Source organism: Cervus elaphus, chromosome X (genome assembly GCF_910594005.1).
Source record: "Cervus elaphus chromosome X, mCerEla1.1, whole genome shotgun sequence".
NCBI lineage: Eukaryota > Metazoa > Chordata > Mammalia > Artiodactyla > Cervidae > Cervus > Cervus elaphus.
In genome coordinates, this window is record NC_057848.1 from 134,395,748 (window position 1) to 134,684,105 (window position 288,358).

At 38.9% G+C, this 288,358-nt stretch overlaps 2 protein-coding genes, 1 long non-coding RNA gene, 4 other non-coding genes and 1 pseudogene across 11 annotated transcripts; 4 read left to right on the forward strand and 4 right to left on the reverse strand.

The window, feature by feature from the left end:
* The window catches only part of LOC122690493, a 12,767-nt pseudogene extending 2,685 nt beyond the window's left edge, over positions 1-10,082 (reverse strand).
* A 6,546-nt stretch (positions 10,083-16,628) lies between these two features.
* LOC122690858 lies at positions 16,629-24,400 on the forward strand. Its single transcript, XR_006340132.1, has 5 exons — positions 16,629-16,670; positions 16,971-17,066; positions 20,330-20,449; positions 23,796-23,933; positions 24,316-24,400. It is a non-coding gene; the product is annotated as an uncharacterized LOC122690858 (long non-coding RNA).
* Positions 24,401-30,453: 6,053 nt separating this feature from the next.
* On the reverse strand, positions 30,454-145,612 carry USP9X (ubiquitin specific peptidase 9 X-linked). Of its 5 annotated transcripts, none has more exons than XM_043897836.1 (45): positions 145,482-145,612; positions 110,876-111,129; positions 106,728-106,873; positions 105,010-105,089; positions 103,229-103,341; positions 101,821-102,039; positions 99,470-99,585; positions 99,020-99,271; positions 98,809-98,947; positions 96,905-97,057; positions 95,705-95,809; positions 91,805-92,011; positions 90,327-90,463; positions 89,025-89,173; positions 82,476-82,563; positions 79,310-79,652; positions 76,913-77,008; positions 75,929-76,140; positions 73,966-74,206; positions 73,478-73,627; positions 72,561-72,681; positions 66,783-66,913; positions 66,312-66,590; positions 62,978-63,103; positions 61,669-61,794; positions 60,327-60,493; positions 57,650-57,758; positions 57,272-57,418; positions 56,564-56,710; positions 55,439-55,661; positions 52,902-53,122; positions 50,506-50,696; positions 47,425-47,598; positions 44,648-44,789; positions 42,698-43,451; positions 42,207-42,330; positions 41,488-41,713; positions 40,888-41,017; positions 38,015-38,200; positions 37,332-37,552; positions 37,040-37,128; positions 34,378-34,534; positions 33,910-34,170; positions 33,506-33,601; positions 30,454-32,048 (listed from the first exon to the last, which is right to left on the reverse strand). In XM_043897836.1, exons 2-45 carry the CDS (start codon positions 110,969-110,971, stop codon positions 31,911-31,913), a joined length of 7,728 nt encoding a protein of 2,575 aa, XP_043753771.1. In that variant the 5' UTR covers positions 110,972-111,129; positions 145,482-145,612; the 3' UTR covers positions 30,454-31,910. The 5 variants fall into 5 exon arrangements, with proteins under 5 accessions (XP_043753771.1, XP_043753772.1, XP_043753773.1 ...); XM_043897837.1 differs by lacking the exon at positions 145,482-145,612 and adding an exon at positions 144,468-145,113 and having other exon boundaries at positions 89,025-89,158; XM_043897838.1 differs by lacking the exon at positions 145,482-145,612 and adding an exon at positions 144,468-145,113 and having other exon boundaries at positions 33,958-34,170.
* Positions 145,613-200,095: 54,483 nt separating this feature from the next.
* On the forward strand, positions 200,096-200,221 carry LOC122691125. Its single transcript, XR_006340361.1, has one exon. It is a non-coding gene; the product is annotated as a U6atac minor spliceosomal RNA (small nuclear RNA).
* A 2,822-nt stretch (positions 200,222-203,043) lies between these two features.
* Positions 203,044-203,150, reverse strand: LOC122690947. Its single transcript, XR_006340200.1, has one exon. It is a non-coding gene; the product is annotated as a U6 spliceosomal RNA (small nuclear RNA).
* Positions 203,151-208,453: 5,303 nt separating this feature from the next.
* Positions 208,454-208,558, reverse strand: LOC122691048. The gene has a single exon (XR_006340295.1). It is a non-coding gene; the product is annotated as a U6 spliceosomal RNA (small nuclear RNA).
* Positions 208,559-218,475: 9,917 nt separating this feature from the next.
* Positions 218,476-230,455, forward strand: LOC122690495 (60S ribosomal protein L12-like). Its single transcript, XM_043897439.1, has 4 exons — positions 218,476-218,634; positions 225,059-225,175; positions 227,864-227,868; positions 230,021-230,455. The coding sequence occupies exons 1-4, from the start codon at positions 218,476-218,478 to the stop codon at positions 230,409-230,411; spliced, it is 672 nt and encodes a 223-aa protein (XP_043753374.1). The 3' UTR covers positions 230,412-230,455.
* A 31,818-nt stretch (positions 230,456-262,273) lies between these two features.
* LOC122690993 lies at positions 262,274-262,380 on the forward strand. The gene has a single exon (XR_006340243.1). It is a non-coding gene; the product is annotated as a U6 spliceosomal RNA (small nuclear RNA).
* Positions 262,381-288,358: the final 25,978 nt, after the last annotated feature.

Below are 288,358 nucleotides of genomic sequence, written 5' to 3' on the forward strand. Positions count from 1 at the left end.
CTGCCTTCATTTTTTTCCCCAGCATCAGGGTCTTTTGTAATGAGTCAGCTCTTCATATCAGGTGGCCAAAGTATTGGAGCTTCACCATCAGTCCTTCCAATGAATATTCAGGATTGATTTTGTCATGCGAGTGTATGCTCCTCAGTTTTTGTCTCATCACAACAAAGATTTGGAGTGAAGGACATTAAAGCCCCCCTCGGCGTGTCACAGCTCTCGGGTCTTGGACAGACCGTTTTATAGCTCTCAGGTCTTGAACGGACTGTGTTATAGCTCTTAAATAAATCAGTGTTACAGCTCTCTTTTATTTAGATAATAGCAGGAAAATCCATCTTCGAGGCGTGAGGGCACGTTGCTCCAAAGATGCAGAGAGAAGAGCGCCCTATTGCATGGGGGTGGGGGGGGAGAGCCCTTTGGCTCCTCTTTTTATATGTTTCTTTTTTTTTTCCTCCCTGGGCCTGTTCTATGTAAATTGGGCCAGCCAGGAGTGCTGTTTGTTTTACCTGAGGTTCTCACTCCAGTCCTCCTCGGACCTTCCTTTGTTCTATTTTTGCGGGCTTTTCCCTTCCAGGTCTTTTAGTCACCGCCATTCTGGACTCCTTTTCCCTATTCTAACTACCTAACATTCCCCCCTCAAGAGATGGGAGGCCCAATTCTTTGGGAATAGGGGCGTCGAGGTCTCTCTGGCTACTTCCTGCTGAACTGGGATGGCGAGGGGTATTGGGCCTCCCCCTCTTGCTAGTCTCAAGCCTCAGAGTCCTCATAGTGGTGTCCATCTAAGGGTGAGTGATATTTTCCGTGGTGGGCTGTAGCTTTTTTGTTTGTTTTTGTTTTTTGGTTTTTTTCGGCTGTAGTTTTATATGTTTGTTGAACTGGCGCTGCATGTTGCAGCTTGACCTGGGCAGAGACAAGACAGGTTAGACAATTGACAGTACGTGGAACAGTCATAAGCAGCATCAACATGGCATAACAAGGACTAGTAGGGGCATTAGCCAATTTCAAATTTACATCGCCAGGATGGCTCAAGTCTCTCCTTGTTCAGGGATCAGAAGATCTATCTCCTGTCTGTTTTGGAGTATTATCCCTGCCAAGCTGTGTTGGCTCCTTAGAGCTATCTTGAGAAATCTTATCCCCAGAAACCAGATTTTGAGGGTGTTCATTAGAATGGTATTCATTTGTAGTTCTGAATAGGTATCTGAGATCTCCCAGGGGCTCACAGGTGTATTGAGTGTCCTCTTCTGTTTTCTTCCACGGCTTGACTCGTGAGTAGTGAATCCAGGAGTCATGTCCTGGCACCTTGACTGCTGTGGGAGTAGAAAGTATTTCAGGGTAGGGGCCCCCCCCATGTGGGCTGGAGTTGAGCCTTTGGGGACCCATCTTTCCAGACTTTAATTAGGGCTTGAGTCCCTGGAGCATATAGTGGTGACTCCTTAGAATCTTTTGGGTCCTGGTTCATACCCCACAAGCGTATATCCTGTTGGAATTGCCCAGTGGCCATGGTATAAGACTGGAAGGTCTGAACCTCTGGATCTAGGAAGAGGTCATTGACATAAATGAAAGGTCTCCCATATAGCATCTCATAAGGACTAAAACCAACCTGTTCCTTAGGGGCAATTTGGGTATGGAGGAGAGCTATTGGTAAAGCCTCCTTCCATCCCAGGGAGGTCTCCTGGGTTATCTTTTTTATCTCTGATTTTAAGAATTGGTTGGCTCTTTCTACTTTTCCTGAAGACTGAGGCCTCCAGGCACAATGGAGATAATAAGTAATGCCCAATGCTTTAGAGACCCCTTGGGTGACCTTAGAAGTAAATGATGTCCCATTGTCACTTTGTAATGACCTGGGCAGACCAAACCTTGGAATGATTTCATGGAGCAGTTTTTGTTTTTACTACCTCCTCAGCCTTCTCAGTCCGGGTGGGAAAGCCTTCAATCCATCCTGTGAATGTGTCTGTCATGACTAATAGGTATTTATACCCTTGAGAAACTGGCATCTGGGTGAAGTCCATCTGCCAGTCCTCTCCTGGGTAGGCCCCACATCGTTGGATGGGTTGGGCCAACTGGGGTCTTCGAGGTCCTTGGGGGTTGTTTAATTGGCAAGTGGGACAAGAGGAGACCACTTGTCTTATAGTTGTTTGGAAGCCTGTTCCTCTGAAGGACCTTTCTAGTAATCTTTGGAGGGCCTTTTCCCCTAAATGAGTGGTGGCATGTAAGGAGTTAACCAACTTCCATTGGAGGTTCCCAGGCAGAAAAAGGAGTCCCTCCTTTTGGAACCACCCCATATGATCTTCTTGAAAGCCCTCACTCTTAGCTTTAAGAGTCTCACCTTCAGTATATGAAGGAGTTTCTGGTAAATTAGTCTGTGGAACTAAGGTGACAACACCTATTAGGTCATGGTTCTGTAACGCTGCTCTCTTAGCTGCCTGGTCAGCTGCTTGGTTCCCTCGTGACACTTCCGTGCTCCCTTTTTGGTGTCATTACAGTGGGAAACTGAAACCTCAGTGGGCAGATGGACTGCCTCCAAGAGTCTAAGAATTTGATCACTATATTTGATTGGGGACTCTCAGGTAGTCAAGTGGCCCTTTTCTTGCCAAATAGCAGCATGTGCAGGTAGCACCAGAAAGGCATACTTGGAGTCAGTGTAAATGGCTATTCTTTTTCCTTTTCCCAGCTCTAAAGCTTGAGTCAAGGCTATGAGCTCAGCTAATTGGGCTGAAGTGCCTGGTGGCAGAGGTTTAGCCTCTATGATCTCAAAATTGGAGACTACTGCATATCCAGCTCTTCTTTTTCCATCCAAGACAAAGCTGCTTCCATCAGTGTACCAGATTTCCTCAGGATTGGTTAGAGGATCTTCTGACAATCCCTCTCAGGGTTTTGCCCAGTGGTCCAAGGTTTCTAGACAAGAGTGAAAGGGGAGAGAGCCCTCGGGGGTAGGGAGGAGGGTGGCTGGGTTAAGAACCTCACAAGGAAAAAAAAAAAGAACCTCACAAGGGGATATAGTGAGGCCTGGATTTTCCATCAGCATTACTTGATATCTGAGGTTTCTTTGATCAGACATCCATAAATGGCCTCTCCCATTTAGGAGTTGTTTTACTTGGTGGCTGATAAAAATAGTTAGTTTGCCCCCAAAGGAGAGTTTTAAAGCATCTTCTATCATGATTGCAATAGCTGCAAGATTTCAAAGGCAGCGGGGCCAGCCTTGGGCGGTTGGATTGAGTCTCTTGGATAAGTAAGCTACAGGCTGGGGCTCAGATCGCAACCTTTGAGTTAACACTCCCAAAGCTATTCCCTCTCTTTCATGGACATAAAGTTGGAATGCTTTTTCTGGGCCTGGCAGCCTCAAGGCAGGTGGCTGAGTTAAGGCCTGTTTTAGTGTATCCTCTGCCTTCTTTTGAGGTGTTCCCCACATCAGTGGGATTGAATCATCTCGGCCCTTCAAGCTTTCATATAAGGGCTGGGCAATTAGACCATAGTTGGGTATCCAGATTCTACAATACCCAGTTAGCCCCAGGAAAGCTCGCAATTGTTTTTGAGTCATGGGGGAGGGCAACTGGAGGATTCCTTGTACCCGATCAGAGGACAGCCTCCTGGACCCATGTGTAATCTGAACTCCCAGGTCGGTGACCTTTGTCTCAACCATCTGTACCTTAGCACGGGAGACTTTATATCCCCTTTCTGCCAAAAAGTTTAGAACCTGACTTGCATGTTGTTGGGCACTTTTTTCATCTGGAGAGCAGATTAGTAGGTCATCTACATGTTGTAATATTTTCCCATTAGGTCCCAGGTCCAGATCTAGGAGATCCCGGCTAAGGGCCTGTCCAAACAAGTGGGGGCTATCTCTGAACCCCTGAGGTAATACTGTCCAAGTCATCTGTTGGTGTTTTTCTCCTGGGGCCTCCCACTCAAAGGCAAAAAGATATTGGGATTCCTTAGCCAGTGGTATGCAAAAAAAATGCATCTTTGAGATCCAAGACTGTAAACCACTTGGCACTGGGTGGGATTTCTCCCAAGATTACATAGGGATTGGGTACTGTGGGATGGAGGGGGACTACAGCTTCATTTATGATCCAGAGATCTTGAACCATTCGCCAGGTCCCGTCCTTTTTCTTTACTAAGAGGATTGGGGTGTTACATGGCTAACTGGTGGGGACCAATAGCCCATAAGCAAGGAATTTATTTATTAAAGGCTGTAGTCCCTCTCGAGCCTCTCTTTTGAGAGGATATTGTTTCTGGTTAGGAAACCGAGTGGGATCTCGGAGGACGATGATGACTGGTTCAACTTGGTGGGCTCGTCCAGGAATTCCCTGGTCCCACACCTGGGGTTTAGTTTTGTCTTCCCATAGTTTTTGGTCTCTTTCTGTGGGAGAAGGTGTAATGGGTTCTTCAGTAGTAACCAGAAGCTACAGGGCTCTAGGGGCTGAAAAGCTTCCCATCACAAGGGTGGTCCCCAGTTTAGTAAATATGTCTCTTCCCAATAAGGGAGTAGGACACTCAGGGACCACCAGAAACTGGTAGGAAAATATTTGTCCATCCCAGCAACAAAGAAGTGCTTGGGTGAATCTTTTAGTAGTTGTTTTTCCTGTAGCACCCAAAATGGTACAGGTTTGGGAGGAGAAGGCCCTGGAGAAGGAGATCAAGACAGAGTAGGTAGCCCCTGTGTCAACCAAGAAATTCTCGGACCTACCTGCCACATCCGGCTGCACCCTTGGCTCCAGCCCCGTGATGGTTATCTGTGACAGGCGGGCTGGCTGGAGCAGGATGCTTCAGTCCTCTTGAACCATCATGAGGGAAAGCTTGGCGCTTGACCTTGAGGCTCTTGGGTCCCGAGGGCAGAGTGCCAACCAATGTCCCAGTTGATGGCATTTGTGGCAAGCCGTTCTAGGAGACTCATCACTGTTTGGACACTCTTTGGCCCAATGTCCTGACTGTCTACAGATTACACATTTGCTTCGTGCCTTGTCCTGCAAGGACTCGGGGTTTGCCATAGGGCTTCCCTGGAGGGCAGCCAGCATCTGGGCATGCCTTATCTCTTTCTTTCTCTCCCTCTCCTGGGCCTTGGCCTCCTTCTCCTGTTCTCTGTTATAAAATATTTTGGTGGCTGGCTGGACCATCTCTCTAGAGAGGAAGCAGGGTTCTGCTGCTATAGCTGTTGTAACTTTATCCTGATATCTGATGCACATTGGGACAGGAATTTGTCCTTTAAAATCACCTGTCCCTCGTAAGAGTCTAAGTCCAGATTGGTAAACTTTTGGAGGGCCTCTTTTAGCCTTTCCAGAAAGGCAATGGGGTTCTCATTGGGCTCCTGAGTTATTGCTGACACTGGGTACAGTCCCACAGCTAATAGGCTTCCTTCTATTTCCATGGGTGGACTTCCTTAGGGGTGAGTCTTTCTGAAGCTTATCCTACCCAGTACTGTTGCAACCTGAGAGCCAGGCGTCCCCAGGTCAGGGTGCAGATCCCCAGGCAGGCTGAGGCGTGACAGCCTCCTAGAGATCGAATCCCCGGGCAGGTCGAGGCATGACGGCCACCCAAGAATTGGGTCCCTGGGCAGGTCAAGTCATGACGACATCCTGGGACCCCTGGACTAGAGTTTGGGTGTCCCCAAAGTCTCCAGCGTGACCAGTGTTAGGTAGGATTAAGGGGTTGGATATTATACAGTACTTCCCTTCCAAGGCTAGCCATTTTCTGGTTGTCCCTCTAGAAGATTATAGAGGCAACATTGTGGGCCCGGATGGGGCTGAGGAAAGGAGCATGAAACAGGAGGGAACGAGGCAGAGCACAACCTTTGAAAGACTGGCATAGTACAAGAGCATAACGTAAACCGATTAAAATCAACTGGGTCCAAGATGACAAGTCAGATTCAAGTAAACCTTAATCTCCAATCTGTAAGCCAAAAGACACACCCAGAGATGGCAGGACAGCAGCTCTAAGGCATTGTCAAAAGACAGAGGAGTGGGTGGTTCCCCAATGGCTGGGATGCTCTTCCCACTCATTAGCATATGAATTCACCCCACTCACAAAACCTAGCCAGGCCTCATTCCATGACCTTGTAGAATGGGCGCTTTTCTCTGAATCCTAACAAATCTACCTCTTACCTATTGCTTTGTCTCTCACTGAATTTTTGCAGTGAGACATCAGAGCCTGAGCTTCATTAGGTCCTGAAGCCGGGCATCCTGGGTTTTGGTCGGGCTCGAGTCCCGGGAGAGAGCTGAAGGAAAGGAGGAAAAAGCAGCGGGGGAAAACGTGCCAAGGAATCCCCCTCATAGCCTGCTGGAAAATTTGCTAAATATCTGACCGGTGCTCACAGTTTTCATTGGCCTGATCCTTGGCACAAAGAAGAGTAAGGACAGAAGAACCCACACCAGCTGGTGTAATAGCTACTGGGGCTCAGCAGTTAGTGCTTTTGGGACATACCGAAGAGTAGCCTCTCCAGTTCAGTTCAGTTCAGTCGCTCAGTCGTGTCCGACTCTTTGTGACCCCATGAATCGCAGCACGCCAGGCCTCCCTGTCCATCACCAACTCCCGGAGTTTACTCAAACTCATGCCCATAGAGTCGGTGATGCCATCCAGCCATCTCATCCTCTGTCGTCCCCTTCTCCTCCTGCCCCCAATCCCTCCAAGCATCAGGGTCTTTTCCAATGAGTCAACTCTTCGCATGAGGTGGCCAAAGTATTGGAGTTTCAGCTTCAGCATTAGTAGCCTCTCCAGAGCCCCTCAATTGCGCCCACTGCCGCCCGCCTGTTCGCGGGGGGTTCGAGGAAACAAGAGACTAAAGGAATTACGATTTTGTTAGGCATATGTCCCTCCAGCCATAGGAGCGAGGACCTCCTACCTTAACCGGAGGTCTTCTGGAATCTGAGGCTGAGCTGCGTGGGCTTTCTGCTGAGTTCGGTTTTCGCTGCCCCAGTTTCCAGCACGATGGGCCTTCCCAGGCGCTGGGTTTTCTTTGCATTCCCCTTCTACCACGGGAGCTTCGCTGAGTTGGGTTCCTGCTGCGCTTGGCCTCCTCCTCGTGGAGGTTGTTTCAGCCAGGTTAAACCCGAGTCACAGCACCATAGATGTCAGGCGAGTGTATGCTCCTCGGTTCTTTGTCTCATCACAACAAAGATTTGGAGTGACGGACATTGAAGCCCCCCTCGGCGTGTCACAGCTCTCGGGTTTTGGACAGACCGTGTTATAGCTCTCAGGTCTCGAATGGATCGTGTTATAGCTCTTAAATAAATCAGTGTTACAGCTCTCTTTTATTTAGATAATAGCAGGAAAATCCATCTTCGAGGCGTGAGGGCACGTTGATCCAAGGACGCGAAGAGAAGAGCGCCCCATCGCGCGGGGGGTCGGGGGAGAGAGAGCGAGCCCTTTGGCTCCTCTCTTTATATGTTTTTTTTTTTTTTTTCCTCCATGGGCCTGTCCTATCTAAATTGGGCCAGCCAGGGGTGCTGTTTGTTTTACCTGAGGTTCTCACTCCAGTCCTCGGACCTTCCTTTGTTCTATTTTCGCGGGCTTTTCCCTTCCAGGTCTTTTAGTAACCGCCATTCTGGACTCCTTTTCCCTATTCTAACTACCTAACAATTTCATTTAGGATTGACTGGTTTGATCTTGCAATCCAAGAGACTCTCAAGAATCTTTTCCAATACCATACTTCAAAAGCATCAGTTCTTCAGCACTCAGCCTTCTATATGGTCCAACTCTCACATCCATATATGACTGCTGGAAAAGCCCATAGCTTTGACTATATGGACCTTTGTCGGCAAAGTAATGTCTCTGCTTTTTAATATGCTGTCTAGGTTGGTCATAGCTTTTCTTCCAAGGAGCAAGCATCTTTTAATTTCATGGCTGCAGTCACCATCTGCAGTGATTTTGGAGCCCAAGAAAATAAAGTCTGTCACTATTTTGTTTCCCATTTATTTGCAGTGAAGTGATGGGACCAGATGCCATAATCTTAGTTTTTTGAATATTGAGTTTTAAGCCAGCTTTTTCACTCTCCTCTTTCATCTTCATCAAGAGGCTCTTTAGTTCCTCTTCGATTTCTGCCATGAGGGTGGTGTCATCTGCATATCTGAGGTTATTGATATTTCTCCTGGCAATCTTGATTCCAGCTTGTGCTTCATCCAGCCCCACATTTCCCATGATGTATTCTGGATATAGGTTAAATAAGCAGGGTGACAATATACAGCCTTGACATACTCCTTTCCCAATTTGGAACCAGTCTGTTGTTCCATGTCTGGTTCTAACTGTTGCTTCTTGAACTGCATACAGGTTTCTCAGGAGGCTGGTAATGTTAGAGGAAGCACACTGATTGAAACCGCCCACCCTGGCCAGGCACCACAGTCACCATCTGCATGAGTTATTTTACGACAGGAGGTCCTGGTAAGGAACAGGGAACTAATAAGCCTCTACCAACTGGAAGAGTTCAAAAAAGGTCAAAAGGAGACACCACATGTCCGACCACCTCCCAGAATCCTCCTCTCTGGCATTCATCTTGGCTGAACATGGCATGCACCACCAGGAAGGACTCTGAGTCAGAATGATTGGCTAAAGACAACCCAGAAACTAATCCCATCACCATAAAACCCGAGGCTGCAAGCTATGTGGCAGAGCTGTTCTCCTGGGTTCCCTAACCCTACTGTTCTCCACCCAGGCGCACTTTCCCAATAAAATCTCTTGCTTTGTCAGCACATGTGTCTCCTTGGACAATTCATTTCCAAGTGTTATACAAGAGCCCAGTTTCGGACCCTGGAAGGTGTCCCCCTTCCTGCAACAGTAAGGTGGTCTGGTATTCCTCTCTCTTTAAGAATTTTCCATAGTTTGTTGTGATCCGCACAGTCATAGGCTTTAGTATAGTCAGTGAAGCAGAAGTAGATTTTTTTCTGAAATTCTCTTGTTTGTTCTGTGATTCAGCAGAGGTTGGCAATTTGATCTCTGGTTCCTCTGCCTTTTCTAAACCCAGCTTGAACACCTGGGAGTTCTTGGTTCACGTACTGTTGAAGCCTAGCCTGGAGAATTTTGAGCCTAGCTTGGAGAATTTTGATTTATGGTTGCCCTGATTTTCAAGTATATTAACCCAGTACTGTATCTACATGCTTTACACTTGTAGTCATATAGGCTCAAGCACATTCTTTAGAAAAAAACTACAGAACTTGCCTGGTTAAGAATCTGTCTACCAATGAAGGGAACATGGATTCAATCCCTGGTCTGGGAAGATCCCACATACTGAGGGGCAACAAAGCCAATGTGCCACAACTACTGAAAGCCTGTGCTCTGCAATAAGAGAAGGCACTGAAATGAGGATCCTGTGCAGAATAACTAGAGAAAACCTGCAAACAGCAACAAAGACCCAGTGCAGCCAAATAAATTAAGTTTTTAAAAAATCTACAATTTTTTATTCCCCTTCCCCACATTTTATGATTTTGATGTCCTCTTTTACATCTTCATGTTCATCTTTTTGCTGTTCTTTGGAGTTATAATTGAATTCACAAAAAATTTTGGTATTCTGTGTACTAGCTTCCCCCACTACCTGCACCATGTGGCTTTAGGGATCTTAGTTACCTGTCCAGTGGAAGCACTGAGTCCTAACCACTAACCCTGTACTCACTTATTTAAGTGATTTACTTTCCAATTTTTATTTTCTCTTACAGATTCTTGCTGCTTTTCTGTTTTGAGAAGACCTTTCAATATTTCTTTTAGGATTGGTTTAGTATTGCTGTAGTCTTTTAGTTTTTATTTCTCTGAGAAATTCTTTATCTCTCCTTCTATTTTAAATGATTATCTTGCTGAGTAGAGTATCCTAGGTTGCAGGTTTTTCCCTTTCAGGATTTTGAATATTTCTTGCCACTCTCTTTTGGCTTGCCACTTGTCTGTAGAGAAGTCAGCTGATAGCCTTGTGGGGGTTCCCTTGTAACTAACTTTGGTTTTTTCTTACTGAATTTAGAATCCTCTCTTTAACTTTTGCCATTTTAATTATGTCTTAGTGTAGGTCTGTTTGGGTTCATCTTGTTTGGGATCCTCTGTACTTCCTGTACCTGGATGTCTATTTCCTTCTTTAGGAAGTTTTCCACCATAATTTCTTCACATACATTTTTGATCCCCATTTCTCTTTCTTCTCCTTCTGGGAACCCTGTTGTGAGTAGGTAGGCTCACTTTATATAATCTAGTAGGTCTCATATATTGCTTTCATTTTTCTGTCCACTGTTCTGATTGGGCAATTTCTATTATTCTATCTTTCAGATCATTTATTATTCTTCTGCATTATTAAAGTTGCTATTTATTGCCTTTAGCTCAGCTTTCATCTTAGCACACAAGTTTTCTAATTTTAATTGGCTCCTCTTTATAGTTTCTAATTCCTTGTTATAGTGATCTGCACTTCTATTGATAGCCTTTTATAATTCCTTCAGTATTTTTATAACCTCCTTTTTGAACTGAAGATATAGTAGACTGGAGAGGTTGGTTTCATTGTTTATTCTTTCAGGGGATTTCTCTTACTCTCTTAATTGGGAGTGCTTCCTCTGCTTCTTCATTTTACTTATATTTGTCTGACTATGAATTTAGGAGAAACAGTTATTTAGTGTCATCTTGGAGGTGTTTGTCAACCTTGTGTTATACCATTTAGAGAATGAAACACACATACACACAAAGCCACCTCATCATATAAGGATGGAGATTTAAATTTCAAAAGATCCATCCATATAAAATAGATAACTGACAAGGACCTACTCTGTAACACAGGGGACTATACTCAATATTTTGTAATAACCTATAATGGAAGAGAATGTAAAAATATATATTTCAATAAAAATCTAAAATAATACCAAGAAAAGATCCAAAGATCCTATAATCTTATAGGGCAGTCTTTTATTTTTCATTTATTTATTTTTATAATTTATTTATTTTTGGCTGTGCTGGGTCTTTGTTGCTACAGAGGCTCTCCTCTGGTTGCGGTGCACAGCTTCTCATTTTGGTGGCTTCTCTTGTTACAGAGCACAGGTCCTAGAATGCATGGGCTTCCGTACTTGTGGCGCACGGATTTAGTTGCCTCATGGCATGTGGGATCTTCCAGACCAGGGATTGAACCTGAGTCTCCTGCATGGACAGGCAGATTCTTTACCACTGAGCCACCAGGGAAGGTTATAAGGCAGTCTTTTAAATGAAACAAATTCAATTTTATTAAAATCTTACTATGTTGTCCCTATTTCTCTCATTTTTCCTTAATTTGACCAGACAAATGCTCAGAATATGAGGTTTGAGGACCAGTCCAGGGTTTAGGGCTTCCCTGGTGGCTCAGACAGTAAAGAATCCACCTGCAGTGCGGGAGACCTGGGTTCAATCCCTGGATGGGGAAGACCCCCTGGAGAAGGAAATGACAACCCACTCTAGTATTCTAGTCTGGAGAATTTCATGGACAGAGGAGTCTGGCAGGTTATAGTCCATGGAGTCGCAAAGAGTTGGACACGACTGAGCGACTAAACATTTTCACTAGGGTTTAGAAACCTCTTCACTGATCCCCTACCAGGGGCCCTGGAATCTTCTCATCTGGTTATCTTGTTTCCTTCTTCAATTAGTATTCCCAATTTGATTTTTAGGCTTATTTATTTATTTATTATCATTTTATTCCCCCGGAGGAGGGCATGGCAACCCACTCCAATATTCTTGCCTGGGAAATCCCATGGACAGAGGAGCCTGGTATGCTGCAGCCCATCAGTCCATGGGGTTGCAAAGAGTCAGACATGACTTAGCAACTGAACAACAACTTCATATATATTAATATGAAGTTCATTTATAAACATTTATCTGATTAAAAAATCATATATAAACTTCATTTATATATATGTTTCCCAGGTGGCGCTAGTGGTAAAGAACTCACCTGCCAATACAGGAGACGTAAGAGATGAGAGTTTGATTCTGGGGTCAGGAAGATCCCCTGGAGGGAGGGCATGGAAACCCACTCCAGTATTCTTGCCTGGACAATCTCATGGACAGAGGAGCCTGGTGGGTTACAGTCCATGGGCTTGCAAAGAGCCGGACATGACATGACTGAGCACAGCACATCACATAGCTTTATAATGTTGTGTTAGTTTCAGGTATATAGTGAAGCGATTCTGTTATATATATTTATATATATGTATTCTTTTTCAGATTCTTTTCCCATATAGGTTATTACAGAATATTGAGTAGAGTTCCTTGTGCTCTGTAGTAGGTCCTTGTTGGTTATCTGTTTTATATATAGTAGTGTGTATATGTTAATCCCAACCTCCTAATTTATCCCATGTTTCCCCTTTGGTTAACCATAAACTTATTTTTGAAGTCTGTAAGTCTGTTTCTGTTTTGTAAATAAGTTTATTTGTATCTTTTTTCATAGATTCCATATAAGTGATATTCTATTTGTCTTTATCTGACTTATTTAGTATGAGAATCTCTAGGTCCATCCATGTGGCTGCAAATTGGCATTAGTTTATTCATTTTTTTGTAGCTGAGTAATATTCTACTGTACATATATACTATGTCTTTTTTGGTGGGGAGGGCTGCTCCATCAGCAGTGAGAGTCTGTTGTCCTAACCACTTGACTGCCAGGGAATCCCCTATGCCATGTCTTTTTTTTTTTTTTTTTTTAAATCAATTCCTATGTTGATGGATAGTCAGGTTGCTTCCATATCTTGACATTTATTGTAAATAGTGCTGTTATGAACATTGGGGTGCATGTATCTTTTCAGATTAGTTTTCTCTAGATAGTTGCCCAGGTGTGTGTGTGCTGGATCATATAGTAGTTGTTTTTTTTAATTTATTTATTTATTTGCTGTGCAGTCTTTTCTCTATTCACGGTGGGCTGGGGTTACTATCTAGTTGCAGTGCACAGACTTTTCATTGCCATGGCTTCTCTTGTTGCTGAGCACAGGCCCTAGGGTGTGAGGGCTTCAGTAGTTGTGGCACGAGGGTTCAGTAGTTGTGGTTCTTGGGCTCTAGAGCATGGGCTCCATAGCTGTGATGCATGGTTGCTTCTTGGCATGTGGTGTCTTCCCGGATCAGGGATTGAACCCATGTCTCCTGCATTGGCAGGAGGATTCTTTACCACTGAGCCACCAGGGATGGTGCTGGTAGTTCTATTTTTAGTTTTTAAAGGAACCTCCATAGTGTTCTCTATAGTAGCTTTGCCAATTTACATTCCCACCAACATTGTTGGAGAGTTCCCTTTTCTCCACACCCTCTCCAGCATTTATTATTTGTAGATTTTTTAATGATGGTCATTCTGACTGGTATGACATGATATCCCATTGTAGTTTTGATTTGCGTTTCTCTAATAATTAGTGATGTTAGGCATCTTTTCATGTGTTTATTGGCCATCTATATGTCTTCTTTGGAGAAATGTCTATTTAGATTGCCCACTTTTTGATTTTTTTTTTTTATATAGGGTTGCATGTTGCTGTTTGTCTATTTTGGAGACTAATCCCTTGTCAGTTGCTTCATTTACAAATATTTTCTCTCATTTTGTGGGTTGTTTTTAAATTTTTATGATTTTCTTTGTTGTGCAAAACCTTTTAAGTTTAATTAGGTCCCATTTGTTTATTTTCACTACTCTTAGAGGTGGATTCAAAAAGATATTGCTGTGATTTATGTCACAAAGTGTTCTGCCTATGTTTGCTTCTAAGAGTTTTATAGTATCTGGTCTTACATTTAGGTCTTTAATCCATTTTGACTTTAGTTTTGTATATGGTGTTAGTGAATATTCTAATTTCATTTTTTTTGCATGTAACTGTCTAGTTTTTCTAGCACCATTTATTGAAGAGACTGTCTTTCCTCATTTGTATATTCTTGCCTCCTTTGTCATAGATTGACCATGGGTTCATGGGTGTATTTCTGGGCTTTCTATCCTGTTCTGTTGATCTATATTTCTGCTTTTGTTTCAGTACCATACTGTTTTGATTACTGTAGCTTTGTAGTATAGCCTGAAGTCAAGGAGCCTGATTCCTCCATCTCCATTTTTCTTTCTTAGGATTTCTTGAGCTATTCAAGGTCTTTTGTTTTTCCATACAAATTAAAAAATGTTTTGTTCTAATTCTGTGAAAAATGCCATTGGTAATTTGATAGAGATTGCATTGAATCTGTACATTGCCTTGGTATTTCCAGTTTACTCTTTTTTCAAATTGAAGTATGGATGATTTCTAGTTTGCTTAAAAAAAATCTGTATTGAGAAGTAATTGCCAGATATAATTGTATTCATTTAAAGTGTACAATGGGGGACTTTCCTGGCAGTCCAATGGCTAGGACTCTGCACTTCCACTGCAGGAGGCATATGTTCCACTCCTTGGTTTAGGAACTAAGATCCTGCAAGCCATGCGATGTAACCAAAAGTTAAAAATAGAATAAAGTGTACAATGTGATTTATTGACATGCATACACATAGAATGATTACCAAGATCAAGATAATTAACACACTCATCACCTTACATAGTTAACATAGTTAACTCTGTGTGTTTGTGTGTGTGTGGTTAGAATGCTTACAATCTACTCTTGCCGACTTTCAGGTATCAAATACCTTTTTATTAACTACCATCAGCATGCTATTCATTATAGCCTCAGAACTTATTCTTCTTGTAGATGCAAAGTTGTACCCTTTGACCTACAGCACCCCATGCTAATTAGAAAGCATACTGCTCAAATCAGAACCTCTGATAGCTTCTAGAAATCTCTAGTGTATTAGTGGTGAGCAACCTTTATCCGCTCCCCCTCACACCCCGCCTCCCCCGCAGCCTTCCTCAAGAGACAATTTCAGGGAAAGAAAATGATGCTTATAGGCTGCCTGTATTTGCATTGCAAATGAAAATAGCTTTGAATCCTGTGGGGGAAATATGTATTTTCTTCCAGGGGAGCTTGCCTGTGCAATCAAGTAGATTTATTCTAATGAGCAACCGATGCCATTTGCCAGTTACTAAAATGTTAATATCGGCAGAATTGAAAACTAGTCACATAGAGGCAGTTTTCTAATTTTTTATCCTAAAATTAGTTGACAGGCTGAAGGTAGAGATAAATAGAAGAGCATAAAACCATTTATTACAAGTAGTAGGCTTCATCTCACTCCCTTTGATACATCAGTTAGACTTGTTTTGATGCACTACAGGAAACCAGCTTATTAAGAATTCCGCTTGTTGGTAATACATTGCAAGCTGTACATTTTAGTCAGAACTCAAATGGTTTCTAAGGTACAGTCATAAAGGCCAGTGCTCAAAATAGCTGCTGCCCCCAGGGAGTGAGGGCTTCCTAAGAGGCCCTTAAGGGAGCCCAGACCGAATTTACTGGAATCGCTGGTTTTGGAGGCTTTAAAAAAATATTACAAATATAAGTCTTTATGTGTTATCTGGCAGATTTTGACACACAGGTCCTAACTCAAAGTATTGTGTGGTTGACACTTGTATTTACTAAATCATTCGAGTCCTAGTTGATTAGAACTATGGTAACAAAGAATTTGATTCCTTTGATGCTGAGGCAGCTGAGTTAACATCTGGAGTCAAAGTGCCCATATTGGAACCCCTGAGAAAGCACTGTTATCTATTTAGTTATCACTCTGTTCTGGCCACTAGTGCAGGGGGACTTACAGAAAGGACCAGAGGAGGGTAAGGTGGTTAGCAAGATGGCACATATGGGAACTTATTAATGATACAGCAGAGGAGGAACAGACATAGGGTACAAAACTTGGAGAAATCACATGATCTGGGAGACGCTTCGAAATTCACTTCCTTATGTTTGTAGTTTTAGGCAAGAATGTTCCTTACCATAGCAAGACTAAATACATTGTCTGCCAGGCCTTAATTCTGAAATTGGTTTTCATTGTTAAAAAATGATGTAGAAAATCCTAAGTTGCATTCTTTCTGAAGTTTGCAGCATTGCAGAGCCCATTTATTAGAGGCCATGAAAGCTACAGAAGTTCTCGTCTTATTTTCTGCATTTCTAGTTTTATGCAATTTCATTAGATATTTCTGCTTTGGTAATAAGTTTAGAAAGGAGAAGGAAAAGAACACAGTTACAAATACAACACTTATGGACTTTCCTGGTGGCCCACTGGTTAAGAATCTGCCTGCCAATGCAGGGGACACAGGTTCGATCATTGGTCTGGGCAGATCCCACGTGCCACGGAGCGACTAAGCCCATGAGCCACAACTACTGAGTCTGTGCTCTTGAGCCGGCAGTCACAACTACTGAAGCTCAGGTGCCCTAGAGTCTGTGTTCCACAACAGGAGAAGGCCGCACGCTGCAACTAGAGAGTAGTCCCCACTCACAGGAACAAAGACCCAGCACAGCCAAAAATAAAAGTATTAAATATATATATATATATATAAAAAACACTTCTTACCATTTGAAAGTGAAAGTCACTCAGTCGTGTCTGACTCTGTGACCCCATGGACTATACAGTCCATGGAATTCTCCAGGCCAGAATACTGGAGTGGGTAGCTGTTCTCTTCTAGAGGGATCTTGTCAACCCAGGGATCGAACCCAGGTCTCCCGCATTGCAGGCTGATTCAATTACAATTTGCTTGCCAGTAATTAATGATAACTTTAATCCCTGCAATACAGTTTTTCTAATTGAAATACATTTGATGTGTAACATTGTGCAAATTTAAAACTCAATTTTTCCTTTATTTCCTTTGAAGATAGTGTGACTTGTTTCTGGACAAAAACATCTTCAGTATTGGGTATGTAACATTAATCACGGGGGTGGGGAGTAGAATTGATCAACAAATAGTATCAGGCACAGTCAGGAAGAGGAGAAAGGGTGGCAGCGGATGAGATGGTTGGATGGCATCCCTGACTCAGTGGACATGAGTTTGAGCAAACTCAGGGAGAGAGTGAAGGACAGGGAAGCCTGACGTGCTGCAGTCCATGGGGTCGGGGTCGCAAAGAGTTGGACATGACTTGGTGACTGAACAATAACAGCAGTCAGGAAATGCTAGCTTTCTCTTCAAAGAGATAAAACCATGTATTTTGGTCCCCAGTCCCACAGATGAAACATTTCATTATTAAATGCTGATGGATTCCAGTCAAGTCACGACACAGGAGCCCCGGCCATTAGCACCATCCATAACTGTGGGGTAAGTTTCGAAAAGCCTACCTCCTGTTTGTTTTATTCATTTGACTGATAGTTTAATACAAAGAAAACAATTTCTCATTTTTCTCTCTCCCTGCTGAGCAACCCCAGAAAAAGTCATTTAAGCTTTTTGAGCTGAAATTGCTTCATGTGCATAACTCATATGACGCTGAGGATTAGGGCTGTCCTGCTCACTGAGAATGAAATAATCCAATCTTTTCATGTTGTCCTATTCTGTAGAAAAGAGCAAATAAATATAATGTGATCTTGTGATATCACTTAGCAAATCAATAAGGAAAAATCCCCACTGGGCTTTTATTTTTTTTTTTCCAAAGCAAACACAGAGGAAAGCTAACTGCCATTCGTCATTTATGAATATCATTCCCCAAGCGTTACCAGGAATCACTTGGTGAACTACATGGGCCAATGTTCCAGAAGATCCTTTGTGCTAATTTCAGCAACAAAGCCAAATTTAAACAGAAAAGTACCCCCTCAACATTGCCACACCCCCACATTTTCTTGCTTTTCTTCCAAAAGGAGGGGGGCCTGAGCAACACCAGAGCACATTACATTTCTTTCTCTGAAGCAAATCACACATTTCCAAAACATCTTGGCTAAAAATAAATTAAGTTGTGTTTCTTTCCGAGATGGAAATTGCTTTTGGCTGCTCAGCCAGCCATACTTTTCTGCTAAACTCTGGGCTTTGTTTTTGATTTTCATGGAAGCAGGTTTATAAACACCAGAGGCAAAATGCAGCAACTAGAACAGATGGTTAAAGTGCTATTTCATTTGTCATTATCGGTTTGGGGAGTACCGCAGAGTCGGGCTGCTGGGCTTACAGGCGTTCGGCTAGAGGAATTGTCTTGGGCAGAATCAAAGCCCCCCGTTGCAAAGCTGGGGATCAGTATTTTCCTTTCCTGAAAGGAACAGGTGACAAAGAAACCATTCTCTTCTTGCCTGTGGGGCTCTTCCCCCAGGTGAAGAAAAATCAGGTGGCTAGAAATCTTGTCTTTACAAATGGGGGAAGGCAATGTTGATGAAAATAATCAATAAACAGTCTATAGTAGGAATAGAAAAGAGTTTTATTTGAGCCAGACTGAAGATTATAGCCCGAGAGACAGCCTATCAGATGACTCTGAGAAAGTGCTCTAGAGAAGCTTGGTTTTTAGTGCAGTTTTATTAATATATCTCGTTAGAATGAAGAACATTAAACAAGTCAGGGATACATTCCTGCAAGGTTTGAAAAAACAGACCAGCACATACAGAGCGAGTCAGTATGGCCTTGGCATCTGGGAAGGGAGTCTTATCATTGAAGGAGCACCACCATTGGTGTCCCAGGAAGGGGAGCATTTAATCTTTATTTTATTATTATTATTTCATTTTTACTTTTTGGCTGCCATACAGCATGTGGGATCTTAGTTCCCCCACCAGGGACCGAACCCGGGTCTCCTACATTGGAAGCATGGAGTCTTAACCATTGGACATCCCGGGAAGTCCATAATCTTTATTTTTTAACACAAACTTCCTTACTTCTGGTCAATGCACCCTTTTCTTCAATAATTAAAGCAGATATACAATATATGTTTCATAGGCCACAAACAGGCTGTTTAGTCAGCATGACGTTCGAGTTAGATTATGTCTAAGCCAGAATGACTTCTCCATACCTCAATACCTGAAAGCTTCTTCCATCAGTGGTCATGTCTTATCCCATGGCCTTACAGTTGGTGGGGAAAACCATTTCTAACCCAGAATCCCTTCACCACTTTTGACCTTTGACACCTTTGCCTACAAGATACTACACTACGGTTGTTTTGTTCACACACTGCATTGTCAATGTTCCTAAATTTACTAAATCCTTTTTTTTTTCCTTGGGGTTCTTTAGGGAAGATTCTCCCTCCTCCTTCTCTAGAGAAACCCTGTGAGGTGCCCAGGGGTGTTGCTGCACCCCCTGCACGGGCCACCTGGCAGCAGCCTGGGCACCATCACAAACAGTGCCTGAGGGACATTCACTGAGTGACAACTGCGATGGCTTCTGAAATGGAGGAAGGGAATGGGGCTGAGCATGGGGGTGGGGGGACTCGGGGGCTTTGTTGTAACACTTGATGTTTTTAATGAAAATAATACTTGAGGCAAATATGCTAGTAATAGGCACCTGGGTGTCTGTCTACTTGTCTATAGTTTTAATGTTTGACAACCCCCCTCCTTTTTTTTTTAAAAGAACAACAGTGCACTCTGGAAATGGTTTTCAAACCTGACTGCAGTTACATGTGGAACTTTAATAAATATTTCAGATTCCTGGGCCCGCTACGCCTATACTCAGTTTTCAGGGGTGGAAATTAGGGTCCTCAGAAATTAGGGTCCTTTAAAAAGCTCCCCAGATGTTTCTCATTCAGCCAGTCCAGTGTTAGCCCTTAGACCAGATTTAAAGCACCACTACCTTGCAAAGGTTATTCTGTTGATACTTATAAGTATCTTACTTATATAAGTATATATATACTTATATAAGTATATATACTTATATAAGTATACTTACGCGTGTGTGTTAGGTTGCTCCAGCTGTGTCCGTCTCTTTGTGACCCTATGGACTGTAGCCCACTAGGCACCTCTGTTCATAAGGATTCTCCAGGCAAGAATACTGGAGTGGGTTGCCACGCCCTCCTCCAGGGGATCTTCCTGACCCAGGGATCAAACTTGCATCTCTTTTGTCTCCTGCATTGGCAGGCAGGTTCTTTACCACTAGCGCCACCTGGGAAACCCATAATACTTATAATCCTATGTATAACCCCAAATTGTGTTAACTTACACTATGGGGTGGCTGTTTTTTAGTATGTATCTATCATTGGGTCCTTTTAATCTAGTTATAATAATCTAAATTGTTGGTCTTGCTAGAGTAATAAAAGGGTCTCTTTTTAGTCTCTTTGTGAAAACTAGGTCAAAACTCATTTGACAACACATAGATTCTTGTGCAGTTTTAAAGCCAAACTTTTAAACTTTAAGAGATTAGATTTTAGATTACAACACAGTCTATAAATGGCCTTTCAATATACATGAAATTTCCTTTTCAATCTGAAACTTTAATTCTGCCAGGTTTAGGGCAGTTCAGCTTGACAATAATAGCATCTTTTCCCCAGTATCATTGGATATTATAGAATTGTATACACAATTTCTTTTGCTTGTCCTCGTGTTTAGCTTTTCTTTTCCCAGGCTTACTCAGAAATTTTTTAGTTTTATTTTATTAATTTTTATTTATTTATTTTTTGGCTGCAGATAGAACTTAGTTCCCTGACTAGGGATCAAACCCAGGCCTTCAGCCGTGGAAGCATGGAATTCTGACCACTGGACCACTAGGGAATTCTGCCATGTTCATTCAAAATGATTGTTTTAAAGGTAATGAGTTTAAGTACACATATGTGTACTTACATTTACATGTGTGTGCCGGGAGCCGTTATGGGATGTCCCGCCCGTGACAAGGTCATGAAGAAAATACCGGGCAGGCAAGGCCGTCCGGGACCCCATCCATGACGAGGTCACGAGGAAAAAACCTGACAGGCAAGGCCGTCTAGGATAAGGGACCCTCCAGGTTGGCCTCAGGTTCTACCCACCCTATATCCTGCCCCCTTTTCTGCCGTTGTTCTTATTTGCCCTGCTGCGGATTCTTGTGTTGCCTGCCGAGAGCTCTCCTGCTCCTCTTTCACTGAATAAAGACCAACTTAAAAGCTAATTAATAAATCTCCTGGACGCTGGTACCCTATGAAGGGGCCAGGGATGAAGGAAATGCTTCAATTCAAACCCTTTTGCTGGCATTCTGGCTTGTGTGATAAATATGTGCTCTCATTGCAAAAAATGCTCTTGATTGTTCTAAACATCCTAAGCACAGTACGCTAACAAAAGAAACTATTAAGCAAAGGCCCCTTCACGGGGTGAGAAAAGCTCCACAAATATGATAGCCACAAATGTGCCTAATAGAAAATAGTTTAGATAGAGATTAGCTGGCGACTTCTTGCAGGTGGTTAACTTTTAGACTAAGAGCCTGTTTTGTGCCATATCTGCTGTTTCTGCAGTCCTTCGCATTTCTGTTCTGTAAAAATGTAATCCTATCTAGTTCCCATAGAGATGACGCTTATTAGAAAGAAAATAGATTAATTATAAGAAAAACAGGGTTGGCTACTGAAGTTGCTTAAGTCACACCAGGTGCAAGCCATAAAATGTTAGCAGGCCTGAAGGCCAAATGATAAGAAAGACTCTTGTGAACGAAAAAGTATGTGGGTGACATCCTGTTTCTGTTGAAGGTCAAGTTGCTGTAATGTTTTGACATGGCCTGTGTGTAAGCGATATGCACTTCCCCCAAAGATGCTGTTAAGGGTATAAAGGGGCCCTGCAAAAATAAACTCCAGACTCAGCCCCCGAGCTTTGTCTCACTGTCTCTCTCTCTCATTCGCCGACGCCGTTCATCCTGAGGGCTCCCCTGGATCCTGCTTGGGCTGGACCCCGGCATGTGTGCAAAGTCACTCGTTGACAGTTTTGTCCCAGTGGCACACGTGAAATCTCTCCCTTTTGCTCAATCTGTGCTCAGCGGCTCAGTCATGTCTGACTTTTGTGACCCCGTGGACTGTAGCCTGCCAGGCTCCTCTGTCCAGGGGGACTCTCCAGGGAAGAATACTGGAGTGGGTTGCCATTTCTTCTTTCAGGGGATCTTCCCAACCCAAGGATCGAACCCAAGTCTCTTGCATCTCCTTCATTGGCAGGCAGATTCTTTACCACTTCATTACCTTCACCACTACCCCCATCCTCCATGAGATGGTGAGCAACAAAACAAGGAAGTGAAATTAAACAGCTCTCTTTGCTATTTGGCAGCAGCTTGGTCGAGGTAGCTAAACCTAATAAATCAAAACCAGGACAATTTTATGACTATGTATGGCTTGCACTAAATATGCAAGCATATTTTATGGTTTGTTTTCTTTACAATAGCTAAGACTAGACTGGGTTTTTCTCTTTTCTTTAAAAAAATTAAGATCGATCCTCTAACAGGTGAGAAGCACTTCCATGTCAGAAGGGCCCTCCAGCCCTGGCTGTCCAGACTGTGTTTGGGACTGTGGGTGTGAGGCTGGCCCGCTTTGGGTTGGGCGGGTTCTTAGCCCAACCTTGCAGGAATCATCGTGTATTTCTTCGGCACCTGTCATGATTGTGTCCTTCATCCATATTCCTGGGATACCTGTCACGTGTCCAACAACGTCTTACATACATTTCAGTAGGTAGCGAAAACTGAGAAGAAGATTTTCTTCTCAGTGTAAAATTCTCCTATCCTCTGACTTGTTTGCAACTTCACTGATGTGGACAGGCTTATTATAAGAGCAGAACCAGAGACCTAGTGACCAGCTGTACTCAGGTGAAGTGTCCCTGCTCTTTTTGTCTGGCTCCAGAACTTTCCTAGGGGTCACTGCAGCCCTTGCTGGTTCCTTGATTTCATAACATTAGAAAAAGGAAAGCAAGTTCAAGTCTATAGGAACATTAGAACAGCAGAGAGTTTTTGTTTGTTTGTGTGACTGTACCATGTGGCATGTGGGATCTTAGTTCCCCTGCAGTAGAAGTGCAGTCTTAACCATTGAACCATCAGGGAAGTCCCTCGATCATCTTCAGTGCAAACTAATTCAAGCAAATACAAAGAAATAAGGGCTTCCCAGGTGGCGCTAGTGGTAAAGAACCCGCCTGCCAATGCAGGAGACATAAGAAATGTGGGTTTGATCCCTGGGTCGGGAAGATCCCCTGGAGGAGGGCATGGCAACCCACTCCAGTTTTTTGCCTGGAGAATCACCATGGACAGAGGAGCCTGGCGGGCTACAGTCCATGGGGTCACACAGAATCGAACAGAACTGAAGTGACATAGCAGGCAGTCACAAAGAAAGTGGCCAGAGTTGGACAAAATAATATTCCTTAAATGTGTATATGTTCAAAATCTGAGTGTTAAAAAATAAATACAAACAAGCAACTCAAAAGCCAACAATGTAAACAAACCACTTTGGGCTGTGTCCACCTATCCAGGTAACCAAGCTCAACATAGGATTTTATTTACAGGAATCCTAAACTTAGTTTTTCGATTTTAATTCAAAACTGAAAGGTCTGACTAGTTGCCTTTTTTTAACTTGAAGGTTGCAATGACTATAAAGAAAGCTGGCTTTTCTTATAAAAGACACAAGCAAGTACATCTGAAAACCCCCAGCAAGGACATGCTGACCCTAGCATTTCTCTGGAGCGAACGCAAATGACTTTACACTCAGGATTAATGACTGCACTTGATGACCAGAGACCAGAGCTTATGAGGGATGCACTTGGGACCCAATCCCCATATTCAAATCAAGGGAGCAACCGTTGTTGTTGTTTAGTTGCTAAGTCATGTCCAACTCTTTGTGACCCCATGGACTGTAGCCTGCTAGACTCCTCTGTACATGGGAATTCCCAGGCAAGAATACTTGAGTGGGTAGTCATGCCCTTCTCCAGGGGATCTTCCCGATTCTGGGATCAAACGTTGTGTCTCTTGTCTCCTTCACTGGCAGGCGGATTCTTTACCACTAGCGCCACCTGGGAAGCCCAAGAGAGCAATGCAAGATGATGCAATTAAACACATTATCTGAAGTTGCCTTTGAGTGAGAAGTGTGCCTGACATGCAGCACCTGTGCTTCCATTTGCTCTGATAAGCACCCTCACCTCCTTTCTTTATATTCATTTATTTCTTCAGGGCCCATAACCTGTTTGTAGTACTAAGTACTTCTTCAGAGTGACCATTACAGCAAAATTAACTTCTGATGAAAACTCCCTTTAACAAAGACCAGACTAAAATGCACAGGAGAAAAGTCCCTGTCCTGCGGCTACCCAGGTGCGCTTTAAATTCAGACCATTTCCGAAAGGGTTATAAGGAGGTGAGTCTTTAAATCAAAATCTCCATGGTTGGGTTTAATATGAATAAAGAAGCTTTTTAAAAAAGCGTCTTATTTTTTCACAGAGGAGAATGTTTATAGTTGAGATCCAACTTGAGAACCACACAGAAAAGTCAGGCTGCCTTGTTCTAGGCATTGCTATTTGAGTAGGCAAGAACACAGCGCATAGACCACCTCTTCTGTTTGGTGTGGGATTGAAGTCATTACTGGGGTCTGTGGCATCCATACTTTAGGGCAGAGGAAATGGCTGGGAGTGGTTACTGGGGCAGGATACATCCTACTGTCCCTTGGAAATATGAGGTGTCATTTTCTTTTCCCTAGGGGTCTATGTTTGTTGAAAGCATGTTAGCATCTTCTCATCCCAAGAATTGGCTACAAGAAACCCCTCATCTGAGCTACCAGAAATGTGTGAGTATAGCTTTTCAGAATGTGTGTGCACACTTCGCTGTGTCTGACTCTTTGTAACCCCATGGACGGTAACCCGCCAGGCTCCGCTGCCCATAGAATTTCCCAGGCATGAATACTGGGGTGACCTGCCATTCAAATGTACTTATTTTCAAATCAGAACTAAGAAAAAAAGTAAAATGCATATTTCAGTTTTCAAAGTTGTAACCTCACGTCAAATTCATAACGCTATTCCTCAATGAGAGCTCACACTAAACGCATGGCAAAAGACTACTGCAGTTGATGTAAAGCATAATTTAAAATACGGGATATTATTTTAGGCAGCTGTATTTCCTCTTTTAACCTAGGCTCAAAATGTAACACTATGTTTCAGATTTAATACACCCATAAACAAATTCAGAATACACCAAAAAACCTTACTTTTTCCCCCCTTAGTCACTAGCCAAATTTAGAAGGCCAACTAACACCTGCTTTCAAACCAACCTTGTTTTTCCCTGGTGGCTCAGTTGGTAAAGAATCTGACTGCAATGCGGGCGACCTGGGTTCAATCCCTGGGTTGGGAAGATCCCCTGGAGAAGGAAAAGGCTACCCATTCCAGTATTCTGGCCTGGTATAGTCCATGGGGTCGCAAAGAGTCGGACACAACTGAGCGACTTTCACTTCCTTCCAACCTAACACTGAACTTGAGTATTTAGGAGATTCAGGTATGACATGTATGTCTTCCTTTGGTTCTAGCATTATATTTTCAGTTCATTCTTGACTTTAAAGAAAGTGTTTAAATGTGTTTAAAGTGTTTAAACCTTCTAGAATTAAACCAGCTTTTCTATGATATAAATTATCAGTCTTCTTTTCAGCTTCAAACTGGTTTTGTAATGACTATTGCCTGTCACACTTTGTCACAGAGGAATAGCAATTACAAACGTAAACGTGAATTGCATATTGATAAATTATCACTGCAGAAAAGCATCTGAAAAGGTTAAGTGCTACTTTTGGTTACTTGGCACCATGCTTTTCTAAAGACAAAAACACAATGAGAGGGACATCCTATAGCCATTTCTCGTTTATCAAAGTGTAAGGTTTTTTTCAACACTCACTACATTCTACTCTGGCCTGCACTCCTTCCAAAACAGTATATTGGAAGCTTTTCCCTGTAAGAATGGAGGGTCTGCAAATCTCAGTGTAAGAAGCCTACTTCAAGTGTCTGATGCTGAGTGGATAAGTGCTAAACAAAAACCCAACATCCGATTTATCTACCACTTACATTACTAGTTACAGTTAACTAATCCAAGCTTCAGTAAATTAGAAAGGCAAATCTGTTCATATTTTACTGCAAATCTTTTTTTTTTTTTTTAATTGATTTGGCTGTGCTGGGTCTCTGTTGCTCCGCAGGCTTTGTTGTAGTTGCAGCGAGTGGGGGCTACTCTCTAGTTGTGGTGTGTGGATCTCTCATCGTGGTGGTTTCTCTTGTTGATTACCGGCTCTAGAGCACAGGTTCAGTAGTTGCGGTGCATGGACTTTTGTCTCCAGGCATGTGGAATCTTCCTGGACCAGGGATCAAACCCATGTCTCCTACATTGGCAGGCGATTCTTTTACCAGTGAGCCACCAGGGAAGCCCGCAAATCTCAATTTTTGGTTTTTGGCTTTTAATTAAAAATCTCAACCTTGGGGCAATAGAGAAGGTTAACTACAACCCAAGAGCTTGGTATTTAAATCTGACTCAGTAACTTTAGCTTTTAAATCTCTCTAATGTAATACATTCATGACCTAGTCAGACTTCCTAAGGAAGATATGGTTAACACAGCCTTGTAGGAATCCACATTAGGCCCATTTTGCTGAGAAAGGATTTATACTAAATGCTTAAGACATTCTGAAAGTAGATGACTGGAAGAACTAACTACTAGTACTACTGATTAGTATTTTCAGTAGTAATAACCTTCTAGATTTTTGACTTTAAACACACAGCCTGAAAAAGCTGTTTCCCTATTCACCCAACAGAACACACTAATTTACATCAAGAACCCTTTAGGGACACATCCCAAACATAGAGACCTTTGGGAAAAGGATTACGAAGGGTTAACCTATATCTCCTTGGTGACCCAAAGACACTATTCCTTGCTGACAGCCTTGGGGCACGCATAGTAGGACACTGCCAGCCTTCACAATGTTAACACTTCCTTCTCAGTCCCACTTAAGAGCACCAGATTTAAGACCCCAAGTTATCTACTTCCAGATTCCAAAGATGCACCCAGTGTTTTAATGGGTGGGGAAGAACTAGATGGCAACTCAAAGAATACACATGGAATCCTCATGTGAGGATTTGCTTGCGGAAAAACATTCCAGTGTCCAAAGCATCTGTTTTGAATAGTTTTACATCTATACAATTGAAAAGAAATAGGAAAAGAATTGACTTCAATTTTGTAGGGTGGTCCCCACTGGGCTCCCTCTGGGGCAGGAGGTGGTGAAGGGAAGGAGGCTGGGGCAGCTGGTGTTTGAACTGTCATTTACATGAAAAAAGCCCACCACAATGAAAAACTTCTATTTTTAGATAAATGCTGATGGAGCAAAAGGAGATGACCGTCTGTTTTCAGATGACAACTAAAAGCATTCCCATTTTACTCTTGAGCTGCATACATTTCAGTGGAATATCTTTAAAAATCAACTGATTTTTATGTGGGTCTGTAATTTGTTTTGTGGAAGAAAGTTTTTAGTAGAGCTTAAGAACATTTCCCTTGAGAATTTAGGTCCTAAAGCAAATGAATTATTAAGGAAGCCTTTGCTATCACCTTAACTTTAAACTTCGAGGTAGAAATATTATCCATTTTCTATCTACCTGTAAATCATCAGATTACAATGAAGCAATTCAAAATATTGGTGGCCATATACATTTTCACTGTTAGATATGTTCATGTGTCTAAAAATACTTAAAAGTCAAACGGCTTAATCCAACTAGTTATCCAAACTGCAGAATACTGGATTTATTCATCTTCTCATTCTTTTCAAAAAACAAAGTTTGATGAAAATTAGGGCTATGTCTCTTTCTTTAGCAGTAATGCTTGCAGTAACCCAACTTAAGGGAAGTACCAACAGGTTTCTATGGAAGTCATATTTCTTTGGAACAAGGCAACAAAGAATTACTTTTCAGATGCAGAGCAGATGGAATCTGTTAGACAATTAAGTGAATTTCCACTTCTATTCAGTTCAGTTGCTCAGTCATGTCCAACTCTTTGCGACCCCCATGAATCGCAGCATGCAAGGCCTCCCTGTCCATCACCAACTCCTGGAGTCTACTCAAACCCATGTCCATTGAGTCGGTGATGCCATCCAACCATCTCATCCTGTCGTCCCCATCTCCTCCTGCCCCCAATCCCTCCCAGCATCAGGGTCTTTTCCAATGAGTCAACTCTTCGCATGAGGTGGCCAAAACTGGAGTTTCAGCTTCAGCATCAGTCCCTCCACTTCTATTAACACCCCTCAAATATGTGACCTGCTTTATTGCTGATTTAAGTGAACTTTGAAACCAAGTGTTTGACCAATCTTGGTTTTATAATGAAGGGTTGTCAATAGTTAGACCACATCTCGTTTGAAAGGCTTAGATGTGAAGATACAAATTAAGGGCTGCATCCCTCTACTTAAAGTTCCCTGCAGATCAATTACACCTCTAATTTACCTTCCATTTAGAAAATCTTATTTTAATAAATAAAAGGGGAAACCATAATTTAATTTATAAAGTTTTATTTTTGTATATGTGCTAAATCTTAGGAACTGTGGACAATCTTCAGTCTGTTGGCTTGTAAAAGGCTGAGAAGTATGTGATCTGGGTGGTGAGATTTCCTTTTAGGAATCTGGATTTCAAAATGCAAAAAAAATTTTTCACTCATAGGCAAGTTTAGAACATGGTGCACCTGTCCCCCTTTTTACTTAGACCTATAAATTCGGAGGAAAAGTGCTACATTTCTGCGGACGTAAAATAATCTAAAATAATCGTAAATACAATCGGCAGCAAGTTCTTAATACATTTAGCACTTCCGTAGTGATTTACCACACCCAAAACCTTATTTTCAAACACTAAACACTCACATAGGTGCAGGACCAATTTTAGTTGAGCCCCACTAGGAAACCAGTACTGAATTTTTTTTTTAAATCAGTAACACAAAAACTGGGGGTTAAGAGGAGCAGTGTTTACTTTCTCGGCAGTATGTAATACCTTCAAACTAGAAAACAAAATTGGGCACTTACGAAAAGGCAATTTTTTTTAATCCAGTTATAATTCTAAATAAGGCAGGATATATCCACCAAAATTAACCACAAGATTCAGCCAAGTAAGAGTTCCAGCTGGAAAAATAAGAAAAAATGGAACTATTTTGGAGTAGTCATCTGAGTATTCACAGACTTGCTTTCATTTATAAATGTAATTCAAATAAAAAAGGCTCCTCTTCTTTTTAACCCACTACTTAAATACTTAAATTGTTATCATTCACTAATAAAAGTTAATCATGAAAAAAATATAAAACATTTTCATAATTCTAAATTTGTACACATAACAGCTGAAAGACAAGGCTGGGAAATTATCATTGAGAGAAAAATCAATGAAGACAAAAATCCCAAATATGAGGATGTTCTTATTTCTGCCTCGACAGTGCTGAACATGAAAATTTGGTTGATAGAGGGCTTAGAAACAGCAGCAGTATGGTTTTTGCCAAGTTGTGCACTGAAATACTTAGATCCAATAGGGCAAAGCCCTTGTTCACACAGATTAACAATGCAAGTATCTTCAGTCTTTATGTTAACAGATTCTACTGTCTCCTATAAAGTAACCACGCCATTTAGAATTTTCGGGGGTACTTTTCTGAAAGGAAGACTAGTGATTCTGCAACAAACATTTAAAGTAGGAAATATATATATGGCTCAAGAAATCAGTTGAGGGAGAATTAAATAATCTGTAGGCACTTTGAAGACTTGAAGTTTAAAATGTGCCATTTGTTTTCAGAAAAAGACCTCAAAATCACCGCTATGTTGCTCTTACAATAACATGCATCTTAAAATTTTCAGTTATACATTAATGCTTGCTTAAGAGTTAAATAGAGAAAATAATTTGCACAAACAAAAGTAACTCTTTCCATTCACTTTCCCTAGATCCTGATCACAGCACGGACCACTCTTTCTCAAGTGGAGGGGGAAAGGATTCAAATGCCCTCAAAGCAGCCAAGGTGGGATCTCCCTCCAAGGAGAAAAATTCACAGCCTTTTAAAATGTCAAGTTTTGACGTCTAGGAAGTCATTCGTTTTTAAATTAAGTATATTACATACTTTTGTTAAGGACCAGGACACACACAAATCACTTCAGATGGTTAGATGGTGTAATTTATGATAGCAACTTGTTCAAATAAATGTAACCTATTTTTGCTCATTGTTAAGTAAACTTGGAATTGAGGAACTTCTAATTTAAAGTTACCAATTGGAATTGCAGATAGTGTGTATGACTTTGGCTCACACTTAAACTCATATGTAATATACTCAAGGTAAAAACAGGCTCTATCTGGTGTCAAATTTTCCTAATGTTACAGAAAACCTAGAAGCACAGATTGACTAGAGTACTGCAAATAAGATATCCAAAGCTTTATCTTAAATACCTGCCCCCTTTAATCACAAAATAACAAATTCTCAATTTTGTTTCTGCTTTGTTCAATTCCAACTATAGCCTTTTTGACAAAACATTTGCCTATTAACTGAATTGTAAAAAATACAACCAAGCTTGTGCTCATTAAATATACATGTATATAAAAAACATACAAAAAGTACAAGATTGATTATGTTAGGAAACTTTTACAGTGTCAACATCCTGTTTTTCTCTTAAATCTTCAGTCAAGGGCCAAAGGTCAAATCTTTCTGTGCACAAAAACTCAATGGGACTGAACTCCTGAATTCAGGGTCATGTCTAGGTGTGTTATGCACAGAATTAACCTTCATATGCAGTCCTTAAAAAAAAAAAAAAAAAAAAGACAAAAAAGTAACAACAACAACAAAAAACCCAGAAACACACCACAGGACGAAAAGTTCTTCTTAAATCAAATTCTATTTGTGAATTCAGCAAAATAATTTCTATAAAATAAAACAGCAAAATATTTAAATAGAATAGGGTGGACTGTATCTGTTTGCAGGGGTATTTGGTTTTTAGACAGGTTCCAAAAAATTACACACATTCAAGTTACCAATTCTCTTTTAAATACAGTATTAGCTGATGAATTTATCATCTTAAATGTTTATTCTGATATTGATACCTCAATTATATTAACCAGTTTTCTTTTTAATTAGACCCTGCTTCAAACATGAAAATTTTTGGAATAATGGAAAAGGAGCTAGGACAACTCTTGCTTTCAAGTAAAACTGTGACTGAGCAGCAGCTCAGCAAACATCTTGGTGCAGTGGTATTCCAAGTACTGTGGGTTTCTGAGGACTTCCGCTTCCCTGGGATCCAGTAGAAGGCAAGTTTTAGAAGGTTCTCCTAGTAAGCTCTACAAAAGAAACAAAACAAGCACACCAAATACAGTCTTCTATTATGCTCCGAGCATCCTGGCATAGCAAATTTTTGCATATGTGTTTTAAATCTTTTAAAATTCCCATTACTGACACTTAAAGTTTCTTTATCCCACCCAGAGATTGAATTGTCAAACATTAAGATGTAAGCAACATATGTGTAACTGAAATCCACCTGTTTATCACACTTCTCCCCTTGTTTTTCTATTTTATATTCTAGGTGTAAGAAGGAAAAGCTCTGAGCAATCCAGCTGCCACACTGGGACAACTGCTGTCATTACGGTAATTTTTTCCTCATTGGCTACACTAACCTGGTGTGAAGCCATGCTAAATGTTACAGCATAACTATAGCTTCAAAGTGATTAACCTAACATCAGAATAAAAAGGCAATGAAAAAGATCTAGAAACAATGTTACATCACCAATTTTCCACATCAACCAAATAATTTAAAGGTTACCAGCCTTACATTGCTCATAATAAAACTGACTCCAGTGGCAAAGAATTAACATGAAACTATTGGTGTGGCTGACATGGATGGGCTCTGGTTTGTTGCTGTTGGTTTAGTTTTTGTTTTTGTAAAGGAGTTGATCCAACTGCCGTCAGGCAGGCAACACTGGTTGCAGAGTGCAATGGGTATAACAAGAAAATTAACTTTTGTAGGTTTTGTAGATCTGTGAGTCTCATCAAGAAAAAAGTCTCGCTTAAGAATTAACAGTCAGACATTAATATACTATATACACCTTTGCCATTTACACATTAGCATCAGGCCATTTATTACAAAACACTATACACTTTCCACTGCAGGCGAGTTATATATTGACAGCAAATTTCTGCAGATAAGACAGTGAATAAACTTTCCACTCCATATTGATTAGGAATAGTTTTTTCTAGTTTTAAATATTAGCCAGACACAGAAAAAGGTTGGACTGTAAGGCCTGGGTGCACAGTCTTGATGGAACCAGTTAATCATGTGCATTTCACTGATCCTTCGTCTGAGGTGGGGACACTTCTTCACTGCCTTCATAATTTTCTTGTGCTCGTTGGCCAGTTCTCTGAGGGTTGTTCATGTGATGCGCCGCTGGGCCTGTATACGGCTGTCCATGCACATGGTTATTCTGGGAGGGGAGACAAGATCTGCATGTTAAAACTTTTAATATATTGAACTTCAACTTTAAAGACCACAGGCTGAAGTTTGTGGAAATGTAAACATTTCCTTTTATTCCTGGGACTTAACGAGTAAATACGCTTGGGCTAATGATGAGAAACGTTGGTTTGAAACAGAAAAGACAGCCTCAAAGCCCCAAGTAAGAGCAGCATAGGTGTGATTCTTTGGCCAAGGTGATTTTAAGTGTCCAAAATTATTCACATTCAAGTCTGACAAATAAGGGATAACACAGCCCATTATTGCTTGTGGTAAAAAAAAAAAAAAAAATTCACAAAAGAGCCAGAACACATCCATTCTCACTCTAAGCACATAACTTCTATATGAGAAATCTGACTAAATGATCATATGAAATCCGCATAAGCAACAACCCTCAACACAGAATGATGTTAATGAAAACAAAACAACATTGAAGATAATGGATTAATCAGGCATGATTAAGCATGAGCTTTCTCAGGGCTGAGGGAAGTAACTCTTCTGCTGGATTTGGGTCCTTAATGTTTTAAACCCCTGAACTCTCATTTTTCTGTACATTCCCACCAGGCAAGCCAAGAAGATTTTAGGCTTTCACTTTCTGTAATTTCTATTAGGAAAATAAATATCTTGAATATGCATTTTCTAATTATCCAGCATGCTTCTACCTCTACTATGAACTGTAAGAATGCTTAAATAATGGCTCTGAAAGCATGGTTCCTAGACCAGCAGCAGCATCAACTGGGAACTCATTAGAAAAGTAGACTTTTCTGCTCCCATCTCCTAGACCTATTGAATTAGAAACTCTGAGGTACCCCACCCCGCCCCCACAACAGCCCACCAGGGGATTCCAATGCTTGTTCCAGAATCACTGCCACAAAAGATCAAAATTAGTCACACCTGGGACTTAGACACATTCTCATTTAGAAAGTTTCATCTAAATTTAGTTATTGATCTTCAAAAAAAATTCAGGGAAATCTGTCAAATCCCTGACTTTTTTCCAATAATTTTTTACTGTCATTGAAGTCTTGGTTATGCTATGTAAGCAAACAGTTCTTCCTTCATTGCCATATCCAGGGTCTTCCTTCACTGCCATGTTTCATGTCCCTACTTGCAGACTTGGCCTACCAGGAAATGTCATCTTAATCCATTATACTAAATATTATCATTTTATATTGATACAATTAATCATAGTTTTTACTAACTTCATCTACTAAGTACAAGAGGGGTGCATATATTTGACCAGGAAACATCACAGGGGAAGCTCAAACATGTCACACTGTGACCCCATGCCAACCATTCCTCTTTTGATCATGCCCCCAAAGCTGGTCTAGATTACCCCCCTATTACTTTACATTGGCAACAAAAAACTTAGCCATCCCATAAATAATGCGTACAAATTCTAGGGGATAAAAACCCAAACTAAGCCTGATATACCTGCTGATACTGAGATCCGGGTGAGTGGGGGTATAACGGGGCATCTTCAGGTGGAGGTGACTCATGCTCATCCGGGGCATCTTGGTCATCTGGCTCCTGATTTTAAATATTTAAAGATAAAGAATTATGTAGGCAAATTCAGTTTTTGGGGGGTTTGAAATAAAATCTTTAAAAAACCGACCCACTAACAAATTTTATTATAGACAAAATAACTGAAAGAAACCTGATTCGGGTTCTTTCAGAAATACTAGATTCAGGCAATCTCCCCCAAATTACTTTAAAAGAAGACTCCCTCATTAAGTTAAGACCACATATAGTATACACATTAAAGCAAACAAAATCTCCACATAACCCCCCTCCCATTATCATTAATATAAACACTGGCCTATAAAGTAAAGAATTACTTTGCTTTCTTCCATTTCTATCTGCTGCACACTGGTGGCTTTTTTTACCTCCTCTGGACAGAGTTCACAAGCTTTTGCAAGTGTCATCCTAGCACTATGTGATCTCTCCAAGAAATAACCATTTGATGTTTCATTGCTTTGCACCGGAGGAGACCAATTGTTATAAGTGTATTGAGGATTGCCAGTGTATGGTCGTCTTTCAAGTTCATCTCCAAGCCATTCCACTGCCCAGGTCCACTTCCTTTTAAGATCTCCATTGCCCTTCAAAAAAGAAAGCTATGCATGTAAAAAGGTTTTGCAATATTTTTCAAAGTTAACTTGAAACGACAACTCCAAATTCTCATAATTCTCTTCTTTTAAAACAGAATCCTTAAATCAGATTCAGGTTTCTACAAAATTATACACACACACACAGACAGAGGTTTCTACAAAATTATATACACAGACACACAGAGAAAAAACCCTCACCTGTAGAATCTGGTAAGCAACAGGACAATTGCTGAAGAGAGCTACCATACATTTTATACACTGGTATGCTCTTTTTTGATAGTGATTCTTAGAGCGCTGGATTGTGTCAAACAGCCCATCTCGGTCATCTGGGATTCCTTTGAGTGCATTGTGAATTCTGAAAGGAAACGACATAAATTAAAACTTCTAAAATCAAACAGTAGCTAACATTTACTAAGTACCTACTATGGGCCATTCAATAAAGGTCTTTAATGTAGTCATGTAATCTAATACTTGAACACATAAGAAAAAAGAGGTTAAAAGGCTTGCACCCAAGGTCATGTGGCTGCCTAGAACCAACTTATTTCTGATCCAAAATGACAAATATTGTGTGATTCCACTTACATGAGGTATTCAAAATAGGCAAAAGTCAGAGAAAGCAAGAATAATGGGCACAGAGTTTCACTTTGGGATGATGAAAAAGTTCTGGGGATGGATAGCAGTGATGGTAACACAACACTGTACACTTAAAAATGGTTAAAACAGCAAATCTTGTTATGAATACTTCCAATTTTTCAAAAGAGATTTTAAAAATTACCTGCCTGCAATTCTACTCTGAGCTATATAAAAAGAGAATTGAAAACACGTGGTTTTTTGAAAATACAAAACGTGTACATGAATGTTCACAACAGTATTCTTCACAATAGCCAAAAGGTGGAAACAATTCAAATATCCACCAACAAATGAACAAATAGATAAAATGTAATGTGTATCCATACAACAGAATATTATTCGGTCATGAAGAGGGATGAATTACAGATATGTACTCTAACATGGATGCATTTGAAAACTCTGCTAAGTGAAAGAAGCCAGATACAAAAGAACATATTGTATGATTCTGATCATATGAGATGAACAGAATATCCAAGTCCTGGGTATTTTGCCCATGGATAGACAAACCTATAGACAGAAAGCAGACAAGTGGGTGTCAGGGGCTGGGGGATAGGAGGACAAGGAAGTGACTGCTTAACTGGGTTTGGATTTTCCTTCCAGAGTGATGAAAATGAACGGAATTAGACAGTGGTTATGGTTGCACAACACTAAATATACTAAAAGTCACTGAACTGCATATTTCAAAATGGTTAAAACAGTAAATTAAAAAAAACAGTGAATTTTATCTCAATAAAGAAACATTACCTGTATAGTCAGTAATTTAAAAAAACCTTTTATACACTGTATATTTTACTTAATAGAATATTTTAAATCAAAAGGCAAGTTTTGTCTTTTTTGTATTACATGCATTCATAAAATTCATTTTGTTTGGAAGTAACTTTGTAATTCTGCAAAATTAAACCATCTCAGGCCACATAATCAACCATGTACAGGCTTCCTGCTATTTAATCTGAAACACTGCAGTGTATTTTCTGTTTTTACCTTCAATTTTTTCAAGTGATAACGAATCAACTGCTTCACAAATGCCATCTTTATCAATATTATCTTTGCCTCCCTTGTTCTTCAATGTCTAACAGTGCCAAGCCCATGGGAGATGCTCCATAAATACACAGTTTACTGAATGACTAATAGCCCACTATGAGAAAATTATTTTCAAGCTTGATGCCAGGGAATCATAACAACAATCTTATTACACAAAAAACAAACTCTCATGTTTAAACCAGCACACGTGCTTTTAGCGTTATTACTTATTCTAATTAGGGCTAAGATATGGCTAACTGGTTTAAAGCTATACATATTTACAATATTTTCAAAAGAAAATAGTGAAAACTTAAGATTCCATTTCAACTGACTCGTAAGTTTTAAATCCTCTGATCATATTGAGAAAGGTACTGGTAGTGTTCAAAATAAACAGCTACAGTTTTGGAACTATTAAATTTTGTTTTTAATTTCTGGTTTAATCTGATTTTTGTAATATTAACTGTTTGAAAACTATGATTGTTAATTTTGGTGAATAATTTGAAAATATTATTTCATGATTTCTGGCATTTGCAATCCACACTAAGACTCAAGACTTTTTATTTTTTGTTGTTACAGAATTTGTTTTCAGGTTTCTGTTTTAGTTATAGTGACAGAGAGGAAGCAGTCTACTATACAAATTCTTAATGGTTTCCCAACAAATTCTTCAATATATATTAAATAAGATTTCTTTAAACAGAACACAATTTTAAAAAGGTTATGTATTGATTGGTTGAAAAAAAATGCGCCCAGAGGCTTGCATGAACCTAACTCTGTGTATCTCCCGGGAGCAATGACCTAGCACTTGCTCAGTGTTCATACTGACTTTCAGATCTAAATTAACTACTATGAATATTGGGAACCGCCTATACTTATTTACCGAAGGGACTCTCACGTAATTCTAAAACTAACGTAATCCAATCCTAAAATAACTCTAGAGCATCACTGATGAAATGGAAACATTCACCAAAAAGTTCCTCCAAATAAAAAACATAACGCCAATTGAAAGAAGAAGGTTAGTATATTAAGTATGCAACTTGGGCAATGAGAGGGGAAAAAAAATGAAGTTGTGAGGGAAGGGGGAACCTTTTTATTCATCCTTAAGTTTTACAATAAAACATTTATTAGACTTCCAAGAGGTTAAAAAGAATAAATGTGCTGTTAATTTCACTTACTCTAAGAACTGGGCAAGAAACAAAAAAAGGGTAGCTACCTGTGAGTCTGCCAGGAGTCCTCGATCAGCAAGATCTGCAGAAGCAGATCCAAGTAGGGCCGGAGTTCGTAAGTATAGGAATATGCCACCTAAAAACAGGTCAAACATGGTGAAGACCTTATTTAAAGCAGCAACAGTGGTGATCACTTTGTAATGTGTAATGTATAAAAACATCAAATCACTATGTTGCACACCTAAAACTAGTATAACTGTAAAGTCAATTATACTTAAAAATATAATAAAAATAAAATAACAAGTTATAGAGACATATGAATGTATATTTTCCTTTAACCTGCCAGAGAAGTTCACTGAGGACAGTAGATGAGAACTGAGGATTCTCCCAGCAGCAAAAACGAAGCAATTTGACGGTTTCCTCTGAGTTGCTGCAGTCCTCAATGATTTTCTTCACATAACTTGTCCTCACAAATAAAATGTCTGCCACGTTCTGCTGAATTGGCATTATAGGTTGTGATAAATTAGGATCACCAAAAGGATTGGGAAGAGGAGGGTTACCTAGAATACAGATTTGTCATCAATGAAAAACTAATCGGCTTCTCCACAAGAATATCCAGCTTTCACTACAGAAAATAGGTTCATCATTGTTTTAAAAGAAAATAATAATATAGACCGTTTCCTAAGTACAAAGAAAGTAATATGAAGCATTATAATGATCAGATATAACAAGATGATAAGACATAAAAGTTAAACACCAATACTGGTGTTTTCTTATTTAAAAGTTAGTTCTTAAACTACTTCATAAACAAGATACCAACCTCAGTAGCAAATAGATAGAAAGATTCCCTTTTAAGCATGTGAAAAACGTGCAGGACTCAAAATATTATAAAATATTCCAAAGCATGGACTTTCAGATTCTTGTTTTATACTGAAACTTCTTCAGAATCACTTTTAATGAGGTACTATTTATGGCCAGCAGTACTTTAAAACCAATGTAAAGAATGGAGTATTTGACTTTACCATTGATTGAAGACTGCATTCTTGACGAGACATTGCAACAGCGGATCAGCTGCGACACTACCGAGTATAATTTGCCTAATTCAGCATACTGATACTTGATTGGAGGACCTGGACCTTCGTCTAAAGACACAAGCATAAAGGTAGCAGGTACACTCAATTTCAGGAGCTGTGTCTTCTCTGCCACACCTACAGTCCAGAAGGGAGAAGCAGGAAGAGAGGGGAAGAATTATATGAAAGAACTGGGATGGAAGGGCTTCATAATAAAGTAGTTATTTTTTCTACAACCTTTATGATCAGAAGATTACTTTTACTTGGCATTCAGAGTATTATTAAATCATACTTAATACAAAGAATAATTATTAAAAAAATTAAAAGAACCAAAAATCTAATTGGAGTTAAGTATTAAAAGGACACTGCAATCCTCTGGACACTTTCTATGGCCAGGGGAGTCTCAGGGACCAGCCTAGACAGCAATCCTTAACATTAGGTGAATGCCAAAAATGGAGAAATCAGAGTTCTTTTATAAATTGCCTTTCTTCTTTCTTCTAAGCCAAGCTTCTTGAAAGACGCCTAACCTCGTTCCCTCTACTTTCTCATTTTCCCGCTCTTCAATCCATGCTTATCTGGCTTCTGCCCCTCTTCTTGGTTTAAAGTTAAGGAATAGTTCTCAAATTGTAACCATTTCACCCTTTGTTGGGTTCCTCTCTTATTTCCTTTCTACCTCTTCTTGGTCTTATTTGTGAGTCCTCCTTCTGTCTCTTAAAAAGTGATGGGCCTCCAAGTTCCCATGTCAGGCTATCTCCTCACACACACACACACACGCCTTCCCTGGATGATCAAACCCATTCTAATGGCTTCAAATTCCAGCTATTTTCATTCAGCTGATTCAAAAATATTTCCAAAGAGATCCTGTTCTACTGGACACCTCTATCTGGGTGTCACAAAGACTCAAATTCCCTGTCCATGTTCTTCCTGTGTCTCCCCTGCTCAGCACATGGCACTACTACCTGCTCAGCTTATCAAGCTGGAATTCTGGGCATCATTCTTAACATCTCTTCCACTTTACCCTTCCCTGAACATCCAATCACCAAATCCTACTGGCCTTGCATCTAATGAAAAGCACCAGAATTTGTCTACTTGTATCCCCCTCACTGTCAATTTCTCAGTATAAGCCACATTTCTGTCGACAGGTGGTCTAGGATTAAAAAATCCTCTAGCCTTAACTCCCTGTAATCCATTTCACACTGCAGCCAGGATGATCTTTCTAGAAGCCAGACATCTACTCAAAATTCTATAATGGATCATCAATGCCCTCAGGATAAAGTCCAGAATCTCTCAAGGCTTGACAGAATAGCACAATTAGAGAATTCTGCTCACCGCTCCTGTCATCCCCATATTACATCAATTCTAGTCAGACTGAATAACCTTTCATTTCCTCCAATGAGCCATGCTGAATTTACTTCCAAGTCTCTGCACCTGCTGTTCACTCTGGATGGAAAAATTCAACCAATTCCTACAATCAATTTCTCCATTAAGTCCCACACACTCCCCAAATCTGGTCAGGTACCCCTATTGATGTACTTCCACAGCACTCTGTATTTTCCCCATTATTGTCACAAACATATTTTATGGCAAGTACCCTTTAATTTGCTTCTATACCCCATTAGAAAGTAACAGTCTTATTTACTGCCATGTTCCAAGAAGTACATAATAAATACAAGTCCACAATCCCTTATTTGAAATCCCTAGATTCAAACAGCTCTTTTCATCAATATAAACAAGTTCACTTATAAAGTTGGTTTGAAAATCTGGCCTAAACTGATAAAAGCTATTACAGTCTTCCATCCAGCCCCTCTCAATGTGAATATTCATGTGTATGATTACAAAGTGCTGTTCTGGACACTGCTCCAGGGATGTTACATAATTCATGGTATATGCACTATTTTACCTTTCTTAAACCCGAACAGTTCTGAACCCCAAAGCCTATTGGTCCTAAGGATTTTGCATTAAAGTTTATAGACCTGTATTTGCTTTCAGCAGCGAAACTTTAGATTACATGATGGACAAATGATGAATGCTTTTTTAGACAGGGAATACCTAAAAAAGGGAGTTGAACAGAGTAGAATTTTTATAAATACCTATGATTTAGCACATCTAAGTGTAAAGTACAGATTCCCCTTATGCTTGTTTGTGTAATAAATATTCTTTTCATCTGCAAATATGCAAGTATTTCTAGTATGGGGAGGTAAGGGAAAAAAAGACAAATACAAAGTAGAATGTTGCTGTGTTAAAAGGGTCATGGATCAATGGTGATTAGTAAGTGACACACACAAACCCTGGAATGACAGTAATGTTTGGGTTTAGAATTTAACATAAATAACAGGCAATTTAAGTGAATATTTATATTATCCCCAACTTTTAATTTCATTTACTTCAAACCAAAACTTAAGTATAGACCAAATCCTTTACCCAAACTTGGTGAATACTACACAATCATCTGGGGCCTTTTGAAAATGTGGATTCCTCGTGTTAGTTCTGAGAATTCTTATTCAGTTGGTTTGGGATGGGGCCTAGGAATCAGTATTTTCAAAAAACCAGGTCTAGCACCACTGCTTTAGGGAGATAAAAATATGACTAAGATACAGATTCTGACCTGTGTCTGAGCAGAGATAAGACACATGCATAAATAAAAGTACAAGGTAAAAAGTGTAGCAAAAAGTTTCAGATAAAATTCATAATAGAAAAAAAAAAAAATTCATAATAGGTTTTATGAAACACTTTCTATTTTAGACCAGGTTATATTTCATCACTTGACTTAAATGATTTCATTACTTAATACATTAAAACAAAATTACGAAAACTTAAATTCTTACCTAAATTGGCATACATTACAAACAGGTTGAAATACTGCTGTAAATGACGCCCATGCTCTGAAACTTCTCTTCTCAGCAGATTTAATACTGCTCTTAGTAAGTGATCACTCAGGCTTAAGTTGTCATAAGCCTGTAAAAGATGAAACATTGGTTGTTTTCTAGCAACAAGATGCAGGTATGATATAATTTCCTTCGCATAAAAAAGGAAGATGTACATATACATGTTAAATATAGGCAGATATTTCTGGAAGGGCTGATCACACAAGAACAATTAAAAAGGGTTGCTTTTTTAGGAAAGGGGATGAATTAAAATTCATGTATAACATATAACAGTAAGTGTATAACTAAGCCACTGAATGTAACCAAATTAACAGAAAATTCCGTTAAGTTTTAAAGAAGCAATAGTCACTATTCATTGCTGGGAAGTACTTTTTAATGGAACTCATAGACATTGAGGCATCAGATCACATGGTTATTACATGCTCATGCACATTTGTTAGGTAAACATCTCAAACAGATGCACATATGTGTGGCTTCAGCTTCCAGGAAACAGAATTCATGTGTAAGCATTTAATCATTAGAAGTAAACTGGGCAATTACCTGACTAGAAGGTCCTGGAGAGGCAAAAGGTGAAGGACATGGCCCATCTTGCAAGGAAAAATGTGCAATAAAAACTATCAGTTTTGCAAATGCACCTCTCACTTCTGCACTAGGGCACTCCAGAAGGTATTCAGAGAAGCGATTTGAAACATTAAAAAGGACATTATGAGCAAACCAAAAACGTACATTCTTGCTGTGACGAAGCAGAATACATAATGCATCATACCTAAGACAAAACAAAATACGAGGTTCAATGACAAAAACGATAACCCCCATTAACATCTTACTATTAGAATAGTTAAGTAAATACTGTTAAATCAAGGTATGATATAAATGGTCTCTAAACTTCCACAATTAGAAACAAATTCATTTTAAGGTTTTACCTTTTTAATCTACGGCTGAATGTAATCTAGGGAAGCTAAAATGTGATAATTTTGTGATTAGATAACCTTTAAGTATCATCCTGTTATGTTTTGTACACAGAAGTCAAAGATATGATATACACTATAACAGAAGCAGGCTCTTGAGTAATAAAAGGCCACATTTAATCTCAGGAATTACTTAAATATGATATCTTTCACTATTGCTACCAAGATTTTTTAAATTCTGCATTCCAAATCTGAAACAAGATTATTAGGGCTTGGAAAAAATAAAGCAGTATATTAAAGAACCAAACTAAATGCCAGTAATAATAGGAATGAAAATCCAAAACAATGTACCAATCACTGGCGGAGCCACGGACTATTTTCTTGGTATGAAATCCTGTGGTAAAGAGGAACCTAGCGGCAAGCTGAATACTAATCATTGTGATTTCTTCTGCTTCAGGCAACAGGTGATCTTGCCCTATAAAAAAAAGTGCAGATTAAAAAAGAGTCAAATTTGTATGCCCAAGCCCCATTTTCACACAAATCTGCATCACCTACAATTTTCCAAGCCCCAATTATGTTAAAACCCCTCTGAGGCTACTTATGAAATAATTCTGTTCATTAAAGCACACTTCAATTAGTGCCTGAGTAAATAAAAACAAATTGTTATAACAAACAAAAGCTCCTCTGTCTCTAAATACCCAGACAATATATAATTCTCAAACAGTCATCTGAAACAGGACTTGAAAACAATCAGAAAGAAAACAAACATATTGACGCTTGCTAAGAAATCCTGCAAGAGGAGGAATGCTTTGTTACTAAGAAGATAAATTCTTGATACTTACCTGGAGGAGGATTTAAGTAAACACCATTACATGTAAGCAGTTTTTTCATAAACTGAAAATATTCCAAACTGTATTGCATTCGGTTATGCATGAACTGCACGTTCTGTTTCCGTACACTTCTCTCAATGGCTGATGGCATAATAATCTGATGGGGTCTTGTGGTGATAGCAAGCTCTGATATATATCTTATCAACTCGTCGCCCTGGTCTATTGTGTCCAATCGTTCATAAAAAAGTATGTAAGCATTCCACCACCTTTTCTGGCGCCTGTATGACATGCGCTTCATCATGTGATCGAATACTTCTCCCATGTACTCTCCACCAAAACACTGGTTTTTCATTTCTTCATCGTCATCCATTTTACATTCAGTTACATCTCCATCATCAAATTTATACCAACGGTTTCTCTCACCATCTCCTCCATTCCTCTGAATGATATAAGAGTAGTAATGTCCTCCGCTTGCTTGCCCGCTGTGTACGAGCACCCCCACAAGTCTGTATTTGGTGCTTCCTGCCGTCTCACTGTCAGACTGCTCATTCTGTTGTATCAACTGACTCTCTGGGTTTACGTTATCTCCTTCCAGCTTTGCAACACCTGCAACTGTGTAAGGTTCCATGTCCAGCTCACGAGGAAATTCAAAGTAATCATTAAACTTGATTGCACATTCTCTTTCCCAATCATAGTCGAATCGTTTTAGTTGGATAGCAAGAACAGGAGGCAATTTTTTAATAAGCAAGCGCTTTACAGTATCAACCTAAAATGAACAGAGCAAATTACTAGATGTTCTCTTATAATCCACTACAAAAAAACACCAAACTTTAAAACTCTATTGTTAAATTCTCAACACTAATTTGAAATTTTAAGTGTAAACATAACGTGATAGTGAACATAATCAGAGCAATTCTGTCAGTTTATAGTTTTAATGTTAACTAAAACAAGTAATATAGAAGTACCCTGATGCCACTTGCTACAAACTGCAAAAATTAGTGATTTACTCACTGCCTGATTTCAATATTGGCAGTATTATCTAACCATTATTATCTGTTTGATATTTATTGTTATTTTAATGAAGGTGTGGTTTCCTGTGAGCCAACTACAGAAATATAATAACAGCACCTAATATATATTGGGCAGTTAGGTATCAAATTATATGCTAAGTGCGTCCCCAGTAGTAACATGTATAATCCTCACAACCCTCTCAAGCAGGTACTACTGAACCTTAAGCATGAGAATGAGGAGCAGTTGAAAGATTTAAGTAACCTGCCTCAAGTCTTAGAGCTGTGAGTGGCAGGGGTATGACTTTACAGGTCATCTCAACCTCTAGATTTTAAAACCTCTCCAAGTGGTATGTAAAGTCAAAACAATACAGGTGACTTAGAGGTGAGAGGGCTTGGGAGCCCAGAAAGATACTATTAAATGCCCATAGACAAAAACCAATACCAGGTGAGTCAAAAAAAATTTGATCCAAGTGGTTTAAAAAATACAGGTGGTAGAAGAAATCTTATGTGGCTAAATAAAGCAATTAAAACAGTTTGGTTTCAGCGAACTTCTCGGTCTTGGCTAGTAACTCTGGATGTGAGAGGAGCAATGTTTTCCTCTATGAGCTCTGTAGCTTTGCGGAGCTCAAGCAGTCTGGTCAGATATGGATGAAAGGTGCCTGTGTAAGTCAGACAAGAGATTGTGGTATTAATAAGCTATTGTGACCTCTGAAGTGATTCACTCTTATCTTTACCTGTTTCCCCTAGCCCTTTCTGGCACTAATTTCTCTCGAGAGTCTTTACCTGACAAACCTTTTAAGTCTGTTATCTTAACTACCTCTCTGCTACCACCGTTAACAAAGGAGGGCAGGGAATAAAGAGGGCAAATTTCGAGAACAAATGAAAACAATCATTCTTCCAAACCCATTATATGTAACCATCATTATTTTAAACAAAACTGGGCAATCCATACCTTTTTATTGCATTTTTCACAATGATAAGCATTTGCACCTTCTAATAAATCTCCTTTGACATATTGTTCCAAAGAATCAAGAAGATTTTGGTGATTTCTAATGTCTACATTCAAAGTCGTAAAAGATTCTTCACACTCGTATCTAAAGATATTATTTAAGAAATGATCAAAGAGAATTTATTCCTTAATTTTCTAAACATCTTACTTAGTTATGGGCTCAATGTAAACTACTTTTGCAACATTTATAATAGAACACAAAACCCATTAAGTCAAAAAAATGTTCTAATAAATGACAGTTACCATTTACGGGCCATTTACCCTCTGCTGGGCACTACATTAGATTATTTACACACTATATACATAACAGGTTCTTTGTCTTCACAACAAATATTCTCTATCACCATCTCCACATCAGAGATGAGGGAAATGGGGTTCAGAATGTGATTTGGCCAAGATTACTAGAAGAAATGGTGTTTTGAAGCTAGATTTGTCTGGCTTCACAGCTCTGTCTCTACATAATCTATGATGCTCCTTCCGCCATCATCTGTTTAGATTATAATGAGCTAAATTTCTAAATGTTTCTCCTCTTCTATAATGGAAACATTACTAAAGCACAAGTTGAACATACAAATGAACATGTGCTAAGCAATCAGACTAGGAGCCAGAATCCCACCTTTTGGCAATATTCTACCAAAGGAATTCTCAGATTTGTGATGAGACATATTCATAAATTTAGAACATGCGATGTGAGAATTTCACTCTCAACCATTAAATTAAATCACTGAACAAATATATGCCGTGCCTACCATGTATAAAGCACTGTGGGATAGTCAGTGTTTAAAATGGTCCCTCATATTAAGGGCTTTTCAATTTAGTTAGTGAAAAAGGCATTTATAAGTGACATGAATGGAATATGAAGTATTAAGCAAACTGTTATGATAACTAGGGAACAGCCCATAGATGAGGAAAAAGAAGTTCGATTTTATGATTTCAGGTAAAAAATTGGTCATTCGAAAATGAGAAGTCAGCAAAGTTTTTCTGTATGTAAAAGGCCAGAGAGTAAATATTACCAGCTTTTTCGGGCCATGAGGTCCCTATAGCAACTACTCAAGTCTGTTGTTACAGTGAGAGCAGTCAGACAGCTGGTAAAGGAGCGGGTATGTGCCAATAAAACTCTACAAAAACAGATGCAGGGTTGGACTTGAACTATGGTCCATAGTTTGTTAACGGTTATTCTAGATAAATACCCTAAAACAGACTGTCACAGGACTCTCATTTATGTAACCTTCTAGCATGGAACAGGACTAGTTTAGTTGTGGAGTTAGGTATTTGAACTTCAGGAATTTTACTTAAGAATAGAGAACAGCATCGAAACATGTATATTATCTAGGGTGAAACAGATCACCAGCCCAGGTTGGATGCATGAGACAAGTGCTTGGGCCTGGTGCACTGGGAAGACCCAGAGGGATCGGGTGGAGAGGGAGGTGGGAGTGGGGATCGGGATGGGGAATACATGTAAATCCATGGCTGATTCATGTCAATGTATGACAAAAACCACTACAATACTGTAAAGTAATTAGCCTCCAACTAATAAATGAAAAAAAAAAATTATAAACTAGAAAAAAAAAAAAAAAGAGTATATGTTCTCTGGACATTTTCACTTAGCAAAGAAAACCAGTAATTTCCCAATAATTTTGAAAACTGTCTATAAGAAACCAAGACAAACTGACCAAAACAGATAGCCAGAAAATTTTTTTTTAATCAGTATAAAAACAAGAGGTTAAAACGACAATTTTATGGTCCACCTAATAATGCACAAGGTCTTTCAAAAGAAGCAAAAGTTGCCCAGTCTGTGTAAACAATTTTATGGCCTCATTCAGAATGAATAGCTTAACATTTATATATAATATTACCACTCCCTCAATCATTTCCAAAATGAAATGATTCTAAAATGGTTCAAAAATGAAGCACCCCCCACTAACCATACACACACACAACCTCTGACTATACATAATGCTCTTTTGTTGCTGTTGTTCAGTTGCTAAGTTGTGTCCTTGTAGAAAATACTACCTCTTACTGTGATATTTTGGTGAGAAGGGACTTCAATAACTAACATTGATTAACTGATGACATGCAAGAGAAGTTCCAAAGTAAAACTTCCATAAAGTAGTCATAAACGTGTATCTGTCAGTAATAAACTTTAATAGTTATTTTAACTATTTTCAATAAAAAGAAAAAATCCAAACAAATTTGTTTATAGTCATTTTTCGCTATAAATGCTTTGTGTGGGAAACATACCTTAAAGACAATGACAGTGAATCAATGCTATTTTTAAAGTCAGTATTTCATTTGTATAGGAAATAATGCCCCACACTTGTCATCTTCTAAACTTAACATATTTACAATATTATTAACTATTTTAAGATAAAGGAAAAATTCATTAGTAATACCCGTATATGCAAAATGCCATGTTATTTTCTTAGGCATGATCATACATAAGGACATATAAGAGTATAAAATAGTAAGAGCTTAGGTGGAGTTAAAGGAACCAAGTATTATTTGACAAAAACAAACAGATCCACAAAGGTCATGTAACTTTTCTGTTCTGTTAAACTTCATTGTAATAAAATGTGAAAACAAACAAACAACCCCCCCCAATAGTAAGGTATGCACAATTCCCATCTCAGGTATTTAGTAATCGGTAGCATATTTCACTTGTTTACATAATTAATAATAAACAGTACAACATACATATAAAGTATGCAATTAGTACTCACCTATGTGGGCAGCCTTGGCAAATCTTCTGATCGGCAAAGGAACCTCCTAAGACCTTACTTAGCATAGCTGGATGTCCTAAGGCTTTCAAAGCTTCATCTAAACTATCCACCAATGAATTAAAAAATTCTAAAGCATCATGTTGTTCACGAAGATTAACAGGCTCACCCCAAAGCCTAAGAAATGAATGGAGTAAAATATGTAATGTGCGACACTCCCAGAACAATAAATACCATATATTTTTCAGGAAAAAAGCAATACAACCAAAATAACACAGATAAACTGAGATTTTATTCCTCAATTACATGAGGAAGTAGGAAAAAAAGGAATGCTCTTTATGTATTGATTGCTGTGGAGGAGAAAGTAAGATTCACAGTAAAGGTGGTACTTTAATAGGAAAGAAATACCACAAAACTACAAAGAAAAACTACATAGGTGATGTTACTATATGCTTCTCATTGCACTGCATTCAGAGGTATTTCTTCTTGCCAAAAAAGTTTAACCTGAATCTAATCATGGGGAAATAATCATACAAATCAATAAAGTACCATAAAGGTCATGACAAAATAGGGAGATTAATTTAGAGATGACTGAAGAGCTAACAACCAAATTCTTGTGAATCCTTCTAGGAAACCAGTCTGAAATTGGGGGGGAAAAATTACAAAGACTATTTTGGGGAAATTGGAATATATACTGATGAATTAGACATTATTGAATACTAAATTTCATGCATGTGATAATTGTATTAAATATTATGTAGAAAAATGTCCTTATTCTTAGAGGATACATTTTGAGGCATATAAGGAGATCAAGAGTAATATTTGCAACTATCAACTAGTTTACAAAAAACAAACAAAACCCCAAACTCAAGTATACCCATAAGCAAATATGGCAAAATGTTAACAACTGGTAAATCTGAGTGAAGAATATGCATCATAAAGGCAATTCTTATACTACTTTACCTTTTCTGCTGGTGTGAAATTTTTCAACATAAAAAATTACGGGTGCAAAATGTGGTTAACTCACCCACATGTACCTGGAGTACATCACAGGTCTAAAGTGTTGATAATCCAAAAGTGCTAGTCTAGACAAATTGAGAGCTCCACTAACATAGGGAACAATTAACTGAGAAGCCAAAAAAAAGCAAACATATTACAAGAAGAGTGATAATTATAACCGAATAACAAATTTTAAGACAAAAGTTCAAAAAGTTTAAGAGTAATAATCTGGAAGAGAAAGAACAGAAATGCTAAAAGCCTTATGGCAGAGATGGGACAAGCTAGGGAAAGAAAGAAAACTTGAATAGTCAGAGAGGAAGGTGAGAGTTCTGCCAGGTGATGGGACTGAAAGAGCGAAAGCAGAGCTGGGAAAGGGGTGTGTGTGTGTGTGTGTGTGTGTAAGCCGGTAAGTGTGGATTAAATAGGGGGCCTAGTTAGAGAAATCGGTGGAATTTATATGGTGAGTCATAAGGAGGTCACTGTATTATAAACTAGTGGTTTCAAAAGAAATCTCAGTAGTATCCTGGTAGGGAAAAGGGCAGCTGCTATGACTGAAGCAGAGAAGGTGGACCAGAGCAGCAGTGTCAGGTGACCCTTGGCTCCCCTGCTCTCAGCTGTCTGGGAGATACCCTGAAGGGATTCTAAGGAGTATTATTTAAGGGAATTCCCTGCTGGTCCAGTGGTTAGGACTCCATGCTTTCACTGCCAAGGGTCTGGGTTCAATACCTGGTTGGGGAACTAAGATCCTACAAGCTGTCTGGGACAGCAAAAAAAAAAAAAAAAAAGGCAAGAAAGGAGTACTATTTAAAAACAAAAACACTACTACGAAGGATTATGGTGTTTTCATACATAGTACAGATACGTAGTTGTATAATACTACAGTATTTTAGTATAGCGCATGACACAAGAGGTAATAAAAAAAAAAAGGTGAAATAAATGAAGCCAGAGAAATAAGATCAAGATATAACTGAAGAATTTTTTACATTAAAAACAACAACAAATCCTGCCCCACCCCCCCACCCCAGGTATTTATCACACCTTTCCTATAAAATTGTACATAAGACTAGCCAAAAAGTTGCTATGGGGATGTTTCCTTTACAGATCTACTCTGGCTATTAAATGAAAGAATGATAAAACTAGGATGTGACCATTTTGTAGTCCTGAGGAAATGTTGCACTTAGGCAATGATAATCAATGGGTGTTATCCTAAGAGGCAGAGAGACATTATGTACTTCTCTTCACTGAGCTTATTGTTATCACCTATGAGGTAGGCCTTGTCTAGCCACTCCAAAACAAGAAAAAAATAACAGTGGAACCTGATCAAGCCTCTCTCTCTCTCTACCTATTTATGTGACATGTAGGGAACTGAGGAAAACACAGCACCACAGGGATCTCAATAAAATCCAAACGGGAAAATGTATGGAGTTAACTACTTATTTGTTTTCTATCCCCAACAAATAACTACAAGGGTGGAAAGAGAGACTACAGAGACATATCAACACCTGTAGCATATGGACTTCATTTGGGTCATGATTTCAAAAAACTTAATAGTAAAAAAAAAGAATTATGAGGTCATTGGGTAAAATCAAACATTGACAAGGATATTAAGGAATTTTTAAAAGACACGACAATAGTATCACGGTCATGTTAAAAAAGACATTAGAGATACACACTGAAATATTTATGGGTGAAATTATGCATCTGCTTCAAAACAACCTAAAAAGCAGCAGATGGGAATGTAGATTAAATGGCAATGAGTTGACAATTATTGAAGTTGAGTGATGAATATATAAGAGTTCATACTCTTCTCCCTACATATGTAAATATTATAAGCTTTCAGAATAAAATATTATTAACATCTTATGAGACTAAAGAATGCTGCCTCTAACTAAGACATTTTCTACCTCCTTTGGGGACAATGAGAAAACAAACCTAACTATGGAAATAAACTTTGACTATTACTACTGCTTAAATATTAAACATAAAAGTGCTTTCCAATAAAGGTTTTAGAAGTTTAATGTTAGTGTCATGAGAAGGCCATAAAGGTTTAAGCAATATCCCAATTACCAGTCATCCATAACTTACCTGAACTGTTTCCAAAATCCTCTGGGCACATAGTACTGTAGTCGAGAAGCAGCTAAATGACCAAAGATGACCTGAAGGTGTCTCAAAACACCAATATTGTACTCTTTTCTGTCTTCTGTTTTACTTAATGCTGGTTTGTCTTCAAATTGTTGAGGGTATCCAAATACATCATCTCTGGGATCAACGTTGCTCTGGAAAGCAAAACGTATCACTAATGAGCTAATCGAACTTCAAAGTAGAGTAAAAATTATGTTGAGACAAATGCTGAACGATTAGTGAACAAATCACTTGTATTTCTATTTATTTCCAAAGCACTTAATGGTCAATTTATAAATTTTAATTTACAGTATTAGTGTTTATCCCCACCCATTTCACATAAGAGTTATCATAAAGGAATAAATATGTATTGCAGAGGTAGGTGATAGAGCAAAGGACAGTTAAGTAATTAACTTAGGCTGTACTGGACACAAACGCAGGCTTTGCTACTTATAAGGCTAAGTGACTTTGAGCCATTAAGTGCCTCATGTGTAAATGGGTGAACATACTCTTCATGTAGCTGTTGTGAGGAGGATATGAGATAATGTATGCCAACTGCTTAGACTTGTAAACACTCAATACAATGTACATGTTAAGAGAGTAGTACCCTTCAACAAATGGTGCTGGAAAAACTAGATATCCATATGCAGAGGAATAAAGCTGGACTTTCCCCTAACACTATACAGAAAAGGTTATTCAATATGGATCAAAGATTTGAATGTAATAGCTAAAACTACGAAACTCTTAAAACATAGAGCAAAAACTTCATGGCATTAGATTTGACAATGATTTACTGGATATGATAACCAAAAGCACATGCAACGAAAGAACAGAGACATATCGGACCTCAGAAAAATGAAAGAGCCCTGTGCAAAGAAACTGGAATCCTAGGACGCTGTTGGTGGAAAATGTAAAATGGTGTAGCCACTGTAGAAAACAATTCCTAAAGAAAAATAAAACTATCAAATGATCCAGCAATTCCATGCCTGGGTTCAACAACCAAAGAACTGCAAGAAAGATCTTATGCCCATGTTCAGAACAGGATTATTTGCCAAAAGGTGGAAGCAGACTTCCCTGGTGGTCCCAGTGGTTAAGACTCCAAGCTCCCAATGCAGGGGGCACAGGTTCCATCCCTGGTTGGGGGACTAAGATCCTACAAGCCGAGTGGCAAAAAGAAAAGAAAAAAGAAAAAAGTAGAAGCAACCCAAGTGTCCATTGATGAATAAATGGATAAACAAAATGTGGTACATACATTCAAAGGAATATTATTCAGCCTTTAAAAAAAAGGAAATTCTGAAACATGCTATGAAATGGATATTACGTTAAGTCAAACAAGCCAGTCACAGAAAAATAAACATGGTACGATCTACTTTGATGAGGTACCTAGAATGATCAAATTCATAGAGATGGAAAGACAATGCTGGGTGTGGAATTGTGTGTGAGACCCAGATGTAGAAATAGACAATGGTCAGCCCCTGCTCAGGAGAAACTTAGTCTAGCAAAGGAAAAAAGCACAGAGGCAAAAAAAGCAAACCTGGGAAAAGTTGAGGCAAGTGTATGTTTCAGAAGCCCTCCCAGTAAGTGATTCAACTACTCAGAGCAAAGAGTTTGGTGACTGAAGAGATGGAATGAGAAAAGAACCATTTAAGATATTTGCCACAGACAGAGCATGCTCTGGCTTCTCTCCTCGGCTCTCACCAACACCATGAATGGGAAAAGGTCAAATAAAAACAAAGAAATACAGGGTGAACACAAACATGACCACAGTCTCTTCTTTAAAGAACTATGCCATAGATCAACTCTGCTCCATCACTATCTAATTTATTCACAGCTTTATTTCTGCATTGGATACTTGGCAAGAGCCTAAATTTTGTTGCAAGTAGAGAGAAGCTTGTTTCCTAGGTAAAAAGAGTTATGACCTGGGAGAAAGGCAAAAGTAATCAAAAAGTAAGCATAGGTAATGAAACTGGTATATTATATAACAGCATAAATGGAGATACATAATTAAAATACCAAACAGGAAAGTAAAAGTGTAATCAAACTATTATTAAAGATGAAGGTTTTTATCATCATACAAACTCTAAATTAAACCAAACCTCCAAAAGTGAGTACATTAACTGTTGCTTTAAAAATATTAACTATCAAAAAAAAAATATTAACTATCATAAAAATCAGCTGTAGTTGGAAGTCCCATAGGTAGTGAGCACTATGTCGAGGGAGCAGTCTACACTGGGAGGTTCTAGCTTTATTTTCAAAAATAGGCCAACAGGTCCAATGAAAGTAGCTCTCTAAGAGAGAGCAAGAGTTATCATGTATTAGAACTTCGAACACAGAAGACAAAAATGCTAAATAAAATTTACCTCATTGTCCTGCTTCTCATCCCCAGACAAATCATCGTCGACATCACTACCTGTGCCTTCAATTGCAAGAATACCATTCCTAATGGACGGAATCATGTAGAGCTGCTGAATCACAGAGTTCATGTAACAAGTAGCACCAGCGTTTTTCAGCCCCACAAATCCTTTTGGTGGGCGGGGTCCAACAGGCGGTAGATATTCCCACTCAGTAAGTGCTTCACAAGCTGAGAAGACAAAAGGTTCTTGCAGCGTGAATACAAATATTTTGCCCGCTTTATACTTTATCAACTTGATAAATTAACATCACCAACAATTCCACTACTCTTACGGTGACCTGAAGCAGTGCTCTAAGCATACATTTCAGTCTCAATAAACCTAAGATGTATGTTCTTACCCCAGGGTCTGTGAACCCAAGTTTTATCTGAGGTTGCTTCTAAGGCAGTCTCAGTAGTCTCACAAGATGGCACAAGGCTATTTTCCACATGTTTACTTTTAACTTTGTTATAGTTTAGTCATTATGAACTTAACTTTTTCTTCTTTTGTATGTTTTTTTAAAGCACCTTCAAACTCATTCTGGCATGAAGTGTTATATAAAATATATAAATACATAATAGCTTACTCAGTTTCAAATAATCCTAAACTATTACCTGGGTTAAAAGCCAGGTTCTGATACCTACCAACTCTTTCATCTTCAGCTAAGCCTCCGTTTCCTTCCTAAGAAGTGTCGTAATAAGAGTAACACTTGGCTTGCTTATAACTACAATGTTATTTTGAGGAGCAAAGGAGACAGTGGATCTGAGTTCTGTGAGAATTATAAATCACTGAACATCTCCTTCTACCTAGTATAAACCTGAAAACAATGCAAATATCATCACTGCCTATAAGACCAGTTAAAGAAATTATAGCACATTGAACTGAAAGATAAATAGCTAATAAGTGGATTTAGGTAAATATTTATGTGTTGATAGGAAATAGATATATTAAGGGGGAGAACAAAGTGAAGAACACTGTGCACTACATCACAATGTGTGGTTAAAAAACTAAACAAACCGAACAAGATCTTGTGTGCGTATTCTGCATACAGAGATGCTGGGAGGACAGCAGGGACTGAAGATGATGGCCACAGCTATTGAAGGGGACGACGGGACTGGAAGGGGCGGGAAACAGTTTGTAGGATATACCCTTCTTTGGTACTTGAAATTTTTACCGTGCAAATGTACTACTTAAAAACAAGTGGCCTTTCTCTTTCTGACATCTTGGAGCCTGTGGAGGAATGCTGGGAACAGTACTTCTAAAACAAATAGGTCTGGAAGGCTATGGTCCAAGGTTCCACTTTTGGTGGCTATCAGCAGGGTCCTGTGAAACCAGAGGGAGCATTTGGTTCCTCTTCTGAAAATTGGAGGAGTTTATGCCCAAGATGAAACCGAAATTTGGGCAAGAGATGTGCTCACGTGTACAATGCAAAGAACAGTGACTCCTGGTGCCAAACTGAACAAAACTGTAAGAATCTGGGAAAAAGATAACTTGTGTCCATGGAAACAGTGGCCTGGTTCTTGTGGAACTCCGCTATATCTCTTGAGGGCTTAAACTTATTGAAAACTAAAGTGTGGAATTGTTTAAAAAAATGAAAACAAAAAATCCCGATCCTACTGTATATAGATTTTGATTGGATAACTATATAATCTTTTAAGCAGTTTAATCAGAACCTCCTAAAATATTATTAATTAAACATCCTGATATTCTAAAATATAACAAATCACAAAAAAATTTGACATGTTCTCGAAGACTGCCTATTATCAATTATATTCTTAAGCTTGGTTTTCTTCTAAAACAGAACAGCCTCCATTGTGGTTTGCTTTCTTATGTCTGTTGTATCAGTCATTTTCATATCACCCTCATCCCCTCTGAGCTTCAGTTCTGTATCAGCGAGATCTGGAGTCTACAGTCAGTTCCATGGGCTTCATGTGAGCATTAACTGAGGATCAAGGGCACTAGAATGTTACCTTCTCACATCCTAGTCTTTAAAACCAGATTTTCTCAGAATTCATTTGAAAATAACATAAAGAGCTTCTAAGTGAGGGCCTAAAAGGTTTTTCAATGCATGTAATTTGAATTTTTACATTGTTGAACTCTGAAATCTATTGACTATTTATTCCCTCCTGGAAAAGGAAATGGCAACCCACTTCAGTATTCTTGCCTGAAAAATCCCATGGATACAGGAGCCTGGCAGGCTACAGTCCATGGGGTTGCAAAAGTCAGACATAACTTAGCGACTAAACCACCATTTATTACTCTGGAGTTTGGATTTTAGTCCGTATTTGACTGAAGTCAAATTTTGTGGCTAAATGCTTGTACCACTCACAGGAAGACATTTTACAAACATCTGAAAACTTTTCTACATTAAGACTCGCTTGTAATGGTGTTAAACTAGTTGTGAAAGAAAGGAAAATATTGAGTTGAAGATATTTACTAAAAGGAAAAGAATTTGAACAGATTAGAGAATTATCTGTCATCAGAACTTTGTATTTTAAAATACTTACTAGTTATTGCTGTGCCAATGTAATACATTTCAGTCAAAGAATCTACTATCTGTTTGAGGTTCCTCACACAGCCAACAGCTAATGCTACAAGTAACTCAAAGCCCGCATTAATGGTAGCTGGTGAACCACAGACTGGAATAGCCTGTTCGGCTGGCAGTTCTCCATTTCTCATATACTGCAGGTAAACATTGGACGCAGGGAAGATGAAATCATCAATTAATTCCTGCAAAGTTGAAAAAGGATTATGTATTAGCAATGGTATGTATTTATATAAAACAAATATAGTTATTTATGTGTGCATGTGTTTCTTAAGAAAGAAATGTCTCTTGGCAGGAAATATTGTTAAATTACTTGTCAGAACACAAGATCTCATTACATTTCCGCTAACTTACTTGTATTTTCTAATAAAAAGATCCCTACTTCAAAACACTTTCCTACAATTAACAAATCTAATTTGTCAGGTTAAAAACTATGTTAAGTATCAAGAACAAGCTGACTGTAGCACTTACAATTCACATTAAGTAAATTTACTCTTAATTACATGTATACCAAAACTCACTTTGAATTAGAAGAAAATGTCCTAAAGTGGTACTTTTTGTTTCCCTGTGTTACCACGTACGTGAAAAAACTCATTATAGAAATATGCACAGTCTTGGGACTTTCCTGGTGGTCCAGTGGCTAAGACTCCACACTCCAAATGCTGGGGGCCAGGTTTTGATCCCTGGTCAGGGAACTAGACCCCACACACTGCCACTAAATACCTTGCATGCCACAGCTAAGACCCAGTGCAGCCAAATAAATATTAAAAAAAGAAAGAAATATGCACAGTCTTACATAATAGAGGTCTGTCTCATTTTACATAGTCTGATGAAGTGAAAAGTTCAGGTTTTCTAAATAGAAAAATTAAATAGTGCTTATTTACATAGTACTGAAATTTTATTTATGTATAAAATTTAGGAACGATATTTAAAACATTACTGTAGCCTCTATATTCTTTAAAAGTAGAAAAGAGAAAAGGACAAGATAATACACCAAAGACTAATGATACCATAAATTAACCAGATTTGCTAACAAACATTCAGAAGGTTATGATATCTAGCTTAGGACCAGGATGACATAACTTACCTTAATGAGATTAGCACCTCCTTTTTCACAACCAATATGATACTTTTTCTCAGGGGTTTGAAAAGCCAGTAATTCTTTTGTTACCCCAAGATGACCTTCCAAGATCGTCTCTTCAATACCCGTTTCACCTGTTCTCTTAACATCATCCTGCCAAAGAAAAACATCAAATGCCTAACTTATGAAAAGGTGGTAAAGAGGGAAGGAGAAGTCAGGACAAAAGAGCTGGACAGACAATTCCCTCAAACCTTTCTATTCTAAACAATTTTTTTCTCTCCAGAACTTTCAGAAGTAGGCTTCCCAAACTAGGAAGAAATGTTAATCCGAAGGCTACTAGCTATCAATCTTTTTAGAAATAAATTCTTCTACAACTAAGTATCAGATGTTAATAAAGTTAAATTAAGTGCTGGCCTATCACTGATTTTTTGATGAGAACAATTCAAAAATACTTTACAAAAGATGAAAATTTGCAAATGGGCCTAAGATTCTAAAATGGAAGAAGCTGAATATCAGTGTTTTGAGTCTCATGTAAAACAAAGCATTTCACAAAACTAGTTATGCATTCATTCAGTGAATCACGAGTTAGTAATATTCAACACCACAGAGTATATTCTTTGGTTCTTTAACCAAATTGCTCAAAGACTATCAACTATTTATTAATAAAACATTCTATTTATTGATACGATAAACACAGTATTAAATGCAACTTACCCTGATTCTCTTAAGCCAATCAATTTCGTTATTAAGAAGAACTTCAGCATTGGGTATGTTAATATTACTATTGTAGGCATAATTAAGAAGATGCCTTAAAAGAGTAAAGTAGTCGCCTGAATGTTTAGCTCTCTCTCTGGCTGTGCTCTGAAACAATAAAGTTGAATAATATTAATTTACAAGTCCATCCTTGGAATCCACTTTTTAAAAACCCAGAGTTAACTAGAGTAGATGACTAAGATAGTATGGGCAATTACTAATATTTATTAAATAAATACAGACTGCTCTGACTTTAATATAAGCTAGAACCATCAATTCTTGACTATTCCTGGTGTAAGAATGAATCACAATGATAAGCATATTTTTAAAATGTCTCACCCCCAAAACGGTGAAGAGCAGAGTAATGAAGAAAAGTAGAGGCCTGTGTCCCATGCAACATCTGGTGCACATTAAAAAGAACTGCTCCTGTGCCACCTGGCGAACAGTTCTGAAATAAAAATTTTTCACATTCAATATATTATCTTCATGAAAAAAAGGAAAAAAAAAAAAAAAACTTCCAACACGGTCTCTTGGGACGGGGGACGGTATTAAGGGGTTGGTAAACTCAAAGTAAAAATACAAGAATATGTAACACCCCTTTAAGCAGCAACATTTCATAGATGAACTTAGGCTCTGTGTCAAGAACTAAAATGTCAAAATGTCACTGACAGAATTTGAGGGATACCCTCTCACACCCTCTCTTCGAACAGGCTGGAAATGTTCCTCTAGATACAAGAATTCTATGGTAAATCTTATGCATCTTCTGGGCATTCCACAGAATTTTTATCTCAAAGCATATTACCCAGATCAGCAGCATCTGAGAACTTGCTATGTGGTTTCTCAGGTCCCAGCAATCCGTGTTTTAATAAACCCTTCAGGTGATTCTAACATGTGCTAAAGACTGAGGACAACTGTATTACACAACATTCTATGGATTACTCATGGGAAAAACTTCTCTGGTCCCAGTACCGGGAATTTTACCTAAGCATCATGAATCTCTTAAAAAATATGTATCCTATACAGCTATCACTAGAATAAATGCTTCAAGAGGGCAAAGACATCATCCATTTAGTTTACTTCTGTGCTCCTAGTCTGTACTTCCAGACTCTCTCATCTTTTATTTGGACTAATGAAGTAGTCCAAGTGCGTTTCCTGCCACTCTGTAACTTATTCTCAACAAAGCAACCAGAATAAACGTAAATGTTAACCCAGGGCCAATAGGGGCCTTCCCTCACAGTCCAGGGGTTAAGACTCTGTGCTCCCAGTGCAGGGGGCACAGGTTTTAATCTCTAGTCAGGGAACCAAGATCCCACATGCCCAGCAGAGTGGCCAAAAAACAAAACAAAACAAAACAAACCCCCCCCCCCCCCCAAACCACCCAACCCAAATGGAAAACAAACCCTCCAAAGGATACCCATTTCACTTAGGGTAAAAGTTAATGTCTTTACAGTGATCTATAAAAATCCTCACAAGCTGCTTGTTGCCTCTCTGGCCTCACCTCCTATGACTTCCCTGCCTCTGCTGTTCCAATAATCCTCATCTCCTCCATACTGTTCCTGCCTTGGGATATTTGCATCTGTTGTTTCTTTCTGCTTAAAGCACACTTTCCCCAAGGCGGTAGGGGGAGGGATAAACATGGAATTTGGGATTAACAGACTACTACATACATATATATAAAGGACCTACTATATAGTACAGGAAATTATATTCAGTATCTTGTAATAACCTATGATGGAAAAGAATCTGAAAATATATATATCTAACTCAATCACTTTGCTATACACCTGAAAAAGCTGTAAAGCAGCTATACCTTAATTAAAAAGCAAACATTAAAAAAATATTTATTTGGTCACATAACCAAATATATATTTTTCACATAAAACATAAAATTTTAAAAAAGATATGATGGCGGTGTTAGCTAACCTAAGGCTATGGTGGTAACCATATTGCAAGATATGAGTGTATCAAACCAACACTTTGTACACCTTAAACTTACACAGTTATGTTGACTACATCTCAATAAAGCTGAACAAAATAAAAAAATACAATTCAAAATGAAAAACAAAAATCCCACCCAAAAATCCAACACACTTCCTCCAAAGATCTCTATGTCACTCTTTTCAGAGCTTTGTTTAAAAGGTCTCCTTCTCAGGGAAGCCTTCTCTGACTATCCCATATAAAACTGAACTCCACTGACCGCCCCCTCCCCATTCCTAATTCCTGCTTTCTCTCAATAGCATTTATTATAACATACCATATATTTCCCCATGTCTTCCCTCCCCACTCCTCACCTCCCTTTTAGTACAGACTCCCAAGAAGGTTGACGTTTTGCCTGTTTTATTTACGGCTATATCCCCAGTAGCTAAGTTACATATGACAGTAATAATGATTAGAGCTCAAGTTTAAAAAGTTACCTTATGAAGGTCAAGATTAGATTGACATAAGAGGATGGAAAACCAACATTTTCTACAAATTTGATTGACTTGCACAAAAAGAAGCCCAAAGAACAATCAATGTCATTGATTAAATGCTCTTTTTTTTTATTAAATGCTCTTAAAATGAAAAGCTAGGACTTTATAATTGGCCTTTATTCTTGGTGTATAATGTAAAAGTTATTACCATAACCACACCTTGTGAATTTCATACTGACTTAAAAACGTCACTAAAAAAACACTTGCCTTCTAGGTATGCAGAAAGGAAGCCAATGTCCTATTTATTTAAATCCTGTAAACCACATTTTTAAAATGGACTAAAATACATACCTCTTAGGTGAAACTAAATTCTGGAATTATAGAAAAAGTAATTTTACTTTTGAGAATAATGTTGGCATTGTGTGGACAAAACCAAACAAATTCAGGTCTAGGCAAAAACACAGTTTAATAAAAATTTCCTCAATATTAATGTTCTATAGAGACAATAAACATTTGATTTCCGGGACAAATTTTGCCAACATAAATTAATTCATTTCTGCTTCAAAAATTAAGATCAAATCTCTTACAATTAAAAAGATACTTACTTGCTGTGACAGTGCAATAGTAAATCAATAATGAATGTCTGCCAAGCCTTTTCTTTACTAAGAGTATCTAAGGCTGTTGGAATCAAGGCAAAACATAATGTCATCACTTCCATTGCTTCACAGCAAACCTGTTCATCCTCCAAATCTGGCTCATTGCCTGCATTGGTCTGTAAAATTATAGTCAGGGACAAATTACCTAGAGATGCATTTAAGAAAAATCTCATACAACTTCAAGTTAGTGCTTAATACATACCTACTCACTTAAACCACTTGGCATGAGCCTCTTTCCCTACAACTCCTAAGGCCCCTTTGGAATAGTCCAGAGATGACTCCAGAGGATGAAGTCTAATGCCATTCTTCCGCTACATCCCAAGGAGGGCTGCGGAAGCACACCGAGCATACTGCCTGCTTCTCTGCCCTTCTGGCTCCCAGAGACCTTCTGAGTTGTGTACTTCTGCACCAACAACTGTTCCTTCCTCAAGAATCATTCTGGCACTGCAGACAGACTACTCAACTGACTAGTTCCATCATGTAGCTTGCCTACAGCACTATTTTATTCAAACACAATGGTCTTAAGACCACTGTTCAGGAAGGATTTGAAGGTTTTATAAACTAAAATATGCTTCAGTAGGTAGCTAATAAATTCTAACCTGAATTTATCAATAAGCAGCGTTTCTAGTACATGCTGGCAAAAGAACAGGCATTCAAATATTAGCTAAATGAATAAACACCACCACACCAGACATACTATAGGACATAGACATATCCCAGGCAAATCAGGGTTATGTTGGCCATAAAAGGGAAGCTCTGACAATTTAATTTCCCCTTCTATAAAAGCAGCAGTGGTTATCAAGGGCAGGTATATATAACAGAAAGTCAAGAGTCAGTCTCTCTTCTTTAAATGACTTGATTAATCTAATGGGAGATCAAGGATGATACCTAACTGGTTGATATTCTTGACTGCTTTAAAAGAATCAAAAATACTTAAATGCCATGGTATCCCAACAGACAGTCACCCAAACTAAAATTTACACAAGACAAAAAGATAATGAAAGAAGAATAAAGAGAATAGGAGAAAGCAAATTCAGTATGAAACAATTATATCTGATCATAGTGAGAAGTAAGATAGTTTAAGAAAAAGCCTTGTGGCACAAATCCGAAGTAGTTTATTTTCAAAGTAAAATTTTACTATATCCTCACCTTAACTATAGCTACCAGTTTACTTTCAACCATTAAAATGCAACTGGTTTTACTTTTAAAGATGGCAGATATAATAATTCAGCCTCATGCACAATTAAACAGCATTTACTTTAAAGTATTATATTTCTGTGGTAATTCTTACCTTCTCATAAATTTTAGTGATTTCTTCATTTGGGCTAAATACTAGCTGTAATGCCCCACATCCTGATGCCCAGATGATTTTTTGGATAGCTCTAATTACACAAATATCAGGCATGTATCTTGAAGCCTGCAAGACAATGAGTAATTAGAACAGTGGATAAAGCATTGGAATGAAAAAAATCCCTAGAAAAGCAAAAATGCTTCTCTGTAAAGGAAACAGAAATGGCTATGAAGCAGTACCACTGACTTTAGGTTCCCACATTGCCTTTGTTCCATTATTTCGTTTAACAGCAATACCATGAAGTCTGCTCTCCAAGTTATTATCCGGCTCTACACTACTTTCAGAAGAATCTGAAAAACACTACAGACGTGACCTAACCATTCCACTCCTAGTTTTTTTACCCAGGAGAAATAAAAACTTACATCCACACAATCACTTGTACAGAATGTTCACAGGAGCTTCATTCAGAGCTAAGAAAGAGAAACAATCCAAATGTCTTTCGCCAAGTATGTAGATAAACACAAGGTGGAATATTCTTAATGGGATATAATACTCAGCAATAAAAAGGAATGGACTAAAGGTCCACACCACACAGATAATGCTCAAAGCCATTATTCTGCGTGAAAGAAGCTAGACATAAAAGAACACAAACTGTAAGATTCCACTTGTGTAAAATTCTAGAAAGTGAAAACTACTATACAGTAAGAAAAGATCAGTGGTTATCTGAGGCCAGAGGAAGAAGTGACTGCAAAGGGGCATACAGAAAGAGGGACAGAGATGTTCTGTGTCTTGACTACAGTGGAGGTGTGACATAAACATGTATTTGTTAGATTTTACTGAAGTATATACTTTAAAAGGATGCTATTCATTGTACATCATGTATTATGTGTTCAGCTGCTCAGTTGTGGCCAACTCTTTGCGACCCCATGACTGTAGCCAACCAGGCTCCTCTATCCCTGGGATTTCCCAGACAAGAACACTGGAGTGGGTTGCCGTTTCCTGCTCCAGGGGATCTTCCCAGCCTCGGGATCGAATCCATATCTCTTACATCTCCTGCATTTACAGGTGGATTTTTTTTAACCACTGAGCCACCTGGTAAGGTGATTAAAACCAAAAAGTACTAATATTAACATTAGATACAATTCATGTTAAGGGGACTTTATCTGGACTGACTTGGTGATTAGAGTGAGTGGGTCTAGGAAAAGGAAGCCCCCAAATGTGATAAGGGTTATTTCTACATTAACAGAGGGTCAAAAATGAAAGAAATGAACCTTCTGGAATTTGAGAGCCTTACAAGTTTAATACTAACCTCATCAGATATTTGCTGAGCAAGACGAATTGACACATTTCTAAGCATGCATTCAGATGATGGATTGGGAATGCTCTGAAGGGCACTTTGTAGCACCACTGCTTGATCATGAGTCACTTGGTTGACCTGAAAAAAGTCAAACATTTTAATACTATGTACATAGCCAGAGCCAATCATTTGCCCCTCATTCATCCCCCCCGCCCCCGATGACGTGCCTTCTGTAAATATACTGTAGAACCTGTGTGGCTTACACAAAAAGTTCTTTGCATTACCAACAATGTGGGCTTTCTCTTTACCTTGTGCAGTGGAGGGCCACATATCCCTCTGCAAATCCCTTTTAGATCAATCTGACTTGTGTCTCTACAGCTGCATTCAGCATAACTTGTAGAGGTGAGTGAATGATAAACCAAACTGACTCATTCCAATTCTATCTAGAAACTCAGTAAAGTACTCCACATGCATGCTCCTGGGCAGAGTCTGCTCCCCATTCACCTGGTCATCAAATTCTTCTTAGAAAAGGAGAAAAACTAAGGAATATCAGTAACAGAATAGAAGCATTAATGTATAAAAGGCACTAGAGCATCACACTTAAGTTCATAAAGAAAAAATGTTACTTTAAAGTCATCAGCCAGGCAATTCTGTTTTACAAGTTCTACCTCCTCTTTATGCTCCAAGTATTTCTACAACAGTATTTAAGACAACTCTGTGTTACTAATTTTGCCTTTAGTGTCCTGCTGACTGTGAGCTCCTTGAGATTAGAGGCTATTATGTACCTTCATATCCACAGTAGCACATTTTCTGAATAAAAGAGAAAAGTGAAAGAGGGAAGCATTTATATTTTCTGTTTACCTCATTAACAAGCTCCTGTGTCAGGGATTACAATAAAAATTTGTTTTTATCTTAAGAAGAATACCACTGTTTAAAAATCCTAGTAAATATACTACTTTTAATACAGAACAATTTAAGACTTAGGCCACTTTTTTTTCATTATCCTTTTTAATGAAAATTTCTAATATATATGACAATGGAGAGAACAGTATTACCCACTGTGCTGCTTTAACAATTATGAACAAAAGGACCAAAATTATCTTGGCTAACCACTCCTGCTCACTTTCCATCCTCTCCCTACCCCAGGATTATTTTGAAGCAAATCCTAAATACTATAATTTTATTTGTAAATGACAATTATTTTTGAGAGGGTTCTTTCTTTTAAACATAATCATAAGTATCTTCATCACACCTAAAATAATTATGTTATTACCTCAATTACATGTGATTATTATAACATCACATATATAATCAATATTCTAATCTCCCTAAGACCTAAGCCATTCCTAAAACAGAAAATTTGTATTCCTGAACCTTGTATCTTCTATTGCTAACTTAGAAAACTATCACTTATGAGGCATGTAAAAGAACTCAAATGCATAGTTTTGACTTCTCGTGACAGACACTGAATTCTGGCATGTCTTGAGAACCTTTGCTAAAATGGATCAAGGATGCCATCAAGACGACAACAGTCAAAATGAGATCAGAATTGGAGGTTAAGCCTGTTAAGGTGGGAAGAGAGGCTGGCAAAAGGGTAAATCAGTTACAGGTGACGCCTGAACAGCATGTGTGTTAAGACAGACATTCCATGCAGTCGAAAATCTGCACATAGCTTTACAGTTGGCCCTGGGTATCTGTGGTTCCAATCAAATTAGGATGGTGTAGTACTGCAGTGCTTATTGAAAAATCCATGTATAAGTAGACTCGAGCAGTTCAAACCTGTGTTGTACATGGGTCAACTGTACATCTTTTTTATTACCACCTGTGTCTATATGAGGTAGTAAAAGATTCATATGGAGTTTTTAATAGGTTTAAAATAATTGAAAGAGTGACTTCCCTGGTGGTCCAGTGGTCAGGACTCTGCGTTTTCACTGTTGAGAGTCCGGGTTCATTCTCTGGTTGGGAAACTAAAATCCCACAAGCTGCTCAGCAAGGCCAAAATAAATAAAGTAATTGAAGACTATCTGGGGTTTCTAGTGGTTCCATACCAACTTTAGGATTATTTGTTCTAGTTCTGTGAAGAATGTCACAAGTATTTTGATAGTAATTGCATTAAATCTGTAGATTGCTTTGGGTATGAACATTTTAACAATATTAATTCTTCCACTCCATGAACACAGCAAAACTTTCCATTTCTTCATATTGTATTACAACTTCCTTTTATCAATGTCTTATAATCTTCAGACTATAGGTCTTTGATTTCCTCGGTTAAATTTATTGCTACATATTTTTTTTCATGTGACTCCTTTTTTTGATTTCTCTGATAGTTTATTATTAGCATATAGAAACGCAACAGATTTCTGTATATCAATCTTGATTCTTACAACTTTACTGAATTCACTTTTTCTACTATTTTTTTTGGTGGAGCCTTTAGGGTTTTCTAAAAATCGTTATCATGTCATCTGCAAACAGGGATCGGGATCCAACAATTCCAGTCCTGGGTATATACTTGAAGAAAATGAAAACCCTAATTTGGACAGACACATGCACCTCAACGTTCATTAACAGCGTTATTCACAATTACCAAGATATGAAAGGAAGCAACCTAAGTGTCCATCAACAGATGAATGGATAAAGAAGACGTGGTCTGTGGGTAGTGTATGGAATATATTACTCAGCCACAAAAAGAATGGAAAGGTTTGCCATTTGTGACTACATGGACAATCATGAGGGTATTATGCTAATAGAATAAGTTAGAGAAAGACAAATATCATATATTTTTATGTATATGTGGAATCTGAAAGATAAAACAAACAAGTATAGCTAAACAGAAATAGAACCACAGATACAGAAAACAAACTAGTGGTAACCAGAGTGGAAAGGGGTAGGTTGGAGAAGGGCAAAAAAGGTGAAGAGGATAAGAGGTACAAACTACTATGTATAAAGTAAGTGAGTTATAAGGATGGAAGGTAGAGCACAGGGAATATAGCCAATATTTTATAACTACATGAAGTATGATCTATAAAAACATCAAATCACTATGCTGCACACCTGAAACTAACATAACATTGTAGTCAACTACGTGTCAATAAACATTAATTGAAAGTCAACAGGACTTAAGGGGGCCAGGAAGAACTCTCTGCTAAGAGTACAGTCAGTGAAAAGCATTTTTAATTTTAATACAAATATAATTTAATAGAAGGAAACCAATAAAATGAGGTACTACTGGAAAGGAACTGAAAGCATTTTGAATCAACTCTGAACTCTATACTTAAGAGTTACTAAGTTTAACTTTAAAAACTGCCATCTGTTATTATAAAAAGATTTTTTAAAAAGTCTGTATTACCGATGCCATGGGATTCACGCCTTCCACACCTGGCTGACAAGCTTCTGCCACGGCTCGAACGTGACCATAGCCAATGGCAGTTAGCAACAGCTTGGCTATTTTAAGAGCATTGAGGTAGGCACCCCTTCGAGTTTCCATATCTGCATTTGGTAAGAAGTTATTTCTGGTTAGCATGCTCAAGACAAGGGGGAGGCCACCACTTTTCAAGAAATGAAACTGAAAATCAGAGGAATCATCAGCCAGAGGTGCACCAGCAGGCATTAACAAGGCATAGACTACCTGGAAAAAAGAAAAACTGTATTAAAAGATTTTAAAAAGACAACTTATTTGCCTCATCATCATTAGTTTAAAATTTTCCTGTATTTTTAAATTCTTTCAAAAATACTTCACAAGTATTCCATGTTCTTCACACTATCATATAAGAGATCAAATTTAAAGAACATGGGGTAAATTCAAAAAGTAAAAACAAACCTCTGTTAGGTATAGTACTTGTGAGGCTGAAGGACCAAAGAAAAGTGAGTCAAGAGATGGACTAAGGCTGCTGTCTCCAAGTTTGGCATGGTCTAAACAAATAGCTCTTAATTTTTCTATTGTTGTGCTGTCTGTAAGAAAAAAAAAAAAGACATAGTCTAAAATAAAACAATAATTCATGCATTCATATTTCATTTTGGACATTCTGAAGACTACTTTAGTATGAAATAGAAATCAGTTGAGTTATAGACTCAAACTTCACAAGATATAACCAGATCTGCATTGATTTAAAACAAAGAAAAAGTCACAATCAATCAGGGCTCTTTTATCATTCAACACAGATATGAAGGAAGCAGTCTCTTCCTACTCAGAGATCTGAAATCAACATGTCTTCCTCAGACACTAGAGGCTGAAAATGGAGAAGGAAATGGCAACCCTCGCCAATATTTTTGCCTAGGAAATCCTATGGACGGAGGAGCCTGGCAGGCTACAATCCATGGAGTCACAAAGAGTGGGACACGACTGAGTGACTGAGCACACAGCAACGGAGACTAAAAAATATAACACACTTCAAAAGGAAGTAGTTCTTACTGAAAATAACAAAATGAAAGTATGACAAGCTCTCCTTTCCAACTTCTCTAATTTTAGCCTCCATGACACCATGTATTATCTGGTTTGTTACAATGCAAGAAACTTACCGGTACCATTAGTAACTGTACCTTAAAAAGTAAACATTAAAAAAAAAAAAAAAAGGAACAGTATCTCAAAGTAAAAGGATTTTTTTTTTATAATATTAGAAGATGCACTTCATTTAAGTCACAGTGAAAAGATACAGTAGAAAAGAGAAAGAATCCTATTATTAGCTACCAAATACTCAAACTTACTTCAGAAAGTACTTTAATAATGAAAAAATTTGCAAGGTAAATGCCCTATGATTTAAATACACTTGGATAAAAAAGATTTTCTTTTTTTAGTAAAAGCGTTTTTTCTTGAAGAGTAAAGATAACTGAAAATTACTATAATTTCCATAGGCTAAGCTAACTTTTAGTGGCCCGGAAATATCTTATTAAAAAAATTCAAATTAGTGTTGAAATATGTTGGTTTTCCCTATTCTGAAGGGGGAGTAACATGTACCTAAATGAAATATTGTTTTAATAATATAACATTTGTGAATATTTTCTCCTGTCATTAAATATTCACCCCTACATCATTTTTAATGATTAAAATGATATGTCAGTTTAACCAGTATACTAGTTTAATATCTAACAATGGTTATTTTAGGTTTTCTCAAAAAACGTTTGTTAGACAATAAAGATCCAAATTATTCTCTACAAAGAAACCAATTCATACACTATATCTGAAAATATCTTGCTTAGTTTTATAAGTATTCTGAGTGAAGGGCAAAGGGAATAGGAGAAAAGAAACAAGAGCTATAAGAAAAGGATGCACTGAGTTTCAAGTAAATCATTTAATGTTGGATTATGGTTTATTCATTTGTGGGATCTGAACCAAATCACTAGTGGCCATTTCACCTTTAGCATCTATGAACCTAAATAACTTTAGGTCCTCGATTATGTACATGCTCATTTAACAAAATATGGAAAATAAAGAGAAAAATTTAAACTGCCCATAATGCTGGATTTTAGTTTATTTCTTTCTAGCCTTTGGAAGAGATACCTAAGCCTAATTAATTATATGATATAGCAGCATGCTATTAAAAAGTCTAGAAAATGATGAGCAGTAACACATGGGTTAAGAGTACAAACTTTAGAGCCCAACTGCATGCATTATTTTAGAACTTCCTCTAAGCTGTGTGTCTCTGGCCAAAAGCAGCAGCAGCAACAACAACAACAACAACAACAAAAAAATCACTCCGTGCCTCAATTTCCCCATCTTTAAAATACAAATAAAAATAATTCCCTCCATAGGAATGTTGTGAGGTTAAGTAACTTAACAAGTGTGAAGATATTAGTTAGACCAAACTCCTGGGAAAAAGAAAGCTCTGAAGAGGAAAAGCAACTCCTCTGCTGGTAAAGCAACATACATTTTGACTTCTCTGTAACAGGCAAGAACCTGGTTTCCTGATGTGCTTAAGGGTCACAAGAACTCTTGAGGAGTTTACCTACAGAGGACTGTGTAAGTTCTAAGGTTTAACAGCAAATTATAATGGAGGCACTTGAGTTTAGGCAAAGATTCAGAATAAACAGAAGTCAATTACTAGGAAAAAGCTTCTAATTCCACCTTGGTTTTGTTCCTTGGTTTTGTTCCTCCTTTTAAAATATGTGCAAGTGTACACAAACACTAAATGACTCCTCAAATGTTAGAAACAGAATTTATAACTACTTCCTCTTCTTTGAGCTCCTGCTTCCTTTCTTAAAGAATGTGTTCATGCACAGCCCATGTGTGTAACAACCACAGTGACAAAGACCAGGTTGACACTTGTTGAATACTGATTAAATACCAGTCACCAGGCTAGGGTTTTCCATATATGATCCCATTTAATCCATACAATTCTATGAATTGTTATTCACAGTTATCCAATAGTTATTATTGGTCCAGTTTTATAGATAAGGAAGCTCTGAAAAACTAAGATAACTTATGTCTAAGGCCATGGAATAGCAACTTGAAGAAGCAGGATCTGAACTCAAGTTCATTTGAGTCCAAAGCCTATGATTTGTATACTGTCGTACAACCATTACTGGCATTTTCAAAGCTGGCTATTTCAAATTAAGGTATGATACTTGGATTATATAAAATATGATAAAAGCACCCTCTTAAGTTTTCTGCTTGAGCTGCCTGGCAAGAGCTCCCTCTCACCATCTGGTGGCAGTATGCTCCAATCACAAGATCAGGGATTATGAGATGGCCTTTTCAAATATTAAAGGTGAATTTGCATACATAAAGCAACAACTCTTACTCGAATACTAGGTAAGTAAAATAAATTCTAAGCAATACAACGGATAAAGATCAAATTAAATCAAGTCATTAAGAAAAGCTTTATTTAAGAATCTAATTAACATCTGAATTGATTCTACACCATATGACTCAGGAAATGAGATGGGGTGAGAAAGGTCAACATACTTTAGAAAAAGAAGATAATGGAAACATAAGACAGTTTTAAAAATTATCTAGGCCAATTACTGAACTGCATTTATCAGCAACAAACTTCATTAAAATGAGAATAAATTAAAATACATAAACTCAAAACGAATAAAGACACTGAAAGGAGTGGAAAAAGTGTTAGAGATGTTAGCTAATTATTGAAGGTGTAGAGGGGATGGAAGATATTAATAGCTGGCTTAGCTGAACCCAAGAAGTGCTTTTTGGGGAGAAAGAAAAAGGGTACCTATAAATCAGCACCCCACCAAATTCTAAAAGTTAAGGATATGAAAGCAAAACATACTTGAGCAGATACAGATGAATTAAAGACTTTGAAAACAGAGTGACTGAAGTCTGCAAAAGAAGCCACTTTCTACTCTATTTCCCTCCCTAATAGACTGATAAAGCTGGGAAGCAGATGTCTCACTAACAGAGAATAGAGACAGATATGGAATGCAGAAAAACTAAGAAGCAAGATTAGTCAGTATGTGTCCATGTTTGTTTTCTGATATAAATGTGTGTGTGTTTAAGTGTGTATTACTTCCTCAGTTCAAAGAAAAGGCCTAGGTGACAAGAACACCCCAATAGTAACGAGCACAATTTAGCTGTTGGATTCTGGTTTCTACCAGAGTACCCTCCCCCTTGCTAAAAGGAGAAATGCCTGTTTCTAGGGCTGGAATACAGAAAGCGCTACACGAACTTTAAATATCTTGTGCCAGAAAGTAAAAAGTACTGGAAAGATGATAAACTATATCTAAACTACATCTAAAAAAGCATTAGGTTCATATAAAAAACATAGTGTGTACATCCACTGACCATAACTGGGACAACTGAGCATCAAAATAAATAATGATTGTAATGGCTATAATGGATAAGGTGGTTAGATAGCATCACCGACTCAATGGACATGAACTTGAGCAAACCCTGGGCGACAGTGGAGGACAGGGAAGCCTGGAGCGCCTGCAGTCCATGGGGTCACAGAGAGTCCGACACGACTCAGCAACTGAGCAACAACAATGTAATGGCTATAACCCAATGGATAAAATAAGAATCTATGAGTAAATAGTGATCACACGTTAATTTACAGGGGAGAAGCAAGGCTCTACTTTGTCGTTCTTGGAGTTCTTGAATTGTAGTTGCAACTTTTCTGTAAAGGAGTAAATGTTTCCAAAAAGTTTTTTTAAACATTTTTTAAAAAGTTGTATAGAATTGAATGATCTGGTTCAATTCTTTCCACCAACTCTTATTTTCAGCTCATAACTTTGTAGAATGTTAGGTTTTAGATGAAAACATCTATTAGAGCACAAACACTGAAATGTGTTAATGAAAAACAAAATCCTATGGAAAGGATTCCTTGGAGGAAGGTCTTAAAATTTTAACACTAGAATACCTGGGGTCAAGAAGTTAACAGAAGAGCTAGAAAAAGTTAAGGATGCCACCACAAAGCCGAACTACTAATCAAATGTGAATGTTATATATTCAGATTAGTATTACTTTGGAAACAAACAAACCAAACCACCTCCCATGTACCCCCCTTCTGAAATAAATGCACGAAGGTTATCAGCATAACAGAGTCCCTCAAAAAAGGTTCAAGACATAGGAGCTGATGAACAGAAATCTACCATAGGAAGGCTGAAGAAAGAAGTCCCAAAATGGTAACTGCATAACAAACAGCAACCAGATGAGAGGAGGCAGAAGAAAAATTCCAGAACAGTGGAGCCGACATATTATATAATACCCATGATAATGGAAAATTATTTTGAGAGATTATTAGAGAATACGTGGGAAGAATTAGTGATAGGTGTATAGAAAATCAAGAAAATGAAAAGGGAAAATTATTAAGCCCCGAAAAAAAAAAGCTGCCATTAATCTAGCAAACTATTTTTCACACACTCTTCAACAAGCAAATGCTGAATATGATTTTAAGAAAATATTGGAGGAGGGACTTGCCTACAGGGCCAGTGGTTAAGACTCTGCCCTTTCACTGCAGGGGGCTTAGGTTAGATCAGGGAACTAAGATCCTGAATGCCATGTGGTGCAGACAAAAAAGGGAAAAAGAAAAAATTGGAAGAATGTGGAAGTAAGTTTACATTTACACAACAGAAAACCAGTAGGTATGTAAAACTGACAGTTGTATGAGGGTATTATTTACAGATAATACAAACATAGATAATAAAAGCTAACAAATCGAAAATGGTTGTTTCCCAGGAATAAAACAGAAACAATGCTATAGATGACACATGATCCAACACACAGTCCAAGGGTCAGAAAATGTTTCCTGTAAAGGGCCAGATAGTAAATATTTAAGAGGCCATATGGTTTCTCCCATAACTGCTGCTATGCTATGACAAAAGCAGTTACAGACAGCATGCACATGAATGAGCATAGCTTACACACCAATAAAACTTTGTTTATGGATATCAAAATTGAAATGTCAATATAATTTTCGTAAGTCACAAAATATTCTTTTTTATTTTTTTCTATAGCATTAGAAAATGTAAAAACCCTCCTTAACTCTTGGACTGTTCAAAAAGCAGGCAGTGGGCTGGATTTGGCCAGTGAGCTATAGTTTGCCAACTCCCATTATTTTCCATCTAGGAACATAATTTGCTAACAAACCCATTCCTGTCCAACATGTACTTTATCAACACTATAATTATTTAAGAAGGAAATTCTTACCTGGTGGCATAAGTTTCATAAGTACTCTTGCTCCATCTCTAAGAGGTGGCATATTTAAGCTGCTACCCAAGTCCGCAACTTGCCAAAGGAAAGAGATGTATCTGGGATTCAGTGACATTATCTAGAATACGAAATACACGAAGTGTTTATCTGTAAATTACACCTCCACAAAGGAAGTCCCCGAATAAATGTTTGTTAATCTCCATACTGTTGCTTCTGTCATTTCTGTCCTGAAATGGTCGGCCCACACCATCTTCTCACCGTTAGAAACCCTTCATAATGTAGACTGAATATATTATCCGAGCCACCTCTAGTACGTTGTGTCCGACAGCTTTTTTACTATTTTGTTAAACTATTCCCATTATTCATACAAGTCAGATTCTGTACAAACAGCTGCCATGCCCCACTAACAGTTAAATTCCTAATCCAACTGATAGAGACTGCCAACTCTTCCGACACTAGAATGGCTGGTATTATTGTAGCCATTAAAATGTTTGTGGGGAGGTAAGGCAGGGAGACGTTACTTTCTTTAGAAACAAAAATACATTACTGACGATCTGAGAAAGACTGCGGGTATTTTCCTACAGAAACAGTTCTGAAGAATTCATTTTTTGTGACACAAATACAAAATACAGTGCTATTTTTCTCAGTGAACTTACAAGTTATAATTAAGTTGTATAATAGGCCAGTTTTATGTAAATATAATGACACTCTATCTATACAAAATGTGGTTTTTAAAATTTCAACCAAGTTACAATCACCTTTCAAAGGGATCCCTTTGAAAGTTGATGATTAACTGTACAGTTTGCCACAATAAATTTTAAGTTCAAAAAAAAAAAAAAACTATTCCATACATGTTCCTCTTAAATAATCCAGCATAATGCCTTGCATACAGTAGTTCAAAACTATCTACTCACCACCCCAGGCAAACAGCTTTCCACTTCTGGATTGGGACCATCACTGTAATGATTACCATGGTTTCCAGGAGACCCAGTTGAGGAATCAGAAGAGCTATCAGGGCTTGAAGGCATATTGGAACTGATCTGTGTAAGTTTGGCTGTAATTAGCTAAAAATGATATACTAAGTTAGTATCAAAGACAAGGAAAACTACACAAAACAGTAGTGATACACCAATCGAAACAAAAAACGACACACTATATTTTTAGAAATATAATTTATAACTATTGTCTAACCTAATCACTTAAACAGTTTTGTTTTTAGAAATCTTTTCCTCTGCTATATTGTAGGTACCAATATGCCTGTCTCAGTGTTATAGTAATTCAAACACCTAATACAGTCACACATATAATGGATGCTCCATCAACATTTATTGATTAAAATGTTGACTACTAAACTGAGAGTCCCAGGCTTGGTTTTCATGAAAAATTTGGTAATTATACTTACCGACTTATCTTTTAAGTTTAATTGTCCGATCAACTTTCTATCATCTGCAGGATCTATCAGTTCACCACCCACAAAGAGCTCAATTTTTGTATGAGCTACATTGGCTTTGATACGATTGAGAATACATCGTCGTACTGAGCCGATTGTATCATTTGTATGAGACCATACATCCAAGTCATCAACCTGTCTGCCTTGGTTTGGAAATCGAACTATAAAAGAGAGATGTTTACCACGGAAAGCTCTGGGGAAATAAAAAGGGAAAACATCATTGTGTTCAGCAGACTTTCAATTTTCTTGCTAAGAAAATAAAGCTAGAAATTTAAAATGGAATATTTTCTTACTAAACAAGAGAAAATGAGTTAAAGACATATCATTTTTGTGTGCTGTGCTTAGTTGCTTAGTCATGTCCGACTCTTTGCAACCCAATGGACTGTAACGTGCCAGGCTCCTCTGTCCATGGGGATTCTCCAGGAAAGAATACTCGAGTGGGCTGCCATGCCCTCCTCCAGGGGATCTTCCCATCCCAGGGACTGAACCCAGGTCTCCCACGTTGCAGGAAGATTCTTTACCATCTGAGCCACCAGGGAAGCCCATATTTTTAGGATCTTAAAACAAGTATTTACTGCTCCTTTCAACTACAAATATTATAAATAATCTTCAAAACACAACAATCATAGTTGTTACTCTTGTACCTAGTTTGTAGGTATCTAGTTACTAGACATTATAACAGAGACATGAGTAATATTTCACTTGAAAAGAAGCAAAAAAATTAACATATTCAAGGAGCAATTTAAATAATTCCATGGTCAAAAACAGAACTCTTAAATACTATTGGCTCATATTCAATAAATATTTCTAAATTATACATATTATTTGAAATTACTACATGGTAAAATCTTAAGAGAAATATCAAGACCCAAAGATGAGTGAATTAGCTAAGGGGAATTTTTTTTTTTTTTTAAAGGGGAATTTTAAGAGGCATAAATTCCCAGTTACAAAATAAAAGAGCCACAGGACACGTAGTAACTAGGCTTATCATGGTGATCGCTCTGTAATGAAATATTCAACCACTATGTTGTATACCAGGAATTAACATAGTATTGTAGGTCAATTATACCTCAAGATCAAATAAACTCATAGAAAAAGAGATCAGACTTATGATCAGCAGGCAGGGGGAAGGACAGGGAGTGAGGAATTGAATAAAGGTGATTAAAAGGTATAAACTTCCAGTTATAACTAAGTACTAGAGATGTAGTGTTCAACATGATTAACATAATGCTATTATATATGAAAGCTGTTAAGAGAATAAATCCTGACAGTTCTTGGCACAAAGGAAGAGTAATTTTTTTTCTTTTCTATCTATATGAGATGATGAATGTTCACTAAACTTAATACAATCATATCATGATGTACTAAATCATTATAAACTTATATATCTGTATGTCTATTATATCTCAATAAAATTGGGTGAAAAAAGAAATGTTAGTAATCATTTGAAAATATTTCTTACTATATTGGCTATCTGTCAAAGCAGCCTATTTTAAGAGTTCTTTCTAACTAACTCTGCAATCAGACTATACTATTATTTTCAAAAGTGGAAATGAATGGTGTCAAAAACCTCAACTGCAAAATATCCCTGGCAACATTTAATGGGCAATAAAGTCAATGGCAAAAACAAGAACAAAACACCAAACAACCCTCCCCCCACAGAATAAAAAGAAACCAGACTTAATTTGAATGCCCTAAACAAAAATCAACAAAAAACAGATCCAGAAAACAAAACAAAAATGGTCTACTATTAAAAAAAGATTCTGTAAGACATAAACACTGTTCGTAAGCAAGATGCTAAACATTTTCAAAAATGAAAAATTTCCTCTCCTTCTTCCTATACATCACTTTTTAGAATCCAATGGCTAGGAGACTGTCAAATCATTAAGGAGCAGCACAGTAGACAGTTACAAACCTTGACATAGGTAGAATTGTTCTTTCCTCATGATAATCACTGTCACATTCATTTATATATTCCCTTAATACAGTTAATACTCGAACCATTCGAACAGCTTCCTGTCTTGCACAATTAATACTGTCTTTGTCACCATCCAAAACACATAAAGTGTCATAGGAGGCTTTCAAACGATCAAAGCAAGACTGAATGAAGTCTTCATGGATAACCACCTACAAATAATGGGCCAAATAAAGACAGTTCAAGTTTTCTATAATTAAAGATGGGAACAATTAAGTTAAAGGTAGATTTCATTTAACCATAATCATATTTAACAAGAGGTTATACTGATAATAAAACACACTATGTTTGAAATAGACTTGTGGTTGCCAAGGGGGGAGAGAGGTTAGGGGAGGGAAGGATTGGGATTAAAGATGTAAACTATTATATACGGAATGGATAAACAACAAGGCCCTACTGCATAGCACAGGGAAATATATTCAATATCCTGTGATAAACCATAATGGAAAAGAATATGAAAAAGACATATTGTATATATGTATAACTGAGTCACTTTGCTGCATAGCAGAAATTAACAAAACATTGTAAATTAACTCCACTTCAATAAAATAAAAACAACAACAAACACTCATTATGTTTTGTCAAAGAAAGCTAAGGTTATTTCTAAGTTAACAAGTATAAACTAGACACACAAAAACTGAATTTCAGGATGAGGTGTTAAAATTGAAAGAAATTCAGCTGAAATCTCCTACTATAATTATACTCAAAAATAATCACTTTAAGATAATTTTCAAAACGAGACTCATTTAGACAGCAGTTTGTATGAGAGAAATGTGGATTAAATATTTTAGGTATATTTTTATAGTATGAGTTAAAACAAAAATTTTCTAGTTAATTCTGAATTAAAGATAAAAATTCTCATTAACAAGAGTTCTTCAATCAGAATTCAAACTTGTGAAAACTTTAATACATGTTAATCCTCACCTGATTGACCTGTAGCCTTGGACCAAGGTTTGTGTATATCTCTTTAAGGAGATCTATAGCTCGGCTGGCAATATCATCATTACTCTGAATCACCACCTAGATTCAAAAAGATTCAAGTGTAAGTATCTTTCAAGAAATATCTTAGTTGGCCACTTCCATTCAAACCATACCTTCAGTATTTTTAATACAGCATTCAATAATTTAAAAAGGAATATCGACTTGTAATAATCAAATAAAATTAAAGTGAGAAAACAGACCAAAACTGTAACAAAAGCAAAACTCAACTCTTTGTATAAATCAAGTTAAGAAAGGAAGACACATTTCACTAAGAAGAAAATATGCTGTCATTAGTATCATTTACTCCTGCAATTCAACACCTTGGTAACCAAGCAGCGGGCTTCCCTGGTGCTGTGTTTAGTTGCTCAGTTGTGTCCGACTCTGTGACCCTATGGACTGTAGCCCACCAGGCTCCTCCGTCCATAGGGATTTTCCAGGCAAGAATACCGGAGAGGGTTGCCATGCCCTTCTCCAATGGATCCTCCCAATGCAGGGATCGAACCCAAGTCTCCTGCATTGCAGGCAGATTCTTTACCATCTGAGACACCAGGGCAGCCCAAGAATACTGGAGTGGACAGCCTGTCCCTTTCTCCAGGGGATCTTCCTAACCCAGGAATCGAACTGGGGTCTCCTGCATTGGCAGGTAAGCCACCAGGGAAGCCCCACCTGCCAATGCAGGAGACGCAAGTTGGATCCCTGAGTCACAAAGATCCCCTGGAGAAGGAAATGCTAACCCACTCCAGTATTCTTACCTGGGAAATCCCATGGACAGAGGAGCCTAGAGGGCTAGGCTATGGTCCATGGGGTCTCAAAAGAGTTGGACACAACTCAGTGACTAAACAACAACAACCAAGTAGTGAGATATTAAAGAAGGAATTTAAATTAGTTAAAGGAAATCAAGATTACATGAAATACAGCTTAGCATAAAAGGCTACCCACCCCATTACTATAGATCTTTATCATCTAATCATATCAGTGGTTTTCAAACTACGTATAGAACTCTACGAGTGATGAAGAATGTTAGGGATGAACCCTGTAATAGGCATGGGAGGGGGAAGAGAGTAAAGCACAGGGAGACTGAGTCACAAGAAAAAAACAACCACCAGGCTTTCTTTTCTCACTTCAACTAGTTTTACATTTTGAAGTGTTATGTAAACTTTGATTTTTAAAAATGGTTTCTGCTGTTTAAAAATGAAAACCACTTAAAGTGTGAATAATCAAATACTAAAATAAACAACTTAGTCTGCCTATGGTTTGCAGAAACACATTTTATATCCAGAAAACAATATAAACTGCTGCGAACAGGTCAGATTTTTAAAGATATTTGAAGATAGGACTAATAATTAATAACTACAACATGGATGGAACCTGAGGGCATTATGCTAAGTGAAATAAGTCAGAGAGAGAAATACTGTATGATCTCACTTACATGTGGAATCTAAAAATCAAAGAAACACAAACAAAAAATTGAACTCATAGATACAGAGAATAGATTGGTGTTTGCCAAATGAGTGAAGGGGCTCAAAGTAACATATAGCATGGTGCTATATTTAATAATACTGTACTGCATATTTGAAAGAGTGAATGCTAAGGCAATAAATTTTTCTTTTTGACCACGTCACACAGCTTGTGGGATCTTAGTTCCCTGCCCAGGGACTGAATCCAGGCCCTGGCAATGAAAGCAGAGCTCTAGCCACTGGACCACCAGGGAAGTCCCAAGTAAATCTTAAAAGTTCTCACTACGAGAAAAAAAAAAAACTCGTGACAATAGATTGTGATCATTCTGTAATATGTACACATCAAATCATTATGTTGTATACCTGTAACTAATATGGTGTTGTATGTCAATTGTAACTCTACTAAAAAATATATATAATATTGCAAGTTAAAACAGTGCTGATAAAGTATACATTCATAAGCCTCTCTAAAGTCTTCTTTTCTGTCTTCTATATTAGCATTAAGTGCATAATAAGCTAAAATTAATACTGAAAAGAAACAGAGGTCTATGTTAAATTAAGAAGGGGAAGAAAATAACTTTCATGGAGAGGCATGATTTCTATGGTTAGTGCACTTACTTCTAAACACATTGGGGGCAGACAGATTCTAAGCCAAGAGAAAAGGAATATCAGTGGCAGAAGGACAGGGAGGTGGAGGGAGAGAGATATGAAAAAGTCCAATGACAAATGACATAGAAAGATAAAGATGAACTATCACTAGCTCCTAGGACAAGCATCAGAGCAGCATATATACATGCAATTTATACGTAAAATTGTGATTTCTTACCTATTTGAAAAAACAATATCACATACAGTGTTTATCAAGTTCCCACTTCTCACTTACCCTCCAAAGGTAGTCTAATCCAATCAGTTCCAAATCATCCATCATATATGCTCTCCTTTTGGCTACCAGTTTTCCTTCCCGACAATTCACAGCTTTGAAGAATCGTTCAAAACATTTCATCCCATTTTCAGTCAATAAGGATGGATCAAGCTGAAGTACATTGCTTTCAAAGAAGTCCTTATTAATATCAGGATCCAAGTCTGGTTCATCCCCCATCAACTTGGAATACCACTTAAAACAGGCTTCGCGATCACAAAGGTAAACTGCATTCTCTGCTAAGCATTTCCATATTTGTTTTGCCTGAGGAGCGCATAGCCACAGTTGGCCATCCTTTAATAAAAATCTTGAAAAACATAAAATTAGCAATTAGATCTACATAATTTTTTATTCTGAAAGGCAATCTATTTGTATATATGGGAAATAATCCACTTATCACAACTATATTTTAACTACAGGTAAAAGGATGTCAGTTCTTATCAGCATCTTAAAATAATTCATTTCTTAATTTTTATCTATTACTAAAAAATACTAGGTATTCATTCAGCAAGCACATATTAAGCATCTACAAAGACAAACCTTTGTTCTCTGTACACCTGAAAACACTGTAAATCAACTATATTTCAATAAAAACAAAAGGATATACAGTGGGAGAAAAAAAAAGATTTGTTCCCTGATTTGATCTCTGAAACCAGCCCATTTTGAAAGTATGTTTAACAGGTTATCTGAGTTTTAGCATTCTGCTTATATGGTATCACTGGAGAAAGAGGTATTCTGTGACTTTCACAGATAAATCATAACACTGAAGAGTTAAAATACCTTAAATTTTAACATCTGCTGATGATCTAACAGTCATCACTCAGCACTTGGCCACATTGAACTGAGTAACCTACATATGTCTTAAACTTTTTAATGTAAAAATTCAACAGGATGCTTATCCATTATTCAACGGCATTCTCAGGGGTCTTTCTAGTTTGAGGACTATAGGTTTTGTTAAAGACAATAAAGGTGAACTCTGTTTCACCTAGTTTCTTCAGTTAGCTTTTTCTTTTAGTATTCATCCACCCACTCTGTCTGCCGTATCTCTGAATGACAGAATGAATATCTCATTTTATTCTGAAAAACTTAACACAATTTTTAGCTAATCTAATGGTGCCTCTTTACCCAATTACAGAGTTGGGTGAATGTATTTAAGGTTCCCTTTTCATTTCAAAGCATTTTGAGTTATTAATTCTAGTGTCTTTGGTATTTTCATAAGATTGTTGACCTTAACGAGGGCTTTCTAGCACCTGTCCTATTTAATAACCCTGTCACCCTGTCTAATTTATAGATAGGAAACTGAGGTTCAATGTGATAAAATACAACTGTTTTCATTTTTGGGTTGTATGTGGGTGTGTGTCTTCTTTTTTTTTTTTTTGCTTTCTTTAAGCAAAAATTCCATTTGGAAGGGCACTGTATAAAAAATAAAAACAGAGTTGCTCCAACTGTTGGGAAGAGGAGGAAAGAAGTGAGAAAGGGATATAAAACTTCTATTGCTTGTCCAGAAATCTTGGAGGAAGCTCCTCAGAAGCCCTAAGGCTCCAAAGTAGGTTTGAAAAATCACTTGTCTAATAGAAAGAGCAAAGACTGAAGTCGGATACACCTAGTTGAGTAGTGCAACTAACTATATACTGGGGCTGTGTGATTCCAAACATAGCTTTAAGCCATGTGAATCTCAGTTTCCATATTAATCAAATGGGGATAATACCTGTCTCCCTGTGCTGCTATGAGGTTTAAATGTAAAGTGAGTAAAGTTCAGTTCCTGCGCCTTCAGAGAACTGATGTAGGTCATACAGGTAAGTATTATAGAGCAGGGACTAAAACAGGTTCTCTGATCCCAAACTTTAATTTAGCAAAAGAGCTTATAATCACTCTTCTGTTCTAGGCAATCTAAAGGATACAACACACACCAATCAATAACAATGACTTAACTATGGCAATGATTCTCAATCTGGGGAGGAAGGTCCTTTCATTCAGATGGTTGAAAAACCACACCCACACCCACACCCCCAACCCCACCCCACTACAACTCACAGAACCATTTTGCTTTAATTAAACAAAGGCCAAATTTCTTAAACTCTGGTGTCTAGACTTTACCCTCAAGTTAAAATCTTAATGTAACTACTTATGCAAATATTTCCAAGTAAGCACATAATAAGCAATAAACATAAGCCTATAATTAATGCAGTCCAGGAGAAAATTCCCCAGTGCATCAAAATAATACATGCAATAGATTTTCTGAAGCACTGATCATTTGGGCATCTCCCTTAGCATGCTTATGATCTGAAAATATATGGTGGGGTTTCTGAATTGCAAGAAACCTCTCATCATCAAAATTTTTTAACAATTTTAAATATGTAAGTGTATAATCATTAAAAGCTAATCACTGAGTATATCAAGCCCTGGACTACATTTAGCTTTGGCTTACAGGAATAAGGGGCTTCCCTGGTGGCTCAGCTGGCAAAGCATCTGCCTGCAATGTGGAAGACCTGGATTCAATCCCTGGGTTGGGAAGATCCCCTGGAGAAGGAAGCGGCACTCCAGCATTATGGCCAGGAGAATTCCATGGACTATTCCCATGGAGTCGCAAAGAGTCGGACACAACTGAGCGACTTTTCACGCCCTCACTCACTCACTATGGGAATAAATCTCTTTTCTCCATCCCCAACAGAATGTTATTAACACATGATTTCAGACTGCCTTTGTCAGCCACTGTTAGGATTAACAAAGCACCAGAGAACTCAAACCACTCTTTTAGGGTACTGGTCAAAAAGACTTTTGTCCCCATTTCCTTAATATGGTTCTCCAGCTGGCTGTGTCAAATATGGAAATTTGTTCTTTAAAAACTAAATATATTCTCAATATAAACACACATGAAGACCAGAAGTCTATACAAAAGGTTTAAATATGTTCTTTTCCAATACTGCAAAGAAGAAAAGTTAAAACCCAGTCAATAATTTAAAAATATTTAATCATGAACACTCAGGGAAATGTCCTGTGACTTTCACATAAGGATTTCCAGATTGGAAAAATCAAAGGTGACAAGAGTCACCTGACAAAGACCTAGCCATACAGCATATCAACTTGACATTCTTTATCTGTGTCTTAGCACTAATTGTTTAAAACAAACCTAAGGAAGTTAAGCCGTTCTTGGACTTCTTGAACATGACTGTATCTACTTCCCAGCCTCACAGTTTGTGGGTCATAGTCTTCATGGTCTGCAAATTAAGAAAAGTTGTGCATTACACACATGGTTATCCATATCATTGCTGACTTAATCAAAGGAAAACAAGTCAGTTAAAAGATCGTTAATTCTTTATCACTAAAGGCAACTTGAAATTTACTTATTAGTCATAGTTTCTATCCATCTCCTTTTTTCCCAATCAGAATAATCTTCCCTTTTTTTCTAACCAAAAGAAAATGGTCTGTTAAATGTGTCATCAAAAATAATCCTTCATACAACCCTCTGTCCAATTTTCATACATAATGAAGTAATGTCTGATTATAGCATAAGACTGACCTGAATGGTCTATGAACTGACCACCAAGACAAACTTTTTTCTCCAATTTCCTTTCTGTTATATTGAAATGTCTTCATGGAAAAAAAAAATATAGCTATAAAAAATTATATTATTAACTTCTATCTGGACATTAGAGTGACACAAGATGCTCCTCTATATAATGAAGTTATCATACCATAATTATCATCAGCATGTTGTTATGAAAGTCTTAGATAAATTTAAGAAAACCTACCCTTCTATCATGAGTATGAGTAGGTACTGGTCACAAGGTCTAGCTTAAATGGGAAATTCTTAAAAAAAAAAAAAAAAGTCAGTAAACCCTTTGATTTTGCTTTTATTTGAATATATCATACAAGGGGAAAAAAAAGAGCCTTGGTGTTTGCAATGGACGATCAGAGCAAAAAAAAAAAAAAAAAAAATCTTTAAAAGCACCTCCAGTCCTAAAACACCGCTGAGAAAAGGATTCCTGGTAATGAAGGCTGTGTTGTTAAGTCCCATATTCTGATAACAGAGAGCATGTCAGTGCTGATGGTGGGGTAATGAATATAGCTTCCAACTCAGCAACCACCTAGATACTTAAAACAGAGGTAGCCTGAAAGCTTGGCTCATTGCATCAACGTCAACATCAGAAACACACAACAACAGAGCTTCCTAGCCCATAAAAATGGATCCCAGGCTTTGGCCCAGCAGTGTGAAATGAGGATACAGTCAATCTTCCACAAGGCAGCGCTTCCTCAATAAAACAAACTTCACTGGGCAAGTTAACCTGATGTTAAATCTTCTGAAAGTGCCTTCTAGTATCTGTTGGCCACTGACATCGGTATTGCCAGTATAAACAACATAAACTGCTTCGGGATATCTACTTTTCCTGCAGAGCCCTTAAGGCACACCATAACATTCTTTCCCTTCCTCCTCCAGCATTGCAGTATGGATGAAAAATGCAATCACCATTTGATTTTTCCCAGTTTTGCTAGATGACACAGACTTTTTCTCTGTAGCAGCACTTGGACTCCCCAAAGGACAGTAAGTAAACACACACATAAAGTTCCACATGCAATTAGCCCGGGGAAGAATAATGAATTAAAAAACCTGAATTCTGGAGAGAATACATATACACTGCTATTAAGGATGCTATTGTATTAATGATCAATTTTCAACCTCTACTCGCACAAGCACCAACGCCTTTCGGTGGCCACCATCTTTCACTGACCCTTGAACTCAGAAAGCTCTTCATTGTTCCTCTTCTCTACTGGCTCCTGATGGATTATGTCTTAATTGCTGAGTTGTAAGATACTAGTCCCTTGTGAGATATATGGTTTGCAGATATTTTCTCCCATTCTCGGGTTGTGATTTTACTTTAAACTGTAGCAGTTAAATGTATATTCCAATCACTGTTTTTTATCCTTACAATTTTCCTTTGCCTAACTCAAGACCACAAAGATTTATTTGTATGTTGTTTTGTTTCAGCTGAGCCTTGAACACCACAGGGGTAAAGCCAAGTATAACAAATTCAGCAAACTGCAATCGCAGTTTCTCTGCATACACAGATGAAACCAACCATGGACCATTCAGTACTGTGGTGTTTACTACTGAAAAATATTCATGTATAAGTGGACTTTCACAGTTCAAATGGGATTTTCAAAAGCCAACTGTACTTTATCTATTGTAAATGGAATTATTTTGATTTCATTTTCAGAATGCTCATTGACAGTGTATAGAAATACAACTTGTATATACTGATTTTAATCCCTGCAATCTATGGAAACTCATTTATTATTAATTTTAATAGATTTTAGCAGATTCTTTAGGATTTTTTGCATATGAGATGTGTTATCTAAGATTAGAGACACTGTTTCTTTTCCAATATGGATGCTTTTTCTTTTTCATGTCTAGTTAATTTCACTAGCATCTCAAGGAGAATGTTAAACAGAAGCGATTAAGAGTGGAAATCCTTGTCTCAATCCTGTTCCTGAGAGGGAAGTAGTCAGCCTTTCACTGTTAAGTATGATGCTAACTGTAGCTTTTTTGAGATGTGCTTTAGCAGGTTGAGGAAATTTCCTTCTAGTCCAAGTCTGCTGAATATTTTTATAATGAAAGGTGCTGGACTTTGTCAAATGCTTTTTCTGCATCTACTGAGATAACCTCATAGTTTTGGCCCTTTATTCTATTAACAAATGACTTTGGAGTGTCAAATCAACATTGTATTCCAGGGACACACTGATTATCTTTCTTATATGTTGTTAAGATTCTGTTTGCTTGTTTTTGAGAACTTTTAACTATATTCACAAGGTCTGTAGATTTCTTTTCATGTCTTTGTATTATTTTGGTATCAGAGTAACAATGGCTTCATAGAATGAGCCTGGAAGTGCTCCTCTGTTTTATTTTTTGGCTGTGTTGGGTCTTACTTGTGGCATACAGGATCTTCGTTGTCATGTTGGATCTTTCATTGCAGAGCATGGACTCTGTAGTCGTGGCGTGGGGGCTTAGTTGCTCTGAGGCATGTGGGATCTAAGTGCACTGCAAGATGGATTCTTAACCACTGGACCACCAGGGAAGCCCCAGTTCCTCTATCTTTTTGAAAGAACTGGTTTAATTCTAGTGTTAATTCTTCTTTATATACCCAGTAAATTCACTAATGAAGCACCTGGTTCTGGGCTTTTCTTTGTGAGAAGTTTTTTGATTACTAATTCAATCTTTTTACATGTTATACACCTATTCAGATTTTCAATTGCTTCGTGAGTCAATTTCAGTAATTTGGCATTCTCTTATTTTTCTTATTTTCGTAAGGTTAGCAGTGATATCTTCTTTTTGACTTTCCCAACTGAGCCTAACTAGAGGTTTGTGAATTTTGCTGATCTTTTTGAAGAACGCTAATTGATTTTTCTCTTCTCTATTTCACTTATCTCCACTCTAATCTTTATTAATTTCTTTCTGTTTTCAGGTTAGTTTTCTCTCCCCCACTTTTTGAAGGTGAAATGTTACTGATTTGCCATCTTTCTTCTTTAATGTAAGAACTCAGCTGTATAAATTTCCTCTAAGCACTGATTTAGGAACACTCCATTAGTTTTTATATTTCACGTTTTTTTTTCATTCATTTCAGCATATTCTCATTTCACTTGTCATTTCATCTTTGACCCACTAGGTTAGTAATGAATGTATTCTTTTGGCACACTTGTGAAATTCCCAGATTTACTTTTTAATTCATAATTTAATTTCACTGTGGACCAAAAAAGACCCTACTTTGTATAATTTCAACACTTTTAAGGTTAGTAAGGCTTGTTTATAGCCTAGAGTATGGTCTGTCCTGCAGAATCCTGTGTATATGTGAGAATATACATTCTGCTGTTTTTGGGTGGCTCTGAATTACTGTCTGCTGTCACTTGCTTTCAGTCTAATTACTTCCTTTAGTATTTCTTCTCAGGCAAGTTGGCTAACAACAAATTATCCCACTGTTTGAGAATGTCTTTACTTTTCATTTTTGAAAGACAGTTTTGCTGAATTAAGGTTCTTAGTTGTCAGGTCCCTCCCTCTGCCCCTGGCACTCTGAATAGGTGGTCCTATTGCCTTCAATGTTCTGATAACTTAGTTGTTCATTTTAGTGGGGTTTCTTCGTCTATGAGGACATAATTGAAAGTGGCAGCCCTGAGAAGACAGAATGCAAAAATGTGATCTACAGTAAAGACAAGTCCTCCAACTCTATCCAGAAACCAAGGAAAAAAAGGTAAATAAAACCTTTACAAGTGTTCAAGTCAGTATAGTCTATCCTACCAATAAGGTAAAACTTAAGTAAAAACTGAAAGATGGTTTTATATTGTGTTGTATATGCACATGAAAAACTTTAAGAATAACTTGGTAAGCACCAAGACAATAAGAATAAGAACATGAGTAAATACTGAAGATAATTTTATTTTTTTTTCTGAAGATAATTTTAGTTATAAATAATGCTAAAACAGGAGGTAGAATCAGTTGACTGTACTATTGAGGAAGTGGGGTTTTTTCCTCCCCATAGCTTAAGATACTAGTAGAGATGAAACATGGGCAGGACAAATACTTAATATTGGTGAAATACTTATCAGAAACTAAGAATTTCAGTAAACTAGAAACCTGATATTATCCTACTGAATAATGTCTCATACCTAATGGTATCCATGCAACACTTTTATTATATAGAGGCTAAAAGAAATTTATTTTAGAATTACAGACTTGGAAATTAGTGACTGATGGTATCATCAACCACCAATTTCTAAATGCTGTGAAAAGCCTGTTTTAATAGGAGAATTTTACTAGCTGGAGACTGATCAGTATTAATCAGAAGAGTACTATAATATAGGAAGAAAAGGTATATCAAAGGTTAGGACAAACAGAAGGTATGGTTCCAATAAACTCAGGGGAACATAGCAACAAAAATTCAAGGGCTTACTATGTGCCAGGCATTATTCTAGCATAAATAACTTGTTCAAGGTCATACACCTAATACGTTAGGTCATGTTTCAAATCCAGGCAATCTGTGCAGATTCACAGCTCTTACTTTATGAAGATACAGATGATATAAGAAGGGGAAACTGAAGCCTGAAGATGTTAAGTCCATGCAACTGAGATGAAGCAAAGACTCATGTAGAATTTGACTACAAAGGAGCAGAAAATTCGAGTGAGTCTGAACTGCATGTGCATCAATCATCTCCTGATAGCCTCCACAGCAGGGGTCTCAACCTGTGCCAATGAAACTAAATGAAATACCATATGCAAATAAAGTATGTAAAAATTAGTAATGGAGTCATGTGATTTATATTAAGGCTTCATTGGGGGAAGGCCTTTATTAGCCTCTGTTGAGGGCATTATACCAAAAAGAGGAGGTGACATCATACTGAAGAATCAATTACATTAAACTAAGCTTATACCTCTCTCAGATTTCGTTTGACATATGCAAACATGTCCCAAATGTTGGCTGCATTCATATACTGCCATGATTATTCTAGCATGCTACTTAGAAGGAACTAAGGAATGAAATTATAAAAGATCACTGCCTGGTGCCTATCAGTTGCCTGATGCTTAGATTGCTAATGCTCAGAGTGGTAAATGGAAGACAGTCAACAAAATCAGCTCAGGTATCTGAGGGCTGTTTCATTTTTCAATTATGTTTATCTGAATTTTATATGGGAATGTATGTATGTACCTGAAGTGTTAAGGAAAAATATCCTTGCAATGTGTAAGAGCCTTCGTTGGAATTTTATTCAACAATGCCAACAGTCTAAATCTTCAAATAATGAGGTATGAGAAATATCCTCATTTTTAGTACATATATTGGCTTCTGCAGACTCTAACCTGTTAAAAGGAGTGGTATGTTCAATATCCATTATGTTAATTCTATCTCTCTGGTAATATAAAGTTTTCTTTCTGTGCCTATGGGGACCAACTTCAACCTACAAGAAAGTTTGGGGGTTTATTTTGGAGCCTATGAATTTGGTGTAAGACAGAGGAATATGTACCAACAATCCATCTGCACTCTGGCACACACACTCAGACACAATTGTCAGAGGGCAAAAACACGCTGAAACAGAGCTCCATATATGGCAGGTGCTTAAAAACTGACTGTTGACGCCACAGAAATCTCTACCAGAACATGTTAAAGCAAATTCACACTTTGAAATCCAATGTAAATATGTGGACTCTAGTAGTCTCGGATCTCATAAACTTTCAATTCATAACGTCTGAAGAACTTATGAAACACAGACTTAGGATTACAAAAGAACTATGGTATTTGCAAGAACAGACTTTGACAAAAGTTTTCTTAAAAAGATAAAGGTGGTGGTAGGAAGGAAACAAAGGATGGAAGTGAGTCAGGTACATACCTAGAAAGGTAACAACCAATTGTAGTATAGGCAGGCAGAGCTCCCAGGCAGAGAAGAAAAAGAAATCAATTTAAGAAGGAGAGTAAGAAAGGCAAGCACTTAGTAAAGAGCCTTGAACTGCTGGCCTGGAGTTTAGGGTGTGTAAGATAAGAAGTAAAAGAAGATCACAAGCTCATAAAGGAACACAAGTTATAAAACCTTGCATCTTTAAAAATATATCTATTGTCACTTCTATGGTAACTGATTAAAAAAAGCTGGGAAGGGAAACTGCTGTGATTTCCCATAGCTCATGTTAGATTACAATACATACCTCTAGCATATAGCCTCATGCTTTCCATGTAAGTTGCAAGGTTTTCTGCTACCAAAGTAACTAGGGCATGATTGTGCTGAAGTTGATTGATTAAGTCATGGCGATAGAACACATGGGGACTTCGCTGTGTTTGACTGAAACGAGAAGAACTTAACAATATAATTAGGCAATTAAACTCTGCTGTAATCAAAAGAGCTTATACAATTCTAAATTCTTAGCTCCTAATTTAAAAACTTAAAATGGTTTCCTTCGTAACAGAATTAACTTGGCCATTTACTTTAATGATAATATTAAGCGATTTAAAAGAAAATAATCAATGCCTCAAAAATAAGACATTAATTCCATTATTCTTACTCTATAGAAAAACTACACATTAATATTTTCCAATTCACACCATGGGAAAAAAATCAATGACTGATGTCTTCTTCTATACTATATATAGTAGTACCAAGGTGCTTCTAAGTTTACATGATTATTATCAGAGTTATAAAACAGAAACATTTCTTGTAACATTAGCACCACGAAGATTTACGTTGTAATTGTAGTGGAGGATTTAATCAAAGAAAGGGCTTTCATTAAAATTTTATTAGCCAAAGTACAGAATTATCTCTTATTTCTAGCAAATATGCCAATATACTTTCAGTGGCATGTTTTCTATCTATTAATGTCATTCCTCATTTCATTTTCTCTCTCCTGCTTTGTTTCCCTTTTCACCAGTATCTACACTAATCCATTAATTTTTCTTACAGATGGTATCTTCCCATGATCGGTTTACTCTGAAATAGTTAATGTTTTATTGACTTTGAAATGTCATACTACGTTAAGTCTTCACAGTAAAATAAACTTGCTGGTTTTTTAAATAGTTAATTTTTAAAGTTAATTTCAAATATTAAATTGCATGTATGTTTAAATGATGAAAGATGACAAGGCATAGTTTGAAAATACCTTTTCTGATATTTTTTAGCTAAATTTCTGTTAAATAGCCAACTTTAAATATCTTAACATGCCGAACTTTAGTTACTGAAATAATTTGTTCTTGAGCTTTCTGGTTATATGAGCTGGAACAGATAACATGAAGGCAATATTATCACCTCTATTCTGATACTTATCACTAAATTCTGTCTTCTTCATCAATAAAATCAAAGAGGTGGATGTGATAAAGGAATCCTCTTTTTTAATTTAGTGTGTATGCTTCCTGTCACCCTACTCTAGTTTTCTTTTTAAAACCTGCTTTCACCAAACAATGTTTCTTTTCAATAAAATATGTAATTAAAAATATTGAAATTTTCTGTTAAGTCTTACCTCAAATTCTGAGGTGCTTCACCAAACAAACTACAAATTTCTCTAATTTGTTTCAGTGCAGGAATTACCCATTTGTCATTTGTGCGAAGCTCTTCTATAAAGCGATCTATCCACTGTATCTTCTGTGTGTCACGGTCCTTAAGAAACAATTTCAGTGTTTTATATAGGTCAATACTCAGAAGAATTCTACCTCCAAATTAGTTTGAGAATTACCAAATAGAGCTCTTCTTGTAATACCAGCATCATTGCAGTAAAGAATTTAATGATAAAAAAAGCTGCTTTAAATATGCTTTTATTCCACATATACTACCAAAACTCCTAAATACTATTATAAAAACTCAACATGACATGGATTCACATATAGCTACTGAAAGGTATTAAGCACACTGACAGAAAGTTTGATTTTAAAAGTTGCCAGGAGGTAGGCATTTAAGCTTTACCCAATGTTTTAAGAGATTCTACCATATAATAAAAATCCAGTAAGAACACGTAACTCCAATTGCTACTCTGTATGGGTTTGTTTTTAGCATAGAAAGAACACAGAAAATTTGTATTTTACCAAGGAAACAATGGTACAGCAACTGAGTGAAAAAAATTCACCAAAAACAAAAATAAGGACATCTCCACATACACACAAGGAGAGAAAGAGAAACAATGATAAGCAATTAAAATTAATGTTATAAAATCAAAACTACTTCAAATATTTTTACTTCTCATACTTTATTTACTTTACTCCTTCCCTGAGTTCACAGTAATCAGAAATGTAGGTTTGTGTACCTAAAAATTTAAGTTCGGATTACTTTTATTTTGTGTTTGTGTGTTTAATGAAATAATTTAAACTTGAGGTTCTTATTATTTGATATACCAAATACTTAATGAACTATCTCAAGTATCGGAAAAAAAACACCTACACCTGCTAGAACTTATTGGTTTTTATCTAAATTTCAGTTCATCAGTATGGCAAAAAGTTTTAACAAGCAGGAAATTAGTTTTTCAGCAATATTCATTTTACCATGAATTAAAAGATACACATGCTACAAGTTAGAATGCAGGGAAGTTGTACGACTTGCTTACAGGGAAGGCACTAACATGTTTCAGTGTTTAGGAAATTCTATTAATTTTTCTTAACTTCCCTAAGAAGCAAAGAAAACCTAACTTCTCTTACCTCTGAAGTCCATAATTAGCTTTAGTATCGTATTATCTACTTGAAACTGGTATTTAGCACCATACATCTGACATTACCACAACTTTGTAACTTACTTATACTGTCTTTCTACCAAGAAGACTAAAATGTGTTCAGATGATGCAGAAAATTTAAGACATAAGAGACAGAGGAAGGCAGTGAACCAAGTATGTCAATTCTTAAAGATCACTTCAAAAATAATGTCAGAAAAACCTAGAACTATTCTATATCTAAAAGCCATCCTCATCGTGAAAGAGAAAGGTCACAAAAAGTGAGCAAGACAGCACAGCCTTACCTGGGAACAACTGTAATCTAGTATTTTTATGTGGGCGCTGAGGGCCAGGTCCATGATGTCTACAGGCACATCATCACTATGGGCCAGATTCCAGAGGAGGTTCAACACTTTGTGCGCCATCACACCATCTTTGTCATCTTCTGCAAGACGACGTATCAGCTCAAGTAGCTTTTCTCGCTGCTTTTTACTCGCATTTGTCCAACTGGCCTAGAAAATAAATCGTAAACAATACGGCAACACCACCTATTTATTCATCACTGCTTAAAAGTGTCACCAGATAAACAATATTCATCAGAAAAATAACACAGCAGAGCACAGAATTATTCAAGTGGTATTTGAGCAGTAAGATACGATAGATTTAAACTCCCAAGAAAAATTTTAAAAAATCTCTGTTTACAGTTAAATACCACAGATCAGGGTTTCTCAGTCTTGGTATTACCAACATTTTGGACTAGGAAAACTGTTGTCGGGGGCTGTCCTGTGCACTATAGGAAGTTTAACAGCACCCCTGGCCTCTACCCCACTAGAAGTCAGTAGCAACTCCTCCTTTTATCTGTAACAACCAAAAATATCTCCAGGTATTGCCAAGTATCTCTGGGAAGCACAAGAGCCTCCTGCTGAGAACTAGTGCCTTAGACTCAGTCTGTCATTTGTACCTTTAAAATTATATTAAAAGACGTTAAAGACAACTTGATATACAAAAATATTCATAATAAATGAAAAAGCAATGTGCATTGCACACATTAAAAAAAAAGTCTATAACAAACTCTGTTATTATCTAAGAAGAAGTTTCTAACTTACAGGCATGATACAATGCTATTTCAATTTAGTAGATGACCGGCCACTCATTTAAAAATTCTAAAATAGAAAAGAAACAAAACAAAACAACCAAAACACCCTCCCTAAAATACTTCTTTCTAAACACCCAGTTTATATAATGGTGTGTGTGTGCCTGTGTCTGTGTGAATGCACTAGTGGCATGTAGTGGGTAGAAGCCAGGGACATTGTTAAACAACATGAGGAAACGTGTATGTATAAAGTTGGTAACTGGTTGTTTATTGGAAAATAAACTGAAAGCAACCAAATGGCAAATAGCAGGATGATTAAGTAATTACAGAGGATTCTTTCAATGGAATTATTATGCAGACATTAACAATGTGGTAAATACAGGATATCTTGAAGTCAACTGGAATGCATACTTCCAATTCCTCCAAACCCCTTAAAATTATGAAAGGAATATCAGAAAGCTGCTAAGAATATGACGGAAATATTAGATTATATTACAAATAAGAATATTTTAAAGAGACCAGCAAGCATAATGTGCCTCCTAAAGGAAGAGCACATCACCACCTATGATATATATTAGCAAAAGAACAATGACAAAGCCTTTGTTTCATACTTTTCACAATCAATAATCAATCCAGTTTCAACAAATAATTTACAAGGAAAAACAAAAGACAATGGGGGAAACTATAGCTTCAAAGAGCCTTAAAAAACATTTGCAACTGATTACAAACTATGGAGCCTAATTCAAACAAACTTCAAACAAAGTATAATCTGAGACAACTGGAAGTTTTATCACTACGTGACAATTAAGGAAGCATTAGTTTTTAGGTATGATAATGATATTGCAAAGTTTTTCTTCATGTACTCATCTCAAACAGCTATATACTAAAATCATTAAATATGAAAAGGAGAAATTGATTAAGAACATTTGTTCATCCAAAGCCACCATAAAGTTAAAAAAAAAAAAACCAACCACAATTTACAACACTTAAACTGATAAAGACTAGCATTCAAAATCTGTCAAGAATTTCTATGAGTCAATAAGGAAAGTATAAATAACTCAAAAGGGAAAAATTAGGCAAAAGACTTGAATAGGCTTCTCTCTCTCTCTCTCTCTCACACACACGAAGAATAGAAACGTATGAAAAGAAGTTAAACTTCATTAGTGATCAAGGATATAAAAACCAATACCACAGTGAGGTAACACTTCATACCAAGCGGACTGTCAAAAATCCCTAATTCTGACAAAAACAAGTGCTGGCAAGGATGTGAAAATCTTGATGGGACTATAAACTGGAATAAGCACTTTAAAGAACATAGACTTAATTAGAACTCAAACAATGAAAAAGTAGACCAGGTAAGTATATAAGTCTAAGTCACTAAGCTTTGAAATCATTTGGTTGCCCTCTATAAAGAACTACAAAGTGACCTGGACTTCATGTTTCCTTTCAATCCTCATTAGTAGGAAGTTTCGACACACTCTATAAAAATTCTAGTTTTACCAACAGCTCCAAAAACACTGCTTGTTACCAAATAATAAATGCTCAATAAAAATCTATTAAGCCAAAGTAAGGTGGAACATAGATAATGGAATTCTTTTTATATTTAGACTATTATTATATTTAGACCACTCTGAGAAGAGGGGGTAGAGGGTCTAGAGAACATCATAATATTCAACCTTTCTTCTTTCCTTTTCCCAGCATGGTCATCACTGGTCACAAACCATCATTTCATAAGTCATCTCAAAATTAGAAATGAATGGCAATTAGAGTACCCACCTAACTGATTCTATTATTTCCTTAGCTGCCTTTGATGACTTCAAACTTAATTTTTCCATAAGGCAGTGATTTACAACTCTACTGTAATTATCTGAGAATCCTGCTTAAAATACAGACTCCGAGGTCCTAGCAACTCAGAATTAATTGGTCTTGGATGGAAGCTAGTAATTGGTATTATTTTTTCTTCAACTGTGAAATACACATCAAGAAAGGTACAAACATACACATTGTAGTACATAATATGTATATATATGTACCTATGTAACTATTACCCAGGATGAAAATATCAAACGGTAAGCGGCACTCCAGAAGCTAGCTGGGTCTATTTCTGAAGTTTATGTTCTATCAAGGTTTATGAATTCTTGTGTGCCTTCATTCCTTTCTTCAACCTTCTGTTTATTAGACTCATCCTTGTGGTTGAGTTGGTCATTCTCATTGTTATGTTTCATTATATGAACATTCCACCATTTATCCAACTTACATAGCAATTGTTTGCTATTACAAATAATTGTGCTGCAAATGTTGAATGTGTATACTGGTGCACATATGCATCAGTTCCTCTAGAGTATATATTCAGAAGTCAAACTGACTGTCATGAAAATCTTAACACTTTGCCAGAAACACCAAACTATTTTTCTAAGGGGTTGCAAGAACTTATGTTCCCATCAGCAGTCAGTATAACTTATTTTTAACAAGATACCTTCACGATCTTACACTAGTTATTAACAGAATACCCCTTTGTGAACACTGCCATGGCGTCTTGTCTTCTTAATCCACAAATTCACTCATCACTTGGCTTTTACAAACACAATACTAGTAACTAGAGAGACCACTATACAACATGGCCTTAAAAAGTGCAGGACGGCACTAATGCAGATATGCCCATAGGAGCTCTTGGGCTACACCTTATGAACTACAATTCCACAAAGTCCATGAATTACATTTCCAGCTTGCCTGTGCATATCACCCTAGACTACCAGGACTACCCACAGCAGGTAGTCCTTGCTGTTGACGATGTTTCATTGTAATCACTTATCTTTCCCTTCAGTCCTACAGAACCTATAATAAAAACACAAACTGCTAGGGGAAAGGAATCCAAATTAACCACCTGAGTTTAAAAAAAACAAGAAGAAAAAAAAAAAAAAGGTTCTTTATTTATAAGGGCTATTATTATAAAAAGTGCTCACTGAAAAAGAAAACAATGGTCAATTCTCTTACACCAGAAATCATTTAAAGATTTCTATTTAAGTATTTACTGGGTAAGAATCATTCATAGATCTAATGAACTAATTCTATTAAAAATCAAACTGTACTACTAAACTACGTTAACTATTACCTTAAAGCAATCAAAAAGATGATCAAGTTGCTCAGGAGAAAAATCCCATGCCAACTTTGCCAGTAGATCGTGTACATTCTTCACAATGGCTTCATGCTTCCCTGCCTGTGGAAAAAACAAACAAAATCAGAGCACACTAAAATCTCAACAGCAATAAGTAGCATATACTGTCTATGAACACTATTAATTAATCAAGTGTTCCCATCTCCATCTAACTGTGTAACCTAAGAAAATTCCTAACATTTTAAATGCTTTAGAACAGCCATCTAAAACCTGACAGCTTGATTTCTTGATGGTTAAATGTAGATGGTTAATGTAGACTTTGGGAACTCATGTTAACTTTTAGTACAGTTTATTGAATTTAACATGACAATTTTAACAATGCAAATAGGAAAATAATAAGGCACACCAGTGGTATTGTTTCAAAACTGGAACCAAAGACAAAACTGAATGTTTTCTCAGTTTCTGAAGACTAAATAAGGGCTTCCCTGGTAGGCTCAGTGGTAAAGAATCAGCCTGTAATGCAGTAGACGTGAGTTCAATCCCTGTGTTGGGAAGATGCCCTGGAGAAGGAAATGGCAACCCACTGTAGTATTCTTGCCTGGGAAATCCCATGCAAAGAGGAGCCTGGTGGGCTACAAGTCCATGGGGTTGCAAAAGAGTCGGACACAAGTGAGCGACTAAACAACAACAACAAACTCAATAAACAAAGCTTTGTAGTACAGAACTCATGAATAATTCTCAAGTGCTCCAATGAACAGAAAACTTGTCATTAAGATAATCATACAGTTTCTATCTCTGAAACCAAAGACTACTTACCGTTCTAATAACTATTAATTCTTTGGATTATTACAGGTTTTTATAAATAATTTAGTGATTTAACTCTCCTGACACTAGAGTTCTTTAAGTATACGAAGAAATCAATTATAGATGTATTATACTCTTTCAATAGACATTTCTCATTATTTTACTGTTTGTTTCTTATTTAAAACCTACAAATTGCTGACTTTTACCAAATATATACAGTAGATGATGGACTATTTTTATTTTAAAAATATGACTGGCTACTTCAAAAAGATTCTTGACAGGACTTTCAAACAATGTAAGCCTTCATTCCATTTCACTACAACTACTTCATTTCTTTAGTTTTTAGTACGTTTCTTTTTACAAATCAAATAACCACCATCTTAAAGTCCTTACCTGTGCTGCCCAGATATTATCAAGATCTTGTAAGGTCAGGGCTTTTTCTTTGATGACAAAACGAAGAATCTTCTCTAGCTTTTCCACATACTGTGGTTGATGAAGACTATCTCGCAAGACTATCGACAAAATATTGTTCTGCTGTATCCATTCCTAAAAAGAATTTAAAAACTTGCCTCAAAGCTTTCAAAAATATAATAATTATAAATACAATTATACAATTTTTATAATTTTATAAATACAATTTTTATAAATATAAAAATATATACATAAAGTATTGCTCACACTTCTAAGCATTAGTAGGAATTTAAAAACTCACAAAATATAATGTACTAATGTAACACATTTATGTGTTTTGATACAAAATTATGAAAAATCACAATTTCATGGAACTTAACTTTGCACAAACAGAAATGCTTCATGAATTAAAAATAGTGAAATCATTAAAAAATATTTTACTCTAGCATTTACTCAGAAAATTATTACTTAAATGTAGCAATCACCATGGTTTAACTATGGTAGATACAGGACCCATTTTAGGATTTAGATTTTTTATACCAGTTTTGATTTGGATAAAAGGTACTTTTAAATTTTTTGCTTTTATTTATTACCCAATTACACTATTATTGTTTATCCATTAGCTTGTTTAATCTTAACAATCCTAATGAGGGCTATACTGCCCTATTACAGAAAAGTAAACAGGCTCAGTAGTATTGGAACCAGAAACTGAATCAAGGCTGTAAGCTTCCTAAGCCTGAACACTATGCTATATTGCTTGACAGGCATTTATTTAACATTTAAGCCAATAAAAGAAAACTAACTCATGATATTATACAAATAGCCCACACTGTATGATTTCACAGTGTTCAACTTATTAAAACTATATAGTCCCAAAACATGTTAGAGAAGGAGGTACACTTCTCAGCTGGTAAAGGTCCATTTTTACTTCTAATCTGTTACAGGCATATATTTTTGAAGAACACAATTAAAATGTGGCAGTATCAATTTGCTACAGAAGTTCCTAGACACTTACTGCCATTTTCTGTATTCATCTAGGCTCAAGGACCAGAATGAGACCTCAGACCACACTGAGTAGCTCTGTGCTAGACCTCCCATGAGGTGAACAGACAAATAACACACCCCAAGCCAGAAGGCTACCACCTGACCCCCTAACACACAGCCAAAATCAAGGCATCCTCCACATACCATACCTTTTATCACATCCTAATCACTGTTTTCCCTATTAAACTGAGGCCTCCTTGAGGTCAAGGACACTTCTTTTACAGATGTCTCCTCAGTACTGTCAGACAGTATGCACTGAGGTTATGCAACCAATATTTAAGTGGCATTCTTACTCATTTTTAAACTACAAGGATGCAATCATCTCTGGTAAGTAAAATTTCCTAAACTTTCAACATCAAAATAATATAAACGCAACTGCTTAAGTGAAGTCCTTACAATTATGATAAAACATTAACTTACGTGTTCCTTATTCCAGTAATTTTATTTCCTATTTTAAAATCTTTAAGTGGATGGAATTCATCAAATGAATAGGTGACTTCATTCAACAGGTACCAGATACTACCCAATCACCTTTCTTTACTCAACTTCAACTCCCACCCAGCTGATAATTACTTCAGAACACCTACATTCAGCAGTAAGTGTATCAAAGATGTGCTAAGCTACCCATTATCATCAAATAATTATATATCACCAAAAAAAAAACACAAATAATAAACCATGTTAGTTACAAAAAGTTATCAGGATTAACAGTCACAAACTGATCCAACCATCTCCCAATTGCAACATTTTCTTTAAAATGCTAATATCACTAACTTTAAGTAGAGTTACGGTTTTTGCCTTAGACAGATTCTTATTCATGAAATTAGAATCAAAGGACTTACCGCCATTCGTTCAGCTGTGAGCCATTCTTCCTCCTCAGGGTTACCGTGCCGATGGGTGTAGTATGATACACTTGATATCACCTTATTCACCTCATTAAGTGCATTCATCTTTCCATTGAAAGAAGAAATTTGCAATAATCTATAAGAGAAATTAAGTGTTAAATATGATTCTAAAATTCACATAAATTATTTCAAGAGGTAAATATCTTACCTAAGTATCATTTTTAACCTAAATATTTCTAAATTTTTTACAGTTTCTTCTTGTCCTGGAACTCTTGAAGCTAAATTTTTCAAAGATTTAATAATCATTGAAAGAGCATCATTTTTGGCTTCATTCTTTGCTTCTTTTTTCAGTTCTTCATCAGTTAAGTTTTCTAAAAACTGTGGAACCATTTCTATTACTGGAAGAAAGTACTTTTTCACCGTATGAAGAGTGAGAAACTCATAGCATTGTCCAAATGGTCTGAAACAAGAAAGACAGAAATTTCTTTCAATATACAATTTCTTACAATCAACTAGGACTGAACTCAGACTATTTTTTTTTTTAATCCAAGTTACCAGCTAAAGAAACCATATTTGAGAAAGGAAACTCAATTTTTATTAAGCAATTAAGTAGCAATTTCTAGAATGCACTGAAGATTCATTTTAAAACATAACTTACTTAATAAGGGCTGCAATTATTTGAACATTTAATGCTGATCCATTAATAAAACGATCATGCAAAATCTGGAATCCATTTAAAGTGCCGAATTTGTTGAGAAGATCCACTAGCCAACCCTGTAATACAGTTAGTAAAAAAGTTAACTTCCGACTTTGGGAGGGAAAATGCTATCTGAAGTAATTTCTTAATTAGAAACAGGAAATGCAATAAAGGAAAATAATTATGTAAAACCATCTTTGAAAAAAAGACACAAAATATTGCATGTTGTTAACAGTAATCCTGTCTATGAGAGAAAAGCATAATTGGTAGTACCGATTAGATCATTAGGGCACAGCTGTTTGTATCAATATAACTGGTGAACTGGAATTAGAAGCCATGCTTCTATCTCAAATATCCCATCATGAGACTACCTTATTATCTGAGGTCTATTTTTAAAAATTTAAGAGGGTAAAAAGACTTTAAGAAAAGAAAGATTATTTGGTAACCTAAGGTACTGTTTGAAATTTATTTTTTGTTGTAGCTTTGAATAACCACAAATACCCTTGCAACACAATAATCTTAAAGCTCAAGAGTGACCTATCCATTAAAAATGAATTCCTGGTATCCCATTTGCTGCTCCTAATTAGAACATGCTGGTTGATGCTTTGTGCTGACTTGTGAATACCCCCCAGTTCTCATGTTAGAGGTACCACAATGCAATATACTATGAATTACCTTTCAACCTCCTCCCTAAGAGACAACAAGTACAATGTAGCTGGGATAGGCAACAGTATGTGTAGTTAAAAGCATGCCTATAGGTAAAATTAAAAACAAATCAATAGCTTACATAGATAAAAGAATCAAATATATTTAAAAACTCATCTACCTAAAACAGCTTTCTATTCCTTGCCTTCTAAAAGGCTGCATTTTGGAAGTCCCTAAGGGAAGAAAAACAAAGGGAGCTGGGGGTGAGGGAGGGGAGGGGCACTTTCTATATTAGGCCTTAAGCGAAAGTCATTTCTACAATTATTTAAAAACAAACAAAAAAAAACAATGTTCAGGACATGGGGAAAATGCCAAGTATTAGATAATGCTTTAAAGAAACACTATGGCAGTTTTGATATGATTTTTATAAGTTCATTATAATATTTTCCTTTTAATTTGGCCTTAAAAGGCTAAATCAAAACAATGAAAAATCTGAGCATTTAATTCACCAGGTCCCTTCTGACATTCAGCAATTCAAAGAAAGTACATTTTTATTATGTAATATATTTTTATTTCTCCAGTAACTGCAATGAGACTATTAGGCTGACACACTCAACAGTTATTATAATATATATAGCATATTATATATATGTGCACAAAGTAAAAATCAGTCTAAAGTTAATCTCATGTTTTTAGTTGAAATGTACATTTAAGCAATTAGAAATACTCAAAAACTAGTAATATTCAAGAAAAGCTAGGCTTCAAAGATACATAAAAAAATCTTCAACTCAAAGCCATCCTAAATCAAGTTGTCCCCTCTGACACTCTTGCAGATTATTGACTATAGAGCAAAAAATTAAAAAAAAAACAAAAAACAAAAAAAAAAAACAGGTATATTTTGGAGATTGTCATTATTTAAATACTGATTTACTCAAACAAAAACAAGCCTGAAGCAGCAACAATATCAATCTTAGGAAAAATCAGAAAATCTTAGCTCAATGTAATCAATATACTTTGATGACTTCCACTTTTAACAGGATAAACCAAACATTTTAAGTTCAAATTTTCCTGTTTTTTAAAAAAAAGAATAATAAGGTCATCAAATTTAAAAACGTCTTCCTAAATTCTAAAATTTAAAAACTATATATGGTTAATTATTTAATATTAATTAGAATAAGTATAGTTAGGCATTCTTTTTTTTTTAAGGAATTCATTTTTTAATGTACATTCTATTTATGCTGGTATAGAAAATTTACACTGGAGGACTTTTGCATTTTGTATACTAAATATATTTAATTGATATTTGTCAGCTTTGCTATTTTGCTTTCATTTGTATTTTCTATTGTTTTATGACACATTAGACAGGCCTCAGTCAAAGAAATAATCTACTCCACCCTTATTGAAAAGGAAAAACATGTTCTGTTTCATACTAACTCAAATTATGACTATTTCTCAAGAGAATGGGCAAAAGACAATGGGACTAACTATACTGAGAAAGCCAAAAATATTTTTAAATTAAAAAAATAACAACAACAATGCAAAATCCCTTTAAGAGCTATATGAAATAACTCTACTCCATGCTACCAGGAGGTTAAGGTCATTTAAAGTTCTGTAGCAGAGCAGAACAACTGTTAACATTTAACTTTAAAAACAACAAATCAACACACTTTTGGTGATCGAGGGTCTGGAGAACGAGCAAAGAGTTCGTCTTCAGGCAATTGAACATTTGAGGAAACGGATTCACACGGACGTGTACCATTGTAGATATGGAATTTGCAATGAGGATTTAAGGCCATGGAGAGAAGTTCTAGAAGTGGAAACCAATCCTGGGACAACTTGGCCACACATAGCTCCACCAGGCGATGAGTATTATTGATAATACACCTCTGTTATATAAAAGGAGAGGGTAATTAATGAGATAAAGACATTCTGAACAGAAGTATCTTCCAATCTTGATTAATTATATTTTAATAATTATCCTTCAGTTGTTCGATACTGATCATTTGAGTTATGTTTAACTTTACTAATATTGGGATCAAACCGATGTATCAAAAAAGAAATTAGGGAGGTGGCAAAGAGTTTCAAGAGGGAGGGGACATATGTGTACCTATGGCAGAAACCAACACAATATTGTAAAGCAATTATCCTTCAATTAAAAATAAATTTTAAGAAAGAAATTAGCATTTACTTAAATTATATAGTATCTACTTTCAAAAAACATTTGCAATGGCTTACAAAATGAAGTAGGCACTGCTCTGTGTCCCCAGACAAGATGAAAATTACCACTGCTTCCTCTCTGCAATTTTTAAACTAGAGGCAACAACTCTAAAATCTAAGCAATGTACTAAATATCCAAGATGGAACAGGTTTACTATCTAAGCCTCAATGCAAAAGTCTGATACAACTCCCAAAGCTTCCATTCCATACTCAAAAACTCACAATTTGAGACCATATTTTCCTATAATAAACAAGGAACAGTTACTTCAATTACAGTTACTACAAATTACAGTACTTCAATCTAAAAATGCACATTTTTTTTCACTTTTTAAGATCTTTAGAATCTGATTATATCATATAATCATATAATATTATATCATATAAACCTGAGACCACTACTGAATATTGGCTTGTGGTTAAAAATTTCAAGAGATCTTCTCCCCCTCCATCAGGTGCCAAAGTTGAAATGTGCAGGTTTCTTTGGTGTCTCTTTTTGTATGTAGAGTTTATTTCTCTGCATTGACCCTTTGTGTGCCAGATAATAGGTTCCCCATCTTGGGCATTTTCCTTTCTTAGTGGTACATAAAATGAGTGACTGGTGCATTTCACAACCGTGTCATATTTTCAGTGAAATATGGTGGCATCTCAAAAGTCACAAGGCACTTGAGAAATAAGGAAACAGATTAAACCAATGTTTTCTATCTTGAAAACTCACACTCATTCTAAATGATTATGCTTCTTTCAACCGAAATTATAACAAAATTTCTCATTTTAAAAAATCCTTTAATTCAAGTAGTGATCAAATATGTAACCAAATATATATATATATAAATCAGATTTTTAAAATAAAAGACTCACATGAATTTCAAACTTCCAGCCACTCACTGCCTCGTCTGTAAGGATTTTAGTGAAAGATATTGTTAGCCCATCTCGAAAAAATCGCTGACATGCTTCACTTTTAACATCAAGGCCTAAGAAAAGGAGAGAAAAATTAATGTAAACAAATTATTTATCTGATTGTCTTACAATGTCCAATTACATGATAAAAGCAGTAACTGTAAAATATTCAGTAACAGCTAACAATTGCAGACTAGTTTTGGAAAAGAATTCATAGCATTATCTAAGAGGTCAAAAAAGTAACATTGAAAAATAAAAACCACCATCAGTGAATTTCAAAAATACTTAACTGTATAAAAGTACATTAAGCCAAGTAATACTAGGATAAACTGAAAATATTTCTAATTATGACAGTGGCCCAACATTAAAAACACAATGGTTATGAGAACAATGTGCTAGGAGATTTAAATACGTTATAGTATTTTATTGACAACAAACTTTAAAACAAACAAAAAATGATGCTTCTCAACTATTTTTAAAATCTCATTTTGGTTGTAAATTATCCACTTGACAAATACTATTATATTATTCTACAGAAGAGCTTCATCAATTAAAGATAAATTATCATCTTCATTATTAGTCTCTTTTACTGGCCTAACATCTGTTTCTTAATGTCTTTAATTCCATCTGGTTTCAGAAAGGCAATAGTGCTACATGTCCCCAAACACACACAAAAGATCTTTAACTCTTGATGACAAAATGAAAAGCCATTCAATTTGTATATATTATCTGATTTTGGTTAAAATCTGAACCTTGTCTAAAATTAAAATAAACCATGGGTCCTAAAGAAATATGGGGGAGTGGGAGGGGTAGAGACTGCATGTCCCATGGATGTCAATGATATTAAATGAAATAACCATTGTGTGTTTTTACCTAACATTGTAAAGTCAGGACTTAGAACATGCCTGGGACAGAAGTTTTCAAAAAATTTGCTGAACTGATGAATAAATGTGTAAATGAACAAAAGAAATTTGAGCAGTAGAAACAATGGTAATCTGAAAATGCATTTTCGTAACTCATTATATTGGTTTTATAAGATTAGTAAGGTGTAAAGACACATTCTTTAAATGAAGGAGGGTAATGAAGACAAAGGAAATTTTACCCTTGCCATGGAATGAGACAGACTTAAGCTAGGTACCAAAGACAATTTTTACAATAATTAATTTCAACTGATAATTGGAACACATCCATGGCTACCCAATTTCAGAAGCTAAAATGTTGCTGCTGTTTACTTTAATCTCCAAAGCCTTAAAAATAAGTAGATATTACAATAGTAGCCCTTTGCTAAGAGAATTCAGTTGCACCTCAAGAATCAATCATTGAAAAAAATTATTTCCAAAATTAAGCTTTTACTTCTAGACAAGAATAAAAAGTTTTTAAAAAATGGGTTTTTAAAAAAAAAAAAACAAAAAACACACAGTATCTCATCTTTCAAGTCTTTTTTTTTCTTTTAGAGGAAATTCAAACCTTTCTGTGTATTAAAAAATAATCAACACATAAGCTGGACAGTTTAAACATGATTATATACAAATTTCATGTATAACTTCAGAGAGTTCACAAACATCCTTCAAGGTTGTCCAAAGGATATGAACCCGTGCTCCAGGTATAAATCTTAAGCCATAGCAAGAAAACTTGCTAAATGTTCTTGTCTAGGAATATACAGAAAAAGTATTCAGGCATGAAGTGAAACTATTTTCTAGTAGGATACATTATATGGAAAGCCTCATACCATTTAAACTTACCTTTTTTACTAAGGTCAATAGCAGCTTCTAAAAGCACTTCTAATTCCCCTTTTGGCAAAACTGGAACCACCCATCGAGGCCTAAGAGTTTTAATAATATACAAAGATGTTTATTGGTTGAACACTGAAAGAGGCACTATAAATGAGTTACTAATTACTTACCTCACCATGAAAATATTAAAATTAAAATGACACTAAAATATTAAAACCATAAGTTGGCAAACTATCTGCTTTGTTTGACTAAGTGTCATCTGTTGTCTCTACAAACAAAAAACTTTTTAAGACACTGTCAAGAAAAAAATATAAAAAAAAAGAAAACATAGCAATGAGAGAAGGGGGAAATAGATTATTTTAATAACTTAGCTATAAAACTACTATAATAATCAAATATCACTTAAATGGATATCTATTGTTAGAATTCATACGAAAGTGCAAAAAACAATCATTTTATGTTTCTCTTCCCCAAGAGATTTGGTAACATGCAATTTTGTCCTTCAGTGAGCAACCACCAGACAAAAATTGAAAAGCAAAATATAACTTTTTGCTATTGTATCTCTGTTATAGAGAACGGTCAGGGACATCACAACTTTATACAACTGTTTGCTTGCTTGACTAATTCATTATATACATTTAATGTGTTCTTTCAAATATACCTCTGAAAACAATGAATTAAATATATATTAATAGGAAAAATATTTAAGATAAATGAAATGAGGAAAACATTTCAGTAATATATAAGAATTCCATTATTTGTAGAGAAAGCAGTACTTATGATAATAAACACAAAGATAATCTGGAAGAACGCACACCTTATTGCTAGTGATAACTTTTGGTTGGGAGGTGTGTACCTAAGGAGGAAATTACAGTGAACCTTATTGACATAATATATTTCTATGTTTAACAGTGCGTACTTACATTATATTAGTTATGGAATCAGAATGTTTTTAAGAAGTAAACTTAGTAAAGCAAGTAAGTCCCTATAAGCGTGTGTTTGCCTTTTCTTTTGAGGGGATGTGTCACACCTCCCTAGGACTCACTTGTTGAGCTTATAGCCTGGTGTAAGACCACAGACCTATGGGGGCGAGGGGGCGGGTCCCTGACACACTCTTCCCTTATCTTCTTTTTAAATATTTTCCTTCCGTATACACAAGCTTAAACTTTCACTCTCTGACTCTTATTCCAAATAAAGCGTGGGGGTGGGTGGAGGTGAATGTTTGTATTATGAGTATGAAAAAATGTATACTCTGAACTACCCCCATGAGATGAAGATCAGGAGAAACAAATGGGTGAGATGCTTAAATGCCTCAAACTAATCAGTTGACAAGGAGCAGGCTCTGAGGAACTCAATCTCCTTATGACCTGGTTTACCTCAGGGCCATGCAAAAAGTATTCAAGTCATCCAGTAACCCATTCACCAATAAGAAAAAAGGGAAATCACACATATGGTTCTACTTCAGTAATACACCAGCTAGAGTGATCATCATTAATCTTAACACTTTATTGACACTGTTACTTCCTTTCATTTTTAAATCCATTAAGAACCACAGGTTGCAAAGTACTTGGCAATGACTAAGATGTTAAGGTTATTTAAACAGGCAACATAGTTAACTGTGATATTCCTATCCACTCTTGCTGTTTTCTTAGTACTAATGACTATGCTGAAAATCTTGTTTTTCCTGTGTATGACATACATCAAAAAATAAGACAAAATCAACTCACCTATTGATCATGTCATCCAACTTTGCTAGGTCAGTATGTGGAAATGCAGGCTCCTCATCTTCAAGCTGTGATGGGGCATCACCCTGACCTTGTTCATCGGGAGGAGTTGCCGGGGAATTTTCATTGGAAGAATCAGGCGATGAGGTCTTAAAGATTAGATATTCCAGATTTAAGTTTCTATAACAAACGTACATCTAATAATTCAAACACCAAAGCAGATTAGGGGGACATAATTTAAATTTTTAAAAAAGATATGATCATTGTAAATTTATGATGTATCAGGCAGTCTCTGGGCTACTACACTTTAACGTAATTTCATTTAATCCTCAACAGCCTAAGGAAGTATTCTTCCACTTAATAGATTAAAAAAACAAAACCTCAGACAATACATAATTAGCCCAAGGTCACAAAGCTCCAATTCTGTGGTCAGGATTTAAATCCAGGTCTAATTCTAAAGTCTGAGTTCTTATCTACAATGTGTACTGCTTCTCCACTTACATTTTCCATTATATGAGCCCTTCATGATACAAACTATTGCACACATTTTACAGATTAAAAAGTCTCTTGACTTAGAACTTTTATTTTTCATTTTGAAGAGGAAAAATAACTTTTATTCCATAGTTACCCTAGTCTCAAACTACTATTGAAACAATTATTAAAACTTTATTGTGGTTTCTAAACAAGTCACTTCATCTTCAACTAATAAGGCTAACTTTACTCTTCACTGTTAGTGCTTCTTCCCCACCCCCCATACTTTAGTTGTAGAAATACTGTGCACAGCTAAGTGTATGAACTTTTAAAACCCTTATTAATTTTGAAAGCAGATGGTATTTTTCTCCTAATTGAAACTAATCTAAATTTTAAGCTGATTTTTGTGTGTGTTTGAATTTTTCTACCCACTGTAGGTTGATGGCCCTTTTAGAGAAGGCCCCATTCCTTATCATTTTACTAGCACTTACTGAACAGATGCATAAATAAATGCTTGTACTGAAGATAGGTGGGTATGCTATATTCTAGTTACAAACTTTATACATGAACTCATAGAGACAATTTGCAAGAAAACAGCAAATCTTTACTTAAGATGATGAACACTATGCAGGTGCTAAAGGGCTAGTTTCAAGGCAAAAAAACTACAGAACAGAATTCAAGTTTTAGAAGCCCAACAGAAATATTTGCATTTTAAGTATGTAACTTAGGAAGTCTGCTTCATTAATTTTTAAAAAGCCCCCCCCCATTTCCTCTGGTATATATGTATTATAGATATGCTCACAGAAATTGTAAAGACAAAAATAACAATTAAGATACCCATAATAAAACACCAAAGATAAGCACCAGAGACATTTTCAATTATTTCCTGAAATTTTTGTTCTGTGATCTCCACAAATCCTGTCCATATACACGTATAAATTTTCAATAAAATTGGGATTATACTTGCTTAAGTTTGTGTCTTTTTCCATTTAAGTATTTTCCCACATCACTAACAATCTTTTTTAAAGAGCTGATTAATGGCCATATGGCCGTAGCATTCAATCAATTAAAATTAAAGGACATTTAGCATTCTGCAATTTTTACTGCTAACATAAAATTATACTTCTATATATAAATCTTTTACGTAAAAATTTTCAATTTTTCCTTAGGACAGGACCCTGGGAATATAATTAGTACAATAACGGTAAAAATTATTTCTTTTAGGGCTGCTGACATATATATTACCAAATTCCATTCCAGAAAGTTTGCACCCTCCCATAAACATCTCCCGAGTGTTCATCTCATAGGGCCTTTGCTGAGGCTGCTTCATTTATCACTGAGCTGTAGTAGAGATTAAAATTCTCTCCTGTGGGAACACTTTTAAAAATTACTATATATTAAGTGAAAAATCTGATTGATTTTAGAAATTCCCTTTATGCCATATGGAAAAAAAAATACTCAAGGTAAGCCATAAGGTGGGCAGTGATTAGTGCTATGGTTGCTTCTCCCAGGTCCATTAACTGCCAAACCTTTTGAAATAACTAGAATCCTAACATTAGTAGAGAATAAGAAAGCAAAAAAGGGAGGCTACAGACGGTTATGAATATAATTTGTGGGAATTCCCTGGCGACCCAGTGGTCAGGACTCCGTGCTCTCACTGCCAAGGGCCCAGGTTCAATCCCTGGTCAGGGAACTAAAATCCCACAAGCCGTGAGGCCAAAAAAAGTGAAGAATGCAATTTGTTTGTTCCTTTTTAAATTATCATCTCCAAAAATATAAAGAGCTCTTTAAAGGAAGAGGACATAATGCAGATGCATAATATTAAGTTGAAGATCACAAACCCAAGCGCTCTTAGTATACCTTAAGAGTAAGATTAGAGATTTAATTTCTACCTAAAGCCATGCAAACCACAAACACTGGCGAATGATTTAGGAGTCTGTGCACAGTGCAGGTATGAAACAGAAAAGAGAGGGCAAAAGACACTGGAAATCGAACTACAAGCTCCTGGTTTAAAAATATAAAACTCTGGCATCCACCACAAACTGACTACGTTTAAAGAAACATGAGTACCGGCTAACAAATTTATGACATAGGAAAGACTTAACTCTGTCCAAGACCTGTGACCATATACCTAAGTATTACATGTCCTAAAAGTGGGAACTGGAGAGGAAAAGGAATAAAGTTGACATTTATTAAAACCTGACTTGCTCACTTCTTTAAAATGACAGAGGGAGAGGATGAAAGTGGGGGAAGGAGGGCGGGAAAGAGGACGACACACATGGGCACACACACACACGTGCAACTCTTTCCTATCATACTTGTAAATAGAGAGAATGACCTATAATAGCTCTACAATAAAAACTTACCCTCCAATGACAGATGTAAGTACTCTACAATAACTTTTGCCTAAAACTTACCCATACAGAATTCTACATAAACATGCACCAACTGTAAGCAAGTCTGTGATTCATGGGCATGCCCCGCAGTGACAAATTCACCTCTAAGTGCTATTTGAGCTGCATTACAAGTTTTAATGTTTGTCTTATTCAATTTAATATTTCCTGGTATAAAAGAATGTACAATAGAAAGCTGAAAATTAATTCTTTAAACTCCCATTTCAAGAAATGAGAAAAAGAACAGCAATTCAAATTCAAAAGAAGTAAAAGGGAACATGAAATAAGGTTAAAAGCATACAAGTAGGAAGGAGGAAGAGAGTTAAAGCCAAAAATTGGTTTGAGGGAAGGTTTGATGAAATTGGTAAATCCTTTAGGAGAGGGTAATCAGGAGAGAGAACACAAATTAGCAGTATCAGGGATGAAAAAGGAGATGGTACCACAGATCCTAAGACATTAAAAAGATAAAAAAGGATATTATAAACAGTCTTGCTTCAATAAATTTGACAATCTAGATGCAGTGGACAAATTCCTTGAGAAAACACATTACCAAAAGTCACACACACACACGTATCAGAAAATCCCCCTACTAAAAAAAAAAAGCTGGATTTGCAGTTATATCCTTTCCACAAATAAAGCCCCAGGCCAGATTGTTTCAATTTTACTGGTGAAATTATTAATGCAGAAATAACTGAAATCTTACACAAATTCACCCAGAGAACAGAAAAAGAATATTACCCTCTGAGTTTTGAGGTCAGCATAAAATCTTGATACCAAAATCTATTTTAAGCTCTTAGAAAATATTATTTCATTTGATCCTCTTAATGATCCCATGAAGTAGTTACAGTATTGTTATCTTTTTACAGCAGAAAAACTGAGGCTTAAAAGGTCATATAATTTACCCAGAGTCATAAAGCTAGCATCGTATGGTACAAAGCTTAAATGTGAACACAAGCAACATGACTTGAGTCCATACTCTCACCAAAGGCTACATCAAATGACTTAATGCTTTGCTCTGGAACTGACAAAGGGCTTAACTTTAATGATTACTGGTAGAATAAGGCGCCAGAGGGAAAAAGGGGGCTACAGACCCAAGCACCACCACCTATACAGCATTTGAGATTCTTGTTACTGTGTAAGACACCTGTTTATTTTTCTTAATAACAGCTTTATGGTTACTTCCCAAATTATTCAGAACATGGGATATTTAGTTATTTAGAACATGGGATATCTGTATCCGTAACAGATACACCAACGTAGCTTTAACTAGTATCTTAAACTTCCTACCTGATTCTGTTGGAGGGCGGGCTGAGACTGTCCATCAGGAGCCTGGCCCTGGCTGTCATTCCCTCCTACTGGAGAGCCACGAGTCGTGGCTGTCATACTCGACACAGGGCAGATCTTTGCAATTTTGTCTGCTTATGTAGTTGTCTTGAAAAAAGAAATTATAGTCCACTTATAGAAGATGAAGTACCAGCATTTGTCAGTCTTAAAAAGCTCCAATTCAAGAATAAACCATCTTGCAGAGACCATTGCATAACCTACAAGTAGAAGAAAAAAAAGCACATTTGTTTTAGACATAAAAAACATTTAAGAATTGTTCAAATTCAATATTACCAGTGAATCTAGTCAGGAGAAGGTGGCTATATAAAAGAGGACAAAGTGAAAAGTTAGTTTCATTAATACTGTATTTAAATAAATTGATAATAGTGTATCAGTAGTTACATCAAGAAAACATACAAGTACAGCCTCATAATATTTCAGTTTCCTCCTGGGATTCCAAAGACCTTATCAAGGTTATTTACTTGGCTGTTATTTCGATTCAACTATGGAGTGGCAAAAACTGTCTTCAATTTGCTAATGCCTTGAATATATACAATTTCACAAACCTATTTAAGACATAAATCAAGTAATAAAATCTGAATTATTAAAAATATTTCATGTCAATGTATGACAAAACCCACAAAATATTGTAAAGTTATTAGCCTCCAACTAATAAAAATAAATGTAAAAAAATATATATAAATAAAAAGATTTCAGGAAGAACTGTACAACTAACATTTATCACTGGTACATGGGTATTAAAATGGTTTCTAAACAAATGTACATGTGGTTTTAACAGAAACTTTAAAACTTTGGGGGCCTTTTTCTTTGGAGAGGGCTCAAACTGGATCCTACTCCTCCAATACAACCTGTTTTGTCAAATGACCTTGACTTTTCCCTTTTGGGAAGGTTTTGGCCACAAGCACTCCCAGAGCCACGGCAGGGCTCCAGACCCAAACTGTTTAACAATGGAATTCTTCTTTGCTACCTGAGCAGCAAAGGTGTATAGAGGAAGACCACCAAATCCTCAATTCTGTATTCTTGGCTGCAGAGTAAAATCATCCAAGGTGCTTTTAAAAACACTGATGTCCAAACCCCTCTCCAGTATGAATAAATTACAATATTTGGAGTTAAGCCTAGGCATCAGTACTTTTAAAAAAATCTCCCCCATAACTAATTCTAATATGTCACAAGAATGAGAACCTCAACTGATTGATTTACAGGTATTTAGTTTTAAGGAAACCACATTTCCATTTACTCCATGTTTGCCTCAAACTTAAATATAATCACTTAACCTAGAGATGGGGTTCTAAGAAGATTTCCTTTCACTTATCAAACTGGAATAACAAAAAGTTTAAGACTGATAATATCAAGTACTGGTGAGGCTAAAAACGGAAAAACCTTTATTTAATACGTAAAGTGGAAAAACAAAAGGTAACATGGTTGAACAGCCTCTCTCTCACTTTTGCTTTCCATTTTTATACAACCTACACTACAAAAAAGTTTTACGTGAAGTAGACAATTTAAAAAACCCAGAAAAACCCACCTATCACTTTCTTCAGCCATTTTGGGTTGGCTGGCAAATTGTTGAACTATTCTTTTTCTTACCACTCAAAACATCAGCTAACCAATTCAACTTCAATCTTCTCTACTTCAACCCTGCTCCATCCAATCTCTTCCTTTTGATCCCATTACTCATGATCCCCAATGATATCCCAATTGTCACCCCCCTCAATCTTTTCCTGGATGTCTCTTAGCCTATAAATGTGCTTGAATCTTCATTACCAAAATGAAAATTCACCAACTTCTGCCCTTCCCTTTCCCCCCAAATCTTAAAAAGAATGCCTCTGCTTCCCCCTTCCTTTCTTCCATTCTCTCTCATCATCTACTTGTATCTAAGCTATCAAGACTGTTTTAAGCCAGTGGGTCTTAGACCTCAGTTGAGGTCTATGGACAGGTTTGAGGATTAAATCCCCTCAAATTACATGCAAATTTTTATAAATATGTACTTTGGAGGGGGAAGAAGGTCTGGTTCACTGACCAATGCTCTACTAATTGACAGCTGATAGTCAAATGACCGTCTGTTGCTGTTCACCCTGTCTGTCCTCTTCTCAGAATTAGCCACAACTGGCTGCCACTACTCCCATGTCTGTTCCTGAACCTCTGAGGTTCCTTGGCTTTTACAATCCTGAACTTTGATTTCCTTTCCACTTCTTTTCAAAGGGGAGGGAAGAGAATAGTAAGTAGATAGTAGTCACATCAGTGACAAGTACAGTTTTTGACGCTGAAACAACAGTGAAAACATCCACTAAACAGTTGACTTAAGGTCAGAAACTGAAGGAAAACTTGGGGGTGGGGGTTTTGAAGAGAACGCTAATGTTCACAAAAGAGTGGGAGATGGATTCATTAGCATCGTATGGGTTGTTGTTCAGTCGCTAAGCCATGTCCAACTCTGTGATTCCATGAACTGAAGCGAACCAGGCTTCTCTGTCCTTCACTATCTCCCTAAGTTTGCTCAAAATCATGTCCATTGAGTCGGTGATGCCATCCAACCATCTCATTATGTTGCCCCATTCTCCACTTGCCCTCAATTTTTCCCAGCATCAGCGTCTTTTCCAATGAGTTGGCTCTTTGCATCAGACAGCCGATGTACTGGAGCTTCAGCTTCAGCATCAGTCCTTCCAATGAATATTCAGGGTTACTTCCTTTAGGATGGACTGGTTTGATCTCCTTGCAGTTCAAGGGACTCTCTAGTCTCCTCCAGCACCACAGTTCAAAAGTGTCAATTCTTTGGTGCTCAGCCTTCTTTATGGTCCAACTCTTACATCCATATATAACTACTGGAAAAACCACAGCTTTGACTATATGGACCTTTGTCAGCAAAGTGATGTCTCTGCTTTTTAATATACTGTTTAGATTTGTCATTGCTATTCTTCCAAGGAGCAAGTGTCTTTTAATTTTGAGGCTGCAGTCACCATCCACATTGATTGTGGTATTTTCCTATAAACTAGAAAACCATGGCTCTAAGAAGTGACTTGAACAAAACACAGATAGATAAGTTAATAACTCTAAAGAGAATTCTATTACTTTATCCACTAAACCAATGCCATCACTCTTCAAAAGGTATTTCCAGGAAGCAAACCCAAGGGTGAATGGATAAACATTTGGTATACACACACAATGGAATAGTATTTAGCGTTAACAAGGAAGAAAATTCTGACTTCGATGTACCTAGAGGACATAATGCTAAATGAAACAAGTCAGTCACAAAGGGGCAGACAGTCCATGACTCCACTTATACGAGGTAACTACACTCAGAGAAGGCAAGTAGAAAGGTGGTTTCCAGGGGCTGGAAAGTGGGGTGACAGGCAATTATTGATCAAGAGGTACAGAGTTACAGTTTGGGAGGATGAAAAGTTGTGGAGATGGCTGCACAATGTTAATGCACTTAATGCCACTGAACTGTATTCTTAATAATGGTTAAAATCGGTTATATATTTTCCCCACAATAATATATTTTATATATATATTAAACGGCTCTCTTGCTTTGTACTCCTTTAACATTAGGACATTAACTTAAAACATCTTAAAATTATATTCTCATGTTGTTTGTTTATGGTCAACATCCATATGCATCTCAGTGACTCTCCATCTATAGACAAATCAAAAATATCTGGCAAAAGTCAGAGGACAAATTATTCTAGATAAAAGCATTCTGTGGATAACTAAGGGACTATCCTTTTCAACAAAATAACACTAAGGTAAATGGAAAGGGCAGCAGTCTGAGACCTCTCCCCAAATAAAACCTTTCTCTCAGACCACAGAATTAAATCATCTTCTCCACATTTCTGTGCTGGGCAGGCACAGTAGGTCTCAGCACAGCACATACTCCGCTCTATTCTGCTATTTTTAACAGTCATCTCTCTACCACCTCCTAAGAACTGGATACTATTTCCTTAGTGTGCTAGGTTGAGAGATTAAGAACAAGACACAGGAATGGAGCAATTAAAAGTAACTTCTGGATTCAAACATAACTCTTGCTCAAAACCCCACCTCTGCCACTTACAAGCTGCCCTATCTTAAAGTCCAGTAACAAACACTCTCACTAATTTTCCAGGTCTTTAAAGCAGACAGTGCTACCCACAAAAATGCCATGAAGGGGCTTCCCTCGTGGTCCTGTGGTTAAGACTGCATGCTCCCAAGGCAGGGGACAGAAGGTTCGATGCTCGGTTGGGGAACTAAAATCCCACATGCCATGTAGCACAGCAAAAAGAGAAAAAAAGTCATGAGAATTATTTTAATAAAAGTGTTTCATAAATACCAAACACACAGTAATTCTCAAAAATTTTAATTTTCTTTTCCTTTTCTATAGTGTACTGTGCAGGATTAGTGAATATTTGAGCTAAAAATTCGAAAATAATGTATTCAAATATAATTTGGAAAGTCTGAATGGAGGGGAAAAAAAAATCAAAGATATGCTACAACTATGTTACCCAAGAATAACACCACTATTTTTTTCCTCCTTTTTCTTTTCTTCTTTTTTTTGGGCTGCACCACAGGGCTTTCAAGACTTTAGTTTCCCCACAGGGATCGAACCTGGGTCACTGGCAGTGAGAGTGCGGAGTCCTAACCACTGACAGCCAGGGAATTTCCAACACTAGTAGCTTTCTTAATTTTTTTTTTTTTTAAGTGAAATGTTAGTCACTCAGTCGTGTCCAATTCTTTGCCACCTCACGGACTGTAGCCCGCCAGGCTCCTCAGTCCATGGGATTTCCCAGGCAAGAATACTGGAGTGGGTAGCCATTCCCTTCTCCAGGGGATCTTCCCCACCCAGGGATCGAACTAGGGTCTCTCCTGCACTGCAGGCAGATTCTTTTACCATCCGAACCATCAGGGAATCCCCTGGAACATTGGTACCTTTCTTAAGAAATCCCATTCAATTCAAGTGGATGGGATTTGAATGGCTATCACACTGCTTTACTTGATTACAAGAAGTACTCTCAAGGTTCTAAAGGAGCTTATCTTCCAAGTCACAGATATTTAGGCAATTCATAGCTGAGTTAGAACAGACTTTCTACCAAGTCAAAGTAGCAGTATCCTACACAGAACTGAGCAACCTAATAATCATTCAAATCATTTAAAACCTGACACAATACCCACCACCTCCTGTAGGAACACTAAAAGTCAACAAATCACAATGTGAAAATTTACTGTGCGATGTAAAGTCTGAAACCTAACAATTTATTTTAGAAAACCTAGAGTACTGCAAGGGTCATTGTTTTCCCTCCCTTCCATATGAATTTTACCAGAATGCAACTTGGATTTTCTGCAATACAAAACGGCAATATTAGGTGTTTTATCTGGGGGGAGGTCTCAGACTGCTGCCTTTTCCATTTACCTTAGTGTTATTTTGTTGAAAAGGATAGTCCCTTTAGAACCTACAGTATTTTTATATTCAAACTTAGCATCTTCCAAAATGGGAATAGCATCATTATCCATTCACCCTGAATAAAGCTTGGTCACCCATTATACTAAATAACCTAGTATTCCATAAACATCAACCATTTGTATTTATTTTAAACTTTATATGACTGAATTTCTATAGCAGCTTTCCAATGCAAGGGCCTTAATACCACAGAAACCCTCAAGACAAAGAATGGTCCTTCTCTACATTCTTCCATCTCTGCCCAAACTTTCCCTACATTCTAGAATCTCTTTTATACAGCACACTGAAAGTCTGTACAATTCCACATATATGATCCTAGTATACTTAAAGCGTCCCTTCTCTTTCTAAATTTTCCTTTTTTCATCCAAAATATAAAGGACGTTAAAATAAAAACTCAAAGCTTAGTCATTTAAGAAATATATGCTGAGTATCTACAGTGGGCCACATATTGTTTTAAGCATAAAGGAATAAATGCATGGCGTTACACAGCTGGCAAATCTCTCTGCTCTTGTGGAACTAACATTATACATTGTGTTGAGAGATAAACAAGCAACAATGGCAAGTCCAACAGTCCAACAAATTATTTACTGATCACCAAAATGAGTTCATTAGAAACTAATCTGATAGATCATCCTTATATACATCCGTGAAATTATCTTGAAAACCTAACTTATTCTGGTTTTATGTGTGAAAACCAAAGGGGAAAATTATTTAGCATCTTTATCCATCTAGTGACTTTCTATGTTTAATTGGCATCTATTACCCTTGTTTTCCTCTTAAAATACTTGACTCAAGAGGTGAGAGACGTAACTGTGAAACACAAGCTGTACATACCTAGCACTAGACCTTACTACTCTGACCAATCACTACAAAATGAAAACCTTAATTACAACTAATTAGACAAACTATTATTTTGCAATTAATACTCTAGCACATAACAGAAAGAAAGAACTTACATGTTGGTTTAAAATTTTACTGCAAAATGTGTTAGTCGTCTCATCTTTATTATAAGTCAATATGAAACATCTTTTAAGTACTAAGCTTTATTTCAAAATAACCACTATTTTAGTGTATTGGCTTATTTTAAGCCCAGAGTACTTAGATCTTCTTGAATCTTAAATGGGAATTTCTATTGCTATGATAGATCCAACATGTTTAAAAGCAAACTTTTTATGCATTGTAGTCTGGAAGAAAAAATATCCTTCCCTACATAGCAGTTCTTCTACAACGTAAGAAATGACACACATGGGGTATTACAGGTTTGACACACTTCCATGGACAGAGAAAAACTGCCAAAATCCTCAACATGTATGAAACAGAACACGAAATTAAAAAAAAACATCAAAAACAGGTATGTACTTTTAATCATTTGTGCAATACCTGGACTTCTGGTTTTTTAAAAATCCCTTCTAAGATAACATTGAAATGATAAGTGAAAATTATTGGGGGATAATCCTGACTAATTTTTAGATAAACTCATTTGCAAACATTGTCACTGTATTTGTTTTAACTAATTATTTAACTACTTATTATTATTACTTGTGACATAGCTCACAATCAATTATATTAATACACCATGACCCATAACCACTTTAGTGGGTAAGGCAAGACACGTTTCAGTATTTATACTATCCAAGGAATTTTTTCTTTTGTGGAGTTGTTGGTTCTATTCCATTCAAAGTTTCTCTGTGGCTCTACAATTCTGTATCCCATTATTTACAATGGGTGTTTTTTTGCCCCACACCAAGTAATTATCGATACCAGCTGGATGTCCTACAATTCAACTCAATTCTGACACTATCTACCGAAAGACAGCTTCAGATTCCACTTGCTAAGGGCTCAGTGTTACAAGATTGACCCTCCTCCCACTTCACCTATCAGCCACAAATCCAAGTTGTCACCTGTGCTTCTGACCGACAGGCTACAGAATGGAGGCTCCAAAGATTCCCTCTTCAGGTTAATTTGCTAAAGCAGCTCACAGAAATCAAAGAAACATTTTACTTACTAAATTATTGGTTTATTTATTGTAAAAGGGTATAAGTTAAGAACAGCCAGATGGTATACACTATTCATAGGGTTGGCTTCCCTGGCAACTAGCCCCCATCCTTGGCTTTTCTAGGGGCTTTTCAAGTTATTTCATTAACATAATAACAGACACCTTCCAGATCCTCACCACTTAGATAATGCCAAGTTTTAAAAGCTCAGTTGCCAATAACTGGGATACACACCATTTCTTACTATAAATCACAATATCACAGGTTCCTTTCCAGTTCCATCTTAATTTGTACATTACTCTAGAAAAATTATGAGCACTTATGTACGAGGCACAATAGTAGGTCCTTTATTTATATAATCTCATTTAACCACCAGGATACCTATTCCATGATTATCAGTCCAATTTAACAAACAGAAGCTAAGAGATTAAGTAACTTCAGTTTGTCCAAAATGGCATTAACATCTTTTTAGATTCTCAAAGCCGTTGGCTCTTCCATTATATATCATGAAGATTCTCTACAGCCCCCAAGATAAAGATATTCTTTCCATATTTGAAGAGGGAGAATTAAGAGGGAGGAGAAGGTGGGAGACAAGGATAAGAGACTGATTTTTCTCTTAAAAGTATGGTTACTGTCAGGCCTGTCTGTGCCAATTATGTTTCTCTTTTTTTGGCATTAAAAATGATCACTATTGAATTTTATTAAAATGCAAACCCTAAAATATCATGGCCCTGCTTAAAAATCCTCAAAGACCTGATGAAGACCAAAATACTTCTCTAATGGTCTAGGAGGCTCTTGAACACCCAACTTCGGGCTCATCTTGCAACTACTCTACCCAAAACTTCTTGTTGTCCCTTCAAAATGTACTTTCTCATGCTGACTGTGCAGCCTTTGCAAAAGTGGTCTTAGTCTTGCCCATACTGATTCACCAATCCTCAACTCTCCTTACTCAGAATCCATCAAGTACTCCTATCAGAGGCTCTCAGAGGAAACTGCACTTTTCTTTCATAGCACCTGTGTATGATCTCTCTCCCTACCAGAACAGAAAAGCTCCACAAGCGGGAATTCCCTGGCAGTCCGGTGGTTAGGACTCTGAAATTCTACTGTAGGGGGCACGGGTTTGATCCGTGATAGGGGAACAAAGATCCCACGTGCCTCAAGGAACAGTTTAAAAAAAAAAAAATAACTCTAAGGGCTGAAGCTGTATGAGCTTTGCTCATCATTGAATCCCAAGAATTCATTGGCACACAATAGGTAAACACTCAAAACAAAAAAAAAGGGGGTGGTGGTGTTAAACTACAAGTCAAACCTCTCCCTTTCCAGTTCTATTAATTCCTTTTACGACAAGTCCAACATCATTTTTTCCACTCCCACTCACACCACTCCAGGCTAGACTCCAATTTTAACATCCTGGATGGTCTCCACACTACCAATCTTTTTAGTATATTATTGCTAAATTAATCTCTCAACACTTTCAGTCTCTGAAACCTTTAGTGGCTTCCTCCTCTCTACTTTTTACATAATATTGTTCAAGATCAATCACAATCAGCCCTAACTTATCTTTCCAAGTCTATCTCTCATTCCCCAATTTCAATACTATCACAGTCAGGTTGACAAGCCTCAGAAAGTGAGGCAGAGTGAAGAGGCAGTCAAGTGGAAGGGCCAGAATTCTAACTGAGGCAGTACAAGTTCCAGGGTTCTACAGTCTTAACTACCAGGCCATGCACAAATAATGCCTGAAAATAGGGAGAAAACTACCATTAATCTCACCATATCCACACCTCCAAGATACAGTATCAAAACATTTATGATGCAGAAGCACATTTGATAAAATTGGATTTTTCACCTAATTTATAATTTCCTCATGCTAAGTATTCTTCTATATTCACCTTTAATGGCTACATATCACAAAATATTTTCTTCTAAAGCACAATAGCTGTACTCCTAAGAAACACGGCATAATCAAAAATGATGTTATAAAAATAATAGTTCAATGGGAAAATGCCATTTCATATCCATAACTATAAACCTAAATATCCCTAGGCAATTTTAAAATGTAGCCTTCACTCAAGAGTAAAGGCCTTTCTTTTCATCATTCAACCAGCACTGCCATTATCATTATAACAGGACTCATCATTCTTATCACACATTATTACAACAAATTATACACAAAACCAGTCAAGGCAGCTATATTAAACAGAGTCCCCACCCCTCCAGTGTGATGCTAGTTTTAGATAGCTTCAAATTCGATCAATAACTCAGGCTAATGCAATTGAAGATGTCTAATTAATCTTTGTTAAATCCAAATACATTACTTAAGCTAAATGTCCATATTCTATTATTATCACTATTAAACACACACACCATTAATTTTTGTCACCAAATCACTACGTACATCCACTAGTACTTCCTAGAAGTCATCACAACAGAACTGCATCCTGCATTCTCAACTCTGTGGCAAAAGAAATTTATTCATTTAGAAATGCTCAGTAAATGGTCCTTTTTATTCAAAACTTCTCCATACTGTGTCTGTCAAGCCATATGTACACAATTGGGGTACTAGAGGTTTTTATATGTACATAAAAGCTTCAATAAATTCTAGCATCCTTCCCAAAGCATTCTCAAATGTGAATTTTTTTTAGTGGCTGTAGGCAATGAGTAATAAATTAAAAATGACTTACAGGGGACTACCCTGGCAGTTCAGTGGTTAAAACTCCCCCTCCCCTCAACACAGGGGAGACTGACTGGATCCCTGGTTGGGGGACTAATATCCTTGTATGCTGCTGCTGCTGCTAAGTCACTTCAGTCGTGTCTGACTGTGCGACCCCATAGACGGCAGCCCACCAGGCTCCGCCATCCCTGGGATTCTCCAGGCAAGAACACTGGAGTGGGTTGCCATTTCCTTCTCCAATGCATGAAAGTGAAAAGTGAAAGTGAAGTCACTCAGTAGTGTCTGACTCCTAGCGACTCCATGGACTGCATCCTACCAGGCTCCTCCGTCCATGGGATTTTCCAGGAAAGGGTACTGGAGTGGGGTGCCATTGCCTTCTCCAAATTGTATGCTGCACCGTGTGGCAAAAACAAAAAGACTTGTGGAATGATGGCATCAAAAGCTCTGTGGACGCTCTCGCCAGTGAATCAACTGTAACTGGTAAAAACCATTAAAAAACTTTTTTGTAAGTCTCTAGAAATCATCCTAAGGGTATACAGCAAATGAATACTAAAAAAATCTACTCAGTAAAAACAGAGAGTCTGGCATTTTGAGCCAGCTCAGCAGGACAGAAGCTCCATTCCAGGTGGGTCCAGAGAGGAACACAGGGCTCTTGCCCCCAAACTCCCAGTCAACCCCTCCCCCCGCCCACCCCACCCTCCCCTTAAGAGGAGGAAGACAGCAAGCATTTCTCCGCATCCTCAACTCTCAGCTGCAGAGGCTCCTACTGCAGGGAAGAGCAGCTGAGAAGTCTGGGGGGGGGGCTCTTTCCTTCCATCCAGGCCCCACTTGCAGAGCAGAAGCTTTGACCCCAGGTTCAGCAGGCCGAGAATAACGCGGTCCTAATGCCCCTCACTCCGTCTCACGCACATGACTGAGGTTCCACACCAAGAAACTAGAGGCTGCTGCTCCCACTCAGCACTGCTCATGAAGCAGGGGGTCACTGGCAAGCACCCCATGAAGCAGGGCCACTGTTCGACCCCAACTCTGAAGCAATGGTGTAAAGGTTTTGTTCAAGGGGAGAAGGAGGCCAGAAGGGATCTCTGAAGCTGTCTCCAAGTGAGCTGACTTTACTTGGAACAGAGTAAAAGGAAGTTCGTGCCCGAGGCTGCACTTTAACATAACAAAGGCTGAGGTAATAAGCAATTAAGGGGCTGTCCGTCTGATGAGGGCAACAAGCTCAACTTGACCAGAAAGAACAAGGGGAAAAAACAGCCAAGAAGAGCCTCCCTGAGGTCAGAACAAACCTAAAAGACTGACCTCAAAGATTACCTCTTTGGAAAGTAGGGGAAATCGAGCTGGATAAGGCTGTGGGGCAATTAAATCCCAGGATATCACCTAAAACAATACAGCAATCAGCCATTTTTAGTGGAGACTAGCATTTGCAGGTGATGCCAACAGAGGGAGACAGTTTGAGAGGGAGATCATCACAAAGCCTCGCTAAAACCACTGTTGTCCCAGGATGGCTGGGTGTGTAACTAAAGCTGCGCCCGCTGAAGAGCAAAAGCGCAGGCTGAACAATGCAGGGAAAACAGACTTCTTTAAAGTAGTCTAGCCAGTCAGTAGACAAATAGGTGAGCAAATAACAAGGCCCTGGGGATGGGGGTACTGGGGACTCAGTATACAAATTTGCTGCATTATATGAAAGGTCCGATTTTCACGATAAATAAAATTACAAGATATGCAAAGAAACAGGAAAGTGTGCCCCATACACTGGGGGTGGGGAAAAGAAGGCAAGCAAAAACCAAACAACTTGGTAAGTATGTTTGGGACTTCCCTGACAGTCCAGTGGTTAAGATGGAGGGCATGAGTTCAATCCCCGGTCAGGGAACTAAGCTCCCACATGTGGAGTGACACTGCCAAAAAACAGACTTCAACCTCGCCCCACCCCCCCACCCCCACTTTCAATAATAGATAGAACTAAGCAAAAGGTCAACAAATAAAGACTTTAACAACTACACATCAACTAAGTCATAGAGACATCTATAGAACACTCTACCCAACAGCAGAATATATAGTCTTCTTGAGTATACATGCTAGACTGTAGTCAGTCTCAAGATATTTAAGGACAGAAAGTTAAGTCTATTCTCTGAACACAGTGGGATAAAATTAGAATTTAGCCAAAGGGAATTTTGGATATTCACAAATATGTGAAAATTAAATAGATTAATTTTGGCATGATAATCATTCAAACCACTTACTAGCTCCTCAGCTCATTTTCCCGGTATAAAATCCTGCCACATACAAATAATAAAAATTCTGAATTCTCCTTAAAGATAAAATAAAACTAAGGTAAGATTTTGTCACTGAAATATACTTTAACATTTTTTTCTTGGTTAATGTGTATATAAAATACAAAAAACTTAGGCACACAAAATGGTTAGACTAATGCACAGCACTTACCTTAAGAAATAAAAGCATTACGAGTCCTTATAATCACTGATTTTTAAGACTGTCCAGCCCTACAAACAACAGGTATTCAAACATATACACCCAAAACATTAATGAAAACTTAGGGAGTATTGGAAAGATTAATAGTCGTTAAGTACAATCTATATTTAACTATTTCAAATCAATGATACAAAGAGATGGGGAGGAAAGCGAGAAATTAGGAAAACAGTATGGAATTAGCGTAGAAAAAGAATGAACCAAAAAGGAAATGAGGGAAGCAATGGGGCAGGAGTGACAAACAGTTAACATCTACTGAGCAGTTACTACGCATCAGGTATCATTTAAAAGTTTTGACCTATTAACCCATTTAATACTCAATCTCAAGAATTAAGTACTCATTATTATTACCATTTTACAGATGGAAAAATGAGGCACATAAAGAGGTAATCTGACTAAAATGAAATAACAAATAGGGGACAAAGCTAGCAAATTAAATTTCAAATCTAGATACCCTGGTGCCAACAGTTTTGCTCATCTCCCTGCTATGCTACAAGTGCTATTCCTATTTCAGCGCTATAGGAGGAAAGACCATAGAGGGGATAAATAGAAGGACTTCATCAATTCTATTAAGTGTGTTAGTCAACCACTTTTGTTAAAGATCTCAAACTTATTGTGCCAGAGGCAGTGTGGTATACAAAAGCAATTCTCTGGCCAGAAATATATGAACTTAAATTTCTACTCTGGTACGTAACTATGTGATCTTGGGCAAAATTCCCAAACCTCTTTGGGACTTGGTCTCCTCACCTGAGGAGGACACAAGGCTACAGTTGTGATGATTAAATGAGGTAATGATTATCTTTACATGTCAGAGGTGTCCAGTTAAGCATTAGTTCCCTTTCTTCTCAAATAATATTTCATTGGAGGGGGGACACTTCAGAGACAACTATTTTGTTAACTAAGTACTGCGGATGGAACATGTCCGAGGGTTTGGGAGTGAAAAACACTTGGTAAATATGAAGTCTGGGAGGGGGCGGGGGGAGATGTGTTCTGTTACAAAACATGTACAGGTATACCTTGGAGATGCTGTGGGTTCAGTTCCAGACCACCACAATAAAACAAATATCACAAAGCGAGTCACATGAATTTTCTGGTTTCCCAGTACACACAAAAATCATGTTTACAGTATACTGTAGTCTACTCAGTGTGCAACAGCATCATGTCTAAAAACACAATGTACACGCCTTAATTTTAAAATACTTTATTACTAAAAATGCTAACCATCACCGTAGTCTTCAGCAAGTCATAATCTTCTTGCAACAGTAAAAAAGATTACTGATCACAGACACCATAATAAATAATGAAAAAATCTCAAATATTGCGAGAATTATCAAAATGTGACCGAGACACAAAGTAAGCAAATGCTGTTGGAAAAATGGCACCAACAGACTTGCTCGATGCAGGGTTGCCACAAACCTTCAATTTGCAAAAAAAACCCATCTGTCAAGATCATTAAGCAAAACACAGTGTAAGGTAGTTTTTTTGTACTGAGATTTACCTCACTGGAAATACCAGTAAACACACCTGAAAATCATGTTAGCTCATAAGCAATTTTCCCCTCAAAATGCTAATATTTTGTACCAAGTAATGGCAGCTGAATAATGCAGCCTGAGGATGGCATAAAGGTCTGGGCTGGAAAGCCATCATCCTCCATTTTTCTTGGCTCAGTCTGGCCATATGCTGCTCTGTCCTGGAAGTACATACACTGTTCCCTCTAGTCTGTACATTTTCATTTTATCTCAGTCTTGTTCCTAACACAGTAACCTCCCCATTCCCTATATGGAAGGGTTACCTTTAAAAAAATAAAGAAGTCTATATTTACCATACTTCGTCAGGAATTTAGGATCTTTTAAACTGTGCTGTTTATTTTACTGAAATTTTTCTTGTTTTTGTTGCTGCTCTAACTACAAGATTACACAGCTTCTGAGCGATCAGTTTGCTCTCAACCCTATTTTCCCCGTAAGTCCTGTTACTTTGTGGTGCATGATTTTGCAGAACATGGTTTTTTAGCAATTGCAATATAATAGATACACATGGAACAGATCATATTTAACCTCCAAGCATCTATTTCTCATCTATTTCAGAGATTCCTGAAACACTTTAATGGAAGAATGATTTTGAAGTGCCATGCGCAAAGGCAGCACTCAACAAATAGTAATGTTTTAACAAACGCTGGTTATTTCTCCCTTGAAATGCTAGTTCAATTATTATGCACACTTGACAATTAATTCTGAACTTTCCTGGGCTCCCTATGAATATGATCTCTGGATCAGTCCAGAGGAAAAGTATTCTCCCAACTGTAAATTACCAGGATTCTGTGTTCCTGATATACATATCATAACTGTGCAGGTTGAACTTAATTAATAAAATGAACCGCCTCAACAATGTTAAAATGGTTGCTTTTATTATTCTGTTAACATTAACACAGAAATCCCGTATTTCAAAAATTTGCCCTACTTTTCTGAAAAGTCTCAAATCAAATCTTACCATCTGTAAGACAATTCATAACACAGCATTCCTATCAGAATTTGTGCTGGCTCTAAAGAAAATGTTACAAGAGGAAAACTAAGGAAACCAGTAACCAGACATAGGTTACTTACTGTGTAACACTCAGTAATTTCTATCTTTTGAGTAAAATAATGAACAAGTGAACTGCCCCTTTAAGTATAAATATATTTTTCACTTAGTAAATAGGGAAATAACCTGGTAAACATGGAATTGGAGCCCCAGTTCCAGTCATGTGACTCCAAGCATCAGATTTCCATCAATAATATACTAAGCTGGCTCAAGTTTGCCAAATCTGGTTCTACCTTAACAGTATTTAAAAAAAAAAAACTAAATTACTTTCTATTTTAAGGCTGCTTAAATATGTGCATAAATGAAATTAGAATTCAACTCCTTATGCTTACTGCTCTACTACAAAACAAGTTTACAAACTAAATACAAACAAAACTATTAATATTAATAATACGTGACAGATGGCAGCATGTTGCTGACTGTTCGGGCATAGGTTCCTTTGAGCGCTGCATGGCTATCTTACTACCATCACGGACCACGCGGGAGATACAGCTTTCCTACTTAAACTACTCCATCACTCGGTCTCTATACAGGATTTGCTGTGACATCACTTTTCCTTCACACCAACACATCATTTGTGTGTTAGGTCTGCTTCTGTTGCTCTCATCTGACAAACTGTACAGTTGAACGTTATTACATTCAAAACACAAAGCGAACATTAAGTGCTGAAATGGTGTGGCAGTTCTTGACTCGTAAGACAGTCATCCAGGTACCCAAAAACACATACACTAATATTTAATATCATAAAAATGAAAAAGACTTGTTGTAAAAAGAAAATACTTCTTCTAAATTGAGCAGAAAAAGGGCACCATAGAGATACTTGTTTTAAGGCTAGAACCTTGCAGGGCATCAGGGAGAGGTGCTTAAACACTACGAAGATTTGGAAACTGCTCCAATTGTAGGAATTTCTACATTTACATTTTCCCTTGAAGGTTTTCAGTTATAACACTGTAAAGCTCACTGCTCTCAGCAAGGTCTCTTTTTTTATTGAGTCTAAGGTCTATTTCCCTTGTCACTGACACCTACTGCTTACAGTTCTGCCCACTGAAACAAAAGTTAATAATATTCACCACTTTCTAAATTATAATCCTTCAAAACACGGGGATTTATACTGTACACAAACTCAAATCACTTCTCAAAAAAAGATATACTTTTCCTTAAATATTCCTTTATTAAATCCTTAAAAAAGAGTGCGAGGTCTCAATAAATGTTAGTCCCTAAACAAATCAATCTACTCATAAAAAGCAAGTGAGCAACACTGACTTAAAATATTAGACACGGTGCCATATCAAATATCACAGAACATATGCCCACTTATCAGTCTACTCTTTGTTAAAAGACAGGTTACGATAAACAACTCAAAGCTATTCATTAACAACTCCTACCAATCTTTATCAAAATTAGTTAACACTTGGCTTCCCTGGCGGCTCAGATGGTAAAGAATTTGCCTGCAATGCTAGAGACCCAGGTTTGATCCCGGAGTCAGAAAGATCCCCTGGGGAAGGAAATGGCTACCTACTCCAGTATTCTTGCCTGGGAAATTGCGTAGACAAAGGAGACTTGCCGGCTGGCAGAGTGGACACAAGTTGAGGGAGTGACACTTTCACTTAAAAGTTACTAATCCCATCATGACTATGTTGATCCAACAAATTGAAAAGAGACCTCATTTCATTTAGTCATTTTATACAAGGCAGATAGATTGCCAATAATTACCATTTTCAATGTGCATTCAGTAGGTAAGGACTCTTTTCGCCTGAATCTTCACGAGACTAAACCACAAATGTAAAGAATTTGAAAAACCAAGAATTTGAAATTCCTTCTCGTCAATGAGACTATCGTCACTACATCTGAGGTTACATATAATAAATTTTTAATAAGTCTTGAGATATAGTTCTACTGTATTTAGTTTATTTAGAGTTGTACAGCTATCACCAAAATCAGTTTTAGAATATTTATCACCCCAAAAAGAAACCCCATACTATTAGTGGCAATCACCCCCATTCCCTCCTGCTTCACCCCTAGCCCAAAATTAATTGATACTCTTTGTCTTTATAGATTTGCCTGTTCTGAATACTTCTTATAAATGGTACCATACAACATGGAGTCTTGTGACTGGCTTCTTTCACTCACCACGACTGTTTTCAGGCTCATCCAAGTTTTACCATGTATCATTTCTCTTTGCTGCTGAAAAATATTCCATTGTATGTTACACGTTTTATTTATGTATTCATTAGTTGGACACTGCATTATTCTATAATATGGTTTTATACATGTAGACTCCACTGAGAGAGATAAGAAAAAAGCTATCCTTTCAAGTTTGCATTACTGTGTACAATTAATCCTAAAGGTTCAAAATAACATTCTTGCAGTATACCATGAAGGCTAATACTCAAATCAAAAGAGGAAGCTACATAAAGTCACTGAACATGGAAACATTAAAAAGTTTAAAACATTCTAATACCAATTATGGCACCTCCCTCGCTTAGTATACTGAGACCTTTAAAAAAGAGGCCAGAGGTTAGCAATATTTTTGACAGATCACAAATGAAATAAGAAGCATAAGTGCTAAAGGCAAGGGAACCTCAGCTTTAAAATGAGAGGCTGCTTGCTAAGGGCCCTTTAGCTACATTTTATGCCTACGTGCTGTTGGCAAAAGAAGGCCAAATTAATAACAAGGGGAATGCTAATGGAACTCATTTAGTCAGACATTATACAGTGCAGTGGCTAAAAATATAGAATGAAGACAAACTGCCTCAGTTATTTACTAGGTGTCCAAATCGGACAAGTTCCTTCACATCTGTATCTTGGTTTCCTTACATATAAAATGAGGATAATAGTAGCTATCTTTTCAAGTTGCTGTAAGAATATAAAGAAATTTTATGCATATATATAGGTGCTATGTGTGTGTGTGTGTGCAGTCGTGTTTGACTCTCTGTGACCCCATGGACTGTAGCCCACCAGGATTCTTTGTCCATGGAATTTTCCAGGCAAGAATACTGAAGTGGGTTGTCATCTCCTCCTCCAGGGGATCTTCCCAATTCAGGGATCAAACTCTCATCTTCTGTACTGGCAGAAACTGGCAGGCAGATTCTTTACCGCTGAGCCACCAGGGAAGCCCAAGGATGAGTAGCAGGCCAACCCAATAAACGTGTGCAGGGACAGAGGAACCTAAGGCAATGTAGTTCAGAGTAACAAAAGACCAGCACCGACTACCAAATAAGGCTGATGGCATGCATAACTGGGCAGCATCCACAACCGTGGTTCTCCCCCTCTGTCATCAGATGTAATATAGATATATTTTTTGGCCATGCCACGGCATGCAGGATTTTAGTTTCCCTGACCAGGGATCAAATCTGTGCCCTGTGCAGTGGAAGCACAGAGTCTTAACCACCAGACCGCCAGGGAAGTCCCTAGATGCAAAATTATAACAAAGAAAATTTGGTCTATACAAAAAGTTCACTGGTGGTAAAACATGCAGTCTTATTAAAACAAATCAGTAGTGTTAAGGGTATGCAAGAGTTATCTCTACCCCTGCCTATTCCTTAAAGTATGTTTATATAGGTGAAATCTTGTTAAATAAAGGCAGGGTGAAATAAAATATCTATGAGAAAGATAACTTGTTTTATCTTGGTGACATTACTGAATAGCAACTCTGTGCCAGACCCTGAAAAGATAGACTAATAAACAACACACAGTTTCTGCCCTTCAGGAATTCACTAGTCTAGCTCCCTCCCCACTAAAGGAACAGACAGCAAGCAAATTCTTTAAAATGTATTTCATAACTGAATTTCACACACACAAAAAAACAATAGCCAACCTGGGCTTCTCTGGTGGCTCAGTGGTAAAGAACCCACCTACAATGCAGGAGACTCAGGAGATGCAGGTTCGATCCCTGGGTTCAGAAGGTCCCCTGGAGAAGGGTATGGCAACCCCACTCCAGTATTGTTGCCTGGGAAAACCCATGGACAGAGGAGCCTGGTGGGCTGCAGCCCGTGGGGTCACAAAGAGTTGGACATGATCGAAGCAGATGAGCATGCACACAAGCTTAGCGACATTAGGATGCATTAAGAATAAAAGTCCTGGACAGTCCTGAACAAACGGAGAATGGAATAAGCTTCCTGGTTTATAGCTTTTATGATAACAAACAAACTTTTTTTTTAATGTTTTTACATTTTGCCCGTCCTTCACCCATTTCTCCCATCCTACTCCCTACCTCTGGTAATCACTAATCTGTTCCCAATATCAGTGAACTTCAATTCGTTTAAGATTCCACATACAAGAGAAATTATAAGGTTTCTGCCTTTCTGACCTATTTCACTTAGCACATTGCCCACAAAGTCCATCTGTGTCGTCACAAATGACAAAATTCCATTCTTCTTTATGGCCAAATAGTATATACAAACATACCACAATTATATTTTGGCTATTGCAAATAATGCTGCAATAAACATGGGGGTGTATACATCTTTACAAGCTAGTGTTTTCATTTTCTTAGGAAAAATACCAGAAGTAGAATTGATGCATCATATTGTAGTTCCTGTTTGTAATTTGAGGAACCTCCATACCATTTCCCACAGCAGCTGCACCAATGTACACCCCACCAACACTGCACACTCCTTTTTCTCCAAAACCTCACCAACACTTGTTATTTCTTGTCGTCTCGGTTTATTTCTAAAGGTCGTATTTTAATTGGAAGTATTCAATCTCTCACGTGCAAATGTATTTCCAGACATATTCTAAAGCCATAAAATGCACAATTATGTTTTAAATTATCACAGGAATGTTTATCCTCTTTGTCACTACTAGATCAATTACTAGTTCATCTTAAAGAATCTCTTATTTCAGAGAATTCAGTGAACTAGTGATTTTGAGCAGCAAAACAGTGTGTGTGTGTGGGGGGGGGTGGCTGTGCTGTATCTTCACTGCTGTGAAGGTTTTCTCTAGTCTCATTGTGGGGGTTTCTCTTTTTTTTGGGGGGGAGGTTCTCTTGTATTGGCTCCAGGGGGTGTGGACTTCAGGACTTCTGGCTCCTGGGCTCCAGAGCACAGGCTCAATAGCTGCGGTGCACGGGGCTTACCTACCCCGTGGCATGTAAGATCTTCCCAGACCAGGGATCGAACGCATGTCTCCTGCATTAGCAGGCAGACTACTTGACCACTGAGCCACCAGGGAAGCCCTTGCAAGAGACTTAAGTCATCAACTGGCCAAGCTTCAATTTTACAGGTAAGAAAGAGTTAAATGGACCAATAAATAAGAGTTTAAAAGACCAATAAGCATATGGAAAAAAGTTCTATCATCATTAAACACGGGCAAATAGATACTGAAGCCACAATTAGATATTTCTAAATCTCCACCCAAATGGCCAAACTTAAAAGGACCAACAATGCTAAGTGCTAAGGAAGAACATCAACTACACTGATGGTAGGATTCTAAACTAGTACAAATACTTGAGAAATCGATTTGGCAGTATTTACTAAAGTTAAACACATATATACCCTACAATCCAGCAATTTCACTTCTGGGTGTATACCAAAGAGACCATCAAAAGACATATACTGGACTTCCCAGGCAGTCCAATGGTTAAGACCCTGTGCTGCCAATGCAGAGGACACGGGTTTGATCCCTGGTCAGGGAACGAAGATCCCAGATGCTGCACCACAAGGCCAAAAAATAGAAAGTAAACCTATATAGCAGGGAAGCCACTCAAAGATAATATCAAACTTCCCTTGGGAGTCTAACGCACTGGTTTTCAAAGTGTGGTCCACTAAGAGCCTTTCAGTAGATCTAACGGATCAAAATTGTTTTCACAAATAATATGACATTATTTGCCATTTTCACTGTCATTCTCTCTCGAGTATACAGTGGAGTTCTTCCAGAGTCTATATGATGTACAAATTGAAGAAAGTAGTAGACAGAGACTCCATCTTTTTTCTTTTTAATTAAGTCAGATATGAAATTTTGCAAAAACATTTTAAAAATGTCACTTTTAATTTCTGTTTTGGAAGTTATTTTACATGTAAGTATTATTTACATTAACATGAAATGAATTTTATTTTCAAACACACACAAAGTTTTTAAGTGTCTCTGTTTTAGTTTCTAATACAGTAAGCATCGATGGACAGAACTCCACATAAACAAAAGCTCCTTGGGGTCCTCAATAATTATAAATGGGTCCTGAGATCAGTAAGTTTAAGAATGACTGGCCTACTGATAAACAATAAAAACGATAAGCTTCTTTTGCCACTTAAAGTGATGAAAAAAAAAAAACCAACCCCAAGGTTATCAACATTTTCTCTGAAACCATCTGTGCCAGACAAAAATCACTGCTACTATATTTATCTGCATACTTTCTTAAAGCTTAATCTAGACTTCAGATGCGGAGAAGGCAATGGCACCCCACTCCAGTACTCTCGCCTGGAAAATCCCATGGACGGAGGAGCCTGGTGGGCTGCAGTCCATGGGGTCGCAAAGAGTCAGACACGACTGAGCGACTTCACTTTCACTTTTCACTTTCATGCATTGGAGAAGGAAATGGCAACCCACTCCAGTGTTCTTGCCTGGAGAATCCCAGGGACGGGGGAGCCTGGTGGGCTGCCGTCTATGGAGTCGCACAGAGTCGGACACGACTGAAGCGACTTAGCAAAAGCAGCAGCAGACTTCAGATGAAAACTTAACCAAACTTTTAAGCTGCTCTGCTAGCCAAGAAATTATACCTCTGGCTAAATTCACACTGTAAGCTGTTGGGCAAGTACAATTAACCCACAGGATACTAAATAAAATAAAACCCTCCACACACACACAACCAAAAACAAGGGTGAGGAAAAATTCAAATTATCTCTCCCTACTTGTCAATCCCATGCTAACTAATAGGCTTAGGCCTATTAACTGTTAACAAAAAAAACTTTTCCGATGTTCCTTTACTTGAAAATGTCTCTTCTGTAAGACTGCAGTTTTTTCCACATCTCTAGGGATACAGATAAAATTCACTAACTTAAAAGAAATAAATAAAGTTCCTTAAGTCATCTCTTATCCAACACCTTGGTTTTACAGGTAAGTGTAGTGAGGACTCAGAAGGTTAGTTAAGTGATTTAACATATAGAGGGGGATACTCAACGACAACAGCCCTTCTGACTCCAAATCTAGTACACTTTCACTGACTATGTCATTTTCATTTCAAATATGAAAATTTTTTTAAAACAAAAAACTCTCCAAAATAGGAGTCAGTGGGGTTATTGCAACTATTTAAACAATAACATTATTCATCTATTTTGTGTATCAAATCTATTTAAAAAGCTGTAAAATATCACCTATACAAATCATGGAGAGCCTACAGTTAACACTTAACTGGATGCCAGTCAGATTCTAGTCCCCTACATGTTGAGGGAAAGGGTTGGTTATATATATATAAAAAGGCATGTGCTTTGAGAATCCACTGTTTAAGTAGTGGAGCCACAATGAGAAAGTCATTCTATAATACAGATTCCTTTCTCCTGATGACCTTTCAATAGATCTGAACAGAAAGAAGCTCTCAGTGGAGAGAGTGGGGGAAAAAAGAGTTTAAAGGGAAGATAATAAAGGTTTTTAGCTATGTACTGTTTTTTAAAGGCTTTCCAGGTGGCGCTAGTGGTAAAGAACCTGTCTCTCAATGCAGGAGAAATAAAGAGACATGGGTTCAATCCCTGGGTTGGGAAGATCCCCCTGGCGGAGGAAATGGCAACCCACTCCAGTATTCTTGCCTGGAAAATTACACGGACAGATGAGCCTGGCAGTCTACAGTCCATAGGGTAGCAGAGTCAGACACGACTGAAGCGACTTATCACGCACTCCATTCAGTGACACAGAAGCCAAAGCATCATCCTCATATGAGTGAAGTCTCAAGTACCTCCTTCCCTTACTCCACTCCCCCTAAACCACTCTTTTATCTTCAGCCGTGCGTGCGTACATGCATGCTCACTCACTCAGTTGTGTCTGACTCTGTGACTCCATGGATTGTAGCCCGCCAGGCTCCTCGGTCCACAGGATTCTCCAGGCGAAAATACTGGAGTGGGTTGCCACTTTCTTCTCCAGGGGATCTTCCCGATCTAGGGATTGAACCCAGGTCTCCTGCACTGCAGGCAAATTCTTTACCGACTGAGCTACGAGGGAGAAAATAAATACTACTTCCTACTATAGAGAATCAGAAAATAGTTCATTAAGGTGGCTTGTGAGCTAGGTGGCAGGCTAGCCACAAAGGAGAGATAGAGTTCCAAAAGTACAGCCACGGGAACTGCAAAGACTAGAGCATCCACATCAACCATGAATAGTTTGGTTAGGTGGGAGAAGAAGTAACCTCTGAAAAGTAGATGGCAATTACATCAAAATGACCTATTTGGGTAAAGCTGGTAAGAGTTTTGAGCAGTATTTGGGAAGAGAGAAGGAAGAGAAATGGAGGTACTTGAAGAACCTGATTTTTGTGGCTGTGTGGATGAACAAAAGGCTCCCCAGGTGGCGCAATGGTAAAGAATCCGCCTGCCAATGACACAAGAGCCGATCCCTAGATTGGGAAGCTCCCCTGGAGTAGGAAGTGGTAACCCACTCCAGTATGCTTGCCCATGGGCAGAGGAGCCTGGCAGGCTACAGTCCCTAGGGTTGCAAAGGAGTCGGTCATGACTGAGCTACTAAACAGCAACGACAGATGAACAGAAGCCAAAGAATCTTTCCATTAGTCTCCTTTCACTGACATGATTCTTCTTCCCATGGTGCACTGAGGATAACTAAGGTGATCCTGGTGTACTGTGCGTGTGTTCAGTTGTGTCTGACCCCGTGCAATCCCATGGACTGCAGCGTGCCAAGCTCCTCTGTCCATGGGATTTTCCAGTAGAAGCAATTCAAGATAGCTGACAGGTAGCTCTGATAATGACATTCATTATAAGACAGAGACTCCATTGGGCTTCTCCAAACCTCAGCCCAGACTCACAGTGTCTCTCACCCCAGTTCAGCATGTTTCAAGTTAAAAACTCTCAAGAATTTTGGATAACTATATCGTACACTTGATACTAATACTGTATGTCAATTACATTCAACAACAACAAAAAGAATTTTGGTAACTGATTGATATCTGTGTACAGGGAACACGGTAAACGTTTATACACAGGTTAAATATAAGAAAACGAGACTTTCTGTAGTCATTTCCACAAGAGTCCGGGCAAACGCTGTCTAGTCAGTACCCTCCTTTCATACATAATGCATTCCTGAAAATATGACAGAAGTCAAATCTTTCAAAGCCAAACAACAGATTGACATGTTTTTAGAGGTGTTTCCAACTTTGTCAGAGTAAAGGAAAGTATTATAAAATCCCTAATTACACTTCACCTTTCACATATAAGCTTTATTACATACTTACCATACTTAATTTCCTATTTTGTTCTAATTATTTCATTCACCACTGAACAAAGTCAACCAACATAACCAATGAGCAGAACCTAATCCAGTTAAGGTTAAAGATTCATATCCCCAATCAGTTCCTTGCCTCAAAGACATTAGGTTTGAGCCCCAAGCTGATGCACTTTTGTTTTCCTACTCATTTTTGAAGGGGCAAAATACAATTGAACTTGCAAATTAACATACAAGACAGTACTGTACAAATATAGCGTAACTGCCGAAACAGAACTGTTCTCAGACAGGCACTGCTGCTGCTGCTAAGTCGCTTCAGTCATGTCCGACTCTGTGTGACCCCATAGACGGCAGCCCACCAGGCTACCACCATGCAATAAAAAGACATTTGCTTCATTTCAGCTAATGGACAGAAGTCTGAACGCGACTTAAAGAAGGGAGGTTACTTCCCTGGTGGTCCAGTGGTTAAGAATCTACCTTCCAATGCAGGGGATGTGGGTTCAATCCCTGATCAGGTAATTAAGATTTCACATAATTCGGGGCAACTAAGCCCATGCACCACGACCAGAGACGCCCTTGTACCACTAAGGAAAAGTCCATGTACCACAACAAAGACCCAGTACAGCTCCCCCCACCAAAAAAGAAAAAAAGAAGGGAGGTTAATACATAGTGTGTTAAAGTACTGAGTATACAAAAATCTTATATATTACCGTTGAGGACTAACATGTTTCAATGGAAAAAAATACAGAAACAGGAAGCAGAGCTCAAAGTTCTTGGAAGAAATTCACTCTACACACACACACACACACACACACACACACACACACACACACACACACACACACACACACACACACACACACACACACACACACACACACACACACACACACACACACACACACACACACACACACACACACAATTAGACTATTAACTCTTACCTCCTTTCCCAGTCCACAGCACAGTTTAAAGGGTGGGGCGGGGGGGAGGAGGAAATAGACTGGAACCAGGACTGACAAAAGTGAAAATAAACATTGAGAAAGTGAGATAGCTTAAGGAAAAAAAAAAAATTTAATTCAAAACAGTCTGGGACCTTTTTAGTGTATATGCGAACCATCCTTAAACTTCAATAGCCACCAAAGAAGAAAAGCAAGAAATACCTAAAATGAAACAGGCCAAAAATAGTTAAATTATACTCCCGATGTTACTCCCACTAGCAAAGAACAGAAAGCCCCTAAAAGGGGGATTGAAGAAAAGGCAAGCGAAGTGGGGACTCACACAAGGTGTACCAAGAATCCTGAGACAAACGAACAGAGGGCAGGGAAAAGAAAGTTTTAAACAGCAGGAAAGTTGGAAAATCATATTAAAATCAATTTCATGATTTTTGAGCAATATTTACCAAAGCAGCATCTTAAAAAGGAGCAGCAGAGTGAGGAGGGACCCAAAACAGCGTCTTCTAGGATGAACGAACAGCACACTCTGAAGTCCTGAGGCAGAAGTGGAGGCAGGACAGGAGCAAACACGACTTAATAAACTGATCATGTGACGAGAACCTTTAACACACAGCTAATAGCAAGGTTGCTTCTACATGACGGCATTATCAGGGGGTGGAGTCTGTGTGTTTTGCTCCTTGCTTTCCTTCTCTTATGCTACCCAAACTTTTAAACAGAATAGAAAACAGTAATTTCATAATCAGATAATTTTTAAAAAAGCACATAACATCTTTAGAAAGCTTTCCATCAAATAATAAATTGGTTTTAAGTATTTAAAAGCAAGTTTTGGGGTTTTGAAAAATTCATTTAAACAGAATATTATCCCCTCAGAAATCAAATTAATGAATATTTTGATAATGAACCTTTCCAATTTAGCTTTCCTTTAACATGAGTATCAAACACCACTGCACTGCTTTTAAAATGGTGCTCTTTGCCCCCAGACTCCAGTTCTAAAGGGTTTGTGAAAATTAATTTTTAAACTCCCTCCAACCAGTATGTATAATGGGGACAACTCTGTTTTGTTCACCTTGTGTATCTGTTACCTGGTATAACACTACACAACAGGCATTTAACGTGTAATCACTGAATTTAAAGTACAAAGCAAAACAAAACAAAAAATATTCAAAATTAGACAAAGCGATTAACCTGAAGAGAATTAGGATATGCTGGATTTCATCTCTAAACCAGTAATTCTCCAAGAGTAGTTCCATGCTTGGGAGTTGTTAGAAATGCATGTTCTCGGGCCCCATTCCATACTTACTAAATCAAACTCTGGAGGCAGGACCCAGCAATCTGTTTTAACAAGCCCTCCAGGTTTGAGAACCAATGCTCCATACCAGGGCTGCCAAACTACAATCACAGATGAAACCTAGCCTCCTGTTTTTGTACAGCCCACAAACTTGAGAATGGATTTCACACAGGGTCAACCTGATGGCAGAGCATATGAACTTTAAACTCCCAATAGGCAAAATACTGCATTGTTAGTCTTCCCCCCATTCTATGCCTCTCATTAGACCAAAATTACAATTAATTGTACTCAATTATCATTAAAGTTTAAATTTTATCAACAAAAAATTTACCTAATAGCTTTGATTTTGCCTCTTAGAATGCAAAAACTGAAGTCTATAATATTTACAATCTGGCCCTTTACAAGAAACAACTCAGGCAGTGTTATCACGGAGAGGCCAAATCTTTCTACACTACCTAGGCAGAACATGCGGAGAAGGAAATGGCAACCCACTCCAGTGTTCTTACCTGGAGAATCCCAGGGACGGGGGAGCCTGGTGGGCTGCACAGTCCGACACGACTGAAGAGACTTAGCAGCAGCAGGCAGAACATGGGTCTAATACCACATAATTTCCTTATCCAAGTTAAACAGGGTAGACTTACTTAGAAGTTCTAAGTAGCCAGCTGAAAGAAAAGACCAGAACACAGAGAGGAAACCAACCACCTAAACTTACAACTCTTAATAATCACCAAAGTCAGTATGAAGGAAATGGACATTAATAAATTGACAGGAAAAAGAGGTTTCTCCTACTCCTTTTCTTTCTAAATTTTCTTCTCTTCCCACTTCATAGGCTCTGTAGCAGAGGATCGGATCCAAGACAACCAGCCCAAAGCCGTCCCAAGGAAAACAATTCTTCGGTAATGGTTGGCCAATTAGTCTAAAGTGTTCAAAGCGTACATGATTGATCAGTTACAGAAAAGATAAATAGAAAGGGGCCATAATATGATACATCAATTTTGTATAGGCCATTCTAGACATCAGGAGTCAAACATTCCCCCAAATTTTGCCATTCAGGCAGTCAAAGTTATTGTTTACAATCTTGGGGGGAGGTTTCTTTTTGTTTTGGAGGGTTGGTTTGTTCTTGGCCACACGGTGGGCCATGTGGGATCTTATAGTTCCCCAACAGGGATGGAACCCATGCCCCCTGCAATGGAGGCACAGAGTTTTAACCACAGGACCACCAGGGAAGTCCCAGTAAACAATGTCATTCTATGTGTTCTGTAATACACAAAGGTGAAGGACAGAATCTCTGACCTTATTTATCCATTATTAAGAAGAGATTTTAAGTGTGAATTTTGAATGACTACAAAGGTTATGGAATCCAAAGAATTCAGTAGTTAACATGGCTTGTTAGATATGGAAATAGCTTCACACAGAAGCTAGTCTATGCACACTATCTTAGTGAAGTTACTTAGTTTGTTGAGCCATGTTCCACACCTGAAAAACAAGGAGTTTGACTAGATCCTTCCAGGACTGCTCATCATAAAAGGATTATTTGGTCAAGTTAAGTGACTCCAAGTAATAAAGAGAATGGGGGGGCGGGGTGGGGGGAAACGCGCACACAAAGAAATAGAGGAATCATACTAAGAAAATGAACTAAATGTCCAACAAATAATTATTGAAAGTCTACGTGCCAGGCATATGTCAACGACTTAGGATCTTGAATCTGATCAGATAGATGCCACCAACCCAGAAAGAATCTGAACTAATAAAATTAATCAAAGCATCTGAACAAAATAAGACCAAAAAATACAAGCAGTGCAGAGATAACTGACAGAACATCAATGGTAAAATAACAGTTGACACCAGAGTATGTAGTAGTTACTGGCCCAAAATTAAAAGCATCCTAAATACGGCTATTTCTAAAACCAATACTGAAAGAATACATGTCCGCTGTACTTGACATTTGGGCTCACCGGAGAAGGCTGGCATTCATAGGGAAATTCTATTTAATTTACTTAAAAAGAATAAACGGTAAAAGGCAAGTTCCACTGGCTTGAACCATAACTAAGCATATTTCTTGCATGCGTGCGTGCTCAGTCACTTCAGTCGTGTCTGACTCTATGTGACCCCATGGACTGTAGCCCGCCAGGCTCCTCTGTTCACGGGACTTCCCAGGCAAGAATATGGAGTGGCTTACCATGCCCTCCTCCAGGGGATCTTCCTGACCCAGGGATCAAACTCATGTCTCCTGCATTGCAGGCGAATTCTTTACTGCTGAGCCACCAGAGAAGCCCCAGCGGATTTCTTACAACAACTTAACTAAGGCCCCTTCTATGAAGCACAATAAGGAATAACAAAATTAGAGCTAGGAAGGACTCTTTTAGAGACCAGCTAGTCCAATGGCCCTCATTTCATATAACAAAAGCTTCCAAACAGTAATCTCTAGAACAGTGCCTGGCACGTGGTAGATGCCAAATAAATATTTGATGAAAAGAAAACTAATGCCTTAACAGGTATTAATAATGTTAGTATTAAAGTTGAAACTCTAACTCTAAGGAGATGCTCAGTAAGAGATAAAAAATAAAAATGTGTTAACTCAGAATCTCATTTTCCCTTTTTCTAAAATACATTGCCAAAAAACAACCTAGCTGCTCATCAGAATCATATTCTTAGTCTTTAAATGCCAGTTGCTACCTCAAATCTACTCAATTATAATCTCCAGAGAGTAAGACCCAAGCAAATACATTTTGAAAAAGCTGCACAGGTGATTCTGATACACAGCTCAACTAGAAAATTGTTAGACAGTGACTGTAGAACTGGAAACCCACCAGCTATGAAATGCATGTAGAGAGAGAGTGCGTGTGCTGGGGCCCAAAAGACTAGCATGGGCACATTTGAAGAAAAAAATTTATGTAACGTATCTCATCTTAACAGTATGCCTTTTCACACCATATTCCTTAAAAGCATATTACATTGATCATTACTTTATATGCAAGAGTAATAACAATGATAAATTCAAACTCCAATATCAGACCTTTCGTGATATTTTTTTCCCTCATGATGGACCCTACAGCATAGAAAATAGGAAGCCAGTGATCATTAAAGTGACAGATCTGTGACAAATCGTGTGACACCTTAAGGATGCTCACAGACTCTGTATTAGCAGCCTTCTCATATAGAATTTAGCACAATGGACCAAGGGAATTAAGAGAAATACCAAATAAAGGTGTTATTGCTATTTCATTCATCCCATAAAATTATCAACCAATACTGCAAAAAAAAAAAAGCAAAATAAAACCCTTCATTTTGAAAACCTTTTTGTGAAAATTACACCGATTTTAAACTAAGCTAAGTAAAACTCAAGAGTTCTCAAATTGAGGTAACAGAAATTCACATGATACTAAATGTTCACTTATGGGATGATTTAAATAAATTGCTGGGAAAGAAATGTCTGATGTTGCATCTTTTAGAAATCTTAAGTTGCCTTACGTTATTTTAGTCATAAACAGATCCACCAACTAAACGATCAACCTGAACGTGTTGGGAAACATATGGAAGGGGAAGGAAGAACCTATTTGCAGCAGAGTTTTAGCATTTCCCTTAGTCAATCAAGATATTTCTGAAATTGCGGACCATTGTATTTTTATTAAAATTTTAATCTAAAGCCTCTCTGGTACAGGAAACAAAAGTCCCATTAAAAAAAAATAATTGGCGTCATTTTATTAACAAGGCAGAGTAGTCGAAGCACCACTACTTGAACCTAACAGACCTTAGCCCTTTGTTTAATGGAAATAATATTTAATATCCACATATGGTGTCAAATGGAGTGTTTAACACAGTCCTGGCACATAATTCAACAAATGACAACTGTTGTGATAATGGAAAACAGTTAAGGAAGAAAAAACTATCTTATTTATCCACTAGAAAGTTCAGTAAGAACATGCTACCAGCAATAACAGTGGTTTTTCAACCCTGACAGCGTGACAATCACCCACAATCCTTTTAAAAGACACCTCTGCCCAGGGCCCATATCAGACCAATTAATAAGTCTTTGGGAGCAGGACCCAGGCATTAGTTTTTGTTTTGTTTTTAAAAACAAAAAACTTCCCTAAGTGATTCTAATGTACAGTCAGGGTTGAGGTCCAACGCATTAAACCTTTTCTAAACATTGTTAGACTCCATGTTAAAATTAGAAGAGAATTTAGCAATAAATACAATACCTTTCGAAGATACAGCTCCTCAAAGAACTACATAGAAACTAAAACCCCATTTTCCAAATTCTGGGGGAAAATATCTCAAGATTCAGAAAACATACCACCACTAAGAAAAATATAATGCAGGCTAAATAAAAGCATTACACTGTTTAAAATTTAAAAAAAAAAAAAAAAACCCAACTAGCTCCACAACCACAGAATAAAATTCCCCTACCCCTGTTAATTGTCCAAAACATTTATAAGAGAACTAATCCTTTAAAACAACTTTCTTTAACCTGATTTAAATAAAGTTTGGTTGCAATATAAAAATTCTGAAAGTACAAAAATTGTTATGAAACAAACAATAAGCTTACGAAACAATGAGCTAAAAGAATGCTTGCTGTGCCCAACTAATCAAGAACTTGAGGACTAGCAAATTCATGAGAAAAATCCATTTTCAAAAACGAAGCAGCATTATTAATATCATATCAGAAGAATTATCTTTAAGGAGGCATGCATAAAATATCTCGTTTTCTTGAGATATCAAAAAATTTATTTCAAAAGCCTGGGTAAAAAAAAAGATCTAAAGTAAATCCTCCTGAAGCATTTTCATCGATAAACATTTTCATCGATAAAACAAGAAAACTACGTAACACCAAGGGATTCCAGAAATTTGATGAAAGGCAACACTTGCCCTTCAAAGTTACTTTCTTAGGAATTTAGATTCTCAGATTCTAGATTCATAGATTCTTGTATGGTTTTTGCTGCTATTTAATCCCTCCAGAAATTTTCTCTCTCAGAAACTACCAAGGTCAGCAAACAAAAGAAACGGCAAGAGAACATTAACATAACAGGTTAAGAATTACAAATTGTGTTCTTGCAAAAAATATAGGGAACAGGGTAGAGGAAAAAAAGCATGTATAGTTCAAAAGGATCATTTTTAAATGAGAAAACAAAACATAATAAGCTATCATAAACATTTTGAGTTCGCCCTTGGTGTATCAATTCCAAATGTTTTTCACTCTAATCCAAGCGCTGTACAAGTATGACAAAGCACATGGGTTATCAAATTGAGAATGTTGACATCTTTGTACATTTAATGCGTAAATCTTTCAGAACTATGAAGGCATTTGGTAAAACCAAAATGGCAGCCCACCGAATCAGTACACCAGTAAGATCTAAAGAAGAGTTTGTAGTCTCTATTTTTAAGTTCAAGTGTACGGATTAACAAAGCCCAGCGAGTCACGGTTAAGGAGTCCTTACCATATAATCACTAAGAATGGATAATGCGCTCCAAAAGAGGTTAAGTACCTGCTAAAAAGTTTCTTTAATCAAAGACTCCCAAATTCTTCCTCAAAAGTTAAGGTTTACCAATGTTAGGCAGATTCAGGGGGACTCGAGGGTTTCCAGGTCAGAGAAAGCTGCAAAAGTCTTTTCCCTCGCCTCGAAATGAAGCGTGACTATTTAACCATGAACCCGCTCAGTTACATTCAAAGATAATCTGAAGAAATTACACACACCTGTAAACTGCACGACGGAAAACCCAATTAACATTTTAGCTATGGAACTTCCAAATAATAACAAGCTTAATTTAAGCAGATTCTGTTGAAGAGTTTAAAAATCCCCGGGTAAGTTCCAGTCGCCCCAGAAATCCATACAAATACTGCAAAACACGTATACACCTGCTCCCTAACTCTTGAATATTTCACAATGAATGAAAAATATACCATTTCTCAAATCCGAAGCCTCACGTCACAAGAATCCGAAGGTTTTATCATTAACCAACTCGCACATGCTAGTACTTTTTTTTTTTCTTGCAGAAACAGTTAAAAATATAAAGGTGGTGGGTCCAAGCTCGCTGGGAAGCGATTTCTGCATCAAAACATCTTCCGCAGCTTTAGCCCTCCGTAAATGAGGGAGGTGGAGGAGGCCGATAACCCGGCTCCGGCTCCCAGACCCCAGGGCCCAGGAGAAGCTGCGGGTTATCACGGGAGGGTGGGGGGGAGGTGGACAAGTCGGCGGGCCCGATAGCCAGGCGTAGCCGAGGCCTAGCTCTACGGCTCCAAATCACTCCACCTCAGTAATGGCGTTTGGTGTCAAGTGGAACGAGACCGGGAAAGAGAGCGATTGCGAGCCCGCCGAGCGCCGGGCTGCAAGCCCCGAGGCCTGGGGGCGAGGAGCCCCCGGCGCCGACCTGGCCGTGGGCTGCGGATGCGGGGGCTGCACGCCGCGCCCGGAGACTCCCTCCTCCGACTCGGCCCCAGACAGGACGGGAAGGGGAGGAGGGGGGAGGGACAGAGCCGTCAGCCATTTTCCCTTACAGTCCAAAACACACAGACACGCTCCCGGGACGCCGGCTCGGAGTGGAACGGGGACCCGCGCCCCCACCAGCGCCGCGCGCTCCCGCCCCGCCCGAGGCCCAGGACCGGGACCGGGACCGGGAAGCCCCCGGCCCGGCCTGCGGTCGCGGCGAGAAAAACCGCGCACACGCACACCCCCTAGCCCTCCTCCCCTCCCCTCCCCTCCCCTCCCCTCGATCCAGCTGTTGGCCCCGGAAAAGCGCGTCGTCCCGGCGCTGCTGGCTACTCACCGCACGACACAGGCGTCTTAAGAAGCAAGACACGCGGAGGCGACAATCAAGGCTCAGTCCCGGGACAAGGCCGACCCTGGGTGCATCCCAGGCCCAACGGTGACGGGCGACAAAGTGTGTCGAAGGACCGTAGGCGTAGGGACCGGGGAGCTGCACAGGGGCACCGGAATTCGCTGCTCGCCGCGCCCGCCTTGCAGCAGAGGTGGCCGCGGCCGCCTCCTCCTCCCCCTCCCTCCTCAGCCGGCGGCGGGCCTCTTCCCCCTTCTCGCCTCGGGCTGAGGCTCTTTCTGAGCGCAGACGGGCTCCGGGCGGTGCGTTTCTCCTGCGTCACCTCCTCCTGCTCCTCCTCCCGCAGTGGCGGCTTCACCTTCTACTGGTCGCCGCCTCTGTCCCCGCTCCGGGCCTGCTCACTCTGCTGCGGCTTGCTCCTAGCACCCGGCGCCCAGCGAAGCACCGGGCGCAGAAGAAGCCGCCTCCCGCGAGGCCTGTGAGCTGAGCGATACGGGGAGGGGCTCCGCGCGGCAGAGGCCCGGACGGGCCGGGTGCAGGGAGGTTGCGGCTCCGGCGGCGGCGGAGACTAGCTTCCGCAGCCGCGGATGCCCGTCCTCTTCAATATGGCGGATCCGGCAAACCAAAAAAAAAAAAAAAAAAACCGCTCGGCCAGTGGCGGCGGCGGTAGCGGTGGCAGCAGCAGTGGCGGCGGCGGAGGCAGCAGCGCGACGGCGCAGACTCCTACAAGCCCCAGCCCCGCCCAGACCCGAGGTTCCCCGCCCTCGCCAAGCCCCGCCCCTCACGGGGCCAGCCCCTGAGCCCTCCTCCTCCTTCACCCCACCCCCCTTCTCGCTCAGCGGCTCCTTCTCTCCCTTTTCTCCCCCGTCCAGCCGGGGCGGTCTTCCGTCTGGGAAGAATGGCTCCCGCCTCGGGAAAAGCCGGGCCAGGCGAAAGACCCTCGGAATTCGAGGAGCCGGGCTGGGGGAAGGGAGGAAAATGCGGTCAAGATTTCTCAAACAGTACCGTTTATTTCGGTCGGGCCCTCCAGGGTTGTACTACGGCCAGGAACTGTTCCATGCCCCTCGCCTCCGGGGCGGTGTGAGGGCAGAAGTGGCAGGATGGGCAGAAGCGGGGACGGGGAGACCCGAAAGGCTCTGGCACGCCGGAGAAGGAACTGGGATGTCAGGATTGGCAGGGTGCGTGGACAGGACAGAGTTAACCGCGCAAGCCACAGTCGCGTCGCTCACAGTTTGACTCGGGCCGCTTGTTTTTGTTCCATTGTGAACCGAGGCCCCGCCGCCGAGTGCCCGGATGATGACGTCACCACTCCCCCCCTTTTCCGGGATTGTGGGGGGAGGGGCGGCGAATTCCGAGACCGCGCGCTGGGCGGTCGCGCTCGCAGTGGTTGGGGGGGGGGGTCCCAGTGGCACAGCTGACCCTCGACACGTGTGAGCCGGCCAGGCCCACGGGGCGGGTACCTTGCGAGGGCCGTGGTGCGAGATGCCAAGGGCCAGCCACCTGCTCCTTGCCGATAGGGAGAAGGTGTGGCTATCTCCTGTGATGGCAGGGGGGAGTTGGGAGTGGGGGCCCTCTCCCCAATCTTAGAAGCAGGTGCTCTGAGAAGTTCATTCAGGTGATCCTGCAGCACCTGTGCCAGAAAGCATTTGGGCTCCTTCACAGCCTGACCTAGACCTGCCACCCTTTGGAGCCTTGAAACATCAAAGAGAACACTGTTAGGTGCCACTGGTGGCATAGCGAATGTGCCAAGATTAGCCTCATACCAAATCATCGGCACAATTCAGTGTTAGAACCCGGAAGGGCCTTACGAACCTATGTCATCCATGTCATGCATTATTTTCTACTTTTGTTTATAGTCCAACGTGAAGCCTATCAGGCTAAACTCAAATAAATGGAGTGCAAGGAAAATACAGCCTGTCTTGAATGCCCAGAACAAGAGAAAAGAAATGCAGCTCCTAATTTAAGCACAGATACTCTGGACGTAAAAAACGCTGTGGACACCAAATTGTATGCAAAAGTAGAGCAAAACCCTAGAAAATAAAATTACGTTTTGTGTAGAACAGGGTTGGATTTAGTGGCTACAATTAAGTTCCTTTTTAATAAACGCTTGTTAAGATGGACTTCAAACTAGGATGACACTAGGAGAGCATAATGTTATTAGTACGTTAAATTTTCAGGGCTTCCCTGGTGGTCCGTTGGTTAAGAATCCGTCTCCCAATGCAGTGGACACCGGTCCAAGCCCTGATCCGAGAAGATGCCGCATGCTAGGAGGCAGCTAATCCGTGAGCCACAGCTACGGAGCCCGAGTGCCCTAGAGCATGTGCTCCACAGCAAGAGAAGTCACCCCAGTGAGAAGCCCAGGCAGGGCAACTAGAGAGAAGCCCCCGTTTTCTGCTGCTAGAGAAAACCCATGCCCAGCAATGAAGACCTAGTGCAGGGTAAAACAAATATTAAAAATAACTTTTAACTATTTCCGTATACAGTAGTAAACTACACAGTTTCACCATAAAAATCATCCAATAAAGTGTCCAAGACACAAAATTCATAGGCCTAATAACTGACACCACATTTAATCTTATTTTTATAATTATTTCCATGAATGGATTGTCTTCCACTAGTGTATGAGCTCCTAAAGAGTAGACTGCCATCCACGTACACTCCGAAGTGAATGGTTGTTTTATTTAACCCTCAGAACCGCATGAGATAGGCAGAACATTTATTACTATTGATGTTAGATAACAAAAAGGATAAGTGATTCTTACAAGGTCACCAGACAGGACTGGTAAATGTTTACCCCTATCAAAACTGCACCTTTGGGACTTCCCCGGTGAGGAAGACTCCAAGCTCACAATGCACGGGGTCTGAGTTTGATCCCCGGTCAGGGAACTAGATCCCACATGTTGCAGCTAAGAGCTCGAAAGTTACGACTAAGACCCAGCACAGCCAGCTAAATAATACTTAAAATAAAAAAATTTAAAAATGCATCTTTAAAAGGATGTCACTGATTCTGTTCAACATTGTACATGTGGCTCAAACCAAGGAAAGAAAAAGAACTACAAGGCATTCAGGTAAGAAAAGAAGAATTAAACTATTATTTGCAGATGACATAATCTTATATGTAAAAAATCCTGGTGAATCCACTATAAAAAATTATTAGAGGGGCTTTCCTGGTGGTCCAGAGGTTAAGAATCCTCTTGCCAATGCAGGGGACACGGGTTCAATCCCTGGTCCAGGGATGACCTCACATGCCACAGAGCAGCTAAGTACGTGCGCCACAGCTACTGAGCACACACTCTAGTGCCTACGAGCAGTACCTACTGAAGCCCATGCATCCGAGAGCCCATGAGCCGCAACAACGAAGTCACTGCAATGAGAAACCCATGCACCACAGCTAGAGTTAGCCCCCGTCTGCCAAAATCAGAGAGAGCTTGGGTGCAGCAATGAAGACCCAGTGCAGAAAGAAAAAAAACTATTAGAGCTAATAAATGAGTTTAGCAAGATTGCCGTATATAAGGTCAATATTTTAAAACTCAATTCTATTTTTATATGCCAGCAATCAACAGTCTGAAGATGAAATTAAGAAAACAATTCTACTTCCAATAGTATCAAAAAGAATAAAATACTAATGAATGAATTTAAGTAAAGGACAAGATTGGTATACTGAAAACTACAAAACGTCATTCAAAAATTAAAGACCAAAAGAAACGGAAAAACAGCCATTGTTCAACAATTAGAAGATTTAATATTGTTAAGATAGGAGTACTCCCCAAATATATCTACAGAGTCAACCCACTCCTTACCAAAATCCCAGCTGGCTTTTTTGCAATATGCACAATGAAAAGATGCTTAACATCATTAGACATTGCTGCTGCTGCTGCTAAGTCGCTTCAGTTGTGTCTGACTCTGTGTGACCCCATAGACGGCAGCCCACCAGGCTCCCGTCCCTGGGATTCTCCAGGCAAGAACGCTAGAGTGGGTTGCCATTTCCTTCTCCAATGCATGAAAGTGAAAGTGAAAGTGAAGTCGCTCAGTTGTGTCCGACTCTTAGTGACCTCATGGACTGAAGCCTACCAGGCTCCTCCATCCATGGGATTTTCCAGACAAGAGTACTGGAGTGGGGTGCCACTGCCTTCTCCGCATTAGACATTAGGGAAATGCAAATCAAAGCCATGAGAAGAAGCCACTTCACACCCATTAGGATGACTGTTATCAAAAAGTGGAAAATAACAAGTGTTGGCCAGGATGTGGAGAACTTGGAACTCTTGTACACTGCTGGTGGACAATGTAAAATGATGCAGCCAACATTTGGCAATTTGGAAAAACAGTTTGGCAATTCCTCAAAGAGCTCAACTTAAATCATATGATCCCGCAATTCCACTCCGAAGTATATACCCACAAGAATTGAAAGCAGGGACTCAAACAAATACCTGTTCACCCATATTTACATCAGCATTGTTCACAATAGCCAAAATGTGGACACGATTCAGATGTTCATCAACAGATGAGTGGAAAAACAAAATGTGGTTTAAACATACAATGGACTATTAGTCAGGCTTAAAAAGGAATGACATTTCAATACATGCTACAAATGGATGGACCTTGAAAACATTGTGCTCAGTGAAAGAAGTCAGACATAAAAGGTCACATATCAGATGATTCCACTTAATGAGGTACCTATAATAAACAAATTCATAGAGACAACAGGGCTTCCCTGGTGGCTCAGAAGGTAAAGAATCCATCTACAATGCAGGTTTGCCGCCTGGGTTGGGAGGCTCCCCTGGAGAAGGGAATGGCAACCCACTCCAGTATTCTTGCCTGAAGAATTCCCGTGAACAGAGGAGCCTGGCAAGCTACACTCCATGGAGTGGTAAAAAGTTGGACACAACTGAGCAACAAAGCACACACATAGAGACAACAAGTAGGATAGAGGTTACCTGGGTTGGGGGAAGGAGAGAATGAACAGTAATTGTTTAACAGGTACAGTATTTGTTTGCAGTGATGAAAAAGTTCTGGAAATTGAAAGCGGTGGAAGTTGCACAGCACTGTGAATGCACGTTAAGCCAATGAATGGTACACATTTTAAAATTTTATGTTATACACATTTTACCAATTTTTTCCTACCTGCAATGTTGTGCAAGTAGGAAAAAATCAATGCCATATGCTTTAGCCTAAACTACATCCCCATCAGCAGTTCTAGGGGGACTTAGTCCACCAAGTCAGCAGCAACTCATTCCTTTCTCTGCTCTTTGGAGCTACCCAGTGTGCCACGCGGCTCCCAGGGTGGGTGTGGCCTATAAGACTGCCCTCTTTTGACACCTTCCACTTGGCTTCCCTCCAAGCTCAGTTGGTAAAGAATCTGCCTGTAGTTCTGGAGACCCAGGTTTGATCCCTGGGTCAGGAAGATCCCCTGGAGAAGGAAATGGCAACCCACTCCAGTTTTCGAGCCTGGAGAATCCCATGGACAGAGGAGTCTGGCAGGTTACAGTCCATGGGGTCACAAGAGTTGGACACGACTTAGCGACTCAACCACCACCACTCAGTTAATGGGATAGAAAATGAACAGTTTTAAATTTAAAGCATAGGGCTTCTCAGGTGGCCCAGTGGTAAAGAATTTGCCTGCCAATGCAGGAGACGCAAGACACTCAGGTTCGATCCCTGGATCGGGAAGATCCCCTGGAGGAGGAAATGGCAACCAACTGCAGTATTCTTCCCTGGAGAATCCCCATGGACAGAGGAGTCTGGCAGGCTACAGTCCATTGGGTCACAAAGAGTCCAATAGGACCGAATGACTGAGCACAGCACAAGTTTAAAGAATAGGATCAATGTCACAGTGCAGCTCCTTAAAATCCTTATAGTCCAGGGCCTCCTTCTTAGGTCTTTCATTTTGGTTTCTCTTTTCTGACACCTATCCTTTAGGTTTAAAACTATAATTTTTTACTTCCTAGTCCTGCCTCGGTAGAGCAAAGCCTTATTATATCACATTTCCTAGTAAAATTTCCCAATATACTCTTCTTTCCATGATCCCCCAGAAAACCTTGGTAAGTTTACTCATTACTTCCTAGTACACTTTACTTAAAGAATAGACAGAAGGAAAAAATATATAATTTCCTGAACAATTGTTATTATTTAATACTTTCAGGGCTACACATTTCAAAGTTCTATAGGCAAAGTGTTAAATGCTTCACCCCTGCAGAAGTGTCTTCTAGGTTAATGTCCAAGCTAATATAAAAAAGGAGGGATCTTTGATAATATGCCCCCTAGAGAAGGCTTTGTGATTTGAATGGAATGAAGAAAGTCCACAGTGACTGGGTATTTTAACATAAAAATATGAGAACCAAGAATCTGAGGACATGGCCCCATTTCATCTTCCTTCATGACATCAAGCAGAGAATGAAGCCAGGGAGAAAAAGTACAACATAAAAGATCACAGCCGATAATATGCTAGTGCTCAAGGATATTCAATGGAATTTTAGACACCAGTGCCTAGAACAGACATGCTTAAAAATAGTCCGTCCATCCTGCTCTGAGAGGATCTCTCTGAAACAGACTTATTCCCAGTCAAGCACTTGGTTACAGTCCAGGTTGTTATTTCACTTATTTTACTCTAGAATTTTTGGTTCTCTTGGGTTTTACTTAAATTTTGAAGAATTCTATTTCATATATTTCACATAAACCACAGTGCAAAATGATCTGATCCTTTAAATGTGTTTTTACTAGCACAGTCTTGCTATTTCATCTAAGCGAGAGAGAAGTACATATTTTCCCAGTTGGAGAGTAACAACTGCACGTCTAGAGAAGCCTGAATCTTCCTTTGTCCAGTTTGTGGCACAGGTGAGCTGCTTGAGCATGACTTCCCGATGCTAATTAGGCCTCCCTCCTGCCCTTATGCTAGTTCTAATAAACTCAGAGCTCCTCAACAGTGGTATAGCAAGGCTCTGTCCATGTATCTGTCCATAAGATTCCAAATTTTCCAAGTCTTACTTAGCCAAAGTATATGCCTCATGATTTAAATGTGGAAGTGCAAAGTTGACCTGATCTTCTCAACCATTTTCACAATCAAAACAGCACTACGGTTACCCTGCCACCAAGATGCTACCATTTAGCTGCTGTGTGTGCGTGCTAAGTCACTTCAGTCATGTCTGACTCTTTGCAACCCCATGGACTGTAGCCCACCAGGCTCCTCTGTCCATGGATTCTCCAGGCAAGAATACTATAGTAGGTTGCCATGCCCACCTCCAGGGGATCTGCCCCACCCAGGGATTGAACCTACTTCTCTTATATCACCTGCATTGGCAGGCTGGTTCTGAGGGCACCACCTGGGAAGCCTTCCTTTAGCTGCTATGGTACGCCAAATCATAGTGGAAAGTTCCAAGGCAGGAGAAGCTATCTGCACTCTGCATAGGGGTCAGGCTGAAATCAAGAAGCTATAGATTGGAAGTCTGGGCCTTAAAACACATTTTTCTGGATAAATGTTATTGATTTTCTAATTAGAGCCAAAGGCCAATGCGCAGTCATCCATTAAGCCTTTGAGATGCCCAAATGTTAACCAGGTACCCAGAGTATTATGGCCTGCAGGAGTATTTGAGGCCAAGTATCTCCTGAAGAACGGCTTCCCTTGTAGTTCAGTTGGTAAAGAATCTGCCTGCAACGCAGGAGACCTGGGTTTGATTCCTGGATCGGGAAGATCCCATGGAGAAGGAAATGGCAACCCACTCCAGTATTCTTGCCTGGAGAATCCCATAGACAGAGGAGCCTGGCAGGCTACAGTCCATGGAGTCGCAAGAGTCAGACACAACTTAGCAACTCAACTACCACAGTCTCAAAAACGACAGAATGATCTCTGTTCATTTCCAAGGCAAACCATTCAATATCAAGGTAATCCAAGTCTATGTCCCGACCTGTAATGCTGAAGAAGCTGAAGTTGAACAGTTCTATGAAGACCTACAAGACCTTCTAAAGCTACTACCCAAAAAAGATGTCCTTCTCATTATAGGGGACTGGGATGCAAAAGTAGGAAGTCAAGAAACACCTGGAGTAACAGGCAAATTTGGCCTTGGAGTACAGAATGAAGCAGGGCAAAGGCTAACAGAATTTTGCCAAGAGAACACAAGAGAAGACTCTACACATGGACATCACCAGATGGTCAACACTGAAATCAGACTGATTATATTCTTTGCAGCCAAAGATGGAGAAGCTCTATACAGTCAGCAAAAACAAGACCGGGAGCTGACTGTGGCTCAGATCATGAACTCCTTATTGCCAAATTCAGACTTAAATTGAAGAAAGTAGGGAAAACCACTAGACCATTCAGGTATGACCTATATCAAATCCCCTGTGACTATATAGTGGAAGTGACAAATAAGATTCAAGGCATTAGATCTGATAGAGTGCCTGAAGAACTATGGACGAAGGTTTGTGACATTGTACAGGAGGCGGAGATCAAGACTATCCCCAAGAAAACGAAATACAAAAAGGCCAAATGGTTGTCTGAGGAGGCCTTACAAATAGCTGAGAAAAGAAGAGAAGATACAGGAGAAAAGGAAAGATATACTCATTTGAATGCAGAGTTCCAAAGAATAGCAAGGAGAGATAAGAAAGTCTTCCTCAGCAATCAACGCAAAGAAATAGAGGAAAACAATAGAATGGGAAAGACTAGAGATCTATCTCTTCAAGAAAATTAGAGATTCCAAGGGAACATTTCATGGAAAGATGGGCACAATAAAGGACAGAAATGGTATGGACCTAACAGAAGCAGAAGATATTAAGAAGAGGTGGCAAGAATACACAGAAGAACTATACCAAAAAGATCTTCAGGACCCAGATCATCATGATGGTGTGATCACTGACCTAGAGCCAGACATCCTGGAATGCAAAATCAAGTGGGCCTTAGGAAGCATCACTACTAACAAAGCTAGCAGAGGTGATGGAATTCCAATTGAGCTATTTCAAATCCTAAAAGATGATGCTGTGAAAGTGCTGCACTCAATATGCCAGCAAATTTAGAAAACCCAGCAGCGGCCACAGGACTGGAAAAGGTCAGTTTTCATTCCAATCCCAGAGAAAGGCAATGCCAAAGAATGCTCAAACTACCGCACAATTGCACTCATCTCACACACTAGCAAAGTAATGCTCAAAATTCTTCAAGCCAGGCTTCAACAGTATGTGACCCATGAACTTACAGATGTTCAAGCTGGATTTAGAAAAGGCAGAGGAACCAGAGATCAAATTGCCAACATCCACTGGATCACCAAAAAAGCAAGAAAGTTCCAGAAAAACATCTATTTCTGTTTTATTGACTATGCCAAAGCCTTTGACTGTGTGGATCACAAGAAACTGTGGGAAATTCTTAAAGAGATGGGAATACCAGACCACCTGACCTGCCTCCTGAGAAATCTGTATGCAGGTCAAGAAGCAACAGTTAGAACTGGACATGGAACAACAGACTGGTTCCAAATAGGAAAAGGAGTACATCAAGGCTGTATATTGTCACCCTGCTTATTTAACTTACATGCAGAGTACATCATGAGAAACGCTGGGCTGGATGAAGCATAAGCTGGAATCAAGATTGCTGGGAGAAATAGCAATAATCTCAGATATGCAGATGACACCACCCTTATAGCAGAAATCGAAGAACTAAAGAGCCTTTTGATGAAAGTGAAAGAGGAGAGTGAAAAAGTTGGCTTAAAACTCAGCATTCAGAAAACTAAGATCATGGCATCTGGTCCCATCACATCATGGCAAATAGATGGGGAAACAATGGAAACAGTGACAAACTTTATTTTGGGGGGCTCCAAAATCACAGCAGATGGTGATTGCAGCATAATTTGGATGAAAGTGAAAGTCACTCAGTTGTGTCCGACTCTTTGTGACCCCATGAACTATACAGTTCATGGAATTCTCCAGGCCAGAATACTGGAGTGGGTAGCCTCCCTTCTCCAGGGGCTCTTCCCCACCCAGGAATCGAATTGGGGGTCTCCTGCATTGCAGGCGAATTCTTTACCAGCTGAGCTACCAGGGAAGGATAGCCAGTCATTTATTGATGCATCCATTTGATATGTTTTTAATCTTTTGCTATTATAAGAAAATGCTGTCTTCCGGTTTCCCATACAGCATGTAAGGAGTTTGGAATTCATCACTCCCATCCTCACAAGAAGAAAGGTAAATAGATTGAAAATCAACAACTCCTTTTAAATCCATCAGAAAATTGAGATCTCACAGTTAACTGCCCCTCAAATGGGAGAGACAGGCAATTACAGAAAATTATAGTTTACTAGAGCAGAAGCCTTGGAACAGAAGCCTGCAGCTGGAGCCAGTACCAGGATAGGAAAACTTAAATTGTCATCAATAAATCACTGGAGATTCAGTGTGGAAAAACTAGAGAGCTAAAAACGTGAGGTTGGGGGTGGGGGTGTCCCGTCTTAGGAGGGCCCCCATAATTTTCTAAGTTTTACCTCTAGGAGTTCCACCATATTTTGTGCAGACTGAAGAAAAATCCCCTTCTACTTCTCAGCAGGGAGAGGGAAAAATAACCTTTGTGAAATATGTCCAGAATATTCTATTCTCCTTAATAAAGACCTGCCTTCAAGGGAAGCTTTTTTTTTTTTTGGCTGTGCTGGGTCTTCTTTGCTGCGCGGACTTTTCTCTAGTTGCAGAGAGTGAGGTTACTGTCTAGTTGTGGTACTTGGGTTTCTCACTGTGTTGACTTTTGTTGTGCAGCACAGGCTTTAGGTGGGTAAGCTCAGTAGTTATGGCACACAGGCTTAGTTGCTTCACAGCATGTGAAATCTTTCTGGACCAGGAATTGAACCCATGTCCCCTGCATTGGCAGGCAGATTCTTTTCCACTGGACCACCAGGGAAGTCCCAAGGGAAACGTTTTAACATTGCTGAACTATGTTGGGTATCACTAGAGCCTAAAAGATGTGGGCTGGGATGTTGGTCCCTGTAGCCTTTTACAAACAGTAAGAAATACTTAACTCCAGTCCCCACTAGCCTTCCTATTTCATCTATCATGAGGAAGGGGGAAAGGATGAGAAGTACTTGTGAAGGTCACGGTTCAAGGACCCAGGCTCACAAAAAGACTAAGACCTAATCATAAACTATAGAATGCTTCCCCTCCCCCACATATTACCACCACATCATAAAGGACCATTTGCTACAGTTTCCTTTTCCCAGTACATCATGTCCTAGACTTTCAACCAAAAAGTACAAGGCGTACGAAAAGTCAAAAAGTTTCAAGAGACAGCAGTATCAGAACTAAACTCAGATACAGAAAAGATGTTAGAATTATCATACAAGAAATTTTTTTAGGCCCAGCTCCCCGGCACGGGCCCGCCGTCAGCACGTCACGTCACCGCCCGGGAGAGAGACCCAGGAAAATGCGGAAGGATAGACAGGCCCCCTCCTTCGCCCGGTGTGTCCCCCTGGCGCCCCGGTCGGTGCGCTCACGCTCCGCGACCGGGGAGCCCAGTGGCCTCGCTGCGGCGGGGTCTCCGACGGCCGGTGTCTCCGTGACAGCGCCCCCCTTCTTTCCACCTCCTCCGCGCTCCCGCCCGCCGCCGCCGCTACACACGCGCCACTGCCGCCGTCTCGGCCGTAAAAGCCCGCGCGGGGCCATGGTCCGCCGACCCCACGGAGAGGCAAGAGGCCCGCAACCGGCCCGGCCGCCCCCCACCATCTCCCGAGGGCCGCGGCCGGCCCCCGGGCCCTCCCCGGAGACCTACCGCCTCTCCGCGCCGGTCCTGGCCCAGGCGCCTGCTCGAGTTGTTTGCAGGCCCTCAGACCCCCGCCCGCAGTAAATGTGTTTTCTTCATCCCTGTGGCTGGAGAAGATAAATTTAGCAACCCCCACTGTCCCCTGCCTTCGCTTAAAAAAAAAAAAAGCAACTTTGAAATAAAATGAAAATAGGCTTGCCAGTCTAAATGGGTGTGTGGGCAAAAGGAGGGGCAGAAGGGTTATTCTAGAGCACGTACCAAACTGTTTAATTTTTTCTTTTTAATAAACGTTCAGAGAACCTAATTGGTTAGTTTACAGCGGGAAAAATAAGAAGTGTTACATTTTGAAACTTGTTTCGCACATTGCAACGAACAGGAATTTTTAACGTATATTTTCTCTATATCTGTGTTTCACGGTTGGGGAGTCTGAAATATATGTCTTGTGTGACTGTTTCATAAATAAAGAATTTTTCACATTCTTTAATAAATACAGAGGGAGCAGCAGAATGGCGATATGGGTGTTTTTTACAAACGACTTTAGCCTTTCAAAGTTTAAAGAGACTTAGAAAAATATGAGTTTGAGTAAATAAAACATTCATCAACTCCAAAAATGTGTATTTTGCAATTTCGCTACTGAAATTGTATGCTTTTTCCATAGTGAACCCAAACTATGTTTAAAACTTACTAGTTAAACGCTAAATAATATAGCCTTTACATTAATTCAAATCTGATATGCTTTATTTTTTTGTTCAGTTCACTAAATGCTAAAGATACTTCTAAACAGTAAAGAACACAAAAGTTATAAAGCAAACAGCATATTAGTGTGAAATCTCTTCAAATATAGAGGCCTTCTATTTTAGTATCCCGTGATGACTTTTTAAAACTCCCAGAATGCAATTTGTCCTTTACTTTAGAACTCTTAAAACTATAAAGTTGCTTTCAAAAAGGAAAAGCAAAGGTACAGTAAGAAGTACTCTGAAAATGTACTTGATGGTAAATTTCCTCTCAAGGCTTTAACCTTGATTTTTTTCAAGCAATTAAATGATAAATGACATGTCATTTATAGAAAATTTCGCTGGGCTGAGATACTATTCACAGAAAGGTAAATAAAACTAATATTTTTTCAAGTTTTAAAAAAAAAGTGAAAAATAGCTTGTATACCCACACTAATATGATTTCAAAATATTGGTAACCAGCCTTTAATAGGTACTTTCCAAGGGCCTCCTTTTAATGCTATAACATGTCAAGAATGGGTCTCATCAATCATGTAACTAAGCAACATAGGACACAACCTAATGTCAATATTCTTGTTCTAGTTCTTCCATAATTACCCTCCAATACTTCTAAGTCCACCAGCGCTTGAGGAAAAAGTGTCAAGGAACATAAAAAAGATTAAAAAAAAAAAAAGGAAAAGAAATTTTTAAAAAAATCTGTGATTAATCTTAAAACTTCTGGTGGGAACAATGGACAACACATAAGAACACACAAATAATGTAAAGCAAAGGGTTGGAAACTCTAAGAAATAATTTAAAAGAATTGCTAGAAATAAAAAACACTATAACAGAAATGAGTGCCTTTGGTGGCTTTATCAGTAGACTGGACATGCCCAAGAAAAGAATAAGTGAGTTGGAATATATGTTAATGGGAACTTCTAAAACTGAAATGTAAAGAGGAAAAAAAGAATGAACAAGACAGGATAGAATATCCAAGAACTGGGAGAGGGGCACAGTTATAAATGGTATAATGTATACATAATGGGAATAACAGAAAGTGAAGAAAGAGAAAAAGGAAATGAATAAATATTTGAACTAACAATTGCTGAGTATTTTCCAATATTAATGACAGACATCAAACCACAGATACAGGGAGCTCAGAGAATACCAACCAGGATAAATATAAAAAAAAATCTATACATACTGAAACTGTAGAAAGCCAAGGACAAAGAGAAAATTTTAAAAGAAGCGGAAGGAGATAAAGAAACCTTACCTATAGAGGAGCAAAAATAATAATCACAATGGAATTTCCTTCAGAAACCAAGCAAACAAGAAGAGAGAAGGCTTGAAACATTTCAAGTGTTGAAAAAAAAACACTAACCTAGAACTCGGTATCTAGTCAATTATCCTTCAAATGTAAAGGAGAAATGAACACGTTCTCAGACAAGGAAAAATTGAGAGGATTTGTTGCCAGTAGATCTGCCTTTCAAGAAACGTTAAAATAAGTTCTTCGGAAAAAAAAACAATAATACAATTTAGAAACTTGGATCAAAGGGAAGAAAGAAAGGACATTAGAAAAGGAATAAATGGGGGCTTTCCTGGCAGTCCAGTGGTTAGGACTTCAAGCTCTCACTGACATGGGCCTCAGTTTGATCCCTGGTCAGGGAACTAAGATCCCACAAGCCACATGGTGTGGCCAAAAAAAAAGAAGAGAAAAGGAATAAATGAAGATAAAATAAGGTATTTATTTTTCTTATTCTTAATTGATTTAATAGATAAGTTTGTTCAAAATAGTAATAGCAACAATGTCAGCAATAATAGCAATACTTAATAAATGTAATAGCTAATACATAACTGAAATGAATGACAGGATGTTATAAGGAACAGGAGGGAGGAATTGAAAATACTCCATTATAAGGTATTAGCACTACTCATGAAGTGGTATAGTGTTATTTCAAAGTGAACTTAACTAGTTGTAAATATATACTGCAAACTCTAGGGGAACCACTAAAAATATATATAACCAATATGCTGAGAGGAGAGAAAATGGAGTCATATACAAAATGCTCTGTTAAAACCAGAGAAGGTAGCACCCCCCATGTTCATTGAAGCATGATTTACAATAGCCAAGATATGGAAACAACCTAAGGGTCCATCAATAGATGAATAAAGAAAATGTGATATATATACAATGGATAATTCAACCATAAAAAAAGAATGATATCTTGGCATTTGCAAAAACATGGATGGCCTTGAGGGTATTTATGCTAAGTGAAATAAGTCAGACAGACACAGACAAATACTGTATGACCTCACTTATATGTGAAATCTTTAAAAAATAAAATGAAAGCATGCTCATAGATACAGGAACAGATTGGTGGTTGCCAGAGATAGAGGGGGCAGGTGCGCAAAACTGGTGAAGTGCATCAAAAGGTACAAACTTCCGGTTATAAAATAAATAAGTCATGGGGATGAAATGTACAGTATGGTGACTATAGTATATAATACTGTATTGTAATATTTGAAGGTTGCTGGGAGAGTAGATCAGAAAAGTCCTTATCACAAGAAAAAAAAATTTTTTGTAGCCATGTATGGTGACAGATGTTAACTACACTTATTGCAGTGATCATTTTGTAATACATACACATAACAAATCATGTTGAATACCTGAAGCTAATATAATGTTATATACAGTTATATCTCATAAAAAGAAAAAAGGCAGAAAAAGAAAAGGCAAAGACATACACACAAAATACACACACACACAAACAAGGACAATGATTAGAAAACAAGAATATTAATCCAACTATATCAATAATCACTCTAAACATCAGTATTCTAAGTACATCAAATAAGAGACAAAAACTGTCAGAGTAGATTACAGAAAAACAAGCCCCAATCATTGTTGTCTACAAGAAACCCACTTTAAATATAGACACAAATAAACTGGAACAATAAATTAAAAGTAAAGGGCTAGAGGACTTCCAGTGAATAAGACTCCGCCTTCCAATGCCGGGGACATGGGTTTGATTCCTGGTTCAGAAATGGAGATCCTACTTGCTGTGTGGTGCGCCAGAAAAAAAAAAAGAAAAGGAAAGGATAGAGAAAGATATACCAAGGTAACTCTAGGAAAAAGAAAGCTGGAGTAACTATATTAATTTCCAACAAAAATACTTCAGTGAATATCATTGTACACATATTTTTTTCTTATTTAGAAAACAGATGATCTCTTTCTCTAAACATTTTTGTTTGTTTTCCTCTTTTACTTAGACATAAAATATATACAGTAACATGGGTAAAAAGCACTAAAGAGTATAGCTTGATGAATTTTTTGCATACATGTATTTTTCATAGGTTCAACAATAATATTATCAAATAATTTAGTAATGAACTTCAGCACTGTTCTAAGTGCTTTACATGTATCAATTCCTTTAATTCTCTTATTAAACCTATAACTTAGGTACTGTGCATGCTAAGTCGCCTCAGTCATGTCCAACTCTTTGTGACCCTATGGAACATAGACAACCAGGCTCCTCTGTCCCAGGGGTTCCCGAGGCATTGCCTTGCCCACTTTACCACTAGCGCCATCTGGGAAGCCCAACTCAGGTACTATTATCATTCTATTTTAGAGTTAAGGAAACCATGGCACAGGTAAGTTAAGCATTTGACCCCCACACAGTCAGGCCACAATGTCTGTGCTCTGAATATTTCCATACTATAATCATGGAAGTGGCTTAGCACACTGTGTGATGCACAATAGTAAGTGCTCTAAATATTATCATCAGGGCTTCCCTGGTGGAAAGTGAAAGTGTGAGTCGCTCAGTTGTGTCCGATGCTTTGCGACTCCAGGGACTGGAGCCCGCCAGGCTCCTCTGTCCATGGAATTCTCCAGGCAAGAATACCAGAGTGGGTTGCCATTCCCTTCTCCAGGAGATCTTCCCGACCCAGGGATTGAACCCAAATCTCCCACATTGCAGGTAGATTATTTACCATCTGAGCCACCAGTGGTTTAGAATCCGCCTTGAAATTCAGGGGATACCAGTTCAATCCCTGGTCCGGGAAGATCGCACATGCCTCAGAGCAACTAAGCCTGTGTGCCACAACTACTGAGCCCACGTTTTAGAGCCCAACAAGAGAAGCCACCACTAGAGCAGCCCCTTCTCACCTAACTAGAGAAAGCCTGTGAGCATCAACGAAGACCCAGGGCAGCCAAAAAAAAAGTTTTTTTTTAATATTATCATTGTTTTTACAACCATTAATAAATACAGTTTCACTGAATCTGAGGTGCTTTCAATTGTAAGATACATCATTATTTTAAATACTACCACTAAGGAAAGATAACACCATCAGTCATAATCACTGAAGACTGGATTGAGTGTTCTCAAAAAGGTGAAAAAATGGACTTTATGGAATGGATGAAATTTCTGCAGTATTATTTGTACATACAGTGTTGCCATTAGTGTTGTCCAATGGCTTTAGATACCATCTAGGGCCTGAGGGCCCTCCTTTGAATTGTAAAAAAAAAAAAAAATATCCAACTGCCTTTTTAATGTCTCCACATGGAAGCTTCACAAGCACCTGAAAGATCACATTGCTCAAAACTGAGTTCTCAAGTCTTTTACAGTCTATCTATTCTTCCAAATTATCCAAGCCCAAAACCTTGGCATCAACAAATTCTTATGTCTCTACCTTCAATATAAACCCAGAATTCAGCCACTTCTTTTTTTTTTTTTTCAGCCACTTCTTACCACCCTCACACTGCCAACACACTGTTCCACAGCACTCCTTGACAGAGATGGATAGCTGCTTACCTAATCCAGGTTTTCTGTGTCTTCTTGGGGGCACATTTCCCAAGCCTCCTTTGCAGTTAGGTATGGCCAGGCAATGAAATGATAGCAAAGGAATGCGAGGAGAAACTGCATGGCCACTTTCAGCCTGCTTATATAACCCCCCAAGCATACGCCTACATGTTTTCACCTTGCTACAACGTTTCCAGCTTGCTACAACGTTTCCAGCTTGCTAGAACAGAGATGGCTCTGTACCTTACCCTATAGATGACCTTGTTTGCTGCTGCTGCAGCTGCTAGGTCGTTTCAGTCGTGTCTGACTCTGTGCAACCCCATAGACGGCAGCCCACCAGACTCCCCCGTCCCTGGGATTCTCCAGGCAAGAACACTGGAGTGAGTTGCCATTTCCTTCTCCAATGCATGAAAGTGAAAAGTGAAAGAGAAGTCGCTCAGTCTTGTCTGACTCTCAGCGACCCCATGGATTGCAGCCTACCAGGCTCCTCCGTCCATGGGATTTTCCAGGCAAGGGTACTGGAGTGGGATGCCATTGCCTTCTCTGATGGAAAGATGGAGAGTCTTATTAAATGGTGCAAAAGGCTTGATTAAGGTAACGCCTGTATTAAAAAAGATGTCAGGGGATATCTCTGGTGGTCCAGTGGTTAAGATTCCAAACACCCAATGCAGGAAGCCCAGGTTCAATCTCTGGTTAGGGAACTAGACTCTGCATGCCACCTAAAGATCCCATGTGCCCCAACTAAGAGCTGACATGCCACAATGATGATTCTACACATGACTGAGCTTTAGGGAAAGAGGATAGAAGGAAATGTTAACAGTGTGTATTGATGGTTACTTGGTGTGTTTAACAAGGTATTTTTCCAAGAAAATGAAAAGCTCAGGCCAGAACTGACAGATTCAAGGACAAAAAGGAAAAGAGGGAAAAAATTGGGGAACACAGGGTTAGACAAGCTGCCTGCTTTTGAATCCCCAACGACAGGAGAGAAGCCTGAAAGAGGCTTTGTGTGACAGAGTGTAAGGGACAAGCTGTATCAGGACACACTGGTGGCCTTGCACATCTCCATATAGGTCACAGAAGCAGGGCTTGTCGGTAGTCTGACCAGACTTGGCAGGAGGCTCTGTGATTCCTCCTGGAACAAAGGGAGATAAGGACAGGGAGCTGCTACAAAGCAGTTTCCCCTCACCATCTTGTGGGAGACTGCCAGAAGGCCATTCCTCACCCATCTCCCTGGTTCTGGGGAGGGCAACCCTTTCTACCCACCCCAGTACCCGCCAAGCTACAGCTGCCAACTTCCATGGCTATCTAGAAAACTGCTTGACTGTAGTTTAGAATTGGCCTCCCCCCAGCAAAACGACTTAGCACACTGGTGTTCAGTCATTTGGCTCCTCTTGTTCAGTATGATGCTGTGGGGCGAGGGACATGGGGAGCGGAGACCATGCTGATCTCGCCTATGTGGTCTCTGTAATATATAATCTAAATGCATTCGGCCTCATTATCTCTCCCCAGCCTAACAGCTGCAATCATGTCAGCCACCAGGCCCCAGCTTAGGGACTGCTTAAGCACTTGACACAAGGCACGTTAAAACTCTTCAGGTTAAAAAAAGAAAGAAAGAAAAGACTCCTCAGTTAAACAGAGGGAGTCTGCCCTGAAGCAAAAATCAGACTGAGTATAAAATAGATAACCAGCAAGGACTTACTATATCTCACAGGGAACTATAGTCAATGTTTTATAAAAACGTATACGGGAAAAGAGCTTCCCTGGTGGTTCAGTGCTAAAGAATCCGCCTGTCAATGTAGGAGATGAAGGTTCATTCTGCAGGTTGGGAAGATCCCCTGGGGGAGGAAATGGCAACACACTCCAGTATTCTTAATTGGAAAATCCCGTGGACAGAGGAGCCTGGAGGGCTACAGTCCGTGGGGTAGCAAAGAGTCAGACATGACTGAGCACATTCGCATAAGGGAAAAGAATCCGAAATATATATATATATGTCTAACTGAATCACTTTGTGTACACCTGGAACTAACACAACATTGTAAATCAACCATACTTCAAGAAAAAAAATCAGATTGAGGGTAGTGCCCATCCTTCTTATCTGAGCCTGTTTTTTTGTGACGGCATCAAGGTAGCTACCAGTCACTTGAAAAAGGAAAAGCATGGGAAGAAGGAAGAAAAAACACAAAGCAGACTTAACAATTATGTCTAGGAAAGAACTGTGACTATGGTTACAAAACTCAAAACTGCCTAGAAGCAAAAAGATCAGAGGCCTATTCAGGTCTGAGGGAACTGAATTGCCAAAGAAACCAAGAGCCCAGTCTGGAAAAGCTGGGAGGTTTAAAACAACCCTTGGGCAGGAGTGAGCTGGAAAACTGATGTAGTCTCCAATCCCCATCATTGCCTCTGACTCCATATCCCATTTGTCCTCCTCACTCTGTATTCCAACCAGCCCCTGGACCATTCCGTCAACATGATAAGCATATCCTCACTTCAGATCCTAGGACTTTGTGTTTCCTCTGCCTGAAAAATGTTTTTTTATATATTGACATGGCCAAGTACACTGTGGATCCCAATCCCAGGTATACTTAGGGGTAACTGAAAGAAACCAACTAGCCTTTCTCATGCGGATGCCACTAACACTGAACCCGGTGCCCATGGACCTGATGCCACTCCCACGGGCACTGGGTCCAGGGTTAGTGACATAAAAGGAAGGCTATGATAAGCTACTCACTCTGCCCCAGGGTCAGGCAAGGACTTCAGAGCCCTTCAAATGCAACTACAGTAAGTCTTCTACATATGAAACTTTAAATTTCAAATTTTCACAGATACGAACATTTGTTTGCATGTCAGGGGCTTTGCTCGTAGCTCAGACAGTAAAGAATCTGCCTGCAATTCGGGAGACCTGGGTTCAGTCCCTGGGTCAGGAAGATCCCCTGGAGAAGGGCATGGCAACCCACTCCAGTCTTTTTGCCTGGAGAAGCCCATGGACAGAGGTGCCTGGCGGACTCTAGTCCATGGTGTTGCAAAGAGTCAGACACTACTGAGCAAATAACACTTCTTCGAATGTCAATCATACAAGTTAGTGCAAGTGTCTGGCGTACATTGTCATATATGTGCATCCTCTACAAGCAGTTGTGCTTTTGTGCACTTTACTGCACAATACTGTATAGAGTACAGTAGTGTGTGCCTTGCTCAGTTGCTCAGTCATGCCCAACTCTTTGCAACCCCATGGACTGTAGCCCACCAGGCTCCTATGTCTATGGGATCCTCCAGGCAAGAAGACTAGAGTGGGTTGCCATTCCCTTCTCCAGGGGATCTTTCTGACCCAGGGATCAAACCCACATCTTTGGCATCTTCTTCATTGGCAGGCAGGTTTTTTACTTGCTGAGACACCAGTACTATACTGTAAGATTAAAAATGTTTTATTTTTTGTGTTTGTTCATATATTATTTCATGCAGCCATGAAATTACAAGACACTTGCTCCTTGGAAGAAAAGCCATGACCAACCTAGATACCATATTAAAAAGCAGAGACATAAGTTTGCCAACAAAGGTCTGTCTAGTCAAAGATATGGTTTTTCCAGTAGTCGTGTATGGATGTGAGAGTTGGACCATAAAGAAAGCTGAGCGCCAAAGAATTGATGCTTTTGAACTGTGGTGTTGGAGACTGTTGCGAGTCTCTTGGACTGCAAGGATATCCAACCAGTCCATCCTAAAGGAAATCATTCCTGAATATTCATTAGAAGGACTGATGCTGAAGCCGAAACTCCAATATTTGGCCATCTGATGTGAAGAAGTGATTCACTGGAAAAGACCCTGATGCTGGGAAAGATTGAAGGCAGGAGGAGAAGGGGATGACAGAGGATGAAATGGTTGAATGGCATTACCGACTCAATGGACATGAGTTTGAGTAAGCTCCGGGAGTTGGTGATGGACAGGGAAGCCTGGCATGCTGCAGTCCATGGGGTGGCAGAGAGTCGGACACGACTGAGCGACTGAACTGAACTGCACTGATAGATTATTTGTGTGAAAAGTATTATAAATCTATTACAGTATAGCCGATTGTGTTAGTTGAGTACCTGGGCAAACTTTGTTGGACTTCCGAACACATTGGACCTATTGGACCTAATGAATGCACTCTCCGGATGGAACTCATTCATATGTAATTACTGTAATTATTTCCAGGAGTTGTCACAGCTAAGGACTGTCACAGAGGCCCAGGAACAAGCCCATTCCAACAATCTCTATGAGACTCTATTCTCAGGGGACACCACAGACATTGCTGCCAGCCTGAAGACTCCCCTTTGGTGTCTCCTGTGACATTCAAGTTAGTCCTGCCCTGGTGTCCCCGTGGACAGTAGAATGCAGAAGATGCCTGGTGGCTTGTGGATGGTTGGGGTGAACTCTCTCCCCACTGGGTTATCCTCTACTAAGGGGGCCCAGAGCAGTGCCAGATGGGAAATGAAGGCTAAGACAGCTATAGTGAGTCCTGTAACAAGAGGAACATTGGCACCTTCCTAGTACCCTTGTCTTTTAGGTGTTCTGAGATCCAACTTTCAAGGTATGTTGGGGGCGGGGAGGTTTCCCCAAGCAAATAAACAATTCTCAGACACCAGCAGGGTGTCCAAGAATTCAACTCGGGTCATATCAATTCTGATACCATCTACCCAGAGACAGCATCAGATTCCATAGGTTGAAGGTTCAATCCTACAGGACTGCCCTCTACCTCACCCCGACTTCAGATGCCAGTCACAAGCCCAGGCTGTGACCCATTCTTCTGACAAACTGGCTATAGATCAGAGATTCCTACCATGTCCTCCTTGGTAACTCAGTTCAGACACCAGTCCCAAGTCCAGGCTGTGACCTGTACTTTGGAGCAGTTGGCTTTGTTCTAACAACCCACTCCTTGGGTTCAATTAATTTGCTAGAGCAGCTCAAAGAACTCTGGTTCATTATTAAAGGCTACAACTCAGGAAGCCAGAGGGAAGAGATTCATAGAGCAAGGTGGGGGGATAGGACTCCCCTGGGCTCATACTTCTATGCCCTCCCTGGACTCACCACTCTCCCCACATCTCCACGTGTTCACCAGCCTGGAAGCTCTCTGAACTCTGTACTTTTAGGTGTTTATGTAGGCTTTGTTACACAGGCACGATTGACTAAGTCATTGGCCATGGGTGATAGATTCAACTTACAGCTCCCCTCTACTTCTCCGATATGAGGAGGTAGGACTAAAAGTTCCAACCTTCTAATCAACACATTGGTCCCCCTGGCAACCAACCCCCATTCTTAGGTACAGTCCAAAAGCCACTTCGTTAACATAACAAAAGCCACCTTTGTTGCTCTCTTCACTTCAGAAGTTCCAAGGATTTTAGTAACTGCCAGAATCGGGGACCAACGATATATATTTCTTATTATAAGTCAAAATATCCCAGTCCACTCCCTGATCTTCAAATATGGATCCCTTATAGCAAAATAATCCTAAAAGTCAAAAGATACCCGCCCATGACTAGAATCCCACTCAGTCATTAATAAATTTCCAACCCAGCATCAGATCGTATGAAAATGTCTCCCAGGGCCAGGTCCACTCAGGTTTGCAAGCTTCAATTTGATCTTGTCAGGTTCTAAAAGCAGGAGTGGGGTCAGCAGCATGTGGCTTCACCCTTTCAGGTATCTTGCTTTGAGCCTCTTGGGAGATGTTAACATAATATTGGATGTCCCTCATTACCAAACCAATTTATTTATTCATTCCTATTTACCCTCGGCTACCATTTTCCCTTCCCTCTATCTATATCCAAATTTTCCTACTTCTGGGAGGGACTTTAGGTTCGGCCTCGGTGCTGGTCTAGATGGCAGGCAGCAATACTAGTCAAGCAAGCACCTCCCCCTGAGTGCTCCTCTAGTCAGATAAGGTTACACAGACCCAGAACTAGCAGGCTATCTTTACCTCCAGGCAATATAGCTGCTTTTGCTGTTGATCCCAATTTTGTCAGATGGGTGAAGGCACATCCTGCCCCATCAGGCTCTTAGGAATTCTGACACAAAGGTTAAAAACACAGTTACAGTTTCTTGCTCAGGAACCATCCCTGTTTCTAGCCCTGGTCTTGTGACCCCTGCATCAAGTAGGGAGGAAAAAAAAGCCAAAGTGATGTGGGGAAGAAAAAATACCAACGCCTTTCACTCCCCCTTTCCTTCAGATCCACCAGAGACACAGAGAAATCTACCCAGCGAGGAAACCCTTTAGCCCCACTCATGTGAGTGTTGAAGGCATGGAAGCTGGCCCTTCATGCTTCTATCCCCTGTTATAGACAACCATTGTTCTAACTGCCCCTTCAGATTCCATCACACTCTGAAGAGGATATATTGCAGTCCATCCTTGGAGAATCCCATGGACAGAGAAGCCTGGCAGGCTACAGTCCGTGGGGTTGCAAAGAGTCGGACATGACTGAGTGACTTAGCACAAACATACGTCCTTGGACATTATGAGCTGGTGAAGTGTGTTCCTTAATCTGAAGAAATGATGACCAGATGTTCAAATTGGTGCCCTCTCCTGTGTTCGGGTCATTTCCTAACACCCTGAGAACTGGCATCAACCACCAGGCAAGTAAAGCCCAGGCTGGGCTCAACACTGCTCCTGTCAGGACCCAGGACCCATTTGGAGCCCTGAGCCTCCAGCCTTGGCCTCACTTGGCAGCTACAGTCAAGGTCTTCCCACTAGAGTCTGCCACATAGCCCACCGCACCCCCGTCTGTCTCGCTGACAGAACAGCTCTTATTTGGCATCTTGCATCTCAGAGGGAACAAGAGGACCACGTCCGGATCAGTCCCGTCTCTGCGATGCTGCAGCACCCCCATATCCACTCACTTTATGGACCCAGGTGACCACCTCCAGCAAGTGCATGGGGATGGATATCTGCTTGTTGATTCCAGTTACCTCCCAAAGCTGGAAGGGGGTTCTTCCAACGAGCATTGACACATCCTACCTTCACCCCCCCCCCTCAAATTCCCACAGTGACTTCCATAAGGGCATCCCTTAAATAATCCAGGTTTCCCTTGCCCTCTGCCTGACCGTATGGCCAACGGCCGCTGCCCATGAGTCAGTAAAAACTCAGAGACAGGGGCTTTACCACTGTTCAATTCTTTCATCACTGCTAGGCAAACAGCATGCAACTCAGCCCACTGAGCTAATTTGTTTTCACCTTCTTCGATCGGGGATGTTCATTTACCATGGAACTGCTGTCCACAAACCAAGCGGCTCTTTCTCTGTCGGTAGGGAGCTGTTTATAGGACACTGTTCAAATGACGATAGAATCTAGCTGCTACTCACACAGTTCTGGAGTCAGTCCTAGGAGAAAAGAGGCTCCCTGCTCCTGACTGTCTCCTTGCTTTCTTTCTCCCAATAACAAAATCCTGTATAACCCATTCCCACATTGTTAAGGAACTGTTCTGGTTGCTGCCATTCCTATTAGGGCATTTCTCAAATGTTGTCCTTGACATTATAACCATTTCAGATTTAAGAGCACTTTAAGTCCTTCAGTCATAAGGGTAGCTTCAATTAATAATGTACAATAACAAGATAGCAAATAGCCCTCAAATGGGAATTCTCTAGTTGCAAATCCCAGTTGTCAGGGGGAGCGCTGACAGGCTCCTGCCCTAAGTCCAAGCTACATTCCATGTTGGGCTATGGCACAGAGACTTTGTCCCTACTGGTACCCCAGCTTCTATTCCACTGTGTGGGCTTAGGTGGTCTTACTGGTTCCCGTTTAGCAAGTCCCATTAATGTTGCTTGAGGGGTGGAATCACGTGTCCTCTGTTTTACAATCCTCAGTGGGAGAAACATTCCCCAGTCAGATAGCATGTCTGTCCCCATGACAGGTAAGAGAGACATCACCACTTCACAGAAAGCCTGTTCCAACATACGGCTTCTCCCACAAAACTTTACCTTAGTACCATCCATTATGGTCTTAAGTGTAGCCTTCCTTAGGACCTCATCCACAGGTTTGGATTTTGCAGCACTAGGTAGGGGAGGTGTTCCCCAGCCAGACATAACAGCCATTCCCACAAAACATTCCGGTAACACTGACACAACTTTTTTACATAATCCCTGCTTAGACATTTCAACTTTCATGATTCTATCAAACATTCCATTTTTACTTTCTCTCGATCTAGTTGTAACCTAAGTAAGGGCTTCACCAATGGGTTCAATGGATTCTCCTATCAGTGAGTACTGGCAACTTCTCTTCTTCACCCCCTCCCCATTTTATCCACTCTAGTGTAAAAGGCTTTAGGTCTCCAGCGAGGGGTCAAGCCTAGGGACCCCAACCCTTTTGTCAATCTCTGTTTTGATTAACAGGCCTAAGCATGACCCCAAGCAATTACTATACTGGTCATGTTTCTCATCGCAAAGTTTGCTTTCCAGCTTTTAATTTCTCCACTAGGGTAAATAGAGTGGACTTGTTTGGGGTCCTTTAATATTGGGAGTCAACAAGGGGTCCTTTTGCCCACCCATCCTTAGGACCCCTTTGCTTTGGTGGTCTATTGGATAGGACTCTTTCACTGCCGCAGCCCAGGCTGAATCCCTGGTCCGGGAATTCCCCCAAACCGCACAGCGTGGCCAAAAGAAATTATTTTTAAAAAGAAACCTTTGTTTTAACCCCACCAATGTCCCATTTTTATTTCATCCTATTTCTTAACAACCATCTAAAGATTTCCACCCTACTGGTACAAGTCCCCAAGGCTCTCTCCAGATTCTTCTTTGTTTCACTCCAGTCAATATTCATTTTATCCACCTTAGGCCTTAAAAAGTTTTAAAAGTTCCACCTAGTGGGGAAGAATTGCCTCTCAGAGTCTTCTCATTGTCTTGTTAATTAACCTAATGTTTTTAATTAGCATCTGTAAGACCCTTGAGGGGACGCAGAAGAGCAAATTATGTTGACTTCCCCAACTAGTTTAAAATTTTGTAATAAGGTTATAAGTACCTCCCCACCCCCATTCATTCTTTCCCTTCCCAAACTACAAGTTTCTTTGAGCCTGGGCCGTTCTAGCAAATCCCATTTCACTGACACCAACTCTTGAGTTCCCAAACCCAATTCGAATGTGTAGGGTTTTTTAGGTGGGAGCGGAGGTGCTTCCCATACAACCCCAATTTTCAGACACCAGTGGGGTGTCCAAGAATTCAACTCAATCCTGACACTATACTTCTGACCAACTGGCTAAGTTCCAAAGATCCCCTCCTGGGGTTCAGTTAGTTTGCTAAAGCGGCTCAAAAAACTCAGAGAAACGATTTACTTACTAGATCATCGGTTTGTTATAAAAGGATATAACTCAGGAACAGCCAGACAGAAAGGATCCTTAGGACAAGGTGTAGGGAAAGGATGAGGCACGTCCATGTCCCCTCCAGTAGTCCCATTTCCCCCGATAAGCACGAGTTCACCAATCCAGGTTCTCTGAATCCTATAGGTTTGGGTTTTTAAGGAGGCTTCATTACTTAGTCAAGATTGATTCAATCATTGGCCATTGGTTGACTGATTCAACCTCCAGCTCTCCTCCCATCCCCTCCCCCAAGGTTAGAAGGTGGGACCGAAAGTTGCAACCCTCTAATCACAGCGTTGATTCCCCTGGCAACCAGCCCCCATCCTTAGGTGCAGTTGGGGAATCACCTTATTCACATCACAAAGACACCTTTGTTGCTCTCTTCGCTTAGGAAATTCCAAGGGTTTTAGGAACTCTGCCAGAAATGTGGATGAAGGCCAACTACAGTATGTCTCCTACATAGGAACGTTCAAGTTGTGAACTATCAAAGATGCAAACGTGCGCTTGCACATCCAATCACATAATAGTTGACAGGTCTGGCGTACATTGTCTTGTGCGTGCCCTCTCTACAAGTGGCTGTGCTTTTGCGTAACTTACTACGGTACTGTATAGAGTCCAGTAGTACAGTATCTTTATTTCAAGCTCAGGATGCCCGGAAACAAGCGTAAAAGCTGTACTTTGTACTGCTATCAGCCCCTGTATGCCAGCTATTGTACTATAGTACTGTACTTTTCAAGGCACTATACTGTAAGATTAAAAATGTTTTCCTTAAAAAAAAAAGTTTTCCTTATTTTTTTGTGTTTGTTTTTTATGTATTATTTGTGTGAAAACTATTACAAACCTATTACTGTACAGTAGTATATAGCCTATTGTGTTAGTTGGGTACCTAGGCTAACTTTGTTGGACTTACAAACGCACTCTCGGAATGGAACTCATTTGTATGTAGGGGACTTACTGTATATATTTCTCATTATAAGCTGCAATATCACAGCTTGTACATTAGAACTACATTTTAGAAGACATATTTTTAACATCTAATGCACATTTAAAACTGCATTCTCTCTGACCCGGCATTTCTATTGCTCTGTATCTAACCTGGAAAAACACTCCTAAACTGGTACAAAGACACACAGACATGGATATTAATCATAGAATTTTGTTAATTGTGAACATAGATCACAAGTAAAATAAACAATGGCATATGGACATCAGGGAATATTATGCAGCAGTTAAAAAGAAATAGGTGGCTCTATGTGTCATAATATGGAATGAGTTCCAAGACAAATTGTTTTGTAAATAAAGCAAATTGCAAGAAACAATGTATACTCTGAAATAAAAACCAAAACCTACAAAATAATGCCGTGTATGTTTTATATACATATATATGTAGAAAAACACATGTAAATGATAACTGATAACAGTGATTACCTCTAGGGAGGAAGGAAGAAAAGGGAATCTAGATGGGGAATGGTGATTGAGAGGACTTTTGCCTTATGCTTAATGACTAAGAGTCTTTCAAAGATAATGAATGCTTGTGTAATGAGAAATTAATTTTTTATAAAGAGCATTAGGCCATGTAGCAAACATTGTCACACCCCACCCCCCTCCCGCCCTTGTTCCCTCTCCCTTATCACTTTAGTACACACTGGCCCAACTTCCAAAGCTAGCTCCTACAGTGCTTTGCCTGAGTGTTGTCTCTTGCCGCTGGAGCCTGCCCTGCTGCAGGTGTCAACTTTACCTCTCCTGTGACTGGTAGTAAATGCTGGGTAATGAACCTCCCTGGAAGCAGCCTTCAACCAATGTCAGATGGGTGTACCTTTCAGTCAGGGCCCAGTCAGGAGGCAGAAACCACATCAGTTATTTGAACAGGCAGAATTTCATGTAAAAAGCGTGAAGTAGTCATAAAGTTGTGAAGTATCAATAGATTAACTCAAATGGTGCAGAGAACTGTAAGATATCTTGGAGTAGGAAACAGAAAATTGCTACCACCCCCGCCCCAAGGCTTGATTACCAGGGAAAGAGAATGGAATCATTACAACTTAGAAGCTTAGAGGAAGGGCTCCGTGGGCTGGGACCCAGACCTCTGAGGAGGGGCTGCTGCTCACCTCGTGCTGGTGTTTCTGATGTGGGTTTGATGAGGCTCATTCTGTGAATGTTGGAAAACTGCAAACTGCAATCAGCTGTTGACATGAACGGCGCTGCGGGTTCAGGGGTGAAGAAATGCTGCTGGGTGGGGGGGTGCTGAGGGAGGCAGGAAGCTGGGAGGAAGGAACAAGGAAGAACAGAAAGGAGTTTAAATTCCTTTTTCTCCTCCAGCCCTGCAGTCTCCCTCTATCAACCCCCTATAGTCAGAATCTGATGGGGAATAGTTGGCAAAGCAGAAATGTGGATGGTCAAATTCCATCCCCAGAATCAAAAGGTATAGAAGGGTGAATTGAAGCTCAATAACTGAAGAACTTCTTAACATACAGAAAAATAAAGAAACAAGTTTAACGAGCCCCAATTTATCTATCATTCAACTTCAACAGTTATTACCCTTGTGGCTTTCTTGAGTCATTTATTCTTCTCTGTATTTCTCCCCAACAATATTTTAAAGCAAATCGTATAATTTCACCCATAAATACTTAACTATCTACCAATACAGACATTAAGAACACAATACCACCATCACATCTAATAAAATGAACACTAATCCCTTAATATCATCTGTGTTCAAATGATTCTGATAGTCTCAAAAATGGCTTTTTATAGTTGGTTCGTTTCAATCAAGAAGGCAATGGCACCCACTCCAGTACTCTTGCCTGGAAAATCCCATGGACGGAGGAGCCTGGTGGGCTGCAGTCCATGGGGTCGTGAAGAGTTGGACACAACTGAGCGACTTCACTTTCACTTTTCACTTTCATGCATTGGAGAAGGAAATGGCAACCCACTTCAGTGTTCTTGCCTGGAAAATCCCAGGGACGGCAGAGCCTGGTGGGCTGCCGTCTATGGGGTCACACAGAGTTGGACACGACTGAAGTGACTTAGCAGCAACAGCAGCGTTTCAATCAAGACCCAAACAATGTCCAGATATTGTTTTGATTAATATGTCTCTTAAGTCTCTTTTGGGCTTCCCTTGTAGCTCAGTCAGTAAAGAATCTGCCTGCAGTGCAGGAGACCCGGGTTCGATCCCTGGGTTGGGAATATCCCCTGGAGAAGGAAATGGCGACCGACTCTAGTATCCTTGCTTGGAAAATCTCATGGACAGAGGAGCCTGGTGGGCTGCAGTCCATGGGTTGCAGAGTCCGGCACGACTGAGCGACTAACACTTAAGTCTCTTTCAATCTATGACTCATCCTTTCCCCTTCCCTTTCCCTTTTATATGATGAATTCACTGAAGAAGTCACATCATCTGTCCTGTGCACAGATGTGTATTCAGTCACTCAGTCATGTCTAACTCTTGGCTACTCCATGGACATTTATTCTATGAAAGTGAAAAGTGAAAGTCGCTCAGTCATGGCCGACTCTGCGACCCCATGGACTATAGAGTCCATGGAATTCTCCAGGCTAGAATCCTGGAGTGGGTAGCCTTTCCCTTCTCCAGGGGATCTTCCCAACCCAGGTCTCCCGCATTGCAGGTGGATTCTTTACCAGCTGAGCCAGGGAAGCCACATTTGTTCTATAGAACGTCCCATATTCTCCATTTGTCTGGTTATATCCTGTTGGTATCATTTAACATGTTCCTCTGTTCTCTTTATTTTCTGTGAGCTGGTAGTTATATCTGGAGCCCTGTTTAGATTCAAGTTCAATTTTTTGGCAATGATATTTCATAGGGTGTTGTGTACTTCCTATTCCACTACATGGGAAGACATAATGGGAATTTTTTATAATTGAGGTAAAGTTATTAAATTGAAGTATACTTGCAATAAACTGCATAAAAATTAAATGGATAGCTGAAAAAATATTTATATATGATCCAGTCATGTAGCTACCACTTAGATCAAGATATTAAAGCATTTTCATAACCCAGACCATTCCTTCATGAAATGGTGATTTTCTAATTCTGACATTCTTCAAGAGCTTGAATTATAAGCTGAAGAACTTTCCCATTAATTCTGGATGCTCTGAAACACAGACAAGCAGTAAAAAATGTTTACATTTTTTTCCTTTGTCAATTTTATGATTAATAAGTTGGTGTCCAAGCAACCTCCAAAACGTGAACATTGAGGTTTTACTTATATTTTAGTATCATTGGTGCCTCAGATGGTAAAGAATCTGCCTGCAGTGCAGGAGACCTGGATTCGATCCCTGGGTGGGGAAGACCGTCTGGAGAAGGGCATGGCAACCCCCTCCAGTATCATTGCCTGGAGAATTCCATGGACAGAGGTGCCTGGTGGGCTACAGTGCATGGGGTCACATAGAGTTGGACACAATTGAGCCACCAACACACATAATTATGAACTCACAAAGTTTTAAAATATTTGGTATATAAAAACATATACTACTTTTAGTCATTATACTTTTTGGATGCTCAAAGGCCCTATCTTGGGCCAATGAGAACCCCTCAAAAAGTTGGCTCCTTAGTCCTTTAATTTGATTCTTGTAGCTCTTAATTTCTAGTAAGACAGAACATTCCAGGTTCATCTTTTCTATTTCCAGTCTCAAAATTGAAATTAGCCATTTCCCTAAGGAATTCTGCATGTTTATTTGTTTTAAATTATATTTAGTCATCACAATCTGGATGGGTATTTGTTGCTGTTATGTTGTTATTTCTTTTAGGTCTTTCAGTGCACAGAGCTAGAAAGACATTTTTTGGAGACAGAAAAATAATGAATCTATACTGCTATCTCCAATCCAAATTAAAGAGCAAAGGATATTTACTTCTTTGATTTTGTGTTTGTGTCTCTTTTCTGACTCATATAAAATCTTGGTTCTTAGTGATGTTAACATAATGACTTCTTTGCTTTACTTTTATATAGATAGAATAGTGTCAGGGCAGCAATACCAATGTCATTGCTTACAATTAAACAACGGAATGTCATTTAAGATTTATTTGCAGTTCTTTTTGTCCTTAGGATCTAGCACATTAGGGATGTACAGTAAAAAGTAATGTTTGCAAGTCACTTGAAGTAATTATTGTCTGTGTAGTTTTGCCACCGGCTTGAGAGTTCAGTTTGTTTCCCTTTGTCTTGAATTTTTAAGGACTGCTTTTTTGTCTTTTTATTTATATTCAGGTTTTTAATTATTTAAAACAATTTTATGGCTCCAACGTGTATTCATGATCTACTGCTGCCTAACAAATTAGACTAAACTTAACAATTCAAAATAACAAATGTTCATTATCTCAGAGTTTTGGAAGGTCAGAAATCTAGGATGACTTAGCTGGATGGTTCTAGCTCAGGGTCTCTCATGAAATACAGTCTAGATGTCAGCCAGGGCTGCAGTCGTTTCAAGGCTAAACTGGGGCTAAATGATCTGCTTCCAAGATGGTTGGTTCACACATGTGACTGTGGGCAGACCTCAGACCCTCACCCTGTGGGAGTGACCGCTCAACAGGGCAACTGCCTTCCCCCAGAACAAGTGATGCAAAAGAAATGAAAGAATAAAACGGAAGCCACATTGTCTTTTAAGAACCTAATCTTGGAAGTCACATATAATTTCTGCCAAATTCTTTTGGCCACACAGACCAATCCTGGCACAATGTTAAGAGAACTTTACAAGGATGTGAATACCAGGAGGTGGGGATCTTTGGAGGCCATCTTTTACAAGCTTCCATCTTTGTGCTTTCCACATTCCTTTCCTCCCACTTTACAAAACCACTTTAATTATATTAGTTTTTGCTTTATCTTTCCATTGCTCTGTTTTGAAAAACATCAGGAAATATGTACCTATATTCATACTCTCAAAACATATTCCCTACTATTCAGCTTTTCTGCATCTTGCTTATTTTCAGTTAGCATCATCTCCTACTGAATCAGCTAATAGCAACACACAGGGCTCTTCATTACTCCATTTTATAGTTTCATTAAACTCCTTTATAGGAACTTTGCTGGTGGCACAGGGCTAAAGACTCCATCCACACTCCCAATGCAGGGTGCATAGATTTGATCCCTGGTTGGGAAACTAAGATTCAGGATGTTGCTTTGTGTGGCCCCAAAACAACAACAATAACAACAAAACTCCATTATATATCTTACTGGTTTCATCATTTATTAATTCTTCTCCAACTTTTGGACGTCTAAATTGCTTCTAATTTTCATCACTACAGACAATGCTGCACTGGATATCTTTGTGTATACAGGTTTTTCTGGCTGTAGGATTATTATATTAGACTACTACAGATGCATATTTATTAAATCAAAAGTATGAACAGTTCTTATGCTCTATTTATGTATTACTAAATTGGTTCAGAAAAGAACTACACTATATTACATTTTCTCTATATTCTAATCTGAATTGAGTAGTCTAGTTGTTTTTAATCTATACTATTTTGACAATTATATCTAGGTATATTCCTGTAGTGGCCATGTAATTTCACATCATGCTTCAGTACTGTTCGTTTATTACTCTGTATTTCAGACATAACTCTTATTAATTTACAAACTAAATATATCAAATATCTTTTCGACTTTTTAAATTTATATTTCTATATCTTTTAAGTGCATGTGGACTTAACATTTTTCTGAGCCAGTAAATACTGAGTACTTACATGCAAGACTATAACATGTGCAAAAATTATAAAATGCAGCAATGATTATACAAAAGTCATATAAAATGCAATAAAAATTATTCTAGCAATTTTAGTACAAGATATTCATATATTTAGAGCCATTAAAATATTCATGTGATTTTTTTCAGATTTATAGCACTATGGTTTTATTTTTGCTCTAATAATAACTGTTAACCCTTTTTCACTAAGAAAATACAATCTGGAGTTCGAGATCTATTATTCATGAGCTACATATTCAGTAAATGTTTTTAAAACAGCTCTGCCATGTTTCCCAATAAGATAGCTATGGCATATGTTTCTAAATTCACAAGTCAATCCTCACTGGAGGAATTGGCAAAATGATTTTTTTCTCCTTTTACCTTGCTCAGTCATATCTTAAAAATCAACTTATAGGTCATACAAATATTCATATGTGTAGTTCTACTGCTGCCACTGTGAATACTATGAATAGTTATGAACATATATTTAGGTATTTATAACACCTAGCCATTTTCCTGAAATGTGACCAGACAATAGCCCTCTGGGTGTGGAGGCGGGGATGGGTAACATCAAGACCACCTGCAAATCCTCAGTTTCACTGTTATTGATAAACAATGTTAACAAACTGGGTCAAAATGTCCTGAAATTCCTTGGGCCCCGAGGTTAAAAGGAAACTGTTAATCACCATGTCTCATGTCTTCACCAGTAAAACAACTCAGTCCAGCTGGAATTAACCCCTAGAGCATGACAATGAAACCCTGATTATATCTCATTATTTTCCAGAAAGCTACAGTCCAAAGCACATTTTTGTTTTTTAGACCACAATGAAAACATTAGCAGAAATGGTTAATAAAAATCAAAGCAAAATGCAAATCAAAACTAGGTACTTTAAAAATTCATTTATTTATTTACTTTTCATTGTGCTGGGTCTTCGTTGCTGGGAGGGCTTTTCTCTAGTTGCAGAATCAGGGGCTACTCTCTAGTTGCAGTGCGTGGGCTTCTCATTGCAGTGGCTTCTTTTGTTGCGGAGCATGGACTCCAGGTGTATGGATTTCAGTAGTTGCAGCACTTGGGCTCAGTAGTTGAGGTTCCCAGGCTCTAGAGCGTGTGCTTGAGAGTTGTGGCCCACGGGTTTAGTTGCTCTGTGGCTGTGGGATCTTCCAGGGCCAGGAATCGAACCCATGTCTCCTCCATTGGCAGGTGGATTCTTTGCCACTGAGCCACTGGGAAAGCCCAAACTAGGTACTTTTTTTTTTTTTTTTTTACTTTTTTTTTTTTTCATTTATTTTTATTAGTTGGAGGCTAATTACTTCACAACATTGCAATGGGTTTTGTCATACATTGACATGAATCAGCCATGGAGTTACATGTATTCCCCATCCCGATCCCCCCTCCCCAAACTAGGTACTTTTTAAAGAGTATAAAACTGGTGAAAATTAATGAGGATGTTAATATCTAGTGTCAGTAAGGACAGGCTTCTTCATTCACTGCTTAAGTAAAACATAAATTTGTTGGGCCTTTCTAAGGTACATCTTGGCAATCTTCATCAAACATTTTTTGAAGGTACATTACCTCTGCCTAGCAATTACATATAGAGCATTTCGTCCTGAAGAAATAAATGAGGATATGGGCAGGGAAAAATTACAAAGACATTTATTATACTACAGTAAAAGTGTTAGTTGCTCAGTCGCGTCCAACTCTGCAACCCCATGGACTGTAGCCTGCCAGGCTCCTCTGTCCAAGGGATTCTCCAGGCAAGAATACTGGAGTGGGTAGCCATTCCCTTTACCAGGGAGATCATTTCAATAAGTTATAATATCTATATGCAATTATTCCAAAATAATTTTGTAGGGGTCTATTTGTGGCAGGCCTTGTTACTTTTGGGTTTAATATCCTTTCCCCTTCTCTTCTCTGCTAACAGAACCCAGAGATTTGTCACTTAGCAATGAATGTTCATTGCTCCAGGCACAGAATCCAGACAATCCTGTTCCCACTTTTCCATCTTCCCCTGTCCCTAGGGATGGTCCTGTGATCCAGTTATGGCCAATTGAATAGAAGGGGAAATCTTCTGGGGACTTCTGAGAAAAAATGTTGCTTTCCTGATTAAAAGGACAGATATGATTGATGCTAGCGCTCACCTACTGCAGACCTTCTGTTAAGTCAGACCGACTCCTATTTATTCAGCAAGGGTCGGTCAGGTTTTCTGCTCTTCAGAGTCAAAAGTGTCCCTAACCATGGTGGACCCTGGGATATGCTGCATAGATACCTCTTCAGGAAGCCCAACTATTGCAAGTACTACTGGCTGACAGCCTTCATCTGTCAACTATCTTGAGGAAGTCAGCTACCTTGCCCAGGGTCACGCCCTCTTCCCGGGGTGGGGGTAGCCCACATCTAACAACCCAGGAGTGTAAAGTCCTAGCCTTCTTTCTTCAATTAGAGACAGCTTTACGGGGCCCTTTAAGCTCCAAAGTTGGAGCCCTTGCTGCTCCTGCACCATTACCTAGCTTGCCCTCCTGTCTGATCCTACTTCATTCCCTTCCCCCATACATGTTGAACTTGAAAGCCCTGCCTAATAAACTTCCGGCACACAAATCTCTGTCTCTGGGTCTGTTTCCTGGGAAACCCCACCCACAACATTACCGACATATTTATTCATATGAAAAGATGTTCAAAATCTATTGCTAAATGACAAAACCGCAGATTGTAAAACACTGCATGATGTCATCTTGTTTTCTTATTATCCAGACTATAAATATGCAGAGAAAAAAATATCTGGAAAACTTTTTAGAAGATGATATAAGAGAATATCTTGATGATCTTGTGATAGCAGAAAATTTCTTAGGACAAACCATGAAGAAAGGCTTATACATTTGAATGGGCTTCCCTGGTGGCTCAGGTGATAAAGAATCTGCTTGCTGTGTAGAAGACCAGGGTTTGATCCCTGGATTGAGAAGATCCCTAGGAGAAGGGAATGGCTATCCACTCCAGTATTCCTGCCTGGAGAATTCCATGGACAAAGGAGACTGGTGGGCTCTAGTCCATGGATCGAAAAGAGTCGGACACGACTGAGCGACTAATACACTTAAAACTTGTTAATCGAAGGACACTATAAAGAAAGTGAAACCATGATCCACACACTAGAAGACCATATTTTTATATTTTCAGCATGATAACTGACAAAGGAATATATCCAGAATATATAAAGAATCAATTAGAAGGAGTGAAACCTAATAGAGAAGAGGACAAAGAATATGAAAAGGCAAGTCACAAAAGAAAAACCATACATGGCCAATAATATACTGAGTCAGAAACTCACCAACTTTCAGGAAAATGCAAAACATTTTTCATCTATTGGACAGACAAAAATGAAAAAGACTGGTAATGTTCAGTGTTGGCAAGAGTGTGGGGAATCAGGCATTGATATAAATATTAAAGAAAAAAAAACAAACCCAGCCCTATTATACGTCATTTGGCCCAGCTGCTTTGGAGAGATCTATTTTTTCAACAGCAAAAAAAGTCAGTAACATTTGTGCTGATGTAGAATAATCTCCAAGACAAAATATCAAGTGAATAAAGCAGATTACTCAAAGCGTGACTAGTACAACCCCCTTTGTGTTTTAAAAAGATCACTATATATTTCAACCTTTACATTTATTTTACATTCAAAGAAAAAGGATTCCCAATAATATCTACCAAACTGTTAATAATAGTGGTTACTTCTGGAAAAGGGCAAAGGTTGAGGTGGAGAAAGGGGGATTTTTACTTTTTACAACATGCTTTTCTGTGTTCTTTTAATTTTTTCTCAGTATTTTAATACTAAAATTTCAAACATACAGCAAAATTGAATTTTATAGTGAACACTGATAGACCCCATCTTGATTTTACCATTAACTTTTTACTAAATTGTTTTATCATAAATTTCTTGATCCATCCCTCCATCCATTAATCTACCTCATTTTTAATGTACTTTAAATTGTGGACATCAGTACATGTCCCCCCAAATACTTCAGCAGGCAGATAATTAATTAGAACATTTGTTTACAGTTCTTTTAATATAAAATCTACATATAATGAGACACAAATTTTAAAAATACATTCACTGAATTTTGCCAAATGACTAGTGACCTAAACCCCTACCAAGATATAGAGCACTTCCATCACTCATGAAAGTGGAACAGAGAAGAACAAACTAGACTCCATATTGGGTCTATTCCTTTAGCTCTAATCCTTATGCTCTGTTGCCTGTGCTTAGCCACGTTGGCTCTGCACCTTTGTAAAAGAATGAGAGCCCAATCTCATACCTTTAAAGGTATAATACTTCTCCTTTCATGCAAAAACAAAAAGTTGCAGAACCAAAAATAACCTCCTGAGGGAACTTTATAGCAACATTGTGACCAGATCTACATGTACAGCTGCTAGAACAAAAGATTCCAACACCAAGTTTGCAAAAACAAACCGTACTCCCTCCCCTTTTAATAGAAAAGAAGCCTGAATTCTAACTGGTAAGATGGTTGTTTGGGACAGTTGATCAGTACCTTCTCAGGCTGCTAGCTTTCCAAATAAAGTTGCTATTTTTTGTCCCAACAACTAATCTCTCAATTTATTGGCCTGTGTACTGCAAAGAGTATGGCACTATGAACTTGGACTCAGTAACAAAAGTTTCCTTATGTTCTTTCCTATAATTCCCCAACCCTATCTGCCAGAGGCAAACAATGTTTTGACTTTTTCCACTATAGATGAGTTTTGCTCTTTCTAAAATTTCATATAAATGAAATCATACAGTATGCATTTTTTTTGTAAGGCTTCTTTCACTCATTGTCATGCTTTTGAGATTCTTTCATGTTGTTGCATATATCAGTTCATTCCTTCTGAGTAGTATTCCAGTGTATGACCATAGGAGAGCTTGTTTTATCCATTCTCCTGGAATCGTTGACCGTCCTATTGATATTTCCTCATCTTGGTTATTATGAATAAAGCTGCTATGAACATTCATATACACATCTTTGTGTAGGCATATGTTTTCATTTCTTTTGTGTAACTAGCAATGTAATTGCTGGTTTTCAGGGTACTGAACATTTGGTTTTATAAGAAACTGCCAAATCTTTTTCCGAAGTCATTACACAATTTTGCATTCTCACCAACAGAGCTTGAGAGTTGGAGTTTCTCTACATCCTCATCAACCTTTGGTGTTGTCAGTCATTTTAATTTAACCGCTATAATAGGTGTATAGTGGTATTTCACTGTGACTCTAATTTATATGAAATTATCAGTGATCTTGATCACTTTTTACTGTGATAATTTTCCATTTGTTTATTTTCTTTTGAGAAGTAACTGTTCAAATTTTTGTCCATTTTAAGTTTAGTTGTTTGTCTTTTTATTACTGAAGTTATAGAGTTCTTTTCATATTTTGTATAGCAGTCCTTTGTCAGATGTATGTTCTCTGCATATTTCTTTCCCCAGTCTGTAGATTGCCTTTCAATATTCCTAATGGTGTCTTTTTTTTTTTTTCCTGGCCACGCTACACGGCTTGAGGGATCTTAGTTCCCTGACTAAGGCTTGAACCCAGGCCCTTGGCAGTGAGCGTGTGGAATACTAACCACTGGTCTGTGAGGGAATTCTCTTTAATAGTGTCTTTTGATAAGCAGAGTTTTTGTTTTTTCATTCAATACAAATTTATTTATTCAGTACTTATTCTACAACAGGAACTGTCTGGCATAGGGATAGAGTTTTTTATTTTGATGAAATCTAATTTATCAATGTTTTCTTTTATGGTATTGATATCTGTGATCTGCTAGCCAACTTTACCTATCCCAAATCAGCAAGATATTCTTCTAAGGTTTTCTTTTTAAAATATATGTTTTATATTTTTTAAACACTTCTTGACCTTTTGGTTAAGATCAAGTGTAAAATATTTGTTTTTTGTTTGTTTTTTTCGGGGCCATGTCATGTGGCATAAGGGATTGTAGTTCTCTGACAAAGGATATAACCCAAGCCCCCTGCAGTGGGAATGGGAGACTGGCGTCTTAACCACAGCACCACCAGGGAAGTCATCCTAAAATATACAGTTGTACTACTTATATTTAGGTGTATGATCCATTTCAAATTAATTTTTGTATATGGTATGATGTAGAGGTTGACATTCGTACCTTTGCATATGGATAGCCAGTTATTATAGCATCATTTGTGGCATAAACTTTCCTTTCCCTATTGGATTGCCTTAGTGTTTTTGTAAAAAAATCAAACAACTGTGTGTAAGTGTGGGTTTATTTCTAGCTCTCTATTCTATTTGTTAATTTATGAGCTATACTCTCTTGATTAGTGTAGGTTTACATTAAGGCTTAAAGTTGTGTGGTGTAAGTTCTAAAACTTTGTTCTTCTTTTTCAAATTCTTTGCATGTTCTTGGTCCTTTATATTTCCATATAAAGTTTAGAACTAGATTTTCAGTATCTATAAAAATAACTGCTAGTGTTTGGATATAGATTGCATTGACTCTATTGACCAATTTAGGGAGAATTGACAGATTAACAATATTGTCTTCAAATTCATGAACATAATCTATCTTCCCATTTACTTAGTTTTTCTTTAATTTCTCTCAAAATTATTACATAGTGTAGAGATTTTGATATATTAAATTTATTCCTAAGTATTTTGTTTATGATGTTATTATACATGAAATTGGAGAAGGAAATGGCAACCCCCTCCAGTATTCTTGCCTAGAGAATCCTGTGGACAGAGGAGCCTGGTGGGCTGCTGTCCATGGGGTCGCACAGAGTCAGACACGACTGAAGCGACTTAGCATGCATGCATGCATTGGAGAAGGAAATGGCAACCCACTCCAGTGTTCTTGCCTGGAGAATCCCAGGGACGAAGGAGCCTGGTGGGCTGCCGTCTATGGGGTCGCAGAGAGTTGGACACGACTGAAACGACTTAACAGCAGCAGCAGCAACATACATGAAATTCATTTTAGTTTTAGTTTACAATTGTTTGTTAGTAACACATAAAAATACAATTGAGTTTTAAAAAATTAATGTTGTCGTCTGTGAATTTAGAAATTAGGTAGTAGTTGTGTATATTCCTTAAGGTTTTCTAAATAAACAATTCTGTCAATTGCAAACAGACCTCTCTATGCCTTTTATTTTTCTTCCCTGTTGCACTGGTTGAGGCTTCTAGTATCGTGTTGAATAGAAGTGATGAGAATGGAATTCTTACTTTGCCCCTGCTTTTAAGGAGAAAATGTTCAATATTTTACTATAAACTCTTATGTTAGATATAGGTTTTTTGGTAGGTGCCCTTTATAATTCTGGAGGAGAAAAAAATAGTGAATGTGTAGATATAGTAATTGAAACTATTTAAATTTTTTAAAAATTAAAAAAGCATAAGTGAGATGTTTGATAACTTTAGGAGGTCTAGTATGTGATAACTGGTGCCCCTGAAAAGGGAGAAGGACAGAAAAAAGTATTTGAAGAAATACTGGACAAAACACTCTAGACTTCATGGAAATTATAAACCCACAGATCCTAGAAATTCAACAAACACAAGAAATGAGAAGAAAACTAGCATTCTACACCTGGGGAAAATATTCTTCATAATGTAAAGCAATAAAAAGTCATTTTCAGTCACTTGAAAGCTGAAAGAATTCATAACCAGCACCCAAGCAGTACAAGAAATGTTAAAGGATGTCCTTCAGGCAGAAGGAAAGTGATACCAGATGGAAATCTGGATCTACACAAAGGAATGAAGAGCACCACAAAAAGCTAACTACATAGATAAATATATAAGACTTTTTCTTATTATGTAAATCTCTTTAAAGGACAATTGACTAAACAAAAATAATCATACTGTATTATGGGATTTGTGACGGATGTGAAAGTTGAGGTTAAACAACAATTGCTATGGAATATGGGAGAAAAGTTATGACCAACTTAGATAGCATATTAAAAAGCAGAGACATTCTTTGCCAACAAAGGTCCGTCTAGTCCGTCTAGCTATAGTTTTTCCAGTAGTCATGTGTGGATGTGAGAGTTGGACTATAATGAAAGCTGAGCACGAAGAATTGATGCTTTTGAACTGTGGTGCTGGAGAAGACTCTTGAGAGTCCCTTGAACTGCAAGGAGATCCAACCAGTGCATCCTTTATTAAAGGAAATCAACCCTGAATACTCATTGGAAGGACTGATGCTGAAGCTGAAGCGCCAATACTTTGGCCACCTGATGCGAAGAGCTGATTCATTAGAAAAGACCCTGATGCTGGGAAAGATTGAAGGCAGGAGGAGAAGGGGATGACAGAGAATGAGATGGACATGAGTTTGAGCAAGCTCTGGGAGTTGGTGATGGACAGGGAAGCCTGGCGTGCTGCAGTCCATGGGGTGACAAAGAGTCAGACACGACTGAACTGAACTGAACGGCAGCTTAAAGGCCAAGAGAGAGAAATGGAAGGATCCTATTGTAAGGTTTCTTATACTATAAATGAAGTGTTAAAATGTCACTTAGATGTAGACTAATGAGTTAGCTATGTGTAGTATAAACCCTAAGACAGCTACTAAAATTTAAAAATATCTGTAATTTATTATCTATTGCTGTATAACAAATTATCACAAATTTGGCAGCTTAAGACAACATCTGTTTATTAGCTCATAGTTATATAGGTCAGAAGCCAGGCACAGTGTTGCTTAGTTCTCTGATGAGGGTGTCAGAGGCTGAAATCAAATTGTTGGCCAGGTAGAGTTCTTGTTTGGCAGTTTTATGGGGAAAAATGCACTTCCAAGTTCTTTTGTTGTTATACTTCAGTTCCCTGTTTGTGTTGAACTGAGGTCTGTGTTTCCTTGCCAGCTGTCCACTAGCTGTCCTTCAGCTCCTAGAGGTTGCCCACCATCTTTGACACACGGCCCCCTCCATCTTGAAGACAGCAACAACACGATTAAATCTTCTTGGGTTTTGATTCTTTGACTTCCTCTTCTGCTATTAGCTAACAAAGGTGATAAAACTTTATTATACAAAATACTCAATTAAGACCCCCCAAAAAAAGTTAGTGAAAGAGAAAAAAGGGAACAAAGAGCATGTGGGGCAGACAGAAAACAAATAGCAAGATGTTAGACTCAAACCTAACCATCAAAAAAAAAAAATTACATTACATGTAAATGGTTAAACACCTCAATTAACAGGCAAAACTAGAAGTACTCAGGAAGATCTTGCCTCAGTAATGGGGAATAATTAGTCCTAGACTGCTCCAGACCCACCTAACAAATATCAGGAAAGCAAGAGTCAAAAGGATAAATCTATGTCCACATAGTTGAACTGCATCCCAGACAAAGGTTAAAAATATTTATAGGTATACAGAAACGTCTGGCACCTTACAAGATAAGATTTACAATGTTTATCATTGAATCAAAGATGACCAGGCTGGGGGGTGGCGTGTAAAAGAAAAATAAAGATTGCCAGGCATGTAAAGAGGCAGGAAAATGTGCCCTGGGATTAGGCAAAGGCTTTTTAGATACAATACCAAAAGTGCCATCCCTCCCTAAGTGATAAATCGAACTTTATCGAAATGAAAAACTTCTGTCCTTTGAATGACACAAAAGAATGAAAAGACAAGCCACAAACTGGGAAATATATTTATAAAACATATTTAAGATATTTTAGTTGTGGCAATTTTTATATAACATAAAATTCACCATCTTAACCATTTTAAGTGTACAGTTTAATCAGTGTTAAGTACATTCATGACATTGTACAACCAATCTCCAGAACTCTTTCTATCTTGTAAAACTAAACTTTATACCCATTAAACTCCCATTCTTCCCTCCTCCAGTCCCTAGGGATCACCGTCCTACTTTCTATCTCGGTGGATTTGACTACTCTAGGCACTTCATCATGTAAGTAGAAACATACAGTATTCATCATTTTGTGATTGGCTTATTCTATGTAGTATAATGTCTTTAAGATTCATCTATGTTGTAGCAAGTGTCAGAATTTCCTTCCTTTATAAAGTTGAATATTATTCCATTGTATGGATATACCACGTTTTACTTATCTGTTATCTATTGAAAGACACTTGAGTTGTTTTCACCTTTCAGCTATTGTGAATAATGCTGCTATGAACATAGGTGTACAAATGATCTCTTTAAGTCCTTGCTTTCAATTCTGGGGAGTCTAAATCTAGAAATGGAATTGCTGGGTTATATGGTAATTCTATTTCTAAGTACAAAGCATATGTTTTACAAGGGATTTGTGTTTAAGAGATATAAATAACTCTCAAAACTCAATAGTAAGGAAACAAACAACCCAATAAAATTTTAGCAAGTGATTTGATTAGATACTTCACTAAAAAAGATATATGGATGGCAAAAGAGCACTTAAAAAGATGCTCAATGTCAGTATTCCCTTTAGGGAAATGTAAATTAGAACCACAAGAAAACATTACATACCTATTAGAATGGCAAAAGTTAAAAAGACTGACTATACCATGTATTGGCAAGGATGCAGAGGAACTGGGACTTTCTTTTTTTTTTCTGGGGGGACTTTCTTAAACTACTGGTAGAAATGTAAAATGGTACAACCACTTTGTAAAATGCCTGGCAGTTTTTTAAGAGTTAAACATATACCTATTTTATCCCTGGTATCTCACACGGTAAAGCGTCTGCCTACAATGTGGGAGACCCAGGTTCGATTCCTGGGTCAGGAAGATCCCCTGGAGAAGGAAATGGCAACCCACTCCAGTATTCTTGCCTGGAAAATCCCATGGACTGAGGATTCTGGTAGACTACAGTCCATGGGGTCGCAAAGAATCAGACACGACTGAGTGACTTCACTTCACTTTACTTTATGATCCAGTATTCTACCCCTATGTATTTAACTAAGAGAAAAGAAAGAAAAGAAAGCATATATCTATACAAAGGCTTATACACGAATGTTCATAGCAACTTTATCTGTAATAGCTCCAAATTGTAAACAAACCAGATGTCCATCAACAGGTGAATGGATAAACAAATTGTGATGCAGCTGTAGAATGGAATACTACTCAATAAAACTAAGCAAGGTGAAAAGACAGCCCTCAGAATGGGAGAAAATAATAGCAAATGAAACAACTGACAAGGGATTAATTTCCAAAATATACAAGCAGCTCATACAACTCAATACCAGAAAAACAACCCAATCAAAAAGTGGGGAAAAGACCTAAACAGACATTTCTCCAAAGAAGACATACAGATGGCTAACAAACACATGAAAAAACGCTCAACATTGCTCATTATTAAAGATTATGCAAATCAAAACTGCAATGAGATATCACCTCACATGGGTCAGAATGGCCATCATCAAAAAGTCTGCAAACAATAAATGCTGGAGAGAGTATGCAAAAAAGGGAACCCTTTTACACTGTTGGTGGGAATGTAAATTGATATGCCACTATGGAAGACAGTATGGAGATTCCTCAAAAAGCCAGGAATAAAACCACCATATGACCCAGCAACCCCACTCCTAGGCATATACCCTGAGGAAACCAAAATTGAAAAAGACCCATGTACCCCAATGTTCATTTCAGCACTATTTACAATAGCTAGAACATGGAAGCAACCTAGATGTCCATCAACAGAAAAATGGATAGAGAAGTTGTGGTACATATACACAATGGAATATTACTCAGCCATAAAAAGGAACACATTTGAGTCAGTTCTAATGAGGTGGATGAACCTAGAGCCTATTATACAGAGTGAAGTAAGTCAGAAAGAGAAAGATAAATATCATATACTAACGCATATATATGGAATGTAGAAAGATGGTACCAAAGAATTTATTTGCAAGGCAGCAATGGAGAAACAGACATAGAGAACAGACTTATGGACAAGGGGAGAGGGGAGGAGAGGGTGAGATGTATGGAGAGAGTAACATGGCAACTTACATTAACATATGTAAAATAGCTAGCCAATGGCAATTTCCTGTATGTCTCAGGGAACTCAAACAGGGGGTCTGTGTCAACCTAGAGGGGTGGGATGGGGAGGGAGATGAGGGGAGGTTCAAGAGGGAGGGGACATGTATATACCTATGGCTGATTCATGTTGAGGTTTGACAGAAAACAACAAAATTCTGTAAAGCAATTATCCTTCAGTTAAAAAATAAATAAATTTTTTAAAAAGGGACAAGTTATTGACACATGCAACAACATGGATGAATTGCAACCTAATTATGTGTAAAAGAAACCAGACAATAATGAGAGTATACTGTATATATTCCATTTATATAAAATTCTAAAAAAATGCAAAATAACCTATAGTGACTTAAAGCAGATCAGTGATTGCTTAGAGCAGGAGTGGGTTGGGGAGGGGCTGGAAGGAAGAATTACAGAGGAGCACCAGGAAAATTCTGAGAGTGATGGTATGTTCACGATATTGCAGTGATCATTTCATGGAAATATAAACATACAGACATATATATATATATATATATATATGTATAACTATATATAGTTATGTATAAAACTATATATATAGTTTTCAAATTGTATAGTTTAAATGTGTATAGGTACAGATTTTGTATATCAATTATACCTCAATAAAGACTTGCAAAGAAACTCCCAGACTTGGGTTCACCACTCCCCCAACAGTGGATCTCTGTTATCTTACATAATCTTGACAGCAGGGAGACAGAAAAATTTTGGCAAGTGCTTACTTTTTCAATTTTTTTTAATCCAATAATTCATTTTTTAAGACTGTTCCCCATTCACACATGGATTCTCATACAGTAGAAAGGACCCACCAAATCCACATACAGAGCAATGGTACAATCATATACTGGCTGTGGCTTAACACCAAAAGGCAACCTTTGAGGCTTCTACTTCTGGGAATATGGAGTAAATGTACTTTTCTCTAGACTTTATATGTACAATAAGCATTGTTGGTGTTGTTATTTAGCTGCTAAGTCATGTCCGACTCTTTGTGACCCCACGGACTATAGCCCACCCGCTCCTATGTCCGTGGAATTTTCCAGGCAAGACTACTGGAGTGGGTTGCCATTTCCTTCTCCAGGGGATCTTCCTGACCCAGGGATTAAACCCGTGACTCCTGCTTTGGCAGGACGCATTCTTTACCACTGAGCTGCCAGGGAAGCCCTAGAGCATGGGAAGACTCTAAGAGGTGGTGAGAAAAAGGCAGACTGGTTAGGAACCTCAGAACCCAAGCAACAGCAAGGTGGTAAATTCCTAGAGTTTTCTTTTTGTCTCATATCTCCTTGACTGGGTGCTGGAGAAGCTCACAGCTCAAAAAAAGAAAAAGAAGGATTCTAAGAAAAGCCTGCCCTTTCTAGCCAAAAGACCAGGAAAAAGACAACCTAGTGAAACTTTTAGACAATACTCTCTCTACTTCAGGCAAACACCACAGAACAAAAACTGGGGTCCTACTCTGCCAGCAAAGACCAAGTGGGGACCTCCATCTTTGCCATCCTGTAAGGAAGTGCCCTCAAACCATCCCTTCCCGCCCCCCCCCACAACCAAGTGGTATCAGAGAAGGCTGAATGGGAAGGTGGGACTTCTACCCCTTGTTGGGTAGTAAGGAGCCCTGTACCCCTTGATGCCAGTGGAAGCCACCTGGAAGCCTGAGCTTCCACAGCTCCGTCACCCTGCAGTAACAAGGTACCCCACCCCCTCTCTTGGGGGTGGTGTCAGAGGAGATCCAATGCAGGATCAAGACTTTCACCAAGGTTCAGAGGTTATGGGGCCACCCCCCACCACAGCGTCAGTGACAGCAGTCATGAAGCACCTTTGACCTTCCCAGGAAGGGTGGGATCAGTAGAGGCCTGAACTTCTGTCTCTGTCCAGCAGTAACAAGGAGTGCACCCCCACACTTGTCAACAAAGGAGCAACTGGACTTTCACCCTCATCTGGCTGGGCAGTGTCCTCACTTCCTCTGCTTGAGCAGCTTCAGAAGAGGTCAGCTAACACAAGATTTAGATAATATTTGAACTCTTATAACACTGTACTGCCCTAGATGTGCCGGTTTCAGTCAAAAATCGCTGATCATACCAAGAACCAGGAAGGTCTCAATCTGCATGAGAAAAGATAACCAAGATGACAGAATTGTTAGAATGATCTGACAAGGGTTTTAAAGCAGCTGCCAGAAAAATGTTTCAATGAACAACTACAAAGAGGCTTGAAAGAAATTTTAAAAAAAATCTCAGGGAAGAAATTCAAGATATAAGGAAGAACCAAATGGAAATTTTAGATCTAAGAATTGCAATAACTGAAATTTAAAAAATCAATGCATAGACTCAACAGCAGAATATAAAGAACAGAGGAAGGAGAGAATGAGGATAGAATGGAAATTACCCAATCTGAGCAATAGAGAGAAAACAGACTAAAAAAAGAAAAGAAAAGAAAAAACAAGAACAACACTTCAGGAACATATAAGACTATAAGAAAAAACTAATATTCAGATCATGGGTGTCTCAGAAGGAGAGGAGTAAGAAGGTGGAGCTGAAATAGCGTTTGAAGAAATAATGGCTAAAATTCCCCCAAATTTGGCAAAAGATATAAACCTACAGGGGGGCTTTCCAGTTGGCACTAGTGGTAAAGAACCTGCCTGCCAATGCAGGAGACATAAGGGACACAGGTTTGATCCCTGGGTTGGGACGATCCCCTGGAGGAGTTCATGGCAACATACTTCAGTCTTCTTGCCTAGAGAACCCCATGGACAGAGAAGCCTGGCAGGCTACGGTCCATAGGCTCCCATAGAGTTGGACACGACTGAAGTGACTTAGCATGCATGCATGCATAAACCTACAGATTCAAGATAGTGAAGCAAACCTCAAACAGGATAAACCTCAAGAAATGCATGCCAAGGTCACCATAGTCGAACTTCTGAAAACTAAGGCAAAGAAATGATCTTGAAAGTAGCCAGGAGAAAGGACACTACCTATGGGGGAAAACAGTTTGAGTGATGGTGGATTTCTTCTCATCCAAAACCATGGAGGATAGAAGGAAATGGCACATTTTTCAAGTGCTGAAAGAAAAGAACTTTCAATGCAGAATTATATAGCTAGCAATATATCCTTAGAGAGTGAAGGGGAAATCAAGACATTCTCCCATGACAAAAAAACTAAGAGAATGTGTTGCCTGCAGACCTACTCTTGTGAACGAACGGCTAACAAATTCTCTAAATCGAATGAAAATGATAAAAGAGGAAATCTTGGCTCATCAGAAAGGAAGAAAAATAGCAGAGTAAAAGTGTGGGTAAATACAATAGACTTTCATTCTCTTTATTGAGAGAATTTTAAAATTATGTTTCATGGTTGAAACAAAAATTTAACACTGGCTTATGTAGTTCTCAGTGTATGTGCACACATGTGTGCTAAGTTGCTTCAGTCATGTCCAACTTTGTTCGACCCTATGGACTGCAGCCTGCAAAGCTCCTCAATGTATGTAGAGGAAAATAATAAAAACAATTATATTATGAATGGGGGAGGGTAAAGAGTCTTAAAAGGAAGTAAAATTTCTGTACTTTACTCCAACTGGTAAAATGCTGACATCAGTAGACTAGTAAATTATGTATGTATAAAATTTAGCACAGTCACTAAAAATGCTGTATAAAGAGATACACTCAGGACACTCCTGGTAGTCCAGTGGTTAAGAATCCACCACCAATGCAGGTGACACAGGTTCAATCCCTGCTCCGGGAAGATCTCACAAGCTGTGGAGCAACTAAACCCATGAAGGTTATGAGGCTCACAATCCCCGAGCCATGCTCTGCAACCAGAAAAGCCATCGCAATGAGAAGCCCATGAACTGCAACTAGAGAGCAGCCCCCGCTTGCTGCAACTGGAGAAAACCCTTGAGCAACAATGACTCAGCACAGCCAAAAAAAAAAAAAAGATACACTCAAAGAACACTACAGGTAAATAAAAATGGAATTATAAAAAATGATCAAGCAGCCCACAGGAAGGCAGGAGAAAGGTCATTCTGGTGGCACATGAGAGGCTTTGAGGGTGAGGAGGCTGGGTGCCGAAGTGGTGGTATCTCTGCCTTTACTGTCAGGGTTATTCCAGAACTAACCCAGATTCTTTTGCCCAAAGATTGATAGTTCATCCTACTGCCTTGCAGTGCATTAGAAGCGGGGACAGGGAAAAGAACCTGCCAAGTTCTTCCATGGAGCTTTGCCTTGGGAGTTCCAATTGGTTAGTGAACTGTTTATAGTGGTACTTAAGGAAGGTTCTTCTCCAGGCCAGCAGGCCAAGCTGCCATCACACAAGAAGCTGCTCCTTGCCAAGGCTTGGGCTCAGCTAACCTTCATCATCATAGCGGTTCCCTCCTGGAGCAGGATGATACCTTTGTGTACTGATGGCCAAAGCCAAAAGCATCACTTTGTGGGTGACCTATGCTGCTGGAAAAATTAAATTAAGATATCTTTGAAAAGGGCCTGATGCAACTTTGGCAAGGAGGAGAAACAAACTCTATACATTTGGAGCTCTGCCCTAAATGCTTAAGCAATATTTGGGTTCAAAATCAGCCAACCTTGGCAAACTTTCCCTGGCAGAATATAAAGGCCTATTTTAACAGGCATTTTTAGTCTTTGAACAATTAGAAAGAAGATGAAGACTGAGTTCCAAAGCAGTTCAACTTGCCTTTCATTTTACTAGGGATGTTCTGTATCCTTCCAGGTAGGTGAGAAGGCTCCAAGTCTTGTGGTAGATCACCTCTTAGGACCCTCTGGCCTTGTGTTTCTGGTCTCCCAACTCTGAGTCTTCCAGAAGAATGCCTTTGCAGACTTTCCATTATATAATATACAATATAAATCTATTTCCAGATATACCTATAAATATATATTTTACATATAAATATATATATAGTTGTTTGTACTTTTTATACTTAAAAAAAAGTGTTGGGGGCTATTTGTACATTACTCACCATTCATTATTCCAAATGTCATTTTAATCATTTCAACATGAAACCATCTTAATAGTCTCAATAATAGAACCGGTAACTTTATTTAAAAAATTTTAAAAATTGAAGTATAGTTGATTTACAATAATATATTAATGTCAGGTGTACAACATAGTGATTCAGTCTTTTTATAGCATGAGAATTTCAGAAAAATAGCTACCTCTGCTTCATTGACTACACTAAAGCCTTTGACTGTGTAGATCACAACAAACTGTGGAAAATTCTTAAAGAGATGGGGATAACAGACTACCTGACCTGCCTCCTGAGAAACCTGGAATGCAGGTCAGGAAGGTCAGGAAGGAACAGTTAGAACCGGACATGGAACAAAGACTGGTTCCAAATTGGGAAAGGAGTACATCAAGGCTGTATATTGTCACCCTGCTTATTTAACGTATATGCAGAGTACATCATGCAAAATGCCGGGCTGGATGAAGCACAAGTTGGAATCAAGATTGCCAGGAGAAATATCAATAACCTCAGATATGCAGATGACACCACCCTTATGGTGGAAAGCAAAGAGGAACTAAAGCAACTGAACTGAACTGGCTAGCTTATTCTTTTTACCTAATGTTGATTTTAATATTTAAAGTTAACAGTGCTGAGCAGCAACAAGGATATAGTGCATAGCATAGGGAAATACAACCATTGTTTTCTAATAACTTTAAGTTGTTGTTGTTGTTCAGTCACTCAGTCGTGTCCAACTCTCTGCCACCCCATGGACTGCAGTGTACCAGGCTTCCCTGTCCATCACCAACTCCTGGAGCTTGCTCAAACTCATGTCCTTTGAGTTGGTGGTGCCATTCAACCATTTCATCCTCTGTCATCCCCTTCTCCTCCTGCCTTCAATCTTTTCCAGTATCAGGGTCTTTTCTAATGAGTCAGCTCTTCACATCAGGTGGCCCCAATATTGGAGTTTCAGCTTCAGCATCAGTCCTTCCAATGAGTATTCAGGGTTGATTTCCTTTAGGATGGACTTGTTGGATCTCCTTGCAGTCCAAAGGACTCTCAAGAGTCTTCTCCAGCAACACAGTTCAAAAGCATCAGTTCTTCAGCACTCAGCCTTTTTATGGTCCAACTCTCACATCCATACATGACTACTGGAAAAAGCATATCCTTGACTAGAGGACCATTTTTGGCAAAGTGATGTCTCTGCTTTTTAATATGCCATCTAGGTTGGTCATAGTTTTTCTTCCAAGGAGCAAGCGTCTTTTAATTTCATGGCTGCAGTCACATCTGCAGTGAATCCAGTCCCATCACTTCATGGCAAGTAGATGGGGAAATAATGGAAACATTGAAAGACTTCATTTTCTTGGGCTCCAAAATCACTGCAGATGGTGACTGCAGCCATGAAATTAAAAGATGCTTGCTCCTTGGAAGAAAAACTATGACCAACCTAGATGGCATATTAAAAAGCAGAGACATCACTTTGCCAAAAATGGTCCTCTAGTCAAGGATATGCTTTTTCCAGTAGTCATGTATGGATGTGAGAGTTGGACCATAAAAAGGCTGAGTGCTGAAGAACTGATGCTTTTGAACTGTGTTGCTGGAGAAGACTCTTGAGAGTCCCTTGGACTGCAAGGAGATCCAACCTGTCCATTCTAAAGAAAACCAGTCCTGAATACTCATTGGAAGGACTGATGCTGAAGCTGAAACTCCAATATTGGGGCCACCTGATGCGAAGAGCTGACTCATTAGAAAAGACCCTGATACTGGAAAAGATTGAAGGCAGGAGGAGAAGGGGATGACAGAGGATGAAATGGTTGAATGGCACCACCAACTCAAAGGACATGAGTTTGAGCAAGCTCCAGGAGTTGGTGATGGACAGGGAAGCCTGGTACACTGCAGTCCATGGGGTGGCAGAGAGTTGGACACGACTGAGTGACTGAACAACAACAACAACTTAAAGTTATTAGAAAACAATGGTTGTATTTCCCTATGCTATGCACTATATCCTTGTTGCTGCTCAGCACTGTTAACTTTAAATATTAAAATCAACATTAGGTAAAAAGAATAAGCTAGCCAGTTCAGTTCAGTTGCTTTAGTTCCTCTTTGCTTTCCACCATAAGGGTGGTGTCATCTGCATATCTGAGGTTATTGATATTTCTCCTGGCAATCTTGATTCCAACTCGTGCTTCATCCAGCCCGGCATTTTGCATGATGTACTCTGCATATACGTTAAATAAGCAGGGTGACAATATACAGCCTTGATGTACTCCTTTCCCAATTTGGAACCAGTCTGCTGTTTCATGTCCAGTTCTAACTGTTGTTTCTTGACCTGCGTACAGATTTCTCAGGAGGCCGGTGAGGTGGGTCTGTTATCCCCATCTCTTTAAGAATTTTCCACAGTTTGTTGTGATCCACGCAGACAGAGGCTTTCGCATAGTCAATAAAGCTAGCCAATGTGCCCTTATGAACAATATATAGGTGCTTAAGTTTAGCTGATTTGTGGAAAATTGCTATCTTCACAATATTAAGTCTTCCAATCTAGGTTTCCATGCATTTCTGTTAACAATATTGGTGGTTTAGTCACTAAGTCATGTTTGATTCTTGAGACCCCATGGACTGTAGGCCTGCCAGGCTCCTCTGTCCATGGAATTCTCCAACCAAGAATACTGGAGTGGGTTGCCATTTCCTTCTCCAGGGGATCTTCCCGATCCAGAAATTGAACCTGGGTTTCCTGCATTGCAGGCAGATTTTTTACAGACTGAGCTATGAGGGAAGCCCGTCAACAATATTAATAGTATTTTATAGCTTTCTCTGCAGAGTTCTTGCACAACTCTGATAGATTTACATGTTTAGTGTTTTTGATGCTAATATAAAATATTTCTCTTAAGGTGTCATTTCCTAATTACACTTTTTTAAAAGATTTTTTTGATGTGGACTATTTTTTTAAAGTCTTTATTGAACTTGTTACAACATTGCTTCTGTTTTATGTTTTGGTTTTTGGCCTCGCGGCATGTGGAATCTAAGCTCCCTGACCAGGGATCAAAACTGCACCCTCTGTACTGGAAGGCGAATCTTAACCACTGGACTGCCAGGGAAGTCCCCTAATTACGCTTTTAATGTCATATAAAAATTTGATAGTGTGTTTTGAAAAAAAAATTTGATAGTGTGTTTTGACAATTTCTGCTGCACCTTGCTGACCTTCCAATACACATAACTTTCCATGTACACAATCATGCTGCTAACAAATAAGATGGTTTATTTCTATTTACTAGACAGAATGCGCTGGTGATAAAGAACCTGTCTGCCAGTGCAGGAGACGTAAGAGACGTGGGTTAGATCCTTGGGTCAGGAAGATCCCCTGGAGGAGGGCATGGTACCACACTCCAGTATTCTTGCCCGGAGAATCCCATGGACAGAGGAGCCTGACGGGCTACAGCCCATAGGGTCGCAAAGAGTTGGACACAACTGAAGCGACTTAAGCACACATACATGATGCATTCTTATTTATTCTTTTTTGCCTTGTTGTCCTAGCTACATTACGATGGCTGTTAAATAGAGTGGACATCCTTGTCTTGTTCCAATTTCAAAACCTTCAATATTTCATCACTGTATGATTGCTGTAGGGTTTTAGGAGGTGTCACTTTAAGGAAGCCCATTTCTATTTGGAGCTTTCGAAGAATTTTTTTTTTTATCATGAATGAATGTTATATTAAATGCTTCTAATGTATTTTGAAATACTCATGATTTTGCTTCTTTATTCTGCTAATATAGTGAGTAGCATTTGCTTTCAAATTGCACACCAATCCTGCATTTCTGAAATAAACATATCCCTTTTCATAAAAATAAAAGGCAACCTTGCCAGCTCTACCCAGACTGCGTCATGATGACTCATAGTGGCAGCCCTCTGGAGCTTTGAATATTTTTGATGTTATGTGCTGGAATTTTGTGGAAAATTCATTCTCTAAGAGGTAATAACCAAATGGGGAAAATCTTTAAAAATATTTACTGGTTGGTTTCTTGTATGAGCATGTTTGTCTCTCTTTCTTTCTGTGTTTGCTTTAAAACCAGATTCGTAATTATCCATCCTTTTCTTATTAAGGTAGGTTTACCTATTTTGGTAATGCATTGCTGATTAGCAAAGTGCTCCAAACTTATTGGCAAAAAAACAGCTAGTATTTTATTATAGATGGATCAGGAATTCACGAAGGAAGTGGTGGGGTCAGTTTATCTCTGTTGTATGAAGTCTGGGGCCTCAACTGGGAGACTGAAATGTCTGGGGATGAGCTGAACAGCTGGGCCAAAGACTTCTTTTATGGTGTCTGGTGCCTGGGATAAGATACTCTGGAGCCTGGGCTCAGCTCAGATTGTCTGCCAGAGATTGTCTGCTTACGTGTGGTTCTCCTTATGACTTGGATGCCCACTGCATGGTAGCTCTAGGTGGCTGGATTGATGACATGGCAGCTCAGGGCTCAGAGAGTATTGTAGTGAGCAAGGTGGAAACTGCATGGCATTGGATGGCTTAGCTCAGGGGTTAGCAAAATTTTCTGTAAAGGGTCGGATAGTAAATAGTTCAGGTGTGTAGGTCGTAAATTCTTTCTTGCCCCTGCTGCTATAGCATGAAATTAGCAATAGACGGTACATAAACAAATAGGCATGGTTGTATTGGAATAGAGAATCAACTGCATTTATTTCAACCAGTAGCAGTGAAGTTGCTCAGTCGTGTCCAACTCTTTGGGATCCCATGGACTGTAGCCTACCAGGCTCTTCCATTCATGGAATTTTCCAGGCAAGAGTACCGGAGTGGGTTTCCATTTCCTTCTCCAGGGGATCTTCCTGACCCTGGGATCGAACTCAGGTCTCCCACATTGCAGGTAGACGCTTTACCTTCTGAGCCACCAGGGAAGCCATAATCTATTTAGGAACACTTAAATTTATTTAGGGTCACTGAAATTTGAATTCCATATAATGTTCACATGCTTCTTTTGAGTTTTCTCAGCGCTTTAAGAAAAATGTACAAGACATTTGTCACTTACTGACTGTACAAAAATTGACAGTGGACCAGATTTGACCCATGGGGGTGAAGTTTGTCAACCTTTAACGTAGAATATTTGTAGCCTTTCATAAAGTTCCCCTGGTCATTTTTTCAGTCAATGTTTACCTTCACTCATAGTTCCAGGCAACCATTGGCCTGTTCTCTATCAATATAGATTAGTTTTGCTCATTCTAGAATTTCATGTGAATGGAATCATATAGTATGTCTGGCTTATACTTCTCATCATAATGTTTTGAGATTTACTGGTGTTGTATGTATAAATTGTTTGTTTTTTTAATTGCTGAGTAATATCACTTCATATGGATATACCATAATATGTCTAACCATTTTTCTATTGATTTTCATATTGTTCCCAATTTTTGGCTACTATGAACAAAGTTGTTATGCACATTTGTGCACAAATCTTTGTATGTTTTCATTTCTTTTGGATTGTATAGTAAGTATATGCTTAACTTCGAATCTTCAAAATTGTTCCCCAGTGTTGTATGAAAGGAGAGAAGGTTAGCACTCCCCTTGACAAGGATGGAAGAGGCTCTCGGGCCTGACAACACGCATACGGTTAAGGCATTGCCACCTACTTTGTGGCATCTAACCACTGTTTTTCACCAGCCCAGGTTGGATGCATGAGACAAGTACTCGGGCCTGGTGCACTGGGAAGACCCAGAGGGAGAGGGTAGAGAGGGAGGTGGGAGGGGGGATCGGGATGGAGAATACACGTAAATCCATGGCTAATTCAAGTCAATGTATGACAAAAACCACTACAATATTGTAAAGTAATTAGCCTCCAACTAATAAAAAAATAAAAAAAAATTTTAAAAAAATTGTTCCCCAAAGCAGCTATAGCATTTTTATTCCCAATAGCAAGGTATAGGAATTATAGTTGCTTCATATTCTTGTCAACTCTTAGCAGTGTTAACCTTTTTAATTTTAGCAATCTAGTTGGTGGTATTTTTTTTTAAAGTGGGTGGTTTTAAATTACATTTTTTCATAACTAATGATATTGAACATCTTTTCATGTATTTATGGACCATGTCTTCTTTTCTAAAGTATCCATTTAAATTTTTTCCTATATATTGGGGATTTTCTTTTTTTTGTTTTTAATTTATTTATTTACGCTTGGGTCTTTGCTGCTATGTGTGGGCTTTCTCTAGTTGTGATGAGCAGGGGCTGCTTGTTGCAGTGGCATCTCCTGTTGTAGAGCACAGGCTCTAAGCTTGGGCCCGGTATTTGTAGCACATGGGCCTAGTTGCCCCGAGGCATGTGGGATCTTCCCACACCAGGAATGGAACCCATGTCCCTTGCATTGGCAGGTGGATTCTTTACCTCTGGACCACCAGGGAAGTCCCTGTCTTATTGTTTTAGGAGTTCTTTATGCATACGAATCTTTCATCAGATATATATGTGTGTGTGTATATATATATATATATAGGGAATATTTTCTCTCAGCCAGTCGACTTGTTTTTTTAATTTTCATATTATTGATTTTCAATGCACAGTAGTTTTAAGTTTTGATTAGATTCAATGTATTAAATTCTTCTTATCTAATTCACATTTCTTGGGTCCTATCTGAGAAATTTCTTCTTATACCAAGACCACAAAAATTTTCTCTTATGTTTTCTTGTAAAAGTTTTTTATTTTGAGTTTTACATTTAGAACTAAGATCCATTTTGAGCTTATATTTGTGTATGATGTAAGGCAAGGTAAAGCTACAATTTTTTTTCCATGTGGATATCCAGTGGTTTACTAAGTCTTGAAATTAGGTTATGTAAATCTCCAACATTGTTCTTCTTTTTCAAAATTGTTTAGTCTAATCTAGTTATTTTGCATTTCCACATAAATTTAGAAATAGCTTGTCAATTTCTTTAAAAAAAACACTGGTAGGATTTTTATTTGGATTGCATTGAATCTATTAAATTTAGGGAGAACAGATATCTTTTTTTTTTTTTTTGAGAACAGATATCTTAATAATATTGAATCTTCCAATCCATGAATATGCTATATCTCTCCGTTTATTTAGATCTTCTTTAATTTCCTTATGTAGTATTTTGAAGTTTTCAATGTCTAAGTCTTGGATATATTTTGTTAAATTTATTTCGTGTATTTGGATGGTATCATTGATGATATTTTCTTTTTTTTTTCCATTTATTTATTTTTTTCCCATTTATTTTTATTAGTTGGAGGCTAACTACTTCACAATATTGTAGTGGTTTTTGTCATACATTGACATGAATCAGCCATGGATTTATATGTATTCCCCATCCCGATCCCCCCTCCCACCTCCCTCTCTACCCGATCCCTCTGGGTCTTCCCAGTGCACCAGGCCTGAGCACTTGTCTCATGCATCCAGCCTGGGCTGGTAATCTGTTTCACCCTAGATAATATACATGTTTCAATGCTGTTCTCTCAGATCATCCCACCCTCGCCTTCTCCCACAGAGTCCCAAAGTCTGTTCTGTACATCTGTGTCTCTCTTTCTGTCTTGCATATAGGGTTATCATTACCAACTTTCTAAATTCCATATATATGCGTTAGTATACTGTATTGGTCTTTATCTTTCTGGCTTACTTCACTCTGTATAATGGGCTCCAGTTTCATCCATCTCATTAGAACTGATTCAAGTGAATTCTTTTTAATGGCTGAGTAATATTCCATGGTGTATATGTACCACAGCTTCCTTATCCATTTGTCTGCTGATGGGCATCTAGGTTGCTTCTGTGTCCTGGCTATTATAAACAGTGCTGCGATGAACATTGGGGTGCACGTGTCTCTTTCAGATCTGGTTTCCTCGGTGTGTATGCCCAGAAGTGGGATTGCTGGGTCATATGACAGTTCTATTTCCAGTTTTTTAAGAAATCTCCACACTGTTCTCCGTAGCGGCTGTACTAGTTTGCATTCCACCAACAGTGTAAGAGGGTTCCCTTTTCTCCACACCCTCTCCAGCATTTGTTGCTTGTAGACTTTTGGATAGCAGCCATCCTGACTGGCGTGTAATGGTACCTCACTGTGGTTTTGATTTGCATTTCTCTGATAATGAGTGATGTTGAGCATCTTTTCATGTGTTTCTTAGCCATCTGTATGTCTTCTTTGGAGAAAAGTCTGTTTAGTTCTTTGGCCCATTTTTTTTTTTTTTGGCCCATTTTTTGATTGGGTCATTTATTTTTCTGGAATTGAGCTGCAGGAGTTGCTTGTTTATTTTTGAGATTAATCCTTTGTTGCTTCATTTGCTATTATTTCCTCCCAATCTGAGGGCTGTCTTTTCACCTTGCTTATAGTTTCTTTTGTTGTGCAAAAGCTTTTAAGTTTCATTAGGTCCCATTTGTTTATTTTTGCTTTTATTTCCAATATTTTGGGAGGTGGGTCATAGAGGATCCTGCTGTGATTTATGTCAGAGAGTGTTTTGCCTATGTTCTCCTCCAGGAGTTTTATAAAAAATATGGAACGCTTCATGAATTTGCGTGTCATCCTTGCGCAGGGGCCATGCTAATCTTCTCTGTTTCGTTCCAATTTTAGTATATGTGCTGCCGAAGCGAGCACTGATGATATTTTCAAAATTTTAATTTCCCACTCTTCTTTACTTGTAGATAGACATATAGTTAATTTTTGTATTTTTGTCTCATATGTCTTGAAGACTTGCTAATCTCACCTATTAGTTCTAGGGCTTTTTGTAGATTCCTTAGAATGTTTTATGTACATGATCATGTCATATAATTTCAGTTTTATCTTTTACTTTCCAATCTGTATGCCATTTATTTCTTTTCCCTGATTTATTGCGCTGGCTAGTACAATATTAAGTGTAAATAGTGAAGATCAGTGTTTTGGCCCTGTTCCTTGTCTTATTGGGAAAACATTTATTCTTTAACGTTAAATATGATGTTAGCTGTAGATTTAGCATAGACATTCTTTATCAGATTAAGAAAATTGTCTTTTATTCCTAACGTTCTGAATGATCTTATTATGAATGAGTGTTGGATATTATCAAATGTGGGGGGGTTTTGTATTGATATGATCATATAATTTTTTTTTTTGGCTGGACTATGAAGCTTGCTGTATCTTGGTTGCCCCCTCAGGGATCCAGTCCAGGCCCTGGCAGTGAAGGCACTGATTCCTAACCATTGGACTGCCAGGAAATTCCTATTCAGTTTTTTTTAAACCTGTTAATATGGTCTTTTTATTGGTTGATTTGCAAATGGTAAACCAATCTATATTCCTTGGATAAATACCACTTGGTCAGGTGTAGTATCTTTTTTATATGTTGCTGGATTTGAGTTGTTGTTTTATTCAGAATTTTTGTGTCTATGTTTATGAGGAATACTGGTCTGTAGTTTTATTTTCTTTGTTGTGTTCTTTGGGGGGGCACGTGGATTTTTGAACTTCACTGCAGCATGTGGAATCTTTAGTTGTGGCATGTGAACTGCTAGGTGTGGTATGTGGGATCTAGTTCCCTGACCAAGGATGGAGCCCAGGACCCCTACACTGGGAGTGAGGAGCCTTAGCTGTTAGACCACCAGGGAAGTCCCTGTAGTTTTATTTTCTTATATCAGGATAATGTTAGTCTCATACAATGAGTTGTAAAGTGTTCCTTTCTCTTCTATTTTTTGAAAAGAGTATAGTTGGATTAGTATTATATCTTTCTTATGTGCTTGGTTGAATTCAGTAAAGCCATCGGGGCCTAGAATATTCTTTGTGAAATGGTTATTTGTGAATTCAGTTTTTGTAATTGACATAGGATTTTTCTTCTTTTCTATTTCTTGTTGACTCCATTTTGGTAATATTTGTCCTTCAAGGAATTTGTTCATTTCATCTAGTTGTTAAACTTATGGTGTTAAGTCATTATATAAATATATAGTCTCCATGATCCATATGATGTGTCCTCTTTTATCTCTGATTTTGATAATTTGTGTCTTCTTTCTCTCCTTGATCAGTCTAACTAGAGGTTTATCAACTTTATTGACATTTTCAAAAAACCTACTTTTTGTTTCATTGATTTTCTTTATTGTTTGTCCATTTTCTAGTTTATTGATTTCTGTTCCTATCTTTACTTTTCCCTTTCTTGCAATCTCTTTGGGTCTAATAAGTTCTTTTTCTAGCTTCCTTTTTAAAAATTGAATTATAGTTGATTTTTTTGTTCTAGCTTCTTAAGGTAGAAGCTTAGATTATTAGTTTTAGACAGTTCTTCTTTTATAATATAAATATTTAAAATTATAAAAATTTCCTTGTGATTTCTTTCACTTATGTGTTTTATAGAAGTGTGTGGCTTAATTTCCAAATATTCAGACATTTCCAGATCTTATTGGCTTAATTTAATTCTGCCAATTGTGCGGTAGTTAGTTGAACTATTTCAAACCCTAAAAACTGATGCTGTGCAAGTGCTGCACTCAATATGCCAGCAAATTTGGAAAACTCAGCAGTGGCCACAGGACTGGAAAAGGTCAGTTTTCATTCCAGTCCCAAAGAAAGGCAATGCCAAAGAATGTTCAGACTACCGCACAATCTCATCTCACACACTAGCAAAGTAATGCTCAAAATTCTCCAAGCCAGGCTTCAACAGTACGTGAACCGTGAACTTCCAGATGTTCAAGCTGCATTTAGAAAAGGCAGAGGAACCAGAGATCAAATTGCTAACATCTGTTGGATCATCGAAAAAGCAAGAGAATTCTAGAAAAACATCTATTTCTGCTTTATTGACTATGCCAAAGGCTTTGACTGTGTGGATCACAACAAACGGTGGGAAATTCTTAAAGAGATGGGAATACCAGACCACCTGACCTGCCTCCTGAGAAATCTGTATGCAGGTCAAGAAGCAACAGTTAGAACTGGACGTGGAACAACAGACTGGTTCCAAATCAGGAAAGGAGTACGTCAAAGCTGTATATTGTCACCCTGGTTATATAACTTATATGCAGAGTACATCATGCGAAATGCTGGGCTGGAAGAAGCACAAGCTGGAATCAAGATTGCCGGGAGAAATATCAGTAACTTCAGATATGCAGATGACACCACCCTTATGGCAGAAAGTGAAGAGGAACTAAAGAGCCTCTTGATGAAATTGAAAGAGGAGAGTGGAAAAAGTTGACTTAAAACTCAGCATTCAGAAAACTAAGATCATGGCATCTGGTCCCACCACTTCATGGCAAATAGATGGGGAAACAGTAGAAACAGTGTCAGACTTTATTTTCTTGGGCTCCAAAATCACTGCAGATGGTGACTGCAGCCATGAAATTAAAAGATGCTTGCTCCTTGGAAGAAAAGCTATGGCCAACCTAGACACCATATTGAAAAGCAGAGACGTTACTTTGCCAACAAAGGTCCACCTAGTCAAAGCTGTGGTTTTCCAGTGGTCATGTATGGATGTGAGAGTTGGACCATAAAAAAGGCTGAGTGCTGAAGAATTGATGCTTTTGAACTGTGGTGTTGGAGAAGACTCTTGAGAGTGCCTTGGACTGCAAGGAGATCCAACCAGTCCATCCTAAAGGAAATCAGTCCTGAATATTGATTAGAAGGACTGATGCTGAAGCTGAAACTCCAATACTTTGGCAACCTGATGTGAAGACTCATTGGAAAAGACCCTGATGCTGGGAAAGATTGAAGGCAGGAGGAGAAGGGGATGACAGAGGATGAGATAGTTGAATGGCATCACCGACTCGATGGGCATGAGTTTGAATAAGCTCTGGGAGTTTGTGTTGGACAAGAAGCCTGGCGTGCTGCAGTCCATGTGGTCGCAAAGATTTGGACACTACTGAGCGACTGAACTGAACTAAAATGTTTAATTTTTTAAAAGACTTTTTATTTTGTTTTGGGGTATAGCCAATTAACAATATTGTGATAGTTTAGGTGAACAGTGAAGGGACTCAGCCATATATATATACATGTATTCATTCTCCGACAAACCCCCTTCCCATCTAGGCTGCCACATAAAATTGAGCAGAGTTCCATGTACTATACAGTAGGTTCTGGCTGGTCATCCATTTTAAATATAGCGATGTGTACATGTCCATCCCCACCTCTTTAACTATCCCTTCCCCCTTTCCTTTCCCCTGGCAGTTATGTTTGTCCTCTAAGTCTGTGAGTCTCTTATTGTTTTGTAAGTTCATTTGTATCATTTCTTTTTTAGATTCCACATATAAGAGATGTCATATAGTATTTCTCCTTCTCTGTCTGACTTGAGTCAGCACGACAATCTCTAGACCCATTCATGTTGTATTTTTGCTTTAAATAGTTATCTTGTAAGATAATTGGAAAATTAAGAAAATAACTTTTAATATATTTAACCCCATATATACCATTTCAGCACTCTTCATTCCTTTGTGTAGATCTAAGTTTCATGGTGTTACATGCTTGGAAGAACTTTTAACATTTCTTGTAGTGCATGTGTGCTGGTGCCAAATCCTCTCAGCTTTTGTTAGTCTGAAAACTCTTTTATTCACCTTCATCTTTGAAGGAGATATATTTTCTGAGTAGAGAATTCTAAGTCAACATATCTTTTTTATCTTTCAGCTCTGTAAAGGTCTTCTATGCCTTTCATAGTTTCTAAAGAAAGGTCTACAGTGATTTTTACATTTGTACATCTGTACATAATGTGCCTTTCTTCTCTGGCTGCTTTTAAGATTCTCTCTCTCTAATTTTGAATGATATATACAACTTGATTTAACACTTCATGAGACTTTCCTGGTGGTTCAGTGGTTAAGAACCTGCCTTGCAATGTAAGGGATGTGAGTTCAATCCCTGACTGGGGAACTAAGATCCCACACGCCAAGGAACAACGGAGCCCGCGTGCTACTTCTAGAGAATGATGTTGCCACAAGGGAAGATTTCGTGTGCCACCACTAAGACCTGATGCGGCCAAAAGAAAAATTCTTGAGGTGGAGAGGTGCCGAGATTTTCTCTTGATCTTTGTTTTCTAACATTTTGATTTGGATGTGTCTTCATGTAGTTTTCTTTGTGTTTATCATGTTGGCGCTCCTTGAGCATATAGATACGTTTGTTTATAGGATTTTTTTTTAAAGGAAAGAATATTACTTTTTAAAAGATCTTTTTAAGAGAAGTTTTAGGTTAACACTAAAATTGAGAAGGAGATACAGAGATTTCCCATATGCCCTTTGTTCCCATATATGCATAGCCTCTCCCATTATCAACATCATTCATGGGAATGGTACACTTTTTTTTTTTTTAATGAAGATGAGCATACACTGATTCATTATAATCATCCAAAGTCCATAGTTTACGTTAGAGTTCACTCCTGGTGGTGTATATTCAGTGGCTTTGGATAAACGTATAATGACATATATCCACCATTATAATAAACACAAAATATTTTCACTGTCCTAAAAATCTTCTGCGCTCTGTACCATTCATCCCCATCTCCACTCCAACCCCAGCCCCTGACTGACAACCGTTGATCTTTTCACTATCTCCATGGTGTTACCTTTTCCAGAATGTCATATAGTTGTTGCTGTTGTTTAGTCACTAAGTCATGTCTGTCTCTTTTGCAACCCCATGGACTGTAGCCCGCCAGTCTCCTCTGAGATTTCACAGGCAAGAATACTGGAGTGGGTTGCCATTTCCTTCTTCAGGGGATCTTCCTGACCCAGGGATCGAGCCAGTGTCTCCTGCTTGGCATGTGGATTCTTTACAACTGAGCCACCAGGGAAGCCCTGCCATATAGTTAGAATCAGGCAATATGTAGCAGTCTCAGATTTAACATAGTAATGCACACTTAAGATTCCTCCATATTTTCTCATGGGTCCATAACTCATTTCTTCTTACCATTGAATAATACTGTAGTCCTTTGTCTGGATGTACCACAATTTATTTATTCATTCACCTACTAAAATTTAACAGATTTTATTTAATTTGTGTGTGTGTGTGTGTGTCATCCTTGCGCAGGGGCCATGCTAATCTCTGTATCGTTCTAATTTTAGTATATGTGCTGCCAAAGCGGGCACTAACAGATTTTAAAAATCAATTTTGGAAAAAGGTTGGCCCTTACTTCTTCAAGTATTTTCATGTTCTTTTTCTTTCTCTTCTCCTGGGATTTCAATTGTGTATGTGTTAAACTGCTTGATATTTTCCTATAGATCATTTAGGCTCTGTGGGTTGTTTCTGAGCTGTTTTCTCTTTATCTTCATTTTGATAGTTTCTATTGCTACATCTTTAAGTCCTTTGGTCTTCTGTGTTGTGTAATCTGCTGTTAATCTCATCTAGTGGAATTGTAAATTTGAGTATTGTGTTTTTCGTATCTAGAATTTCCATTTATCTTCCATTTCTATTTTCATTCTGTTTATATTTTCTTTTACTATACTTCCTATTTTTACTTTACTATATGGGGAATACTTACAATAGCTGTTTTATCATTTTTGTCCATTAGCCCTATCATTCTGTAATTCTTCTTTCTGTTTCTATTGACTAATTTTTCTCCTTATGGGTCATGTTTTCTATTTCTTTGCATGCTAAGTAATTTCTGATTGGATTTCAGGCATTATGAATTTTACATCGTTGAGTCTTAGAATTTGCCATATTACTTTAAATACTATTGGACTTGTTTTGTCAGATAGTTATTTTATTTGTAGGTCAGCTTGATCCCTTCCAGACTTTCTTTTCAGAATTTTTAGGGTTGGTCTAGAATAGCCTTTTCTTTAGGGCTAGATTAGCTATACTCCTAAGATATGATATTTCTGGAATCAAAGTTTCTCTACTCAGACTGGTAAGAACTTGAAGACCCTTGATCCTGTGTAAACTCTGGAAATTGATTGAATACAACTTTTGGAAGTTCTTTCATCAGAAGTTGTTCTTTGCCCAGCCATATATTGAATAGCATTTCATTCTATGTGCTTGGGATATCAATTCAGATTTCTGCAACTCTTAGAATTCTGTCTACTGTATCATGGTACATACCCACAAATTTTATTTTGCAGCTTGGTGTCCTGAACAACAGTGAGAATGGAATTGCATATATGTTCTAAACTATTAAGCTCTATTCCAATGGTTTATCCAGTAATAAAGCATTCTGTTTGTTTTCCAGTTTCATTGAAGTCTAATATTCTAAGTATTACTAGACTCAGTTACATAGTATGATGAAAATATGAACACACACATATAATTGGTATCACAATAGATCACTTTATCGGGAAAACTACCTTGAATAATTCAGAATCTCCATTTCACCAATGAGGACACTTGTTAAATTTGTTACTGATGCCCCTTGTTGGAATGGAACAAAGTTTGCAGGCATCTAGAGAGCCTGCCTATCTATAGTTCACTGGTGTGTCAAGAGCATTTCTCTTTGCCTTCTAAGCTTACTAGCTTTTCATTCTAAATGATTGTGATGCTTTTATTGTAAAGTAAAGATAAAATGCTGTGGCAGAGGCAGAACCATTTCTTAGTGTCAAGGATGAGGAAGTCAGTTGAAATTACACATTATAAGATATATTGTATGTCAATAGATAAGAGATTATCTTAAAACAAGTGATAATTAGATTTTTTTCACATTATCTGTGTGGATGACTCTTTTGGTCACATGTCAGTAAAATTTAGTGATACGTTAAAGATTTTTGCTCTGCTTTGTGATAGTGTCATACCTCTGGCACTTTTTTAGGGGAAGGAATTGTAGTTGACTATTTCTAGTCTTGTAATTGATAAAGTACCTGGCTAGACTCATGATTTTAAGTGTAAGGACAGTTGCTGACTTGTTTGCATGTCTTACTTCAAATTTTACAAATGCATATAGATTCCATTGTGAGAAATGTAGAAAAGATCCCGGTTCAACAGAATCATTGCTAATGAAATTATAGCTTTGCATTAAACTGTTAAAAATTCAACTAGAAACAATTTAAATTACTTGCTATTTTGCTGAGTGGAATAGAAGCTTCTCTGAATTGCATTGTTGATGATTACTATCCCTGGATACTATACCAGATGCTCAATAAATATTTTTCTTCTAAGTTGAAAATAATTAAAACTCTTGAGGAAACATCTTTAATGGTTAATAGCATTAGAGAATATCAGGCTGCTGAAAAAATAGATGTTGCCCAAAAAATCAGTATATTTAATAGCATTAAATCACAATGATCCTTCTGAAATTATGATGTTTTGCTTTAGATTTGAAGTTTGCTTGTGTTGTATTTTTTGTATGTTTTCTCCAAAAAGACTGCAATGATGTGATGATTCTGGAGTAAAAATACCTGGGTTCAAAATTCTGATTCCACTACGTATTAGTTATGGCACCTTGAGCAAGTCACATAATCCCTCTATATTTCAGTTTTCTCATCTTAACCTCTATACCTGCACCAGCAGCATTAGCCACCACTTGGGAACTTTGAAAAAGTGCAAATTCTTGGCCCCAGCCTAGGCATACCAAATCAGAACATCAGGAGGTGGGGCCCAGCACTCCGCTTTAATGAGCTCCCTCTTCTGATAAACACTAAAGTTTGAGAAGCAGTGTTCTAAGCCCTGTAATACCTTCCGTGGTTTCTACTAATCTCTTGTGATGGTGAGTGATTATGGTTAATCTGTTTCTTGGCATTGTCCTTAAAAGTTGAAATCTTAAGCCTCCATTAAATTTGTCTATTGCCAATGAAAAACTGAGGGATTAGAGATATTTAAACAAAACTTCAATCAGACTAAATTTCAGAGGAAGCACAGAAGACCCTCCAGTAAGGGTCATTTTTTTTAACAGTGTAGTTGCTTCAGTGTCCAGCCTGTCTGGTGTTGAGCAATGAGATGAGACAGACTGGGAGGGGACAGGCTGAACCTTGGCCCTTGTGTCCTAGTTCCAGGCGCAAAGACAAAATTCGTTCCAGCAGGTCTAACGCAGCACGGAAGTCATAATGGTAAGTTTTATTTGTTTCCCCCTGTCAGTCTCTTTAGTATTATTACCATTATGAGAGTCTGACAGGGAAAAACAAATAAAATGGTAAGCATGGGAGGACCAAACATGGGAACAGAGGAATGAGGTTTCTCAACCAGAGGGCAGAACTTGGTGACCAAGGCTCTAGAGGAAGGCAGTGTTCTGAGACTGAGGCAGGCAGGCCAACAGGGAGTCTATTTAAGGGACATCTGCTAGCAGATGCAAAGGCTTCAGTTCCTGGAACTGGTACTGACAAAAGCCTGACAGGATGCAGTCCTATGGAGGGCATATTATCAACAGTGAGGGTTGGATCTCCGGGACAAGGAAAGTGACCACATGTCGGGAACAGCGAGTGCATTGCCTTACTGGTCCTCATGTAAGAGTCAAATAACAGTTGGGTCAACTTGGTGCTTGGGGTCTTCTGTCACTTTTTTTTTTTTTTTTTTTTTGCCACGCTGTGCGGTATGTGGAACTTCCCTGACCAGGGATCCAACCTCTGGTACCTTGCAGTGGAGCCCCGAGTCTTAACCACTAGACCACCAGGGGCATCCTTCTATCACCTCTTTATCCAAGGCGGGTGTTTGGTCCTAGGGCTGGAGTCAGGCCGAGCCTGTGTATGGGTCAAAGTGGATGGAGCTGTGGGAAGAGGTGGGCTATCAGCTGGGTCACACATAACCTAGAGAAGTGACTCTGGTGAAGAAATTTTCCAGCCAACAAGAAGCAAAAGGGTGGCAACATGGCCAAATGGTCAGACTCCACTATCTATTGGCAACTGTGCTTTAAAAGGAAATAGACAAGTACAGATGTACATATTGTCTTTTCAAACATTTAAACATTTTGAATAAGTAATGGATTCACATAGTTCTGCATTCAAAGTGTAAAAGAGTCTGTAATGCAAAGTCTCCTTTACATATCTGCACTCCCCAGACATCTAGCTTTCTTCTCAACAACAATATTATTTGCTTTTTGTGTGTATATATATCTATATATATGTAATATAGATATATATTTCTTTATGTTTACATATTTTCTCTTTGGTGTTTGAATTTGTATATATAATGTTCCCCTTTTCCCTAAGTGGTAGCATACTATATTCTTTTGTTCCTTACTTTTTTCCATTAACAATATATCTTGAATATATCTCCAAATCACTACAAAGAAGGCCTCTTCATTTTTTTTTCACAGATGCATGGTATTCCATGGATGTACCATGATTTATGTAACTTAGCCTCCCACTGATGGGTATTTAGGTTGTTTTTAATCCTTGCTCTTCGAAATAATCTTGTACATACATTGTTTTGCATGTGTAAATATTTCTGTAGGATGAATCTCTAGAACTAGAATTGATGGATCAAAAGATGTATGCATTTGTAATTTTGATAAATTTTACAAAATTAACCTCTAGGGTTATACCAGTTTATATGTCCATAGCGTTTTAAGAGAATAACCAGCAACTATTTGCACTGTGGAAAAAGTTGATGTTATGACTACACAAAAATATTTCATGGAAATAGTTCCTACAAGTGTAGGTCACCAGGTATGGCAGAGTGAAGCTGATTATTCCTTCCATGAAACTGTGGAAAGCTGCCACTTTATTTAGGGAGACTCATTAAGCAAGTAATGTTCATTATTCGAAAAGCTGAAATGTGAAACATAATCCCACTACAATAACCAAAATAAAGATGATGCTTTATAGTTTATGAAGTGTTTTTCCACACAGTTTTTAAAATGTTCTCTGAACCTAAAATCTAGGTTTAAAGTGATATACTAAATTTTAAGAACTTTGCCTCAGATATACTACAAAAGTCAAAAGAGAACTAGAGCAAGAAGTCACTTGTCAAACTGATACATGTTCCTCATGTCCGCAGGCCTAGTTCTGGACTTTAAAGTGGTTAGTTTTCTCTCTAGGAGTGTTTGGAACTCTGGGTGGCTCTTGAGTACAAGCCCGTGTATTAAAAATGAATGACAGCACCATATTATCATGGCTGATTCCTGCTTTAATCATTCCTGTAAAACCTTTTTGCATTCCAAGACAATGAAAAATGCAAAAAGCTGTTATAAACGGCTGAGTCAAGATCTAATTCTCCAGTGTGTTTATTCTTATTGAGTAAATTCTACATAACCCATTGGCAAAGGAGATGGGATAACATATTCTGGCAGAAATGAAAATTACTGACAAACAGCTCATGGTGCTAGTTACAAAGGCACGATAAGAATCTTTCTATGGAATCTTTTATCCACCCATATAGTTAGCGTAGGTCACGTGACCATCTTTGCAGCTTGTGGGAGAGGGACAGAATTTGCTTGTGCAGTGCAGCAAGCCTTGAAGAGGTTTATTTTATCCTCTGCAAAGTCCATGGTCATGAGAATTGTGAAAAGCTTAACAGCAGGAGACAGTTCTATTCATTTGGAAAATAACCAAAGCCCTCTTTTCACTGGTATATTGTCCACAGATATCTCAGAAAATGATAGATTGATAAGTCAATCAAATAATCATAGCACTACAAAAGGTATGTTTTTAAAGACCATTTTAATAGAAGAGTCTCATATCTGAATTTATAATACTGGTTATCTAGACAGCCTTCCATTTACACCCTTTGCTGGTGTTGGTCTCTTCATTGTTTTTCCTCAGCAGCTGTGGATAAGAGCTCACCAACGATTTACAATTAAGAACCAGTCATCCACCTCGCTAGTTCTAGAAGATGAAGTGAGTGAAATTCTCTAGAACCGGGCTTCTCAAATTTGAATGTGCAAATTAACTACCTAGGGAGATCTTGTTAAAATGCAAAGTTTGATTCAATAGATCTGTTAGAAATGCTGACTTTGCTGCTGATCTGAGGATCACACTTAAAAGTAGCACTGCTGCTTTATAAAAATCTTTGACAACTATGACTCAAAATACAATTGCCATAAGGAAAAAAACAGATAAATGTGGCGACATTAACATAACTGTTGTTGACATAGAAAACAAACTTATAGTCACCAAAGGGGACAGGGTGGGAGGGGACGGGGGGAGCTACATTAGGAGTTTGGGATTAACATATACACATTACTATATATGGGCTTCCCTGGTAACCGAAGAACCCACCTCCCAATGCAGGAGCCACAGGAGACATGGGTTTGATCCCTGGGTCGGGAAGATTCCCTGGAGAAGGAAATGGCAACCACTCTAGTATTCCTGCTGGGATAATCCCATGGACAGAGGAGCCTGGCGGGTGACAGCCCATGAGGTCGCAAAGAGTCAGACACGACTGAGCATGCAAGCAGATAGAGACTACTATATATAAAGTAGGTAAGCGATAGGGATCTACTGTTTAGCACAGGGAACTCTACTCCATATCTTGTAATAACCTATGATGGAAAAGAATATGAAAAAGAATGCATATATATGCATAACTGAATCACTTTGTTGTACACTTAAAACTAACACATTGTAAGTTAACTACACTTCAATAAAAATATAACTGTTGCATGCAAAACCAACAACCAACCCCCAAACAGCTTAGAAAGAATAAAAACATAAATGACAAAGTGGGAAAAAATATTTGCAAATTGGAGCACAGATAAAGGGGGAATATTCCTAATGTATGATAAACGTTTAAAAATAGGGAAGAAAAAGACAATTCTAGAAAGCAAGCTAAAGATAAAAATGATCAATTTAAGAAAAACAAGTGCAAATGTCTCTTTACCATATGGAAAGAGCTTGGTCTTGCTCATTATAGAAATGCAAATTAAAACTACATTGAGGTATCCTTTCTCTCCTACCAGGTTAGCAAAAATCCAAAAGTTTGACATTTTCTTTTGATATTCTCTCTTATATGAATCTATCCCAAGGGTATACTATAAAAAAATGAAAACACAGATATTTATTGCAACATTAATTATAATAGCAAGAAACTGGAAACAATGCAAATGACTATTGGGAGCCTCGATGAATAAATTCTGATACATCTACACAATGAATACTAATTTTTTTTGGCTGCACTGCCTGGCATGCAGGATCTTAGTTCCATGACCAAGGATGGGATGAAACCATGCCCGCTGCAGTGGAAGCTCGGAGTCTTAACCACCAAACCGCCAGGGAAGTCCCCAACTATGAATACTATTTAAATATGGGAGAAAACAAAGAATATCTTTATGCATTGCTATAACATATTCTCCAGTGTTTAATGTTAAATAAAAAGAAAGTAAAGTGGAAAAATAAAAGAACATAGTTTATCATAGTTTATCTTAGAAAGGGGGAAGAATGCAAATATGAATGTACCTATGTTTTTCTTTCCCTCCACCCCAACCCCCTTCCCGAACAGGACCTATATTTTTAAGAGACAATGTAAAGGATAGATCATAAAATAAATAAACTGTTACCTATGGAAGGAAGAAGGAAATAGTGGAGAGATAGAACCTAGATTTTTTTCTGAAGATACTTTGAATTAGAGATGTAACTTTAGAACCATGTCAATACTTTACATAATTATAAAGCAAAATTAAATTAAAAAATTTTTAAATGTGATATCTAAAAATCCAAAGCAACATGAAATAAATGGATCTATGTACTAAGTTAATGCCTTAATCAGGTGGAGACAAATGCTTTCAAGTGAACTTCAAAAGATAGTAAATTTGACTCTAAGTTTCTAATGGGCTATACCCTAATAAAAAGGAAATACATTAAAAAAATCTTAAACTGAAAGTTATATATATTTTTATAGTAAAAATGTATATTTAAAATAATATATGTTTTTTCTGATAATACTATATATTTGTATATTATAGTTATTAAATATTTAATTTAAAATTTTTATTGTATTTGCTTATAACTATTTATTAAATTTAAATATATATTAAATATGTTATATATATTTAGTAGTATAAGACTTATAATTAAATGTTGTAATATTAGGAACCAAGATTTTCAGCATAGAAGAGAAAAAGTATATTTAATAAAATCAAGGTCTTTATTTTTAAAATTATTTTTTAAAAGATATTACATAGTACTGAGTATATTCCCCATACTGTATATTTCATACCTGTGATTCATTTATTTTGCAACTAGGAATTTGTACCTTTTAGTGTCCCTCACCTGTTTCTTTTTTCTCCTCACCACCTCTGGCAATCACCTGTTCTCTGTATCTATAACTCTGCTTCTATTTTGCTATATTTGTTAATTTGTTTTGTTTTTTAGATTCCCCCTACAAGTGAAATCATCAAGTGTTTGTCTTTCTTTGTCTGACTTATTTCACTTAGCATAATACTCTCTAGGTCTATCCATGTTGTCACAAATAGCAAGATTTTGTTCTTTTTTATGATGGAGTAATATTCAATTGTGTATATAAACCATATCTTCTTTCTTTTTCTCCTTTATTTTTTATACCACATCTTTATCCATTCATCTGTTGCTTTGTATCTTGGCTGTTGTAAACTGCAATGAACATAGCGATGCAGCATTTCTAGTTAGTGTTTTTGTTTTCTTTGGATAAATACCCAGGAGTGGAATTGCTGAATCATATGGTAGTTCTTTTTAATATTTTGAAAAATCTCCATATTGTTTACTATAGTGGCTGCACCAATTTACATTTCCAGCAACAGTACCGAGGGGTTCCCTTTTTTCCACATCTTCACCAACACTTATTTGTTGCATTTTTAATAACAGCCATTCACACAGGTGTGAGGTGATATCTCGTTCTGGTTTTGACTTGCATCTCCCTGGTGATTAGTGATGTTGAGCATCTTTTTATGTATCTGTTAGCTGTCTGTATGTTCTTTGGAAAAATGTCTATTCAGTTCTTCTGCTCATTTATTCATTGGGCTGTTTGTTCTTTTGTTGTTGAGTTGTATGAATTGTTTGTGTATTTTGGATACTAACCCTTTATCAGTCATATCATTTGCACATATTTCTCCCACTCAGTAGGTTGTCTTTTCATTTTATTGACAGTTTCTTTTGCTGTGCAAAAGCTTTTACATTTAATTAGATTCCGTTTGTTTATTGTTGCTTTTGTTACCTTTGCCTTAGGAGACAGATCCCAAAAAATAATGCTATTATTTGTGTCCGAGAGTGTTCTGCCTATGTTTTCTTCTAGGAGTTTTATTTCCAGTCTTACATTTAGATCTTTAATCCATTTTTAGTTTATTTTTGCATATGGTATGAGAAAATGTTCTAATTTCATTCTTTTACATGTAGTTGACCAGTTTTCCAAGCACCACTTATTGAAGAGACTCTCTTTTCTCTATTGTTTATTATTGCCTCCTTTGTTGTCGATTGGCCATGAGTGTGTGGGTTTATTTCTGGGCTCTCTATTCTGTTGCACTTTTGTGTCAGTACCTTACTGTCTTGATTACTGTAGCTTTGTAGAAGTCAAGGAATGTGATACATCCAGGTTTGTTCTTCTTTCTCAAGATTGTTTTGACTATTTGGGGTCTTTCGTGTTTCCATTTCTTTAGAATTATTCGTTCTTGTTCTGTGAAAACTGCCATTGGTAATTTTATAAGGATTTCAATGAATCTCTAGCTTTGGGTAGTTGGGTTATTTAAACAATATTAGTTCTTCTAATCCATGAACACAGTATATCTTTCCAACTGTTTGTGTCTTCTTCATTTTCTTTCATCAGTGTCTTACGGTTTTCTGATTACAGATCTTTTACCAATTTAGATTTATTCTTAGGTATTTTTGATGCAATGTACATGGGATTATTTTCCTAATTTCTCTTTCTGATAGTTCATTGTTAGTGTATAGAAATGATTTAGATTTCTGTATATTAATTTTGCATCCTGCAACTTTACCAAATTCATTGACAAACTCTAGAAATTTTTTGGTGGTGTCTTTAGAATTTTCTATGCAGAAATCACTGATGTGGAACATTAAAAAAGAACAAAGAATAAAAAGAAATGAGGACAGTTTAAGAGGCTTTTAAGGCAACGTCAAATGTAGTAACATTACCATTAATGCAATGTTAGTAGGGTCTCAGAAGGAAGAAAGGGGCAGAGAACATACTTGAAGATATAATAGCTGAAAACCTCCCTAACATGGATAAGAAACAGCCATCCAGGTCCAAGAAGCACAGAATCCCAAATAGGATCACCCCAAAGAGAACCACACCAAGACAGATTGTCATTAAAACAGCAAAAATTAAGGATAAAAAGAGAACACCAAAAGAAGCAGGGGGTCGGGGCGGGGTGGTGGGGGTGAGATTTCTCTTGTGGTCCAATGGTTAAGACTCCCTGCTTCCAATGCAGGGGATGTGGGTTTGATCCCTGTTCAGGGAACTAAGATCCCACATGCTTTGCAGTGCTGCCCAAAATAAATAAAGTAAAAGCAGCAAGGACCAAGCAACATGTTATGTAGAAGGGAACCCCATAAGGTTATCAGCTGACTTTTCAGCAGAAACTCTTCAAGCCAAGAGGGTAGCACAATGTATTTAAAATAATGAAAGGAGAAAACCTACAACTAAGAATTCTCTAACCAGCGAGGCTTTTATACAGGTTTGATGAAGAGATCAAAAGTTTTACAGACAAACAAAAGTTAAAAGAGTTCAGCACCACCAAACCAGCTCTATAAGAAATGTTAAGGGGACTTCTCAAAGCTAAAAAGGAAAGGCTGCAACTAGAGACATGAAATTATGAAAGGAAAAAAATCTCCTTGGTAAAGGCAAATATACAGCACAGGTAGTAAATTAACCACAGAAAACCAGTAGGAAGATTAAAAGACAAAAGTAAAATCTATATCCATAATAAGTAGTTAAGGGGTGTATTAAAAAAACGATGCAAAATGTGATGTCAAAACCAATAAATGTTGAGGGAGGGCAAGGAATAATGCGGGGTTGTTAAAATATGTTTGAATTTAAGAGATCAGCAACTTAAATATATATTTATATATATATAAATATTTATATATATATATATATAAACAAAAATGAAGAAGGAATGATAGGATTAGAACAGTGATTCTCAAAGTATGGACCCTTGGATCATTTCAGGGATCCATGAAGTCAAAACTATTTTCATAAGATTTTATTTACCTTTTTCACTAGGTTGACACTGCATTGATGGTGGAAAAGCTAAAACCGCTAGTGCTTTAGCATAAGTTAAGGCAGTTGTACTCATTGTCTTAGTGGTCACTTATTTTTTACTGCCATGTTCAAAAAAAAAAATCACAAGTTTCACTTAAGGATGTCTTTGCTGAAGTAGTAAAAATTATTAATTTTATTAAATCAACCTTTGAATACGTGTCTTTATAATATTCTGTGTGATGAAATGGGAAGTCTGCACCAGGCATTTCTGCTACGCTCTGAAATATGATGGCTGTCTCCAGGAAAAGCGATTGTGCAATTATTTGAGTGGAGAGCTGAACTAGTCACTTTTTTTTTTTTTTGTCAAAGCTATTTTTACTGACAGGCAAACTATGGGTATTCAGACAGAGGTATCTGGCAGACATTTTCTTGAAAATTAAGATGTGGACCTTGTCAGTTCAAGAAAAACAACTTGACAGTATTTATTGCCAATGATAAAATTCAAGCTTTCAAGTGAAAATTGGAATTTTGGAAACTTGTATCCACCCTTGTGAGTTTAATATCTTGTCAATATTTAAAGACTTTTCAGATGAGACTCTTGGTGATATTAACAAAAGTGATTTGGGGGATATTGTGCAATGAGATGTGTCAACATTTGTAATATTTGCATAACTCAGTGAACCAACATTTTTGAAATGACTAATGCATGATGTTACAAAATCATGGATGGGTAAAAGATCCACTCAAAGTACAAGATAGATTTTAATGAAACAGGTTATGAAAAGTACATTGATGTGGTTTCAGATTCCACATCGCAACTACCCTTGAAGAAATTACCATTTCTTTCTAAAAAGTACGTCCATGATTATCTGTAAAGGCTATTGAAATGCTCCAGCCTTTTCTAAACTACAGATTGGTATGAGGCTGGGTATTCTTCCACCAAATATACTTCAACCAAAGCAACATATTACAGCAGACTGAATATAGGAAATATGAGAATCTAACTCTCTTCTAGTAAGCCAGACATTAAAGCAATTTACACATATGTACAGTGCCACTTTTTTCACTAATTATCTTTCTTTTGGAAAAAGAAAAAAAATATGGTTATTTTCCATAAAATATGCTATTTATGTTATACTTATTACATTATTTTTAAATGCACTAATACAAACATTCTAAAATTTCTCAGTTTTAATATTGCACATGGTAAATATCAGAAGCTATAACCTACATAAACAAAAGCTCTTTGGGATCCTTAATAACTATTAAGAATTTTGAGTCTAAAATTTGAGAACTTTTGAATTAGAACATCATTATTTTCCACGTAATAATAGTTAATGAAGTAATGAATCTTGGAATTGATCGATGGCCACCATATCACAAAAAAGGTGATATTATATACTTCCTGATAGATATTTACAACATTATCTATGAAATATTCTTTTCAAAAAATCTGTCTCTGATAAAACTCTAGATTCTACTACCAGTTTATATAAAATATATAAATTTTTATATAAAATTTTTATATACTATTTTATATATTTATTATATATAAAATAGAAGGGCAAGATGAACCTGTTAAGGTCACACTGGGTATATAAAAAGCAAAACCTAGCATAACAGGTCTTTCCATAGGAGATATGACTCCATTTCTTCAATGAATAAATTGCAAGGAAAAGAAAGGGAGAAGCAACCCATGGACTTCTGTTCCTGTTGTGTGGAATGCTTTACCCTGCATTTCCAGTTGGTGAGCTCATATTTATCTTTCTTTAAAAAATTTTTTTCTTCCAGTTTTATTGAGATAGAATTGACATACAATATCATGAAATGATTACTACAGTAAGTTTAGTGAACATCCATCATTGCATATATTGGGTTGGCCAAAAAGTTCATTTGGTTTTTCCATCCCATCGAGCAGAAAAACTCGTATGAACTTTTTGGCCAACCCAAGAGATACATTAAAGAAACAGAGAAAATATACATTTTTTTCCTTGTGATGGGAACTCTCAGGATTTACCCTCTTAACTTTCATATATAACATATAGCAGTGTTAATTATATTTATCATGTTGTATAATACATCTGTGTGTGTGTGTGTGTGTGTTAGTCGCTCAGTTGTGTCCAACTCTTTGCGACCCCATGGACTGTAGCCCACCAGGCTCCTTTGTCCATGGGATTCTCTAGGTAAGAATACTGGAGTGGGTTGCCATATACATCTCTAGTACTTATTTATTTTGTAACTGGAAGTGTGTATGTCTTGACTATCTTCATCCATCCCCTCTCCCCCCGTCCCCTAACTCTGGTAACCACAAATCTGATCTCATTTTCTATGAGTTTGTTTTTGAAGGATAATTGACCTTCAATGCTATGTTAGTTCTTATTACATAGCATTGTGATTTGGTATTTCTATACACTTCGAAATGATCACAGTTTACTCAGTTTTCAAGTCAAAGTTACCTCCTCAGTGAAGCTTTTCCTACCTTCCCCAGACAGAACCCATTACTTCTTTTGTACTCCAAAGGTATTTTGTACAAATCTGCAGTTTACTGCTCACCATACTTTATTACAGTGTCTGTTTACAAGTTTCATCTCTCCTTGAGTACCAGCACCACCTTCTCTGTGCATATATATTTCCAAGGCTCGGCACTATAATTTGGTTCATAACAGTCAACAGATGTTTATTAAATGAATGAATGGGATGGTGGTTGGGTCCATGCTCAAGTGCATGAATCTACACTTCATTCCTTTTCTAATGAATTCTACTACTGTCATGGACTGAACTGTAACCCCTCCAGTTGATATGTTGAAGCCTTAACCACCAATGTGGTGGTATCTGGAGATGGGGCCTTTGGGAGATCATTAGGATTAGATGGATCGTGAGGGTGGGGCCTACAGGATGGTACTGGTGCCCTTATAAGAGTAGAGGTGCAACCTTTCTCTCTCTCTGCCAATCTTGCTCTCCGTCTCTACCACGGGAAGACTCACTGAGAAAGCAGTCATCCACAAGCCAGGAAGAGAGCTCCCACCAGAACCTGACCATGCTGGCACCTTGATCCCAGACTTCCAGTTTCCAGAACTGTGAGAAAATAAATGTCTGTTGTTTAAGCTACTCAATCTATGATATTTTATTATAGCAGCCCAAGCTGACTAATTCATCTGCCTTTGCTCCTCCTACATCTTCAGGTTCTTCACCAGTTTCCTTTATCCAGGAAACCAAACTTGACACAATGTCCTAAGGGGCTGATCATGACTAATCTTGACAGAAGGCAAGTTTAACAATAAGTACAAACAGTTATTGAGTGCCTAATCTATGGCAGGCACTGCTCTGGGTGTAGGATGGTAGTAGGGTTAAGAAATCTAGGGCCTGCTATTTTGAGCTTAGAACCTACTTGGGAGATGGCCAATGATTAAGTGAATCCATAAAAATAATTGCAGCTATAGTAAGTGCTGTGAAGAAAATAGAACATTGTGATGTAGAATCAGGGTGTGTGTTGGTGGGGGGGGGGTTGGGGGAGTAGTGCAAATTACTCTAACTAGGGTGGTAAGGGAAGGAGTGATATCGAAGATGAGATACAAGTGAGCCAGCTGTGTGTGAAATAGGGGGAAAATTTGATTTATAGGCTTGGGAGACAGTAAGTGCAAAGGACCTGAAGCAGGGGAAGAGCTTGGCATGTTTTAATTGGTGGTAGGTGAAGGGAAGCAGCGTTTACCACCTCAAAATATGCCTCTTTAGCGTAAGAATTCTTTTGAGCTGGTTGTTTTTAGACATAGGAAAAGCTCTGAAAACCCACTAGAAGTTACTCTTTTGTAAGAGACATTTACATTTGTAAGGGAAATCTCCATTTGTAAGGGTGTCGCCCTCTCCAGTACCAGGAAAAAGAGGATGACTAAACCTCTAGAAACTCTCAACAATGGAGATGGCAGTCATGTGTCAGCCCTAGAACCTTACCTGTGCTTTTTTTTTTTTTTATTCTGGGCTGTGCTGGGTCTTCATTGTTGGGTGGGCTTTTCTCTAGTTGTGGTGAGTGAGGGCTACGCTTCGTTGCAGTACGCAGGCTTCTCATTGCAGCGGCTTCTCTTGTAGAGCACAGGCTCTAGGGCTTGAGGGCTTCAGTAGTTGTGGTTCCCATGCCACACGGGCTTAGTTGTTCCAAGGATGTGGGATCTTCCTGACCCAGGAATCGAACCCATTTCTCCTGCAGGGCATCACTGAGGCACAGGGGAAGGTGATTGGAAAGAGGTACTGTTATCTAGTTCTGCGCAGGCCTGAGCTACTAAGCTACAGGCTTCTGCTCTTAGCACGACCTGGGGGTGGAAATTTTGGCCCTCTGATGTCAGAAGGTCACTGAGCCGAACACTTCCGGGTGTCTGCATGCCCAGTTTGGGGGGAGGGGGGTCAGTGGTCCTATCCATTTTTTTAAAAATTTTTATTGGAGTATAGTTGCTTTATGGTATTGTGTTTCTACTGTACAGCAAAGTGTATCAGCTCTATGTATATATACATCCCCTTTTCCTTTCTTTTTTTTTTAAACAGGAAAAAATCAAGCAAAAATTTAATAATCTATACATGGGAGAGACTCAGGAAAACTAAGTATTTCTGGTCTATTCAGTCTTAATGAGCTCAGCTCAACCTAGACAACTGATTCCAAGTTCCTGGAAAACAATTCTGGTGAACATCTTGTTGTTTAGCTTACTTGCCACTTGGAGGATATGCAAGTCTTCAAACGACCTTGATTAGTGAAGGCAGGTGAAATGGATTTGACTCGTGATTTACCCACTGCTTCACGAGGAGGCTTTAGAGGCGTCCAGGCAGGGGATGATTGTGGAAGCAAAGAAAGAGATGCAGAGCTGTTGGAAATCTATATGGAGGGTCAGCAGAGTTTTCTGATGGGGTCTCCACATACTGCAGTACTCCTGTATCCTTGCAGGCAGCGCTCCTAAGCTGGGATCCATGTGTCCCAGGAAATTCCTGAATGCACCTTGGGGAGTTCACACCCCTCTGAAAAGGTATGAGGGATGGTATGTCTGAGTATTGTCTTGGCGGGGGTGGGCGCCCATGGTTTTCATCAGGTTCTCAAAGGTGGTAGAAACCCCAACAGATATGAGAGGTGATTGAAGCTGGAGGAGGGACACGTTGGGGGTTTGTCATGCTCTTTACTTTTCTGTTTGCTTGGAAGTTTGCATAATAAGCAGCTCAAAATGTTGGTGTGCCAACTGTGCAAGAAGAACAAAGAAGGATTGTTGTGGCAGACCTTTTGAAAGGCACATTGCTACATTTTATGGCTCATGGTCAGTCTGTTCCAAGATTTCCAAGGTGTTCTCAGATTGCCACAGCCCCCCATCCTCCCCTATGTGGCTTTGGTGGCCACTTTGTTTCTCCTTCAAGGGGACCGCCTTTTGCTGAATTTCATTTTCTGAATTTCACAAATGCAGAGTATATTCAAGTTCCTTGAAACAAAGAGCTGGGGTGCTGGGGTTTGACTTGAAAACAGCTTTCTCAGGCACTGGTGACCCTGAGAAATAACAAAAACCTTGAGCCTCAAATTCTTCTATGTAAAAGAGGACTTATATTTGCTCTTTGGGTGATTGGTGATAAAAAAGAAGATCTGGGTGAAATACATATCCCAGCCCTGCGTGACTAAACATGAGCTTGGCGCTGCTGTCCTTTTCAAGTTGTGGAAGAATCATGCAAAATTGGCGAGCACGGTGTCCTCTTCCGTCATTCAACTGGTCAAGGTAGGATTTAATTTTTATTTTATTTAAAAAACACTTTTTACTAAAGTATAGTTGATTTACAGTGTTGTGTTAGTTTCCAGTGTACAGCAAAGTGATTCAGTTATACATATGTATGTATCCTTTTTTAGATTCTTATCCATTACAGTTTATTACAAGATATTGAATATAGTTCCCTGTGCTATACAGTAGGTCCTTGTTGGTTATCTATTTTTTAAAAAATTTATTGATTTTTTATTTTTGACTGTGCTGGATCTTTGTTGCAGCATGGGCTTTTCTTTAGTTGTGGTGAGCGGCGGCTACTCTCTAATTGCAGTGCCCAGGCTTCTCATTGTGGTGGCTTTTCTTATTGCAGAGCTCAGGCTCTGGGCCCATAGGCTTCAGTAGCTGAGGCCCTAGACCACAAGCTCAATCGTAGTGGTGTACGGGCTTAGTTGCTCCACGGCATGCAGGATCCTACTGGATCAGGGATCGAACCAGGGTCTCCTGCCTTGGCAGGTGGATTCCCAACCACTGGGCCACTAGGGAAGCCTGGTTATCGTTTTTATACATGTGCTGTGTGCTGTGCTTATTCACTCAAGCATATCTGACTCTCTGTGGTCCCTTGGACTGTAGCCTGCCAGGCTCCTCCATCCATGGGATTCTCCAGGCAAGAATACTGGAGTGGGTTGCCATTCCCTTCTCCAGGGGATCTTCCTGACCCAGGGATCGAACCAGCATCTCTTGTGTCTCCTGCATTGGCAGGAGGATTCCTTACCACTATAATATATATAGTAGCCTGTATATTTTAGTCCCAAACTCCTAGTTTATTCTCCCCTCCCCCCACCTTTCCCTTTTAGTAACGGCAAGTTTGTTTCCTTTCTCTGTGTGTGTTCCCAGAGGGCTGGGGAAAGCCATTTGTTATGTTGAATGCCTCTCTCACCCCCCACCACCAGTAATAAGCACCCCAAGGGTCAAGCAGAGTTGGGCTGACACCCTGATTCCCCTGACTCTGCTGAAAAACCTGCAGTGTGTCTTTGAGGTATAGTTCTCTCTCTTGCTTGTTCAGTTCTGCTTTTGACAAAGTCAGAGCTGTTGGCCTGGTGGCTCCGTGGGCAGCTTGTGGAGGCCACACCTTGGCTGGTCTCCCCACCTCAGCCCCCGTCCTCCTGGTGACGTCCTGGGCTGCTCCGGGGGACTCATCCTGCCTCTCCTCTGCTGCTCCAAGCAGGTCAGTCTCTGGTACCTGGTTCTTCCCTTGTTCTCAGCTCAGCTTTCCTTTCTTCTCCTGTAGCTGCTCCCAAGGCAATTGGCCACGTTCCTCAGCGCCTGCTTTCTTTAGAGCCCTGAAGCCAATCTGTTTTGGTTTCCAGGGTTTCAAACGATGACAAGGGCAAGGCCTCCTGTAATGGAAGAGCATCCCCTATCCTCTCTCATCTGACTCTTCCAACTGTTTTAATCATACGGAGGCTTGGAGGGTGTTGTGGAGGCAGCGCAGGGTGGTGGCTGAGAGAGCAGGCTCTGGTGTCAGCAACTTTGGGTCCCATCCTGGCCCTCCTACCTATTAACTGAGTGACCTCAACCAAGTCACTTAACTTCTCTTTGTCGCCATTTTTTACCTCCACCATAGAGATAATACCACTTACCTCTGGGGCTTATGAGGATAAAGTACTAAGATGACATGGCATATAAAAGGTGTTTAATGAATGAAGAAAATCACATAAGAAGGGTTCAATTAGTGAAGAAAGTCATGGCAAGAGGGTTCAATGAGTGAAGAAAATTCTGGTCACTCAAGTAGTGCCAGACTGCTCTTGCTGCCCCTTTAGACCCACTCTTCCCACCCTGTTCTCATCTGCCTGACTTCTTCTTGGGTTTGGCCGTTGGTGAGCCCCAGCAAGAGCACAAAGGATGGAGGCAGAATGAAGTCAGAGATCTATTTCCCTGACTCTATTCCAACAGAGTCACCTTACTCTGCCTATGTTCCTTGTCAGGAGGTCATAGCTCTTAAGGCAGCCCTCTCTATGGGACTTCTCCCTTTTGGGTTCCAATGAGAAGTCTATCTCTTCCATCTTTGGAGCTAGGAGTGAACACAGTCTCAGGGTACTGCATTGAGCCTAACTGGTGTAACTGGGAGCTTCCAGAATGACCTCCTTCTTGGTGGGCTCCTTACTTCTCATAGGCTTGGACCTTTGGGGTGTCTTTCTTCACAAGGTCTTGAGGAGATTATCCAATGAAATACTATCTAGAATATGTTGTTGACTGTAAAGCACTGTGATTACTATAGGGTTTTATTTTTATTAGGAGGTGACCAAACCCTCACAGGTGAAAAAATGACTGTAGGAAAAATATCTGGTAATCTGTGATGTTTACCTTGTGTGTGTGCATGGTCAGTTGCATCAGTCGTGTCCAGCTCTTTTGTGACCCCATGGACTGTAGCCTGCCAGGCTCTTCTGTCCTTGGAGATTCTCCAGACAAGAATACTGTAGCATGTTGCCATTTCCTTCTCCAGGGAATCTTCCCAACCCAGGCAGCAAACCTGCGGCTCCAGTGTTGGCAGGCGGATTCTTTCCCAATGAGCCACCTGGGAAGCTGATGTTCACCTATTTAGGTATTGGGATTATAATTTCAAAATCCAATCTATCAAAATGGTACCTCCCTCCCCTCACTGAGAACCTGAGAAAGGAATGTTCTAAGGATCTGTGTTCTATGCAATGGGTCCCTATGGAGGCCTTTTATCTCTTCTACCACATGATGTGAGGAATTTCAAGGCCTATCTCTTCTAAAGCCTAAAGCCTGCAGCCCCACAATCTCACTGAGGGCTCCACCTGCTCTGTTTTGGTTACCAACACATCTGTGTTTCCAAAAGGTGAGGCAGTTTGATCGACGAGCTAGATCTTCTTGGTCTGTGAATCTGGGGGGCTTTGCCTTATCTCTGAAGACAGTTTTCTACAATTTAATATGTACGTCAGACATTTCCATTTCTGACTTCTTTTTCCCTCAGGCTGTCTGACTGGCTCTGGGAGACATCTTAGATATCTCACCCTTTTTGGCACTGGCCCCAGGCCAGAATTCAACTTTTTTGACAACCCGGTCCCTGGAGCTAGCAGATATCTCTCAAGAAACATTTCTCTCCACTTTGCAAGGAGATCAAGGGTTTCTGTAGTCTCCTCTCTTAACTGAATCCCACCCTCCTCTTCCTGACTGCCTTGGCCATCTTCCTTCCTATTTGTGTTAATCAGTGTCCCCCCTGGTTCAGACTTTTCTAAGCTCCATGCCCTCCCCTTCTTCTCTGAAATGTCATCCTCTAGGACATGCTCCCACCCCATTGTCCAGCAGCCTCTCAGTCAGTATATGTCATTGTTACCTTTACAGCCCAAACTCATCTCAGTCATGATGAGAGATACAGCAGTGAGCCATCCTGAAGAGAGAGCTTAGTTCCCTGCCCAGGGATTGAATCTGGGTAGCCTGGATGAAAATCAGGAATCCTAGCTGCTAGACCACCAGGGGCTTGAGGCAAGAAGCAAAATGGCCCTGACTCTTTCCCCTCCTTTGAAAGCAAGAATGTTTCAAGGAGGTGAAAACTGGAAAAACAAGTATACAAAGTTTATTATTAGAGACTCAGTATAACATGTGGGAGAGCACACAGAGAAATAGTTTATGACAGAAGCAAGGCAGAAATGCCCACCTGAAGAGAAAGGGTATGGGCGTCTTCTCTAATGAGGGGCACCTTAAAGAGGTGATTTAAATCAGTAATAATTCATGCAGTGAATGAAGAGTCCTTCATCACATTGTGAGAAAGTAAAGTTACCTTGCGTCTGTGGCCACAGAATTTTGGCTCGAATTCTGAGGTGTTCTACCTGTTTAGGAGGTATGGACCGTCCTTAAAGTCAGTTTTTATTATTTACCCATCTTTTCCCGAAATCAGTTCAATTTAACTGTGTGTGAGGGGCAACTTCTTGATTTAGCTTGAGTTGTACTGGACAGAACACTGAACTCACAACTGTTTTCCTTAATTGATCTCCAAGGGTGACCCTTTCCCCTCTGAACATTATTACCTCTTATTAAACCTGTTGCTCTTCTCCACTCCTGTGTTTCCTTAGCCATTCTCCCCCTAAACATAACATTTTTGTTCCTGTGAAGGTCACAATGAAAAAAAGAGCCAAACTGGGCTCAAGACAGTGGCAGAGATGTGCTTTAAACAAATAAGGTAATAAGTTGCCAACAAGGTCATGGTAAACCTTGGCTGTTCATGGACAATTATGGTTAGACAGAGCTAGAATGATCCAGAGACCTGAAGGGCATATGTGAATGGCAGAGTGCCGAAACCAGCACCTCGCATTCTAAGCCCACTCAAGAACAGGGTCAGCGATTTAGCAAAACCATCTGGTTTCACACAGGCGTTTTGTTAGCGTCAGCACCACAGATGGGTGCAATAAGCCCCTTTTTAAAGGAAATGGAAGCACATTGGCTTAAAAAAAACCTTTTTGTTGAAGTGTCATATATGTACAAGAAAGTGGGGACTTCCCTGGCGGTCCAGTGGTTAAAACTTGGCCTTCCAACGCAGGTGGTGCGGGTTCAATCCCTGGTCAGGGAGCTGAGATCCCACATGTCTTGTAGCCAAAAAACCAAAACATGAAACAGAAGCAATATTATAACAAATTCAGCTTTCCGCTCGGAGGAGGCGAAGGTGTAACTTTCTTGGTCGTCCGGAATCCGGGTTCATCCGACACCAGCCGCCTCCACCGTGCCGCCTAAGTTCGACCCCAATGAGATCAAAGTCGTGTACCTGAGGTGCACCGGTGGGGAAGTCGGTGCTACGTCTGCACTGGCCCTCAAGATCGGCCCCTTGGGCCTGTCTCCAAAAAAGGTCGGTGATGACATCGCCAAGGCAACTGGTGATTGGAAGGGTCTGAGGATTACAGTGAAACTGACCATTCAGAACAGACAAACCCAGATTGAGGTGGTACCTTCTGCTTCTGCCCTGATCATCAAAGCCCTCAAGGAACCACCAAGGGACAGAAAGAAGCAGAAAAACATTAAGCACAGTGGAAAGATCACTTTTGATGAGATCGTCAACATTGCCCGGCAGATGCGGCATCAGTCTCTAGCTAGAGAACTTTCTGGAACCATTAAAGAGATCCTGGGGACCGCCCACTCTGTGGGCTGCAATGTTGATGGCCGACACCCTCATGACATCATAGATGATATCAAGAGTGGTGCAGTGGAGTGCCCAGCTAGTTAAGAACTGCAAAGGAAAAAGAAAAATAAAGGATCATTTGACAACCAGTGGGGAGGGCGGGGGGGGGGACAAATTCAGTAAAGACTTTAAAAATAGTCCATATAAAAAAAAAATCTTAAATAAAAAGTGCACAAATGTTTAGTGCGAGCTCACTGAGCAAACTGAGCTCACCCATGCAGCCAACACCTAGATCAGAAACAGAAAATGACCAGTGACCCCCAAAAGTTCCTCTTCTGATCCCTCCCAGTCACTGTCCAACCCTTTCTCCCTGTGTAGCACTTTCTCTAGCATGTTACATATTTTAGTTATCTTATTTGTAATCTATCTCCCCCACTGGAATATAAGCTTCATGAGGGCAGACATTTGTGTTCTGTTTTGTTAAGTGCTATATCCCCAGCTCCTTAACCTGTGCCTAGCACATTGTTATCACTCAGTCAATATTTGTGAAATGAATGCATGAAACTCTGCAATAAGAAATGCTAAAAAATGTGGCCGAGTGGTTAAGGTGGTGGACTAGAAATGCTTAAAAATAAGTCTAACCTTCAACAGATGAATGGACAAAGAAAATGTGGTCTAACCATACAATGAAATATTATTCAGCCATAAAAAGGAATGAAGGATACCTGCTACAATATGGCTAAACCTTGGAAACAAGGATGCTGAGTGAAAGAAGCTAAACACAAAGAACCACGTACTGTATGATTCCATTTATATGCAATGTTCAAAACAGGCAAGTCTATAGAGACAGGAAGTAGATTAGTGGTTGCCTAGGGCTGGAGGAGGGGGAAATTGGAATGGCTGTTTAGTGGGTAAGTGTTTTCTCTGGAGGTATGAAAATGTTTTGGAACTAGATAAAGGTGATGGCTGCATAACACTGTGAATATACTCAGTGCTACTGAATTGTACATTTAAAGATGGTTTATTTTTTTTCTTTCTTTTAAAAAAATATTTGTGCCAAGTCTTAATGCCTTAGTGGCACACAGGATCTTCAATCTTCTTTGCAGCATGTGGGATCTTTAGTTGTGGCACGTGGGATCTAGTTCCCTGACCAGGGATTGAACTTGGGCCCCTTGTATTGAGAGTGCAGAGTCTTAGCCACTGGACCACCAGGGAAGTCCCTCATTTTCTTTTATGTGAATTTCACCTCAATAAAGCAAATATTAAAAAATCCTCAGAGGGACTAAATTTGCTGAACACCTTTTCTTCACCACCAGAAAAAGTGGATGGTGGTGACTGTAGGATTCTTTATTTGAGAAAGGTGATGGATATGTAGGCAAAAATTTGGAGGAAGTGGCCTAGGCTACAGTACTCTGTGTAGGGAGGGGAGGGAGGATTTCTAGCCATGGGAATTGGAAGATGGGAGCCAGCAAAGTTGCGTGAAGGTAGACAAGGATGAAGAAAAAGATATGGAGATGACAATGCTGAGAAAAGAAACTTGGGACGAACCACTTTAAAGGGTTTCTTGAGAGAAATGCAGCCCTTTTTGGTGTTAGGGATCGTTTCTGAATACAAAGCATGCGTGGGTGTTCAGTCCTTCAGTTGTGTCCAACTCTTTGCGACCCCATGGACTGTAGCCCTCCAGACTCCTCTGTCCATGGGATTCTCCAGGCAAGAATACTGGAGTAGGTTGCCATGACCTTCTTCAAGGGATTTTCCTGACCCAGGGATCAAACCCTGACTCTTAACATCTCCTGTACTGGCAGGTGGATTCTTTACCACTGAGCCACCAAGGAAGCCCTCTGAATACAATAGGTAACATTAATGAGTACAGCACTATGGAGACTTTTTTTAACTTCTTTTTTTCATTGAACTGTAGTTGATTTACAATAGTATGTTAGTGCAAAGTGAGTCAATTATATATATATATATATATTCTTTTTCAGGTTTTTGTTCATTATAGGTTATTACAAGATACTGAATATTATTCCCTGTGTTATACAGTAAATCTTTGTTGTTAATTGTATACATGGTGTTTAAAAAAAAACTGAAGTATAGTTAATTTACAATGCTGTATTAATTGGTTGGAAATCTCTTGAAAGACTTCTGAATCTAGGGAGACAAGGCCTTATAGTGGTTTGAATGGTGGTCCCCAAAAGATATATTCATTTTCTAATCCCTGGAATCTGTGAATGTGACCTTATTTGGCAAAAGGTCTTTGCACATGAAATTAAGAATCTTAAGATGCAGAGATCTCCCTGGATTTTCTGGTTGGGGGGGAGTTAAATTCTAATAACATGTGTCCCTAGAAAAGAAAGTCAGAGGGAGATTTGAGACAGACAGAAGAAAAGAAGACAGACACAGAGTTGAAGGTGTAGTAGTGGAGGGAGAGATTGGAATGACGTGGCCACAAGCCAAGGAAGGCCAGCAACCACCAGAGGCTTGAAAGTGTTTGGCCCTGCCTGTGGACACCTTGATTTTGACCTTCTGGCCTCCAGGCTGTGAGAGCATAAATTTCTGTTGTTTGAAGCCACCAAGTTTGTGGTAATATGTTACAGAAGTCCCAGGAAACTAATTCAGGCCTCCAGTGATAAATCCAACAAGTTGGAGAAAAAACTACACACAAGGTCAAGAGTTTGGGTCCTTGGGAATCCCAGGAGTGGAGAAGATCCCCAAACCCCCTTTGTGTCTGTGAGGATGAGCTGATGGTCATCTGGCTTGTATATTGGCCCCCGTGTGCACTCATGTGGCCGACAGCAAATGAGGCATTCACGGGCTGACTGGCTCACAGCATTTCGTATTTTTTGGCCTGTCAGCATTAACACTGCAAGAATACAGGTAGGTGCTTGGGTCACAAGTAAGAGTGTGAAGACTTTAAAACAGCACTCAAAGAGAAAGGAATCTATATTTGCTTCGTGGAAATAAAATTTTACTGCTCTGTGAGCTTGGTTTATTAATTCAGAGTAGGGAAAGGAAATTGGCAAAGTCTGTCACCTTTTATTTGATCAAGTGACCAGCCACCTGAAGCGGGCATGTTTTAAAGACACTGGGTGATAAATGTTCACTGTGTGAAGATGGAAGGAGGGAGGGAGAGAGTTTGATTTTGAAAGAACAATGCAGCCAAGTGTTTATTCATCATACATGCAGTGTTCCTAAGAGACGGACGTTGAATTTCAAAATTCTTATTGAAAAATTTTAAAAGTTCCTTTCTCTGATTGTTGCAGAGAGGGAGGTAGAATTGAGAGGAGAAAGGAGAGGCTCTTTGACACACTTACCTATTTAACATTTAAAGCCTTGACTATACGCCTTAGCAGTACCAGGAGGCTGTAGGGTTTTACAATGTTTAAAATCCTTGGACATTATCTTTGCTTTTATTCACATGTAATTTCATACTTTATGTTTAAAGACCTGGGTTTCCTAGGTAAGAATCATTCCCTTCTCTTTCAATTCACAGATGATAGTTACTTAGAGAATGGAGACTGGACTGATTATTTTCTTTTACTGTATCCTAAAGAATTATGGTAAAACTTGACTGAAAATTTCTGGACTACAGAAACAACTTCTCTGCCAATCCCTTCCACTCTTCCACCTGTTTCATCTCATAAAAGCAAGATAAAGTTGTATTTTCTCAGTTGTTCCTTTCTATTGTGTTTCTCACTTCAGTCTATCTTTCAGGGACACTATTATGTATATTATTTGTGTGTGTGTGAGTGCTCAGTCATGTCCGACTCTTTGTGATCCCATGGACTATAGCCCACCAGGCTCCTCTGTCCATGGGATTTTCCAGGCAAGACTACTGGAATGAGTTGCCATTTCCTACTCAAAGGGATCTTTCTGACCCAGGGATCAAACCCTCATCTCTTGTGTCTCCTGCTTTGGCAAATGGATTCTTTACCACTGTACCTCCTGGTAAGCCCATATATATTATATGTTATATTATATATCATATACATTATATTATATATTACATGACTCCACTAGTCATTTAATAATGTCCCTTTACCCCCTATACCCATGGGCCATAGAGATTCTAAATAGAAGGTGAAATTCTGCCATATAATCTGGAATATTTCTTTTCTTATGTTAGTTTTTGTTTAAAGTAAGGCAAAATCCATGTAGTGTTGTCAAGATTTAGACAGGGAAGCAGAGCCATCATGGATATTCTAAGAATGAATCCTTTTGCTGATGTGGGAGGTACGGGGGGAGTGAATGTCTAGAAGCTGGGAGTCAGAAGATCAGAGAGTCACTAGCCACTACCAGAAGCATTGGTAGAACTGGACAAATCAGAGGTTTTGGGAAAGTTCAGGTCAAGTGCATCCAGCTGTCCAAGTGTGGCGGTGAAGGGAGAGTTGGTGGAGAGGTTTATGGGAAGCTGGGGCCTCTGCGTCACTCCTGCCTGTGTGGGGCCACAGACAAGCCCCTGATGGTGGGACTGAGTCAGCCGTTGGCTAGCGGAGCCAGTGGTAGGAAATGTGAGCTTGAGGTGGAGTGGGGGAGTCGGATAAGCTAGCCTCTGCAGGGCACCTCTGTTTCTGTCCATCACTACATCTGCTGGGGCGGTGGCTGCCAATGGTAGTGACTACTGCTTGCCTTCTGCCCTACAGTTAATTCTCACACAAGTTCCACTTTTGGTAAACTCTAATCCGGAATCATACAAGAGAATGAGCTTCTAGGAAACTATGGAGTCTCCTCTCTTAATCAAGCTGCTATAGCACAATTCAGCCCAGCCTCCACTATCATGATAACTGAAATGACATCAAAACAAAAGCCACTTAAAAAAATTCAATAGATTAAAAAATAATTGAAGTATAGTTGATGTACATTGTTGTGTATATTTCTGCTGTTACAGCAGTGATTCAGTCATACATGTTTGTGTTATATATATTCTTTTAAAAATGTTCTTGGATATTGTAAGTGATTACAGTAGGACCTTGTTGTTTATCCATTCTATGTATAAAAGCTTACATTGGCTAACCCCAATCTCTCACTCCATCCCTCTTCCAACCCCCTCCCCCTTGGCAACCACCAGTCTGTTCTCAAAGTCTGTGATTCTATTTTGGTTTCATGGATAGTTTCATTTGTATCCTATTTTAGATTCCATATATAAGTGATATCATTTATGTGATAAGTGTCTATTTATGATTTACTTCACTTAGTATTTATATGATAATCTCTAGTTGCATACATGTTGCTCCAAATGGCATTGTTTCATCTTTTTTATGGCTGAGTAGTATTCCATTGTGGAGAAGGCATTGGCACCCCACTCCAGTACTCTTGCCTGGAAAATCCCATGGATGGAGGAGCCTGGTAGGCTGCGGTCCATGGGATCGCTAAGAGTCAGACACGACTAAGCGACTTCACTCTCACTTTCACACATTGGAGAAGGAAATGGCAATCCACTCCAGTGTTCTTGCCTGGAGAATCCCAGGGATAGGGGAGTCTGGTGGGCTGCTGTCTATGGGATCACACAGAGTCAGACACGACTGAAGTGACTTAGCAGCAGCAGTATTCCATTGTACATACCATGTCTTCCTTATCCATTCATCTGTTGACAAACATTTAGGTTGCTTCCATGTCTCATGTATTATGAATAGTTCTGTTATGAACCTAAGGATGCATGTTTCTTTTTGAATTTTAGTTTTGTATGGATATTTGCCTGGGAATAGGATTGCTAGATTATATGGCAGTTCTATTTTTAGTTTTCTGAGGAACCACCATACTGTTTTCCACAGTGGCTGCACCAACTTACATTCCCACCAACAGTGTAGAAGGGTTCCCTCCTACATTTACTGTTTGTAGAATTTTTAATGATGGCCATTCTGACCTGTGTGAGGTGCTACCTCATGTAGTTTTGATTTGCATTTATCTAATAATTAGTGATGTTGAGCATGTGCCTATTGGCCATCTATATTTCTTCTTTGGAGAAATGTTTATTCAGATCTTCTGCTCATTTTTTGATTGGATTGTTTGTTTTTGTTGTTGTTGAGTTGTACGAGCTGTTTGTATATTTTGGAAATTAAGCCCTTGTCAGTCACATTGTTTGCAGATATTTTCTCCCATTCTGTAGGTTGTCTTTTCATTTTGTTTATGGTTTTCTTTGCTATGCAAAAACTTGTAAGTTTGATTAGGTCCCATTAGTTTATTTTTGTTTTGATTTCTATTACTTTGGGAGACTGACCTAAGAAAACTTTCGTACGAGAATGTTTTACCTATGATGTCTTCTAAGAGTTCTATGGTGTCATGTCTTATGTTTAAGTGTTTAAGCCATTTTGAGTTTATTTTTGTGTATGGTGAGAGGGTGTGTTTTAACTTAATTGATTTCCATGTAGCAAAAGCCTTTTTAAAATTATTCTTGCATCCTACTGTCCCTTAGCTTAGAATTCAAAATGCATAAATATGTCACCCTTTTTAATACGATGGCCCAGTAAATCTGCTTTCAGTGGTGTTGAACCTGGCAGGACATTGGAGTATGGAGGGGGTGGCACATGCTGAGAAACTCACAGGATTCCCACTTGTGATTCTGACGAATACGTAACCTTGGGCAAATCCTTCCCCTCTGTACCTCTTGTTTTCTCCTATGAAATGGGAGAAATGGGCTGAATTGTACCCAGTTGATTTGGTACCAGTATCCAAATAAGATAATGGAAGTGAAAGCACCTTTGTTTTTTTTTTTTTTTTTAGCACCTTTGTTTTTATTGTTGTTGTTCAGTCGCTCAGTCATGTCTGACTCTTTGTGACTCCATGGACTGCAGCACGCCAGGCTTCTTTGTCCTTCACCATCTCCTGGAGCTTGCTCAAACTTATGTCTATTGAGTCGGTGATGCCATCCAACCGTCTCATCCTCTGTCATCCCCTTCTCCTCCTGCCTTCAACCTTCCCAGCATTAGGGTCTTTTCTAATGAATCAGTACTTCGCATCAGGTGGCCAAAGTATTGGAGCTTCAGCTTCAGCATCAGTCCTTCCAGTGAATATTCAGGGTTGATTTCCTTTAGGATGGACTGGTTTGATCTCCTTGCAGTCCAAGGGACCCTCAAGAGTCTTCTCTAACACCATAGTTTAAAAGCATCAATTCTTTGGCACTCAACCTTCTTTATGGTCTAATTCTTACATCCCTACATGACTACTGGAAAAACCAGATGGACCTGTGTTGGCAAAGTAATGTCTTTGCACCTTTAGTGCTAAATACCATGATGGTTGTAAGTCCTGTTATTTCAAACTGAAGGAATATCCTTCAGCTTGGCAGATGTTAGAGATTATGTACAAAGTAGGTGATGAAAAATCATTTTGAAGTAAATGAATGAATGAATGAACCTGACTTGGCACCACGGGAAAAAATTGAAAGTGTTGGTGAGGACATTATGTCAGATATGGAAATTGTCAGGGAACATCTTTACTCTCCAAAGTCAGCACACCCCATGAATCCTCATCAGTGACATGATGACCCAGGAGTTTCCCTGCCCCTATATATGTATTTTCTAGTTAACAGAGAGTAAGGGAGACATCATTGTTGTCTCCATCATCATCATCATTATCGTCATTTGCCTGAAGCCCCAGAATATACTGAAATATAACACTGCTGATGGGAGAGGGTTTAGTATTGCTCTCTCTGGAGGGTAATTGGGAAGTTTGGCTCATGACCTAGTAATTCCACTTCTGGGGGTTCATCTGAAAGAAGTGGCCTAATATGTATAAATGTGTAACTGCTGGGCCCTTGAGTTCTAGAGGTGAGCATACTTCATCTCAGAGGTGACTGTGTCTTGTGTTGAAGACAGCACCTGTACGAACCTTGATGGTACATTCTAATTGGCGAGAACTTGGATGGGCATAGATAAACAAAGAATAAACAAGAGCACGTGGAGTTCCTCCACCCCTCATCCAGATGATGGGAAGACAGCCGTGAACAAAACAGACCAAGCTCCTGCCCTCATGCGGGAGAGAGGCAATCCAAAAATGAACATGTAATCAAATGTCAGGTTAAGTACCGTGAAGGGAAATAAAGTAGTGTCAAGGATTACAGAATGATGTGGGTGCCATTTTTAGATATGGTGGTCAAGGAAGGCCTCCTTTATTTATTTTTATTTTTTGGCTGCGTTGTGTCTTCATTGCTGCACACAAGCTTTCTCTAGTTACAGTGAGTAGAGGTTACTCTGCAGTTACAGTGCATGGGCTTCTCATTTCGGTGGTTTCTCTTGTTTCAGGGCCTGGGCTCTAGAGTGCGCAGGCTCAGAAGTTGTGGTGCTCGGGCTTAGTTGCTCTGTGGCATGTGGGATCTTCGCAGACTAGGGATCGAACCATGTCCCCTGCATTGGCAGGTGAATTCTCAACTACTGGACCACCAGGGAGGTCCAAGGAAGGCCTCTTTGAGGTGGTGCTATTGGCTCAGCGACGTGATTGAATGGAGGGAGGCAACTATGCTGATATCTCTGGGAGATATCAGGACATTTCAGGAGGGGGCAAACAGGTGCACAGGCTCCAAAATGAGAAAGAGCTTCTTTAGTTGAGGGACAGTAGGCACCAGTGTGGCTGTACTGCAGTGAGCAAGAGGGGAAGGTGGTAGTAGGTGAGGTTGGAGAAGGAGACAGGTGATGGACCACATTCGCTTTTGATTTGAGACAAGTCAGATGGGAAGCAGTTAGAAAGCTTTGAACTGGAGTGTCACATTTGCTGGCTTAAATATTGAAGGGATATTCATGGAGAATAAGTCATAGAAGGGCAAGAAAGGAAACAGGCCTTGTAGGTTCTCTTGCAGTGGTCCATAAAGGAAGGAGACAATCAGGAGGCTGGGACCAGGGGAGGTTAGTGGTAGAGCTGGTGAGAGTTGTCAGAGCCACTATATACTCTGAAGAAAGAGCTGATAGGATTTGCTACCAGGCCAAATGCGAGGTGCTGATAGAAAGACAAGGGTCAAGGATGACTTCAAAGTTTTGGCCTAAGCAAGTGGATACATGGAGCTGCCACTTCCTGAGATGGGGACTGCTGGGCGAGGAACGAGTTTGGGAGGAATGCACAATTTAGCTTTTCAACGATTAAGTTTGTGGTGCATATCAACCATCCAAGTGAGGATGTGAAGTAGACAGTTGGACATACGAGTCTGGAGGTCGGGACAGAAGATATAAATGCAAGAGTCATTAGTGTAGAGATGATATTTAAAGCCATTAGACTGGATGAGATCACCCAGGAGTGAATAAAGATAGAAGAGAGGTCTAGTGACTTCCCTGGTGGTTCAGTGGTTAAGAATCTGCCTTGCAATGCAGGGGATGTAGATTTGATTCCTGGTGGGGGAGCTAAGATCCTACATGCTGTGGAGTAACTAAAGTCCATGTGCCACGACTAGAGAATTCATGCACCACAACAGACTCGTATGAGACAATGAGACACTGTCTCGTATGAGAGACAGTGAAGAGCCCAAGTGCCACAGCTAAGACCTGATGCAGTGAAATAAACAAATATTTTAAAAAGAGGTCTAAAGTCTGGATCCTGGGACACGTCAGTGTTTACAAGTCAGGGAGAGGTCAATGAACCAGTTAAGGGGCCGAGAAGGAGTGGCCAGTGAAGAAGGAAGAAGACCAGGAGAATGTTGTGTCCTGGAAGCCAAATGAAGGAAACATCTTGAGGAGGAAGCGGTTGCTTGCGGTGTGGGAGGAGGTAAATAATAAAGTTTAAGAAGCATTTGAAATTTTCAGGGCTTACTGGGGTGAGGAGGTGGGGAGTTTAGGTACAGAGAAAGAGAAGACATGAAGTCAATGGAGACAGCTGAAGGTCTCAAGAACATGGCAAGACATCATGGTCCATGAAGGCACGTCATCAATGAAAAGTCCCCATATGGTGGAGAATGGCCAGCGACTTCCTAGGGACAGTATTACCTGGTATGAGTTTGAAGTTATTTCCTGCTGTGTTGTGCTTGACTTTCATTTCCTCCAAACCTCCACATAACTCAGCTATCTTTGGGTGGCGTGCAGTAGCGGCATTTTGTGCAGATGTAGGAAGAGCGACAGTCATGTTGAAAGGCTGCAGCTGCCCAAGAAGGTGAAATACATGGAATAAACAGGAAAAACAGAGTGAGAGGTGACCAAGAGAAACAGAACCCCCTGAGGCTCCTTGGAGATCTTGGAAGAGCCTCTGGACTTCTCTTGGTTTGTGGGATGGAGTCATTAGCATTTTATTTAGATATTAAAGAGAAAGATGAACTGTGCATGCTAGAGGGCCTGGGGTCACCTGGGTAGCAAATATAAACTGAAAAGTGTGCAAGGACATATGTACGGGCAGGCCCTTAGCAGCATTTTTTTTTTAATGCTAATAAAGACTGGGAGACAGCTTGGATGTCTGACAGTGAGAGAGTGATTAAGTAGGTTAATAATGCTTCTTTTTAATGGAGACATTAGAAATGATGACAAGGGCACATATTTGTTGAATGAGAGAAGCTGGTTTCAAAACAGCATGCTTAATGGAATCCTACTTATGTAGGTAATATGTGCATATCTATATGTGTGCAAGAAGAAACATTAAAACCATATTAACTAATGTATTTATGGCTTCCCTGGTGGCTTAGTGGCAAAGAAGCTGCCTGCAATGCAGGAGATGCAGATAACGTGGGTTCAATCCCCGGGTAGGGAATACCCCTGGAGGAGGAAATGGCAACCCACTCCAGTATTCTTGCCTGCAGAATCCCATGGACAGAGGAACCTAGCAGGCTACAGTCTATGGGATCACAAAAGAGTCAGACGTGACCGAGAAACTAAACACAGTACAGTACACGGTACAACCAATATATGTGAAATGTGGTACCTGAGTGATGCAATTATGGGTGACTTTTTTTTTCTCCTTTGTACTTATCTGTATTTTCTAAAAAAAAACTTTTTTTACAGAGAATATCACTTTTATGATTAGAGAAAGCAGCCAGTGTTTACAGAAGAATCACTGATATATGACTTGGCTATTCATGAGCACTGTCTCTACCTTTCTTGATTATGTATTAGTTAATTGCAAAGAGATTCAAAGAGCTTCCAGGTTCAAAATTTACTGGCGGATAATACAGGTGTGTGTAACCGAGATGACTCTGGAGACAGTTGGATGTGTTCTGAGCTCTTGTGGTAGATCTGTTCTAGGAGAAAAAATGATTGCCAAGGCAGAGATATTAGTCTCCAGGTTACTGCTTACTATTTTCTGGTTTGGATCTAAGACCAAAAGACTGCAGGAGACTTTCTGGCTTCACTATGGAGTGTGGAGAAGGCAGTTGCGTGGTTGTCCTGATGCTAGATAGCATGCTTCCGAGATGGACATTCCTGCTCCCTTCATCTCCTTGCACAGCCCAGCTAGAGAGCTAGTTCCCTTTAGGTGTGCAACATCAATCTTGATGTTTGTGCAAAGCAGTCCTGGCCAGCTGGTACAGCATGGTTCATTGCTCCCGGTGTACACAACAAAATCATCAATCATTAACATAAAAAGCTTTCCCAGGGCTATGTTCCCCGCTGCTGGGCAATGGTTGATCATGGTTCTAGGTTTCCTTGGAGACCTGCTTGGAGGGAGTGAGCAATCAAACATGCGGTATTACGCTTTGCTACCCTCCTATTTTCCAGGTTTGCACCAGAGAAGGGCAGCAACTTAGTCTCTCAGATTCCCAAGTTCACTACTCCCAGGGAAAGGCTGTGATCCATTCATCTTGGGTTGGGTGCTCACTGCTGGGCCAGTCAAGTGATAGTTATGTGTGCATGGGTGTGTGTCCATATGCCAGTCTCTGAGGAATTAAAGTGAAAGCTGCCTGTTGGAGGTTGGGTTTTCCAGGAGGCTGATTCTGAGGTGGAGTTAAGTGTGTAGGATAATTAAGAAGTGCTCTTGGCAATTAGGCAAGCAAAAGAAATAAAGGGTATCCAAAATGAAAAGAAAGAAGTAAAATTGTCTTTCAGAGTAGATGATATGATCTTATATATAGAAAAGCAGGGTGACAGTATACAGCTTTGATGTACTGCTTTCCCGATTTTGTACCAGTCAGTTGTTTCAGGTCTGGTTCTGTTGCTTCTTGACTTGTCTACAGGTTTCTCAGGAGGCAGGTAAGATGGTCTGGTACTCCCATCTCTAAGAATATCCCACAGTTTGTTTTTTGTGATCCACACAGTCAAAGGCTTTAGCATAATCAATGAAGCAGAAGTACATGTTTTTATAGAATTCCCTTGCTTTCTCCATGATCCAACAAATATTGGCAATTTGATCTCTGGCTCCTCTGCCTTTTATAAACCCAGCTTGTACATCTGCAAGTTCTCAGTTCATGTACTGCTGAAGCCTAACTTGAAGGATTTTGAGCATAACCTTGCTAGCATGTGAAATGAGTGCAATTGTATGGTAGTTTGAACATTCTTTGGCATTGCCTTTCTTTGGGATTGGAATAAATACTGATCTTTTCCAGTCATGTGGCCACTGATGAGTTTTCCAAATTTGCTGGCATATTGAGTGCAGCACTTTTAGGATCTTTTAGGATCATCTTTTAGGATTTTAAATAGCTCAGCTGGAATTCCATCGCCTCCCCTAGCTTTGTTCATAGTGATGTTTTCTAATGCCCACTTGACTTCACACTCCAGGATGTCTGGCTCTGGGTGACTGATCACACCGTTGTGGTTATCTGGGTCATTAAGACCTTTTTTGTACAGTTCTCTGTGTATTGTTTCCACCTCTTCTTAATCTTTCCTGCTTCTGTTAGGTCCTTACCGTTTCTGTCCTTTATTGTGCCCATTCTTGCAGGAAATATTCCCTTGATATCTCTAACTTTCTTGAAGAGATCTCTGACTAGAGATCCATTTTGTTGTTTTCCCCTACTTCCTTGCATTGATCACTGAGGAAGGCTTTCTTATCTCTCCTTGCCGTTCTTTGGAACTCTGCATTCAAATGAGTATATCTTTCCTTTTCTCCTTTGCCTTTCGCTTCTCTTCCTTTCTCAGCTATTTGTAAGGCCTCCTCAGACAACCATTTTACCTTTTTGCATTTCTTTTTCTTGGGGATGGTCTGATCACTGCCTCCTGTACAATGTCACAAACCTCTTTCCATAGTTCTTTGGGCACTCTATCAGATCTAATCCCTTGAATCTGTTTGTCACTTCCACTGCATAATCATAAGGGATTTGATTTAGGTCATACCTGAATGGCCTGGTGTTTTTCCCTACTTTCTTCAATTTAAGTCTGAATTTTGCAATAAGTAGTTCATGATCTGAGCCACAGTCAGCTCCAGGTCCTGTTTTTGCTGACTGTATAGAGCTTCTCCATCTTCTGCTACAAAGAATATAATCAGTCTGATTTTAAGTATTGACCATCTAGTAATATCCTTGTGTAGAGTCATCTCTTGTGTTGTTGGAAGAGGGTGTTTGCTATGACCAGCTTGTTCTTTTGACAAAATATTGTTAGCTCTTGCCCTGCTTCATTTTGTACTCCAAGGCCAAACTTGCCTGGATATCTCTTGACATCCTACTTTTGCATTTCAATCCACTGTGATGAAAGAGACATCTTTGTGTGTGTGTGTGTGTTAGTTCTAGAAGGTGTTGTAGGTCTTTGTAGAACCAGTCAACTTCAGCTTTTTTGGCATCAGTGGTTGGGGCACAGACTTGGATTACTGTATGTTGAATGGTTTGCCTTGGAAACGAACAGAGATTATTCTTTCATTTTTGAGATTGCACCCAAGTACTGCATTCTGGACTCTTTTGTGACTATGAGTGCTATTCCATTTTTCCCTAAGGGATTCTTGCCCATGGTAGTAGATATAATGGTCATCTGAATTAAATTCGTCCCTTCCCCTTCATTATAGTTTACTGATTCCTAAGATGTTCATATTCACTCTTGTCATCTTCTGGTTGACCATGTCCAATTTACCTTGATTCATAGACCTAACATTCCAGGTTTCTATGCAATATTGCTCTTTACAGCATCAGACTTTACTTTCACCACCAAACACCCACAGCTTAGCATCATTCCTGCTTTGACCCAGCTGCTTCATTCTTACTGGAGCTATTATTAATGGTAATTGCCCTCCCTCCTTCACCAGTAGCATATTTGGGCACCTTCCGGCCTGGGGGGCTCATCTTCTGACATCATATCTTTTTGCCTTTTCATACTGTCCATGTGGTTCTCAAGGCAAGAATACTGGAGTGGGTTGCCATTTTCTTCTCCAGTGGACAGCATTTTGTCAGAACTCTTTACTATGACCCATCCATCTTAGATGGGCTCGCACTGAGTGGCTCATTGCTTCATTGAGTTATGCAAGCCCCTTCCCCACAATGAAGCTGTGATCCATGAAGGAAAAACAGTATGATACTAGTGTAAAAAATAGACACTTAGGCCAATGGAACAGAATGAGAGCCTGGAAATAAATTCACACATGTATGGTCTACTAACTGTCAAGGAAGCCAAGAATACTCAAAAGGGAAAGAATACTTTTTCCAATAAATGGTATTGGAAAAATTGGATAATCACATGTAGAAGAATGAATTTGGATCCCCATCTTACACCACTAACAAAAATTAATTTGAAATGGGTTAAAGATTTAAACATAAGACCCAAAATGATAAATGGACATGAGTTTGAGCAAGCTCCAGGAATTGGTGATGGGCAGGGAAGCCTGGCATGCTGCAGTCCATGGGGTTGCAAAGAGATGGACACGACTGAGCGACTGAACAGAAATGAACTGAAAACAATAAAACTCCTGGTGGAAAGCATAGGGAGAAAAAAGTCTTGACGTTGGTCTTGGCAGCAGTTTCTTGGATAGGATACCAAAAGCACAGGCAACAAAGTAAAAATAAACAGGTGGGACTATAGCTACCTAAAAATATTTGGCACAGCCAAAGAAATGAACAACAAAATGAAAAGGCAACCTACAGAATGGAAGAAAATATTTGCAAATCATAGATCTTATAGGGGTTAATATCTAAAATATATAAAGAACTCATACAACTCAGTAGCAATAAAAAAAAGTCCAATTAAAAAATGGGCAAAGGACCTGAATAGATACTTTTTGGAAGAAGGTATAAAAATGCCCACCAGACATATGAAAAGGTGCCTGACAGCATTAGTTATCAGGGAAACGTAAATCCAAATCACAATGAGATATCACCTCACACCCATTAGAATGGCTATGATCAAGAAAACAAGAGATAAGAGTTGGTGAGGATCGGAGCAAAAGGAACCCTTATGTACTGTTGATCGGAATGTAAATTGGTACAGCCATTTTGAAAAACACTATAGTGGGTCTTCACAAAACTAAAAATAGAACTACCCAGCAATCCCACTTCCATATCTCAAAAAGATATCTACTCTCCTGTGTTCATTGCAGTCTTATTCACAGTAGCCAAGATATGGAAACAATTGAAGTATCCATCAAAGGATGAACATGATGATGTGAGATACACACACACACACACACACACATGTTATTCAGTCATGAGAAAAAAGGAAATCCTGTCCTTTGTGAAACTTGTTTTAACCTTGAGGGCATTATGCTATGTGAAATAAGCCAGAGAAAAACAAGTACTATGTGTGTACGTGAAATAAGTCAGGGAAAAAGAAGTACTACGTGGTATCACTAATCTGTGGAATTTAAGAAAGCTGAACTAAGAGAAACAGAGTTACCAGGGGCTGGGGATGGGAGAAATGGGAAGATGCTAGTCAAAGGGAATAAACTTCCAGTTATAAGAGTAACAAGTTCTGGGAATCTAATGGGAAATTATAGCTAATAATACTGTATCATATATTTGAATGTTGCTAAGAGAGTAGATCTTGAATGTTTTCACCACAACAAAGAAATGATAATATGAGAGTAATCATTTTGCAAAATTTCAAATATATAAAATAAACACAGTGTACACCTTAAATTACACAATGTTATTTGTCAGCTATATCTCAATAAAGATGGGGGACAAAGTGCTCTTGAAATCAACACCTGTAGAATAGAGGGGAAGAAAGCAGGACTGAGAAGATGGAGAAATTAAGTTTTGATGCAAGCCTGGTGACAGACTTGGCTGACTCTCTGGGGAGTGTTGGAGTTAGAGTAGTCCTGCAGAGTTGTCCAGAGGTGGGTGGAAATGACCAGAACTTTATACACCCGCACTGATCATTGGATGTGGGCTGCATGTAGTATCCACCACAATGCCTACTTAGAGGGATAAACAAAAATAAATACAGTTCTAGGGCATTTGAATCATAATACCATATGTATTCCAGAAAGATGGTATTGATTCTATTCAATTTCAACCTGTTATTCCAGAACTCTTCCAACTCAGCTTTAAAAAGACCAAAAACTCAATTAAAAATGAGCAAAGGATTTTAATAGACAATTTGCTCAGGACAATGTACAAATGGCTAATAAGCACGTGAAAAGATGCTTAACATCATTGTTATGAGGGAAATATGAATCAAAACCACAATGAGATACCATTTCACACTCACTAGGATGGCTAAAATAAAAATGGCAGTCAGTAACAAATGCTGGCAAGAATGTGAATCACACTACTGGTGGTAGGTAAGAAAAAATGGTACCATAACTTTGGAGAACAGTTTGTTAGTTTCTTAAAAAGTTAAATATAAATTTATCGTATGACCCAGCCAATCCACTCTTAGGAATCTACACGAGAGAAATGAATGCTTATGTTCATACAAAACTTGTATGTAGATATTCACAAAATGTGGTGTATCCATACGGTAGAATATTACTTTGCTATAAAAAAGAATGAAGTATTGATGCATGCTATAATATGCATGAACCTTGACAACATCATCCTAAATGAAAGAAGCCAGACTCAGAAGAACATATATTGTACAATTCCATTTATATGAAAAGTCCAGAAGAGGGAAATCTGTAGAGACAGTTGTTGCCTGGGGTTGGGATGATACAAATGTTCTAAAGCTGTATTGTGGTGATGGCTGCACAGCTCAATCAGTTGGCTACAAATCATTGGATTGAACTTTTAAAAATAGGGTGAATTTTATGGTAGTAAGTTATGCCGCAACAAAGTTGTTTTAAAATTTTTAACTGGATCTAGAATATTTAATAAAATCCTAGAAAATTACAATCATTGCTTCTCAGCCTTTCAGCTAAGATCAAGTGTGCCGGTGGCCTACAGTCCATGGGACCACAAAGAATCAGACACGACTGGGTGATTAACATCTAAGTGCAATAAAACTACAATCAAAGGGAGATCTAAAATTAATTTAAGATACCTCATTCAACCAATCTTTACTTCTAAAGCATGTTAGACATTTCATACTCTAACTCAGAACGCTTTCTTAGCATAGGAGTAGCACAGCAGATAATTTTCTTTTAGGGCAGTGAAGTAGATCTAGAATTAATCAGTGTCAGTAGATAAAAGCAGTGATCAATTTTTTAAAAAGTTCAGTAGGTAATACGCAGACATGTTTACTTTTATCAGCCATTTAATAATACCTATGTGAAGAATTAATTTCCTGTTACCAACACAAAATTAATACAATTCATCATTACAATGGGTGAGCCCAGTCACCCTCCGATTTGTGAGTAAAATATTTTATTGGTTTTAGGTCACCATTTTGGGGTGATTTGTTATGCAATAATTTTTAAAATATCTATTTTTGTTTATTTATTTTTGGCTGTGCTGGGTCTTTGTTGCTGTGAGCAGGCTTTCTCCGGTTGTGGCAAGCAGGGGCTACTCTCTAGTTGAGGTACTGAGGTTTCTCTTTGTAGTGGCTTCTCCTGTCGCGGAGCATGGGCTCTAGGGTGTGTGGGCTCAGTAGTTGTGGCATATGGGTTTAGTTGCCCTACAGCATGTGGGATTTTCCCAGACCAGGGGTCTAACCTGTGTCCCCTGCATTGGCAGGTGGATTCTTAACCACTGGACCACCAGGGAAATCCCATATCAGTTGATACCCTGAACATGCCCCAAACTCTGCAACAAGAGGAGCCCTCGGGAGATAGGCATCTCTCTACCGATCCCGCCATTGCTCTCAGTGGCTTCACCGTTCTCTTAGTTGCCTAGGTTTGAAACTACAAAGTCATTCTCTGCGTATTTTCTCTCATCCCCCAGGACTGGTCACTTGCCAAGTCTTGTCAGTTTCACATTGCTTGCCTCTGTTTCCTCCTTTCGGCCTCCCTGTCATTATCCTGCTTTCGCTCTTGCCTACATTATCACAGTAGTCTCCTAAGTTCTCTCTCTGCCTCTAGGCTCTCTCATTCCAACCCTCTGGCCTCTAAACCTTTAGAAGTTTCCACGCCTAATCTCTAGCATTCAAAGTCTTACTGACCTCCAGTCTCACTGTCATTATCCTGTTTTGCCTCTTGCTGAGATGATTACAGTAGTCTCCTAAATTCTCTCTCTGCCTCCAGGATCTCTCATTCCAATCCTCTGGCCTCTAAACTTTTTTAAGTTCCCATAGCCTGAATGCTAGCATTCAAGGTCTTTCCTCAATTGACCCATACCTACCTGTGATGGTTTACTGGACGTGTCAACTTGGCTGGCTCAAGGGGTGCCAAGATATTTGGTCAAACTATTCTGAGTGTATCTGTAAGGGTGTTTTTGGATAAGGTTAATGTTTAAGTTGGTGGACTTTGAGTAAAGCAGATTGCCCTCCCTAATGTAGATGGGCCTCATCTAATCATTAGGAGGTGTGACTAGAGCAAAAAGACCAGCCTCCCCCAAGCAAGAGAGAATTATCTAGTAGATTGCCTTCAGACTTCACCTGCAACATTGGTCTTCCTGGCTCTACAGTAGCTGGTCTTCAGACTAGAACTGCACTACCAGCTCTCCCGAGTCTCTAGCCTACAAGCCTTTGGACTTGAACTGTAGCATCAGCTCTCCTGGGTCTCCAACTTTCCAGCCCACCCTGTAGATTTTGGACTTGCCAGCCTCCATAATTATGTGGGGCTTCCCAGGTGGCTCAGTGGTAAAGAATCCACCTGCCAATGCAGGATACACAGGAGAGGCATGTTCGATCCCTGGGTCAAGAAGATCCCTAGGAGAAAGGAATGGCAACCCACTCCAGTATTCTTATCTGGAGAATCCCATGGACAGAGGAGTCTGGCGGGCTACAGTCCCTGGGATCACAAAGAGTCAGACAAGACTTAGCAACTGAGCACTCACCCATAATCCTATGAGCCAACTCCTGATAATGAATCTCTTTCAATACATACACATATCCTTTTGGTTCTCTCTGGAGAACTCTGGTTAATGGTTAATACACTTATTAACCTTGTGTCCCACTAAGCCCCTTTGTGCACCTGACCCTCCATTCAAATTGAACTGCCCCCTGCCCCCTGTATTGCTCTGGGTGTTTTATCTTCAGGCCTAGCTCACATTGCTCCGCTTCTGCTCCCATCTTCACTGATGACATTAAAAAATGTCACCTTTGCCATGAGATCTTTCCTGACCATCTCTGAACCTCTCTAGCACATCATCTGTAATCTTATGTAATACACTAGCTCATATTACCTGCGTGTTGCAGTCCGCGGGGTTGCAAAGAGTAGGACATGATTGAGCAACTGAACAACAACTGCAACCTCATATTATGGGGTTTTTTTTGGGAGCACATCTTATCTTATTGATTATATCATGAGCAGCTTAAGGGGCAAAAAATCTGTTCTTTTTCTCATACATGCAACTGCCTGCTTGACATTTCTTAGATATGGCAAAGTTGCTTCAAAGATAACGTGTCCAAATCTGGACTCGTGACTCTTCCCCTGTACCTGATCCTGCCTCGTTCTCTGTTTCAGTGAGTTCAGAGCCACAGTTCAGATACTCCAGAAACAGACTTTTGAGACTGATTCACACACAGGAAACTTACTGGGAAGTTCTCTAGAAATCAATACTTTTGGGGAGTGAGTGAAGTCTGATTGGGCAGAGGGAAAAGTTGGGTTTGGAAGCAGTTGTAACAAAGGTCTCAGTGGATCCTGTGGGGAGGTCTGGGAGCAGGAATTAACCTGTGGTGATGCCTTGAATTGGGGCAAGTGGGCCGGGTCTTTATATTCCCCACAAAGCCAGTCAACGGATGTGGAGCTTATGTTCTAGCAAGAGGACAAAGTAGTAAGCAAAAAATACAAGAAATAAATTCTAGAGTATTTTAGCAGATAAAAAGCATAATAGAAAAAGTGAAAAAGGACAATAAAAAGGATCGAGAGTTGAGGAGTGTGGACTGCAATTTATAATGGGGTGGTCAGGGTAGGCCTCCCTGACTAAAACGAAGACTTAATGGTAAGAAGTTAGTGTTGTAGATACACTAAAGAGAGGCCCAGGCAGCATTATTTGTATTTTACAATGAGCATTTATTGCTTTTGTTAATAATACCCCCCTCTCAGAGGTAATCATTATTTTGACTTTTATTACAGTCTTTTGGGCTTACCTGGTGGCTCAGATGGTAAAGAATCTGCCTCCAATTCAGGAGACCAGTGTTCGACCCCTGGGTCGGGAAGATCCCTTGGAGAAGGGAATGGCAACCCACTCCAGTATTCTTGCCTGGAGAATCCCATGGACAGAGGAGCTTGGTGGGCTACAGCCCATGGGGTCTCAAGGAGTCGGACACAACTGAGTGACTAACACTTTAACTTTCACACAATCTTTTAGTTTTGTCTTTTCTTGAATGTGATATAGGTGGAATCATACAGTATTTATTCTTGTGTCTGGCTTCTTTCATTCGTCATGGTGTCCGTGATATTCATCCAGGTTAGTGTGTATCTTAGTCGTTTGTTCTTTTTTGTGGCTGTACATTATTCTGGTGTATGAATATACCACCCATGTATTTCTCTATTCTCCTGTTGATGACATTTTGGTTATTGCCAATGTTGACTAGTATGAACAGTGCTTATGTGAATATTCTTATACACGTATTGTGGTAAACATATACACTGATTTCTCTTAGGTATTTATTCAGGAGTGGAATTGCTGGGTCATAAGGTAGTTGTATGTTTAGTTTTAGTGGACATTGTAAAACTATTTTCCAAAGTGGTTGTATCAAATTATATTCCTACCAACTATATATATAATTTATTTTATTTATTGAGATATATTTGACATAAAACATTGTGTAAGTTCAAAGTGTACGACATATAGATGGATATATTTACATCACAGTATGATTGCCATTGTAGCATTAGTTAACACCTCTATCATATCACATAATCATTTCTTCACATGTTTGGAACAATTAAGATCTAGTCTTTTAGTAAGGTTAATGTTTATAATACAATTTTGGGTGTCTATAATCACTGTACTGTGTATTAGTCTCCAGGACTTATTTATCTACTACTTGCAAGTTTGTACCCTTAAACATCTCTCCTATTCCCCCACCCTCAGCCCCTGGCAACCACCATTCTATCCTCTGCTTCTATAAGCTTATTTATTTTAATTTTTTTTGGATTTTACATATAAGCGACTTTAGGACTAGTAGCATTTTATATACTTTAGTGTGAAGTAAATCTATCACTATACTCAGTGTGAAGAAGCCTGAGGAATACCTTCACCAATTTATTTTGTAATATAATTTTCCTTTTTGTGTATATCCAAAGTGATAGATGATAAAACAGACATCTAAGTCCAAAAGAGCTCTTTCAATATATTTGAAATAAAAGTTTGAAGTACCCCAAAACACACATTTGTGTCCACACATATTCAAATTCAGAGGAACTGCACATGATCCTTCATTTCCCAATAAGACAAAAAAAAAAAAAGTGCCCAATCAACTCATTGAAATCCACCCCAGAGAGTGTAATACTGAAGCTTCATCTGTGGGGCCTTTAAGGCACTGCCCGAAGAGGACTTGGCAGGTGGATGGCTGGGACTGTAAAGACTGACCAAAGTCATTGACAAGTGCCTGGTGAAGGTCAGTGGTCAAGTTACCTTGCCAGCTCCTAACCTAGTTTATTTCTAGGCTTCAGGCTCCTGGTTCCACCCTGGAAGAGCTTCTGTTGTGACTTCATGACAACATCCAGCTTGACCTTACCCCCTGCCAGTGCCCCACTCCCAAGGTCTGAGGAAGCCCAGTGCTCTGTCTTACCATCTTTTTTTTTTTTGTCTTACCATCTTTAAGATCAGCCCTCCAACTCTCTTTCTGCTGTGTTCTGTCTTTCTTCAAGAATCAGATACCTCAGGGACTTTGCTGGTGGTAGAGTGGATAAGAATCTGCCTGCCAATGCAGGGGACACAGGTTCCATCCCTGGTCTTGGAGGATTCCACTTGTGCTTGGAGCAACTAAGCCTGGGTACCTAGAGCTTATGCTCTGCAACAAGAGAAGCCCCTGCCATGAGAAGCCTGCACACTGCAAGTAGAGTAGCCCCTGCTCGCCACAACTAGAGAAAGCCCGCATGTAGCAACAAAGCCCCGGTGCAACTAAAATAAGGAAAATAATCAGATACCTCAGCAAATTCTCTCAAAAATCCCTAAAGCATTGACCATATTTCTCATACTCAGGACCCAGCATGTAAAGTCATATTTGGTCAGGATCTGATAAGGAAGTCTTACATCAAAGTCTTATCCGAAGACAGGGTATTGGATGTGGAAATCAATTCTAGTTGGCTCCCATGACTAGACAGGGGAGATTTAACCTTAATTTGATCAGCTGTTCTTTGATATGTTTAAAAAAAAATCAAGAATAACGTTCATTTAGTTTTACATAAGCACTAGGGGCCTTTCCTGCATTCTGATCAAATTCTCAGAACTGTTATTAGGATTTGAATTGGATTCACAGATACAACGTTTGGAGAATTCTTTTCTCACTGAGATTTAGTGTATTATTTATTGCCTGACCCATATGATTCCAAATTATTTAAAATGTATAAATTATTTATGATCCAGATGGTGATCTGATACTACTCTGCATCTCAAAATGTTCTGGGCTTTTGCTGCATGCACAGACGTTCAATTACAAAATTCAGGTGGGTCTTTCGGTACCGGTGTGGTGTTGCTGCTTAGTCACTAAGTCATATCTGATTCTTTTGCGACCCTGTGGACTGCAGCCCGCCAGGCTCCTCTGTCCATGGGATTTCCCAGGCAAGAATACTGGAGTGGGTTGTCATTTCCTTCTCCAGGAGATCTTTCCCAACCCAGGGGTCAAACCCATGTCTCCTGGATTGGCAGGTGAATTCTTTACCACTGAGCCATCAGGGGAACCCATGTGATTGTCCAAGTAATTGTTGGTTACAAATAAATACTCCAGTTTTCAGCAACCCTTTCCCGCCTTGGTTTTCACTGCTTAGAATTAAAAACTATTCTGTGGGAACTACCAAATTAAGAAAGAGAAAAGGGAAGAAAATTCCACTTTTTTGGTCTTATCAGAGAGGGGAAATTTTTTAAGTCAAATTAAAACTTTCTAAGTTTTAAAACAAGAGGCTGTGAGTAGGCCTATATATTTTCCCCTATATATATATATATATACATATATGTATAAAAGGATGGGTCTCAAATATGTCAGGAAGAGGGTAGAACAAGTCAGGGAGAATCTCAAATAGATAGGGAAAAATAAAAAACATGTTAGGATAGAGAAGTCAGAGTCTCAGAATGAACGAAGTGCTCTGAGCAGCAGTGCCTTGACGGTTGGCAGGAACAGGTACCTAATGAAAGGTGGCAAAAAGGAAACCAAGAAGAAAGTGGTTGATCCAATTCCTTAGAAAGATTGGTATGATGTGAAAGCACCAGTTATGTTCAATACAAGAAATATTGGAAAAACACTAGGCGTGAGAACTCAAGAATTCAAATTATATCATGTTTTTGAAATGAGCCTTGTTGATCTGCAGGATGATGAAGTTGCATTTAGAATACTCAAGCTAATTACTGAGGCTATTCGGGGCAAAGCTACCTAACTTTGTGGCATGGAGTTTACGTGTGACAAAATGTGCTCCATGGTCAAAAAATGGCAGCCTGTGATTGAAGCTCATGTCAGTGTGAAGACTACTGAAAGTTATTTAGTTTGTCTATTTTATTTAAAAATGCAACAGTTAGATTTGGGAGATCTCTTAAACTCAGCAGCAACAGGTCTGCTCATTTACATCTCTTTTGCAATTTTATTAGTTTTGGACTCACATAGTTTAACACTGTTGTTAGGCACATACACATTAATGATTGTTATGTCTTTTTGCGGAACTGACCCCTTTATCATTGTGTAATGCCCTTCTTTATCTTCGATAATGTTCCTTGCTTTGAAGTTTGTTCTGTCTGAAATTAATATAGTGATTTTGACTTAATTTGATTACTGTTGTTATTTAGTGGCTAAGTCATGTCTGACTCTTTTGTGATCCCATGGACTGTAGCCCTCCAGGCTCCTCTGTCCATGGGATTTCCCAAGCAAGAATACTAGAGTGGGTTGCCATTTCCTTTTCCAGGAGATCTTCCTGACCCAGAGATTGAACCCCCATCTCCTGCATTGGCAGGCGGATTCTTTACCACTGAGCCACAAGGGAAGCCCATATCTAAGCATACATAAGTATATATCTATATATGTGATATATACATTAAGCATACATAACAAATACATTTGTTGGTATTATTATTTTGAACAAACTGTTGTCTGTTAGATCAATTAAGAATAAGAAAGAGAAAAGTTTTAATTTTACCTTTACTTACTCCTTTTTTGATATTTTTCCTTGCTTTATACAGATTGAGTTTCTGACCTATATTATTTTCCTTCTCTTAAAAGAACACCTTTTAACACTCCTTGCATGGCAGGTCTACTGGCAGCAAATTCTCTTAACTTCTGTTTGGCTGAGAAAGTCTTTATTTCTCCTTCTCCTTTGAAGGTTAATTTTGCAGGGTAAAGAATTCTAGGTTGTTCAGTTTTTTTCCCCTCTCAACACTTTAAATGTTTCACTTCATCCTCTTGTTTGTGTGGCTTCTGAGGAGTAGTTCTTATCTTTGTACTTCTTATTTTTGTTCCTCTATAGGTAAGATGTTGTGGGGTTTTGTTATAGTTCTTGCTGTTTTGTTTGTTTTTTAAACCACTGACTTCTTTTAGGCTTTTTCTTTATCTTTGATTTTCTGTAGTTTGAAAATCATATGCTGAGGTGTAGTTTTATTGTCATTTATCCTGCTTTGCATTCCCTGAACTTCCTGCATCTGTGGTTTGGTGTTTGACGTTGATGTGGGGAAAATTCTCAGTCATTATTGTTTCAAATATTTCTTCTGTTCCTTCTTCTTCTCCTTATGATATTCTCATTATGCTGATGTTATACTTTTTTTTTTTAAGTTCCATAGACCTTGGATATTTTTATCTGTTTTTCTTTTTTCAGACTCTGTTCTATTTGCTTTCAGTTTTTGAAGATTTTATTGAAGTATCCTCTAGCTCAGAGATTCTTTCCTCAGCCATGTCCAGTATACTAATAAGCCCATCAAAGGCATTCTTCATTTCTGTTACAGTGTTTTTAATCTCTAAAATTTCTTTGTGGCTCTTTCTTAGGATTCTTATCTCTCTGCTTACATTGCCCATCTGTTTTTACATGCTGCATACTTTATCTATTAGGGCCCTTAGTAGTTTAATCATAGTTGTTTTAAATTCCTGATCTGATAATTCCAACATTCTTCCCATGTCTGCTTCTGAGGCTTACTCTCACTTCAAAGTGTGTTTTTTGCCTTGTGGTATCTTGTAATTTTTTCTTAACAGCCAGACATGATGTACTGCGTAAGAGGAACTGCTGTAAACAAGCCTTAGTAATGTGGTGAGGTGTTGGGGGAAGGAGAGGATTATACAGTCCTGTGATTAGACCTCAGTCTTTTAATGGCACTGTGCCTCTGGACTGTGAACTTCACAAGAGTTTCTAGTCTTTTCTTCTCCTATAGTTGGGGCAAGATGTCTATAATGGGCTGTAGTTGGGTATTTTCCTTCCCCCTAGGTCAGTTAGGTTTTGATAATAACTCAACAGGTTAGACTCTGTTTAATTAATTTCCCATGAAGGCAGATATTGTTAAGAACAGAGTATGATAGTATATGTCAAAATACTTCCTTTCCTCTCCCCATCCCTATGAGGGGATTTTTCTCCAATATTAATTGTAGGAAATTAGTTGAATCCTGGAGGTAAATCTCATAATATTATGGAAACCCCCTTAATTGAGTCCCTCTGGAGTTTTTAGCTTTCAGAGTTGCATACTGAATGAACCTTTAGCAATTCATCAATTACAGTTCAGATTTTTCTACCCTTGCAGTGGTCCCTATGGTCATTTCTACTAGTGAGTCTCTGTTCAAGTAAGCTGTGACTTCCTGTGTTCACTTGTCTATCTCTTCCATCTTGGGGTAGTAATTTGCCCTATGTTCTCCCCCCTTACAAATCCAAGAAGAGCTGTTGCTTTTTCAGTCTGTTCAACTTTTCACTAGGTTTCAAGACAGAGTGGCAACTTCCAAAGCTTCTTACATACCAAATCAGATACTGAAAGTCTCAGTTATTGTATTTCCAACTCCAAAATTTGCATTTTGTTCTTTTTTTTAATAACCTCTCTTTATTATATCTCCAGAGAATACTGACTGAACAACAACAATCTCTTTATTGCTATTCCTACTTGATAAGACATGGTTATTCTCTTAGTTGGTTAGGGCTGCTATAACAAAAGACCACAGACTGGGTAGCTTTAACAAGAAACATTTATTTCTCACAGTTCTGAAGGCTGGGAAGTCCAAGATCAACGTGGTGGCATATTTGGTAAAGGTCTACTTCCTGGTTCATAGACAGCTGAGTTTTCATTGTATCTTAACAAGACAAAAGGGGCAAGGGATCTCTCTGGGGTCTCTTTGTAAGGGCAGTAATCCCATTCTTAAGGGCTCTACCCTCATGATCTAATTATCTCCCAAAGGAACTGCCTCCAAATACCATAATATTAGGGATTAGACTTCAGCATGTGAATTTTGAGGGGAACACAGACGTTCAGTCAATCATAGTGAGCATATCTTTCTCTCCTTTAAGCATGATTTCCTTTAGTTCTTTGAATATATTTATAATGGCTACTTTGACGTCTTGGTCTGTTAAATCTTACTGCTCTCACAGACAGTTTCTGTTACCTGATTTTTTCCCTGTGTATGAATCATACATTCCTGTTTTTTTTTTTTTTTTTATGTCTTGTAATTTTTTGTTGAAAATTGGACATTTTATATAAAGTATTATAGCAACTCTGGACACTGATACTCTTGCTCCTGAGGCTAGTTATCGTTGTTTGTTTACTTGCTTAGTGACTGGCTGGATTATTTTAGTGAAGTTGATTTCCACTTCAGTGTGAAACCTCTGATACTGCTCCTCAGAGGGCAAAGTCTTGGGCATGAGCAGTCAGTCTGGGATGAAAGTTTTAGCAGAACTCTTTTTGAAGCTCTCTTTCCCTGATCACACCCAGCTGTTAAACCCACTAATTGCTGGCTGATTGCTCTCTTGCTTTCAACAATGCCCTGGGACATAAATTGCCCCACAGAAGGAACCCTTTAAATCCAGATTAGTTTAGAGGGATAGTATTTGAGGTCAATCTTTGAGGGTTCTTCTGACCCTAGAAGGGGTATTCTAGCTGGCACTCTCACTGGTTCTCCCTGTAAACTAGCTGGCCTGTGATTTAGCTTGTGCCTCTAATGAAACTATCAGTCTCCTCCTAATCACTTTCCACTGTTCCTGCATTGTTTTTGATAGTATCCTTAGACTTGAGTTAGTTCCTTTGGAAAGAGTCCAGGGCTCTGTTTTATGGTCTGCCTCTCCCTTTGGGCAAAATTTCTAAGCCATGGCTCCATAGCTGGGGAGAGGAAATGTCACATGCTTCTTTCTGCTTTAGGAGCTGGGCACTGAGCAGGGTTTGGTAGCCTTTGGTCTTTTCAGTTTTCCTTCATGAAACCTCTGCCTCACTAACAAGTTGGGACAATAGTGATTGATGCCCCAGTATTCTCAGTGTACTGCACCTGAAGTAGATCTTCCACTCAAGGAGTGGGGGCTATGTGGAAAATATAAAGGATAATAAGGACCATTGTAAATTCTACAGTAAAAAATTGTATTACCTAGAAGAAATGGAAAAAATGGAATGGCAACCTGCTCCAGGATTCTTGCCTGGAGGATCCCAGGGACAGAGGAGCCTGGCAGACTACAGTCCATGGAATCACAAAGAGTGACTTGAGAAAGGAGAATGAAGCTGGAGTATCATGGTCCCTGATTTCAAAATACACTACAAAGCTATTTAATCAAAACAGTATGGTACCAGCACAAAAGCAGACACACAGATCAATGAAACAGAAATGAGAGCCCAGAAATAAACCCACACATGTATGGACAATTAGTTTATGACAAAAGAGAAAGAACATACAGTGAAGAAAGGGAAGTCTGTTCAATAAATGGTGCTGGTAAAATTGAACAGCCATATGTAAAAGAATGAATCTAGACCATTATCCTATGCCACAAATAGGAACTCAAAGTGGATTAAAGACATGCATGTAGGACCTGAAACCATAAAATCCCCAGAAGAAAACATAGGCAGTAACCTCCTTGACATTGGTCTTAGTGATGTTTTTGTAGATTTGACTCCAAAGGCAAAGGAAACAAATGTAAAAATAAACAAATGAGACTACATCAAACTACAAAGCTTTTGCACAGTGAAGAAAACCATTATCAAAACAAAAAAGCAAACTACTGAATAGGAGAAGATATTTGCAAATCCAATAAGATGTTACTATCAATATATAAAGAACTCATACAGCTCAACAACAACAAAAATAGTCTAATTAAAAGTGGGCAGATACATGAATAGACATTTTTCTATAGAAGACATATAGATGACCAACATGAAAAGATGAAAAGGCACATGAAAAGATGTTCAACATCACTAATTATTAGGGAAATGCACATCAAAACCACAGTAAGATATCATCCCACCCATACCTATTAGAGTGGCTGTTATCAAAAAGACAAGAAATAACAAATATTGGAGAGGATATGGAGAAAAGGGAATCCTTGTACACTGTTGGGAGGGATTGTACATTGGTGCAGCCACTATGGAAAACTGCATGCAGATTTCTAAAAAAAAAATTAAGAATACAGCTACCATGAAAAGTGACAGTGAAAGTGTTAGTTACTTAGTTGTGTATGACTCTTTGCGACTCCATGGACTGTAGCTCTTCTTGCTCCTCTGTCCATGGAATTCTACAGGCAAGAAGACTAGAGAGGGTAGCCATTCCCTTCTCCAGGGCATCTTCCCCACCAAGGGATTGAACCTGGGCCTCCTGCATTGCAGGCAGATTCTTTACCATCTGAGCCACCAGGGAAGACATAGAACTACCATAGTGGATAGTGAAAGTTGTTCAGTCATATCCAACTCTTTGCAGCCCCATGAACTGTACAGTGCATGGAATTCTCCAGGCCAGAATACTAGAGTGGGTAGCCTTTCCCTTCTCCAGGGAATCTTCCCAATCCAGGGATCAGACCCAGGTCTCCCACATTGCAGGTAGATTCTTTACCAGCTGAGCCATAAGGAAACTACCATATGACCCAGCATTTCTACTTCTGGGTATTTATCTCAAGAATATGAAAATACTGATTTGAAAAAATATAGGCACCCCTATATTCATTGTAGCATTATGTACAATAGCCAAGATATGGAAACAACATAAGTGTTCATTGACTGAGGGATGGATAAAGAAGATGAGGTGTATATATACAATGGAATACTACTCAGCCAAAAAGAATGTTGTCATTTGTGATAACATGGATGGGCCTTCAGGGTGAAATAAGCGAAATAAGTCAGAAGGAAAAAGACCAACACTGTATGATTTCAATTATATGTAGAATCTAAACAAAACAAAAGCAAACTCATAGATACAGAGAACAGCTTGATTACCAGAGAGGAAAGGGGTTGGGGGTGGGTGAAAGGGATGAAGGGAGTCAATTATATGGGGATGGATAGTAACTAGACTTTTGGCAGTGATCACACTATAGTGTGTATAGCTGTCAAATTATAATGTTGTACACCTGTGACTTATATATAAACAAAAAATAAAATTGTTTTTGTTTGCAGATAATAAAATCTCATGTAGAAAATCCTAAAGTCTTCACAAAAAAAAAAACCTGCTAATCGGTAGATTCAGAAAAGTTGCAGGATACAAAATCAGTTGCATTTCTATATGCTAACAATGAAATATCTGAAAAAGAAAACAATCTCATTAATAATAGCATTAAAAACAATACAATAGTTAGGAAAATAGTTCTAAAAATAGTTCCCTAAAATAGTTAGGGAAAATTTTAACCAAAGAGGTAAAAGATGTGTACATTGAAAATTATAAGACTTTGATGAAAGAAATTGAGAAGACACAAAAAAGGGGAAGATATCCTGTGTTCACGGATTAGAAGAATTAATATTATTAAAATGTCCATACTTTCCAAAGCCATTTATATACTCAGTGCATCTCTATCAAAATTCTGGTGGCATTTAAAAAGTTTTCTTTCTTTCTTTTTGACTGTGCTGGGTCTTCATTGCTGTGTGTGGGCTTCCTCTAGTTGTGGTGAGCAGGAGCTACACTCTAGTTGTGGTACATGGGCTTCTCTCTGCGGTGGGCTCTCTTGTTGCCAAGCATGGGCCCTAGGCAAGTGGCCTTCAGTAGTTGTGGTGCATGGACCCAGCTGCCCTGTAGCATGTGGGGTCCTCCCCGACCAGGGATCAAACCCATGTCCCCTGCATTGACAGGCAGATTCTTAACCACTAGACTACCAGGAAAGTCCTCCAATGACATTTTCCACAGAAATAGGAAAACAATCCTAAAATTCATGTGGAAGTACAAAAGACTGAATAGCCAAAGAACTTTTGAGAAAGAAGAACAAAACTGGAGGCATTGTACTTCCTGATTTCAAAGTATATTACAAAGCTATAGTTATAAAAACAGTATACTACTGGCATCAAAACAGACACGTAGGCAAATGGAACAGAACCCAGAAACAAAACCATGCACATACTGTCAACAATATTTGACAAGGGAGCCAAGAATACTCTGGGGAAAGGATAGTGTTTTCAATAAATGGCATTGGGAAAACTGGATATTCACATGTAAAATAATGAAATGGATCCCTATGTTACATCACTCACAAAAATTAACTCAAAATTGATTAAAGACTTAGACATAAGACCTGAACCCATAAAACTCCCAGAAAAAAACATAAGGGAAAAATTCCTTAATGATTTTTGGCAGTGATTTTTTTATGTGACACCAAAAGCACAAACAATGAAAGCAAAAATAAATGAGTGGGACTATAGCAACCTAAAAAGCTTCTGCACAGTGAAAGAAGAAATAAACAAAATGAAGACAACCTATGGAATGGGAGAAAATATTTGCAGACCTTGTATCTGATGATAGGCTAATATTCAAAATAGATAAGGCACTCATACAACTCAATAACAAAAAGAAAAAAAAAACAACAGAACACTCAATTAAAAATGGTTAAAGGGCCTGAAAAGACATTTTCCCAAAGAATACATACAAATGGCCAACAAGTCACGAAAAGGTGCTCAATATCACCAATCGTCATGGAGATGCAGATTAAAATCACAGTGAGCTATCACCTCATACTTGTTAGAATGGTTATCATCAAAAAGACAAGAGATAACAAGTGGTGGCAAGAATGCAGAAAAAACATTTACTGACGTTGGTGGGAATGTAAATTGGTACAACCATTTGGAAAACAGTATAGAGGTTCCTTAAAAACTTGAAAATAGAATTACCATATGATTTAGCAATCCCATTTCTGGGTATATATCCAAAGGAATTGAAATCAGGATCTGAAATAGATATCTGCACTCCTATGTTCAGTATGGCATTATTAACAACAGCCAATATAAGGAAATAAGCTAAAGGCCCATTAGTTGAAGAATGGATGAAGAAAATGTGATATATACATATACATGCAGGAATATTATTCAGCCATAAAATGGCAGGAAATCCACTTGTGAAAACCTGGATGGACCTTGAGGGCATTATGCTAAATGAAATAAGTCAGATAAAGATAAATGCTGAGTGCTCGCTTCGGCAGCACATATACTAAAATTGGAACGATACAGAGAAGATTAGCATGGCCCCTGTGCAAGGATGACACGCAAATTCATGAAGCGTTCCATATTAAAAAAAAAAAAGATAAATGCTGAATGATCTCCCTTATATATGGACTCTAACAAGGCTGAACTCATAGAAACAGTATAATGGCAGTTGCCAGCAGCTGGTGTGGGGGTGGTGGTGTTGGGAGAAATGGGATATGTTGGTCAAAGAGTATAAACTTGTAAGATGAACAGGTTCTGGAGATCTAATGTATATTATGGTGAGTATATTTAACAATAGTTTATTATATACTTGAAAGTTGCTAAGAAAGTTAATCTTAAATGTTCTCACCACACACATAGAAAAGGTAGTTATATTAGGTAATGGAGGTGTTAACTAACCTTATTGTGGTAATCATTTCACAATATACACGTGTATCAGATGATCACATTGTATACCTTAAAGTTACACAATGTTAAATGTCAAGTACATCCCAATAAAGCTGGAGAAAAATAAAACCATGCATAACCTTAAAAACACATCAGGAGGAGTATGTTTTCATGTCTCAAACATGTTCTTAAAGGTCTTAAAAAGTCAGAACAGATCTTAAGTATATCAAGAAGTCTCTCAAAATTGAAAGTCATCAGGAAGAGTTTGTTGTTTTTGTAATAGAGTTTCTTGTTGACATGATTCACATCCAGTAAAATTCACTACTTTAAAGTATATAATTTAGTGGCTTTTAGTGTGTATACAAGGTCTTGCAACCATCACCACTATCTAATTGCAGAATATTTTCATCACTCTAAGAATCACTCTAACCCCATGCCCTTTAGCAGTCACTCACCATTCCTCCCTACCCAAAGCTACTGACAATGACTAATCTACTTTCTGTCTCTATGAATTTGCCTATTTTGACATTTCATATAAATGGAATCATATAATATGTGACCTTTTCTTCCCTGGTTTCTTTCCCTTAGTGTAATGTCTTCAAGATCCATCTATGCTATAGTATATATGAGTTACTTCATTTCTTTTTATGGCTGAATAATATTCCATTGTATGGATATATCACATTTTTATTTATTCATCAGTTGGTAGACATTTGGGTTGTTTCTATTTTTATATTAATAATATGAATTAATAATAGCCAAAAAGTATAAACAATATAATATATGCTACTATGAACATTTGAGTACAAGTTTTGTGTGAACATCAGTTTTTATTTCTCAGGGAGTATATACCTAGAAGTGAAATTGCTGAGCCATATGGTAAAGTGTGTGTGTATGTGTGTGTGAGTGCACTCAGTCATGTCTGACTCTTTGTGACCCCATGGACTGTAGCCCACCAGGCTCCACTGTCCATGGAATTTTCAAGACAAGAATACTGGAGTGGGCTGCCATTTCCTTCTCCAGGGGATCTTACCGACCCAGGGATCAAACTCGTGTCTCTTGTGTATCCTGCATTGGCAGGCAGGTTCTTTACCAGCTGAACTATTGGGGAAGCCATATGGTAAGGAAGAGTTTCAATTATCTCAGGAAGGGTCATAGATAAAACAAGAAGGGTCTCAGTCATATAGGAAAGGTTTAAATAGATCAGGAAGTGTCACAAATGCATCATAAATGCTCTCAAAGAGAGGAGATGTCTCAAATACAACAGAAATCATCTCAACATAGTCAGGAAGATTTCATAATGTGTTAGTAAGGGCTCCAAACTGAAATGAACATCTTAAATACATCACTAAAGGTCTCAAATTCAAAGGAAAGGTGTCATGTTATCAAGAAAAGTATCAAATCTCTAAGAAGGATCTCAAAAAATAAAGATCTTAAAATTTTATGAGAAAGGGTCAAATAGTTAGGAAAAATGGCAATACATTACAGAGGATCTCAAATATACCAGGAGTCATGTTACCAGCAGGAAGAGACTAAAATAGTCAAGAGGAATATCTAATAGGGTAGTCAACTCAACAGTGGAAACAGTCGCTGACTTTATTTTTCTGGGCTCCAAAATCACTGCAGATGGTGATTGCAGCCATGAAATTAAAAGACGCTTGCTCCTTGGAAGAAAAGCTATGACCAACCTAGACACCACATTGGAAAGCAGAGACATTACTTTGTCAACAAAAGTCCATCTAGTCAAGGCTATGGTTTTTCCAGTGGTTATGTATGGATGTGAGAGTTGGACTATAAAGAAAGCTGAGTACCGAAGAATTGATGCTTTTGAACTGTGGTGTTGGAGAAGACTCTTGAGAGTCCCTTGGACTGCAAGGAGATCCAACCAGTCCATCCTAAAGGAGATCAGTCCTGGGTGTTCATTGGAAGGACTGATGTTGAAGCTGAAACTCCAATACTTTGGCCATATGAAGAGCTGACTCATTTGAAAAGACCCTGATGCTGAGAAAGATTGAGGGCAGGAAGAGAAGGGGACGACAGAGGATGAGATGGTTGGATGGCATCACCGACTCAATGGACATGGGTTTGGGTGGACTTCGGGAGTTGGTGATCGACAGGGAGGCCTGGCGTGCTGCGGTTCATGGGGTCACAAAGAGTTGGACACGACTGAGCGACTGAATTGAACTGAACTGAGTCAACTCAAACAAGCCAGGAAGGGTCTGACGCTGGTAAGGAAGTATCTCAGATTTGTCAGGCAGAGTGTAAAATATGTCTCTAATGGTCCTAAAGTGAAAGTAAAAGTGTTAGCTGCTTAGTTGTGTCCAACTCTTTGTGACTCCATGGATTGTAGCCTGCCAGGCTCCTCTGTCCATGGGGTTTTCCAGGCAAGAATACTAGAGTGGACTGCCCCTCCCTTCTCCAGGGGATTTTCCTGATGCAGGAATTGAACCCAGGTCTCCCGCATTGCAGGCAGATTCTTACTGTCTGAGCCACCAGAGAAGCCCGTTCGAATGGTCCTAAACAGTCCAGCAGTTTAGGAAAAGTGTCATCTATTAGGAAGGGTCTCAAACTGTCAGGAAGTGTTTCAAACATATTTCACCCTTTCAAACATGTTTTGAATCGTGTTTCAAAAGTGTTTCACCCTTTCAAACACAAAGGGTCACAATTAGAGAAACAGCGTCTCAACCATCACAAATCATCTCAAACAAACCAGGAACACTTTCAAAGTAAGGAAGTGTTTCAAATAGGTAAATGCCTCAGACTGAGAACAACAGTCTCCAATAGTTGAGAAAGGTCATGATATGTCAAGGAGTCTCAAACTTGTCAGGAAGAGTGTCAAATAAAGAAATAACTACTGGTCTCAAACATGTCATGAAGGGTCTTGGGCAAGTCAGAGAGAGTCAGTCAGGAAGAGCCTCAACTTTGTAAGTGTTTCAAACATAGCAGGCACATCTCAAGTGGACAGGAAGAGACTCATCATGTCAAGATGTGCTTCAAACATGACAAGAAGTGTCACAAAGAGAGAAGAAGGATCTGAAATATATCACATATCCTCTCAAACCAAACTGGAAGCTTCTCAAAGTAATAAGGAAGGGTTATGAATAAGTCAGTAAGAGTCTCAAAAGAAAATGGAGTGTCTCTGATACAACCCAGAGAATCAACATCTCAGGAAGGGAGGGACTCAAATGAATTAGGAAAGCTTTCAAATACATCAGGAAGAAGAGCACACAGGTCAAGAAGTTTCTCAGACCTATTAGGAATGTCACGAGTAGAGAGGAAGGGCCTTGCATGCATCAGGAATATTCTCAAACAAGTCGAACAAGTACATAAAGATCTCAGACAGAGAGAAAGACATCTAAATACCTTCAGAAGAGTCTCAAAGTTGTCAAGAAAGGTTTCAAGTAAGTTGAGGAGGGTAGATTTCAAGCAAGTAGAAATAAATATTCCTATTATATCAGGAAGAGTCTCAAAGAAGTCATGGGTGCTCTAAAACATGTCAGGAAGGGGTTTAAATATGTCAGGAAGGTTCTCAGATATGTGAGGAAAAATCTCACACATGACTGGAAGCATCTTAAACTTCTCCAGAACAGTCTAGAACAGAGACGGAAAGTCTCAAATACATAAGGAAGCATCTCAAATAAGTGAGAATGTTCTCAAGGTAGTAAGGATGGACCATAAATAAATCAGTCAGGTTTACTGAACTGAAGGAAGTGGCTCAAGTTCATTTGTGAGTTTTAACCATGTCAAGAAGATTCTCAAACAAGTCGGGAAGAGTCTCAAGCAAGTTAGAAAAGATTTCACAGATGTCAGGAAGAGTTTCAAAGATGTTATGAAGACTCTCAAATACGTCAGGAAGAATCACAGATAGGAAAGGAACGTTCTCAAATCTGTCAGGAATGATTATAGAGAGACAGGAAGAATCTCAAATATGTCACGAATGGTCTCAAACAGTCAGGAAGTGTCTCAAAGACAGCAAGAAGATTTTCAAAACTACCAGAAAGAATGGCAAGAGTGTAGGGAACAGTCTCTAGCATGTGAGGAAGTATCTCACACAAGTCAGGAAGTTGCAGACATATCACGAAGCATCTCCAACAAGCCAGGACATGTCTCAGAGAGGAACAGTCCCAAATACTTCACATACCTGTCCAAAAGGGAGGGTCTCAAATACATCAAGAAGGGTCATGCATGTCACAGAGTGTTTCAAATACATGGGAGGGGGAGGGGCTCATTATCATCAGAGTCTCAGACATGACAAGTTGTGTCTCGAACATGACAGGAAGTGTCAAGAGAGAGGAAGGATCTAAAATGCATTGTGAATCCTCTCAATCAGACTGGAAGGATCTCAAAGTAGTTGTGAAGAACATTTGTCAGTGAGGTTCAGTAAGTGTCTTGAATACTTCTGGAAGGGTCTTAAGCATTTCACTAAGTGATTTTGAGTTGGGAAGCAAGTCTTGAAGGTGTAGATAAGGGTCTCAAACAGAAAGGAAGTGTCTCGATACAACTGAGAGGGTAAAGAGCCTCAGGTATATTGGGAGGAACCTAATACACCAGGTAGAGTAGCAATCATATCAGTAAGTGTTGCAAACAGAGGAAAAGAGTCTCAGATAATACACCAGGAATCACCTGAAGTCTGGAAGGTTCTCAAAGTAGTCAAGAAGAACTTGTAAAATAAGTCAGTAAGCACCTCAAACTGAGAGAAAGAGACCCAAACACCTCCAGAAGGGTCTCAAATGTGTCAGGTAAAGTTTCAAATAAGTTAAGAAGGGTCTTAGGCAATTTTGACAAGGTGTTTAATATGTCATGGAGAATCTTGAACAAGTCTTGAAGGTTCTTAAGTATGTCAGGAAATCTTAAATACACGAGGTAGGTTCTCGAATATAGCAAGAACTGTCTCCAGGAAGACCCTCAAACTTGTCAGGAAGAAGCCAGAACAGAGAAGAAAGTGTCTCACATACATCAGGAATCATCTCAAATAATTCAGAAAAGTTCTCAAAATAGTAAGGACAAGCTAGAAATAAGTCAGTAAAGTGTTTCAAAGAGCAGGAAGTATCTCAGATACATCTCAAATGTTTTGAGCTTGTCAGGAAAGATCTCAGCCAAGTTGAGGAGGGATTCAAGAACATCAGAAAAGGTCTCTTATACATCTGGAAGAGTCTCAAAAAATTCATGAGGTCTTCTCAAACATGTCAGAAAGAGTGTTAAATGGGTAGGAAGCTGCTCAAATCCATCAGGAATGCAGTAAAAGAGACAGAAGTCTCAAATATACCAGGAACAGTCTCAGTCAGCAAGTAGTTCAAATAAATTGGGAAGATTAACAAATACGTCAACAAGAGTAGTAGATATGGCAGGAACAATCTCAGACGTGTCAGGAATTCAGGAAGACTCGAACAGAAAGAGTCACAAGCAAGTTAGATAGGGCTTCAAATACATTAGGGCAATTCTCAAAAAAATCAGGAAGCATCTCAAGTCAGAAAGGGTCTCAAATTCATCTGACCATTTGCAATGTGTCTTCAAGGGTCTCAAACATTTAGCATGCGCACATGCGCTCAGTTGTGTCTGACTCTTTGCAACCCCATGGACTTTAACTCACCAGGTGCTTCTGTCCTTGGGATTTCCTGGACAAGAATACAGGAGTGGGTTGCCATTTCCTTCTCCAGGGGATCTTCCAAACAGTTAGGAAGGATCTCAAATATGTTAGTACATGCACCTGGGTTGAATAATCCTCCTTCCCACCCAAATTCATATATACCTGGAACCTCAGGATGTGACCTTATTTGGAAATAGAGCGTTTGTGAATGTAATTAGTAAAGATGAGGCCATACTGGATTAAGGTGGGCCCTACATTCAATGATTGCTGTCCTTATAGGAAGGCCGTGTGAAGACACATAGGGAGGTGAATGCCCTGTGAAGGCGGAGGCAGAGATTGGAGTGATATGTCCACAAATCAAGGAATGCCAAGGAATGCCAAGAATTGCCAGCAACCAAAAGAAGCTGGGAGAGAGACATAGAACAGATACCCCCTCAGAACCTCCAGAAGGAATCAGTCCTGCTGATACCTTGATTTCAGACTTCTGGGCTCCTGAACTGTGAGGGAATTATTGATACTTTCTGTTGTTTTAAGACACACAGTTTGTGGAACCCTTTTTTTTTTTTTTTTAAATAGCAGCCCTGTAAACCTAAATACAGTAGAGATATCAAATACATCAGAAGAGTCTCAAGGGTGTTAGGATGTGTCTCAAGACAGGAATTGTTGCCAAGAAAGAGAAAAAGTCTGAAATCATCAATTCTCTCAAAGTGGACCATCAGGATTCAAAATAGTCAGGAAGAGTTTTAATTTTGTCAGGAAGGGTCTCAGACATAAAGGAAGGGTCTCCAGCATGTCCAGAAGGGGTGCAAAGATTTCAATCAGAGTCTCAAAAGAAGAAGTGTCTCAGGCATGTCAGAGAAGGTCTCAATTATGTCATGTAGAATCTGAAGGCATGGTTACACTCAACTTTTCAGGAGGAGTCTTCAATACACAAGGAAGGTTCATTATTTTTTAACAGTTAAAAAAAAAAAAAAATATATATATATATGTTTATTTATTTATTTTTGGCTATGCTGGGTCTTCATTGCTGCGTGCAGATTTTCTCTAGTTGCAGCGAGTTGAAGCTACTCTCTAGCTGTGGTGTGTGGACTTCTCTTGTGGTGGCTTCTCTTGTTGTGAGTCATGGGCTCTAGGGCACTCAGGCTTCAGTAGTTGTGGCTCCCAGGTCCTACAGCGCAGGCTCAGTAGTTTTGCATGGGCTTAGTTGCTTCGCAGCACATGGAATCTTCCTGCATCAGAGATCGAACCCATGCCTCCTGCATTGGCAGGCAGATTCTTAATTACTGGAGCACCAGGGAAGTCCGACACAAGAAAGGTTCTTAAATACAGCACGAATGTTCTCAAACACATACAGAGGAGTCTTAAACTTGTCAGGAAGTATTTGAAACAGAGAGAAAGTACATGACAAAATATCTCAAACAAGTCAAGAAGTTTCTCAAAGTAGTTAAGAAGAGTTATTAATAAGCCAGTAAAGATCTCAAACAGAAAAGAAGTGTCTCAGATACAAGAGAGTGTCACCATGTTAAGTACAGTCTCAAAAGTCAAGAAGGGCCTCAAATACATCAGGAAGAATCCCAACTATATCAGGAGGAGAAGGAAGCATTATGAAGGGACTCAGGGACTCAGGTGTCAGGAAGCCTCACAAACAAAAAAAGGATCTCAGATTTATCAGAAATCTTCTTAAACAATTCTGGAAGCATCTCAAAGTCATTAGGAAAAGGTTTAAAGACATCAGTGAGGGTTTCAACAGAGATAAAGGATTTCAAAAACAACCATAAGGGTCTCAAACATTTCTCAAGTAAGTCATAGATTGTTTCAAACATTTCAGCAGAAGTTTTAAGGTCAGGAAGTTCCTTAAATGTTTCAGGAATGGTCTCAAACAGAGAAGAATACATCAGGAAGCTCGGATGCAACTCAGGAAAGGTCTCGGATATATTAGGAAGTGTCTCACCCCAAGAAGCAGACTCTCAAATATAAGGAGAATCTTTTAACACCTCAGGAAGAATCTCACACAGGTGAGGAAGGGTCTCAAACATGGCAGGTAACATCTCAAGCAAGTCACAAAGGATCATACTATCTGGAAAAGTCTTAAATATGTGAAGAATTTTCTCAGGAACATCTCAAATATGTCAGAAGTATCTCAGTCGGTTGAAAATGTTGTGAAACAAGTCAAGAAAGGTCTCATCTGGTTAAGAAGGCTCACACAGTAGAAAGGTGGAGTCTCAAACTTGTGCAAGAGTGTCTTCAACAGATAAGAGTCTATCTGAGGGTTGTCAAGAAAAGTTTTACATTCACCAGGAAGGGTCTCAGAGACAGGAAGAATCTCAGATACTTCAGGAATGGTGTCAAATGTATGAGGAAACGTGGTAAATAGAGAGGAAGAGTTTCAAGCTTGTCAAAATGGGTTTCAAATACATCGGGGAGTGTCTCAAACAATTAAGAATTAAAAAATAGTCAGGAAAGGGTATTCCCCTGGTGGTCCAGTAGTTAGGACTCCGTGCTCTCACTGACAGGGCCCAGGTTCAGTCTCTGGTTGGGGAACTAAGATCTCACAAGGAGCGCAGCACAGCCAAGAAAAAGAAAAAAAAACTGTCAGGATAGTGTTAAATAGTCAGAAAGCATCTCAAACTGAGAAATCTCAAATATGTCAGGAAAAGTCTCAAACAAGTGAGTAATAGTCTTTACTATGTCAGAAAATTCTCATATGCCTCAGCAAGGATTGTAACTCATCAGGAAGGGTCTCAAACATGTCTGGGAGGCTTTCCAAGGGCCAAAAAGGCCATGAAACAAATGAATAATGGTGCCAAAATCATCAGAGTCTCCAACAGTCCAAAGTCAGTTCAGTCGCTCAGTCGTGTCCAAATCTTTGTGACCCCATGGACTGTAGCACGCCTGGCTTCCCTGTCCATTACCAATTCCCAGAGTTTGCTCAAACTCATGTCCATTGAGTCGGTGATGCCAGCCAACCATCTCATCCTCTGTCGTCCCCTTCTCCTCCCGCCATCAATCTTTCCCAGGGTCTCAAAAATGTCAAGTAGGGCCTCAGACTTGGAGTTTCTACAACAGGCAAGCATATTCTCAAATATGTCAGGAAGTGTCTCCCAAAAATTTAGTATTTGAATATAATCAGGAAGAGTTTTAAGTACATCAGTTACGATCTCAGAACCAGGAAAAGTCTCAGATACTTTGGGAATGGTCTATAACAGCTCAGGAAGAGTTTAAAACAAGTCAGAAAGGTTTTCAAATACATTAGAAAGAGTCTCAAACAATAGGGAAGGATCTCAAACTTGTCAGAGTCTCAGATTCCTCAGGAATAATTTAAAATACATCCAGAAGGAGGGTTTCTCTGGTGGTCCAGTACTGAAGGCTCTATGCTTCTACTGCAGGGCGTGGGTTCAATCCCTGGTCTGGGAACCAAGATCCTACATGCCTTGAGGTGGGGCAAAAAACAACAATGACAAAAACAAAATACATCTGGAAGGGTCTCCAATAGAAAGAGTCTCAAAAACCTCAAAAGAAATGTCAAAACAAGTTAGAATGAGTCTCAAATATATCAGGAAGGATTTCGAATAAATCAAGGAGTCTTTCAAGACATCAGGAAAATTCTCAAGTAGGTTAGCAAGTGTCTCAAACGTGGAAGCTGGAAATCTCAAGTATGTCATAAAAGGTCTCAACCATGCCAGAGTTGTTCAAATACATCAGCAAGTGTCTCAAGCATGACAGGAAGTGGCTCAGTGAAGAAGAGCTTTAAACATGTTAGGAAGGGCTCAAATACATTAGGAAGTAGCTTAAAACAAGTCAGGAACAGTCTTAAAGTAGCCAGGAAGAATCTCAAACACACCAGGAGAAGTTGGAAACATTTCAGGAATAATCCCAAAGAAGTCTGGAAGCATCTCAAATTGACAGGAAGAGTTTCAAATAGGAAAGTTCTTGAATCTATTAGGATGGGTCTCATTACGTCAGCTAGAGTCTCAAATGTGTCAGAAATGGTCTCAAAGAAGTCAAGGAGAGTCCCAAATACATCAGGAAGGATCTCATATTCAATAGGCATCGAAAATATGTCAGGAAAGGTCTCAAACAGACAAGACTCTATCAGAAAGAAACTAAATCAACTTGGGCATGGTATCCCATAGCCACAAAGATGGTCAAAACAAGTCAGGAAGGGTCTCAAATACTTCAGGTACACTCTCAAACAAGTCAGAAAAGTTTCAAAATGTGTCAGCACAAGTCTCAAATATATCAGGAAAGGCCTGAAGCAAGCCAGGAAAGGATCAGATATGGGTCTGATCTCAAGGGTCTCAAACATGTCATGAATGTTCTCAAACAAGCCAGGAACTGTCTCAAACGTGGCAGGAAGATCTCAGGAAGTGCTTTCATTACCTCAGGAAGGGTCTCATCCAGGAAGAGTCTCAACAAGTCAAGAAGGGTCTCAAATATTTTTGGAAGGATCACAGACAGAAAGAGAGGGTTTCAAATAATCAACCTAGTTCTCTAAAATGTCAGGAAGTCTCCAACAAGTAGCGAAGTGTCTGGAACATGTCTGGAAGAGGCTTAAATACATGAGGAAGTTTCTCAAATAGATCAGGCAGGGTCTCAGACAACTGAGGAAGAGTCTTGATCATGTCAAAGAGTTTCTCACATAGTGATAGAGGCTGTCAAACAAGTCACAAAGAGTCTCAAACATGTCAGGAGGGTCTGAAATATATCAAGTGGGGTCTCCAACATGGCAGGTATCATCTCAAACAAGTTAGGAGGCATCTGAAATAGTTCAGAAGAGTTTTAAATATGTACGTGAGGCTCAAACATAGAGGAATAGTCTCAGTACATCAGGAATGGTCTTAAACACACCAGGAAAGTTCTTGAACAAGTCTGGAAGTGCATGCATGCTAAGTCATTCAGTTGTGCCCGACTCTGTGAACCCACGGGGTGTATCCCACCTCTGTCCATGGAATTCTCCAGGCAAGAATATTGGAGTGGGTTGCCATTCCCTGCTCCAGGGGATCTTCCTGACCCAGGCATCAAACCGTGTCTCCTGCATTGGCAGGCAGATTCTATACTGTCTGAGCCACCAGGGAAGCCCAAGTTTGGAAGAGTCTCAAACAAATCAGAATGAATCTCCAAGTTGTCAGAGTTTTAGATATGTCGGAGAGAATCTCAGGCAGGATGAGTCTCAAATATGTTGGGGACTGTCTCAAACATGTCAGGAAGTGTGTCAAAGTCCTCAGGACTGGTCTTAAGTCCATTAGGAGGTATCTCAATCTAGTCAGAACTAGCTCAAATGTGTCAGGAAGCTTGCTTCACATGAAAAGATAGGTCTAAAACAAGTTAGGATGGTCTCAAACATGTCAGGAAGAGTCTCGAATGAGCTAGGAAGGGTCCCCTACAAATCAGGAAGGGTATCTAATTCATCAGACTTGAGTCTAAAATAAGTCAGTGGTAGTTGCTCAGTTGTATCCGACTCTTTGTGATCTCAAGGACTGTAGCCTGCTAGGCTCCTCTGTCCATGGAATTCTCCAGGCAAGAATACTGGAGTGGATTGCCATTCCCTTCTCCAGGGGATCTCCCTGACCCAGGGATTGAACCCGCATCTCCTGAATTGCAGGCAGATTCTTTACCCTCTGAGACACCAGAGAATGCCAACACAAGTCAGGAAGGGCTTAAATAAGTCAGAAAGAGTCTCAAATAAGGCAGAAATCTCCTCAAATATGTCAGCAAGGGTCTTAGCTTAGAGAAGGACATTACTAAGGAAATGCTTTTACTCCCTTGTGCGTCATCATGATTCTGAGCCTCTAGCTGTATGCTCTGATGTGCTCAGAACTTCAGAATGGGCCAGTAATATGTGACCGTTCCCTCCTCTCCATCCCCTCCCTCACATATTTGCTTTATGGCCAATTGATAAAATGCCAGACTCTTCTGACATAACTTCCAGATCATGGTCAAAGAGCCAGTGTTTATTTCCTTCTCCATGCATTTATATCACAGCTGTTAGCTGGGATCTTTTCAACAGCAAAATGAATCCAAGCTTAGAAGCACCTCAGGGCTTTAGTTTGGTTGGTTTTTTGATAAGCTATGTTAAAATTAATAGCACTTAATTCTGCACAAAGAAAGTTAGCCATCATTTCTTCTTCTTCTTTTTTTTTTTTTTGGCTTTATAGAAAGTCAGGAAGGGGTCTTGTGTAGAAATTAAACTGTGGCATGCCCATGATTAGCAGTTGACATCCTCTTTCCACAGAAAATAAACACAGTGTTCAGCATGGCTGGATTCCCCACTTCCTTGTTTATAGAGGCAACCGGGTGTCTTTATCAATCATTTATTTACTGTAAATGTTCCAATTAGAAGAAAAGGTCTGTCTTTATGTAAAACTCACATTGCCCAGACTTGCCACTAACTTTGCATTTTTTAGCTCTAGGAAATATTTCTTACCCAAACTTTGTGTTTGTATAATGCACAGTAAATCAAACAAACAAACACCTCTCCTGGACAGTGTTTTCGCTAATATCAGAGAATACGTGAGAGCCAGCACTTGCTGGTCAAAGGGTAAGAGAAGAAACATATGGAAAGCTTGTTATGCCTTGGCACTAAAGAATTAAGGAAAGAATACCTCAGAAGGGAATACTAATAGTTTCTCAAGTCTCAAGAATTATTGCCTGTGAGAACAGTATTGAATTACAATTTGTCAAATTAATAACCACAAAAATTAAAAATAGATGACCTAATTTGGTCTCATGAATTATTTTTGAGAACCACTGACTCATACCAAGGTGTTTCTGCAGCGAAGACTTGGTCCTGGCCTAGTTTCTCCTCTCAGGGGTGAGGGGCGGCGGCCTAACCCCTCCAATTCCCCAGGCCCTGTCTTAGTTGACTGAGCAGCAGGAAAAACATCAGCCAGTGTGGACTAATTACCTTCTAGAGACATAGACTGAAGGTTTTTTGGTGTGATTCTTGGAATCTATATTTTTATCTCTGGACGAAGCACTGAGGAAACAGGCCCACTGTTGGTGGTGGATTAGAGAGGGCTACAAGTTCTCTGACCCCGTCCAAATTACGAGGTAGAGTCCCTTTCCCCTCCCATTGTGTCTGAACAGGGCTTGTCACTCTTTAACCAACAGAATGTGGCAGAAGTGACCCTGGGCCAGTTGCAGGTCCTGAGAACTGGCAGCTTCCACTTTGTTCTTGGGCACTTCCTCTCCGAACCCAGCCACCATGAAGTGAGAGGCCCGAGTGTCACGGAGAGGCCACAGCTACAACAGCCCTAGCTGAGCTCTCAGCCAACGGTTGGCATCGACTGCCGGCCATCTGTGTGAGCCGTCTTGGTTGTTCCAGCTCAGTTCAACCACCAGATGACTGTAGTCCCAGGTGACAGCAGACAGAGTGGAAGAAGCTCCCAGCCCAGCCAAGTGAACCCGCAATAGACAAATGAAACAATTAAGAATTAGCTGCCCCCTAATATTTATGGAACACTGCCAGGCACTGTGCCGAGTGCTTTGTATTCTCTATCTTGTTTAATCCCCCCCCCCCCCAACCACCCCAGGAGATAGAAGCTCTTATTATGATGCCTGCTTGACCAGTGAAGGAATTGAGTTTCAGAAAGGTTAAGTATCTGACAAAGTTAGTGAATAGTGGCACCAGCACTCAAACGCAGGCCTGTGATAAACAGTAAAGGAAAAGAACATGAATCTGTATATCTGAATCACTTTGCTATACACCAGAAACTAACACAACATTGCAAATCAACTATACTTCAATTAAAAAAAAACAACAAAAAACCCAGACCTGATTTCAAAGAGTGCCTCTCTGCCCTCCTCATGATCTGATTTAGTCAGATTAGGCAAAAAGGAATTCCCATAAACTTTACTAGGCAAAAAACATACGGATTTATGTGGAAAACATGCTCAAGCTTCAACTCAATGTTCCAAAGAACACTAAAAAAAACAACAACAACCCTTTTTACTCTGGAACATTTCCAAACATATCTACCAGTCAGACAGTGTTTGCACCATCATGTACCTGTCACATGGTTTCAATGATTATGAACGGATAACCGGTCTTCTTTCATCTACATTCCCAACTACTTTTCTCACCCCACCATGAGATTATCTTAAAGCAAGTCCCAGACATTACGTCTTCTCATCTGTAAATATTTAAGTATGTATCTCTAAAAGATAAAAATTTGTTATTCCCAAACATAACCCTTATCATAACTAAAAAATATTAACAATTTTAAAATATCATTTGTATCCAGTCAAAAATCTTCCACATTATCTCATAGTTATTTATTTTAATAGTTTCTTCAAACGAGGAACCAGACAAAATCCCTCTTTGCATGTGGTTAATATACTTCTTGGGATTCCCTCGTAGCTCAGTCGGTAAAGAATCTGCCTATAATGCAGGAGACCTGGGTTCAATACCTGGGTTGGGAAGATCCCCTGGAGAAGGAAATGACAACTCACTCCAATATTCTTTCCTGGGAAATCCTAAAGACAGAGGAGCCTGGCAGGCTACAGCCCATCTTAAGTCTTTTTGATAGGTTACCCTTTCCTCCCTTGGCCATGCCACACACTTACCCTCTTATATTCTTGCTATCAGTTTGCAGAAAAAAATGGACACATCTGCACTGGCAAATTCCCCACGGTCAGTATTTGGCTGATTGTATCCATGCCTCCATTGTCATTTAATATGCTCTTTTAAACCCTGTATTTCCTATAAATTGGCAATTAGGTTTAGAGGCTTGATCAAATTCAGGTTTGATTTTATTGGCAAGAATATACTATCCAGGCTTACGCCATTTTGAGTTTATTTTTGTGTATGGTGCTAGAGAATGTTCTAACAAGTGAACTTATATACAAAACAGAAATAGACGCACACATAGAAAACAAATTTATGGTTACCAAAGGGGAAAGCAGGGAAGGGACGAATTATATACACATGACTATATATAAAATAGATAAACAACAAGGACCTATTGTATAACACAGGGAAGTACTATACTCAATATTTTGTAATAACCTATCCCTGAAAAAAATATATCTGAATCACTTTGCTATACACCTGACAGTAACAATGTTGTAAATCAACTATACTTCAATTAAAAAAAGTACTTTGTAAACAGTACTGTGTACTTCCTGTTGCATCATATCAGGAGGCCTGTAACGTCTGGCTGTCCCATTTTTAGTGATGCTAAGATTAATCGTTGGATTCTGTTGTTGTTAGTCCTTCTTTTAAAGTTTCCATCAGCCTTTCACCTGATGGAAAACATTGCCTTGATCCATTATTTCATTAGGGCTTACACATTTGTGAGATTCTAATTTCGTCATTTCTTTTACCTTTATTAGTGGAAATTTTTCTGTAATAAGGAGCTTCCCTGTGGCTCAGCTGGTAAAGAATCTGCCTGCAATGTGAGAGACCTGGGTTCAATCCCTGGGTTGGGAAGATTCCCCTGGAGGAGGGAAAGGCTACCCATTCCAGTATTCTGGCCTGGAGAATTCCATGGACTGTATAGACCATGGGGTCGCAAACAGTCAGACACGACTGAGCGACTTTCACTTTCTATAATAAAGAACTTTCTTTTGTCTACTGTTTGTATACCCTAAAGTACAGTTCATATAGGAAAGGCAGAATAAATGCTTGATTCCTTACCTTTATTCCTCAATGTTGTCTAAAGATGATCAAAGAGCTTTTTTTTTTTAAAGAAAAATCATCATGAGCCTGTGGGTTTTTAGTCTATTTGATGTATTTCACTTCATTACATTCATTTTTTAATTCCTTACTTAGTTTCATGGAGATATAATTCACATACCATGCAATTCACCCATTTAAAATGCACAATAATGGTTTTTAGTACATTCACAGAGTTGTGCAATCATTACCATAGTATACTTTTAGAACATTTTCATTCTGCCAAAAGAAACCTTATATGCATTAGCAGTCATTCTTTATCCGCCTAAAGCTCCAACAACCCTACACAACCACTGATCAACTTTCTGTTTCTATTGATTTGCCTATCCTTGACATTTTGTTTAAATGGAATTGCATAACATGTGACCTCTGGCTTCTTTCCGTTAGTATAATGTTTTCAAGGTTCATCCATGTTGTAGCATGTGTCTGTACTTTTTATCGCCAAAAAATATTCCATTGTATGGCTGAATCATATTTTGTTTATTCATCAGTTGATGGATTTAAGTGGCTTAATCATTACCTTCGGAAACTTAACATCTCTATCATTTTTCTTTAGGATAGTTCATACATAAAGTTTAAAATTTCCCTTCCTTTAGGATCCTTGGTTAATGTATCAGTTAGGGTTAGACTTCACAGTCTGTAACAGAAATGCAAAGTATAGTGGCTTAAACATGATAGGGGTTTATTTTTTTCTCCCATGAAAGGAATTCAGGGTAGTCATCTAGGGCTGATATGGCAGCTCTGCACACATCTAGGGGAATCCCTGGTAGCTCAGTGGTATAGAGTCTGCCTGCAATGAAGGAGACATAGGTTTGATTCTTGGGTTGGGAAGATCTGCTCAAGAAGGAAATGGCAACCCACTCCAGTATTCTTGCCTGGGAAATCCCATGGACAGAGGAGACTGGCGGGCTACAGTCCATAGAGTCCCAAGAGTTGGATACGACTGAGCGACTAAACCACCACTACACACATCTAAGACCCAGGATCCTTCTTTCTGCTCTCCTGTATTTGGTACGTGGCTTCCATCATGAAGATTGCTTTGTGGTCCAAGATGGCTGTTGCAACTCAGCCATTATATATATACATTCAAGGCAGTAGGCAGGAGGAAAGGGCAAGGGCAAAAGTTTAAATCACTTGCATTAGTCAGTTTCCTTTCCAAAACTTTCTCAGAAGTCTAAAGCAATGACTTTTGCTTTCACCTCATCAGCCATCAATATCTGCAGGGAAAGCTGGAAAAGTATTGTTTTCAAGCTGAGTGCATTGTCATCCCCAATAATATAGGGTTTCTGTTCATAACAAAGAAGAGGAGAATGAGCAGTGGATAGGCAACTAGCAAAATGTGCTGCAAACTGTACATCTCAGTAATTGCTATTTTGTGAATTACTCGTAGCCCACTCTTAACACTGCCACTTTAAGACAACAGGACCCTTCTATAGGGTCCCCCCATAGGGGAGGGCTTTCCACAGCACCTTGTCGAGGGCCATTCTGCATGTATCTTACTTTTTGCTACCTTGCTTCTCGCCAGGGTTGTGACCCTATTGCCCTTTATGCACCGGTTCTCTTGCTTGGATTTGGTGACTTATGCACTGATACAACTCTAGGCTCCTGCTTGTACCACTCAGCCTGGTGACATACCACTACCTTCCATTTCTGATCTTAACTCCCATCCAATTTCTAACTTTACCATTCCTGGGTGGTCCCTGCCCCCCTCAAAGCATACAGCTTTTCATAAGGAATAGGTTCTAGTCCCAATGGCTGACAGTTACCACCTCCATCTGTGTGTTTATCTATGAAATCGTAACCCCCAAATGTTATGGAATTTTTAACAACTGAGGGAAATTGCTTCTTGGAAAGAACACCAAACTAGCAGGCAGGAAACGTGGGTTCTACACCTTCATTCTTAATTCTTCAACCAATAATTTTATTTATTTTTTTTTTTTTGGCTGAGTGGCATGAGGGATCTTAGTTCCCTGACCAGGGATCATGCCTGTTCCCCCTGCAGTGGAAGTGCAGAGTCTTAACCACTGGACCGCCAGGGAAGTCCCCAAACAATAGTTTTTTGAGCACTTACTTTGTGTGAGTCGCTGACCCAGCTCTGCAAATTAAATGTGGGAGCTGGGGGATGTCACTTCACATCTTCACACATTCTTTTCCTGGACTAAATGAACTTGGAGGCTCTGTTAGCTTGTGTTCTTCTAGTAGCAGAGCCTGGGACAAGGATTTGGAGGAGTTGTGGTCAGGTGTTTTATAGCATGTCCTCCAATGGGGATGTGTTTGGTGTTTTTATTCACAATTAGACTGGAGTTATGAATTTGGGGGAGAAAGACCACAGAGGTAAAATGAAATTCTCATCACCTCATATCCAATACACAAACTATCAACATGATGTCACTCTTTTTTTTTTAAATTTTTTTCATGATGTCACTCTTAGTGTTGATCTTGACCACCTGGCTTGACCAGGACTTCCCTGGTAGCTCAGCTGGTAAAGAATCCGCCTGCAATGCAGGAACCCCCAGTTCGATCCTTGGGTCATGAAGATCTGCTGGAGAAGGGATAGGCTACCCACTCCAGTATTCTTGGGCTTCCCTGGTGGCTCAGGGGGTAAAGAATCTGCCTGCAATGCAGGAGACCTGCGTTCAGTCCCTGGGTTGGGAAGATCCCTTGAAGAAGGGAAAGGCTATCCACTCCAGTATTCTGACCTGGAGAATTCCATGGACTGTGGAGTCCATGGGGTCGCAAAGAGTCGGACACGACTGAGCAACTTTCACTTTCACCTGGATGAGATAGTGTTTGTCAGGTTTCTCTAGTAAAGCTACTCCTTTCTCCCCCTTTCCAGACTGTTCTCTTTGTAGGTAGGAGACTATGTATAGCCCACACTTAAGGAGTGGGAAGATACACTCTACCTCCTAAGGGGTGACGTTTCTACATAAATTATTTGGAATTCTTCTGCATAGGCACGTTAGTCTCTTCTTCCCCATTTATTTATTCAGTCATTTATATTAGTATGGACTCATGAATATTTGGGTTATAATCTAATAGTACTTTATTTCTTTTGTTATTTGAATTGTTCTAGTTTTGGCTCTAGGAGCTCTTAGTTGACTCCTTGTCCTTTTGCCATACCTGCTCTGTGTGTGTGTGTGTGTGTGTGTGTGTGTTTGTGTGTGTGTCTGTGTCTGTGTGTGTGTCTGTATTTAGCACTACTTTACCTTTTGGCACTACAAGACGCTCTAGGCTTATTTTGTATATTCCCTGCCCTCACTCATTTCTTCAAAGAGCCTGGGTGCCTTTTAAAAAAAATTAGAAATTTGTGTTAGAAATCAGTGTCTAGGTACTAGGTGTGCTCGTTGCTACTAGCTTATCATTGATTCTAGGCATTCTCAGATGATAGAGCAAGGAAATATATGTATGTATACTAAAAAATGTATATCTACACACCTATAAATATTTCTACATGCATTCATCTATATCTATATTAAGCTAAGTCTATCTCCATACTGATGTGTCCAATTCTAATCCAGTACCACATGGATCGTTCTAGCTTTCTCCCCCTTGCTTGTCTGGAACCTCCCACTTTAATGGTGAGAAACCTGACTTTCGTGATCTGCCATCTATTTGCTTAATTGCTGATATCCAGGATACATGAATTGTTAACCTCTACCTTCCTTAGGAAGCCACTTTATCAACCAGAATGTGCTGCTGATACACAGTTTCTTTTGATTTTAGTATCCACTAAAATCCAGTATCCACTCTTTTCCAGTGGATGGTAAAGGGGTATTCTTTCCAGTATCTACTGGAGATTTTCAGTATCCACTCCTTTCCAAAGTTACTTAGGAACTTACCTTTTCCCCCACCCCCTTCAGTGAGGTTATTCCATACACTTGTAATATAGTTAGATTCTTTTGTCACAGTCTATTCCATCCTGGAATCCCTTGACCTCCTAAATGATTTTTAAAAGAACTTTGCCCACATCAAGCTCACTCTTTATGCTATAAAGTTCTCTGGGTTTTGACAACTGCATAGTGTCATGTATCTGTCATTATAGTACCGCACAGAATAGTTTAAACCCATCGTGCTTCACTTGTTCAACCCTCCCCCTTCCATAAACCCCTGGCAACCACTGATCTATTTACTGTCTCTATAGTTTTGCCTTCTACAGAATGTCATATGAATAGAATCATACAGTATGTAGCCTTTTCAGACTGGGTACTTTCACTTGGCAATATGCATTTAAGATTCATCTGTATTTTTTTGCATGGTTGATAGCACATTCCTTTTTATCACTGAATAGTACTCCACTGAATGGATGTAGCATAGTTTGTTGATCCATTCACCTATTGAAGGACATCTTGGTTGCTCCAGTTTTTGGTGATTATAAATAAAACTGCTATAAACATTGACATGCAGGTTTTTAGGTGGACAAAACTTTCAAATAAGTTGGGTAAATACCTAGGAGTACAATTGCTATATTGTATGGTAAGACTACGTTTAACTTAGTAAGAAATTGCCAGATGGTTTTTCAGAATGGCTGTACCATTTTTGCAGTCTCACCAGCAATGAATGAGAATTTCTGTTGTTCCACGTTCTCACCAGCAATTGGTTGTGTCAGATTTGTGGATTTTTTGATTCTCATAGGTGTTTATTGGCATCATATTGTTAAATATAATCTTTGGTGGAATCTTTGGCATTGCTTTTCCTGCTCTGATATTTTATATTTCCTTCCCCTTGAGGACTTAAAATCTGGGCTTTTTGGTATCATTTATGTCATAAGTTCTTCACCTTCTTCACATTTCTTGGTGGAAAGAGTTAGCGTGCAGCCTTGGAGACAGCTGTAAGTGCATTGCTGAGTTGGATGCTATAGCATTTCTCTCTAACTAAATGAGGTGTCTAAAATGAGTACTTTCTCACTCTCACCCTTCAAACAGCATAGTATTGAAGGTATAATTCCAAGTTTTTGCTGGCAATTGGTTGGCCTGAGCTATGATGCCCAGAGAACAAAATTGCTCCAGGAACTAAAATATGATTAGCTGAAAACAACTTCTGAGCCCTCTTACATCCATTTCTGCCAGAAATTCCAAACTCTGCCTTGACCCAAACTCATGGTACAGTTCAGTTGCCACCTGCCCACATGTAGCTGGGCAAAAGCTTGGCGCTTAGGCACACTCTGAGGGCTCACCACTTCTCTCACCATCTTTTTTTCTGACTAGCTGGTCACATCCACATGGCAGTCTGACTCCCATTAATTATCTTTTTATTATAAAATAAAACATAGAAGTACATACAGAACAAATATATAGATTAGTGAATTATTATAAGGTCACACCTTCATAACTACCATCCAGGTGAAGAGTAGTACTTTGTCAGCCACTCTGGAAATTCCTCCATGCCCATGATTTTGATTTTTTGTAGTAATAACTTTCCTCACACTTCTTTACAGCTTCATTATACAAGTGTGCATCTTTACACACTCTAGTTTAGACTTGCACATTAGAAAGTTACTGATTCATCTTTTAAACCTCTTTTTTTGGGGGGGGGGATTGTGTCATGTGGCATTTGGGATCTTATTTCCCCAACCAGGAATGGAACCCATGCCCCCTGCAGTAGAAGTGCAGACTCTAAACCACTGGCCCACCATGGAAGACCCTCTTTTAAACCTCTTTTAATTTATAGCCCCCTTCTTTGTTGCTTTCTTTTCTCTTTATGTTACCTATTGAAGAACATGGAGAATTTGACCTACAGAGTTTCCTACAATTTGAATTTTGTTGATGACACATTCATGGTGCATTTCAACATATATACTGTACTCAGCTTTTCTTGAAAATAGCCACCTGGATTCAAAGGTTTGACCAGATGTTCGCAAGACTATAAGCAGTGCTGAAGTCTTTCCCTAGGAGATGCCATGTCTGATTGTGTCTCTTTTACAACTTTAGCACTTGTTGATTCTCATTGTCTGGGTCAATTACTTCACTGAGAGATACAAAATGGTGATAAGCTAATTCTGTCATTTTATTTGCATTTATTAGTTGATTAGAATAACTTTATAGAGAAATGCTTCCCTGATGTTACCTCTGGTTACCTAGTGGTACAGTTTCTGTAGGAAAAGCAGGATATATGTTTGATTCTTTCTATTTTTCAGATGATTTTTAAATTTTATTTATAGTTTTCAGATGATGAATTTGTTCCCTGATATCCTCTAAAGTGACAAGTTTTTAAATCATTATAAATTTAAACATATTTTATGGATTTTACTCCATTACACTTAAAAAAAATTGTGGTCAAATATACATAATACATAACATAGGGCTTCTCAGGTGGTGCAGCGTTAAAGAATCTGCCAGCCAGTGCAGAAGCCACAGGAGACGCTGGTTCCATCCCTGGGTCAGGAAGATCCACTAGAGTAGGAAATGGCAACCCACTCCAGTATTCTTGCCTGGGAAATTTCATGGACAGAGGAGGCTGGTGGACTACAGTCCATGCTGTCGCAGAGTCAGACACGACTGAGCGAATGAACACTCACACATACACACACACACACATCAAAAAAATTTACCATTTTAACCATATTTAAACATGCAGTTCTGTGGCATTAAGTCTCCATTGCATTTTTGTACTTACTGAAACTCAAATAATCTCATCTGTTCCATTTTTTAAAAATTTTTAAATATTTCTTAGTCCAGAGCCTTTTGAAGGAAATTAGGAGAACCCTAGTCTCACATTTGCTTTCCTCTTACGTCTCTACTTTCCAATCAGCCCAAGCAAACATAAACCAAAGTGAGAAGTGAAACGCCCCACCGCACAGATGCTGTCTGCAATGTCACAAGTTATGACTCACGTTTAGCCTGGAGATTGTCACCAGAGTCAGCAGGAGGAGACAGGCTCTTTAAGTGTTCTGGGTTGAGGTTTTAAAATTAATACAGTTTAAATATTGATAATGTTTAAATCTGAGCTGAATCTCTTCTAGCCTGCATATATGCTTTATTAAAATTCATCATTGGATTTTTAATGTATTAAAATGTTTGAGTTGCAAATACTTGAACTTTTTTTTAAATGGAAAATATGTGTGTGTAGAGCTTTCTCTTTTGATCTTTAACCCAGACTTCAGCAGCTGAATAGACAGCTGCAGAAAACTTGCACAATAAAGTTGAATGGACAAGTTGTCCTAACCTTTATCCATTTCTCCCCTTTTGAGTCAATAGATTCCCTATTTTTATTTTCTCTTGTTTTCTTTTTGAGTTTACCCATTGAATTGGACAAACAGATGGGAATCCAACTTGTAAGTGTACAAGGAAGCATTACAAGTTTCTTTTCTTACGAGTCTTTTCTAAAGTCTGTAGGAAAATTTTTCATAAAGAAATCAAAGTTCAGAATGAAATTTCAGAAAACTATGAGTCCATGTATAACTGTTATGGATATAAGGAAACTAAATCTGCATCAGACACCACCCCAAAATGCTTTAAAAATTACAGTACACCCAAGTACCCTAATGCTGTGATACCACTGTCTTAAGAAGTATTGGAGGAGAAAGCTTACTTGGAGTTACAATGACAGGAGATCAATAACCATGTCAGATAAAATGGTATCTCCAAGTCTATTTATTGAAAATAAAGAATAAATAAAAAATGAGTAATTTTTAAAATTTGACAAGTATTTCTGAAGTGCCAGTTAAATAAAAACCCTGTGCCCAGCACTGGGTATATAACTGTCAAAGATAACTCAAGGATCCAGTGGTTGCGAGGGAGAAGCTACTGATGTCAAGGACTGTGAAGGTTCTAAAATGGATAAAGCAAATGTGTTGTGTGTGTGTGTATATATACACATATATAGATACTTGTGTATACACACACACACACACACACACACACACAATGAGATACTATTCAGCAAAAAAAAAAAAGAGAAATACTAACATTTTTGACAAAATGGATGGACCCTGAGGGCATTATGCTAAGTGAAACAAGTTAGACAAAGACAAATACTCTATGATATCACTTATATGTAGACTCTAAGAACAAAAGCAAAACTCATAAAAAAACCCAGACTCATAGAAAAAGAGATCAGATTTGTGGTTGCTAGAGATATAGGTGGGGGGAGGAGGAATTGGATGAAAGTGGTCAAAAGGTATTATACAAACTTCCAGTTATAAGGTAAATAGATACTAGGGATGTAACATACAATGTGATGACTATAGTTAACACTGCTATATGGTGTATTTCAAAGTTGCTGAGAGAGTAGATTCTAAATGTTCTCATCACAAGGGAAAATTTGTTTTTGTAATTATATAAGGTGATAGATTTTAATTAAACTTATTGTGGTAATCATTTCACAATATATGTAAGTCAAGTCATTATGCTGTACGTAAACTTATATAGCACAGTATGCCGATTACATCTCAATAAAACTGAAGAAGTATAAACACTTTTCTTTTTAAAATAAACTGTGAATGGTCTTGTGAACTTGCCACAGTTTCCTGGATGCTGGCAAGAGACATGTGACTTCTTGGTCAAAGGTAAAGGATTTTATTTCTCATGGTGCAGCAAGCAGACTTGCTCCCCAAGTCTGATGAGGTTGATGTGGATGGGCTCAGATGGATGCCTGCACGCACAGTGGATGGCATTACAGGAGAAAAACTCAAAGGTTAGGAAACTTGAATCTTTCATAATAGATGGTAAATAAGCGTGCTTGCCTTTGCTGTGGAGGGAGATACCGTTTCTATCTTTCAAGCCTGTTAGCAATACAAACATCCATGAAAAGACAATCCGGAACAAGCCAAGGCCAGTCTAGATCAGCCAATAGGCAATTACTCCCAGACATGTGGATGAGCCTCACAGAGACCATCAGGGTTGCCTAGCTGGCCTCCAGCTGACCCCAGACACAGGGGAAATGAACACTCTGGTATATTACTGAGGTTCTGTGGTTCCTTGTTACACAGCATTATTGGCAATAAACAACTGATACCATCACCAATGGCTTCTTAGTACCAAAATCTAATTTATGTTTCCCATTGTAGCAAGAGCTCTCCTTCTGAAATACAGATCTTATCAGAGCACTTTCTTGTTTAAAAGCCTTCAAGTGCCAACTGCAACCCAGACACAGAATTCAAATTCCTTGCTGATCTGGTTCCCATTTTCATTTTCAACTTCATCCTTCACCTCTCTCCCCACCCTCCCCCAACCATCCTCCTTCTTACTTCTGACATTCCACTCACATAGACCACAAAATGTCTCTGCACTTAAGAAAATAAAATTCTTTCAGGCATTTTTAAGGTTATAAATTTAGTTACTCATTTTAGTAAATATGGGAAGTACAAAAAAGTACAAAAAGCAATCTTCCCCCCAAGGACTTTTTGCATATATGGCATATGCTAATGTCAGACATTGAAAAATTATCACAATAATAGAAGTTTTTTTTTTTTTTTTTTAATTTTTTATTTATTTTTTTTTTATTTCAACTACAGAGGGCAGGTCTTTATTCCCAATCCCGATCCCCCCTCCCACCTCCCTCTCCACCCGATTCCTCTGGGTCTTCCCAGTGCACCAGGAGTTATTTTCTACTTAGAAAATTTGGAAAAATTTTAAAAAGCACCACCATTAATAATATTAAAAGATGAATGAAGCTTAAGTAATTACAATATCTCTGATAAGACAATGAGTTAATATCTTTACCACAAAAATAAAACAAATCCATTAAAAAGTGTCTATAGTAATTTAAAAAGGCAGAACAGGAGTAGGCAGTTTCAGAATAATTACAAATGGCCAAAACCCAAACCAAAACAAAAGAAAAACATGTTCAACTTTAAAAGGTGTAAATTAAAACAATGATCCACGATTCTTTGCTTACAAGTTTAGCCAAGTTAGAAAATAATAAATCTGATTGCTAGCAAGTATATAACTCTCATTTACTGCTGGTGTATGTTCAAATTGTTAGAATCTTTTTTTTTTGTTGTTGTTAGAATCTTTCTAGAGGGATTAGAGCACTGTTTCTCGGAAGAGTATAATGGTCTCACTCTTTGATCTTACAGTTCTACTTCTAGGAATTTATCATAAAAAATAATCAGATATGTGTGTGTAGAAGTATGATCACTGCCAGGCTGTGTAATAGAAAGCAAGTGGAAACAGTGTGGTATTGGCATAAAAACAGATATATAGACCAGTGGAACAGAATCAAGAGCCCAGAAATAAACTCAAACATATACGGACAGCTAACTTGTGACAAGGGTGCCAAGAAAATACAATGAGAAAGGATAGTCTCTTCAATAAATAGTGTTGGAAAAACTGGATATCTTCATGCAAAAGAATTAAATTGAAACTCTATCTTACAATGTACACAATATTCAATTTACAATTGATTAAAAACTTAAACATAAGACCTGAAACCATAAAACTTCTAGAAGAAAACATAGGGAGAAAGCTCCTTGACAT

Bases quoted from the DNA above. Each gene is read 5' to 3' on its own strand.
- USP9X (XM_043897836.1), bottom strand. From the start codon at position 110,971: ATGACAGCCACGACTCGTGGCTCTCCAGTAGGAGGGAATGACAGCCAG. The intron at 105,090-106,727 runs GTGAGTTGATTT...TAAAACTCTTAG, and splicing joins TTGGATGACATGATCAATAG to GCCTCGATGGGTGGTTCCAG. The intron at 43,452-44,647 runs GTATGGATTGCC...TGTTCATTTTAG, and splicing joins GTGAAAAATGCAATAAAAAG to GTTGATACTGTAAAGCGCTT.
- LOC122690495 (XM_043897439.1), top strand. From the start codon at position 218,476: ATGGATAAGAAACAGCCATCCAGGTCCAAGAAGCACAGAATCCCAAAT. The intron at 218,635-225,058 runs GTGAGATTTCTC...GTGATAAAAAAG, and splicing joins GTCGGGGCGGGGTGGTGGGG to AAGATCTGGGTGAAATACAT.